The sequence below is a fragment of the Sorex araneus genome, chromosome X, assembly GCF_027595985.1.
Source record: "Sorex araneus isolate mSorAra2 chromosome X, mSorAra2.pri, whole genome shotgun sequence".
Classification (NCBI taxonomy): domain Eukaryota; kingdom Metazoa; phylum Chordata; class Mammalia; order Eulipotyphla; family Soricidae; genus Sorex; species Sorex araneus.
In genome coordinates, this window is record NC_073313.1 from 25,828,021 (window position 1) to 26,116,378 (window position 288,358).

At 38.4% G+C, this 288,358-nt stretch overlaps 1 pseudogene; it reads left to right on the plus strand.

Annotated features, from left to right (window-relative positions):
- Positions 1–24,352: 24,352 nt before the first annotated feature.
- LOC101551766 (hydroxyacyl-coenzyme A dehydrogenase, mitochondrial-like) lies at positions 24,353–171,214 on the plus strand (annotated as a pseudogene).
- The last annotated feature ends 117,144 nt before the right edge of the window (positions 171,215–288,358 follow it).

Sequence of the window (288,358 nt, forward strand, 5' to 3'; positions counted from 1 at the left end):
TTCTCTGAGAGGGAGAACTAGGCTATAAGATGTTGCTTCCGGGAGCTTGGTTTTATAGTCTCTGGATGTTGGCCATTGGTGGAATTACATGGCTTCAGGGGCAGTCCCTGGATGTGACCGCCTAGCTACTGGAACATGCAGGATCTGGGCGGAAGAGGCCAAGTCCTGATCTGAGCAGGTTTGGAGATCTCAGCCCTGGGTCCCACACACCTGGGTTCCTCTGCCAGTTCTTTCATTCGTGAGGCTTGTCTGAATGTGTGGAAAAGGGCCTTGGGCATGGCTGTGGCTGGGCTCCAGAGGTCTTCGGCTGTGGGGGCTCTGCTCTGAGCGGGAAGGGTAACTGAAACCCACCCCCTATGAGGGACCCTGGTGAAGACAGACAATATGAATATGGATAGCCTCTGTCATACCGTTGCTCATGGATTTGTTCGAGCGGGCATCAGTAACATCTCTCATTGAGAGACTTATTGTTACTGTTTTTGGCATATCCAATACGCACGGGTAGCTTGCCAGGCTCTGCTGTGCGGGCTCCATACTCTCGGTAGCTTGTCAGGCTCTCTGAGAGGGGCAGAGGAATTGAACACGGGTCGGCCGCATGAAAGGCGAACACCCAACCTCTGTGCTATCGCTCCAGCCCATGAATAGTAAAATAATTAATATAATTGAATAGTAAAATATATAAATAGTAAAATAGTGAATAGTAAAATAATTAATAAATTGATATTGATATCACATATATAAATAAAATATAACTAGTCATTATATAATTAAATTAAAAAATAATTATATTTAAATTTTAGTATTTAAAAATCAAATTAAAAATAATTATATGATGCATAATTATATTATAATATATTTTATTTATATATGTGATATCAATATCAATTTATTAATTATTTTACTATTCATATAATTATATATAATAATAATCAACTATAACATATAAATGATGTAAATATATGATACATAAATTCAAATATTTAACAATATTAAATATTTAAATATATTTAAATGATGATAAATAATTACACTATATTAATTAATTGTTATATCAGTGATATTGCTATATAAAATTTAATAGCTGTCACTTTCACTGTTGTCCCACTGTTCATCAATGTGCCTGAGCGGGTACCAGGAATGTCTCCATTGTGAGACTTGTTGTTACTGTCTTTGACATATCAAATACACCACGGGTAACTTGCCAGGCTCTGCTGTGCAGGCGGGATACTCTTGGTAGCTTGCCAGGCTCTCCGAGAGGGACAGAGGAATCAAGCTTGGTTTGGCCGTATGCAAGGCAAACGTCCTACCACTCCAGACCATCACATAATATATTATATAATTATTATATAACTATATATTGGGGCTGGGGCGATAGCACAGTGGTAGGGCATTTGCTTTCATGTGACTGACTGATATTCAACTCCTCCACCCCTCTCAGAGAGCCCAACAAGCTACCAAGAGTATCATGCCCACATAGCAGAGCCTGGCAAGCTACCCGTGGCGTATTGGATATGCCAAAAACAGTAACAATAAGTCTCACAATGAGAGACATTACCAGTGCCCGATCAAACAAATCGATGAGCAACGGGATGACAGTGACAGTGACAGTGAACTATATATTATATAATATAGTGTATACATATTCAAAGATATATTATGTAATACAGATTTATATTATATAATAATTGATTAACATAATAATGATATAATTAATATTAACATATCATTATATAGTGTAATATATAATTTTCTGTTATATAAGTTATTAATATAATATATAGCATATATGATGCCTAATTTATATATTTTGTATAAAATTAATTGTATTACATATCGGACTGGAGCGATAGCACAGCAATAGGTCCTTGCATGCTGCTGACCCAGGTTTGATTCCTCCGTCCCTCTCAGAGAGCATGGCAAGCTACAGAGAGTATCCTGCCCACACGGCAGAGACTGGGAAGCTACCCGTGGCGTATTAGATATGCCAAAAACAGTAACAACAAGTCTCACAATGGAGATGTTACTGGTGCCCGCTCAAGCAAATTGATGAACAACGAACGGGATGACAGTGCTACAGTGCAGACAGTGTATTGCATATTAAGCATGCTTTATGGATAACATATATTACATATATAAATATTTTAGTTTGGGTCCACACCCAGTGATGCTCATGGGCTATTCCTGACTCTGCGCTTCGGGAATCATGTGGTGTTGGATTTGGAACCCTGGACCTCTGCCATGAATAGCATGTGCTCCAACCCATTGCATTGTCTCCAGCTTTGTTTGAGATATTTACCATCTCTGGATTTTTTAATAACTTAATGTATACTTATTATATTAGCTCATAGGTAAAGCACTTTGTATCATGCAATCTTATTATTTTATTATTAGAAATGAAACTGATATTAATTTTGGAAAAGACTTTGATCTCATAGGCTTAGTAATAATTGAATGGGCTAGGTAAATGTGCTGAAAGTGATATTTCTCAGCCCTTTCTCCTGGCTCATGGACTTCTGACAGTGTATTAAGTGGATCAAACAAACAACTAAAGAATATGTATACAATATCTGAGAATACATGCAAGAGATAAAATATAGTGTTTTTGTGATATTTCTAGTTTCTCTGGGAATAGAACCGTTTTTAAAAAATCAGGTTGCTAAACCTAACTGACATGTTCCAATTCTTATTTCACTTGACATGTAATCATTAATTTTTGAAACTGTCTCTTGGCTTCCAGCTTTCACATCTACTCAGTCACTGATGTTTGCAGTACATCCTATAATTTCCAAAATTTATGCAGCCTTTATATAATCTTCAAGTTTCTGAGTCATTTCTTCCTCCCAGTTTCTACTATCTCCTTTATGATACATTCTTACTTATGACTTTTTTCTATTTCTTATTTTTTACCTTTAACTTTATTCTTTTTGCAATTAATTTTGTTAAAAATTTAGAAGAAATCCGAATGGCTGAGAGGCACATGAGAAAATGTTCAACATCACTAATCATCAGGGAGATGCAGATCAAAACGACAATGAGGTATCAGCTCACCCCACAGAGACTGGCCCACATCCCCAAAAACAAAAGCAACTGGTGTTGGCGTGGATGTGGGGAGAAAGGGACTCTTCTTCACTGCTGGTGGGAATGCTGACTGGTTCAACCCTTTTGGAAAACAGTATGGATAATTCTCAAAAAATTAGAAATTGAGCTTCCATTTGACCCAGCAATACCACTCCTGGGAATATATCCCAGAGAGGCAAAAAGGTATAGTAGATATTTGTTATACATTTAATGTTTCTTTATATCCAATGATTTCTACATTGTTCTTCTTGAACCCATGAAATAGTTCTTTGGTGTGTTATTGATTTTTTTAGACCCTTCACCTTTTCCATTGTTTTCTAGAGGCATTCTGCATCATATCTTGCAGTTCATTGATTTTTTTCTTCAGCTGCCATTACAGTGATGCCAATGCCTTCAACTGTTTTTTCTTATTAAGGTACTTTTGTGATTTTATTTTTTAATTTAATTTTTTATTACTGCTCTGTGACTTACAAAATTATTCATACTTGACTTTTAAACATACAATATTGGAGCACCTATCCTACTAACGATGTCAACTTCCCTCTACCAATGTTCTTAGGTTCCCTCCCATATACCCCCAACCCCAAGCCTGCCTCATAACAAGTATTATTCTAAGTTGGGTTCTTAATGCTTCAGTCTCTTGATTTCATTTTTTTAAATTTTATTTATTTTTTTAATTAGTGAGTCACCGTGAGGGTACACTTAAAAATTTACCCATCTTCATGCTTGTGTTTCCCTCATACAATGTTCGAGAACCCATCCCTCCACCAGTGTCCATTCTCCACCACCAATGAACCCAGTAGCCCTCCCACCCTCCAACCCCATCCCCCCCGCACCCCACTCCACCTCTGTGGCAGGGTATTCCATTTTGTTCTCTCTCCTTTTGGGTGTTGTGGTTTGTGATAGGGGTATTGAGTGGCCATCGTGTTCAGTCTCTAGTTTACTTTCAGCACACATCTCCCTTCCCGTGTGGGATCTCCAATCTTGATTTCAGTTTTGTTGATTCTGTGGGCTTGGGTATTTGGCTCTATCATTTTTTTTCTTTTATTGGGTCACGCCCGGCGATGCACAGAGGTCACTCCTGGCTCTGCATTCAGGAATTACCCCTGTCAGTGCTCAGGGGACCATATGGAATGCTGGGAATCAAACCCAGGTCGACCGCATGCAAGGCAAACACCCTCCCAATGTGCTATCACTCCAGCCCCTCAATCATTTCTTAACACGACCTTTATACCTTAATTTCCTGACCTGGTGCCTGTTGCTTCTCATCTTTTCCCTCTCCCTCCCTTCTCTTCCCCTCCACTCTTTCTTTCCTTCTCCTTTCTATACTTTGGGGCCAAGACCAAGGTTGATATGGGTATCCCCTCTTCAAAATACTGCATTCAGACAGTGACATCACAAAAAAAGAGAATTACAGACCAATATCCTGATAAACACAGATGCAAAGATCTTCAACAAAATATTATCAAATAGAATTCAATGAGTCATCAAAAAGATCATATACCATGACCAAATAGAATTCATCCTGGGGATGCAAGAATGGTTTAGCACTTGCAAATCAATCAACATAATGCACCATATCAATAAAAGAAAGGATGAAAACCATATAGTCATATCAATAGATGCAGAGAAAGCATTTGACAAGATCCAGCACCTTTTATGATAAAACTCTCAACAAAATGGAAGCGGAAGATTCTTTCCTCAGTATAGCCAAAGACATCACTGCAAACCCACATCAAGCATTATTCTCAATGGGAAAAAAATGGAAGGCCTTCCCTCTAAAACTGGGGACAGGACAAGGTTGCCACTCTTGCCACTTCTATTCAATTTAGTACTGGAAGTACTTGTCATAACAGTTAAGCAAGAAAAAGATGTGAACGGCATCCAGATAGAAAAGGAAGAAGTCAAACTTTCACTATTTGAAGGTAAAATGGTATTATACTTAGGAAATCCTATAGAATCTACAGAAACTCCTAGAAACAATAGATTCATAAAGTGGCAGGCTAAAATAATAAATACTTAAAAGTCCATGGCTTTTATATATAAGAAAAGAAAAGAAAGAGATATTAAAAAAATCCTGTTCACAATTGTGCCTCAGAAAATTAAGTATTTCAGTTTTAGCTAAACTAAAGAGGTGAAGGACCTATACAAAGAAAAGTACAAAACAGTACTTCAAGAAATAAAAGAGAACATGAGGAAATGGATCAGGATCAGGATGATTAACACTGTCAAAATGGCAATACTTCCCAAGGCAATATACAGATTCAATGAAATCCCTATAAAGATACTCATAACAATTTCAAAGAACTAGATAAAACACGCTGAAATTCATATGGAACAATAACCTCACATAAATAGCTAAGGCAATGCTTGGGAAAAAGAAGAAAATAGGCATCACCTTCCCCAACTTCAACCTGTGCTATAAAGCAGTAGTAATTAAAACATCATGGTATTGGAATAAATGCAAACCTGTAGACCAATGGAATAAAGTTGAATATTTTGACACACACCCTCAAAAATATGATAATAATCAAAAAAGGAATAAGAGATGTGAAGTGGAGTAAAGAAAGCCTCTTCAACAAGTGGTGCTGGAAAAACTGGGCAGCTACATGCAAAAAATGAACCCCAGGTACAAAAGTCAGATCAAAATGTGTTAAAAACCTCAATATCTGACTGAATCCATAAGGTACATGGAGGAAAATGTAGGAAGAACCCTCCACGATATTGAATCTCAAGGCATCTTCAAAGATGAAACACCACTGACTAAGCAAGTGGAAGCAAAGATAAACAAATGGGACTACATTAAGCTAAGAAACTTCTTCACCTCAAAAGAAACAGCGACCAAAATACAAAGACAGCGACGGAATTGGAAAAAGTATTTACCCAATATCCGTTGGATAAAAGTTTAATATACAAGATATATAAAACATTGCTAGAACTTTACAAGATAAAACCCCTTCCTTTATAAATGGGGAGAAGAAATGAACCTTCCTAAAAATACAAATGGCCAAAACGTACATTAAAAAATGCTCTTTGTCTCAAATCTGCAAGGAGATATATATCAAAACAATAATGAGATATCATTTTACACCACAAAGACTGTCACACAACAAAACCAGCAAGAATAACCAATGCTGGTGCAGATGAGGGGAGGAAGGGACTCTCCTTCATTGTTGGTGGGAATGCCAACTGGTCTATCATTTTGGAAAACAATATTTGAGAGAATTCCTAAAGAAACTAGAAATTGAACTTCCATATGACCCAGAAACACCACTTCTGGCCATATACCCCAGGGTGCAAAAACACACAGCAGAAATGATTCTGCACTTGTATGTTTGTTGCAGCACTATCCACAATAACCAAAATCTGGAAACAACCCAAGTGCCCAAGAACACATGACTGGTTAAAGAAATTACGGTACATCTACACAACTGTTAGAAAATATGAAGTCATAATATAAAATAACAGAGTAGGAGACTAACATCCAAGAATAGTAGTATATAATACAAAGAGGTTGGCTCCATGGCTTGGAAGCTGGCCTCACATGCTGGGGGGAAAGTCAGCCCGGATAGAGAAGGGAACACCAAGTAAAATGTGGTTAGAGATCCCGAGTGGGAAGGGAGATGTGTGCAGAAAGTAGACTAGACACTGAACACGATGGCCACTCAATATCCCTATCACAAAACACAACACCCAAAAGGAGAGAGAGAACAAAATGGAATACATTGCCACAGAGGCAGAGTGAGGTGGGGGTGGGGGGGCGAGATTGGAGGGTGGGAGGGATACTGGGTTCATTGGTGGTGGAGAATGGACACTGGTGGAGGGATGGGTTCTAAAACATTGTATGAGGGAAACACAAGCATGAAAATGAGTAAATTTGTAACTGTACCCTCATGGTAACTCACTAATTAAAAATATAAATAAATTTTAATAAAAGGATCTGCTCAGACAAAACGCAATCAGTGTTCATCCAAAGACTTACACCAGCATTGAATATAAAAATGTCAGAATCAATCAGAAAGTTCTGTTGAATTCGTATAATTTTGCAAATACCTTGGTAGACTAACTCATTTCTGTCATAAAAATTCTAAAAACTCTAATTGTATTGTCTCCTTTATCATAGACCTTAAGTTGAGAGAGTTGGTAAGAACCTTGAAAAAATAAACCCTATGATTCTCAAAAAAAAGAAAATATGAAGTCATGAAATTTTCTTATAAGTGGATGAACATGGAAAGTATCATGCTAAGTGAAATGAGTCAGATGTCGAGGGGCAGCCATAGAATGACTGTGCTCATTTGTGGGATATAAAAAAAAATCATAGTATGAGACTAACACCCAGGGACAGTATAAACTAGGGCCAGGAGGATTGCTCCAGGTTGAAAGCCTGCCTCAAGAGTTGGGGGAGTGGGCAGTTGGGATAGAGATGGGAACACTGTGACAATGATGGTTGGAAGAGAGTGCTCTGTATGGGAGACGTGTGCTGAACATGGGTAAAGGACCAAACATGATGGCTTCTCAGAATCTGCATTGCAAACAATAATGCCCAAAAGGGGGTGAGGTTAGGAGAGAGAGAGAGAAGAGAGAGAGAGAGAGAGAGAGAGAGAGAGAGAGAGAGAGAGAGAGAGAGAGAGAGAGAGAGAGAGAGAGAGAAGAAAATGCTTGCCATACAGTCAGGCTGGGAATGGTTTGGAGGGATACTAAAACTTTGGTGTGGGAAATGGACGCCGGTGGAGGGATGGGTATTGGAACATTGTATGACTGAAGCCTGATCATGAAAGCTTTGTAATTGTGTATCTTATGGTGATTCAATAAAAATTTAAATAAACCATAAACCACTCCCCAAATACTGAATTTCCTCATTTTGTTATTCTAAGTATCACATATAAGTGTTATCATCATTGTTTATCCTTCTTCTTCTGTCTTACTTCATTTAGCATAATATCTTCTATTAGTTCAATCAATATTGAAAGCAAATTGCATGATTTCATCATTCTTTGCAACTTCGTTGTATTCCATTGTGTCTGTATACCACATCTTCATGATCCACTTATCTGTCATTGGACATCTATGTTGATTCCAGATCTTAGCTATTGTACTGTTTCAGTGGATAATGGTATATATGTGTTTTGAATCTTTTTTTTTTGTCCTGGGGATAGATATCCAAAAGTGGAATTGCTGGTTCATATGGGAGCTCAATTCTCAGTTTACTGAGTACCCTCCATACTGTTCCTACAGGGTTTGGACCAGACAACAATTCCCACCAGCACTGAAAGTTCTTTTTTCACCACACCCCTGCCAACAGAAATTGTTCCCATTATTTTTATATGTGTCATTCTCACCATTCTCACTGGTGTAAGATAATATCTCATTGTCATATTGATGTATACTTCATTGAGTTTTTTATTTCATTAACCATGCTCTTCAGTTTTGTCACTTCTGATTGTCACTTTTGTGGTTTTCTCATTTCAGCTTTCATACTTTCTTGTGCTTGTACTGTCATTTCTTTGAACTCATAAAACATCATCATTACGTTGTCTCTAAAGTCATCCTAAAGGATATAGAGCTGGTTCATATTAGTAGAGCCTTAAGGTCTATATTTTCAGTCATTGAGCTTGGTAGGATTCTATGCTACTTCCCCATCATGTCTGTTGTGCTCTGAGGGTGAATCATTATAGTTCATCCCTGTGAGAGCTATCTGATGGATTTAGGTTGAGTGTTCTTTTCTATTTTTCTCCCAGTGATGTTTTGCTGTTTCTGGTTTGTGGTTTTGAAGCCTAGTGTGAATTATGGGGCTACTTTTAATGTAATAATGGCCTTATCTCTCTTCTGGATGAAATTTAAGTTCTATGATTTAGATTTCTTACAATCTCTAATGCCTGTTGAAGACTTTTCTTTGGGAAAAATTGACAAAACTGGAAGATGGTGACACTGAGGCTTAAATACAGCAACACGAGATTTTTAGATTGGGCACAGGAACAGATGTGACATAGTGGGGCAGGTTATGCATGGCCTGCCCAGCTGTAGAGCAAGCCAGGCTAGAGTGGAGACTGAACTCTAGGTGAAGTCTGCTTCTGGGTCCACATGGGCCAGGGGAGAATGGACCAAATGAATCCACTTCTCAGCTCTTTAACTTTATTCTTACCCAAGATTACTCAACAAATCTAATGTGTATTCTATATATCTCCTCTGAAATAAAAGATTTTTGTCCAAGTGACTACTTAATATATTCTTCCTGATGATTCAAAGGCATTGAAAATACCTACTGTCCAATGAAAGTTGAATTCCCATCCTACATCCAAATCTATCTTTATTTAGGGTATCTTATTTCAGTGTCCCAGGTAGTTGTACAAGCTAGAAACCAAGTTATACTTGCTACCTTTCTGTCTTTCAACTCTATGTTCAGTCTTTACCAAATCCTGTAAGTTTTACTTTCCCATAATTTTTAGTCCACTTTTCTTCATTCCAGAACATTTGTTTCTCTTTAACTTGTTATTGATCATGAAATTGATTATTTCATATTATGTTATTTCTTTGTTTGCTTATTATTTATTTTTTCTTCTTTCTTCTTTCTATTTTTGTGAAGCAAGATAATTTTATTGAAATTTATTTAGAAATATGAGAGGGGAGAGAAATGGAGAGAGACTACATATTTCTGCAGAGTGAAATAGGCAAGAAAAAAAGAGACATGCAAGTGAGATACATGTTCAAGGGAGAATATGGGTTTGAAGAGGAGCAAAACTCTTTATTTGATAACAAATGTGGTATATCATCCATCTCTCTGCCCCAAACTACAAAAATTTCGGAACTCTTTTAGGATAAAGGCAAAAGTTTTGTTTTTGTTTACCTTTGTTCCCTGTTTGCTTTTCTACATACCACTGAATCTACCTTTTTCACCTGTTTCTCCTATGATCTCAATGATTTAGTCACCTGGCCATTTTTTGTCAAACATATTTCGAATATGGTATACAGTGTGCCTTTCATTTTAAAAGTTCATTAAAACTTTATTTCAAAGTTAACTCCTTCCCATCTTCCAACCTCATCTTTTGTCATTTTTTCAAGAAAGTTATTTCCAGTGAAATTTTTATTCTTGATTAGTTTAAAGATCTTGACTTCGCACCCATTGTACCTCAGATTCTTCAATCTTACCTTTTATCAGATATAATCATATTTACCTCTTTTCTTTGGGCTGGAGCGATAGCACAACGGTAGGGCGTTCACCTTTCAAGTGGCCGAACAGTGTTCGATTTCTCCGCCCCTCTCAGAAGGCCCTGGCAAGCTACCGAGAGTATCTTGCCCGCATGACAGAGCCTGGCAAGCTACCCGTGGCATATTTGATATGCCAAAAATAGTAACAAGTCTCACAATGAGAGACATTACTGGTGCCTGCTAGAACAAATCGATGAGCAACGGGATGACAGTGACAGTGACCTCTTTTCTTTAAATATGCAAAGAAACTTAGGACGGCTATCCTTAATATTCCTTGCATGCCTCAAGACATTTTAATACCGTTGTGAGGCATGCCTACAAAAAGACTTCTGAGAGAATGCGCTTAGAGAAATGGATCCTAGAGCTGCATTATCCATTCTTCTTTAACTATAAAGTATTTTGAGAGAGGGATAGAATTATTGTGATAGATATGAATGTGTGAAGAAATTTAATTGTATACAATGGATTAGATGTTTGTATGTTTGAATCCTAATGGTAAGGTTCTTGTTAGTAGGAAAAGATGGAAATCAGAGGACAATAGTTGATGGGAGCAACTATCTGAAAATAGTAAGGAAGTAGTGTGTCAGAATGGCTTGTCTTTTCTTTGAAACAGGAGAAAAGAATGTGGATAGTATAAGATTGAAGTATCTTGTTACATTCAATTTAATTGGTAACTTCAGCATTATATGTGAATGATCAGGCTGCGTTGTATTATAAGCTGGAAGGAAAGGTGGGGATTAGTTATTTCAGGAGAATGGAAAGGTTTTAAAATCCTTTTCTGAGAGTGGGAGCTAGCAGAAAAGAAAGACTGGGTTTCTGATAGTGTGGAAGTACTAACAGACATTTACACTGCTCTACTTTGGCCCAATATGCCACCTATGCGACCTTCCTCTGTGGTACTCAGCTGACCCAGCATAGGCATGAAGAAGGGAAACATTTTATTTCATAGATTGGATATCCACTTAAATGAATTTAACTAAAAGACAGGTAAGTAATGAGGTTTAGTGTATTGGCCTGGTTTCTTGAAATGCAAATTATGGATATTGTGGTGGTTGAAGTAGATTAATAATAGTAGGAGAACACATTATTGTGTAAAAGCAGAAAGGTCAGTGGTTATGTGCTCACCATGGTGCCTCAGCATAACAGATACAACTTATTTTTCAGCAATATTTGTATATCTTTCCTAGTTTATCTGAAAATTAAAAACATGTTTCTTGTTCATCTTTTATCAATATATTGTAATTTATTTTCCCAAATGTGGAAAAAGTTACAGGAGCCCATAGGCTAATTTAATAATATGTCATCCTATTCTAGACATAAAACTGGACCTAACCTTAAAAGACTTCTGCATTGAAAAAATTGTTCCTCACTGGCTAGTTTCCCTTATATTTTCTTGTATTAGTAAAACAAAGGAAGTAAATCAGGGGCACATGGCAAGCAAATGACACCTTCAAGGAAAAATGTTTGATGAGGGGTTACTAGAAAGATGTTATTTTTTTAAGTGTCTGGTTATAGTGAAATCACAAGGAAGTTTGTAGTAATCTCAAGTTAGTAACAACTGAACATTTAAAAAATTTCATTTTAATTGAATTACTGTGAGATGTAGTTACAAAGCTTTCATAATTGAGTTTCAGTCATAAAATGATTGAACACCCATCCCTCCACCAGTTTACATTTTCCACCACCAATATCCCCAGTATTCCTCCTACCATCTCCACCGACCCCACTCTCTATCTCTATGGCAGACAATTTATTTCTTATACTCCCTCTACTTTAGGGTATTATGGTTTGCAATACAGATACTGAGAGGCCATCATACAACTGAACATTTTTTACCATCAAGTATAAAACGATGATGGAGACTTGTTCTCGCTTGAGCACTCTGTGTCTCTCTGCTTGCTCGATTGTTTTTTCAATTTCATGTTCTTCATTTAACATGTATTCCTACACTTCAACCAAACTTAAATCTTTCTAAGTAAGTTTCATTCAATGCACTGTCTGTAGCACTGTTGTTCCGTTGCTCATCTATTGCTCGAGTGGGCACCAGTAACATCTCTATTGTGAGACTTGTTGTTACTGTTTTTGGCATATCGGGGAGCTTGCCAGGCTCTGCTGTGCAGGTGGGATACTTTTGGTAGCTTGCCGGGCTCTCCAAGAGGGATGGAGGAATTGAACACAGGTCGGCCACATGCAAGGCAAATGCCCTACCCACTGTGCTATCGCTCCAGTCCAAGTTTCATTCAATAAATGCTATTAATAAGGATGATGTTCAAAGGATGAATTTCTGTCTACAAGGATAGATAGCTTGTGGAGCTGAGAACCTTGGGAAGTTCAATGAACTTTGGTTACGGGATATGAGGTTAAGGAATACACTGACCTTGTAAGTATATAATTAAAAAAAACTGGCCTCACTTTTCTCCTTCTCTCTAATTTCCTCAGGGTTCCCAATTCTGCTGATGCTCAAAATATAGCTAGCTACTTGAAGCTCAGGTCAGGGTACAATAGGGTGGGGAACTAGTCTGCAAAATCAAGTAGAAAATAATTGACACATAAAGATAGGACATTGAAAATTTGGGGTAAAATTTAATCAGAGAAGGAAAGCTTTGAGCATGTTAAAACATATTGAAGTAACAGTTAATAGGATCATAAGTATTTGTTTCAGATGTACAATGATACTAAACCACGCACACCAATAAAGTGCCAATACTCCTCCACCAGAGAACACTGGACTTTTCCCTTCTTTCAGTCCACACTCCACCCCTTTGTAACCTCTGTTCTGTTGTCATAATCTATGGATTTGTTTTACTTTACATTCAACATATGAGTTAAACTGTTCTCTAGTTTGGTCCATACTATGGTGACAGTCAGAATTATATTTTTTCTTATGGCTGAGTAGTATTCAACTATGTTTATAAACCACATTTTCTTTTTCCAGGATAACCATTTTAATAATATTATTTCTTGCAATCCATGAGCATGGCATACTTTTCACTTCCTTGTGGCTTCTGCTTCTTTTAACCATTCATACTTTTTGATATAGAATTCTTGTACTGCCCTTGTTAAGGTTATCCATAAGTACTTAATTCTATTTTATGCAATTGTAAATAGAATTTTTAATTTATTTTCCTTCTAGTTTATTGTCTATATTACAGAAATGCTACAGATATTTGTATGCTTGTATTGTAGGCTTCCACTTTTATCTACTCATTTATTTCTTCTAAGAAATGTTATTAGTGTCTTTAGGGTCTTCTAAGTATCTATCATATATAATCTGAAAATTGTGATAGATTGACTTTATCTTTTCTAATTGGATTTTACTTTATTTTCCTTTCTTGTATCTGCTGGCAAAAAACATCCCAAATATTCACTAATAGTTGAGAAAGTAGACATACTTACCTCATGCCTGATCAGGTTTTTGTTGTGTTTGTTGAAAATGACCATTACCATCTTGAAGAATATTCCTTCTATCTCTGTTTTGTCAAGGGGTTTTAAAATCACGAATTAAGCTGAATTTTGTCAAAAGCCTTCTGATATGTCTTATCTTTCTTTTTGTTGGAGACTGGCAAGCTACCCGTGGTGTATTCGATATGCCCAAAACAGTAACAAAAGTCTCACAATGGAGACATTACTGGTGCCCTCTCGAGCAAATCAATGAGCAATGGGATGACAGTGACAGTGTTCTTTTTGTTGATATGGTATATACAGTAATTTATTTTCATAAGTTAAACCATAAATTAAACCAATTAAATAAATTAATTGATTAAATTTTATTATCCTTTTGATATTTTATTAGATTCAGTTTGCTTGTGACTGGAGCGATAGCACAGCGGTAGGGCATTTGCCTTGCACGCAGCCGACCCGGGTTTGTTTCCTCTGTCCATCTCAGAGAGCCCGGCAAGCTATTGAGAGTATCCCGCCTGCACGACAGAGCCGGGCAAGCTACCCATGCCATATTCAGTATGCCAAAAACAGTAACAACAAGTCTCACAATAGAGACGTTACTGGTGCTCCCTCGAGCAAATTGATGAACAATGGGAGAACAGTGCCACAGTGCTTGCTTATGACATTACGCTATGGATATTGGATGCTTTTACATGCAGTTGTCTTTTTGCATAAATAATGCCAATTTATCTGATTTTAAAGTTTTGTTTAGTTATTTTTTAAAATTAAAGTTTGTCTTTATTCATTTATTTATACTATCTTTGGACCATACCTGACAATGCTTAGTGTTTACTCCTGGCTCTGTACTGAGAGATCACTTTGGTATGAGTGCTTGGAGAGCCATATGCAGTGCTGGAAATCGAACCTGGTTCAGCAATGTGCAAAGCAAGAGCCTTAAGTATATGCCTTAAGCCTTATACTATCTCTCCAGCTCAAATTTTATTCATTTTAATAGTTCTTTTTGGAGAAGAAAGTCACACCCAGCAGTTCTCTCGGGATGTTCCTGTCTATGTGCCCTGATTTTACTCCTTGGAATGCTCTTAGTGCTCTGGGAACTGTATTTGGTGCCAGGAATAAATTTGCTCTGCCACATGGAAGGGAAGAACTTTTTTTTTTTTGCATTTTGGGTCACACCTGGTGATGCACAAGGGATACTCCTGGGTCTACACTCAGGAATTACTCCTGGCAGTGCTCAGGGGACCATATGGGATGCTGGAAATTGAACCTGGGTCGGCCACGTGCAAGGCAAACACCCTACCTTCTGTGCTATCGCTCCAGCCCCAGGTTAAGAAATTTAATCCCAAAATTAAAAAAAAAATTATTAGTGAATCACCGTGAGGTACAGTTACAGACTTACAAACTTCTGTGCTTACATTTCAGTCATATAATGGTCAAGTATCCATCCCTCCACCAGTGCCCATTTTCCACCACCAATGGTCCCAGCATCCCTCCCACCATTCCCCCTTCCCAACCCCCTTACCCCCACCCTGCCTCTGTGGCAGGAAATTCCCTTTTGCTCTCTCTCTCCTTTTGGTTGTTGTGGTTTGCAATAGAGGTGTTAAGTGGCCATCATGTTTGGTCTATAGTCTGCTTTCAGGGTGCGTCTGTCTCCCATTCCAAGCGGATCCTCATAGTACCATTTACTTGGTGATTCCTTCTCTAACGGAACTGCCTTTTCCCCCAGTATGTGAGGCCAGCTTCTAAGCTGTGGAGTAATCCTCCCAGTACTTATCTTTAATAATCTTGAGTGTTAGTCTCCCATTCTGTTACTTTATATTCCACAAATGAGTGCAATTTTTCTGTTGGTCCCTCTCTTTCTGACTCATTTCGTTTAACATGATACTTTCCATGTTGATCCATCTATATGCAAATTTCATAACTTCATCTTTTCTAACGGCTCCATAGTATTCAATTGTGTAGATGTACCAGGGTATCTTTAGTCAGTCATCTGTTCTTGGGCACTTGTGATTTTTTCAGATTCTGGCTCTTAAATACAGTGCTACAATGAACATATAAGTGCAGATGTCATTTCTACTATACTTTTTTGCATCTCTGAGATATATTCCCAGAAGTGGTATTGCTGGGTCAAATGGGAGCTCAATTCCTAATCTTTTGAGAATCGTCCATATTGTTTTCTAAAATGGCTGAATCAGTCGGCATTCCCACCAGCAGTGAAGGAGAGTTCCTTTCTCCCCACATCCATGCCAACACTGGCTGCTTTTGTTATTTTGGATGTAGGCCAGTCTCTATGGTGTGAGTTGATATCTCATTGTTGTTTTGATCTGCATCTCCCTGATGTTAGTCCCAATATTTTACCTATGACCTCAAACTGACTTTTTATATTCTGAAAATAATTCTTATTTCTGTAAGTTAAGATAAAAATGAGTTAAATCTTATGCTGAACTAATTCATTTTATCTTGTTACCACAATATCTTATAAATATTGATGTATTATCATACATTCATGTTCCTGGAGCTAGCAGATACCATTGGGCTACACTAGCATGTGACAGGGATGAATGGAGATGTTACTGGCGCCTGCTCTAGCAAATTGAAGATCAACAGGATGGCAAGTGACATGTGATTATAAATACTGTTATATATGACTGACTCTAAGTTAAACATAAGAATAAGTGGTTTTCAGCACCCCAAGATCACTCTCCTTTTGTTTGTTATTCTCATCTACCTCTTATCTTCCATCATACTTGTCTACTTAAGGCTTTTCCTTAACAGAAGCTATCATGTCTTTCATCAAGAATCAGTATATTCAATGTTATGTCAACTTAAGGACCCTTCATTCCTTCTTAATTTGCAGTCTTAATTGGCTTTTGTTTCTCTTAGAAAACAAATTCAATTCCTAAGATATTTAATAATAAAACAAAAGGTTAAAAACACTTGTGTAGCTCTCTTCTGTATGCACTTATATTTTATAGTGAGGAAGTGATAAAATCTGTGAAGCTTTGAAGCAGTCATTTGTGAATATTAAGATAACTCAGTGAGTACTGAAATGTAGCAGACTGTTCACTGTATCACTATCATTCCATTGATCATCTGAAATGTAGCAGACTGTTCACTGTATCACTATCATTCCACTGATCATCGATTAGCTCGAGCGGGCCCAGTAACGTCTCCATTCATCCTAGCCCTGAGATTTTAGCAGCCTCTCTCTACTCGTCCTTCTCAATGGTACTGCATTAGAGGCTCTTCGGGGTCAGGGGAATGAGACCTATCATTTTTACTGTATTTGGCATATGAATACACCACGGAGAGCTTGCCAGGTTCTCCCCCGTGTGGGCAGTAATAAAATTATAATAAAAATAATTAGATGGGTCTTTAGAGATAGTAGAGCACGTAAGATGATCCTGCTCTCAATGCAGCTGACCGGAGTTTGATACTATGCACCAAATATAGTCCCCTAAACACAACCAGGAGTGATCCCTGAGCACAGAACTAGTTGGAGTAAAGACTGTTAGAAACGTATTTTGATTCCATAAATTTTAGCTTCTTGGCGTGCATCTCTGGGGAGTTTTAGTTCAGGAATCGGTAGAGCAGGGGTGGTATATAAGTCAACATGGCGGTGGATGAGCAGGATTTTATTTTGAGACATATATGAAAGGCACATGGTTCACAGAAACCATTCTATGCTGTAAACTATTATTCTAAAGGAACAATGAGAGGATTTTAGTGTTTCTAAATCATTTCTTTTATTTTGCTTTTCTCTCACTTATTCACCAAACTATCTCTACTCACACATGATACATAAGCTTATATACCCATTACCTTATGACTAATGTCAGTTGTAAAAGTGTGGCATGGCATTTCACACAAATTGGAAAACACATATTATGCAAATTCTCCTTAGAATCTTGAACATTAAAAGAATGAAGAATACTATCTTTCTTTATAAATTCATTTTCTACTGTCACTACCAAGATTCATATGACCTTGCAGCTCACAATTAGGATTGCAAAAGATCTAGTTTTGACAGTCAGCCAACTACATAAAAGAAGAAAATAGTAATTCCAAAAGTTGGTCCTTTATACTGTGGCATGTGATGAAGAGATGACTCTTTCTTTGCAAGGAGAACTCATCATTACAGGATGACACCTTTTCAGGACTTACATTTTAAAAACCTAGAAAAAAATAATAAGGTGAAGTTGCCAAACAAAGATTGGGCTTTCATGCAAATGTCTTTGGTAATTAAGGGGAGAGTGCTAAGTGTGCAATATTTCTTCTAAGCAGAATTGTTTCTATATTCAGGGGTATGTTCTCACTATAGTCTATGAGGCAACAGCTGTTCTTAAGAGAACGCTGTCAATGTTGATAAGTTACTTTTGAAACTAAATCTGTTTGCTGAGCTCATGTTGTTTAGAGAACTATAAAGAACGAAATCTTTAATGCATTTTTCCTTTGAAAAGGGGGAAAATTTTTATCAATTGCAAGCAAAAGCAGTTTTCTAAAAGCCCACAACCTAGTGAGGCCCTAGGGTAAGCTCCCTAGGGAGGGAGGAAAACACTGGAAGATTAGAATTCTTTTGTTTGTTTGTGAGCCACACTCAGAATCTGAGTTTACTCCTAGCTCTGTGCTCAAGGATCACCCCCGGGCTATTAGAGATTCAAGGTCACACCAATGAAAAACTTATAAAGTGTTTAGCACAAATGAGGAATAAACTGAATAACAATATGCATTTCTAAAGCAAGCATTTATAACTGTACAGCAAAATTGTGCTTGTATTAAACTTGACTTGAAACACAAGGGACTTTAAAATCTATTTTAAAACTCAGTTGTATTTCTGCAGAAACACACATCATGTCACTCTACTATAAAACATATTATCATGTTTTCTATGTGTGTTGTCAAGTACACATAGCACTGGATCTAAGCTTTCTTGAACGGAAAAAATTAATGTATATAAAACTATGATTGGTGAGAAGAAAGTGATTGTTATAACTGTGAAGTCATAAATTAATATAGAGATCAGGAATTCCTCCTTTGTCAATGTTATTTTTATAAAATTTGGCTAATAGAGAGATGAATAAATAACCTTTCTTTTGGAGATGTTGGAGATGGAATCCAGGACTCTATATTTGTAAGATATGTGCTCTACCACTGAACTACCTTCCCGTCAGACAATATTTTTTGTTGTTATTATTGTTTGCAATGTATGTGTAGGTTATATATTGTTCATAATATAGCTCAAAAGATAGTCCTAGTATGGAATTTGATTTCATATGCAGAATTTTACCACCAACCAATGTTATTTTAACACTTTAAATTAACAAAACCCTAGGATGGAAAGACTTGTGTATGGATAGACAGAGCTAATGCTTTACTGTAAAAGATGTTTTTACATTAAAAAAATAAGCTATATGGCCTTAATTATTGGTGTCATCTCTCTGTTATTCTTATAACTAGATTTCCCAAATGGCAGCATATTCCTCTATGGAGGGAGACTAATATATACCATACCCCTGCCTCTTCTGGGTCTTGTTTATCATCGTGGAATAATGGTTAGTCAGTGTAAGTCACTAAAGTCATTTGGCATGAACATGGTTCTGTTGAAGACTGATTCTGCAACCTGCTGGAAACTTTTAATCAGATTTATGCTTTGGGAATGGCTACAGAAACACAGGCTCTTTAGGGATTAGGTTGGATCCAGAAAGCCATATGATAATGGGGCTGATTGGGAAGGGATGGCTAGGTTCTTGCTGTAGCCTAACAAGTTCAACTGGAAGTGAACCAGTTCAGGGAATGAAGCTAGACTAACAGCTGTCTACTTTCCTGTGTACAACTAACTGTGAGGCTTCCAATTTACCTGGCAGCATGTTGAATAAATAGGAAAATTTTGTCCAAAATTTTTATCTCTGTGTTAAATTCCCCGAGAAATAGTTAGCTTTCCAAGAGTCCTTTCCAAGTTGTAATAAAGCACCTGCTTTCGGTAGACAGAATCCACAGAAGTGGAATATTGGCCAACATAACTATTCACATTTAATTTAATTGCTGACTCTATGTTCCTCTCACAACTCCATCTATAGGTTAAGTAGTCATCTCTTCTTAGTTTCTAAAATCTTATATCTCATGAGTTAGGTTTGCTTTTAAAAGATGGACTTATAATCAATCTATTTGAGGATGAACATAAAGTAAGATACCAACTATATACTTAAAATGTATATAAGAAATAGCCACAAAAACTTTGTAATTGAGTGACTAGATTGATAACTTGTTTCAAGGAAGCACTTTTGTTTTTGGTTTTTGGGTTACACCAGGCAGTATTCAGGATTTATGCATTGGTGCTTAGAGCACTCCTAAAGATGCTTTAAGCTAGGGATCACTCCTTTTAGGCTGAGGGGACCATATGGGGTGTTGAGGATCAAACCTAGGTCAGCCACATGTAAGGCAAGTACCCTATCCTTTGTATTGTCGCTCTGCCCACACCTGCCCCAGGAAACACAACTTTTATATAAGGTAATGGGTATTTAGTAATCCAACAGGAATGCAAGGAAATCAGGCATTTCAGGTATTTGACATCAAGCAGAATATCCTGATTGTCAAGCATCATATATATGTGTGTATATGTAAATATATTTCCGTACATATGTGCAGTTCCTTTTCTTTCTGATGTTGATTTTAGAATCCAATGGCTAACTTTTCATGTTTTATTTATCTGTAAATTCAGGTAGGCTGAATTCAACAAATTTGAAAAGCCAAGGTTCATAAATGCACAAAATTATACTGAGAATTATGGTAGACCACAAAGATGCTCACTTTTTTCTACCCTTTTCCCCAGCTCTAAAAGATAAACTCTGCAGAAACCTCTCCTGCTATGGAGGAAATGTAATTTTTCATAGATCTGGGCCAAAATGCACTCCCAAGAGGCAACTTTGAGACATCATATGGTAGTTGCTTGCATTGACTGAGATTTATCTTTGTCTTTTATGGTATAATAGAAGCCTTCCCAAGTGAGTTTTTTTAGTGTACATAATTGTGACTACTTTCTATAGTCAATCTTATTTCTGTTTTAAACCACCAGTATTTCCAGTGTTGGAAAAGTTAAATGCAGTAAGTCCCAACCAAGTGATTACTTAGGGTTTAAATGCAGTTAACAATTTTTCTTCTTTGCTTTTTCTCAAGATTGCAGCTAATTTGGGGTATTTTGTAGTATTATTGTTCTGGATAGCTTGGAGTTGAGCTGAAAGTGATGGTGGAGGAGGGAGCAGAAGACTGTTCAGTTGTGGTCACATGATCTGCACTGAGGCAAGGTGCCTTTGCTTACCCTGATACCTTGGGTTTTATTAGTGCATTGTGGAAAGAAAATGTGCCATAATGTCAGAGAGTAGACACAAGGTTGCAGGCTACCTCATGCGGTTATAATTGAGGATTCTCTAGGAGATCTTATGAACCAGATTCATTCTATTCTTAGCAATCAAACCCTTGTCTTTGGGTTTCATGACATTATCCACATTTATTCTCTCTATAGTATTTGAGGGCTGGTTCTGTGAAAATAATCCCTCAGACAGAATGATGTGATGCCTCACATGTTGCATTCTTAAGTCATGATGGTGTAGTGATCATGTGTTACAAAGTGAACGTAGGGAAGTTGTGAGCGTATGTACTGGAGTTCATAGCATTATTCATGAATACTGAAAAAAGTTCATCCTGCTGTAGAAAGTTACCCTGTGAACAAAAGGAGGTCTCAGACACTGTGAGAAAGGATCCTGTCACCAGAAAAAATATAAATATAAAGGAATAAATGTGTGGATATAGGCGATGCTGTATAGAAGGGGATCTTAACTTGGACCTCAGGATAGGCTTGACAGGAAAGATGAGGTTCATGTGGGCAGGGAAAAAGAGCTGATAACTTTGCACAGGACTTAAAACATAGTAAGTAGGATATGACAAATCTAGACATTTTTAGATATGTCCTCAAACACACACGTACATACAGACCCAATGCACACACATATTTGGAGAAAGGAGAAGATATATGAATTAACAAAATATGAATAGCTTGCTTGTAGCCCACCCACTCTTCATCTATCTGCTAAAGAAAATTAATCTTTTTGTGCACTTAAGAAATTGCTAGTGGAGATGAGAGAAGATGGTGGTGACACAGTGGCAGGCACAAAAGCAGGTAGGGTGGCAGCATCTCTTAGTGCTCTGGACCACCGGGCTGACAGGGCCATGGAGTTTCTGCATGAATGACTGTAAATGCCCTTAAATTTTTTTTCCTTTAAAATGAGTGACTGTAAGTGGAACCAAACTGGCACCGTGGCGGAGCACTAGCCGGAGCGGGACTCATGAAGACGGAGGCAGCACCTGCGTGGGTTCCGAAGCTGTCGAAGCTGCCGCAGTTCTCAGCACTATTGGGAGTGGCCGCTGTGGCTGAAGAAATTTGAATGAGTGGGAGCTCTTCTGGCCTAACTTGGAAATACCGTGGAGTGTGGCTCCCAGATTGAGGGGGAACCCGGGTTCCCACCATGGAAGGCCGGCTCAGGAAACTTGCTAGAGGCAGGGCATTCCTGCCACCATTTCTGCCCCTGACCAACCGGTTCTGCCAGTGTCACCTGGAGCAAATTATGGAGAAAGGCCTCTATGAGCGCCAACTGGAGACTGAACGTGGAACATGTGTCCCCTCAACAGGTTCTACTGGACTGGTGGCTACAGCCCACTCAGAGCGCCGAAACTACAAACAGCATCAGCGTTTGAGATCCTGATCCCTGCCAGGATTGTGGCTGTCACCACCACTGGGGACCACCAGCAGGTCAACCTGGACAAGGGGTGGAGGCGAGGGCATAAGTAGCCTGATGATGCCTTCGGCCTTCCTGACCCCCCCCCCCCAAATTGCCATTTTGCCTCTGGCCAGACTCCAGCAACTCAGAACCAAGTTTTTCAAGAAATTAAACTGCCAAAAGTTAGGTATGTGGGAGCCATGCCCACAAACCACCTCTGGCTCAGCTATACAAGCTCATTTATTAATTGCTGCAGAGACTCATAAATAAATCTTGAGAGAGACCAAAAGCCACACTTAATCTCAGACCTCTGCAAGGCTTAACAGAATAGGGTAGGTTGGAGGGAAGTGGATTTGCCTGATACCTGCCCAAGCAGAGCTCCTGATAGTGCTTGCTCCCAAAATCCAAAATTGCTGCCATGCCCCCATGGACTACACCATCTTAGGACAGATATCAGACATCTGCTAAAAATTCAGGTACGCAAGTTTGTTAATTAAATTCTCCAAGCTTTCTCAGGGTCAGGATGGGCTTCCTCCCACCCCCCGCCCCGTATCTTCATAAGCCCTAGCAATCAAGTGTACACCCAAAACCGCCACCTCATTAAATAAAACTTCTCTAGCTGTACCTTACCAATAAAATTACTGAATGCCCTGAATAAACACAATTACCTCTTAGAACCTGTATTGCAAACCATAATGTACAGAGAGAGAGAGAGAGAGAGAGAGAGAGAGAGAGAGAGAGAGAGGTGCCGGAGCGATAGCACAGCAGTTAGGGTGTTTGCCTTGCACGCGGCCGACCCGGATTCGATCCCCGGCATCCCATATGGTACCCCAAGCACTGCCAGGAGTAATTCCTGAGTGCAAAGCCAGGAGTAACCCCTGAGCATTGCTGGGTGTGACACAAAAAAGAAAAAAAAGGCAGGAGGGAGAGGGGTGTTGGGGGGGATGGAATGAAAACTGGGTACATTGGTGGCGGGAAATCTACACTGATGGAAAGATTGGTGTTGAAACATTGTATGACTGAGACCCAATCATGAAAATCTTTGTAATGGTCTATCTCGCAGCAATTCAATTAAAAAATTCGCTCTGAAAAAAATAGAAATTGCTAACAAAGTTTGGAATGGCCTCTGTTCATAAGAGTAACCAATCTGTAGCCTATGGTAAAGTATCATTTGCACCAAAAATATTATCAGATAACTTGAGATAATTTATGACCAAAATGCCTTCTTGTGGAAGTGATGATCATTGCATTAGTGAATGTTGAATCTAGATAAGGAAAGACATTTGGTGAATTAATATGAAATGTTGACAAAATTTTACTCTGTTACTAAGAGCACTACACAAGTTAAAAACCATGCAAGCCTAATTTTTTAGCAAGCAGTAACACAAGGAATTTACAAAATAAAGAAGTCGATCTATTTACATATCTAAAATTCTCTTTTGAATAGTTTTTGGGTGAAAGAGAAGATAAAAACTGAAAGTAGACTATAATTTAACTAGGAGAGTTAATGAGATAAAAACACTTTACACGTTGGAAGGAATTAAGGAGAAAATTCACTTAGTAATACACTATAGATTAAAGATAAAGGCCCAGATATTCCAGTCAGGAAAAAAATAGAAAATCAGAATTCCCAATGAAATAGAGTAATTCATAACAGTAATTAAGAAAATAATTGATTAGCAAATGCACAGCTGTTTTATAAATACTGGATGATCTGAATTGTGTGAGTTGTAGATATAATTGAATAATAGTCTTCTTCAACTTTTTGCCCCATCTCTTCCCTGACTCCCGTAAAAATCTAGAAGGACTGTCTAGGGTTAAGAAAACAAAAAAAGACTGGCCATAGACTTATAGTTTGAAAATTGTGATATCTCTCAGAGATACCACCTTATTTGGCCATGGTAAAGCATTACAAATATCTTTCTATGAATAAGGACCCAAACCACTGGCAGAACTATATTGTCAGTGGAGATGGCACAGTGGAGCCCTCCTTAACATGTAAGTCATATTTCTCCTCATTTCTGCTCTAAGAATCATACCCTGATGAAATTTCTCTGTCATTTTCTGTACATGCTAAATATTATAACCTATATTCTTCATTTGCTCATACTACCTTTCTTCCTCACAAATATGCAAGAGTTTTCCTGAAACACTACTGAATATGCAAGAGTTTTCCTGAAACACTACTAAATATGTATAGGCTGTTACATCACCCTCACTCTACCCAGCATAAAACAAGACCTCCCATTTTCTCCCTTTGAAACTTGCTTTACAGCTTCTGCTTGTTATACATGCTTCCCAATTTAAGTTGTTTTGACAGTAAAGTCCATCTTTTCTATTCAGCTGCTAGACAATATAAAGAAACAAAACAAAGGATCAGAAAAGCCAAAATGAAAACAAAATCTTGGTAATTAATAACAGAGCTGAGGTTTCCCAAAGGATGGAGAGAATAGTATCCAAGAGAGAAATTCATTATGGTGTGATGGAAGGTACTTTGGCAGTAGCTATAATATGGTAACATAAATTATAGACCTAAGACACATAAGTGTTATAAAATGTTACTGCAATAAAAATTAAATTAAATTATAAAAAATTTCTTTAAAAGAAATAATACAGGTGCATTTATAGTATAAAATATAGATCAATTTAAATACCAAAGATTACTTAAAAATCTTGGACTATTGCCAGACTTTGGAATTATGTCCATTCAATATTACAAAGGATAGATAATTTTTATATCTTTTCAACTGTAATCAATTAGTGAAAAGGAAGCAAAGTTTCTCAGTTCCTTTGATAAATTTTAACACATATGACATATGTATGTTCACATAACCTCTAACTATCTAATGTTAATTTGTTCAATATTTTGCAGTAAGTCATCAGGAAACCAAGTCTTAAACTTCTTAAAACAGAGATTGGAAAAGAAAATCTTCTGGAGCAAAGTTTTAGTCTAGAATTGAATAATTATTTAAAATGCAGTCCTTATAAGAAGGTGTATATGTGTACAAATAAACACAAAAAGATAAGTGCTGTCATAATCATCATCATCATCATCATCATCATCATCATCATCATCATCATCCCGTTGATCATCGAATTTCTCGAGCGGTCTCAGTAACGTCTCCATTTGTCCTAGCCCTGAGATTTTAGAAGTCTCTCTTTACTCGTCCTTTCCAATGGTGCCGCACTGGAGGCACTTACAGGGTCAGGGGAATGATACCCATCATTGTTACTGGTTTAGGCATATGAATACGCCATGGGGAGTTCTCGAGGCTCTCACATGTGGGCAGGAAACTCTCAGTAGCTTGCCAGGTTCTCCCAGAGGGAGAGTAGGCTATAAGGTGTCTCAGAGCTTGGTTTTATAGTCTTTGGATATTGGCTATTGGTGGGATTACACAGCCCCGGGGGCAGTCCCTGGGTGTGACCACCTAGCTACTGGAGAATGGGGAATCTGGGCAGAAGAGGCCTAGTCCCGATCCTAGAAGGCTTGGAGGTCTCAGCCCTGAGTCCACACACCTGGGTTCTTCTGCTGGTTCCTTCATGCGTGATGCTCATCTGAACATGTGGAGAGGAGTCTTGAGCATGGCTCTGGAGGTCTTCAGCCGCGGGACCTCTGCTAGGGGAGGGGAGGGAGACTAAAACCCACCCCTTCCGAGGGTTCCCGGGGAAGACAGCCAGGCCGGGGGGCAGAGACTCTGTATAGGTGCTGTATTGATTCTTAGTTTTGAAAATTAAAAACTAAAGCAATTTTGGATAAACTAATCTAAAGAGATATATCGTTATTTATAAAACTGTTTAGCAAAAAATCCTCTAAAGAACATTACTAAAATGAAGAGTTGAGTAGTTTAGATTCATATCATACATATAATTAATGATTATAATCGTAATTTCCTTACATGCACAATAGTAGCTGTAAAATTCCATTTATGGGCCTACGTGTACATATATTCTCAGTCAAGCATTGCTTAATAATGGAATATACACTGAGAAATGTGACACTAGGTGAAGTCATCATTGTGTACATGTCATATCTGAACAAACTTAGGTAGTATAATCCACTATACACCTAGGCTATTGGAATTTCTTGTATATGTAGTGTGTCAGTAGCCAAAATGTCACTAATCCAAATACTTAATGATCTCACTTATATGTGGCACATAGAATAATAGGGAATTCAAAGTACCAAAGGGCCATACCTAATTACCTTTGACCCCACATTATAGAAATGAGAAGGATACAGAAAGAAAGAAATTAGGGGAAAGTAAGAAGATATAAACAAAGAGGCAACAAGAGTAGGAGTCTGGAGGCTTGGGCATGTCAATGGTGTAGATGTGTCTTATAGGCATGTATCTAAATCACAAAATCAGCAACATTGTAAGCATGAGAACTAAGCAACAATGATCAAACTTTAAAATGTGCTTGCCAAGAAGGCAGGGTGGAGAGGTGAGAAGGAATTCAGGAGCAATTGATGATGGAATATTGTATTTCTGAAACTCTACTATGAAAAACTTTGTAAATCATAATGCCTTAAAATAATTTTTATAAAACATCATTAAACCACACATGAAAACCAAGAGACTCATATATGTATATACATATAAATATACATATATGTGTATGTACATATAAATAAATATACACACACACACACATATATATATATATATATATATATATAGAGAGAGAGAGAGAGAGAGAGAGAGAGAGAGAGAGGGACCATACCCAGATGTGTTCAGGGCATACTCCTAGCTCTCTGTTCAGGGATTACTCTTGGCAGGATTTGATGGAACATATTAGTATGTTGGGGATCTAACAAAGGTCAGCTGCATGCTTGCCCCAAAATAGTATATATTGTCAATTGGATATTGAATTAATTCTCAATAGTAATATAAAACTATAGATTAAAATATGGGTTTATTCTCATCTCTTCTCTATTCCAACTACTGTTGCCACCATAGTCTACCTTTTTTTTCTCAAGCATGCCAACTTTCTTCTCTATAACCTTTGAATTGTCTGATCCTGCTACCTTCAACTCCATACTCCTATATCTTCAGATAGTTAAGCCTGTCTTGTGAATGACGTGCACTATAATGGCTGAGACTAAATACATTGATTCCAGATTATGTAGATTAAAAGCCCACCTCTACCACTAAAAAGCCATGCCTCACATTTGCAAAATAAATAAACTTACCTACAAAAACTGTAAGAATTAAAATGAGTTAAATCATAATCTGTTACATAATAGTTATTAGTCATATTATCATTCATGTCTTAGTTATTTTTTACCATCAAACTTCTTCACTGTAAAATTCAAAGAATAACTATGAGTTATCTTTTGGAAGTTAACTGAAATCACTCTTGACAGTAACCAATGAAGTGATTAGTTACTGGTGTCCATTATTTTAAGAATTAAAAGCATTATGAGACAAGTTAATGATATTATGACTGCTATATCAGAAGATCTCTGATTGTACCTGAACATATGTTCTAGTATTTTCTATGAAATTAGATATTAATAGGCTATTCCCTTAAACTTTATTTTTATTCTCAGAGACAATGTTCCCTTTAAAAGGCATATTGTTACAAAGCTTTCATGTTTTAGTTTCAGTCGAACACCCATCCCACCATCAGTGGGCATTTTCCACCACCAATGTCCCCCCAGTATACGCCCCATCCCAACCCTCTCCCTATGACAGACAATTTCCCCCATACTTTCTCTCTACTTTTGGGCATTATGGTTTGCAATATAGATACTGAGAGGCTATCATATTTGGTCCTTTATCTACTTTCAGCACATATCTCCCATCCTGAACAATCCCTCCAACCATCATTGACTTAGTGACTTAGTGATCCCCTATCTATTCCAGCTGCCTTCTCTCCCAACTAATGAGGCAGGCTTCCAATTATGGAGCAATATTCCTAACCCTTGTGTCTACTGTCTTTGGGTGTCAGTCTCATATTATGTTATTTTATATTCCACAAATGAGTGCAGTCATTCTATGTCTGTCCCTCTCTGACTCATTTCACTTAGCATAATACTCTCCATGACCATCCACTTATACACAAATTTCATGACTTCATCTTTCCTATCAGCTACATAGTATTCCATTGTGTAGATGTACTAAATATTCTATAACCAATCGTCTGTTCTCGGGCACTTAGGTTGTTTCCAGATTCTAGTTATTGTGAACAGTGCTGCAATGAACATACAGATGCAGATGTCATTTTTACTATGCTCTTTTTCCACCCTTGGGATACATTCCCAGTAGTGGTATTGCGGGGTCATATGAAAGCTCAATTTTGAGTTTTTAAAGAATGCCCATAGTGTTTTCCAGAAAGGCTGGACCAGTCGGCATTCCCACCAACAATGAAAGAGTACCTTTCTCCCCACATCCATGTCAGCACTGGTTATTCTTGTTCTTTTTGATGTGTGCCAGTCTCTTTTGTGTGAAATATCTCATTGTCATTTTGATTTGCATCTCCCTGATGATTAGTGATGTAGAGCACTTTTTTGTGCATTTTGGCCATTTGTATTTCTTTTTTCAGGAACATTCTGTTCATTTATTCTCCCCATTTGTGATGGGCCTGGAGGTTATTTTCTTGTACAATTCTACTAGTGTCTTGTGTATCCTGGGTATTAACCCCTTATCAGACGGGTAGCACTGTAGCACTGTCATCCCGTTGTTCATCAGTTTGCTCAAACGGGCACCAGCAGTCTCTCCATTGTGAGACTTGTTACTGTTTTTGGTTTATCAAAGACACCACGAGTAGCTTTGCCGTGTGGGTGAGATACTCTCGAGAGGGGCAGAGGAATTGGAGGGTCAGCTGCATGCAAGGCAAATGCCCTAAAATATTCTTTCCCATTTCATGAGCTCTCTCTGTATCTCACAGTGATTCAATAAAAAAACACTCACAAAAAATAAAAAGAAAGAGTGGAAGACAAATAGGCATGAAAGCATGCTCAGCAGCACTGACCATCAGATAGACGAAACTCAAAAACACAGTGACTTATCAACTCACCCAGGTCAGCGTGTGCAAAGCAAGCAGCATTGGCATTTAGTGTGTGACTAGGAAGAGGACTCATGAGATTGGGCACATATTGATTGGCACATGTAGAATATAGCTAGTACTTGGTGACAAGTTTCAAGTCTCAAAAGTTCTTTTTAATTGTCACTATGACTCTTCACATGAGAGCCTCAAGCTTAAATTAAAGAAGTCAGAGAGAGGGAAAGAAGAGAGAGAGATCGAGAGACAGAAACAGAGACAGAGACACAGAGACAGAGATAGAGAATCCTACCTTTATTGAATTGTCTGGGGGCATTTCTGCTCTTAATTAACATTTTAAAGTTATCTTATGATTTATAGAGCTATTGGAAATAAATTCTTTTCCATCTTCTCATCTTTCTGCAGAAGTTTACATTTTCCTAGGAATCATCAGGTAATTTTGGAAGCAAGCCTCTTTTAAACTAACGATGTCAAACTTTTCTGGAAGTCGCACAATTAGAAAGTGGATGACTTAATGAAAAAAATGTGCTTTTATTTTCCAAATCAGAATTTACTTTCCCCCCAAGAAATTTATAACCTTAATAATGTCTGATGACAAGGGGCATGGATATTTGTATTATCTGAAATTTAATCATTTTATTTTCTTATTTCTAGCACAGGGGCTGGAGCCATAGCACAGCGGGTACAGCATTTGCCTTGCACCCAGTCAACCCAGGTTCAATTCCTCCACCCCTCTCAGAGAGCCCGGCAAGCTAGGGAGAGTATCTCGCCCACACAGCAGAACCTGGCAAGCTACCCTTAGTGTATTCGATATGCCAAAAACAGTAACAAGTCTCACAATGGAGACGTTACTGGTGCCTGCTCAAGCAAATCAATGAGCAACGGGATGACAGTGATACAGTGACCGTGACAGAGATTTCTAGCACAGACCATTCACTACTGAAAGTGTTTTGGCTTTTGTGAGTTTGAAGTTTGTCTCTGCATCACACTTCTCCATAGAGATTACTCATTTGCATAGTTGTACAATCGCTTCCTTTTCTAAGATGCTTTAATTTTCAAACTAGATTCTTAGCCCAAGCAAGCATCAGGTTTATTGTTTTAAGTGCCAATACTCTATTTGCAAGCAGTAACTCTTAATACCAAGTGCAAGTCAACAAACACCAATTTAACCAAGTGTCTTCTGCTATCTGCAGTTTTTATCTTTAACTCCCCCACCTCCCATAATCCCTTTCCTATATTCCTTTTCATCACACAGCCAACCTTGTCTTTCAGGCTGGAGCACAGGTATATATATATATATATATATATATACATATATATGTATATGTATATATATTATTTCTTGGACTCATTCCTTCTCCTAGTCCCATCTGAACTCCTAATCCCATTATACAGACACCATTGTACCTAAATTAACTCAGTAATCTTTTCATCTTTCTCCCCATGCCTAATTTCTTTGCATTTAAAATCCATATACATTTTCAAAAAGAACGTTTGCAGCATAATGTGACTTAAAAGGGATCCAGAAGCTTCTCAATTATCATGAAATAGAGAATCTTACATTATCAGTAGACAAATAAATAAAAGGCATATTGTGTAGGTTATTGTAAGCCTCATTAAATTTGACCCTGACTGCTCTTTATGCTTTGGATTAACATTTATTGACCAACATTATCCAGTTGACTCATTTGAATTCAGTTAATATGATCAACCTGCTATTAATTTTGGTGGAAGTTAATAAATTAATATTCCAACATTAACAACTTATATTAAAAGCTTTCAAGGTAGTATCTTGTTAGCTAGCTACATTAGTTCTGTCATTCATTTGACTTGGAGTTTCAGGCCTTGCATGAGTAGAAGTTTGATGTAGAGTTTAATCAACGTTTTAGAAACAAATTGAATTTAAAGATGTTTTGGCAAAGATTTTGACATCAAGTGAAATGGAATGGATAAGTATTTGTAGGCCAGCATTTTAAAATTGTAAAGCTTTTAACACTTACATTCTATGAGACCTGGCAAGTTATGTCATTTATGTATAATGACATTCTAAGCCTTTTTGTTTACTTCTAACACTTTATAATCAGAATATTTCACTTCATTTCTTCTGAATTCATCTCTTTTATACATTGTTTATAATTCTGAATATACATTCTTCTCATCAACATCTTCTGATTTGAATAGCTGTGTATTCAATATTAAATAAGAGTTGGTCTTTAATAGGCTCTACCTTTATATAGCACCAAGAACATTGCTTTCTGCATAATATACGTCAAGAAACTAAATGAGAAAATTTAAAAAACAGTTTAGATACTTTCATGTAATTCTTTATTTAAGAAATCAGTTATTGATGACCTCTCAGTGTCTGTGTTGCAAGCCATAATGCTCAAAAGTAGAGAGAGAGTATGGAGAATAGTGTCTGCCTTAGAGTCAGAGGGAGGGTGGTAAAGGAGGGGTATACCTGGGATATTGATGGTGGGGAATGTGCACTGGTGGAGGGATGGGTGTTTGATCACTGTGTGATTATAACCAAACATGAAAACTTGTAACTATCTCACAGTGATTCAATAATTTTTTTAAAAAAGAAATCATGTTATATAGTCTGAAATGAAAAGCAAAGTTATCTCACAACGTTTCATGGGGAAATGTGACAGGTAACCAGTGGTGTTTCTTTTAAAGTGTTTTTCCTTTTAGGAGAGAATGTGAATTATACTTGAAGCATAGGGATGTAAATAAAGTCACCAGTTTGAATCCTGAAATATTTTCATAATGTTCTGACTTTTATTAAATCAATGGCTTTCAACTAAGGGCAACTTTTACTCCTTCAGAAAGACATTTGATCATGTTGAGAAATTTTGGTTGGCACAGCTAGGAGAGGGGTTGGTAACTGCTACTGGCATCTGGTGGATTTGGGATCAGAGATGTTGCTCAACATGTCTCAATACAAAGGACAGACCCCACCCATCACCCCCACCCCATCAAAGTTACCAGCTCCAAATGTCAAGCACGCTAATTTGAGAAATTCTGTGTTCAAGGAAACACCATACCTTTGACTTTAGCTTTGGCCGTTCAGAAAGAGTATTCAAGATTCATTTTCCAAGTTAACTCACATTATACAACCCTGCTTTTAAATTCCAATCTGTCTGTGTCAGATGCACAGCAGTAAGTCTGCTTCTCTGCATGAGGGAAATTGTTTTCTGCTAACTGATGACCTCAGCTTAGCAGTTTCTTTTCTAGCACATCAAAGCTCACAGTCAGACTTGCAGTAGCAAGTGCACTTTTGAGTGGCTTTATGACATATAAAGACCCTCTTTGGCATTCATACTGTGCTGCTCCATTGTTTACAAGCTAGCAGTAAATTATTTATGGATATCGCCAGAGATAGGACTCACTTGCCTTCTCTCATTTTTAACCCCAAAGCGGCATTTTTTTCTGTTAGCAAGATTTTATGTGAAAGCTATTTTTGGGTAGTTTTTTCCTCTTTGCATTTATGTGACAAGTTTTATGATAGCAATGCCTTCTACTTTTTATTACTTTAAACTTATTCTAGAAAGATTATTAACTATAATATGCACTCAACAAAATTTTTCCTTAGAATTCCCAATTTAATATAATTTGGAGAAAGCTTCTTCCACAATATAAGAAAAAAATACCATTTTTGAATCCAAAACAAAACAAAAGATATTTAGATTGCTTTGGAGCACTGATCTATAAATGGATTTAGCTTTTATGAGAGTTAGTGTAGATTCTGGGTATATACTCTACCACTTGAGCTATATTTCTGACTCTATATGAGTACTTTAAAAATAATAATGTCACGAAAATTGCATTTCCAATATTTCAGAAATCAGTCGATGTGTAAGGGATATATAAGATTATATAAGATTATAGGTATATAAGTCTGATGCTGTCAGTATAAAAGATAATAAAGCACAACATATAAAATGAAAAACAAAAACACATTAGCTATAATGAAACTCAACTTTGTTATTTTTGCTATATTAAGCAACATTGGGATTTTGAATTCTGACTTGATATTTTTGTAACTTTATTTAAACACTAAGATTTGCAAAGTGTTCATATTAGAGTTTTTCAGGCATTCAATGTTCCAGCACTAATCCCACAGCCAGTGTGACCTTCCCTCTACAATTTTCCCCAACACCCCAAACCTGCCCCCTTAGCAGGCACATAATTTATTTTATATTGATTGTTGCAACAAAATGATACATGGAAGTATCAAAAATAGTCCAGTAAAATAAAATTTCTGAAAAGTTTTTATATCTCATAGTGGTGTTATAGCACAGCGGGTAGGGCATTTGTCTTGCATGCGACCGACCCAGGTTCGATTCCTCCATCCCTCTCAGAGAGCCCGGCAAGTTACCAAGAGTATCCCGCCTGCATGGCAGAGCCTGGCAAACTATCCGTGGCGTATTCAATATGCCAAAAACAGTAGCAACGAGTCTCATAATGGTGATGTTACTGGTGCCTGCTCGAGGAAATCGATGAACAACAGGACAACAGTGCTACAACAGTGCTACATGTGTTATAAAGTCATTGCAGTGAGCTATTTGTTGCTATTGTTTCCGCTTATTGAGATTAGTGGGTTTCTATGCTACTTTGCTATTTAATTTTCTGTGTTCCTATTGGGCTGTCAGTATGGGAATTTGGAGGTGTTGCATGGTCGTGTATGCAGCAGCCACACTCTCCTGGAGCTGTAGAACTGGGATGATTCTTGGCCTGCCCCCTCCCGAGGAGGCCTCCGAGTTTTTAGCCTGAAGACCAGTGTAGCAGGGAGTTTCATCGGCTTGGCATCTATTCTGAGATCAGCTATGAAGCTGTGAAGCTGGGATATTTAAATGGCAGCGGCTGTGGGATATGGGTGGAGCTGCTGAGTTCTCCTGGCCATTAGGTGGTGGAGGGTGATGACTTGATTATTTTTAGTGTTGCTTTTCACTAAAAGTCTAGTAAAAATACAGAAAGTTTTCCTACATGATGCAATCATCCTAAATTCCCATCAACAAATGAGTGGGTAAAGAAGCTGTGTTCGTTATGTTCAATATGTGTGTGACGATGCAACTGCTCTGCCATCACAAATGTGAAAGTGTGAATTTAGGGGCAAAAATGGATGGAATTTGAGGTAACTAAGCTACGGAACATAAGGAAATAAAAGACAACTTATCAGATAGTTTAATTCATGGAGTATTAAATATTAGAACAAGTGAACTAGAAAAAAACCTACAAAAATATTTATAAAACTAACTTCTAGACTGGGTAACCATGATGACAGTTACCAGAGAGACAATACAGTAGTGGGATAAATGAGTAGAGGGGTATTTTGGTGGGATGGCACTGAAACTTTAGTGGTAGTTGTAGTAGTAAGTATTATATGCACATAGAGGTGTGAAGTTATATTACATTAAGTTTGATGATATTTTTAAATGATTATAAATTAATTTTTGAATGTTTAGATGAAAAAGTATCTAAAGAAACAGATGATTTTATGTTTGAATCAAATAAATTTATTTTTACGCCTTAAATTAAAAAAATTAAGTAGCTTTGCAGAATACTATAATATTTATTTCACTATAAAATTGCAACTTTCTAAACTAACTTCTGTGTTCAGCACTAGAAGTCTAATTCTTTCACTATATAATTGACCCCTCCTTTTATTTGATTTGTAGACCTATTCATTTCCCCTTCTAGTAAACACTTGGGCGGAGCGATAGCACAGCGGGTAGGGCATTTGCCTTGCACACAGCCAACCCAGGTTCGAATCCTCCATCCCTCTCGGAGAGCCTGGCAAGCTACCAAGAGTATCCCGACGCACGGCAGAGCCTGGCAAGCTACCCATGGCGTATTCAATATGCCAAAAACAGTAACAAGTCTCAGAATAAAGATGTTACTGGTGCCTGCCAGAACAAATGGATGAACAATGGAAGACAGTGCTACAGTGCTCCAGTGATTAGTCTTACAAATCAGTGTTTAAAAAAGTTTATTTTGTTGTATTTAGTTCATTCATTATGTTCTTTACATACCACATATAAATGAAACCATATGACTTTTATATTTTTTTCTGACTTTTTTCACTGAACACAAATACTAAGTCCTGCTATATTGTTGCAAATGGTAAGACTTCAGTTTTTTATAGCTCAGTAGCAGTGTATTGTGTATTTATGCACCACATTTTTTATTCACTGTTTTGTCAATGGACACACAAATTATTTCCAACAGTTCACTACTATAAATTATGCTGCAATGGACATGGGAAGAGCATATATCTCTTTGAATTAGCACTTTCTTATTATTCAAGTAAGCACACAGAAGTAAATAATTGAATTGTATGGAATTTCTATTTTTAATTTTTGAAGAATTTCCATCGTGCTTTCCAGAAAAGCTAAACCTTTACATTCTCATCAACAATATTCAACAGTTGCTTTCATCTTAACATGTTTCTTGTTTCAGATAGTAGCCATTTTCACAAAATAAGCTGATATCTTGTTATTTTGATTTGCATTCCCTTAATAATAAGTTAATGATTACCTTTTTAATTGACTGTTCATTAATTTCATTCATCTGAATCTCTTCGTTGTAGAACTATTAATTTAAATCCTCTACCTGTTTTTAATCAGATTATTCTGTGTTGTTGAGTAGTATCAGATATATATATATATACACACACATATGTGTGTATATATACATATATATAAACCCTTGTTAGATAAGTGATTTACAATTATGTTCTCATATTCAGGAGTTTATTTTTTTGTCTTTAGACCACACCAAACTGTTCTCAGAGATTACTCCTGGTGGGATAGGGGGACCATATGTGGTGCCAGGGATTAAACCCAAATAGGCCACATACAAGGCAAATGCTCTACCTGCTGTACTATCGCTCCTTTTTCTGGAGAGTTTTGTTTTGGTGTCACATACAGCAGTGCTCAGGGCTTACTCCTGGCTCTATGTCCATGCTCAGTGATGACTCCTGAAAAGGCTCAGGGGACCATACGGGATACCAGGAACTGAGTCTTGATTGGCCACATGCAAGAAAAGTAAATGCTCCTCCTGCTGTACTATAACTCTTGCTTATAAGTACGGTATCTTTTAATTTGGGTGATAGTTGCTTTCAGTTTTGATGAGGCCCAGTTTGTCACTACTCTAGTCATACTTTTATTTTCCTTGCAACTGGACTCAAGACCTCAAAGATATGTCTCCGGTTGATCCTGGTAAATATATTATCTGTGTTTTCCTTGCATATTGTTCAATGGTTTTAGGTCTAGCATGCAAATATATAGCCATTTTTTTTGTTTCAGGGATCACACCCTGATGTTGTCAGGGGATACTCCTGGTTCTGTGCTCAGAGATCGCTGTGGTTGTGCCCAGAGTTCATCCCACCTGTATTTAGGGGGTCTATATGGTACTGAAGCAGCCATGCAACATCTTATGGCCTAGTTCTCCCTCTGGGAGAACCTGGTAAGCTACTGAGAGTTTCCTGCCCATATGGGAGATCCTGGCAAACTGCCCATGGCATACTCATATGCCAAAACCAGTAACAATGATAGATCTCATTTCCCTGACCCTGATAGAGCCTCCAATGTGGCACCATTGGAAAGGACGAGTAAAGAGATGCTTCTAAATCTCAGGGCTAGGACTACTGGAGACGTTACTGAGACTGCTCGAGAACTTCAACGATCAACGGGATGATGATGATGATGATGATGATGATGATGATGATGATGATGATGATGACATGCTACTGAGAATGAACCACAATTGACCACATGCACATCAAGTGCCTTATCTCCTGTACTATTTCTGTGGGCCCTGTAACCAATGTCTAATTATGATTTGTGCATGTTGTTAGATTGTGGTCTAGTTTCATGCTTTTGCTTGTGGCATTCCAGTTATACCCAGCACCACTTTTTGTTCATTTTTTACCATTCCCAGTAGTGCACAGGACATACTCCTGGTTCTGCATTTAGGGACCACTCCTGGCCAGCACAGGGGACATATGGTATGCCAGAGATCAAATCCAGGTTGGCTGCATGCAAGGCAAGTGCTCCATCCACTGTACTATCATTCTGCTCCCCTATCTTAAGCACTACTGATTGAGAGAACTTCCTCATTTCATTGTATGTTCTTGACTGCTGTGTCATCAAGTGCTTGTCCATATATCTATGGGTTGATTCCTGGAATCTCAGTTTTGTTCCACTGCTCCTACTTCTTTCTTTAGATAATTCAGTTCAGCATAACATTTATCTTCTCTTAAAAATATAAGCTGTCTCTAATTTTGGACTGGAGTGATAGCACAGCTGGTAGGGCGTTTGCCTAGCATGTGGCTGACCTGGGTTCGATTCCTCCGTCGTCCATCACAGAGAGCCCGTCAAGCTACCGAGAGTATCCTGCCCGCACAGCAGAGCCTCAAATACTACCTATGGCATATTTGATATGCCAAAAACAGTAACAACAAGTCTCACAATGAAGTCATTACTGGTGCCCTCTCAAGTAAATCAATGAACAACGGGATGGCAGTACTACAGTGCTATATCTTTAATTTTAAAAAAGTGATATTTATAATTACTTTATATGATCATATAACAGTAACTTTGATTATTTGAATGGATTATATCAAATATAAGGCTTTTAAATTTTGAGACATTTTTGTGATGTTGAGAACTGAACCCAGGGCCTCACAATGCTCTACTGCTGGGCTACATGTAGTTCCATTTTTTAAATTTTTGTTGGTAATTTATTGTCTTTACAAGGATCCACACAGATTCCCTATACTGTAAAAGTAACTAACACGTTCTTGGTCAAATTATTTTGAGAAATTGGATGTTTGTTGAAGTACTAGTATAGAAAAATTGTATTAATAAAGATTCCTGACATTGTCTTACTGAGTCTACCCTCATATAAAAATCAGTGGTTCTTAATTAATTTTGAACCTTATTATCATCATGTTCTTTGAGAAGCTCATATAATGATATAACTTTCCCTAAATTTTGCTGGATTTAGGAACCCCCCTGATTCCTCTAAAATAATTTTGGGGAGTGGGGCTCGCTTAAGAGAGTTCTGGAGACCTGGAGGTCTTGCTGAGGATTCTTGGCAGAAAGACCAACTGTTTCGTGCAAGGGTTGGAGGCTGCTGTGCTATTCAGACCCTTTAGTGCCAGGAATGACACAGGCCACCCTGCTTACAGTCCTGGTGGCTTCCAGGACCACACCTGGCAATGTGTGGGGGCTTCAGAGATGTAACTGGTAATCCTTAGGTGGCCATATGGTGCTGGGTATTGAACATGGGTCAGATGCACACCTAGCATGCATCCCAATTGCTCTGCTGCGTCCTGGACCCTTCAGAACATTTAGGTTTAAGAAATTTCATTCGTGGTAGAGTGACAATAGTTACCTGGCACATGGCCAATCCGGGTTCAATACCTGGCATCCCATATGGTCGCCCAAGTCCATCAAGTGTGATCCCTGAGTAGCAGAGCCAGGAGTAAGATCTCAGCACTGCTGGGTGTGACACCATAACAAAACAAAACAAAACAAAAAAGCAACAACAACAAACTGAAAAAAAAACAAAGAAATTCCATTTGATATGAGAAGTTCAAGGGTATAAATGCTGCATTTTTCCTTTTATTTTTTTTCTCCACTCTTCAGAGTGGTCAACATTTAGCAAATATTCTACTGGAAGGATACTTCATATTACAGGAAATATGAATTAGTTAATATACTTGATATTATTTTATTTCTCTCCCAGATTTCTTTTTTTGTTTTCTCATTTCCACCCCACAACTTTCAGTATTAATATATTCTTTGTTGAAAAATGTTAGGGCCTGAGAGATAGTACAGTAGGTAAGGCACTTGCCTTGCAAATTAATTTCTTCTGAGCTAAAAATGAGCTTAGGCATAAGCCTTAAGCAAAGCCAGTTGAGGCTCAGGAGCCACAAAACAAAACAAAATAGGAAAATGTTTCTCTTCTGTTCTGTGAAATTTGCAGCAGATCATATAGCAGTAGTATGAAATCCTTATTTGCAATCTATGTATGCTGAAGTTATTTACTGAGGGCCCTCAGTTTTCTCTTGTAGGGAGTAGAAAGATCATTTAATTTTATAGGGTGGTTACCTATAAGGCCTCTCAAATATCTGCCATCACAAAGTGAATATTCCCACCAAATCATCTTTGTGCTGATGAAATTGTGTCATTATCTTATCACTTGTATGTCTACCGAAGAACTACTCATTTTACCTCAAACCTACTCATGTTTTATGCTAGGATTGGTGACTTTAAGAAAATCCATGCCATCTATAATCCTGGTTAAAAACTGTATATTCATAAAACAAATAAGCACATGGCTCGCTCTCCCTGCCTGTGTTTTGTGGTCTCGGGCCACTTCCCCACCAGGGATGGCCGATGCCAATGGCAGATGAAGGAGAAAACGAGGGCTAGGCTTGTTGGTATCAATTGAAGTTTATTCCAATTTTGTCTCCAGTCTCCTCTGACTCTCTTTCCCTGAATCTCTTTTCCTTCTCTTGGATTCCCCTTGATCTTCCCTGATCCCCTGATTCTCCTTGATTCCTCTTCCCTGGGCCCTGCTCCTACATTCTTCTCCTCTATATTCTCCTCCACGTTCTTCTCCTATTACTTACCCCTACATTCATCTTCTCTACATTCTTTTCCTTCTATCCCCCTTGCTAGTCTCTCCATGCTCCGACTTGCCATCCTGGTCTCTCTAGTCTCTCACACTCTTCAAACCTTGGCAGTAGCAACCATACCCAGGTCTGGTAGCACAGTCAACATATGAAATCCCTTCCTGATCTCCTGCAGCCAGGAGTTCATTTCAAGGGCAAAATACCATCTATGGGTGCATTCCTCCTTTCCTTGGTCCAAGACTCATTTAAACATTATCTTAATTTTACTTCTTAATAATATTAGTCATTTTCTATGTACACCATAAGAGACATATTAAGCTTGTAGGATGGCTCTCCTGGGGCATCTTGCTATAGATCTCAGACTACAGTGCTCAGGCCAGATTAGTCTTTCCTACACTAGCAGGGTCTGAGTCCAGCTGTTACTTTTTTGGATCTTGACAGAATTTGTCCATGACCATGCTCTTAACTTATAGTTAAGTATTATGGCACTTTGGCCTGGCCCATTTCAATGCCAGGGTAGCTCACAGCTTGCCCTGGGTCCAACCAGTCCCTTGTCAGGACCCTGCTTTTGGGGTACTAGGAGCTAAGGGCAACTGAGGCTTAAGTCAAGAGAACAGGTGCCTAAGAGTGAATATTATTCGGAGTCAATTAACTTCCCAAGTTACAAAAGCATAGCATTAACTGTCTTCCTATGTCCATACAAAAAGGACATTGCTCTGAAGTAACTATGCAAAGGACATGAGGAGAAGAGAAAAGCAATATCACACTTATAAAAATTCCAGTGTTCTTAGAAGGATCTGACCTTATAAGTTAACGGAGTCTGATTAGGGGGTAAAGGGGATTGACCGGTTGGTTGGGGAAGCAGCGCACAAAGAGAGAGGTTACAGATAAATGCAGAGGAATGGGAGTGCTTCAGGAGCATTGTGATGAGTATCACTCAGTAAACCTAAACTCCCTGCAGTCAGGCAGGAAGGACACACTAATGTTATTCTACAAAAACTAATGTTTTTCTTCCCCTCCCATTAACAATGTTTTATTATCTAAACTTTCCTGGGCCAGATAGATCTTACATATGTTAAGGCACTTGCATTCCTCGAAGTTGCCACTACAACAGTGGTTCAAATTCTGGCACTGCATATGTCCTACAAACACACCCAGGTGTGGTTTTGAGTACAAAGCCAGTAATGCAAGAATGGTCCCTGAGCACAGAACCAGGTGTTGCCTCTGAGCAATACAAAGTGTGGCCCAAGCATACCTGCCCCCCCAGCCCAGCCTAGAACTTTCCTCAATGTCTAATAATATCCACTTTCTTTTAGAATTATTTGACATGAATTTTTCATCCAGTAACCAAAAAGGCATTAGGTAATAAACTTAAGACAGATTTTAATGCCAATGACAAGGTCAGAATAGGGTTTAGTGTATGTGGTGCACGTTAGGGCAAATAAAACAGTGGGTCTAGAGAAAATGCAGGGATGCAGGATAGCAGGACATATTAGAATTTAAGAGATAGGCACAGAAATGCTTAATTATCTGTAGTGACAGATCAAAGAACAAATTTTTCCATATCATGGTACTTTTGTCTATTAGCCTTCTTCCCCATTTTAAAAGTTTATGAATTTCAAATAGGTTCATATTAGTTGGATGTCTTCCAGATAGAGGAATGAATTATATTGCTAATGTGATCTGATTTTTATTGTGACATACTAGTGTGTTACTAATTTCACTGAACACAAATATCTGTGCAATATACTGTGAACAATAAGCATGCTGGGTAAAAGAAATATAAGATCACTGTTGGCATCTAAGCCTTCTTTTCCTCATTTCTCAAATGCAAGTCATTTGACCCACTTTGAAGTGATTTTTACAATAAATGACACATTTTGGGAAAGGGATTGGTTCCAGGACTGGCACATACATACTAAACACTAGTTAAACATATCTTCTTTTAATTGAAGTTTTAATTTTGAGTAAGAATCTTGGTATCTGATAAATATCATCTCTTTTTAAATTTCTACTTTTACAGTGGCTCCCAGGCTTGACACATATCAGTCATATTTTGGGATCTTGAAAATTGCAGATTTCTATAACTGTTTTTCATATGTTCCCTAATCATTCTAATTACATCCCTGTGAATTATGCTACATTTCTGTACATATTATTTTTATTTAGTTTTCTAGTATCCAAATGGCCATTTTTCAATTGAAAAATATTTAAAAAATAGCCTCAACAGCACCTCTATCTACTACACCTATGTAACATGAATACATATCTTCTATTTGATCAGTATCCTTCCATCTTTAGATTCTATTAATGATGAGAAAATCATTTCATCCTCTTTTACAGCTTCTACTCATGATGTTGAACTATAAAAAGCATTCATATTCAGATGCAATTGACTTTCCCCCAGAAAACTAAGAATTAATTAAATTTAGTAGAAATATTTCATATCTGCTTCGTCTTGCAAATTCCTTCCTTATTTGACTGATAGATGTGAAGAAGACATTTTTGATAAAAAAAGAATTCAAGGGACATAAGATTTTTTGTCCTGGAAAAGCTATGGCAAAGTGTAGGGTATTTGAAGATCAGATTCTGGGCTCAAATTACTGCTTCTTTTATTTTTTAGGATAGTAAAATATCATAAAAGAGGTAGACTCAGTGAATAAAAGCACCAGTAATCTTTGTATTATCAAAAACTCTGAAAGTATTAACCTATTCTATATATGAAACAATTCTGACTTCATGGAAAGCTTAAAATATAATTAAGAATAGGTAAACTTTTTAATGGGTCTTTTAAATACTTATTATTTTTATAAATTTCCTTTGCCTTACTTGGGCAGACATAATTTGTTTTATTTTAATTTGTTATTTATATAATATAGTAGGATAATAAGTAAACTAATTTATTATTTCAAAATTGTTATTTTTAACATTTTATAGCAGAATTTTTTAAACATAGAAAAATAGAATAGTGTGACAAAATCCAATGGAACTGGCTTTACCAATATTCAACACTTTGCTTTTTTCATCTATTTTTTCCTTTTTAGGGACATTTTAAATTTTAATGTGGAATGACTTCACTGTTGAATCTCTCAGTATAGTCTGGATACTGGTTACTATCTACTAAGCCACCCTGATACTCAATGTTTGATTTTATGATTTGATATAGGTGCAGCTCTATTGTTTGCCTCTGATTTATACCATTATCCTCTGATATTATTTATGCGTTTTCTTTTGTCTGGCAACTAAATTTGGGCACTGGGAGTCAAAATTGCCTCATTCTCATGTTTGACATTTGTTAGGCTATTGTGTGAGCATCTTTATTTTTCTTCACATGCCTCTCACCCTTCAATAAGGTAAACCAGATTTTTCATAGTTAAGGTGACTCTGGGAGAGCAAAAACATAAGCTCATAAGCTTCAACCCTGGTAGTAACATGCCACTACTTCCTTCTTCATTTCACTGATCACAGAAATTCACAGGGTGAGCCAAGATTCAAGGGAAAGGAAATAGAATCTACTTCTAGTTGGTAGAAAGGGAAAAATAACATTGCACAGCAGCATGTGAGGGAATAAGAACATTTGTTGTCATTTTGAAACTAGACTGCTTTGGCGATAGAGTTAGCTCAAAGGGCTGGGCACATGCTTTGCATACAGGAGGTCTGGGTTCATCCCCTGGCACCTCATAGTCTCTGGAATAGGAGTGACTCCCAGGCACAGAATTGGGAGCAGTTTCTGATCAACACCAGGGTTGAACACCACCTTCCCAAAGATACTCCTTTAAAATTTTATTTTAGGCACTGTGGTTTGCAAAACTGTTATCAGTACGATGTTATTTAATACATAAAACATCCCAGTACCACTCTCTCCACCAGGATGTCCACTTCTCCTCTCTGTTGTCCGAGTGTCTGCCCCAACCATGCTAAGCTTCTTACTGAAGACAAGTTCTCAGTTTCTGTTGCCTTCATGCATTTTAATTTCCCTACAATATCTATCTATATCCCACATGTAAGATTTTCTACCTGTCCCTTTATTTCTGGTTAATATCATTCAGCATGATATTCTCCGAATCTATCCGTGTAGCTGCAAATTGCATGATTTCTTCTTTATGCCGAGAAGTATTTCATTGCGTATATGCACTGAGTTTCTTTATCCAGTCATTCATTCTTGGACACTTGGGTTGTTTCCAGATTTTGGTTACTGTGAATAGTGGCCCTTGGAGTAGATGCCAAGAAGTAGAATTTCTGGGTCACAAGGAAGCTCCATTTTTTGATATGTGTCCATATTGTTTTTCCAACTAGAACCATTGACAGCCCCACCAGCAATGCATGTAGGGCCCTTCCCCCCACATCCATGCTAACACTGGTTGTTTCTGTGCTTTGTGATTGAGCCATTCTGCCTGGTATTGATGATGTCATAGTTGTTTTTATTTGCATTTCCCTGATGACAAGTGATGCAGGGTCGTTTTATGTACATTTGGCCATCTGTATGTCTTCTTTGAGTATTTTTCTGTTCATATCTTTCTCCAACTTTTTTTTCTTCTAAAATTCTACCAGTACATTATATATCTTGGATATCAACCATTTAGTGGTGGGTAAATATTTTATCCTAATCTATGGGTATATTTTAATTCTGTTCATCTGTTTGTGATGCAGAAGCTTATTATTTTATTACAATCTCATTTCTTTATCTCTGCTTGTCTAACAGAATTGAATCATTGGAGCTCCAGCTACAATGTCATAAATTCTTCTTCCTGTATTTTATTCAATCTGTGGGTTCAGCTCTGATATTGGAGTCTTCAATCCATTTTGAATTGACTTTTGTGCCTGATGTTAGTAAGGGGTCTGAACTCATTTTTTCGCATGGAACGGACCAGTTTTCCCAACACCTTTGTTGAAGAATCTTTCCATGCTCCACTTCATATACTTGCTCCTTTATAGCAATATTGGAAAAAAGACAGTTCCACTAGCCCATCATCTACACATATTCAACCTCCTCATTTATCAGCATCTACTACCAAAATGGATACAATAGATGAATCTATGTTGACAAACCTTTATCATCCACAGTTAAATTTATATTAGAGCTCATATAGTGTTTTTGATTTTTAAAGAGTGTATCCAGAGTGTAGATGCATGCATCTACCATTTTAGTGTTATACAGAGTACTTTCCTTGCTTTAAAATATCCTGCTGTGTCTCTTTATACTGTGACAATCACTTGTCATTTACTGTCTCCAAAGTTTTGTCTTTTCCAGAATGTCATAAACTTGGAATCCTACAGTAGCCTTTTCAAATTATCTTCTTTCACTTAGTAATATGCATTTAACTTTCCTTGTTGCCTTTTCATGGTTTGACAGATCATTTCTTTTTAGTGCTGAATAATTATCCATTTACCCACTAAAGGTTGTCTTGGTTGCTTTCAAGTTTTGGTTATTTTGACTAAAACTGCTTTTAACATCCGTGTCACTTTTAACTTCTTTGGGTAAATAACAAGGAATTTGATTGCTGAATTGTATAATAATACTGTGTGATTTTGTTAGGAACTGCCAGTCTCTTCCAATGTAACTATAGAATTTTGCATTTCCCGATGTGATGAATACGAATTCCTCTATATCTTTCTGGAGACAACAGGAAGATTGCTCTATATCTTCCTGTTGTCTCCAACTTTACAAGCAATCTCTCATCACGGCTAATTGAGCCTTTACAATATTACCAAGCTAACAACAATATGGAAATTGATAATATTTTATTTAAAACTTTTTAGGTCCATGGTGATAGCTCAAAGATCAAACTTGCAGCCCCAAGTTTGATCCATGACACTGCATGTCTCATCTTCAGCACTGCTGGTATAGTCCTGATGGTACACAGCTTTGTATCCTCAGGCCTGAGCAACTAATCATCAGTATTTCACAGCTTGGCCAACTATAACAATTGCCTCCCCAGATCTCCAATTATTTCTGGGAATGTCTCTCCAATGATTCATTTTTAACCTTCTTATGCTTTAATTTAGATATAATAATTGTGTGCATTTTGTATACTTGAGTTTTGACAAATGTAGTTTTATAACAACCACCATAATTAAAATATAGAATGGTTTCTTCATAACCAAAAATGTTCCTTGTACAGCCCAATTGTAATTAAATCCTGCCTGTATTACTAACACTTAAAAATTATTGATTGCATTGCCTTTTATAGAGTATCATATAAATGGAATTAAACTAAATATATATATTTACATTTTGGTTTGGGGGCCTCACCTTGCATTGGTAAGTGATTATTCCTGGCTCTGAACTCAGAGATCACTCTTGGAGAGATTCTTATACGATGCTAGGGATTGAACTTGGGTCAGCTGCATGCTAGTGCCTTACCCACTATAGTATCACTAAATGTACCCCTAAATAAATTTAATTATTTTTGCACTTTTTGGTCACACCCAGCGATGCACAGGGGTTATTCCTGGCTCATACACAAAGGAATTACTCCTGGCAGTGCTCAGGGAACCATATGGGGTGCTGGGAATCAAACCCAGGTCGGCCGTGTGCAAGGCAAACACCCTACCCGCTTTGCTATTGCTCCAGCCCCAAATAAATTTAATTTTAGATGTGGAATTACTTCACTGTTGAATCTCTCAGTATAGTCTGGATACAGTTACTGATTGCTATCTACTAAACCACCCTGCTACTCAGTGTTTGATTTTATGATTTGATATAGGTGCAGCTCTACTTTTTGTCTCTGATTTATACCATTATCCTCTTATATTATTTATGCATTTTCAGTTGTCTGGCAACTAAATTTGGGCAGTGGGAGTCAAAATTGCCTCGTTCTCATATCTGACATTTGTTAGGCTGTAGGGTGAGCATCTTTATTTTCCACATCTATTTAGTACCCCTAAATGTGATATTTTGAGTTTTCTTTTTTTCTTAGCGTAATCCATATGAGGTTCATTCTTATTGTTATTAAGAGTTAATAATGTTTTTTTTTAAAAACTAGAGTATTTTATTGAGGAAGTATACTAATTCTAAGGAGGGAAGGAGAGAGACAGAGACACAGAGAGAGACAAAGAGAGAAATAAAAGACCTTTGTAAATAAAAGGTCTTTGTAAAGGAGATCTTATACAGAGTTAGGATGTATGCAACTTCAGAGTGGAGTGCAATTATGTGCCTTTTTGTTTGTTTTGCTGAGTGATATTCAATTTTAATGATATTCCAAAGTTTGTTTTTCCACTTATCTCTTGAATGATATTTGGGACTTTGTAGCTTTCTCTGTATCACTGTCATCCCACTGTTCATTGATTTACTTGAGTGGGTGCCAATAACATCTCCAGTTATCCCAGCCCTGAGATTTTAACAGCCTCTCCTTACTTATCTTTCCCAATGATTGGAGGCTCTTTTAGGGTCGGGGGAATGATACCTGATATTGTTCCTACTTTTGGCTTCAAAGGACTATAAATAATGCTGTAATAAATATCTCTATAAAAGTTTTGGTAGAATAATAAGTTTTATTTTATTTTTAATTGTTATAGAGACACCATGATTTACAAAGTTATTCATAATTGAGTTTCATGCATTTAATTTTCTAATACCAATCCCATCACAGTATCAACTTCCTCCCAATTTCCTTCCCATTCCCCAGAAAGCTTCCTTGAATGCTTTAAGTTTTTAGGCACAATTTTAAGTTTGGCTTTATTGTATTCTGGATCTCATGCTTGCAGTGTTATAGGTTCTGTGGTTCAGATATACTCATATATAATACATCTATACCGTCATGTGTTTGAGGCACCTTCCTCTCTGCCTCTTCTCATTTCCTCCTCGTGTTTTTGTTTTCTTTCTCTCTCTGTCCTTCTCAATTCTGCAGTCTGGTTACTAAGGTAATGTATGTAAACCCATGGATACTTTGCATTCCCTATCATGTTATTGTACACCACAAATAAGTGAACTCATATGGTATTTGTCTTTCTTATTATGACTTTCATGAAATCATGCAGTTTACATCAAGTTGGATGGACCTGGAACATAAGTTTCCATTTCCTTAAGAGATGAGTAATATTACAACTCTTTTCACCAGAGTGAACATACCATTTTTCACTTGCACAATACATAAAGAGTCAGATGTTATGCGTTCTCCCCAGCATTTTATAGTGTCAGGCTTTGCTTGTTTTTGCTATTCTAAGAGGTATAGAGTGGTGTGTTGTGATTTGAACTTGTATTTTACTTATTTCTAATAGTAATGAACATCTTTTTTTAAAATTTATTTATTTTTTAATTAGTGAATCACCGTGAGGAAACAGTTACAGATTTACACATTTTCATGCTTTTGTTTCTCTCATACAATGTTTGAGCACCCATCCTTCCACCAGTGCCCATTCTCTACCACCAATGAACCAGTATCCCTCCCACACCCTCAATCTCATACCCACCTCCCCGCTCCACCCTGCCTCTATGGCAGGGCATTCCCTTTTGTTCTCTCTCTCCTTTTGGATGCTGTGGTTCGCAATAGTGGCCATCATGTTCAATCCATAGTCTACTTTCAGCACACATCTCCCTTCCGGAGCAGGCCCTCTAACCACATTTGACTTGGTGTTTCCTTCTCTATCTGAACTGCCTTTCCCCCCAGCATGCGAGGCCAGCTTCCAAGCCATGTAGCAAACTTCCTGGTACTTATTTCTTCTATTCTTGGGTGTTAGTCTCCTACTCTGTTATTTTATATTCCACAGATTAGTGCAATCTTACTATGTCTATCTCTCTCTTTCTGACTCATTTCACTTAGCATGATACTTGCCATGTTGATCCACTTATATGCAAAGTTCATGACTTCATCTTTTCTAATAGCTACATAGTATTCTTTTGTATAGATGTACCAAAGTTTCTTTAACCAGTCATCTGTTCTCAGGCACTCGGGTTTTTTCCAGATTCTGGCTATTGTAAACAGTGCTGCAATGAACATATAAGTGCAGATGTCATTTCGACTATACTTTTTTGCTTCTCCGGGATATATTCCCAGAAGTGGTATTGCTGGGTCAAATGGGAGCTCAATTTCTAATTTTTTGAGAAGCGTCCATATTGTTTTGCAAATGAGCTGAACCAGTCAGCATTCCCACCAGCTGTATAGAAGCATCCCTTTCTCCCCACATCCTCTCCAACAGCGGTTGCTTTTGTGTTTTTGGATGTGTGCCATTCTCTGTGGTGTGAGTTGCTATCTCATAGTTGTTTTGATCTGCATCTCCCTGATGATTAGTGATGAAAAGCCTTTTTTCATGTGTCTTTTGGCCACTCATATATCTTCCTTGGGAAAGTTTCTGTTCATTTCTTTAGCCCATTTTCTGATGGGGTTGGATGTTTTCTTCTTGTAGAGTTCAACCAGTGCCTTACATACCCTTGATATCAACCCCTTAACGTATGGGTATTAGGTGAATATCCTTTCCCATTCTGTATATGGTGTTTGTATTCTGGTCGCTGTATCTTTTGCAATGTAGAAGCTTCTTAGTTTAATATAGTCCTATTTGTTTATCTCTGTTTCCACTTGGTTGATCAGTTGCGTGTCATCTTTGAAGATATCTTTAGCTTTAATACCGTGGAGGGTTTTGCCGACTTTGTTTTCAATGTATTTTATGGATTGTGGTCTGATGTTGAGGTCTTTAATCCATTTTGATCTGACTTTTGTGCATGGTGTCAGGTAGAGGTCTAAGCCCATTCTTTTGCATGTGGCTGTCCAGTTGTGCCAGCACCATTTGTTAATGAGGCTTTCCTTCCTCCACTTTACATTTCTTGCTCCCTTATCAAAGATTACATGATCATAGATTTGGGGTTGTGTGTAGGGATATTCCACCCTGTTCCATATGGAACAACAAACACTCATGGATAGCTAACACAATTCTCGGAAAAAAGATGATGGGAGGCATCACCCTCCGCAACCTTAAACTTTACTACAAACAGTAACAATTAGAACAGTATGGTACTGGAACAAAGGCAGAGCCGCAGAGCAGTAATGGACATCTTTTCTTGTGCTTATTGCTTTCAGGTTTAGAAACTTAGAGGATAATGCTTCCCATAATCCTACTGCAAATGCAGAGAAGGAAAAATCAATATAGAAGTCTCGGTTAGGCCAAGTATTGTGCACCTATTATAAATCCCCAATTTCTAGAAAGGCATGCATCAGTCATCAAGCTCAGCGTAGGACTCTAAACCCATTTGACCATTGTACCTTGCTATTAGAGTTGCCAAGAAAAGCAGCACAATAATGCACTGGATGGGACAGTGCTTAACTTACTTAAAGAAGAGCTTCAGTAGATAACGTCCATCAGTCCCACAGCTGGATGCAGAGCAAGCAACCTGTGAACACGCAGTTTGAGCAACAGCAGAGAAAGCTAGGCTCCTTCCTCACGGAAGGTGGATAGAAAGAGGGGCTGACTGTGTCACGTGATGCAAATTCCTCTAGCCAAGACAAAAGAGTACTCATGGAGTCTGAAACAAAGAAAGATATTCCCACACGAGGTGATGCGATAATCTGGGCACAGGCTGTGTGGACACTATCTATTGGTAAGGAATTGTTGCAGGCCCAAGGTCCATTTTCCATGCAGCTTACTGCATGGTAGAAAGATTGAATGCGTGCCAGAGATTTCCTTTGCCAGTGGTCAAAATATTAGCAAGCAGGGGAGAAGAGACAATTTAGACATTTTAGAGACATTTTAGACATTTTGTTTTAGAGTACTTCCGAGAATCAAATTAGAAAGTCCTTGAAAATTCAAAAAATTGCAGTTATTAGTTATTAAGAAAAATAATGTTCAGACAAGATTGGGCGCATTCAGGGTGGTATATTCAAGGTGAGGGTAAATTGGGACCAGGAGGACAGATCAACGGTTGGAAGTTTACTACAAGAATGTGTGTGTGTGGCGGGGGAGGTGAAGGGCACAGGTAAATGGGTATACCTGATAGCCTTTCATTATCTGTATAGCAAATGGTAATGCCCAAAAGGAAAGAGAGAGGAGAGGGGGAGGAGGAGGGAGGGAGGATGAAGAAAATTATCTCCCATAGTGGCAGGCAGTGGGCCTGGGGGCTGGGAGGGAAACTGGGACCATCGGTGCTGGGAAAAGTATAGAGTGAAGACATATGAAAGATATATTATGGAAAAATGTTTTACTCACTGTTTAAATTATCCATTTTCTTCTTAAATTTTATAATTCTTTATATATTCTATATACAGTTTATTTATTAGGTAAAAGATAGGCAATTTTTTTTTCTAGTCTGGAGATTTTTTTTTTTTAATTTTTGGGTCACACCCGGCAATGCACAGGGGTTACTCTGGCTCTGCACTCAGGAATAACCCCAGGCGGTGCTCAGGGGACCATATGGGATACTGGGATTCGAACCTGGGTCGGCCGCATGCAAGGCAAACGCCCTACCCGCTGTGCTATTCCTCTAGTCCCCTGGAGATGGTTTTTAGCTGCTTATTCTCATTAGTTTATTTTGAAGAGCATACATTTTTTATTTATTTCATTGGTTTTGGGGCCACAAACAATGATGCTTGGGCTTACTCCTGGCTCGGCATGCAGAAATTACTCTGGTCATGTGTGGGGAACCATATGGGATGCTGAGAAATGAACCCAGGTGAACTGCATGAAAGGCAAGCACCCTATATGTTGGACTACTTCTCCAGCCAACATTTTTTGTGATCAGTAACTCTTTCCTTAATCCAGGATCATGAAGACTGTCTCCAAAAAGATTTTATAAATTAAAATTTACATCAGTGTCTATTAATTATTTTTGAGTTAAAATTGTGTAAGGTTGCAAGATATAAGTAGAAGTTCTTTTTTAGTATGAATGTCCAGTTCTTTAGCATTTTTTTTTCTTTTTGGCTCACACCCAGCGATGCTCAGGGGTTACTCCTGGCTCTGCACTCAGGAATCACTCTTGGCTGTGCTGGGGAACCATATTGGATGCTGGGAATTGAACCCGGGTCAGCTTCATGCAAGGCAAAGGCCCTACCCACTGTGTTATCGCCCCAGCCCCTATATTTTTTAAACATTTATCTTCTCTCATTTAATTTTAATTAATAGGTGTCTTCACAGGTTACTTTCCAAGTATCATATCAATTGTCTTCCTATTTAAGAGTGGCTATGTTTGTCCAGTATATTCAAGTGTCACCAATTTTTTTTATTTATTTTTATTTTTTTTTTATTGAGTCACCATGTGGCAAGTTACAAAGTTTTCAGGTTTAAATCTCAGTTATACAATGCTCGAATACCCATCCCTTCACCAGTGCTCATATTCCACCACCAAGAATCCCAGTATAGCTCCACCCATCAAGTGTCAGCAATTTTATCCAACTTTATTTTATAAAGTTCTCTACCAAATTTTTATCTAATGGCTTAACTAGCCATCACTTGTGTTATTTTTCTAGATTCATTGTTTTAAGGATGACATAGCATATTATTCTGATTTTAGAATTTATTTTGCATTTATTAGACTTAAGATTTATATAAAAAAGAATTTGTTTCATCAATTCTGATTATCCTGAAATATAGTAGCACAAAAAAATTCAGAACAAGTATTTTATTCTTTATTTTTCAATTTTCAGAGAAATAAATTATAATTTTCAGACAAATATTTTATTCTTTTCTTAATTTTTCAATTTTCAGAGAAATTAATTGCTCTGGCAACTTCTAATTTTAATCAGTACTTATTTTTACTATTATTGTGAACTTAGAGCTTTATATGTACTTGATATACTTAAATCCACTGAAGTAATTACTCATTTTTCATACTCAAATTATCTCAATCTACTGGAAGTTCCTTCATCTTCGCACTAACACATTAGTCTCTAATAGCTTTCTTGCGTTATGGCACAATATCATCCTAATCTTGTTCATTTCCTATACCATGACTGAATTCTCCAGGAAGTCCTTGGAAACTTTTAATAGCAGATAGAATCCAAAAATCACCTAATGGGAATGAGTGCGAGGAAGGTAATTTTGTTTTTCAGTGCTAGGGCCTCAGCCCAGGGTTTCACTCATACAAGCAACAGGTCTGCTACTGACATATCCATGACCCAAAGAAGGTAATTGTTTTTTATTGAATCACACTGAGATACACAGTTATAAAGTTCATGATTGGATTTAGGTCATCTAATGTTCTAACACCCATTCATTCACTAGTACCCATTCCCCACTACCAATGTCCCCAGTCTCCACCCCACCCCCAACACACTGCCTCTATGGCAGGTCCTTTGCTTCTCGATCTCCCTCTCTAACTCTCACTCTTGCTCTCCCTTCCTCCCCCTCCCTCTCTCTCTTCCTGTCCCTCTCTCTCTTTCTTTTTAGGCATTATGGTTTGCAATACAGATACTAAAAAGTTATCATGTATATCCCTTTAACTACTTCAGCACTCAGTTCTTGTCCACAGTGATTGTCTCTAACTATTATTGTCATACGGATCCCTTCTCTATCCAAACTGCCCTTTGATCACCCCCACTCCCAAGAAGGTAAATTTTATTAAGTTTTTCATCTGATGCATTTCTTTTTCAGAAAGTTGAAGATCCCAAAGTGTATTCAGGAGGCCTTGAGCCCCTTCACATGATTCTCAGTGAACCAGCCTAGTGGTTTAATGTAAGGGCCTAAGGTAGTAATGCTGCCCAAGCCCTATTCTGCTGAAGATTACCCAGGGCACACTGATTGAACCAGGGATTGAACCAGCACCAGCCACATGCAGGGAATATACCTTTACCCTGTACTATTTCTCCATCCCCTCATCTGGCAGGTTTTAGACTTGATTCTCCAGTGCCTGGATTGGAATACAGGATGTCACAGTCACACAAGTGAGACACGTGTATACTCTACCATTAAGCCAGCCCTTAGGCTGTTATGTCTAAGGCATCATAAACATCCTCCAAGAAAGTTTGGAGTCACAATTACTTTGTTAAGACTCAGTTAAAAGGACTGGTCCTGGGTTAGGTATTTTGGTATTGCATCCCTCAAATTGCTTTCCTGAATAACAGTAATCATTTATTATTATTATAGTTCACTTGTGTTTGAAAAGGGGACAAATTCAGTGGAATTGTGTTTGTGTGTGTGTGTGGAAATGATTCAGTACAATGTAAATACAAGTGACTCTTCCAGTAGGGCTGGGAATGTTCCTTATATTATAAGGCAGACCGTTTCTAACCATATGTCAAGGTTTGATTTGTATCTTATCACCACCTTTCCTTTTAGTGGTGTCACAATTACTTTTCTGTCATATTTGCTCACTGGAAATTGGAAAAAAAAGACATGCTCCAGAATTAAATCTGCTGTGAGTATACAAATTTTTATTAAGCTAGACAACAGTGTGAATGCAAAAACTTTAAAGTGACAATTTTTGTATGGAACTAGCTAGACATTTTGATTTCACTACTATGAATAAAGTTATGCTCCAATTTACATAAATGTGTTTATTCTCTTATTTGCATTTGAAAATGACCTTTCACTCAGTACTTACGCCAGCTGCACTGCAGAAAGCAGCATATAACTTAGCAATCCTGTGACAATATTCAGGTAGGTGCTGTATATTGCCTCCGTCTGTCTGCTTTCTTATTTTCAAGAAATGAGAAAGGTCAACGATTGCTGCATTCCATAATTTAAATTTAAAATGAGGAACTTCGTCTTATTCTATGAGCCTAGTCATTATCCATGATTAGTCATGTCCTTTGCTTACTTGATTTTTTTCCTGCTTTGTGTTCCTGTGCAGAATAAACAGAATATGTATAACTTTCCCCAGTATTGGACTATCTATATGTCTATAACTTTATACATACACAGATATACAAACATGCACGCACATATTTGTGCATCTATAGCTAGACTTGTAAGAATTTGGTGAGCTTTATATTTCTTTTACACTGTCTGCAAGTGCTTATCACCCATTATTCCCAGAGTAGGTACTAATACTACTAGAGCATTTATTGGTATCAATAACTATTTGTTAAGTGACAATTCATAGCTATATTGACATATGTAAAATGTCAATCTGCACATTGACATTTTACATATATACATATATACATATATATATACAAACTTGACATTGAAGTGAATCCATAGTGTTAAAAAATTTGTGAAAATAGGGGCCGGAGCGATAGCACAGCGGGTAGGGCGTTTGCCTTGCATGCGGCCGACCCGGGTTCGATCCCCGGCATCCCATATGGTCCCCCAAGCACCGCCAGGAGTAATTCCTGAGTGCAGAGCCAGGAGTATCCCCTGAGCATCGCTGGGTGTGACCCAAAAAGCAAAAAAAAAAAAAAAAATTTGTGAAAATATCTCTATTCCATCATAAATTTTCATCAGTTATCTATGTCCTTTAATTTAACCAAGTTCTTATACTGATGATACTTTGACTCAGTAGTTTTTGTAGGAAGAACAAAGCATATCCATTTATTGTATAGCCTAGTGTCAAAGGCCTTTAAAAATATTTTTGTCTCTACATATATTCCAACTAAGATAAAATAAATTGCCATTAAGACTTTAAAAGCAGGTCCATTGACTTAAACCTCATACCACATGACAATCCATTGTGTAGCACTGGGGCATACCATTCCCCTTGTCTTTGCATTTTATTTATGAATTTTACATGAAATCATTATCATTTCTGTATTCAATTTTTCTGCAGTGGCGGAAGCAGGAATCTAAACAGGCTGTTACATCTCAAAGACACATTCATTAGGCCTGAATTATGAGTTCAGCACATCCTGAAAATAGGAACTGCTCAGAACCTCCTCACAGCTGTCGTTTTGCTTCTCTCCTACGACTGCCATCGCCCTGTACAAAATGACGACTCCATTCCACACCCACCAGATGTTTTGCCCCCATTTTATGGTGTCAGTCTTGAATACAGAAATCTTGGGTTTTGTCAAAACCCAAGTAGTCTGCTTTTTAAATAAAATGAGGAAAAAAGGACAAGGTTGTTGACATTAATATGAAGGTGTTAGAAAGATGTCTACTGACTTCTGAAGAGAGAAAAGTTTACTATTTTACGTAGTGAAAAATTGAGATTAAACTAATATTTTTTAAAAGATGATGTCTAATATCCATAAAGCATCACTTTATTTAGTCCTAAATGTAAAGTTACCACTAATCTCCTTTGGAATCAATCAAAGAAGTATTTTTATTAAATGTCTTTTAACAGATTTGTAACACAATTTCATGAAATCTCATAATTATATCTTGGAAGATACACATTATGTATTTGTTTTAGCCCTGAATACTATATAAGCTTAACTAGATCTTTGACCTAAAATATATTTGTGCTGAACAAAAATAAAAAGAATTTCAAGGTTTCATAAAAACAAGAAAATATGTGAAGGTAATAAGAAAGTTATAATTAACATTTGGCTACCTTATTTATCTATTTTTTAAATATTAACACATGCAATTAGTGTTTATTATTTTCAGATACTCTGGTAGATATTGCAGATGACTATATTACAATGTAACAAAAACTGAAAGAATGAATATCAGCCATTAATCATGCATCTGTGATGTTCCAAGGACTTTTTTAAATATCCTATTTTATTTAACTTTTACCAAAATTTCTGAGGGAGGAATTTATATATTTGCTTTGCAAATGATTTTTTTAGTTTGATAATGTTTGATCACCTTTTATAACGTGGAGCTAACATGCAGCAGAATATAAACTCTTTCAGATATGAAATGATGCTACTTCAGTTAACCAACATAAAATAAGATAACTGAGGTTTTTTAAAGGAAGTATACATGGAAGTAAACTGAAGGATGTTGAAAGTCATGGGTAAAAATGAATGCTGTTCTCCTGATAATTGATCAGAGTTCTAGAAGTTTGCAGCACAGGCTGAATGAAAGAGAATAGGAGATGAAGCTTGGTGCTTTGGCTTGCAACTTAGTATTTCAGTAAAAATCAGCTTTATTGATAAACGAAATGCATACAGTAAAATGCATGAATTCTTTTGCTTAAATTATTTTTCTTTTCCTTATTTTTAAAATTTTTTAATTGAATCACCATGAGATACAGAGTTACAAAGCCGTTCATGGTCAGGTTTCAGTCATACAGTGTTCCAACACTCACCCCTCCACTAGTGCACATTTCCACCACCAATGTTCCCAGTTTCCCAGTGTTCCTGCCACCCTCCCCTCCCAGCATGTCTCTATGGCAGACACTTTTCTTCTCTCTCTTTCTCACTCTCTCTGTCTCTCTCCCTCTCTCTCTTTCTGTCTCTCTCCCCTTCTGGACATTATGGTTTGCAATACAGGTACTGAAAGGTTATCATGTTTGCTCTTTTACCTGTTTTCAGCATGCAGTTCTTATCCAGAGTGATTATCATCAACCACCTTTGTCAGGGGGTCCTTTATCCCACTGCCTTCCCCCCCCATCACTTGAGGCAGGCTTTTAACATTGGACTTATCCTCCTGGCTCTTGTTTCTACAGTCCTCGGTATTGGTCTCATATTATGTTTTTCATAGCTCACAAATGAGTTAAATCATTCTATGTCTATCCCTCTCCTTCTGTCTCATTTACCTCAGCATGATACTCTCCATAACAATCCATTTATAAGTGAATTTTATAACTTCAGTTTTCATAACAGCTGCATAGTATTTCATTGTGTAGATGCATCATAGTTTCTTTAACCAGCCATTTTTTCTTGGGCACTTGAGTTGTTTCCAGATTCTGGTTATTGTGAATAGTGCTGCAATGAATATGAAATGCAGATAGCATTTCTGCTGTGTGTTTTTGGGCCCCTGGGGTATATTCCCAGAACTGGTGTTTCTGGGTCATATATGAGTTCAATATCTAGCTCATTGAAGAATACCCATCTTGTTTTCAAAAAATGCTGGACCTGTTGGCATTTCACCAACAATGAAGAAGAGTCCCTTTCTCCCCACATCCACTCCAGCAATGTTTTTTCTGGATATTTGTATTTGTTCTTTGATGACATTTCTGTTCATTTCTGCTTCCCATTTTTGATGGGGTTGGATGTTTTTTTCTTGTAAAGTTGTACCAGTGCCTTATATATTTTTATATTAACCCTTTATCAGATGGGTATTGCATGAATAATTTCCCGATCTGTGGGTTGTCTTTGTATATTGGTTACCATTTCTGTTGAGATGCAGAAGCTCCTTATTTTAGTGTAGTCCCATTTATCTTTGTTCCCACTTGCTTGATCAGCATTGATTCATCCTTGAAGATTCCATTAGCTTCAATGTCATGGAGGGATCTGCCCACATTTTCCTCCATGTACCTATAGGATTCAGGTGTGATAGCGAGGTCTTTAATCCATAAGATGCATGAATTTTAAAGGCCTAGTTGCATGGTTTGTGACAAGCAGTAATTATCTATAACAATGATCTGATTTCTATAACTCTATAGTAGTTTTGTCTTTTCTAGGTTTTCATATGAGCATCGTTGCATGGGATGTGTAGTTTTATGTATATAATGATTTTCATTAGTGCTTAATTGCTTTTATTACAAAGTAGTGTTCCACTGTATGGATTTACTGCAAGCTATTGGTGCATTCACTCCATTATAGACATATTTAGATTTTTTTAAATTTTCTCTGCCATGCTAAATAAAGCTTCCTTAACATTGAATAAATTTTTATGGTCATTTATTTTCATTTCTCTTGAAATCTACACCTTTCAAGCGGTTTCTTATAAAAGGCATATGGTTGCAGCTTTCCTTATTTTTTGCTTCAAGTTATAATCTGTGTCTTTTAATTAGAATTTTCAGGTAATTTTTATGTTATTTTATTAAACAGTAGATGAATTTAAAGCTGCCACTTTACTATTTGTTACGATTTGTCCCATCTGCTTTTTATTCTTTCCCTTTAGTTTACCCACTTTTCAAAATAGAAATTGATTATATTTTGGCTTTCTCTTTTATTTCCTTTGTTTATTAGCTATATTTTTGGTTTATTTTCTCAGAGGTTTCTCAGAGTATTCTAAATTATCATTTTATCAAGTGTACCTTCAAATAATATTATAGCGATTGTCAAATAATGTTAGACTCTTACAAGAGTCCCTTTTGATTTCCCTTAGTATCCTTTGTGCTTTTGTAATCATGCATTATCTTATTTGTTTAAAACGCCACAATAAATATATCATTACCATTTTTCTCTAGTAATTTAATACTTTAAAAAATTTTAAAAAACATTTTACATTTGTTTACAAATTTACTATTTCCAGTGGCCTTTATTCTTCATTAGTGGCGGGCAAGTCTCCAGAGACACAATTATAAGATATAGACATATAAGAATATATGTGTGTATATTTGTATACACCTACATGGTAAGGATGGGAATTAATTATGGAGGCTGACAAGTCCCCTGATCAGCAGTTAGCTAGCTAGAAACCTAGAAAAGCCCCTAGGGTAATTTAGTTTGAATCCAAAGGTCTGAAAAATCTAAAAACCAGTGGTGCTTAATCCTTAGTTTGAGACTGAAATCCTGGGAAGATGCACCACCAATGTCCCAGGATAGGAAAAGATGAATGAATTAGCTCTAACACAGAAAGGGAATTTACTCTTTCTCTGCATTTTTGTTCTATTTAGGTCCTTAAGAGATTGGATGATGCACATTCTATTGATGAGGGCACTATTGTTTACTCAGAACTATTCAACTACTAAACTCTTCCAGAAATGCCTTCATAGACATACACATAAATAATGTTTTAGCAACTGTCTGGGCATTACATAGCCTAGTCAAGTTGACACATGAAATTAATCATCATAAAAATCATCTGTTATCATTTTCCTCCTGCCTGGCACATATTTCCTATAGTACAGGTCTGTCAGTGATGATTTTGCTCAGCTTTTTATAATATTTATAACAATTATTTATTTTGCCTTCATTTTTAAGGGTATTTTTATATTATAATGAGAATTATTTCAGCATTTAAAATGTTTAAATTTAATCATACTTATACTGTCAAAGGAAAATCTATAATATACTATTTTTTGTTTGTTTTTATTAATTATGAAATGCCATGTTGTGACTTTTTTCGATTGGATTTCTTAAGTTTTATAGACCTTAAAATATGTATGTGTGTATATATGTGTATAAAACAGTATTTGATTATTGTCCCATGGAGCACTGCTATGTTTTTACTCCCGGTATTTTCATTTTATGCTTCATTTGGAATGATTTCTATTGCTAGATATTTATTAGTTTTTTTTTTCTTCAGTATCTAATTTTCTGTTAATCCTCCCCAGTGAATTTTTATTTCAAACACAATATGTTATTTTCTGAAATCCCCTCTTATTCATTGTTTTATTTTCTCTCTTTTTATTTTATTAAATAACAGTATCATTAACTTCTTTGTTTATGTTATATTTTTCTGATTATTCAGACGGCCATTAATTTTTTATTGAATTTTAGACATTTTGACATTTATATAAACTTCTGGATTTGCTCTGGCAGGTACTTCAGATATTTGCAGATAAATTTAATCCTTTAAATACTAGTATTAAGGCCTTTTTACTGGATAAGTCTATAGTAGTATTTATTGTATGATTAGTTTAGCAGTATTACTAAGACACAGTCTTTTGTTTTATAGTATATATTTTCATGTATTTAACAACATTTGTTTTCCTGAGCTAGTAATTGAACAATTCTTAGCCCCTGTATATCAGTTCCCTGATGTTTGTTCTTTGCTAGCCATTACTCTTTGCTTGGTATCATGGAGTTTCATCCTTTTTATATATGCAGATTGATATTCAGCTCAAAACCTAAGAGAGCAAAGAAATTTCTGGAAGATGGTCTCTATGCAGAACTGTGTATTTTAGAATCCTGTCCCTCCACCCCGACCCCAATCACAGCATGTCAGCGTTCCTAAATTTCAGTTCGTACCTTCAACTCAGTCGTTCTGCTAAATATTGATGTTTCCTCCATTCCTCACTGGCAGGGAGCTGAGTCAGTCTTTGAACTCATTCATGTCTTTTTCTCACCGGAATCATGCTCTTGTGCTGTCTGTTATTTTCATGTCACAAAGCAACCTCTGCGTATAGTTTTCCAGTATTCTAATTGTTTACTGTGAGAGAATAATTTTCATAGCAGTTATTTCCCCCTGGGAAGAAGTAGAAATCTAAGGTTTTTTTTAAATGAATGATTGATGTTGACATTGAAATCCTAGACAACCAACTCCTGTATAACAATCAGTGTAACTAAACAAAAATTGCCTGAGTTTCCAAGTTTGGGAATGATCCGTTATTTGATCAGACTAATATCCAAATTGAGAATAATTTATAAAATAGAAATAAATGAAAAAAATAGAAATAAATGAAAAAGAATCTATTTAAAATAGATAGTGCTAACACTCATTTTTTAAAAAAATATATGCCATCCTTACTGGTGTGAGGTGATATCTATCATTTTCCCTCTTTTGGGCCACACCAGCTATTCTCAGTACTTTCTCCTGTCTCTCTGCTCCAGTTCACCCTTGATGGTGCTTGGGGATCATATGCAGTGCTGGAGACTGAACTGGGATTGGCTCTGTGCAAGGCAAGTGCCTTACTCCCTGTACTATCTTTCTGTCACCCCCCCCACACACACACACCATCAGCGTCATTTTGATTTGTGACCCATAATCAGAGATGTCTATGAGTCAACCATATGTCCTCTCCAGGGAAGTATCTGTTCATTTCATATCCCCATTTTTGGGGTGGGTTTGTTTTTTGTGTTTTTTTTTTGAGCTTTGTATGTGCTTTCTCTAGTGTTGATATTATCTTGTTACCTGATGCAAACGTTTTGTCCCATTCAGTACATTGACTTAATATTTGAGTCCTTTTATGTTGCTATGTAAAACACTTTATGATGTAGTTCCATTTGTATATTTTTATTTTTCTTGTCTTTGTCAAATGAGTCATATCACTGAATATATATAGCCTTGAGGTCTATATCATGGAGATTTCTGCCTTCGTTTTACTCAGTTTATTTTATGGTTCTTTTTCTTTTTTTTATTGAATCACCATGTGGAAAGTTAAAAAGCTTTCAAGCTTAAGTCTCAGTTATACAATGCTCTAACACCCATCCCTTCACCAGTGTACATCTATCAACATGGAAAGTATGGTTCTCAAGGTCTTTACTCCAGTCTGAGATGATCTTTGTATGGTACGAGATGCAAATCCAGTTCCATTTTTATAAATGTGGCTATCTAGTTCTCCTCCTACCACATGTTGAAAAGGCTTTGCTTTCTCTGCTTCATTTAAATAGTTTCTTTGCATAGATTAATTGTCTATGAATATATTAGGGTTTATTTCTGGAATTTCAATTGTAGTCAACTAGTCTGAGAGTCTATCGTTGTTCCAGTACCACACCATTTTGATTTGGATAGCTTTATATTATTATTTAAAATCAGAGAATATGATATCTCTATCTTTATTTCCTCAGAATGGCTTTGGCTACTTGGGAAGTTTTATGGTTCTATAAGAAAGTGTTGTAAAAGAAAACCTTTTACTATTGGTGAGAATGTTGTATGATCAGCTTCTATGGATAGAAAATGGAGACTTCTCAATGAATTAAGAATAGAGCTTTCCTATGACCCATTAATCCCAATTATTTGTATTTTGAAAATATACATACAAAACATATTAATTGCAGCACTACATTGAATAGCTAGCATATGGAAACAACTCAACTGTTGAATGGCAGATGAATAAAGAAGTTGCAACACTATGCAATGTAATACTGTACATCCAGAAGAATAGATGAAATTTTGCAGTTGATTACCTCTGGGATGGATAAGTAGGGCATAATATTAAGTTAAATAAGTCAAAAGGAGAAGAACAAATAAAATAAGGAGCTAGACAGTATTGAACAATGGCAAACCCTTCACCTTTGCTACAGTGACATTACCAAGAAGTGGAGGTAAAATAAGTTGAAGAGGTAAACTGGGGCACACATGGGCCAGTTGTGGGGGGTATAAGGAATGTTGGTACTGGTGAAGGAACAGTAACTGTATGTCAGTGCCACAAAAGTTAGCACATTGTTACATGTGCTTAAACTATAATTTAAAAGCAAGGAATGATAACAAGATAGTCAAACACTACCAGCAAAAATGAGTAAAGCTGAGAACTTATGCCTGTCAAGATGGTAGTTTTAGAGTGGGGAGTTAAGAGAGGGAACCTGGGAACACTAGTGGAGGGAAGTTGACACTGGTGGAAGGATCAGTGAGGGAACATTTTTATGTCAAAAACACAACTGTGAATAACTTTGTATATGATGATGCCTTATTAAAATAAAATTTAGAAAAAATAAAACTGAAGGAAGAATAATAACTTAAAAATAGCAGCTTTCAAGTACTCAGTTTGTATTTATTTTGTTCTTTAAGAAGTGGGCATTATTACAGTGCAAACAGAATTTATTCAGATAAGATTTTTGTTGAGAATTTTTAAAAAAATAACTGAAAGGCAGATCATCAAATTCAAAATATAGTAATAACAGAATAAAATTAAATTTTTAAATTAAGAAAGGAAAACTGAAAAATTAGAAAGATAAATCTGGTATTAAAATGGTTTTGTAATCATAGTACTTGCCAACCTGAAAGAAATGGTGTGAAACTGAATGCAGTTTTGGAGTTTTTGTAGAATTATTATAATATATGTCAAAAATGGACAGAAAGTGAGGGCAAAATTTAACAGGTTCTTCAGGAAAAAGGGGATTTATAAAGACTTTAGACATAGAAAATCTGCTAAACTTTATTGGTGGTTAGAAAGAAATCAAAGTTACAAGAAATGTGAGTATACACCTATTAAAACAACCAAAATTAAAGTGTATAATGATGAACAATGGGAATACCAAGACTTCACTGGTAGAAGTACTATTTCTATAGCCACTTAGACAATTTTCTAAATACAAACAGATGACATTTGATGCAGTCAAGTAAGCCATGTATATATATTTAGAGAAACATGCACATATGCTTCAGGATGCATGCATGTTCATAAATGTTAGTAGAGTCTAATTATAGTAAAAATAATATACCTGGAGAAGTCCATGTATAAAAGTAGGAAATGGATATGAAATATGTAATATGTACAGTAGAATATTATATAAGCACAGAAATATATTGATATATGCTTAACTTTGAATAAATCTTAAGAGAATCTCAAAAGCCAAAAAGATTGCATTTCATTTGATTTAAAGGTTCAAAATAGATTTAACTAAATCATTCTTTAGGGCTACATAGATAAATAGTAAAACTATATGTAAAGACAAGAGTATGACCCCAATTCAAGAACTGAGACTGAGGCTGGAGTGATAGTACAGCTAGTAGGATACTTGCCTTGCACTCAATCCCTGGCACCTCTGGGTCTTCCAAGCTCACCTAGGAGTGATCTCTGAGTGCAAAGCCAGGAGTAAGCCCTAAGTACTGTTAATGCATCCCCCCACCTCCCCTGCCAACAAAACAAAATAAGGACTATGACTACTTTTAGGAGAAAGTACCAAAAAATTACAATCAAAAGGGGCATGTATTTCTGAAATCCTTAGATGTTTCATTTCTTGATCTGGATGGTCAATTGTCAGTTTATTTCTTTCTCCTCCCGAGCGTAGTCCAATCTCTCCCCTTATGGCACAATTGTAGTCGTAGTTTTGGTCGCAGTCCTAGTCATCATAGTCCCATCATCCTAGTCTCCACATAGACCTCAAAGTTCTCTTAGTTCTTGTCTAATCCTCCACTTTTTGTACTCTTACCCCTTATAGCATGGTTATACAGCAATCATGAAGGGTGGGGGTACATGTAGGTGGAGTTGAACATTGTCATAACAACAGAGGTAAAGCCACTCCTTCAGGGTAAATTCTAGGGGATTAACTCAGGGACAAAATCTTATCTGAGGGTTCAGCACTCTAGATTACTAGGAGATCCACTTAAGGGCGGGATTCCATCTCGGGTGTATTGCTTTCTCCTTTCCTCTGCTAGTAATCCATTTAAACAATCAGAGTAAATTTACTTCTTATAATATTTCTAGTGGACTAGAGCGATAACACAGCGGGTCCAGCATTTAACTTGCACACGACTGACCCAGGTTTGATTTCTCCATCCTCTTGGAGAGCCCAGCAAGCTATCAAGAGTATCCTGCCCACACAGCAGAGCCTTGGCAAGCTATCCATGGCATATTCGATATGCCAAAAACAGTAACAACGAGTCTCACAATGGAGATGTTAGTGGTACCCGCTCGAGCAAATCGATAAACGACAGGATGACAGTGCTACAGTGCTACAGTGCAATATTTCTAGTTATTTTTTATGAACACTGTAAGAAATATATTATGCTTAAAAGTTGGCTTTTCTTGGGAACATCTCACTATATGTCCCAGACTATATTACTCAGGCCAGGTTAGACTTTCCTAACCCCAGCAGAGTCCTTATTCAGTTAACACTTTTTGGGTCATGTCAGAAATTGTCCATGTCCATGCTCTTAACTTATTATACTTATGGTGCTTAGCTTGTCCCCTTTCAATGCCAGGGTATCTTACAGTTTTCCATGGGTCCATCCAGTCCCTTCATCAAGACCCTGATTTTGGAGTGATAGGAACTAAGGACAATGGAGGCTTAAGTCAAGTAAATATGGATGCCTGGGAGTAAATATTATTTTGGAGTCAATTAACTCTCACATACAAAGCATAGCATTGGCTGTCTTCCTGTCTATGCAAAAAGGACATTGCTAAACCATGAAAGTGACATAAAGGAAAAAGAAAAGCAACATAGGATTATTAGTGCTTGATGGAATTGGGTGTGCCTCAGAGGCACTGTTGCTCAATAAACCTAAGCTCCCTGCAGGAGGAACAAGGACAAACCCAATGTCATCCAATGATATATCACAACAAGCTCCATTGGGTATCACCATGGTAGTCCTGGCACTGCTGTGCTACGACAAACTGGGCTTGTTCATTGAACCATCCAGCTCAGCTAAGTATTCTTAGGAATGGTCTTTAGCCCCCCACTGAGTACTTCTTGGGAGACCCGAAGCCAAAGCAAAATAAAATATAATGGTGTTGGTATCAGTTTATGATAGTCTTATCCACTAGAAAGATAGTTTCAGCACAAATGTGAGTCACATAAGTACCTTTAAAGTTTTGGTAGCCGTTTTAAAAGATATTAATGTTTGAAATTAATATTGATAATAAATACCATAATGTCACCATAATATGTTTTATTACAATGTTTTTATCACTATTTTTAAGTCCTGTGTATATTTTGTAATTCCAGCACATGTGTTTTCCCTAAACATATTTCAAGTGTCTAATAGGCTCATGTGGATAAGAGTAACTATATGGGACAGCACCATTCTAGGGTCTGAGCAACAAGTCTTAGCTATGTGTGCTGGCTGCAGCGGAGAGAAGTGACTCATAGAAGAGGTAAAAATATAGAACATGATCTGGTAACAGTAGCAATGATTTTAAGAACTGAGGTGGATAATACTTTGCTGGAGAGAGTAACTGAAAATACGCTGACAACTGAATGAATCTAGAAAGAAATATTAAATAAGATAAATGAATCTAAAGCAGTGAAGTGAAAGGAAGGGGGAAAGGGAATAAAACACACTGGACTCGGATCCAGTTTTGTCAGATAGGAAATAACCTATTTCTATGTGCCTTATTCTTCTCATCTGCAAAATGAGTCAGTGAGTTGATAATGTCCATTTTATGGGATTAATACAAGAGTTAAGTAACAGTAAATGTAAACTATGGCACATCATCTGAAAAAGTAATAAACATTCCTTATATTAATTTGACAAAAATTTTATGCTTATAGAATTCCTTGAACATTAGCTCTCGGTTTTGTAACAAACTAACTCTAAGGACACTACATTCTGCCTCATGATTTGGAATTTTCCTATTTGAAATGAGAGGAGTTGGAAGGTGTATCAAAAGAGGTACCTAAGAAAACCATCAAAAAGTATGGAGACACTTTTGATTTAGACTGTGTGAACTTTCATTAAGCAAAAGTATAAGGTAAATGTAGGGAATTTAGGATACAAACTGTGTAAAATAATACCTTTGGCATATTATTATTATTATTATTATTATTGTTATTATTATTAAATTCCTTCTTTATTAGCTAAGTATTTTTATGAAAAATAAAAACAGGTTGTATAAATATAAGTTTATTTTATTAGGAAACACTCATCAGAAAATACTCTCTTAGGGTTATCTTAGGGTTATACTGTTATATGAGTCCTCTTCATTGAGATACAGTAACACAGAATCTAAATATATAATAAGGAATTACCATCTCCTAGGATAGGGGAAGATTTCTGAAGGGTGTCAGGAAGGGAAGAAATAAGATTGGCTTTTGCTTTATAAACATCATCTAGCTTTGATATGGGCAGTTGATGTGAGAGAAGCCAAAGGGAAACTGAAATTCCCTTTAGAAGAATGCTCAGTCTTCACTTCTGGCAGTGCTCAGGGGACCATATGTGATACTGGGGATTAAGTAGGGATTGACTATATGCAAGGAAATGCCATAACCCCTGTAAAATTTCTTTACCAAAGAGTGATGCTTTATATGAAGTTGGATAAAGTTTGGAATTTATGAGAAAGATTAGGTAGATTCTCATAATTATGCACATAACACACAATATTGGCAAGTAAGACTTCCCAGGAATGTAATGTAGAACAGAGGTTATTAAAAATTTTTCCTATGGGGGGCCAGAGTGATAGTACACGGTAGGGCACTTGCCTTGTACACGGCCAACTCTGGTTCAATCCCCTTTTGGTCCCCTGAGCCCTACTAGTAGCGATCCCTGAGTGCAGAGGCAGGATTGAGTCCTGGGCAATACTGGGAGTGACCCCAAAACTAAAAAATAATTAATTGTTTTCTAAGTACAGTAAAATGAAGGACTCATCCTTCTAAAGCATTGTGGTTTTAAATTACATAGTAAACTTGAGGTGAATTTTGATCCATTTTCCCTTGGAAAATAGTCATTTGCTGTACATAATTTGTATTAGATTTCAAATGACAGGAGTAAGTATTTGAACTAAAGCTATGGTATTGTAAGGTGTGGTATGAAAGTCGAAAAAAGCTGTTGTGAGGAATATGAATGCATCATGACATTGTCCTAAGTAGGACATTCTTTGGTGATTTGCCACAGTAAAGCCAATTGGTTTAGTACCTTTTACCTCAGGTCCAGCAGGGTAGTTCACAAAGAATGAGCCAGGCAGTGCTGTCCAGATGGCAACCTAGACTCGGAACACAGAATGCGGTCTCTGCTCCACTCTCCCTGTCTTTCTGGCTCCCTGACTCCAGACACGCGAGATATTGTTTAACAGGTACATTTAGAATAATTAGCAGGTATATTCAGAGCAAAGGCTGGTATATTAACACAGCTGTGACCATAGAGTGATAAACAGCCAGCAAGCACCTTTACTGCATGGCATTGAAATAATCTGTTCTAGCAGGATGGTTCCTGCCTGGGTGCACGTTTGCAGCCCTCATCCTTTAAACTAAATTTGTTTTCTCCAGGGGCCTGTCCTGATGTTGACTAGAGTTTTTATTAAGGGAACATTTGACTTTCCTTTATTATAACATTATCTCCAATGTGCTGTGCTTTTTTCTTGATCTATGCAAACACAGGGGTAGGAGTTATTTTTAGAAAAATTTTGAGATATGGCAGATATACCTTAAAATTCATCCTTTTAGGAGCCAGGTATATGTTTCCAGTGGTTGAGCAAGTGCCTTGCATGAGTGAGGTCCTGAGTTCAATCCTCAGCACCACATATCTTACCCCAGCACTGCTGGAAGTGACTTCTGTGTTCCACAAAGTGGCTCAGGTCCCTGAGTTTGACCTCTATTAAAATATGATCCTTTTATGGCCCACAAGATAGTGGGTAAGATGCTTGCCTTGCATCTGACCAACTGCAGTTTGATCCCTGGCATCCCTTTTAGTCCCTGGAGCAAAAACATATTTCTATCATTGGTTTAAAAAAACAGTTCAAAATATTGCCAGGAAACAAATTTTTGGCAATATATTCTGTTTCTCTAATAAAGCCTTTCCATAGATTTTATTGTTAATTTTTGACTTGCCTAATTATTTATTTTCTTGTCCTTATTCAGTGTTTTACTTTTTTAGAAGTGTTGACTAAGAGCTTGCCATGTTGCAGGCGTGGTGTTTTTTACTAAGTTATCTCAGTGTGAAACTATAGATTCAAGAATTGCAGCCTTTAAGATAATGACACTTAAAATAAAGTCTTCATAGAAGTGAATATAATTGGCAGTAACTTTTACTTGCTATTATGAATAGAACTTATTTTTCTTTTCAGCACATCGATTATAGGCAATAATACTGAAATTTGAAACATGATGAGAAAAGTATAATTTTGAGTATGTCAACTACTTTTAAGGAAAAAACTCAGTGGGTTTGCATTAGTTATTTCTGTAGCAAAAAACTACACAGTACTTAGAAGCTTAAGACAAAAAACATTAAGTTGACATCTGATTCTTGAGGGTTGGAAATCCAGGCTAGATTGGACTTGTTATATTCCTACCACTTCCTTATTTTAACTATTTATTTTTGAGACAATAGCATCTAATACAGGATATATAATTATTTTTTATTTATTTTATTTTAGTTTTTTGGTCACACCCAACGATACTCAGGGGTTCTCCTGGCTCTGTGCTCAGAAATGCTTAGGGCACCATATGGGATGCCAGGGATCGAACCCAGGTCAGCTGCATCCAAGGCACATGCTCTATCCACTCTACTATTGCTCCAACCCCAAATACAAGATATATAATAATGAAATTTCCAAGAATATAACATAATAAACTTAACTTTTAACTCTATTATGTACTGTAGATCTCTAAGCCTTAATCATCTTATATAACTTAAACTTTGTGCCATTCATTTAATACTAGTTGGAAAGAGTACGGAGGGAGGGAAGGAGGGAGGGAGGGAGGGAGGGAGGGAGGGAGGGAGGAGGGAAGGAAGGAAGGAGGGAGGGAGGGAGGGAGGGAGGGAGGAGGGAAGGAAGGAAGGAGGGAGGGAGGGAAGGAGGGAGGGAGGGAGGGAGGGAGGAGGGAAGGAAGGAAGGAGGGAGGGAGGGAGGGAGGGAAGAAAGTAAGGAAGGAAGGAAGGAAGGAAGGAAGGAAGGAAGGAAGGAAGGAAGGAAGGAAGGAAGGAAGGAAGGAAGGAAGGAAGGAAGGAAGGGAGGGAGGGAGGGAGGGAGGAAGGGAGGGGGAGGGAAGGAAGGAAGGGGGGAGGGAGGGAAGGAGGGAGGGAGGGAAGAAAGTAAGGAAGGAAGGAAGAAAGGAAGGAAGGAAGGAAGGAAGGAAGGAAGGAAGGAAGGAAGGAAGGAAGGAAGGAAGGAAGGAAGGAAGGAAGGAAGGAAGGAAGGAAGGAAGGAAGGAAGGGAGGGAGGGAGGGAGGGAGGAAGGGAGGGGGGAGGGAAGGAAGGGAGGAAGGGAGGGAGGGAGGGAGGGAGGGAAGGAAGGAAGGAAGGAAGGAAGGAAGGAAGGAAGGAAGGAAGGAAGGAAGGAAGGAAGGAAGGAAGGAAGGAAGGAAAGGAGGGAGGGAGGGATGGAGGGAGGGAGGGAGGGAGGGAGGAAGGTGCTTAAATTAGCTTTTTAAAAGAAACAAAAACAGACTGTGGACTAGACATAAACAAAGAGTTGCTGAATGCAGCAGCTAGAGCTTTGAGTCTGCCAGAGAGGAACATCATACTAAACTGCCTTGCAAACCTTGCTTCAATCGCTGTTCAACAGGGTGCCCGGGAGCCTTCAAGTTTCAATTTCTGCTTCTGCTTTGCTTCAATGTTAACTTCCCATTTAGATTTTTAAAATAGAACTTCAGTCTTAAAATCTGTTTGTTTCCAGTAAAGCACTTTTTGAAAAGGCAAGCAAATGAAGATATTACATTTATATTAAATGTGGCCAGATAAATAACTGTGATAAGAATTTCAAGAGTGAATTTATTTGTTTCATTTTTGACACCATAACTTACAAAACTATCAATGATCGTGTTTAATACAGAAAACATTACAGGACCACAACCTCCACCAGAGTGTTCCCCCTTTCTTTGACACTGTCCTAGTGTCCCCCCATCTTAATCCCTTTCCATTACTGCCCTGCAGGTAACATGAAGACCAGTTCACAATTTCTTTTGTCTTTGGGCATTTTCTATTCCCCTACTATGTGTCTTTATATCCCACATATGAGAGAGACCATTCTATGTCTGTCTCTTTCCTTCTGACTAACTTAACTCAGCTTGATTTTCTACAGCTCTATCTATGTAGCAGCAGATTACATGATTTAATCATTTCTTGGAGCTCAGTAGTATTCCTTTGTGTATACGATGATTTTTTTTTACTTCAGTTTTCTTTCAGGTTTTGTTTTGTTTTGTTTTGCTTTTGGGGCCACACCTGGAGATGCTTGGAGTTTACTCTTAGTTCTGCACTCAGGAATCACTCCTGGCGGTAATTTTCTTTCTTATTATTTATCATTGAGAAAATTCTATGTTTTATCTCAGTTTGTTAGGTAAACGAAGACTATGCATTTGCTATGTGTTAACGATTAATTTTGTATCCAGTCATCTATTCATAGACACTGGGTTTGTTTCCAGATTTTGATACTGTTGTGGCAGTGAACATAGGAGTGTGAATGTCTTTCCTGCCTTAGAGTTTGGGGGCCTTTAGGATAGATGTCACGAAGTAGAATTGCTGGGTGACAAGGGAGATAAACTTCTAGATTTTTGAGGTGGGTTAATACTGTTTTCGAATAAGGCTGGACCAGTTGACATTGCCATCGTGAATAAATGCGTGTCCCTTTTCTCCCACATCCCCACCAACTTCGGTAGTTTCTATTCTTCTTGAAGTGAGTCAGTCTCACTGGTGTGTAATGACATCTCATTGTTGCTTTGATTTGCATTTCCTTGATGATAAATGAGGAGTACTACAGAGCAATTTTTCTGCGTCTTTTGGCAATCTGTCCATCTGCTTTGAGGAGGTTTCTGTTGTGTTCATATATTTCCCCCATTTTTTGATGGGATTGTTTTTTTTTCTTGTAAATTTTTACCAGTGCTTTATGTATCTTTTACCAGTGCTTTATGTATCTTGGATATTAAGCCTTTATTAGATAAGTGGTAGGCAAATATTTTCTCCCACTCTATGGAATGCTTTTTTATTCTGGTCGTTGTATATTTTTCAGTGCAGAAGTTTCTTATTTTGATATAATCTCATTTGTCTTTCTTTGCTTCCATTTACTTAACCAATGATATTTAATCATTGAAGATAACCCTAGCTTCAATGTCTTAAGTTGCACTACCTATATTTTCATCAATATAATTTATGTATCCAGGTCATTATCAAGATATTTAATACACTTTGAATTGACTTTTGTGCATGATATTAGAAAGGCTTCTGAGATAACTTTTTTGTATGTGACAAACCAGATTTCCTAACACCATTTGTTGAAGAGGATTTTCTTTCTCCACTTCATATTTTTTTCCCTTTATATAAAACTAACTTCATATACGTGAGGATTTGTTTCTGGACTCTCCAATCTATTCCATTGGTCTGAGTGGTTGTCCTTTTTACTATAGCTTTATAATATAGTTTGAAGCTGGGTAAAGATAAGCCTCCATCTTATTTATTTCCCTAAGATTTCTTTGGCTATTCAGGGAGGTTATTACTCCATGTAAATTTCAACATCTTCTATAAGATGTGAATGTCTTCTCAAACTGTTATAACTATTTTTCTAAATGTTGCATTGAATATGTATAGTATTTTGGACAAAGTTATCATTTTGACTATATTATTCCTTCCAATCCACAAACGGGATGCATTTCCTTTTCCTTATATTGGAGGTCCTTGTCATACACAAGAGAGAGGTATTAAGGGCAGCTAGGTCAGAAAAAAAGTGAAACTTACTACTTGTAGATGAAATGATGCTAAGAAAACCCTAAAGATTTTACCAAAAAAGCTCCTAAAATAAAACTTTACAGTAAAAGTGACAGGTTACAAAATCAACATACTGAAATCCATGTCTTTTCTACATGCAAAAAATGAAATAGAAGAGAGAGAATTTTTTTAAAAAACACCCCGTTCACAGCTATGCCTCTGAAAATCAAGTACCTGGGAAACAGATTAGCAAAATAGGTGTGGGATTTATGTAAAGAAAGCTATAAATCACAGCTAAAATAAATAAAATAATACATGAGGATATGTAAACTCAAGAGTACAGTGAAATACTACTCAGCTATAAGACAAAGTCATCCAATTTGTGCCTACATGGATGGATATGTCGAGTATCATGCTAAGTGAAGTTAGTCAGAAGGAAAGAGACAGACACAGGATGACCTCTCTTATATGTGCTATTGTAAGGAAACAACAAATACCCAAGGGAATGGAAATAGAGGAATGGTCTTTATTAGGAAGCATATCACTGTAGAGGATAATGGACAATGACAGAGGGAAACAGGCAGTCTGATGGTGTTGGAATGCATTTTTCATGAAACCCTGTAAATATCAATATTGTAAATCATGGTAACTAGAATTTTCAAAATATTCCCAGATGTATGTTTTTTCCATCTATAATGGTCTACAATATACAGTGAGTGGTCTTCAATATGCAATGATCTATTTAATACTCAAAGTATTAAATAACTCACAACTTTGATTGATTAAAGTTTTAGAAGTTATCCCTAAGATACGTATTGAGAAAAGCAAGTAGATGAGTTTATCTAATTATGAATTACCTGCTAAATATCTGGCCTAGCATGTTTATAACTCATTCTTAGAACTGGAATGATGTGGAGAAAATAAAGCTTTTCATATGCTCATAAAAATGTATGAGATAGTGTTTGAAATCTATTGTGAAGTGAAAAGTTAAAATGGTAGAATAAAAAATATATAAATGTTTGATCATTTTTCTAAAAATTCACCTAGAAAAGAGAAATGAAATATTAGTGGTTTTTTCCCTATAGATGATGAACAGGAATGACGTTATTAGGATAAATGGCAAAGATTGAAGATGTATTTGCTATACATTAGTGTTACAGTGATGTTCAATTTTCTAAATTTTATAACTATTATGACTTGGTATGCCCTTCTTATAAGAAATATACCCTGAAACACTAATGTGTAAGGGTAATATCACAACCTACACTACGATGATTCAGAGAATAATATTTATTATTGATGTGTCTTCCTGAGTGCTGTACACAAATTTTGCTTCATTCTAGCAAATTTTCAGCAATTTTGTTTTCCTAACTAAATGATATGTATTCAGAACTGAAGAGGGAAGAGAAATTTGGCACCTAGGTTTTCATTGAATTTACCACTTACCACATTTACTATTGCATTTTGATATACTTTTAACCTTGAGACCTTGGAAGGAATAATACAGTTTTTAATCCTGTACTTACCCTCAAAAAATTGTATGCAATATTTAAAAATCATGCACTAGACTCTACATCTAATTAATCTCCTGCCAGATGCTTAATCTCCTGTGAAATTCAGCTGCCATGAAAATAATTTGACAAAGTTGCTTCAATTGTTAGTAGAAAAAACTATTTGACTATGTGGCCCAGTTTCTTGACATCTTCATCATTTGTAGCTGAGAGGTGGCCTAAAAAGAAATATCAATATCTAGTAGAGATTAATTTTAGGTTTGGGATATTTTAGATTCTTTTCATTTAACAAACATTTTATTTTAATTTAAACATTTGTATTTTAAGAATTGTGATTTACTGGCAACACAGGCACTGTGAGGTCATCATGTTTGGTCCATTATCTACTTTTGGCACACATCTCCCATACTGATTCCTCCAGCCATCATTTTCTTAGTGATCCCTTCTCTATTCCATCTGCCTTCTCCCCTCCGCTCATAATGCCCAAAAGTAGAGAGAAGGAGTATGGGGAATATTGTCTGCCAGGGAAGCAGCGGAGGGTGAGAAAGGGGGAGTATACTGGGGATATCGATGGTGGGGAATGTGCACTGGTGGAGGGATGGGTGTTTAATCATTGTGTGAGTGTAACCCAAACATGAAAGCTTGTAACTATGTCACGATGATTCAATAAAATTTTAAAAAAAGAACTGTGATTTACAACATTATTGATAGTTGAGTCTTAAGCATATCACATTTCAAAACCGAATCCCATCACCAGTGTCAGCTTCACTCCATTAGTGTTCCCATACTCCAATCCCACCCATCAGCTGCCTATCACCTGACAGGCATGTTACAAAGTTGCAGCTTAGATCTCCTGTTTTCAATGTTGTGGAGTGTGTGCTTGTATATAGAGCTATACCATCCTCTCATATAACACCAAAGCTCTGACCCCTGCTACCCCATTACTTTCCTTTCTCACTTTCTTCCTCCCCCCACCTTGATTTCTTTCCTTCTCTGTCCCTTTAATCTCTAAACTCTGGGGTCAAGGATAATATGGTAATTGCCCCTTAATTCTGGGTTACTTTACATTGCCTGTGTGTGTAGGTACAAGAAAGGGCTTTAGACACTAAATATTTTTTTCTCACACCTGCAGTTTCAAAAACATTTAAATATCCTACAATTGACTTTAGATATTGGAGTTCTTTTTAAAATTTTTTTCTTTTGGGGTCACGCCCAGCGATGCCCAGGGGTTACTCCTGGCTCTGCACTCAGGAATTTCTCCTGGTGGTGCTTGGCAGACCACATGGGATGCCGGGGATCAAACCCGGGTCGACCACGTGCAAGGTAAATGCCCTGCCCACTGTACTATCACCCTGGCCCCTAGATATTTGAGTTCTTAATTGGCCTTTGTTTGAAACCATGGAAGATATTTCTTTCAGCTGTCATATTTGTTGCCAATAAACGAAAAGGGAAAAATCTGGAACTGGAAAAATGCTTTTCTAAAAATGAAACTTTTGGACCAGGAATACTTGGTATCTTATTTGGGTACTTATTTCCCTTTTAATTTACCTTCTCGGAATTTATCAAGACCTGAAATGTTGATAGTGTAGGTTTTTGGTGGGGTTGCCATAGAAATATACTACATGCTGGGTCGGCTAAACAATAGAAATTTGTCACTTTTTTCCTAGGCATTCAAGATCTAAGTGCTGGAATGGATTTGTTGACTAAGGTCTTTCTTGCTGGCTTGCAGTGGCCACCTTCTTTCCGAGTTCTCACCTGATCTTTCTACTGATGTCTCTATCTGTTCCTTCAAATGACTGCTGACAACAATTCCTTATTGAATTAAGCCTAACCTCTTTCAGGCCTCATTTCATATCTATTTGCATGCTGGGGTGCTGGGGATTAAGGCTTTTAGGTTTTAGACCTTCTTCACATCCTATGCTACTAGGCTGGAAACTTCATGGTCAGAAATAGAAATGGTACCTTGTTTATTATGGAAGGTACTTGAAGCTCTTGACTTCCCAACTTCAGGGTTCAGATTACATAAAATGGAAATGTGTTTTAATAGCTATTAATAGCTACTAATATGATCTCTATTACAGACTTTGTCCTATGTAAACTAGAACTCAAAAAGCTTCAATAGAGTGAGACCAAACTCAATTCCAAAGAGAAACCAGATAACTTACATAAGATCAGGGCTACAAAGGAGAAAAATTGTAGTTTTTGTGCAGTGGGAACTTTGTTCTTTTCTCCCTTGGCTCTGCATCGAGAAGGAACTTAAACTCGGGTTTTTAACTGTCTGAACTAGAAATTAAGATTCACTTTTATAGAATTCTAGTGAACAGGAAAAAGAAAAGAAATTATGTTTTTAACATCCAAAGAAACCAGAACCTTTGTACTGAATAGACTAAAACTATTCAGTAGAGGGATGAAGAGATGGTATAGGGATAAAGGACCATTTCTTTCACTCAATTTACTGGGTTCAATTCTTGGCATCCCATATGGTACCCAGACCCTTGTCAGGAGTGGTACCTGAGTATAGAGCTAAGAGTAAACCCTCAGTTTGGCCATGTGTATACAAAAAAAACCCCACTCCAAATCCCTCAAATATGTAAAACGGACCAGCACAGCATGAGAACCATGTGATAAGTATATTTGTTTAAATTTAAACCTTAATAATCTACAATTAAATATATGTCAAAATCAGTTTTTCAATTACATAGTCTCATTTCATAGTCTCAGCAATCATATATGATGAGTGGCTATCACATTGGGCTTTTAGGTCCCATGATTGTATAAAATTCTATTGGACTGTTGAAAACTCTGTTGAGGCATAGTGAGATTGTCTACCTTGATTGGCACTCTGATTATCTGTATTCAAATCTAGTCTTCAACCACCTTCAATCATGATTAGTTTTCACAACAAAGAATTTTCCAAAACTCCCTCTCACCCATAAGGACCAAAAGTCTTAAGGGATTCAAAATATTTAAATAATAACCTTATTTTTAAACAACAGGGAATCAAAAATATGTCATTTTGTCTACAATGTAAAGAGATCTTTCAGGCATAAAGCCCTGTGACTACATTATTGTTTCCAAGGAAGGGCAAACTGGTACTAATTTGGTTGAGTCCCCATGTGTGTCTACTTGACACTAGGGAAGGAGTTAACAGCACAAATTATTCCACTTCACTTAAATACTTTCATTTGCAAAGTCTCTTCATAGCTACTAGACAATTGATTCCCTGTAGGCCTCTAGCTTTTGAGTCTTGTACTATAAATTCTTTCAGCTCAGACATCTTATAATCAATTCCACCCAGAGAAGATCATCCCTGCCAATGGGGATCCTCCAGATAGAACAGATTAAATGCAACTCAGTGCTCTAATGCCTTAGAAAGTTAAAAAGATAGAGCCATTGCTAGTATGTCTATTGTTTATAGAAAAGGCAAATAATTACCACAAAACTTAGTCTTTCTTGGTTGGATCAGGCTGCCTGTCTACTTACCTGTCTTCTTACCTCTCAGAAATATTTGTTAAAGCTTATTGTAGACATGACACATCAATTTTATTTAAGTGAATGTCACTAATCATCTTTTCCCAAGAATATTAGTGTTTAATAAATATCTCATTATGAAATGTAAAAACTGTAGCTCATGCTTTAAAGATCTTTCAAGCTAAAAAGAATATCATTGTCACTGTCATCCCGTTGCTCATTGATTTGTTCGAGCGGGCACCAGTAACGTCTCTTATTGAGAGACTTATTGTTACTGTTTTTGGCATATCCAATACGCACGGGTAGCTTGCCAGGCTCTGCCGTGTGGGCTCGATACTCTCGGTAGCTTGCCGGGCTCTCTGAGAGGGGCGGAGAAAAAAAATAGGGTTATTCAAATTTATCATATGTTTTCTTCTAGGAGTTTATAATTTTAGTTAATACATATATTATTTTTTGAAATTTATTTTAGGCATTGTTATTACAATACTATTAATGACAAAGTTTCATGCACAACATATTTCAGCACCTCACCTTCTACCTGAGTGTTCACTTCCCTCTACTGTTGTCCCAGTATTCTCCACCCATTCTATTCCCTTGTCTTCTCTTCCCTGTTTTAAGATTCCTAAGACAGACCAGTTTCTGTTGATTTGGGTTATTTGTTATTGCGATAATATGTTTTATTATACCCCACTTATGAGAGATATCAGTTTGTGTCTGTCCTTTTCCTTTTGACTAACCACTCATTATGGAACTCTAACGATAAGTATAAATAGCAGTATATTGCATGATTTTATTTTTTCCCTAAAGAACAGTGATATTCTACTGAGTGATACATATATATATATCATAGTTTCTTTATCAAGTCATCTGTTCTTAGATATGAGTTGTTTCTAGATTTTAGCTATTATTAATAGTTTTGCAGTAAACATAATAGTGTAAATGTATTTTCTGAAGAGAGATTTTGTGCTGTTGGGGTAGATGCCAAGAAGTATAATTGCTGGGTTACAAGGAAGATCAATTTCTAGTTTTTTGACAAGTGTCTCAATTTCTAATTTCTTGACAAGTGTCCATATTTCATTTCACTTCTTTTTTTTCTTTTCCTTTTTTCTTTTTTCTTTTTGCTCTTTGGGTCACACCCTGCGATGCACAGGAGTTACTCCTGGCTTTGCACTCAGGAATTACTCCTGGTGGTGTTCAGGGGCTCATATGCGAACCTGAGTCAGCCACATGCAACGCAAACGCCTTACCCACTGTGCTATCGCTCCAGCCCCAAGTGTCCATGTTAGTTTCTAGAAGGATTGAACCAGTCGACATTACCACCAGCAGTGAATTAGGGTCCCTTTATCCTCACTTCCATGCTAACACAGGTTGTTTTTGTTCTTTGTGATGTGTGCTGGTCATTTCAATGGTGTGAAATGATAGCTTATTGGTTTTTTGACTTGAATTTACTGATAATGAGTGATGTGGAACATTTTCAATATAGCTTTTGCCGACCTGTGTATTTTGAGAAAGTTTCTGTTCATTCTCTACCCTGGTTTTTGATGGGGTTTGTTATAATTTTTCTTGTAAAGTTCCAACATTGTTTTATATATCTTGGATATTAACACTTTGGTATATGTAAGTCATGGGCAAATATTCTCTTCCAGTATATACAGTACTTTTTTTACTTTGTCACTGTTTCTTTTGGAGTACAGAACTTCTTATTTGATGTAGTATCATTTGTTTATCTTCGCTTGTGTTTACTTTGGCAGTTACATTGAATCCTTGGTATCTTCTTAAATTAAGGAATTTCCTCTAAAGTTTCTTATTTAAAATTGTATCTTTTATGAAATAAAGAACATCCTTTAAATATAAATAAATTCATCTCACCTTTTCTGTTTGCCCAATGGATATCTTTGAATCTGTGTTCCTTGATATCTCAGTACCCTTTAATAAGAGAGGTTTTTTACCCACTGATGACATCTCATCATATTCTTTTCTGATTTCTGAATAGTTTTAGTTTTCTCTCTCTCTTGTTTTTCTCTGAAATTTTAATTTATTCTATTTCTGTTGTCTTATATGCTATAGCTTTGCAGTGTTTTCAAATTTAGGACAGTGGAATGATACAGGGTTCTATTAGTAGTGCAATTGTGGTGCATTTTTGTCTGCTTAATAAATATAGATTTCTAGGGGTAATTGGTTTTTTTTTCTGAAAAGAAAAAGGTAGGTTAAATAGGTTTGAGGATCTTTGTTTTAGAATAATAAGGATTTGTGGATACCACAGTTTGCTTTGTTCCCCCCAAAAGGGTTCTGGTGTTATAAAATACTTAGCCATTTCCAAGCTCCTATAGCAAATACAGTGAAATTATTGGTACTAAGACCTCCTTTTTGTAGTAGACTTGGGCCTCTCTCAGTGATATGCAAAATGTTCAAACTATAGAATTGTCATATTCTAAAAGAGACTTACAAATTTTAAGTTTCCATGGCTGTTTTTGTTTCCTTATTTCATTATTCAAATATTCACCCCCTAAAAAGAAATTATGAAGGGGAAATGGGTACAAATTCAAGTTGTCTTCCCAATATGTTTCTCTCTTAAGGAATAGAGTTTAAGTTAATATACAGAAATAAGAAATGGTATTGGGAGTCCTATCATAACTATTTATGTGTTCATTACTTCCAAGTATGTATCTCTAGTCTAAACCAGGTCTGATTTTCTATATATCCAGCTATCAATATGGTTTTTTTCACTGAAATGTATCATCAACAGCCCAAAGGTACATTTCAAATCATTTCTTAGTATGTGGATTTCTTCTAACGTCACCCAACACAGGAAGTGTCACCCCTACTTAGCCAATCAATCACTAAGCCAGACATATAGAATTCTTATTTTATTATTTCTATTATTTTGAACTTAATGTCTAAAGTATGCATAGTCACATAAGTTTTTCTCTATCCCTACTGCCACCAGGCTATTAAAAGCAAAGATCATCACTCTATCTGCACTATTTCAATATCTTTATACCTTTCATCTGTTATATTTTACTATTTTGTGTCCCTTGCAGTACCACGAAGAATTGTTTAATAATATAAATCAAATTGGAATGAACCTCTGATCAAAATTCCATAACCTCCATTTTCCTTAGGATAAAATGAATATTTCCCTCCACTACACCCCGTCTTAGTAATTTGTTCTCTCTAAACCTAGTATGGAGAAATTATTTTTTTAAATAAACCTCTTAATTATATATTTCCCCTCCTCTACTATAATCTAAGCTCAGTGCAAGAGAAGTCTATCTTTCACCAACTTCTTCACTAAGAACTAAAAATTTTAGTTCTTATCTAAGAACTAAAAATTCATCTACAAGAATTAATGTCAGCTTTTGTGTGGGAAATTCTTTGGATACATTCAGTATATTCTCACAGCATTCTGAAAGGTTGTTAATATCCAGTTTAGATATGAGGATAAAAAATACCTTGAGACTCAGCCTGGCTGAAATATTTCTAGCATCAAATAACTCTTAAGTTACAAATGTCATATTTGAGGCCACATTTATCTGAATACCCCTTCGCTTTCAGTTATTCTATTAATTATGCATGCAAATGCAGAACAAAGCTAAAATGTGCTACACTGGAGCAATAGTACAACAGGTAAAGTGCTTGTTTTGCATGTGATTGGCGTGGTTTTCATCTCCAGTACCACATGTGGTTTCCTGGGCACCGCCAGGAGTTATCCCTGAGAGCATAGACAGGGGTAATCCCTGAGCACTGTTGGGTGTGCCCCCACCCCTCCAAAAGAGCTAAAATCTGCCTAAACTTTTTCAAAAAGAAGATCTTACCCCCAAAAAAGAGCTAAACTAAAAAAAAAACTTGAAAAATTATTTCCCTTTCTACAGGGAATATTTTAGTAGAGAAAATAATTAAATTTTAGGTGACCGTATTTGCTGGGATAATTAAAGACTTGATGTTTTATAAAAACTAGAGCCAGAAATATAGTTTGATACAATGGGATATTGCCACAGTGTGCAGAAATCCTATCCAATCTGTTTTGGATTTATAATTGAACAATCAGGAAGTGGTTTGGGGGAAGTTACTGTGTGTCAGTCAATGCAGTAACAAAGCCACCAATATCTACTCTCAAAAAGTTTGAAATAAATGGGAAAGACAACTATGAAATGAATCAATGCAATACAAGTCAGAATAGAACAAGAACTAAAGCAGCGGAAAAAGCTAAGACTCTTTTGACATACAATTAATAGTTTCAGTACCGAGTCTATACATGTATAAAATATCTGATGAGTCTGACAGTTTTTGAATAGTCATTTTAGTTTAGTAAATCAACACAACACCTAAAAGTTTTCTTTGTATATTACCGTAATTTATTTATTTTATTTGTTTTGTTTGGGGGCCATTCCAACTGTTTTCAGGGCTTAGTTCTGAGTCTGTCCTCAGGGATTATTATAATGCCACGTATCAAACCTATGTCAATTGCATGCAAGACGAGTGCTTTAACTCCTGTACCACCTCTCCATCCTAGTATGTGTCGATATTTATTAGCCTAAGAAATTGTGGCAAGGTGTTTAAGAGAGACACTTGGGTAGTACTGACCAGATTTCTGTTCCTGGTCTACATTTTCTATCAAATGTGTGTCTTTGATATGTTCATTAACTCTCTAAACCTTACCTTCATCATTGGTTAAAAAGAATTATAACAATGTCTAAGTCCCAGGTTTTTGGGGGAAATTGAGTGAGATGGTGCCTATAAAATTTGGGAGATTTCTAGCACCATTAACTACTCAATAGCATTAGCTCTTATCATGATGGAAATTATGATCAAATGTAGTACTGATTTCTTTACAAAACACAAATATGAACAGCACATTTGAAAACAAAACAATCACCTGACTCCAAACAATAAAATACCATTATCCTCTAGGCTATATCTGCTGCTTAACAGAAACTCAAGTGACTTTAGGCAACATTTACTTTATTTATTCAAAACAGAGATTTTTCGAGCCAAAGACCTTCCTCTCCACATTGCATGGTAGTTGTGGCAGGGCAGTGAAAGAGTGAAGAGAGAAACACTGAGCTGTTTCTACAGACATATCGAAAGCGGACTGTGTATGTATAGTTGAAGTATGTATAGGTAATTAAGTATGTAGAATTAAATTTATTTTAAAATATCATAGAGCTGAGAACAAAATATTGTATATTTCTGAAAAAATTATATATTTATTGTGCATATGATTGTTTTATTCTCCTAACAGTTTAAATAATCTTCTTAAATTTATTGATTCAAATATGCCAAAATATTATTTACTCATATCCAGGATGATCTCAATTTCTCCAGGGATTTCCATGCCTATGTACCAGTGTCTTCCTACAACTGCATATCTCCAGCCATTACCTCTGCAGGTCCCCCTTTCTATGATAGTAAGAATAATGTTACTATCATAAAAACTTTAAATGCCCTATGTCCAAATCAGGAACTCATTTTTTTTCACTCAGGCAGTTCTTAACCCTATACTAACACATTAGACAATAGTTATTTGTAAGAATAACTGTCGTTGAATATTTGGCAACATCTGGAGAGATGTTTTGGTGGTCAACTGGTAAGTGAAAACTAGGAGTGCTACTGCCTCTTGTGGATAGGGTTCTGAAATGTTAAGACTCATCCTATGATACATAGGGAATCACCTATACTTAAGGTGCATTTAAGGTGGTTTGTACTCAGTGATTTAAAACCTAATCCTGAAAGGCATTCTTTTTAAAATTTTAGCACAGACAAAAATCACAACTGTTGATAAACTTCTAGAGTTAAAATCGATTAGATAACAAAGCTCCAAAGTTAAAAATCGTTAAGTCTAAAAGATCTATTTTTATGTGAAACTTGTATCTCATCATGGGATTGTTAAGTCCTCATGTAAGGATTTACTAAGGTACTTGTTGCTAATTGAGCCTTCTGTGTTAGTGTTTTTATTGTTGAGTTTAGTTGGCTTCTGTGTTACTTTCCCATCAAATTTGGTGTGATCCTACTGGAATTTCAGTATTGAAGAGTTAGGAGGTGTCAGCATGTGGGCCAGAGACTTCAGGATCTGTGATCTGGTCAATAAATTGATGTGGTGGCAGCTGTGGGAGCTGGGAGTGGCTGCTGGGGCTTCTGGCTTCTGGGAGTGAAGCAGGGGAGGGGCTATCCAACCCCAACTTCAAGAAGCCACTAGAGTTCTCAGCAGACACTGGGGTACCTGAAATTATTTTCAGTTCAGCGTCTCTGCAGGGAATACTAGTCAAGAGGTGGAGTTGAGCTATTGGCAGTAGGTGTGGCTTCTTGGGCTTGGGTAGAGTGGGGACTCAGCCAACCCGTCTACCGAAGGTGCCCCAGAGTTCTGAAATGCATTCTTGACTTCTTCTCTAACCTCATTTTGCAAATATTAGTCAATCTCTAACACAAAATATTTTGGCCTACTCATCCTTTCCTATCCATAACTATTTTTGAAGTCAAACACATTCATTTGGGAGATAAAGGGGGGGGGAAGACAGTTGCTCAAGAAAGAACACAGGCTTCTTCAGAGTGGAAATACCCTGACATGATTTTTGGGAGGAAGTTGCATACAATTTCTCCAAATTATCCTGGCCTAGATTTCTCTGCATTTATATAAATTAATCTGTTGTGGGAGTGGGGACGGGGTGTAAAAAGATAGTACAACAGGTAAAGTGCATGCCTTGTATGACCAGGGTTTGATACTCAGCTTCCCATATGCTCCCTCAAGCACTGGCTGGAGTGATTCCTGATTGCAGTAACCCCAGAGCATCACCGGGTGTGATTCAAAACTAAAACAAAACAAAAAACAAATAAAGAGTTAATTTAAGGCATTTTCACAGGGAGCACTTTGAACTCTTTATGGTGCTTTCATATACTTATGCAGCCTTTATTCTTCTCCTATTATGGGGGGGGTACATCAAAATTAAATAATTTTATTTGGGATCATGTGGGTTATAATACAGCTATTAATGGCTTGTCATACATGTAATTCCAACATTACAATCATCACCTACCTCCTCCCCCAAGGTTTTGGGTCCATCACCATTTAAATCCGGAATAAGTTGTGTATCAAACTTTTAAAATTTTCTGAAAGTGAATCTTTATAACTTGTTTCTTCCAATTCACTCTTTTCAGGACAATTTAGTTTTTTAATTTTGTATGACCCCAAGCCTTCTTATTGAAATGCACTTCCAGCAAAATCCATGCCATGCCCAGCAACTCCCATGTGTCCTTTCAAGGCAGGGTGAGGAGTACCTGCCTCACAAGGCATATGAAGTCATGAAATCATGTGGTCTGCCCCTGGGACATGATGGGAAAGACATGTACGCTTCTCTTCAGCTGCCCACCTCAACCTGTCCGCCTGTATTGTATGGTCCCCAAATGATGTTCTAGACATCCAAATGAACTTGGCTCATAAATGGTTCTCCACCCCCTATTTCAGGTCTTGCTCAGGCATTTTCACACAAGGAACCTTTATCTTGTCCTTGTAATTATACTAAATACCCCTTATTTTCTAATTATTTCATACCACTTCTTATCAAAATGTACATTTGTCCTAGATTGTGAACTTCCTGAAGACAGTGCTCTATTTTACTTTAGTCCCCAGCGCCCACCCTAGTGTTTGAAACAAGGTAATGGTGCTTAACTTTGTTGAAAGAATATCGTCAAGCTAAAATTTGTAAGAATGGATTTAATGAATTTAAAACATAATTATATTAGAGTGTTAGGTAGAAAGGGATGGAACTATTAGGTTATATTATTTGAAAATAATGTTATATGAGAAACCTTTACAGTGGGGGAATAACAAGAAAACACACTATTGAAACTTGGAATATCAAGGAGGTTTTGCCACCATGAACTAAATAAAAAATGGGCAGGACCCATTATTGTAAGCTTGTGTGTAGAGAGAGAGGGGGGAGAGAAATAAGAGTGAGGAGAGAGAGAGGAGTAGATAAAAGAGAATGGGGTATTTAGGTAGTAGCCCTTAGATCTACTGCCAGGACTTCCAAAGAAACGGAACATGTTTGTATAGTCACTACACATTAGGCTCCAAGGACCAAGACCACAAAGTATGATGGTTGAAATTAAGTGGAAAATATCCAGCACCATCACCATATCACTGTCATATCGTTGCTCATCAATTTGCTCGAGCGGGCACCAGTAATGTCTCCATTGTGAGACTTGTTACTGTTTTTGTCATACCAAATACGCTACGGGTAGCTTGCCAGGCTCTCTGAGAGGGGTGGAGGAATCAAACCTGGGTCAGCTGCGTGAAAGGCAAATGCCCTACCCGCTGTGCTATGGAACTTCTTTTATCCAGCACCATAAAAGAAGCATGGGGTTTGAAGTCTGACAAACTGCTTTCAATTGCAAGTGTTTCTTTTCTTTAGTTGTGTAACTGAGGATGGGTAAAATGTTTTACTTATCTGGCATTTAGTTAACAATAATGGCATAGTATGTTTTGAAAGTTATGATCAGGATTAAGAGCAACAGTGTATGCACATGTCTTAGTAATTGCCTAGCATAGAGAAGGATTAGCAAGATCAATATTTCAGGTATATTTTCTTAAGAGTTAGATTTACTCTGAACTGGTTTTTATTTTAAAGATTGTGTTCCTAATCCCTTGTCAGTAATCTTAAATTCTCTCACAGATGCTGGAACTCTAAAGAACTAGTTTCACTAATGGAAAAAAAATCCCAAATCATCCTGAGTCAGTATCATCCTCATGCTCTTTTGTGTATATGTACATACAAAATGAAGCTGGAAAGCTCAAAACTGCCTGCATCTGTACCTTTACTTGCTGTTTATTATTTTACAGTGATTTGAAATTTGCTTGAGAAGTATTTACATTTTCCTCATATAGACTATATCTGCTTTCAGAAGTAGTCCAGTTTAAATAGCAAGAATTAATCCATTGAAGATACACAATTCGGTTGAAACATCTGTTTCATATTCTGTGCAACTAAATTCATCTATTCTCCATACAAAAAGAACACAATCTTTCTTATAATAAACATTTTTTTGTAACAGCAATTATGCAGCTGCAGAAAACATGGTTTATCATTAGATAATCACATCCTTGGGGATTGGATGCACCCAACTGTGTCTTATGCTTTCTATGTTGGAAATTTAATTTTCTCATAAATGTCAGAGCTGTTGCCTTGCCACATATTGCTTAATTAATAAATAAACGATAATTCCATCCTCATGAACTATATTTAAATCTATATGCTATATGTATGTATACATAATACAAGCAGGACTAAACAGAGATAACAGAGACTTTTGCATCTCAGCTAAATGCTTTTCATTTCATGCCCTAGTATTAACTTGTACTAGTTGGTACATTAACTCTATCAGTGAAAATATCAGCTCGTAAAAATGATTTAATTGAAGAAATATTCCAGTTCTCTATTTTATTAAAAGCAAAGTAGATTTATTGAGGAAAAATGCTAATTCTTAAGAGAATCTGGAATTTTCAGAGCAAAAGGGAGAAATAAAAAGCCAGGACAGTAAAGACACGGGCAACCCATGGGTGGAATGCTATAAAATTAATAGACTATTCATCCAGAGTTGGGATCCAGGAAACTCCGAAGTGGAGCGCACTAAAAAATATCAAAACACTATTTTTTAAAAATCAATAGTTTATTTTTAATTAGTGAGTCAACGTGAGGGTACAGTTACAGATTTATACAATTTTGTGCTCATGTTTCCCCCATACAAAGTTCGATAACCCATCCCTTCACCAGTGCCCATTCTCCACCACCAGTAAACCCAACATCCCTCCCCCCCTCCCCAGTCCCGTTTCCTCCCACCCCACACTGCCACTATGACAGGGTATTCCCTTTTGTTCTCTCTCTCTGATTAGGTGTTGTGGTTTGCAATAAAGGTGTTGAGTGGCCATTGTGTTCAGTCTCTAGTCTATATTCGGCCCGCATCATCTTTCCCCCACATGACCTCCAACCACATTTTACTTGGTGTTCCCTTCTCTGAGTTTCCCAGAATGAGAGACCAGCCTCCAAGCCATGGAGACAACCTCCTGGTACTTATTTCTACTATTCTTGGGTGTTAGTCTTATAGTCTATTATTCTATATTCCACAGATGAGTGCAATCTTTCTATGTCTGTCTCTCTCTTTCTGACTCATTTCACTTAGCATGATACTTTCCATGCTGATCCACTTATATGCAAACGTCATGACCTCATTCTTTCTAACAGCTGCATAGTATTCCATTGTATAGATGTACCAGAGTTTCTTCAACCAGTCATCTGTTCTAGGGCATTTGGGTTTTTTCCAGATTCTGGCTATTGTAAACAGTGCTGCAATGAACATATAAGTGCAGATGTCATTTCGACTATACTTTTTGGCTTTTCTGGGATATATTCCCAGCAGTGGTATTGCTGGGTCAAATGGGAGCTCGACCTCTAGTTTTTTGAGAATCTTCCATATTGTTTTCAAAAAAGGGCTGAACTAGCCGGCATTCCCACCAGCAGTGTAGAAGGGTCCCTTTCTCCCCACATCCTCTCCAACAGCGGTTGCTTTTGTTCTTTTGGATGTGTGCTAGTCTCTGTGGTGTGAGGTGGTATCTCATGGTTGTTTTTATCTGCATCTCTCTGATGATTAGTGATGTAGAGCACTTTTTCATGTGCCTTTTGGCCATTCGTATCTCTTCCTTAGTAAAGTTTCTGTTCATTTCTTCGCCCCATTTTTTGATGGGGTTGGATGTTTTCTTCTTGTAGAGTTCAACCAGTGCTTTATATACCATTGATATCAACCCCTTATCTGATGGGTATTGTGTAAATATCCTTTCCCATTCTGTAGATAGTCTTTGTATTCTGGTCACTGTATCTTTTGCGGTGCAGAAGCTCTTTAGTTTAATGTAGTCCCATTTGTCGATCTCTGTTTTTACTAGATTGCTTAGTTATGTGTCATCTTTGAAGATACCTTTATCTTCAATATTGTGGAGGGTTTTGCCTACCTTGTCTTCAATGTACCTTATGGTTTGTGGTCTAATGTTGAGGTCTTTAATCCATTTTGATCTGACTTTTGTGCATGGTGTCAGGTCGAGTTCTAAGCCCATTTTTTTGCATGTGGTTGTCCAGTTGTGCCAGCACCATTTGTTAAAGAGGCTTTCCTTGCTCCACTTCACATCCCTTGCACCTTTATCAAAGATTAGATGATCATACATTTGAGGTGGTGTGTGGGGATATTCCACCCTGTTCCATTGGTCTGCAGTACTGCCTTTGTTCCAGTACCATGCTGTTTTAATTGTTACCGCTTTGTAGTAGAGTTTAAGGTTGGGGAGGGTGATGCCTCCCATCATCTTTTTCCCAAGAATTGTTTTAGCTATCCGTGGGCGTTTATTGTTCCATATAAATTTCAGGATTGCTTGCTCCGTTTCTTTGAAGAATGCCATGGGTATCCCTATAGGGATCGCGTTAAATCTGTATAATGCTTTTGGGAGTATTGCCATTTTGACAATGTTTATTCTCCCTATCCATGAGCAGGGGATATGTTTCCATTTCCTCATGTCCTCTTTTATTTCATGGCGTTTTGTAGTTTTTTTTGTAGAGGTCCTTTACTTCTTTAGTTAAGCTGATTCCAAGATATTTGATTTTCTGGGGCACAATTGTGAACGGGATTGCTTTTTTCATGTCCCTTTCCTCTGTCTCATTGTCAAAACACAATTTTTAATGTTCTTTCTCCTCTCTGTAATATGTCGTCAGCCATACTTTTAAGAGATTGGGTTAAGTTTAAAGATGAATATGAGTAATAAGCATAAAATAAAAGCTGACTGATCCCTTGGGGCTGGAGTGATAGCACAATAGATAGGGCATTTGCCTTGCACGTGGCCAACCAGGGTTCCATTCCCAGCATCCCATATGGTCCCTGGTGCACTGCCAGGAGTAATTCCTGAGTGCATGAACCAGGAGTAATCCCTGTGCATCTCAGGGTGTGACTCATATAGAAAAAAAAAAAACAAGCTGACTATCCCACTTTGCTGGCCAGTAGGGAGCTTCACAAGCAGTGCTCAGTGGCTGTTCCTGGTGATACGTGGTGGTAGGCTAGAAGCTTCATGCTCATTCTGGTAATGTGGTGCTGCTCAGGAACAATGGTGCTTGAGGGGCCACCCCCCAGTGCCTCTGGTCCTTCATACCCACATCTGGTGGTGCTTGAGGGACTGCATGTGTGCTGGAGAGCTCGCCCAAACCTTGACTATGCTTTCGAGATAAGCTAACTAATAGTCATAATTTCTAATGGACTATCAACAATTCAATCATTAAAAAGATTGAGTATTTGTGTTGTTATACCTGCCCAATTCATGCACTTCCTCTGTGTATAAAAGATGTATTATTTCATAAGGACTGCACTCATTTGTAGAGTATAAAATAACCTAACACGAGACTGATACCCAAGGACAGTAGATACAAGGACCTGGAAGATTGCTCCATAGCTGGAAGCCTGCCTCATGAGCAGGTGGGGGAAGAAGGCAGCTGGAATAGAGAAGAGATCACTAAGAAAATGATGGTTGGAGGAATTGGACGGGATGAAAGATGTGTGTTGAAAGTAGATAAAGGAGCAAGCATGATAACTTCTCAGAATCTGCATTGCAAACCATAATGCCCAAAAGTAGAGAGTATGGGGAATATTGTCTGCCATGAAGGTGGGGGGAGGGGGAGAAAGGGGGGTATATTGGGGATATTGGTGGTGGGGAATGTGCTGTGCACTGGTGGAAGAATGGGTGTTTGATCATTGTGTGATTGTAACTCAAACATGAAGGCTTGTAACTATATCTCACAATGATTCAATAAAATAAAATAAAAATCATCATCATCACAATGATTCAATAAAATAAAATAAAAATCATCATCATCATCATCATCATCATCATCATCATTGAATTTGAATTTCATCATTGAATTCAAATTTCATCATTGAATTTCTCAATCGGTCTCAGTAACATCTCTATTCGTCCTAGCCCTGAGATTTTAGAAGCCTCTCTTTCTTTACTCATCCTTTCCAATAAAATAAAAAATAAAAAAGATATATTTCATATTTCATACTGATATCAAATATATCTTATCTTCTCCCGTCAATGCATCCAACCATAGTCTTTCCCATCTTGGTTAATATAATTTTATTTTATTTTTTTTTTTTTATTATAGTTTATTTTTAATTAGTGAGTCAACGTGAGGGTACAGTTACAGATTTATACATTTTTGTGCTCATGTTTCTCCCTTACAAAGTTTGATAACCCATCCCTTCACCAGTGCCCATTCTCCACCACCAGTAAACCCAACATCCCACCCCCCCTTCCCAGTCCCGTCTCCCCCCACCCCACACTGCCACTATGGCAGGGTATTCCCTTTTGTTCTTTCTCTCTGATTAGGTGTTGTGGTTTGCAATAAAGGTGTTGAGTGGCCATTGCGTTCAGTCTCTAGTCTATATTTGGCCCGCATCATCTTTCCCCCACATGACCAGCAACCACATTTTACTTGCTGTTCCCTTCTCTGAGTTGCCCAGGATGAGAGAACAGCCTCCAAGCCATGGTGACAACCTCCTGGTACTTATTTCTACTATTCTTGGGTGTTCGTCTTATAGTCTATTATTCTATATTCCACAGATGAGTGCAATCTTTCTATGTCTGTCTCTCTCTTTCTGACTCATTTCACTTAGCATGATACTTTCCATGTAGAACCACTTATATGCAAACGTCATGACCTCATTTTTTCTAACAGCTGCATAGTATTCCATTGTATATATGTACCAGAGTTTCTTCAACCAATCATCTGTTCTAGGGCACTCGGGTTTTTTCCAGATTCTGGCTATTGTAAACAGTGCTGCGATGAACATATAAGTGCAGATGTCACTTCGACTATACTTTTTGGCTTTTCTGGGATATATTCCCAGCAGCGGTATTGCTGGGTCAAATGGGAGCTCAACCTCAAGTTTTTTGAGAATTGTCCATACTGTTTTCCAAAAGGGCTGAACTAGCCGGCATTCCCACCAGCAGTGTAGAAGGGTCCCTTTCTCCCCACATCCTCTCCAACAGCGGTTGCTTTTGTTCTTTTGGATGTGTGCTAGCCTCTGTGGTGTGAGGTGGTATCTCAAAGTTGTTTTGATCTGCATCTCTCTGATGATTAGTGATGTAGAGCACTTTTTCATGTGTCTTTTGGCCATTCGTATCTCTTCCTTGGTAAAGTTTCTGTTCATTTCTTCGCCCCATTTTTCGATGGGGTTGGATGTTTTCTTCTTGTAGAGTTCAACCAGTGCTTTATATACCCTTGATATCAACCCCTTATCTGATGTGTATTGTGTAAATATCCTTTCCCATTCTGTAGATAGTCTTTGTATTCTGGTCGCTGTTTCTTTTGCTGTGCAGAAGCTTTTTAGTTTAATGTAGTCCCATTTGTTGATCTCTGTTTTTACTAGATTGCTTAGTTCCGTGTCATCTTTGAAGATACCTTTATCTTCAATATCCTGGAGGGTTTTGCCTACCTTGTCTTCAATGTACCTTATGGTTTGTGGTCTGATGTTGAGGTCTTTAATCCATTTTGATCTGACTTTTGTGCATGGTGACAGATCGAGTTCTAAGCCCATTTTTTTGCATGTGGTTGTCCAGTTGTGCCAGCACCATTTGTTAAAGAGACTTTCCTTGCTCCACTTCACATCTCTTGCACCTTTATCAAAGATTAGATGATCATACCTTTGAGGTTGTGTGTGGGGATATTCCACCCTGTTCCATTGGTCTGCAGTTCTGCTTTTGTTCCAGTACCATGCTGTTTTAATTGTTACCGCTTTGTAGTAGAGTTTAAGGTTGGGAAGGGTGATGCCTCCCATCATCTTTTTCCCAAGAATTGTTTTAGCTATCCGTGGGCGTTTATTGTTCCATATAAATTTCAGGATTGCTTGCTCCGCTTCTTTGAAGAATGCCATGGGTATCCCCATAGGGATCGCGTTAAATCTGTATAATGCTTTGGGGAGTATTGCCATTTTGACAATGTTGATTCTCCCTATCCATGAGCAGGGGATATTTTTCCATTTCCTCATGTCCTCTTTTATTTCATGAAGTAGCGTTTTATAGTTTTCTTTGTAGAGGTCCTTTACTTCTTTAGTTAAGCTGATTCCAAGGTATTTGATTTTCTTGGGCACAATTGTGAATGGGATTGCTTTTTTCATGTCCCTTTCCTCTGTCTCATTGTTTGCATATAGGAAGGCCATGGATTTTTGGGTATTGATTTTATAGCCTGCGACTTTACTGTATAGGTCAATTGTTTCTAAGAGTTTCTTACTAGAGCTTTTAGGTTTCTCTAGGTATAGTATCATATCGTCTGCGAATAGTGAGAGCTTGATTTCTTCCTTTCCAATCTGAATCCCCTTAATATCTTTTTCTTGCCTGATGGCTATTGCTAATACTTCCAGTACTATATTAAAGAGAAGTGGTGAGAGTGGACATCCTTGTCTTGTCCCCGATCTCAGAGGAAAAGCCCTTAGTTTTTCTCCATTGATGATAATGCTCGCCATAGGTTCATGGTAGATGGCTTTGACTATCTTGAGAAAAGTTCCTCCAAAACCCATTTTGGTGAGAGTTTTTATCATGAATGGGTGTTGGATCTTGTCAAATGCTTTTTCTGCATCTATGGATATGATCATATGGTTTTTATCTTTACTTTTGTTGATGTGATGGATTATGTTGATTGATTTCCGAATGTTAAACCAACCTTGCATCCCTGGGATGAATCCCACTTGGTCATGGTGTATGATCTTTTTGATGAGTTGTTGGATTCTATTTGCTAGTATTTTGTTGAGAATCTTCGCATCGGTATTCATCAAGGATATTGGTCTATAGTTTTCTTTGTTAGTGGTGTCTTTGTTTGCTTTTGGTATTAGGGAGATATGTGCCTCATAGAAACTGTTTGGAAGGGTTCCTGTCTTTTCGATTTCCTGGAAAAGCTTAAGGAGAACTGGCAACAAGTCTTCTTTGAATGTTTGGAAGAATTCGCCAGTGAATCCGTCTGGACCTGGGCTTTTGTTTTTGGGGAGACTTTTGATTACCGTTTCGATTTCCTTGATATTTATGGGCCTATTCAGGTATTTCACGTCTTCTTGGCTCAGTCTTGGGAGGTTGTAGGAGTCAAGGAATTCATCCATTTCTTTTAGGTTCTCTTGTTTTGTGGCATACAGACTTTCAAAGTAGTCTCTGATGATCCTTTGAATCTCCTTGGTTTCTGTTGTGATGTCCCCCTTTTCATTTCTGATTCGGTTTATTAGGGTTTTCTCTCTTTCTTTCTTTGTGAGTCTTGCTAGCGGTTTATCAATCTTGTTTATTTTCTCGAAGAACCAGCTCTTTGTTTCATTGATCTTATGGATTGTTTTTCGGGTTTCCATATCGTTAATTTCTGCTCTAAGTTTTATTATTTCTTTCCTTCGATCTGGTTTGGGTTCCTTTTGCTGGTCCTCTTCTAAGATCTTGAGCTGCGAAGTCAAACTATCTATATAGGCCCTTTCTTCCTTTCTGAGGAAGGCTTGCAGAGCTATAAATTTTCCCCTTAACACAGCTTTAGCTGCGTCCCATAGGTTCTGGTAGCTTGTGTCTTCATTCTCATTTGTTTCGAGGTATCTCTTAATTTCTTTCTTGATTTCCTCCGTGACCCACTCATTGTTCAATAGTGAGTTGTTTAATTTCCAAGTGTTTGATTTGGTTCTCCGAGTCTGTGCATGATTAACTTCCATCTTCAGTGCATCATGGTCTGAAAAGATAGTTGATACAATTTCTATCTTTCCAATTCTATTAAGGAATAACTTGTGGCCCAGAACATGGTCTATTTTGGAAAATGTTCCATGTGCACTGGAAAAGAATGTGTATTCTTTCTTTTGGGGGTATATAGCCCTGTATAGGTCTATTAGCCCTGTCTCCTCCATTTCTTCCATCAGGGCCATCGTTTCCTTGCTGAGTGTTGTTCTTGTCGATCTATCCAGAGGTGATAAGGCAGTGTTGAAATCTCCAACTACTATTGTGGTGCTAGTTATGTCCTCCTTAAATTCTGTTAGGAGTTCTTTTAAGTATTTCGCTGGTCGTTCATTAGGTGCGTATACATTTAGGAGTGTGATTTCTTCCTGTTGCACATATCCCTTGATGAATATAAAATGACCTTTGCTGTCCCTTCTGATCTTTTTCAGCCTGAAATCAATGCTATCGGATACTAGTATGGCCACCCCTGCTTTTTTTTTGAGGGGGCTGTTTGCTTGCAGGATTGTTTTCCATCCTTTGATTTTTAGTCTGTGTTTGTTCCGGCTATTCAGATGTGTTTCTTGTAGGCAGCAGAAGGTTGGGTTTAGTTTCCGAATCCATTTTGCCACTCTATGCCTCTTGATTGGTGCATTTAGCCCGTTAACATTAAGAGAGATTATTGTCATTGGATTTTGTGCCATTTTTCTGTAGGGTTTGTTGTTCTTATAGGTCTTTTTCCTTGTCTTATAGTAGCCCTTTGAGTCCTTCTTTTAAATTTGGTCTTGAGTCTATGAAGTTCCTGAGCTGTTGCTTGTCCATGAAATAATGTATGGTTCCTTCAAGTTTAACTGAGAGTTTAGCCGGGTAGAGTATTCTTGGTGAGGCATTCATTTCATGAAGTTTTTTCACTATATCCCACCATTGTCTTCGGGCTTGGAGGGTTTCTTCTGATAGGTCTGCTGTGAATCTAAGGGGTGCACCTTTGTATATGATCTCCTTCTTTGATCTTGCTGCTTGCAGTATTGTGTCTCTATCCACGGCATCCATCATTGTGACTATGATATGCCTTGGGGATTTTCTATTTGGGTCCCTTTTAGCTGGCACCCTTCGGACTCCTTGTATCTGGATGTCCACATTCTCTAGCTCTGGGAATTTTTTAGCAATGATGTCTTTAATGGTGTTTTTTTCATTGGGATTGGTTCCGTGTGGTTCCGGCACTCCCATGATTCTTATGTTGTTTCTCCTGAGGTCGTCCCCTAGGACTCTAACTCGCTCTAGAGCCATTTTGAGGTCTTTTGCCATTATTTGCTGTTGTCTATATGCTTTGTGCAGCTCATCTTCAAGCTCACTGATTCTGTCTTCGGCTGTAGTCATTCTACTATTGAGGGCTCCTACGGAGTTTTTAATTTCATCTACTGATTCTTTTAGTTGTGTGACTTCTGTTCGTAGCTTTGAAATTTCTGCTCTCATTTCTTCCTGGATTATCTTGGTGGAGCGTTCCAACGCGGCATCCATATCCTCCCTTAATTTATTGGATGTTCGTTCCATAGTTGTGTTGAGTTCATGAATCATCCTGACAATTTCCTCTCTGAATTCTCTATCTGAGAGGAGGGTGTATTTCTGGGAGGTCGCTGCTGAGGTTAGTGAGATATTTTCTTGGCTCTCTCCTAGTGGTGGGGATTTTCTCAGTTTCTTCATGTTGTTATGGGCTTTACTATCTGGAGCTCTCGTTAACTTGGGAGGAACCTCGACTAAAAATTTTTGGTTATGCTCTTTTGACAAAGTACTTTTCTGTGCAAGTTGATGTGTTCATTGACAGTTTTTGTGAAGTTAGGATAGGCTAGGTTAGTTGAGTATCAACATATAGTAACTAAGATAATGAGGGAGTTCTTCGGAGAAATGGGTTCAATCAATTGTAGCCAAAGGACAATGTGTAGAATGGTAGGAAAAATATCTGCGGCCGCGTTAGCGGCCGCCGCTCCGGAAACAGGCCACGCCCACTTTTAAGGCCACGCCCCCCAATGACAGGACACGCCCCTAACCTGTTCGGACACGGGAGGGCGGGATCAGGCGCGGTGGGCGAATGACTGGGACCTGCCCGGCGGGGAGGGGGTGCTCCGAGCTGTCCCGCTGCCGCGGGCGGGCACGGGACGCGGGGGGCGCTTTTCCAGGTGGCACAGGGTCTCCAAGGGGAAGAGCCAATATACCTGTCGGACACGGGAGGGCGGGATCAGGCGCGGTGGGCGAATGACTGGGACCTGCCCGGCGGGGAGGGGGTGCTCCGAGCTGTCCCGCTGCCGCGGGCGGGCACGGGACGCGGGGGGCGCTTTTCCAGGTGGCACAGGGTCTCCAAGGGGAAGAGCCAATATACCTGTCGGACACGGGAGGGCGGGATCAGGCGCGGTGGGCGAATGACTGGGACCTGCCCGGCGGGGAGGGGGTGCTCCGAGCTGTCCCGCTGCCGCGGGCGGGCACGGGACGCGGGGGGCGCTTTTCCAGGTGGCACAGGGTCTCCAAGGGGAAGAGCCAATATACCTGTCGGACACGGGAGGGCGGGATCAGGCGCGGTGGGCGAATGACTGGGACCTGCCCGGCGGGGAGGGGGTGCTCCGAGCTGTCCCGCTGCCGCGGGCGGGCACGGGACGCGGGGGGCGCTTTTCCAGGTGGCACAGGGTCTCCAAGGGGAAGAGCCAATATACCTGTCGGACACGGGAGGGCGGGATCAGGCGCGGTGGGCGAATGACTGGGACCTGCCCGGCGGGGAGGGGGTGCTCCGAGCTGTCCCGCTGCCGCGGGCGGGCACGGGACGCGGGGGGCGCTTTTCCAGGTGGCACAGGGTCTCCAAGGGGAAGAGCCAATATACCTGTCGGACACGGGAGGGCGGGATCAGGCGCGGTGGGCGAATGACTGGGACCTGCCCGGCGGGGAGGGGGTGCTCCGAGCTGTCCCGCTGCCGCGGGCGGGCACGGGACGCGGGGGGCGCTTTTCCAGGTGGCACAGGGTCTCCAAGGGGAAGAGCCAATATACCTGTCGGACACGGGAGGGCGGGATCAGGCGCGGTGGGCGAATGACTGGGACCTGCCCGGCGGGGAGGGGGTGCTCCGAGCTGTCCCGCTGCCGCGGGCGGGCACGGGACGCGGGGGGCGCTTTTCCAGGTGGCACAGGGTCTCCAAGGGGAAGAGCCAATATACCTGTCGGACACGGGAGGGCGGGATCAGGCGCGGTGGGCGAATGACTGGGACCTGCCCGGCGGGGAGGGGGTGCTCCGAGCTGTCCCGCTGCCGCGGGCGGGCACGGGACGCGGGGGGCGCTTTTCCAGGTGGCACAGGGTCTCCAAGGGGAAGAGCCAATATACCTGTCGGACACGGGAGGGCGGGATCAGGCGCGGTGGGCGAATGACTGGGACCTGCCCGGCGGGGAGGGGGTGCTCCGAGCTGTCCCGCTGCCGCGGGCGGGCACGGGACGCGGGGGGCGCTTTTCCAGGTGGCACAGGGTCTCCAAGGGGAAGAGCCAATATACCTGTCGGACACGGGAGGGCGGGATCAGGCGCGGTGGGCGAATGACTGGGACCTGCCCGGCGGGGAGGGGGTGCTCCGAGCTGTCCCGCTGCCGCGGGCGGGCACGGGACGCGGGGGGCGCTTTTCCAGGTGGCACAGGGTCTCCAAGGGGAAGAGCCAATATACCTGTCGGACACGGGAGGGCGGGATCAGGCGCGGTGGGCGAATGACTGGGACCTGCCCGGCGGGGAGGGGGTGCTCCGAGCTGTCCCGCTGCCGCGGGCGGGCACGGGACGCGGGGGGCGCTTTTCCAGGTGGCACAGGGTCTCCAAGGGGAAGAGCCAATATACCTGTCGGACACGGGAGGGCGGGATCAGGCGCGGTGGGCGAATGACTGGGACCTGCCCGGCGGGGAGGGGGTGCTCCGAGCTGTCCCGCTGCCGCGGGCGGGCACGGGACGCGGGGGGCGCTTTTCCAGGTGGCACAGGGTCTCCAAGGGGAAGAGCCAATATACCTGTCGGACACGGGAGGGCGGGATCAGGCGCGGTGGGCGAATGACTGGGACCTGCCCGGCGGGGAGGGGGTGCTCCGAGCTGTCCCGCTGCCGCGGGCGGGCACGGGACGCGGGGGGCGCTTTTCCAGGTGGCACAGGGTCTCCAAGGGGAAGAGCCAATATACCTGTCGGACACGGGAGGGCGGGATCAGGCGCGGTGGGCGAATGACTGGGACCTGCCCGGCGGGGAGGGGGTGCTCCGAGCTGTCCCGCTGCCGCGGGCGGGCACGGGACGCGGGGGGCGCTTTTCCAGGTGGCACAGGGTCTCCAAGGGGAAGAGCCAATATACCTGTCGGACACGGGAGGGCGGGATCAGGCGCGGTGGGCGAATGACTGGGACCTGCCCGGCGGGGAGGGGGTGCTCCGAGCTGTCCCGCTGCCGCGGGCGGGCACGGGACGCGGGGGGCGCTTTTCCAGGTGGCACAGGGTCTCCAAGGGGAAGAGCCAATATACCTGTCGGACACGGGAGGGCGGGATCAGGCGCGGTGGGCGAATGACTGGGACCTGCCCGGCGGGGAGGGGGTGCTCCGAGCTGTCCCGCTGCCGCGGGCGGGCACGGGACGCGGGGGGCGCTTTTCCAGGTGGCACAGGGTCTCCAAGGGGAAGAGCCAATATACCTGTCGGACACGGGAGGGCGGGATCAGGCGCGGTGGGCGAATGACTGGGACCTGCCCGGCGGGGAGGGGGTGCTCCGAGCTGTCCCGCTGCCGCGGGCGGGCACGGGACGCGGGGGGCGCTTTTCCAGGTGGCACAGGGTCTCCAAGGGGAAGAGCCAATATACCTGTCGGACACGGGAGGGCGGGATCAGGCGCGGTGGGCGAATGACTGGGACCTGCCCGGCGGGGAGGGGGTGCTCCGAGCTGTCCCGCTGCCGCGGGCGGGCACGGGACGCGGGGGGCGCTTTTCCAGGTGGCACAGGGTCTCCAAGGGGAAGAGCCAATATACCTGTCGGACACGGGAGGGCGGGATCAGGCGCGGTGGGCGAATGACTGGGACCTGCCCGGCGGGGAGGGGGTGCTCCGAGCTGTCCCGCTGCCGCGGGCGGGCACGGGACGCGGGGGGCGCTTTTCCAGGTGGCACAGGGTCTCCAAGGGGAAGAGCCAATATACCCTGCGTGGCCGCGGCGGGAGACCGACCGGGAGGACCAGGCGGCGCGGACACCACAGCTCGCGTAGTCGGCTCCCCAGCGCCGCCGCCGCCACCACCGCCGCCGCCGCCGCCGCTATAGCTCCTTGGTTAATATAATTTTATCTTTGCAGTTGTTGATGGTACAAAATGCTGATCTTTCTCCCAGACTAAATCCAATTTACCAAATTCTATCGATTATACAATCAAAGTATGTATAGAATCAGGTCAGTACTTACCATATCCACTGTTATCATCATGATCCAAACTACCACCATCTTCTTTTTTAAAAATTTTAAAATGAAACACCGTGAGATAGAATTACAGACTTACATATTTTCGTTATTACATTACAGTCATACAATTGTTGAATACCCATCCCTCCACCAGTGCCCATTCTCCACCACCAATGTTCCCTGTATCCCTCCCGCCACCCCCACCCCAACCCCTCCCTTCCTCTGTGGCAGGTACATTCTCTTTTACTCTCTCTCTCTCTCTCCTTTTGGGTGTTATGGTTTGCAATTCACGTGATACATGGCCATCATGCTCGGTCTATAGTCTACTTTTAGCACACATCTCTCATCCTGAGTGAGGCCTCCAAGCATCCTTTGCTTAGTGGTTCCTTATCTATCTCAGCTGCCTTTTCCCCCAGCATGTGAGGCCGGCTTCCAAGCCATGGAAGAATCCTCCTGGCCCTTATCCATACTATCTCCCATTATGTTACTTTATATTCCACAAATGAGTGCAGTCCTTCTATATCTGTCCCTCCCTTTCTGACTCATTTCACTCAACATGTCTATCCACTTATATGCAAAGTTTATGACTTCATCTTTTCCAACAGCTGCATAGTATTCCATTGTGTAGATGTACCAGAGTTTCTTTAACCAGTCATCTGTTCTTGGGCACTCAGGAGTTTTCCATATTCTGGCTATTGCAAATAATGCTACAATAAGCATACAAGTGCAGGTATAATTTTTATTGTAAATTTTTGCATCTCGCGGTTATATTCCCAGAAGTGGTATTGCTGAGTCAAATGGGAGTTCAATTTCTAGTTTTTTGAGAAACGTCTATACTGTTTTCCAAAAAGGCTGAACCAGTTGACATTCCCACCAGCAGTGAAGGAGAGTCTCTTCCCCATATCCACACAAACACCGGTTGCCTTTGGGTTTTTTTTTTTTTTTTTTTGGATGTGGGCCAGCCTCTGAACCACCATCTTCTTATCTGGGTTATTGCATTAGACTCTAACATGACCACTTTCATTGAATTGATTCTCCACATGGAATATAGAGTGATTTTCTAAAGCTGTTTGTAAGATCACATCCCTCCCCTGTTAAAAATATTCTCAGAATATAACATGATGATACTGTTATGACATATAAGACTCTAAACAATATTTTTCAATGGAATATTAGTTTTGTGAAAAAAATCTAATTACATTTGTCTCTCTGATATTTCTCTGGGGCCCTGAAGATTTCTCAACACCATTGTAAGTGTTCCATAAATTTTTGATAAGTGAATGAATGAATGTTACTTTCAGTACAGGTCATTTATTTAGAAACTGGCTAAAAGGGAATTTAAGTCCTCCTCCATGACTTCGGTAGCATTCTCTTTTAATCACCTAATGTTCAACTTTTATGTACTAAAGACAAAGATTTTGCTACTTCAATGATTTGTTTTTCCCAATTCTTTTCTGTCTTAATAAACTATAACTGGATGAAAAATGGGTTTATAGTTGTGATGGTGATGGATAACTTGCTAAGATTCTTTATTTACATGATAGGAAAGGGAAGGGTGTAATAATTACCTCCTGTCCTAGTAGAAAAAATGAATGTACAATATAAGGTAGTATTAGAAGAAGCGATGGAAGAAACTTGTCTCTCTTTTTTTAATAGTAATTTTTAATTTTTTAGAACTTTTTATTCCATTATATAACCTGAAAGTAGCATTTTCTAAGCATGTGGCATGACGTATCACAGCATAGCACCAGAATATAACTGGCCTAGTTATCTTTCAATATTTCCTCTTATTCTGCCAGTACTAGAGATGGAGACCCATTCCTTTCATAATAAAACTTCGTGTTTTAGTGATCATTATTAAAGCAGTGCCTGCCTTTCTTTTCTTTAGATTTAAATAATGTCAAATCATTTAACCTTTATTCCTCAATCCAATTTTGGGATCTTTAATCATTTTCATTACTTTGCAGTAAGTCCAGATATTTCACATATTAAGAGCTGAAAGGCCTCTATTGGCTTTCTTCAATCAGAGAATTTTAAAAAGTTTTAGTGGTGAATATATAAGTAGACATGATTAATTACACTGACTCTCAGGAACCAAATACTTAAGTAGAATACAGATATATTCCCAGTGTAACTCTACTATCACGCAGCTTTATGTCTTAGTGATTATTTCACTTCTAGTTTTTATAATATTATTCAGCAAATTTAAGATGACTTAAAAGTAACCTCTCTTATATCTACAACACCATTCTCTAAAACTATGTAAAATCATTTTAAACAACTTCAGAGCCTTATGATCTATGTACCCTTGCAATTTTTAGATTTAGAATACTAAGACATTCATTTATGAGTTAAATGACTTTTATGGTAAGAATAGCACAAAAAAACCACTGTGTCACACAAAAATATGTAATTCTATGATATTTGTATTCTCAAACAGCTTCCTTTCCACTAGGCTAAGAGACACTAGGATTTAAAAGAAGTATTCTTTGTGATTCCATATAAATCTTCCCCCACTCCATAAAATTCAGTTATTTCACAGTTTTCATTTTTACTCTTTTTATCTTAATAGTTAAAGAGATCATATGAATCACCAGTATAATAGCTAACTATAGCATAATTGTATATTTATATTAAACAATAAGAAAATTCTTTGATTCTCCTTAAAATGCAGGGAAAATATCTACCTGATACATCTGGATTAGCTATTATGACTTGCAAATTTGTATGATAGGAGAATATAATTAAGGCAGAATAGAATTTGGCTGGATTTTCCATTTTGACACACATTCTCCTGAATGCAAATGAACTAAGAACTGCCACATCTTGGGTTACTTTTTTTTAGAAACAGGGAAGACATACTTTTCACTGAAAGCCCCTCATTGGTCTTGAAGATAAACATTTTTCAAAAGATATTTTTCCTTTGATTGCTTAAAAATTATCATTTTATTTTCTGTGGGTGAAATTTTTTAAGTCTATTTCCTCATGAGGAACAAGGCACTTATTAACAATTTTATGTTGAAATTTCTTCTTTCTTAAGTATCAGTGAATTGTCATCAGAGACAACTAGGAAAACTTTAATTACCTGAAGCTCAAGTGCATATATCCATTGTTCAGGAAAAGAACTCTGGTTCTATAGAGCACGGCAGAAACAATACATTTTGTTGATTTTTAGAACACAGAGTTTCTATTGTTTGCATTTTTTCTAAAGAAAAAAAATTAAGTCATGGACTGGATCCAATACTCAATCTCTCTCATCTTGAAATTTTAGTCTCTTCGTAAATCAAAAATTTTCAAATAAACCTAGGTATTTTATCACCAAAGTGTAGATGAAAAGCATACTTCATTAAAAGAAGCTGCTTTGGAGGAGTGGGGATGCATATAAGGCCCTTGTTCAATTCCTGGCACTGAGGAAGCAAAACAAAAACAATCCCTCCACAACCAAAATATTGGGTTAAAAGAACTATTTTTGTAAAGTTATTATATACTAGCTTGGCTATACTAAGCGATAGCACAGTGGGGGCATTTGCCTTGCACACGGCCGACCCAGGTTCAATTCCTCTGTCCTCTTGGAGAGCCCGGAAAGCTACTGAGAGTATCCCGCCCGCATGGCAGAGCCTGGCAAGCTCCCCGAGGTGTATTCGATATGCCAAAAACAGTAACAAGTCTCATAATGGAGACGTTACTGGTGCCTGCTCGAGCAAATTGATGAACAATGGGACGACAGTGCTACAATGCTACAGTATATACTAGTACTAAAAACTGTGTGGTAATGAAATACCCTAGTATACTCAATTTATTACATGTCACTTGTAGACACTTATTGAACTTATGATTTTAAAGAATTTACAATTTCATTTCAAGTATAAATAGCCACACTTGCGTGTGCCTACACAATGGATGTGGAGAATTAGAACACTGATTTATTAAGACTAAGAGAGGGGGCTGGAGCAATAGCAAAGTGGATAGAGCATTTGCCTTGCACATGACCGATTTGGGTTCAGTTCCCAGCATCCCATAATACTCCCAAGGACTGCCAGGAGTAATTCCTGAGTGCATGAGCCAGGACTAGCACCTGTGCATCACCGGGTGTGACCCAAAAAGAAAAAAAAACAATAAGTACTCTAAGCATGTTAGTAGACCATCTTGACCAGCCTTTCTTTTTCACATGTGGGACCAAAGAGAGTATGGGTGTTCAAATGCTTCCCCTGCACATAGTTGACTCTGGTTTAATCCCAGCACTGCATATGGTCCCCTGAACACTACTAAGATTGATCCCTGAGCACAGAACCCAGAGTAAGCCCTCAGCATCTCTTGGTACTTTCTTGATGAGAATTTTAGCATTATTAGCAACCTTACAGTATGTAAGGTAAACTTGAAAGACAGAATGCCTCAGAAAATCTAGGAAAATTAGACAAAGACAGATTAAGTGAACCCAGTACCCACCTTCTCAATGTATAAAATAAGAATTTAGCTAAAAGCAATATTTTGATCTTAGAGATTACTGATATGTTCAAGATTTTACAAAGTCATATTTTACCACCCAGGGTTCTAACCTGAGGGGTGGTAAGATCATAATGGATACTCTTTGCATCCCATTTTCATAGATTTCTAAGGGTCCAATGGGAAAATAAAGGAAATGAAGTCAGTTTTTGTCCTTGTTTACCAAATTTGAATCTTGTCAGAGAGGAGAGGAGAGAAGTTGCACTACCTATGACAACACTGAGAAAACACTTGGGCAATTGTCCTCTCTCTAGCACTCATGGACCAAGATTGCTCTGGTGATTTACTACTGTATTACAAAAACCACCCCTAACTTCATGTCTTAAAACAAGAATCCTCCTCCATGTGAAATTTGGGCAGGACTTGGTGGTTGCAGTTCAGCTATTTTCCATGTGATAGAAACTGGGACAGTTGTAAGCCTGGGGATGACTTCAAGTTTTGGAAGCTGAAATCATAGGTAGCCTCCTTTTCCATGTTGAAAGACAGGATGCGTCAGAACATTACCAGGTTTACATGTTCCCACAATGTTATCTTGGTCATATCATTCCCATTACAGTTTCTTGGCTTTCCCATGGCATGAAAATCCTAGGAGCCCTAGCAGAACGTGTATTGCCTTGATATAAGCTAACCATTGAGATAATAATAGTCCCATCCAAATTGAAAGAGAAGGAACAAAGATTGTAACTCTGTAGGAGAGAGAGAGATGGATGCTGTGGCAACACCTGGAATTTGCGTGAAATTTTTGTTTTCATCTGAGTTTTTTAGGGCTAGCATCCATAACTTAATGTGGTTCTCAACGTAATTTAGAGCTATGAACAATTTTCACAACCTGAGAGAGAATTTTTTACTGCTCACCTAAGGGCACAGCCTTGGAAGTTAATGAATAGTATGATATATGGCAGTGCTGGATGTTATGCCCGTCACTCTTTCTCAAGTTCTAACGCATATACAAATCACTCCAGAATCTTATTAAAAATGTAGATTTGAACCCCTAGGTAGAGGTGGGGAGCAGGTCTAAAGTGATCCTGAATTATGTATTTGTAACAAATTTCCAGTTGCTAATGATGATACTGGTCTGTGATGAGCCAACTTTGGGCAGAAAAAAACATAAATCTTTTTCACTTACAATTCTGGAGCTTCGTATTAGCATACTTTTATCATGCATTACAGGAAGTGTTCTGATAGAAATTTTAACTACTATAATCACATAACTAAGTGATATTGCATGAGCAGAGTGCCCAGCTCATAGCACCGACAAATATTTTTTTCTTTAATTATTTAATTGTACTCCTGCAGTGAAACACTGCTAAATCAGCCCTGGTATATTCTTGCCAAGTCATGAATACAATTATAGCTGTGAGCTACACAACTACAAGGGATGCTATTGACATAGATCAGGCTGTAACACTGACGCCTGAAGCTGTATGAAAAGGTTGTCTGAGCATCATCAGAAATAACTAAAAAAGAAATAATATTGTCTAGGAAAATCAAACAAGTTTTTAGTATTTTTGCTTATTCCACTTTTCAAAAATCATCTACTCTTGTGGGGCTGGAACAATAGCACAGAAGGTAAGGCGTTTGCCTTGCACGCGGCTGACCTGGGTTCAGATTTCCAACATCCCATATGATCCCCTGAGCACCGCCAGAAGTAATTCCTGAGTGTAGAGCCAGGAGTATCCCCTGTGCATCACCGAGTGTGACCCAAAAAGCAAAAAAAAAAAAACATCTACTCTTCATTTTCTAGTTTTGTTAATTTATTGACTGGTACATTCTAGGGTTGTATCTTCTAGTATGTTAAACTCAATCTCTACCTCTTCCTAGTTTTTATCTTTTTCTCCAAACTCTTGGCCAAAGTGCTTACATATTGTTTTTACTAATAGCAGTATATCTGTAAAGAGGCTCAACTCTAACCTCTATTGTAGGTGACACAAGTGACTCAGGATTAAAAAATTTGTAGCCTTGTAAATGATATACTTTAGCCTGCTTGATCATTGTATAGTCTCCAGCTCATTTTAAAATTTCCTTTCAGAGACTACCCATTATATACAGAAAGTATACTCTGAATTTGTAAAATTGAATATTGTTCTATGGAAACAACAGTTATAGATTTTCTGAAATAATTAATTTTTATTCAGAAACTCCAAGTTCTAATGAGGTTCTCTACAACCCAAGAAGCATGGCGTACAAATGATCCCTTTGATTTCTCTGGAGGAACTGCCTAAGTAGTAAAACTAAAATTATTTTAGGAGAAGTATAATCAGTTTATAATTTATAGTTGCACTTAGATATGTGTGACTTTCATATTGAACTTAAGTTCAGAAACCCCATTTCTACCTATTTCCCAATCAAATATAACAATTACTCCCAGATTAAAATGTGATTGACTCAGGATTTTTACTCAGTTAATTTATAATTTTCCATTTTTCTTCACTTCCACCTAGTTACTAGTTCTAAGTTCCTAGAGAAATTATACAGAATTCATACATTTTCTTGATTGTGTAAGTTATTGCTATAAAATAAGGCACTCCAGAAGTGGTTTATACAGTGAATTTGTGTTATCACTTACAAGTCATCAGTTAAAAGTGTTTTATAGTTTCTGCTGGATTAAGTTAGGTGTCTGTAGCCCTGCTGCTTTTGCTGGGTTCACTCACATGACCAGAATTCATCTGTCAATCATCTTTCATAGGATGATTTTCCACTGGAATCACTGGGCTCTCTGTAAATGACCTTCCATCCTCTAGAAGTGTAGCCCAGACTTAGTGAGGTAGTAGTAGCAAAGTTACAGAAGAAAAATATGTACATGTTCACATATTTTGTAGATGTAAGTCTGGCACAGAACTTACATACTTCAATTGCACTTAGTTTTCTCAGCCAAAGTAAGTTAAATGACCAGACCAGTTTCAGTAGTTGGGGAATTGCACCTCTTTATGGTAGTTGCTCAGAGTAATACCACAAAGACTGTAAATACAGGGAGAGGTGAAGTATTGTTACCATGTTTCAATAGCAATCCACTACATTAGCTTTGGAAGAGATGCCTCATCTTTGAAAGCAAATATCAAACCTCTTGCTTAGATCTGTAACTGGAGACCTAAATTTTCTCTGTTTGCCTACAATCATCATTACTACATAGTTTGTATTCTATTTATTCTGATTCCAGATAACTGTGCATTCTATCATCTGGTCAATTTCTAGCTCTCCTCTGCTAAATTTGTTAACTTCACAACCATACGACTCACTAAACATTTTCCTGAGAACTCATTTTTGTCTGCTTCAACCAATTAGAATGTAATTTTGGAGAAGAGTTTTTTTAATGTTGTACCAAATATCCCTAGCAACCAGTTCAGTGCCTGGAACATAAGTCACAGAGAAGTTGAATGAATAATTCTTGAAAGGGAGGACTCATGGGGTTTTCTGCTTCCTGTAAATCTGCTTATACACTTCCTCTTTGTTCCATTTTCTCTTACTAAGTCTCAGCCTTCTTACTCTGCCTGACAAGTATTTTAATAAAGAAATCAAACAAAACAAATCATTTCTCTTTTAGGCTATAGTGCTTTAGATTTTTTAAATGTCTTTAAGAAATATTTTCTTTGCAATTTGTTTTTATTCCTATTTCATTCAGGTGTTCAATTAACTTCTTAAATGTATTTATTCTACCCTTGAGGATGCATGGTGGTGAAAAGAAAATGAGCTTGAGAAAACCTATAGGAAAAAAAATAAAATATCTTAAAGTATTATCCTGCTTCACAGGTTAAAACTTTGCCATCTTCAGTTGATTCTAATTATGATGATTACTTAGAAAACAGCAGAGCTATGCAATTTCATGAAATTAATTTCACTTTTTCAGAATTTAAAACAAAATATCATGTCTAAACTAATTTGTAGTGGATGAAATTATATGAAGTCAACTGTCAAAATTACATGAATGTTTGCCTCTATTTTTGTATACTTGTATAAAGTTTGTATAAAGTTTAACAATAATGGAAGGAAACAAACTTATCTAACTGGGAAAATATCAGTATACTGAAATAAACTATAAGTATGCTCAAAAATTGATCAAATTTACTATAGACCATGCTTCCAAGAGTTTAATCACAGAATAATAAGTTATAGCTTAGATTACTCTTCCTATTTCAGTTTTATGATCTATTTTATAGCGTGTAAGATTAATTTTCTTCACATAACATAGTATCAGGTCCTTAGTAAAAACCTAGAAAAAATTTTATTACCCCTTATATCTGATGTATATTTCTTCAACCACTGTTCCAGATTTGCCACCGAATGCTTCAAATGCATTTTCATACTTTAAATTCTGTTTTTGACCAATTAAATGTAACGAGGTTACTTAAAGTTCTCTATCATGAAACTCAGTTTATGATGATACTGTGAAGTGGACCAGAAATAGATAATGTCCTATCAAATATATCAAAAGATGTCATGATAACCTATAGAAAAATCTAACACAGCAACTATATTAAATTCAGTTAAGAATAATACCAAAGAGAAGATGTGCTTATTATGGTTGTTATATACTAATCCAGATAAATGCATGTGGACAGATTTAGTCTTTGGTACCTGGGATTCCCAATTGCTTGCCCCTTCTGAATATGGCATCAATCATATCTCCTTTACTCTGGGTCACTCACATGAGCATACTATACAAAACATATTCTTGTCATTCTTTTCAGAAATGTTGACAACTTACTGTGTTCCACTTTCAACCCCACTGATTAGCTTGAAACTGTGCCTGTCACAATTAATATTAAATTAGGTAGACTATTCTTTTCATATTTATTTTATTTTTTTCTCCTTTTTTGATCATACCATTAGGGACTCAACGGCCACTCTGGTAGTGCTTGGTGCTCAGGGGACTATGTGATACCAGGATGAACACCAGACTTCCTAAGGCAAAGCATGTGCTCTAGTACTTCAACTCATATCCCCAAACATAGGCCCTGTTTATTTCTTCTGATGTTACTTGCTCTGATAAGTTAATGATTGCAAAAAAAAGTTACTTAAGATTTCGATTGTATAATACCAATTTAAATTCTGAATTATGATAAGTTCCCAACTCCTAGAAAATTCATGTAAATTGTTGTTCACGGGAGTGTTTCAATTTGTATATTTAAAACTGATCAAGTAAAACCTAGGCCTTCAATTTTTTTAGAATGAAGAAAACTTTTAGTTATACTACTATTACGCTTGTTTCATTTAGCCAATCCTTATGCATATTTTCTATGTGGGTACTGATAAAGTTAGTTTTTAGTTTTGCCTTGTTTATTTTATTTAAATAAAGTCACCTTATAAAGATTTTGGTGCTTGCTTTGTTTATGGGAAGATGCAATGGAAATGGTTGAATATGTAAGAATTATTGGCAAAATGACTTTAGTTGTTAGGTACATATAAACAATAGGGAGGGTGTTATTTATAAAATTAATACCTCTACACTCAAAGATGTTATAGAGCAGCAAAATCTAAGAGAAGACAGTTTTTGAGGGAATTAGGGGCAAAGATATATCTCTCTGTATATCATTTGAAGAGGAAGAAAAATCGCATAGAGAATATAATTTAAGAACAATAATATATACCTTATTTTAGAAAAGGATTTGTATCATAGCTCCCCAGATTAAAGTTTTATTTTAAAAGAATTTTATATTTCTGAAACAAAGCTTCTATAAAAATTTTTTCCCACTGAGGAACAGAAATTTCATCTTTCTACTAATCAGTCACCAGACATCTACTGAATACTGCTTAGGTATAAGATACTATAGACATTGGCTCTCTCTAAGTATACTAGAAAATTCTCATTTTATATTGTTTACAGTGGAAGGGGGGAATGACTTGAAAAAATATTTATTTGATATCCAGAACTATGTGTTCCCTGGTGGTCTAGTGGTTAGGATTTGGTGCTGTCAGCATGATATTCCTTTTGAATTTTTTTTTTATGTCCCCAGATGTGGTTTGCTATTGTTTCAGTTTCTATTGGCAGGGTGGGAATGCTCTTTGATAAAAATCTGTATTTGTACCCTAATACAATATTTATCTCTGTTGCTCGGTCAGATATATGGTCAGTTTTCATAACAGGTCCTAATCCTTCACCGTCTCCTTTATAGGTCATCAAATTCCAGCAAACACTTTCCTTTATCACGATCACGAAATCCCGTTGATCATCGAGTGGCTCGAGCGGTCTCAGTAACCTCTACATTCGTTCTATCCCTGAGATTTTAGAAGCCTCTCTCTTCTCGGCCTTCCCAACGATGCCACATTGGAGGCTCTTTCAGGCTCAGGGGAATGAGATTCAGCTGGTTACTGACTTTGGCATATAGATACACCATGGGAAGCTTGTGAGGCTGTCCCATGTGGGCAGGAAGCTCTCAGTAGCTTGCCAGTTTCTCCCAGAGGGAAAAGTAGGTTATAAGATATTGTGCGGCCACAAAGTGGCCTCGCTCTTCTGGGAACTTGCTTTTAAGTCTCTGGATGTTGGTTGTTGATGGGATTACACACTCCTGGGTTCCTCTGCTGGTACCTTTATGTGTGAGGCCTGTCCGAAAGTGTGGAGAGGGGCCTTGAGCATGGCTGTTGCTAGGTTCCGGTGGTCTTTGGCCACTGGGAGCTCTGCTTGGGGCAGGGAGGGAAGCAGGAGCCCATCCCCTCCAAGGGTCCCCGGGGAAAACAGCCAGGTGTGTGGGCAAGAGAATCTCTGCCACTTTCCTTTATAATGATGTAAATATGTTCCCCATATCCACACCTATTGCCTGCTGTTGCTTTAGTTGAATCTCCTCGATTTTTCTTCTTGATTAGGGAAGAGTCAGCTAACAGTTATAGGCCTTCTAGTATGAACTCCTTTATCTTTAATCCGTTCTCCACATTCACATAGCTTACAGTGTGTTTGTGTGTGAGAGAGAGAGAGACAGAGAGAGACAAAGATAGAGACAGAAACAAAGTTTAGTTTAAAATCTTTCAGAAATCTTTCAAAATTCTTCCAGGATAAAGTCTGGATTTTTTAGAAAACATTGAAGCCCTTTATGTCTTAACTTCTGTGTGTCTTTCAGGCTCTTTTTTTATCATCCTTCTCCACTGAAGACACATCCTTGTTTCTGCTCGTGGTCTAACACCTGGAAGAGCATTCTCTCCTTTGTCATTTTGTAATGCTTCATTGCTCCTCATTCCTCTTATTGGATACTACTTCTACAGAAAACCATTCCTGAGTCTTTTTTGAACATTTGCATTTATGCTTCCTTGTAGATGAATTTTGGTTATACTGCCTCAAGTAGTCAGTTCCGTTATTTTTTAATTGTAAATTTTATATGAATTGAAAACCAACTCTTAATTATCTATTTCTTTATATTGTATAGTCATATTTAATTATTGTGTAATTTTGAGAGTAACATGTAAGCTTAAATCTCTTGGATGGGTTTTAATGGCTAAATGCACCCATTTACCCAATACCCCAATCAAGGCATTATCAAACACTTAAATTGTCCCTGAAAATTTCATCATGCCCCCTTCTAGCACACCCCCACAACCCACAGGCAATCCACATTCTGAATTTTCTTGTTTTCAAAGTATATTTATTATGGCTTCTTATTTAATCCTTAAATTGCTTACTAATGTGTTCTTTGAAAATCCCATAGCAGTTTCTTTTTGGGTTATTGTTGCTTGCATCCCACTACTTCCTCCTGAGTTTAATTTCAGTATTTCCTTTAGAGCTCCTTATGGAAAGGTTTGTGAATGATAAATTTTCTCATCCTTTGTTCACACTACTATGCGTGTCCCCTACCTCTAATTAATTTTCCCTGTCTCTAATTTCATATGAAATAGTTGTTAAACAAGAAACTAATCTTCAGGCAAAAATTACATTCTTAGACTTTTAGTAAAGACTGTTAATTTAAATAACCAATATTAGTGAAGAAAACTTTCTAAGTATTTCATAATGTAGTTGCTATAAGAGTCGAAAATTATGATTACTAATATAGGTTAGTTCTAAATTTTCATATACTATTCAAAATTTGTGTTTTTGGAATTCAATGTCTCTTTTGCTTTTATAAAAATGAAGAAGAATTAGATAACTGCCTTATTCAGCAAGTTTCTGCTTAATAAGGCAATACTTGTAATGTTAGAAAATATGCCAACTCTGATCCAGAGTGCATGTAACTTGTGCAACAGTCCTAATGAGCTCTGTAAGGGGCAATTGTGCATTAGAATTCCAAATAAGAAGAACCTAATTGTCAGCCAAATTTACAGTCAAAGAACAAGGACCTATTACTCTATTAATGTTGAGAGGGAACTTATTCCGTATTAGGATGAAAACCTCGAGTGTTCTCATATTATTTCTTGACAGTCTACTTTTATAACAGAGACTTCTACCTGGAAGTGGAGTTGGGAGTTGTTTGCAAAATTGTAAAGAAAATATGTTTGAATAAAGGCAAAACCTTTAAAAAATTTAAAGTTATAAAGTTATGGACTTTATCTTAAAGACCAAGGACTGTCATGGATCATTCCACAACACAAAGAGCAGTTTATCACAAAATAGAAAAGAAATGGTCAAATCATTTTGGATATTGTCTTTATTGTTATTATACTAGTAAGACCATGGCATGCTTGGGCCCGGTGGTGGAGTGGTAGACAGACTATGTGGAGTCAAGGATTGAGCCCATAGCTTTGCACGCGCAGAGCATGAACTCTACCATTTGAACAGCATCCCTGGCCCTAAGCTCTATATATTATTTTTTCCAGAAAGTTTTTGGAACTTCCCCCAGCTCCATGCTCAGGGTTTCTTCTGGTGCTGCTTGGGGTCCAATAAGGTTCTGGGGATCAAACCCAGGCCTCCTACGTACAAAGCATGTGCTCAGCCCTTTGGACTATCTCTCTGGTCCCCAATTTTAATTATTATTAATGCATAGAATTGAATTTTAGAGTATGCTCTCCTGTTTAATACTTTTCTGAAGAAAATAAGTACTTTATCATGCTGAAATGATCTCTGTTCAGCTCTCCAGTGAAATATTGAGTGTAGAAAATGGAATAGTTAAGACTTTTGGAGGAGCTAATGAGCCTTGCTGGTGTTATTGAAGAAGTTTTTATAGTTTTAAATGATCTACAGTTCGAGTTGGATTACTTCCACATGACATACAGGTTAAACCAGCCAGCAGTTTTTCAACTTTTGGCAAAAATATTGCATTTCCACCCAACCATAGTTCAATCCTTTTTTCAGCAGCCATCTCCACACACAGTGCCCTTCAATTGCTAGCCTCTGAAGAGCTATATTTTTGGGAAAAATAATATTTTCCTTTTTCTCAATGTAACCTATACCCCATATTTTCATGAAATTGCTATAGAACTCAGAAAATAGGTATTGACTGGTGAGGGACTAATTCTGACACTTTCATTTAAGAACTGGGGCTTGTAGTTGTTAGACTGTATGGTGAATGTTACAGATTGCGAAGTCACTTTCCCTCTGAGGATTTTGTTGGGAGGGGAGGCGCAACCAGCCATGCTTAGGACTTATTCCTGGTTCTGCACTCAAGTATCAAGCCTGGGGGGACTCAGGTAACTATATGGGGCGCCAAGAAGTGTTCCAGGGATAGTACCTTGGTGTGTTGCATGCACTATGCAATATACTGTCTTTCAATCTAATCCCCCCATGGACTTTATAAAAAATTAATTCTGCATTAATTTACGCCATTGCACAGTTGCTTATCCTGATGAGAATTTGTTTTCTGTTGAGATGAGCCAGAATTTTGTGTATGCTTCACTGGGGTGTTTGTAGCCCTTTAAACTAGTAATTATATATTCATTAAGAATATTAATATATCCTTTGTGAGTTTGAGATTAATATTACATGGTGGAATTAAGAAAATAGGATTTTTTTTAAATGGACAACAGAAGAAAGTAAGAGTTATGGCTTTCTGTGGTATACTGATAGTCTTTTAACATCCTTGTATATCAAGCCCCTAATTTGCAAGAGAAGAGGTCCATCTTTGAAATACTTACTGTGTCACTACCACAGATGTTGTAAACATCTTATTCTTTTTTTTTTTTTAAATTTTTATTAAATCACCATGTGGAAAGTTACAAAGTTCTCAGGTTTATATGTCAGTTATACAATATTCAAACACCCATCCCTTCACCAGTGCCCAAATTCCACCACCAGAAACCCCAGTTTACCCCCCGCCCCCACCCCCTACCCCCTACTGTATAACTAATGAATTTCACTTCATTTTTTCTTTACCTTGATTACATTCCATAATTCAACACAAAACTCACTATAGTTGACATAACTCTCTCTCTCTCTTTTTTTTCTCTTTTTCCTTTTCCATTTTTTTTTTTAAATTTTTTCCCTCATCCCCCTTCCTGCGCCTCATAGTATGGTGTACTCCACGCCACGTTGGCCAGCGTGGGGCTTTTGCTTAGCTCATAGTCCAGGGGTGGCTGTTACATTAAGAACCTTCAATATTTCAACAAAAACTTACTGTTATTATTTGGAGTTTCCCCCCCAAGTCTGACCTGTTCAAATGGAACCCTTTCACATTGATGACAATTATAAATGTTAAGTCGCTCGGACGTGGCAGCGTCCACGAGGTTTTGGATTTCTGTATAAAGTCCTGGGAAAATTCTGCCAGAAACCAATTCCTAAAGCTGTCTCTGGTTCCCGCTTGTTCCACATCCACCGGCTCTGCAGGGGCATGGGCGCCCGGGCCGAAAACCCGGCCGGCCGGAGCCGAGCACGGGCCCGACTAGGGCTGGCTCTGTATCCTGCGGCTGTTTCAAGTTCAAAGCACACATTTTTTTTTTTTTTTCCGCGCCACCAAGTTCGTACCTTCTCAACGGACCCACAAAATGTCGGACTCCACGCCTTCTCCCGGAGGGGAGAGAGACCAAGAAGGAAGGTTCCTTCCTCCGTTAGCCGGCGTGGGGCAAAGGCTTAATTCACAGTCTCCATCCATGGGTGCAGGCACTTGCTGGAACCCCAATTCCTAAAGCTGTCTCTGGTTCCCGCTTGTTCCACATCCACCGGCTCTGCAGGGGCATGGGCGCCCGGGCCGAAAACCCGGCCGGCCTGTAAACATCTTATTCTTGAATGAAAATAAGATAAAAGAAGGTTTTTAGAAAAATATGAATTCACTTTACCAAACCAAAGAGATTAAGTATTAGTGAAAGGGGGAAAAACATATTCTCTTCTTGGTTTCATGAAAGCCTATAAAATAATCAAGAGGCCTAGTCCCTTGGGTCCTGTTGAGCTGGAAGTTGTTGTTCTGATTGGATCTCAGTGATGATTAAATTATCCTAACATTTCTTTGAAATTAGTATTGGGTAATTAAATACGGGACTGTTATATTTCTCCAGTGGAAAAGTTATCAGAAGGGGAAAGGCTATAGGGAAGAATGTGGGAGAGGGAATAGAAATTGGATGATTAAATCCAAGCAAGTTCACATTGAAATGAAAAGAGCTTGTTTTTAGGGCAGCGCAAGTTCTTAAAGCACTTTAAATACAACACAAGGCAACTAGTTACTTTATAATTATACATTTGTTTTGGCCAGGGAAATGAAGTGTTCTTATAGAGATCTTTTCTGCTCAGCAAGTAGAGTTGAAATGTAGGAAAACAGAGCGATGAAAGAAACTCGTGCTGTGTGTGGGGTTGAAGCACTGCCATTACTGAGCACCATGGGCCCCACGGGCTGGGGTAGATGACTCTTAAGCATTAGTTCATATTTTTCCAATTAAGCGTAAGTTGTGTTTCTTTATGTGTTACAAAAGACTTAGTCATTTAGTCCCCATAAGGAGTATTTTATCAAAAGCAACGATTATAGCCAGAGACAAAGGAGCCTGTAACTGGATTATAGGCCTCCCCCCTTTCTAACAGGATTCAGTGGCATACATAGCTAATTGTGATGAAATGGTGATAGCTTTTGGAATGAAAATAGTTGTCAGTAAAAGAGGAAGTTGGCATGATACCATGAATGAAATGATGGTTGAGGATTTAAATAAAACTTTTACAAAATTGTACAATTATGCATAAGGGAAATGAGCAGACATAAGCATTAAAGATTTTAAGTTTTACTTAGTCTTTTATTTGTGCATTTTGTGTGCATTTGTATTCTGGGTTTTTTATAGACTTGACACTTAACTTGGAAGAGAGATCTCAAATAGTTTGACTATCTTCAGATTCTAATATCAGACTTAAAGCTAGTTTGTTTTATGTGAAATTTATGTTTTGTGCCTAATAACAGCTGCATAATCTTTTGCCTTCAAATGGAAAAGGACTCACATATATTATTACAAGATTAATTACTTATCTCTAGATTTTAGAAGTGAGAGAACAGGAAATATGAGAGGAACCCATCTTTATATACTTAATATGTGCTCACCTGATTGATTCATAGAGCTTTTGCTCTTATAGAGGCACCAAATTAGATCCAACCCCCCATTAAATGGTAGTATAGTCTGGTTGTAATATCTATCAGTCCCTAATCTGCAATTGAACATAACAGTTGGCAGGTCACAGGGGACCATATGGTCAGGAGTGATCCCTGAGTTCCACCAAGTGTTACCCCAAAACCAAATAATAATGATAATGATGATAGTGATAATATATAGTAGGGAAAACATGGAGATACTGAATATTATGGCTTCAATAGTATAACATAGTTGTTTTCAGCTGCCATTCTCCAAGTATAAAAGGTAGAAAACCACTGCAATTATTGGTGCACAGAAAGATACTAGTTATTATTATTGCCAGGGATAATTTGCAAAGTCATGTTCTCTACACTTTTTCTTGCATGTGTTTCTCAAAACTCTGTCAAATTTGAAGCTTTTCTTTTAGTATCCTAGTCAATTAAGAGAGGATGCCTTTCCTATTTTTTGCCAGAAGGCGAAATTACCTATTTGATATATTTAAATGGTATCTTAGCACTACTTTGGAGTTGTGATTACTGCATCATCATTTGATCTAATCATGCAATTTCCATGACCCATGTCATGACACCGCAGCATTTTTACATTGGCATGTGATGGAATAAGAAGTGTCTTCTCTGTCATGATTCTTCAAAAGTAACTACATAGCAGAATAACATCTTTGAAATGTCAACTTTTGTTTCTTTCCCTGTAGTTTTTCTAGCCTTACATTCTTCCAATGGTTGGACTGTTAGGTTACAAATTCTATAATTAATAGAGTCCTTGGTTTTTAGATTTTAAAAGCTTAATACATCCTAGTGAGAATAAAAACACTTAGGGAATAAACAAAACATCTTGGAAAAGTTAGTGAGTCATGGATTAAATATTTCTTTCCCCCAAGATTAGATAGTCAAGAAAAATCAGAAAGTAAGTGGTGGACACACAGAAGAATCTTGAAACTGAGCAGCTTGCTACAGAAATGCCTCCAGACTTTAAGCCAGGTCAATTTCACTGTGGTGCCTCAGATGGGAATAGGCATCATCCCTCCCCCTGTCCCCTAAGAGTCCCTGCGGCCACCAACTTCCAGAACCCAATGAGAAGTGTAGGTATGTGGGTTCAGTGACAGGAAACTCCAGGCCTTAAGAGGTAGGGGATACACCGGTCCTTCTCATGTCCTCGTCCCTATGGGACCCTGGAGGTCATGTCCACGAACTGCTTTCAGCTGCTATTTAGGCTCCTTTATGGTCTTGATCCAGAGACAAACAAAAGAATTTTTGAACTGAGCAGCTCACTGCAGAGATTTCTCCAGGCCCTAATTATCTAAAATTTTAGAATCCCAGGAGCATGCAGCCACTCTCATGGTGGCATGACATCTTATGCTATTCATAACAAGCAATACAAAATAAATCATATAGCATCTGTCTTATCGGCAGGTTTGAGTGGTGGTGGGAAAATTCAAAATAACAATGGTGGGAAGGTTTAATAGTGGTGGGACTGGTGTCAAAATATTGAATGCAATCCATTATTGTGAACAACTTTATGAAAATAAAGTTTAAAAAAGAAATTCAGTGGCATGGGAAAAATATACCTAATTTTGCCAGGCAGGGTATGTTGGGACCTACTGTCCCCAGTTTTCACTAACACTTGAGTAGATTTGTGGAACCCACATAGACCTGAGTTCATAACTACCTCCTCTATCTCCAGACAAGAACACAGGAAAAATAATGAGATAAAGATAGTAGATTCGAGGATCTGTCACATAGTTTCACACTGTCCAATAGGGAACAGAGAAGGCAGGATATATTCTATGCCTTTCTCAGTGGCAGAAGCATGTCAGAAGCTGACGAATCTTAAGAAGCCTGATCACTGGGACAAAGACCTAAACTATGACTTGTATGAACATATCACAAACACATTATTGCAATCTTGGCCTCACAGTAGAAAACAGCATGAAAGATACCTATTTCAATAACTTTTCACTAGGAAGACCACCCCATGAAGAAATTAAAATTTTTATTTGTTGTGTTATTGCATTATTCTAGTATTTCCTTATATATTTGTTTTTGTTTTGGATAAATCACATGGCAGTGCTCAGGACTTATATCTAACTCTATGCTCATGAATCACTCCTGGCAAGAATCTAAGAACCATATGTTGTGGGGATCAAACTGGGGTCAGCCATGTGCAAAACAAATACCTTATCCCTATAGTATATCTCCAGCTCCAGAAAGTCCTTTTTCTTAAAAACTGTTTTCTTTTTTTTTTATTGCAGAATCACTGTGATGTACAGTTACAAACTTATGAACTTTTGTGTTTGCATTTTACTCATACAGTGATTGTTTACCCATCCCTCAAACAGTGCCCATTATCTCCACCAATGATCCCAGTATCCCTCTCACCACCTCCACCCTATCCCCCACCACCCACCCTGCCTCTGTGTCAGGGCACTCCCCTTTGTTCTCTCTCCTTTTGGGTGTTGTAGTTTGAAATAGAGGTACTGAGTGGCCATCATGTTCGGTCTATAGTCTACTTTCAGCTCGCATCTTCCAACCCTAATGGTCCTTTCGACATCCTCTACTGGGTGTTCCCTTCTCTATCTGAGATGCCTTTTCCCCCAGAATGTGAGGCCAGTTTCCAAGCTGTGGGACAGACCTCCTAATCCTTATCTCTACAACTCTTGGGTGTTAGTCTCCCACTATGTTATTTTATATTCCACAGATGAGTGCAATCTTTTTATGTCTGCCCCTCTCTTTCTCACTCTTTTCACTTAACATGATACTTTCCATGTAGATCCAGCTGTATACAAATTTCATGACTTCATCTTTCCTAACGGCTAATAGTATTCCATTGTGTAGATGTACCAAAGTTTCTTTTTTATTTTTTTAATAAATTTATTTATTTTTAATTAATGAATTACCATGAGGGTACAGTTACGGATTTATACACATCTGTGCTTATGCTTCCCCCATACAAAGTTCGGGAACCCATCCCTTCACCAGTGCCCATACTCCACCACCAGTAAACCCAGCATCCCTCCCATCCTCCCCAATCCCATCTCCCCCCACCCCACCCTGTCACTGTGGCAGGGCATTCCCTTCTGTTCTCTCCCTCTAATTAGCTATTGTATACCAAAGTTTCTTTAACCAGTCATCTGTTTTTTGGCACTCTGGCTTTTTCCAGATTGTGGCTATTGTAAACAGTGCTGCAATGAACATAGAAAAGCGGATGTCATTTCTACTATACCTTTTTGCCTCTCCAGGATATATTCCCAGGAGTGGTATTGCTGGGTCAAATGGGAGCTCAATTTCTAATTTTTTGAGAATCATCCATATTGTTTTCCAAAAGGGGTGAACCAGCTGACATTCCCACAAGCAGTGAAGGAGAGTCCCTTTCTCCCCACATCAACACCAACAGCAGTTGCTTTTGTTCTTTTGGATGTGGGCCAGTCTCTGTGGTGTGAAATGATATCTCATTGTTGTTATAATCTGCATCTCCCTGATGATTAGTGATGTAGAGCATTTTCTCGTGTGTCTTTTAGCCATTCGAATTTCTTTTTTGAGAAAATTTCTGTTCATTTCCATCCCCCATTTTTTGATGGGGTTGGGAGTTTTCATCTTGTAGAGTTCAACCAGTGCCTTGTATATCCTTGATATCACCCCCTTATCAGATGTGTATTGGGTAAATATCCTTTCCCATTCTGTAGACTGTCTTTGTATTTTGGTCACTGTTTCTTTTGTGGTGCAGAAGCTAATTTTAACTTGCTTGGCCAGTAGTGTGTTATCTTTGTTATCTTTAGCTTCAATGTCGTGGAGGGTTTTGCCAACCTTGTTTTCCATGTACCCTATGGATTCTGGTATGATGTTGAGATCTTTAATGCACTTTGCCCTGACTTTTGTACATGGTGTTAAGTAGAGATCTAAGCCCATTTTTTTGCATGTTGCTGTCCAGTTTTGCCAGCACCATTTGTTGAAGAGGCTTTCCTTGTTCCAATTCACATTTTTTGCTCCCTTATCAAATATTAGATGATCATATATTTGTGGGTTTATGTCAGGATATTCAACCCTGTTCCATTGGTCTGTGGTTCTGCCTTTGTTCCAGTACCATGCTGTTTTAATTATTACCGCTTTGTAGTATAGATTGAGGTTGGGGAGGGTGATTCTTTCCATATTCTTTTTCTTAAGAGTTGCTTTAGCTATTCGTGGGGGCTTATTGTTCCATATGAATTTCACGAATGTTTGCTCCATTTCTTTGAAGAATGTAATGGATATCCTTTATAGGGATCACATTGAATGTGTACAATGCTTTGGGGAGTATTGCCATTTTGACAATGTTAATTCTCCCAATCCATGAGCAGGGTATATCTTTCCATTTACTCGTGTCCTCTATTATATCTTGAAGTAGCATTTTGTACTTTTCTTTGTACAGGTCCTTTACCTCCTTGGTTAAGCTGATTCTGAGGTACTTGATTTTCTGAGGCACGATTGTGAATGGAATTGCTTTTTTCAGGTCACTTTCTTCTCTCTCGTTATTTTCGTATAGGAAAGCCATGGACTTTTGGGTATTGATTTTATAGCCTGTAACTTTACTATACGAGTCTATAGTTTCTAAGAGTTTCTTGGTTTTAGGATTCTCCAAGTATAGTATCATATCGTCTGCAAATAGTGAGAGTTTGATTTCTTCCTTTCCTACTCGAATGCCCTTAATATCTTTTACTTGCCTAACCGTTATTGCAACTACTTCCAGTACTGTATTGAACAGAATTTGAGTGAGTGGGCATCCTTGTCTCGTCCCTGATCTTAGAGGGAAGGCTCTTAGTTTTTCCCCATTGAGGATGATGCTTGCTGTAGGCTTGTAGTAGATGGCTTTGACTAAATTGAGGAAAGTCCCTTCTATACCCATTTTGGCCAGAGTTTTCATCACAAATGGGTGCTGGATCTTGCCAAATGCTTTCTCTGCATCTATTCATATGATCATATGGTTCTTATCTTTTCTTTTTTTTGATATGATGGATTATGTTGATTGATTTCCGAATGTTAAACCATCCTTGCATCCCCGGTATGAATCCCACTTGGTGGTGGTGTATGATATTTTTGATGAGTTGTTGAGTTCTGTTTGCTAATATTTTGTTGAGAGAGAAAGTCCTTTTTAAATTATTTTGTTTATGCATGGTTTAAATAATTATCTAGTTTCATTACTTTTCACGTGACCATCCAATTTTCATCACAATATTTATTGAAGAGAACATCATTTCTCCATTGTATACTCTATGCTCCTCTGTGGTAAGCTAACTCTACGTATGACTGTGGCTTTATTTTGGAGCTCTCATTTCTGTTCCACTGATCTCTGTGTCAACAGACTTTATTCTAATACCACCTTATTTTGATTATTTTAGCTTGTAGTATAGTTTGAGGTCAGGGCTATGATACCTCCATTTTTTTCTTTTCCTCAGAATTGTTGTGATGTTTGAGGTTTTGTGGCAATTTTGGTCATGGCAATTTTTGGCACTTATTCCCCAATTCTGAAGAATGGCATCAGACTTTTGATATAGAAATAGAGGGAAAATTAAGGGATTTTGTTCATCAAAATAAATTGTATGAAAAAAATTAAATGTTGCAAACCAACACTTAGATTTATGAAAATAGAATTACTTGTCCAGAAGAAAAGAAGGATGGACAGCAGGCATGGAAAACTGGCAAAGCAGTAAAATGTATGGTGGTAGATGGAAATAGGACTTTTAGAAGGTATCATTATGTAATATGCACAGATGGTGAACTCTAATGCTATCAACCTGAAATTTATGTGATGTTATAAATTAATGCTAATCCAAAACTTTAAGGATGTCCAAAGCTTGGAGGCTGGAGTGATAGCATAGTTGGTAGGGCACTTGCCTTGCACATGACTGACCTGAGTTCAATCCCCGGCACTCCAGATGGTCCTTCAAGCTTACCAGGAGTGTTCCCTGAGTACAGAGCCAGGAGTAAGCTTTGAGTGCCACCGAGTATCACCCAAATAGAAAATAATGTCATTAGTGGGGCCGGAGCGATAGCACAGCAGGTAGGGCGTTCGCCTTGCAAGCGGCCGACCCAGGTTCGATCCCCGGCATCCCATATGGTCCCCCAAGCACTGTCAGGAGTAATTCTTGAGTGCAGAGCCAGGAGTAACCCCTGAGCATCGTTGGGTGTGGCCCAAAAAAGCAAAAAAAAAGAATGTCATTAGTTTGTGGAAGGATACTATTATGTGTTGAAGTACAGTTTAGGAACTTGAACAACAAAGGGATAAAGATGGACATACATTCTGAATTAGATTTTCTTCCAGGGGAGGGGTCAAATCAATGACAAGAGAGATAAAGAACTGTCATTAATATGAAGCATATCCATTCCCAGCATGCGTGTGAGGGAAGAAAATAGGCTTGGTCTGCCTTCGTGGCTTCAGTTCATTTAAAAGGCAGATGAAGCTAGTTTCATCCTCGACTGTGTCACCAAGGAAATATCTGAGAGGTAATGATGCTCTGCAGCCAGCCAAATGAGCTGGGCTTGGCACTAAGTGGGCCAGCTTCTTAGAATGCATGCATGGAAATGGCACTGGCAGTAATGATCCTAGCTGCGTGCTGCAAGCATGTAACCACCGCTTGCGGCATGAGTGAGGGGCCCTAGTTGGAATAGTATTTCTCCAGTGTGTGCCACAAAGCTTCCTTGGATACATCTTTAAAATATCAGTCCTGAGACCTAACTCCAGATTTGCTGCATCAGTGTCTCCAAGGTAGAGACTGCAGATTTATATTTTAAGTGTGTCCAGTGACACTTAAGGCAAATCAGAAGAGGCCAGGCATAATGTAGACATAGAGAAAAAATATTTCTCAAGATACCAGAATGAGGAAAGCTCTGGCAGATGGCCCAAAGGGGGCTCTGGAGAAGACTGTCTCGGTTTGAATATGAACCTCAATTCTCTCTTCTGTGAAATGGGCAACAGTATATAGTGCTAACTTCTTGGGTTATTATATAGAGTACTAAAAGAGTGTTTCTCTGCTGGGTGCTGTTTGGCCCCTGTGGACACCCAGAATATTCCAAAGGGAGGGGCCACAGATGAAAATCACATAAATTGGGGGAGGGACATGGGACGAGACCAATTGGTAGGATGGGGGACACACGAAGGAGACAGCTTGGGGGGCACAAGAACTTACTCCTGAAAGGAGTAAAGTGATATGCGTAATACCCATTTAGTAACAGTATTGCAAGCCACAGTACTGAAAAGGAAAATATGGTGCTGGGGAGGTGCGGGGAGAATAGAGGTAGGCTGGGGCTTTGGGGAGTGGGTGGGGCCGGGCACGGAGAGCTGGGGACATAGGTGGTGTGAAATGTGCACTGATGTAGGTGATGGGTGTTGGAATGTTTTATGACTGAAACTCTATTATGAGTAACTTTGTAACCATGTATCTCACAGTGATTCAATGAAAAAAATTTCTAAGTTGAGAAACATTGCCATAGAAGGACACTTAACACATGATGAGCTCTTTCTTGGTCAAGGTTAGCCATTGCTATAATTCTTTCAGCACAACTCCCGGAGTTCTCATAGGAAAGTTGCAAAAGTAACAGTTCATAGGTTCTTTATGTTTTCAGATGGATTATCCTCTTGAAACATTCATGACTTTGAAACATGGACCTTGGGAACCCCAGCTACTCAGGACTTTTTAAATTAGTAAGAGCTGGATAGCACACCTAAAGTATCCAGCTAGAAATATGAAGTGCTCTTTGATGATAGAAGTAAAGGGATAGGACTGTACACATTTTTCCAGAAAGGCTGGACCAGTTGGGATTCCCACCAAGAGTGAAATAACGTCCCTTTTCCCCCCACATCCACGCCAGTACTGGTTGCTTTTGTTCTTTTGAATGTGTGCCAGTCTCTGTGGAATGCGATGATATTTCATCTCATTGTTGTTTTGATTTGCATCTCCCTGATGAGTAGTTATGTGGAGCATTTTTTCATGTGCCCTTTGGCATTTGTATTTCTTTTTGAGGAAATCTCTGTTCGTTTGTTCTCCCCATTTTTTATGGGGTTGGAGGTTTTTTTTCCTTATACAATTCTACTATATCTTGTATATCCTGGATATTATCAGATGGGTATTGGGTAAATATTCTTTCCCATTCTGTGGCCTATTTCTGTATTTTGGTCACTGTTTCTTTTGATGTGAAGAAGCTTCTTAGTTTGATGTAGTCCCATTTGTTTATGTTTGCTTCCACTTGCATGGTCAGTGTTGTTTCATCCTTAAAGATGCTTTTAGCTTCAATGTCAGGGAGAGTTCTGCCTACATTTTCTTCTATGTACCTTACAGATTCATATATGATATTGAGGTCTTTAATCCACTTTGATCTGACTTATTAGACAGAGGTCAGAGTTCATTTTTTTAAGGTAGTTATCCAGTTTTCCCAGCACCACTTGTTGAAGAGGTTTTCCATGTTCCACTTCACATTTCTTGTGCCTTTGTCAAAGATGAAGTGGCCATATATTTGGGGGTCTGGAACAGGATATTCAACTCTGTTCCATTGGTCTGCAGGTCTGCTTTTTTATCCCAATACCATGCTGTTTTAATTACTACTGCTTTGTAGTAAAGTTTGAAGTTGGGGAAGGTGACGCCACCCATCTTTTTCCCAAGGATTGCTTTAGCTATTCATGGGGGTTTATTGTTCCATATGAATTTCAGGAGTGTTTTGTCTATTTCTTTGAAAAATATCATGGGTATCCTGATAGGGACTGCATTAAATTTGTATATTGCTTTGGGCAGTGTTGCCATTTTGATAATGTTAATTCTCCCTATCCATGAACAGTATGCAAGAAAGCACAGTAGAAATGACATCTGTACCTATATATTCATTGCAGCACTGTTCACAATAGCCAAAATCTAGAAACAACCCGAGTGCCCTAAAACAGATGACTGGGTAAAGAAACTTTAGTACATCTACACAATGGAATACTATGCAGCTGTTAGGAGAGATTAAGTCATGAAATTTGCTTAGAAATGGATAGACATGGAGAGTATCATGCTAAGTGAAATGAGTCAGAAAGAGAGGGACAGATATAGAAGGTCTACACTCATTTGTGGAGTATAGTATAACACCACATGAGGCTGACACCCAAGGACAGTAGATACAAGGCCAGGAGGATTGCCCCATAGCTGGAAGACTGCTTCATGAGCGGAGGGGAGAAGGCAGATGGAATAGCAAAGGGATCACTAAGAAAATGATGGCTGGAAGAGCCAGTTGGGATGGGAGATGCATGCTGAAAGCAGATAATGGACCAAACATGATGACCTTTCAGTGTCTGTGTTGCAAGCCATAATGCCCCAAAGTAGAGAGAGTATGGGGAATATTGTCTGCCATAGAGGCAGGGTGAGGGTAAGAAAGGGGGAGTATACCTGGGATATTGGTGGTGGGGAACGTGCATTGGTAGAGGGATGGGTGTTTGATCCTTGTGAGATTGTAACCCAAACATGAAAGCTTGTAACTATCTCACGGTGATTCAATAAAATTTAAAAAGCAAAATTAAAGGGCTTATGGTAACAATTAATGAGCTATGCTTTTTTAAAAAATATTCTTTTAAAAATTAATGATTTTTAATTGAATCACCATAAGATACAGTTACAAAGCTTTTGTGATCAGGTTTCAGTCATACAACGTTCCAGCACCCATCCTCTACCACTGTACATTTGTCACCACCAATGTCCCCAGTTTCCCTCCTGCCACCCCCCTTCAGCCTGCCTCCATTGCAGGCACTTTTTTCTCTCTCTTTTACTATCTCTCTCCTTTTGGGCATTATGTGTGCAATACAGATACTGAGGCCATTGTGTTTGGTCCTTTATCCTCTTTCAGCACACATTTCCCATCCAGAGTGATCCCCATTGAACCATTGTCATAACGGTCCCTTCTCGATCCCAACTGTGCTTTTTAAACTTGATCATTGTAGGACTCTCGATGGACTAGACATTCCAATTCTGTAGGTTGGAGGTGGGCCTGAGATTCTGTATTTCTCACAATTCCAAGTGATATTGAGTCTGCTACCTTGCAGACCACACCTTGGGAAGCATAGCATTCCTGTAAGGCTTAAAGCACCAAATCATGCTGATGTCCATAAAGTATGCCAAGCTTACTAGATGCAGTCAGGCTTTTGAGGAATCTTAAAAGGGCTGTGATCTTTGCTTCCTAGGAGCAATATCCATGATTGTTTGAAATGATGCAGTGTAAGTAAACTGTTTATACATATGATGAATGAAAGACAAGCTTGATTTAATTTAGCAGTTGAATGTTGCTGTATGCACCATATATGATCTTCCAGAATTAGGAACATTAAAGTTTAGTTTATTTATGTAGCACAGAAGCCACACTGGATATAATTTAATATAACTCACAAGGAGTCATTTAGTGTTTTGTAGATTGCCATGATCATTATCCTGGCAAAAGAAAAGCTGCTTAGTAGAGATATCCAATTGATACAATGCTTCATAAGTCTACTTTCAGTATACTTTGGGTGATTATAACCAGATGAACTCAGCAAGATGACACCAGAAATACATAGACAAATATCCATTATCAGTCTTTGAACGATCCAGTTAGACTCACAGTTTATTTCTTCTGTCATAAAACAAATGAATAAGTACAAACTATTGCTTCAATCTGTAATTGAAAGGCTATAGAGACTTACTGAGTATCTGCTTCAGTATCAATCACATTAAAAATAAATGCTCAACTACAGACACTTTTATAAAGTGTACCAGACCGGAAATCAAACTGTGGGGGATTTTTTTTCTGCATGTTAAAGCCTTTACCTACGCAGGTAAGTATATCTGTGTGTGAAAGAATTGAACTACAGTTCATTGGCCTTTAATAAAGTTATTTAGCTCTAATCCTTAGGTGGATATACGAAAATCAGAAGTGCTTGATTCAGAGAGACACTAGGTAAAATGAAAAGAAAAAGAAATCTGAGAATTCAAGGAAAGTAATGCTACCCAAGCTTTATCAAATCCTCCCTACCAACACTGTAATTCTCAATAAAGCTGAGCATGACAGTTCAAAATAAAACAGACATGACAAGACAATAACTCTTGGAGCATTATAGTGAGGTACAATAAGTTCCCTTCTCCCTTTAGTGCTTTCACTGGGATTCTCCTGAAGTAGCCGAGGGAGCCAAAGGTGTAACATAACTTATTCCTACGTGTACATCGACTTATTTCCTTAAACCAGCCAGTACCATGGTTGTTGAACTCTTCTTTTCACAACTTACCCACAAAGTGTGAAGGGATGTGTGTGTTGCCTCTGATCACAGAAGTGCTATGTACAAACCAACTGCAAAATCGCCTTGGCAGGAAACAATTGTCATTCATTTTGCTCAGGAATCTAGGAATAGGATACAAGCAAACTGGTAGAGACTGGCCTCAGTTGAGGTGGCTACATGCTCCATGTGGTGAAGAGGTGTCTGTGGGTCAGAAGAAACACACACTAATTTTCTGAATGCTTGACCACACTGTCATGCCTACGCTGTTGCTTTGGCCAAAGTAAGTGATGTGACTGAAGTCTTTCATGGAGTTGAACTACAAATCCAGCATGGTCACGTGTAGAGATGGTGAAGTGGGAGAAAGAAAAATCCAAAACTTAGATCTGTTTTATGTAAGTGACTTGTGTAAGAAGGAAGACAAATATAGAGTTGTCTAACAAAGTACAGGGTGTGCAGTTAAATGTGAATTTCAATACAAAGTCTTTTTTTTCTGTATAAATATGACTCATGAAATATTTGGTGATTGGCTGGGGTTAAATTGGCCTATATTTGGCCTGTGCCATCTGTGAGACTAATACTAATTATTCATCGCTTATCTGAAATTTGAATTTAACTCAGTGTCATGTTATTTTGTTCACCTAAATCTGGCAACCCTAAGAATGAAACTATGAACAGTGAGAACTTCACCTCAAAAAGACCAAGGAAGGATGACTCAGTTAAAATAAGTTTTGCAAAGTTGCCACATTTCTTGTCTCCCGGGATGTTCTACCAGGCTCATACCTTAGTTCTTGGCGGTTTACCTTCTGGAACATGTATTTTGGCAGAGGTGCTATTCAACCAGTGTCAGTCCAGTAGGTAACCACTTGGTAGCCTTTTTGATAGTTTGTGATTGTGGAATGCTGAGTCTGTGCCTATGCAATACCAGCTGTTCAATATCTTGATATTTTACTCCAGTTATTGGCAGACATGAAGGTACCTGAGTGTGGGTTAGTTATGTAGGTCCACTGAGAAAGCTGATAATTTGATGCTTGACAAGGCATTAATCTTTTAATGTGTCCCCAAATATTTATTTAAAAGTGAGACTAAGCATTATGAGAGGAAAGGGCAAATTGTATCACCCCCTCAGCAAACATAAAGCTTGATGGTTACAGGAACTACATGCCTTTGAAAGCTATTTTAAGCATATCTGTTCTTATCTATTAATTTTCTATTGCTAGGTAATAAATTGCTGCAGACTTTGAAGCTGGAAGCAGCACTCATGTTTTAGTTCACAGTTTCATGGGTCCACTAGGGCACAACCAGGTTTTCAGCTCAGGGTATTATGGCTTGAAATCTGGATGATAGCCAGGCTGAGTTCTTATTTGAGGGACTGGTGAAAAATTCACATTCCAGTGCACTATATTTTTGTCAAAATACAGCTTCTTGCAGTTTGAAAATTGAAGTCTCCCTATTCCTTTACTGACTACAGGGACCACGAGAGGCTTTCGAGGTCACACATTCTTTGCCATGTGGGTCCCCTGCAGCCTCAACGTGGCAATGGCACTCCAGAACTCTATTTCCTGTGCAACCAGCCAAAGAAAATTCTGCTTTTCAAAGGCCTGTGTACATAGCAATAAAGGACCAAAGATGACATAACTGGAGAACTGATCCACACAATTAAGTTGGTTGCATTGGGGAGATGTTGGAAGGGAGGGGTGTTGTCTTTGAGGGAAGGAGGTGGGTACGCTGGTGAAGGCTGTAGTGTTGGAACTATGTGCATGAAAAATCATTATTAACCATAGAGTCTCAATTCAAAAATGTAAATGTATAAAACAGTTATGTATAAATATCATCCACCTCATTGCTCTCTGTATCTGAAGATCATATGCTTTAAATCTCACCCACCTCAATGCTCTCTGTATCTGAAGATACATAATTGCACAATTCCTTTCCACAATGCTTACGTTAGTGTGTTAGATTGAAAAAGTGGAAGAAAAAGAGTACATACTGGGGCTGGTCCTCTTGGATGAGTAATTGAGAATTCTGTTCACCACGCTGGCCATGAATTCTGTGAGGTGCAACTTTAAGACCTTTACCTTGAAGGTCCCTCTCCTAATTCAAGCATTTCATTTTGTCATGTGTTTCTTCTGTCAGAAATTACCATTTACGTTTTCATAAACTTAGTCTCCCAAGATGAATCCAGTGTCTGATGAATCTGCCCTAGATAAAATACTATTCTTCCATTTAATGACACTCTGTGTGGTATGTTGCAGTAATTTTCTTTTGTGAGATGCCTTTTTGTGGTATTTTATGTGTATCATCAGTGGTAGGCAAGAAAAGTGTTTAAAATTCTAAAATATGTTTTTTTTCCAAAGAAAAGTGATCTAGTAGTATTTCACAGTTCTCTTTTTAAAAGTTAATTTGTGGAAGCATTATTCCCTCTAATTGCATGTCATTTTCTTGTGTATTTTATACATGAAACAATACCACAATAGGAGAGCTACCGGCATAATCTTATTGCTGGAAGAAAGGTTTGCTGCCCTTCTGCAGTTGCTTGCAGTTTTCAGAAACTGATTTGATGATGATTTGTTCTGTGATGATTAACAACTGAGATTTATTTTCAGGCTTTTCATTTTGCTGAGTGCATTTAGATGACCTATTTTTCCTCTGCAGACCGACTTTCCCTGACATCACAATTAGTTCTCATCCATTTATTCCAGAAGATGGCGCTGCTGCTGCTTCTCCAGCAGAAGAACATAATAAGAAAAAAAAAAAGAGACCTCAGTGGGATATTTTAGCATTTCATAATAATACACCAGGCATCCATATTGAATATATATATTTTTAAAATGACATTTGAAAATACCTACTTCATTACTTTTATCCTTATGTTGAATTTCGTTTTTCAGAAGAAATGATCTCAACTCACACTCATTAAAAATGTGTGTTGAGGTAGGAGTACAAAAATCCCCTGGACAATTCTGTTGTCAGAACCAGGACTCAGCTAGTGAACTGAATATATGATTTTAAGTGGCTGCCAGTGGTATCGACTACAGAGGCCTTGCACAGGACTTCTAAACTGGGTTTATTTTGAATAATGTTAATCACCAATGGTTTTCACTTAAACCATGAGCTGTATACATTACCGTTACTGAGAATGTGAATTCTTGCTCCTATATTGTTTCCCTATTAAACAGTTTGTTGAGAGTTTTAAACTACATTCATACTGTGAAGTATTAAGTAATTCTCAGAGTTTGAATACTCATTATACCTGGAAACCTCATTTGGGACAGAAACATTTTGTTATTTAGATCTTTAGTTACTGAATGTGTTATCAGATAGAGAAAACCTTACTAATTATTATAATAGTTCCCACAATTTTACTATCTTTTGAGACAATAAAAAAGAGCAGGGAGGATGCAAATGGGAACATTGACTGATATAAAACCAAGAAAGTTATTTCTACCTCAAGTAAGTGACTTAGAAACAAATGAATGACATTAAGTGCTCAGGCTGGTAATATATTTTCTCTTAAAATGTATTACTTTCATGAATTACTTGACATGCTGGATGCTTTTATGGATATAAATTCATGAGCATTCATATCTTGGCACAATTTTTTAAAAATTTGAACTTTTATAATCTATATTAAATTAGTTTGACTAAATTTCACTAGACATTTTGACTTTACAAGATATATATGTTCACTTGTTCTTTTACCAAATATTTATTGAGTTTTTTTTCATGTCCAGCACTGTTACATGTTCTATATAATCAGTATGTTCTGTTCTGACAGAGCGTATGGTGTAGTGGAGGAAATAGTCATATGGGTTAAATTATATCCCTAAAAATAGTGTGTTGTAGTCTGACAGATAGTACAAGGGTTAAGATATTTGCATTGCATGTGGCCAACCTCAATTCAATCCCAGGCACTATATAAGGGGCCCTCAGTCTCTCCAGGAGCACAGAGTCAGGGTAAGCACTGAGTAGAGTCAGTTGTGGCTCAACCCATACCTCCATTATGCAAAAGTGGTCCTAACTCCCAGTACTTAATAATGTGGTTTCATTTGCAAATATGGTCTTAGTTGATGAAATAAAAGTGAATTTGTCCACCCTAATCCAGTGACTGGTATGCTCATAAGGGTAATTTGGATATAATTACCAACATAGAGCATGTAACACCATGTGACGACAGAGAGCTTAGAGTGATGTATCTATCTATAAGTCAAAGGATGTCAACAATTACCCGCCAGCAGATCCTATAAGCTACAAAAAATTCTGGAAGAAACCTGCTTTCTTTCTTCTGGAAGAATTTTTCAGTGATAGAGTGACCCTGCTGACAGAATTAATTTTGAACTTACAGACTCCTCATCTTGATTCTAGACTTTGACATAGCTTCCAGGACTTTGAGAAAGTACATTCCTATGGTGACAAGTTAGGGAACCTCAGGTGTTTTTTTATTTGTTTTTGCCCATTCTGGTTTTAGCTCTGGGAGACTAATGGAACAGATAGTAGAAATTCAACCAACAAGTTATATATTAATAGGTGTTTTCAGAAAAAGTGCTACACACGGAGAAAGGAGAAATTGAGGAGGTTGCAATTTTAAAGAGGGTGTTCAGAAGATCTTATTGAGAAGGTGACATTTGAGCAAAGTTAAATGAGTTTATAGAGAGAGTCCTGCAAAGATCTTAAGAGAGTGTTTCAGGCAGAGGATGAAGCAGGTATAATAGGTCTGAGGCTGAAGTGTTATATGTTTCAATAATTTTTTCTTCATTTTAAATTTGATTTATATTATTAGACACTGTGGTTTCCATTATATTAGTGGTATGGTTTCTTATACCAATCATTTCAGCACTACATCCCAACCAGAGTATGTTCTTCCCTTTACCATTGTCCCAATGTCCCACCCCATCCCTATCCCCCATACTCACACCGACCCCATGGTAAGCCTCCTACTGTAGAGCAGTTCTCAGTTTCTGTTGCCTTTGAGCATTTGTTGACCTCCTTCTATGTTTATTTATATCCTGATTATGAGAGAGATCATTCCAAGTTTGTCGTCTACTGACTAACTTCACTTAGCATGATACTCTCTATTTCCATCTACATAGAAGCAAGTTGCATGCTTTCATCTTAGAGCCAAGTAGCATCTCATTGTCTATGTGTACCATGGTTTCTTTATCCAGTACCTATTCTTGGATACTTGGGTCATTTCCAGGTTTTTGGCTACTGTGAAAAGTGCTGCAATGAGCATAGAAGTAAAAATGTGTTTTCTGAATAGTTGGGTTCTTAGGGTAGATACCCCAAAGTGGAATCGCTGGATCATATGAGAACTCAATTTCTAGTTTTTTAGGAATGTTCATATTGCTTTCCCAAAAGGTTGAGTTAGACATTGCCACCAGTAGTGAATAAGCACACCTTTTTTCCTATATCCATGCGAATACATGTTTTTTGTTTTTTGTGGTATGTGTCAGTCTCAGTGGTATGAGCTGGGATCTCACTGTTGTTTTGCTTATTAGGGATGCTACACAAAATGGAGACTTCTGGGGGCCTTAAAATGGAAGAGTTTTATTCTCTGACAGATCTGGAAGGCAGAAATCTGAAATCAGGATGAGAATGGGGCCATAATCTTCCTAAACTTCTAAAGGAGAATCTCTCCTTTCTCTTTCAGCTTCCAGTGGCTCCAAGTGTTTTTTCCTTGTGATTATGTCACTTGACTATTATGTCACTTACCTTTGTCTTTATATGACCTTCTCCTCATTGCCTCTGACTTGGTTCCCTTTCCTGTATATCTATGATTTCTCATTATGTTTATGACTTCACACATTTTTAACTGCTTTTAGAGCTTACCTAAGGGTACATAGCCCAGAATTAGCACAACTTAGAACACTTAATTACATCTTCCAGAGAAGGCTACATTTCCACACATGTCTATGAAGGTCAGAATTGAACCTACGGCATGTGTGTTTGGGAAACAGGAAGGAAGCCGGTGTGACTGGAGCAGAGATGTAGAGGCAGAGCAGGAGGAGATGGTACTGTCAGAGAAGAATTGGGGTAGAACGTGAGCAGCAGCTTTAGAGATGTCTGCACAGAGTGGCTGTCAGACGAAGACAGATGGGACATACAAATTATTCAGATCAGGTAGAATGTTTCTTTTTATTCTTTTACTATTTACTAATCAGGATTAAGAAAAACTATAGTGCTTTTTATTTATCACATAAGAAAGACTGAGATGATAGCCATATTCCCTAAGTCAAATACCAGGTGATTATTGTCACCATCTACCAGTGTTTCGATGAGCTGGGAACTCACAGTTAAAGTAGGAAACAGGTCCCAAAAAGCGTAGCGCTATTTCGACTGCTTTTTTCTGCTTTGAGTGTAAAAGCCTTTTAGCTCAAAACTTCCAGGTCATAGTGCCAGTTCAGTGCACTCACCCAGGCTGTGCTTGGGGTCCTTCTTTATTGCGTACAATTTGTGCTTCTGCCTGGAGGGAAAGCAGTCAGACTCTAGTGCCAACACTTACTCATTATGTTACTGCTGGTTTTTCTGTCCACGTTGGCTCTGTATATGCTGCCTGTGCTCTGCACAAGCTGAAATTTTCAGCTATTATTAGTTATGTCAGGCCTGCCTTGCAGTAAAACAAATAAAACGTGTTTATGATTGACACTTATTACCAAGTTATACATAGAATAGTCACCAATATTAATGGAGGTATCAACGATCTTCTCAGACCACGATGCACTGAAGTTTGAAGTAAATCACACATACAAACAGAAAATGAAATCAAACACCTGGAAGTTAAACAGCTCACTATTGGACAATGAGTGGCTTAGAAAGGAAATCAAAGAAGAAATCAAAAGAATCATGGACAATAACGACACGAGTTACCAAAAACCTATGGGACACAGCAAAAGCTGTGTTAAGAGGAAAGTTCATAGCTCTACAAGCATTCCTCAGGAAGGAGGAGCAAGCCCACAAAAGTAACCTAACCTCACAGCTTAAGAGCTTGGATAATGACCAACAAAAGTAGCCTAATACAAACAGGAAGAAGGGAATAATAAAACTCAGAGCAGAAATTAATGAGATGGAAACCAAAAAAACAATCCGAAAGATCAATGAAACCAAGAGCTGATTCTTTGAGAAAATAAACAAGATCGCTAAACCTCTAGCAAGACTCACAAAAAAGGGAGAGAGAAAACCCTAATAAACCGAATTAAAAATGAAAAGGGGATATTACAACAGAAATTACAGAAATTCAAAGGATCTTCAGAGATTACTTTAAGACACTTTATGCCATGAAACATGAAAACCTCGAGGAAATGGATAAATTCCTAGACTCCTATAGCCTCCCAAGGCTGAACCAAGAAGACCTGGAATACCTGAACAGAGCTATCACCATCAAAGAAATTTAAATGGTAATAAAAAGTCTCCCCAAGCACAAAGGTCCTGGCCCAGATGGATTTACTAGTGAATTATTCCAAACCTTTAAAGAGGACTTACTCCCAATCCTCTTTAAGCTTTTCCAGGAAACTGAAGTATCAAAAACACTTCCAAACAGTGATATATAAAGCAAATATCACCCTAATAAAAAACAAAGATACTACAAAGAAAGAGAATTACAAACCAATATCCCTCATGAAAACAGACCAAAGATCCTCAACAAAATATTAGCAAATAGAATCCAACGACTCATCAAAAAGATCAAACACAATGACCAAGTAGGATTCATCCCAGGGATGCAAGTATGGTTTAACATTCGCAAGTCAGTCAACATAATTCATCATATTAATAGAAGAAATAATAAAAACCATATGATCATATCAATAGATGCAGAGAAAGCATTTGACAAGATTCAGCAACCATTTATGATGAAAATTCTCAGCAGAATGGGCATCGAAGGAACTTTCCTCAATATACTCAAAGCCATTTGCCAAAAGCCCACGGCAAGTATCATTCTCAATGGGGATAAACTGAAAGCTTTCCCTGTAAGATTGGGCACAAGGCAAGGTTGCCCACTTTCGCCACTCCTATTCAATATAGTACTGGAAGTCCTGGCCATAGCAGTTAAACAAGAAAAAGATATGAAGGGCATACAGATAGGAAAGCAAGAGATCTAGTTATCACTATTTGCAGATGATATGATACTATGCTTGGAAAAGCCTAAAGACTCCACAGAAAAGCTCCTAGAAACAATAAATCGATATAGTAAATTGGCAGGCTACAAAATCAACACCCAAAATTCCATGCTTTTCTTATATACAAATAATGAAAGAGAAGAGACATTTTAAAAATCCCATACACAATAGTACCTCAGAAAATCAAGTACCTTGGAATCAGCATAACCAAAGAGTTGAAGGACCTATACAAGGAAAATTACAAAACGCTACTTCAAGAAATAAAGGAGAACACTAGTAAATGGAGACGCATCCCCTGCTTATGGATAGGGAGAATTAACATTATCAAAATGGCAACACTGCCCAAAGCACTATACAAATTTAATGCAGTCCCTATCAGGATACCATGACATTTTTCAAAGAAATAGACAAAACACTCCTGAAATTCATATGTAACAATAAGCCCCCATGAATAGCTAAAGCAGTCCTTGAAAAAAAAGATGGGTGGCGTTACCTTCCCCAACTTCAAACTCTACTACAAAGCAACAGTAATTAAAACAGCATGGTATTGGGATAAAAAACAGACTTGCAGACCGAAGGAACAGAGTTGAATATCCTGTCACAGACCCCCAAATATATGGCCACTTAATCTTTAACAAAGGGGCAAGAAATATGAAGTGGAACAAGAAATCTCTTCAATAAGTGGTGCTGGGAAAACTGGAAAGCTACCTGCAAATAATGAACTCTGACTTCTGTCTAATGCCAGGCACAAAAGTCAGATCAAAATGGATTAAAGACCTCAATATCAGGTATGAATCTGTAAGGTACATAGAAGAAAATGTAGGCAGAACTCTCCCTGACATCAAAGCTAAAAGCATCTTTAAGAATGAAACAGCACTGACCATGCAAGTGGAAGAAAACATAAACAAATGGGACTACATCAAACTAAGAAGCTTCTGCACTTCAAAAGAAACAATGACCAAAATACAGAAATAGCCCACAGAATGGGAAAGAATATTTACCCAATACCCATCTGTAAGGGATTAATGTCCACGATGTACAAGATACTTGTAGAATTGTATAAGAAAAAACCTGCAACCCCACCGAAAAATGGGGAGAAGTTTCCTCATAAAAGAAATACAAATGGACAAAAGGCACGTGAAAAAATGCTCCACATCACTAGTCATCAGGGAGATGCAAATCAAAACAATGTGATATCATCTCACACCACAGAGACTGGCGCACATTTAAAAGAACAAAAGCAACCAGTGCTGGCGTGGATGTGGGGGAGAAGGGACGATCTTTCACTGTTGGTGGGAATGCTGACTGGTCCAGTCTTTCTGGAAAACAATATGGACTGTCCTTCAAAAACTAGAAATTGAGCTTCCATTTGACCCCGCAATACCACTTCTGGGAATATATCCCGAGGATTCAAAAGAGCACAGTAGAAATGACATCTGTACCTATATATTCATTGCAGCACTGTTCACAATAGCCAAAATCTGGAAACAACCCAAGTGCCCTAAAACAGATGACTGGGTAAAGAAACTTTAGTACATCTACACAATGGAATACTATGCAGCTGTTAGGAGAGATGAAGTCATGAACTTTTTTAATAAATGGATAAACATGGAGAGTATCATGCTAAGTGAAATGAGTCAGAAAGAGAGGGACAGACATAGAGGGACTACACTCATTTGTGGAGTGTAGGGTATCATCACATGAGGCTGACACCCAAGTACGGTAGATACAAGTGCCAGGGGCATTGCCCCATAGCTGGAAGACTGCTTCATGAGCGGAGGGGAGAAGGCAGATGGAATAGCGAAGGGATCATTAAGAAAATGATGGCTGGAGGAACCAGTTGGGATGGGAGATGCATGCCGAAATAGATAATGGACCAAACATGATGACCTCTCAGTGTCTGTGTTGCAAGCTATAATGCCCAAAATTAGAGAGAGAGTATGGGGAATATTGTCTCCTTTAGAGGCAGGGGGAGAGTGGGAAAGGGGGTGTGTACCTGGGATACTGGTGGTGGGGAATGTGCACTGGTGGAGGGATGAGTGTTTGATCATTGTGAGATTGTAACCCAAATATGAAAGCTTGTAACTATCTCATGGTTATTCAATAAAATTTTAAAAATTAAAAAAATAAATATCTTTCAGTTATATTGAACTTATTCACATTATTTAATACATCTCTAGACCTTCTTTATCTTCTCATGATGAAACTAAACCCATTGAACACTAGCTTCCCATTTCCTTCTCTTCCCAGCCCTTGCCAACTGTCATTTCTGAATCAATATACATTATCGGAGACAGCGTATAAGGATTTTCTTTTTGCCACTCACTTGCTATCTACCCCACTTGTTGTCTGTTGCCCTTTTGATAATACTATTCTCAGAGATGAGAAGTGAAATTTCATTGTACTTTTGATTGGGGTTTTCCTGAATGATTATGAGTGTTGAGCATCTTTTCATGTACCTCGTTGCTCTATGACAAATGTATGTACTTTTCTGAGGTTTTCTTTAAATTATTTGATTTTTTTGGTATTTAGTTGGGTGTGTTCCTTATATATTTTGTACGTTAATCTCTCATCAGATGCGTTATTTGCAAATATTTTCTGCCATTATATGTATTGCCCTTTTACATTTGATTATTTTCTTTGATGTGCAGAAGTTTTAAATGTTAAAAATAATAGGGGGTTATGGTATAGCTCAATAGAAAGCATATGCCTCACATTTGTTATGCTATGAGCTCAAACTATGGTACCACATACATATGGAAATCATTATATGTGGGCATCTTTATTTCTTATAGCATTTATTCTCATTGTGATTAGTAAGTAAAATACTGATATTTTTCTCTTTATGTATATATGTGTGGGGGAGAAATGTTATTTATAAAAATATTTGAAGATTTTTAGCCAGAAGTGGATACTAAAGTTCATATTGCTGAGTGACTTTTGGTGTCTTATGAGTTTCCTAATATATTTTTTGGCTTTTTGGGTCACCCCTCGGTGATGCACAGAGATCACTCCTGGCTCTGCACTCAGGAATTACCACTGGCAGTGCTCAAGGGACCATACAGGATGCTGGGAATTGAACCTGGGTCAGCTGCTTGCAAAGCAAATGCCCTATCCGCTATGCTATCGCTCCAGCCCCGAGTTTCTTAATATTGAATGTTTCTATACTTCTTGAAGAAACATTAGTTGACTATGATATTTTTGTAATGATTTTATTAATTATGATATCTGATGTCTTATTTAGGTTGCTTTCTTTTAATTTCATGACTTATACTGGCCTATAGGTTTCTACTGTCTAATTTCTATCAAGTTTTGTTACTAGTGTTATACTGTATCCACATATTTCATTCTATTCCGATGCTCTGAAGACCCTTCCGTGGCATTGGACCTATTTGGTCTTTGCTGAATTTTGTAATCCTTATATCAGTAATTGGCTTTTTTTAAAGAACTATGATTTACAAAGTTATTGATAGTTGAGCTTTAGGCATATATTTCAACACCAATCCCACCATAAGTTTCAACTTTCCTTCACCAGTGTTCCTGTATTCCTTCCCCAGCTCAACCCCACTTTTGACAGGATTAGTTATAATCACTTTCTATATTTCTTCTATAGTTGTTGGTCTATTTAAACTCCATTTGTATTATAATAACTTTTGGAAAATTATATTTTTTTAGAAAATATAAATTTCACATATGCCCTGATGGAAAAATGATAGTGTAATCTGCGTGTGTTGAGGGAAGTTAGATAAAAGACAACAAGCAAAGATATGGGAAAAATTTAAGGAAATGAAAGAGAATAGTACAGAATTATACATTTGTATGAATGGAGTGTTCTCACTAAGCCAGAAAAAGAGCATAAAGAAGAATTAAGGTGAAATGGTGGTTTAACCCTGAAGGCCAACTGGTAGAAGGTAGTTTTGGGAATAGAGAGCAAACAGTTCGAAGTTGTCTAGTGGGGAGGTTCACGAAGAGGTGGGAACACAAATACCCCATTTTCATTTGCTTTTCAATCTCCACTTTTCCATGCAACCAAAGTCAAATGGAAAGCAGTGAGTCAGGAAGCATAAGGAAGAGTCAGCTCTACTAGGGTATAGAACAGGGAAGAATAAAAGGATTAAGGGGTGAATGATAGAAATCCAGTGCCATTTAAAAAATTAGCTATTTAGTGGCCCTGTTCCCCATTGTCATTTATAATTTTATATATTTTGTTCTTTCTTTTCTTTATTGGCTTAACTTGGGCTGGAGCGATAGCCCAGCAGGTAGGGTGTTTGCCTTGCACACAGCCAACCCAGGTTCGATTCCTCTGCCCAACTTGGAGAGCCCGGCAAGCTACTGATAGTGTCTTGCCCGCATGGCAGGGCCTGACAAGCAACCTGTGGTGTATTCAATATGCCAAAAACACTAACAAATCTCACAATGGAGATGTTACTGGTGCCCACTCAAGCAAATTGATGAGCAACAGAATGACAGTGATACAGTGATTGGCTTAACTTGTGAGTGACATGTTTTGTAGATATTTTTAAATAAAGTGTTTTGGGGACCAAAGGTACTCAAAAGTATAGAGCACACACTTTGCATTGCAGAGGAGTCAAGCTTCGGTCCCTAGCACTACAGGATCTCCCAAGGATTCTGGGAGCAATCCTCAAGCAATGATCTGGGAGTAGCTCCTAAGTACTGCTGGGTGTGACACCCAAAAAACAAATACAACTTTATCTGATTTGTTGTATTATCTTTCTCACTTCAATGTTATTAAAGTTTGATTTTAATTTTTTATTATTTTCTTTGTTATTTTGGCTAACATTTTGCTCTTTTTTGTCATTTTCCAAGTTTAATGATTAATTCATAATACTTTTTCATTTATATTTTTACCTCTTTACTGAACAAGGTTTCTTGCATTTTGATTGTATCACCAAACTATCGCTTCTATTGTACTATTTTCCTTTGAACTATCCAGATTCATACTATTAAACTGCAGATATTGGGAATTGGAAATAAGTCCAATATGCTAAAATACCCAAATACCCACTTGTAGGATGCATTTGAAGAAAACAGCAGCTCTATATTTGTGAGAATTGATGCTTATGTCTTGTGATATAGCTAACAGGGACATTAAATGGTGCTATGGGGGCTGGAGCAATATCACAGCAGTAAGGGCATTTGCCTTGCACTCGGCTGACCCAGGTTCAATTTCCAGCATCCCATATGGTCCCCTGAGCATCGCCAGCAGTAATTCCTGAATGTAGAGCCAGGAGTAACTCCTGTGCATCACCAGGTGCGACCCAAAAAGCAAAAAAAAAATATGGTGCTATGGCTTAAACAATCTTGGTGAAAGTAAATCAATCTTGGTGAAAGTAAAACCAAGTGTTCAGGAACATATATTAAATTCTGAAACATACCTTCAGGGAGATAGAAATGCTGTCAGAGTGTCACAATATAAATTGTTTTTCAATTGTGATAATAAAGAATGCTGCATTTTGTCATGTTATTTGGGGGACAGGGTGATTTTAGTATACCTATGCATTACTCTATTAATAAGTTGAGTATTAAAATGTGAACATTTTAACATATTCACTCCATCCCCCAGATGATGATGAGATGATGATGATGGTCTTATGGCTTACAAAGTTATTCATAGCAGAGTGTCAACAACCTTAAGACACCAATCTACTACAACACCATATCACCTCACTCCACAGAGATAGTTACACATGAAAAAGAACCAGAACAACTAGTGCTGGCATGGATGCGGGGAGAAAGGATCTTTCATTCCTTTACTGCTGGTGGGGACTGTTCCAGCCATTCTGGAAAACAGTATGGATATTCCAAATAATTCTAGGGATTGAGCTTCCATTTGACCCAGCAATCCTACTTCATGGAATATACCCAAGAACCAAAAAGAAAATAAGAAAAAACATTGGCACCCCTGTGTTCTTTGCAAGTACTATTCAAAATAGCCAAAATCTGGAAACAAGCCATGTCCAATGATTAGATAAAGAAACTAAGGTCTATATACCCATGGAATATTAGTTGACCATAAAAAATATATGATCATGAAATCTGCTGCTTCCTGGAGAGTATTTGGTTGAGTGATGTTAGTCAGAGGGAAAGAGACTGACACAGAATGATCTCTCTCATATGTAGGATATAAAGAAACATAATGGTGCAATAATAAATACCTAAGACAATGGAAACAAGGTACATGAGAACTTGTATTTAGTAGGAAACTTGCCACTCACCATGGGGGTTGTAGGATTGGGAAATAGAATGGGGAATGGGGGCATGGTAGGGGAGACTACTCCTATGATGAGGAAAGCATTCAATCGGAGGAGGAACTAGTACTAAAAAGTGGTAATATGTGTTATATGTGAAACTATCAGCAAAGCACTGTAAACCAAAGTGCAAAACATACACATATATGATATTTGGATATATATAAATGATAGTCATATATAAATCATGATATGTATATGCATATATATGTATATGTATATATGTGTGTATATATATGTATAAGGCCTCTTGTAGACTGGTAGGTATGAGGCAAATGGAGGTAGAGGGGTCTTTAGTGGAAGGAAGTGGACACTGGTGAAGTGTTTGGTGTTGAAACATAGTAATCCTGAAACCCATGAATAACTGTAATTTCATAGTAGCACTGTCGTCCCATTGTTCATCTATTTGCTTGATCGGGCACCAGTAACGTCTCCATTGTGAGACTTGTTGTTACTGTTTCTGGCATATCAAATATGCCACGGGTAGCTTGCCAGGCTCTGCCATGCGGGCGGGATACTCTCAGTAGCTTGCTGGGCTCTGCGAGCAGGACAGAGAAATCGAACCCGTGTCGGCCGTGTGCAAGGCAAATGCCCTACCTGCTGAATAAATTTAAACAAGCAAGTTAATTGTTTTTCATGCCTCATGCACATAATTCTAACACCACACCCATTTACCTCTCCCAATGAACCCTACACCTTTCCCTCTCAAACCACCACCCTCAAGTGAATTTTGTGGGCCAGTTCTCCCATTGTGTTGCTTTGGACCTTTGTTTCTATATTGAGTCTTAATCCTGGAATGTGTGTACCTTTTTGCTTCTGGAAGCTCATGGCTGCCGGGGTTGCATTTAGAGTGGGCGGAGAGGACAGACCTGCTCCATCTGAGATGCCCCAGTGGAACTGACTCGGTATGGGGTCCAGCGAGATCTCTCGCGTGCTGCTGTCTTCTGGGGTTCAATGCTGTGTCTCTGGATCAAGGATGCTGATGCCCTTTGTTGCTATCTTGATGTGTATTTTTAAGTCCAACTAAAGAATAGATCATTCTGTATCTATCCCTTTCCTTCTGAGTGACTTCACTCATCATATCATCTAGTTCCAACCATGTTGCTGCAAATTTCATGATTTTATTTTTAGAGCTGCTTCATACTATATTGTGCATATATAAACACAAAAATATTAATTTCAAAGATATATGCATACATATATTTGTTGCCAAACTTCATACAATAGACAAGTTATGGAAATAACCCAAATAATCTCATTTATATAATTAGGTTCAAGAGTAATATAGGTATCCCTATTTGATATTTTGAATTCTCAATTTTTTTTGTTTTTTTCGGGGCCATATCATACAATGCTTATGGTTTACTTCTGGCTTTGTGCTCAGGTATTACTCCTGATGGGTTTGGACTCTATGTGGTGCCAGAGATCAAGTTCTGATTGGTCACGTGCAAATACACCTTACCTGCTTTACTATTACTCTGGTCTCCATTTGTTAAAACATATATTTACCTTGGAATACCTCTTTTATTTAGTGTGTTTATTATGTGTGGGCAGAATATTCTAAATGGGAAAATACGGTAACCATCTCTATTCTAATCTTTGACAGTTCTAAGCTCGTAGGAGTTGGTCCATAAATATTTTTAATAAGGGTCATTTTCCACCCATGGTGGTAGAACATAGTGAAAAGTAGGAATTTAGGGAGATAGAAGGAGTAAGATAAGTTATACTGTTAGAAATTAAAGTGGAGATATAAACTAATTAGGCAATTTGAGGGAAGCCCATTAGTCTACAATGAATAAAGGCACGCATGGAGTCAGCATGATCCAGTAGAACAGCTGCTTTAGAATTAGATATGCATTTTAATTTGATTGTCTTCACTTCTCAGCTGTAGTCTTAGCTAAATTATTTGGGCTTCAATTTTCATATATTATAAAATTTTAAACTAAAATAATATTTAATCAGCTAGGAATTAAAATGACTGGTTCATAGCATTCTGAGAACTTATGTGTATGCGTGCTTGCATTACTAGCAGTAGTGTGTGACATATAGTAAGATCCACCAAGTAATTATTTTAAGAATTTTTTTTTAAATTGGATAAAGTTTAAAACTGCATTTTAGTTCAACTAAATTGACAAAAAGAAGTTCTATGCTGATGAGTTTAGGGAAGTCCCTTAGTTATTTTTCATGGATGTTCATCATGTGATTTTTGTTCTATTTCCTATTCTTTTTCTACAATCTACAAAGTGACATACAACTTTGGTGAGTTTAATTTTTTCTACTTTGAATGCTAGAATGAAGAGGATATAAACATAATGGACTTTTTATGAGTTTCTTTCGAAAGAAAAGAAAGCTAATAATCTTGCTGTTAAATTGAATACAAGGAAAGTTGTGATTCTTAAGACAAAAGATATCTTCATAGGCTATTATTAGTGGTATATGCACTTAGATCTGCTTGGAACCAGACGTGCATTTAGTTATCTTTACTTTTGACCTAACTTATTTTTCTCATTCATTCCATTTAATGTTGGAAACATTTTGGTTTATATTTAAGAGATATATTTGATATAATATAGCTGCCAGTTTTTAGCATGGTAAATAATTCCCCAATTCTCTTATATTTCTTTGGAAAAACAGCTTATTACCCTCTACTGTGGCAGAATTCTCCCTTCAAATATCAATGATAAATGATAATGTTAACTAGCTGAACAATTCTTTGTCATCTGTGAGATAATAATGGTATTAAACAGCTGACAGAATAAGCCACTATCTTTTGTTGGCATCAATGTTTGGTTTAAAAGCAGGCAAAATCCACAATTAAGCCCAATTTACAGGTATGTGTAAATGAAAGTGTGTGTCAGGAACAAGAGAGGTAGTACAGTGGGCAGGGCACTTGCCTCATGGGGCTGAACTGGGTTTGATCCCCAGTATCCCATAAGGTCCCCTAACACTACCAGGATTAATCCCTGAGTGAAAAGCCAGGAATAAGTCCTGAGGATAGCCAGGAGTGGCCCAAAAGCAAAAATAAAAAAATGTATGTCAGAGAAGAATCTTGGTTCCCTTAGATATTTGGTGGAGTAGTCCCAAGCAGTATTCAGAGGGTCTGGGATCCATTCTGGGAGATGCCCCGTTTGACTGGTGTGTTTGGTCTGTTGTTACTTGGCCCAGGGCCACACCTGGCAGCACTTCAGGACTATGTCATGTTGGAGATCAGACTCAGAATATTGGCATGTCAGCCATGTGCTCTAGTCCTTAGAGTTAATTCCCTTGCCCCTAGATATTATTTTTTCCTCCTCTAGACATTTTTGTGCTGATGAATGAGGAGCTGCCTTTGGTCTATAATTGTCTACAAAGGTATTTACTGATTTTTAATATAGTTCCTGATATTGATAATCTGAGGGGATATAGTGAGTTCACAAAACTATTTTCTTCTTTATTAAGCTTTAGAAGTTTATGAAATGGTGTAACAAATTGCAGACTTAGTCAAGAAAATAAACAGAAAATGCTAAGATGCATAGTGTAAAAAGGTTCCCAGAATGTTATATAATTACTGAGGAAGCAATATACAAAGTGAATCTTCATATTTTGAAGTACTGATGGAGAAAAGGAATAAAAGAGGTAAGTCAATGCAAAGTGAAAAATTAAAAGATAATTCATGCTGAATTTCAATGTGCAATATAAAGAAATCAAAATATACTTGGGATTTCATGGGAATGAAATTTAGGGTTATAGTATTAAACTTTCACAAGTTAATATGGAAAAGTTAGCATTACTACTAACTTTTGGTATGAAAGAGAAAATGCACACTATAAAGTATTTCTAGTTATAAATCTATATGTTCATATTAAAAATTTTGTTTCTCAGCTCAAGTCCAAGGGGAAATTTATATTTGAAAGCCTAGTTAAAATAAAACATATATTTGTGCTAGTATGTATACACAGAGCAGATAATATCAGATACATATTTACAATCAAACTATGACCTTTAATATTTAATTTGGATTTTTTTTGCAATATTAGCCAAATCTCTAGCCCTTCTCTAGGGTTATAGTTTGTTATAAATTTTCAAAGTTTCCTTTTCATTTTATCCTCATAGGCTTGACACTGCTAGATTTCATCAGTACAATTTTCTCCTTAAAATTATTGTATGGTCGCTAGAGATATAGATCAATGGGCCAAGAATTTGCTTTGCCTGCGGGAGGTTCGCATTTGATCCCTGGTGTTACATGGTGCCCCAAGTACTGCTAGGAGTAACCTGTGACAACAGAGCTGTGTCTGTACCACCAGGTGTGACCCCAAAACAAAACAAAATTATTGTATAGTTGCCATGTGTAACAATGATATAACTTTAAATATAGTCATCATTTTTTAAAGCCCTACAAATGGGTTTTTATTACATCACAGATAACCCATGGCTATTTATCCAAAGTCAAGGCACAAGGTTAAGGATAGGATGCATTTGGGTTTATCTCCTTAACAAGCGATTTATATTATCACCATGGAAACTCTTAAGCTATGACACATACTTTGTAATCTCTAAGTGCATAATGTTATAACAAAAATGTTTGACATTACAACCTTGTGATTTAACACAGAGAGCTTCTTCAAACTGTTGAAGTTAGAATTATGCCCAACTAAGACATTTAACAAAAAAAATATCCAATTGTTGATGCTTCTGGAAAAGACATGGAGGGCCTCTCCATCAGTGCTCAAGGGGTCTGGGCACCATTCTCAGTGACAACCTGACTATGCTAGCAGAATACAGTGATATGGTGCTCTTTGAACCCCTGGTGCTGAGGTCCATCAGGGCCATGCCCAGTGGTGCTCAGGTGAACTGAAGGGAAAACAAAGATAATAGAATGATGCTCATGATATGATAGTTCATAAGACTTTATTTATAATTTGGATGCTAATATTTGAACCCTTTGAGTCCTTTATATAACCTACCCTGGAATAAGTTCTCTCTCTCTCTCTCTCTCTCTCTCTCTCTCTCTCTCTCTCTCTCTCTCTGTATGCATATGGTTTGGAATTGAACTCAGAACCTCAGATGTATAAGATTCTACCACTGAGCCATATCTCTGGTCTGGGTAGAACTCTCTTAAAAAGACTTCGGTAAGAGATAATGCAGAGATGCTAACGAGAGGAGTATATTCAAGTGGTTCATCCTGTGGTCTGAATGAGCAGTGTGAAACCACAGGGACAAATACTGCTCAACATCAAGCCCTCTCTTTACTGAAGAGTTTTCCATTTATCTTGGGATAAATACTCAGGAATGTAGTTATAGAGTCACATAGTAGTTCCACTTTTAAATTTTGTGGAAAATATTCTGCAATTTCTCCCCTAATTTACATTCCTACCAACATTGTATCGGTTTCTATTTCTCCATATAATTGCCAAAATTTGATATTTATTATTCTTCATTTTGACAGTAACCAGTATAACAGGTGTGAAATTATTTCCTATTGTGCTTTTGATGTGAATTGCCCTCGCTGACTATTTGAATGTACTCTTTGGGAAAATATTTAGATTTTCAATCCATATCTGAGTTGGATTATTTATTGTTTTGCTACTGAGCTGTCTGAGTTCCTTATGCATTTTGTTTATAAACACTTATTAGGTATTGTGTAAAAACACAAAAGAGAAAAAAAAAGGAAGGGGAGAGGAGCGCCTCACCGCACGGAGCCAGGCACAGGGCAGCGGCTCTGTCTCTCCCGCCACTCGAGTTTGGTAGTCTCCAGCCACTTCCCCCACCCCGGGGAGGTTGATGGCAATGATGAGGCAGGAGAAGGAAGGAACGGAGGCCAGACTGGTTGGTCTCGGTTGCAGTTTATTCCATTCCCATCTCCATTCGCCTCTGATTCTCCTCCTGCTTCTTCCTCTCCCATCCTACTTCATTCTCTCTCTCCTCTGGGTCTCGATCTAGATCTAGCTTCTCCAGATCTGGCCCTGGGACCTGCCCTGGAACTCAACAGCACTCACGCCCAGCCCCCTCTCACAGCCACCTTAATTCCCCCCTCCCCCCCAGCATCTGGGTCCAGGGCTTATGCATAGGTATGGTTACAATCAATAGGGGGTAAAGTTCTATCCCTTAGGGGATGCTTTCATTAGGACAGAATCTCTTTCAGCAGGACATGGGCCCAAGAGCAGAATCCCCTGGGTGTGTTTCCCCTCTCTTTGTCCAACTAACATATAAGTATTCATATTATAAATAATTTTGTATGGACATAGCAAGAGATGCATTAAGCTTATAGAATTGCTCTCCAGAGTCACCTCAATCTCAGACTACAGTGCCCAGGCCAGATTAGCCTTTCCTAGCCCTAGCAGGGTCCTAGTCTCCTCGTTGCTTTTGGAACATGACATGACATGTCCATGACCAAGCTCTTAACATATAGTTAAGCATTAGGCGCTCTGGCCAGGCCCATCTCGATGCCAGGGTAGCACATAACTCACCGCTTGCCCTGGGTCCGTCCAGTCCCTCCTCAGGACCCTACTTTTGGGGGTGCTAGGAAGTAAGGGCAGCTGAGGCTTAAGTCGAGAAAGCAGATGCCCAGGAATGAATAATATTTGAAGCCAATTAAATCCCATGTTACCAAAGCATATTAATAAATGTCTTTCTTTGTCCATACAAAAAGGATATTGTTTTAAAGTAAACTATTCAAAAGACATAAGAGAGGAGAAAGACAATATTAACTTACAATACAAGTTCACTGTCCTAGCAAGGTCTGACCTTACAAATTAACAGAGTTTGATTAGGGGAAGAACAGATAAACTGGTAGAAGTGGTTACAGATAAAAAAGGAATGGGAGTGACTCGGGTTGTACTTTGATGGGCGTGACTGATATACCTAAGCTCCTAGTGGCAAGGGGAGCAGGACATACCAATGTAGTCTAGAATTGTTTAGAGATTATTACCAGATAAGCCCAAACTCTGTGGTAAGGGGGATAGGACAAACCAATGATATCCAACAGGTATGATCTGCAAATATTTTCTCCTACTAAGTACGGTTTCTTTTCATTTTCTTGATAATTTCCTTTGATATATCCAAGCCTATAATTTGACATACCCCCATTTATTTATTTTTGCCAAAATTAATTGATATAAAACTGAAAAATCATTTCCAGGACCAATTTTAAGGAATTTCTTGGAAATATTTTTTTCCTAGGAGTTTATATCTTTGGATATTATGGTTTCTGGTTTCATGTTCAAGTCTTTTAACTAGTTTGAGTTGATTTTTGTGAGTGGTTTAAGAAAGTGGTCCAATTTTATCCATTTCATGTAGATTTCCAATTTTCTAGAATAATTTATTTAAGAAACCATAATTTACCCTCTCATATTGTTGGTTCTACTGTCATAAATCATTTGACAATATATGCATAATTTCATTTCTATATTTTCTATTCTGCTCAATTGATACTTGCTTTATGAGATACCATAGTTTTAAATTAGTTGACTAAGGGAGTATGATTACTCCAGTTTTTTCTTTCATTAATTATGAAGAAACTTTTGTAGTTCCATACAAATCTTAGGATTGTTTGTCCCATTTCTGTGAAAAAATATTCAGTGGAATTTTGACAGAGATTTCATTGTACCTATAAATTCCTTTGGGTGATAGGGAAAATTTAAATGTATTAAGTTTTGCAGCCCACTAGTACAGGATATCTTTCCATTTATTTGCATCTTCGGTTTCTTTCATTGCATTACACTTTTTAGTGCCCAAGTCCTTTACTTTTTTGGTTAAAGTTATTTCTTCTATGTTTTTGTTTTTTTATAAAACTATAAATGAAATTTTTATTTCTCTATTAACTTGCTAGTATGTAGAAATTGAACAGACTTTTAAAATATTGTCTTGGGAAGGTTTTTGGGCTACACCTAAGGATGCTAAGAGCTTACTTCTGACTGTGCTCAGGGATCATTTCTGGTGATCCTCATGGATAATATGTACTGTCAGGGATCAGACCAGGATACACCTTGTGCAAGGCAATGCCTTAAGCCCTGTATTATCTCTCTAGTACCCTCTCACACCCTGCATATCAATCTTTTTTATCCTGCAATTTCAAGTAATCCCATCAACACCCAAGATCCAGAGACCATAAAACAATGTTCCCAGAAGAGAGCGACACAGAGTCTCTTGCCCTCGTGCCTGGCTGTCCTCACCAGTGCCCCTCGGAACAGGGCAAGTTGAGTTTCCCTTGCCTCCCCAAGTGGAGCCCCAGCAGCCAAAGACCTCCAGAACCCAGCCACAGCCATGCTCAAGACCCTTCTCCACATGCTTAGACGAGCCTCACGCATGAAGGAACCAGCAGAAGAATCCAGGTGCTCGGGACCTGGGGCTGAGATCTCGAAGTCTGCTCGGATAGGGACTGGGCCTGCCCCACCCAGACCCCCATTTTCCAGTAGCTTGGCAGCCATGCCCACAAACTGCTCCCAGTGTCATGTAATCCCATCAATGGCCAAGATCCAGAGACTATAAAATAATGATCCCGGAAGCTATACCTTATAGACAAGTTCTCCGTCTCAGAGAACCTGGCAAGGTACCAAGAGCATCCTGCTGACACAGCAGAGCCTGGCAAGCTCTCTGTGGTGTATTCCATATACCAAATACAGTAACAATGATGGGTCTCATTCCCCTTACACTGAAAAGAGCCTCTAATGCGGCACCACTGGGAAAAAGGAGTAAAGAGAGGCTGCTAAAATCTCATGGCTAGGAGGAATGGAGAAGTTACTGGTGCCCTCTCGGGCAAATCATTGATGAATGGGATGAAAGTGATGATGATGCTGATGATCCTGCAATTTCATTAAATGTATATATTTGTTCTAATAATTTTTTATGGAGTGTGTATATATATACACACACATATATATACATACATATATACATATATATATACACACATGCCATCTGAAAACTGTGACAGTTTTATTTCTTCTCTTTTCTTATATGAATTATTTTTATCTCTTTACCAAATTACTGTGGTAAAGAGTGCGAAGTCTGTGCAAAGAAGGACGAGAGTGAGAAAGTCACAAACAGACGCCTTTCTTCGGAAACTCTTGAGCTCATTCGTCAACACGGTTTGGTGAGAGCTCACAAAGCTGTGCAGAGATGTTATAAAGGAAGCCCTCAAAGAGAGATGAGCAGCAGTGTTGGTGGATGCAGCAGAAGCCGGGAAAAGTATTAGCAACACTCGCGTATCCTTCGCCAACTACAAGATCAAGATGACTTCCCTCCGACGTCCCGATGGATCTATCACATCCTCCAGAAGGGCAATGGAGAAAATTATACACGACTTCTACTCTGATCTCTTTGACAGCCATGTTCACCTGCCCACATGCCAAATTCTGCAGGATGGATATGTCGTTCCCAACGTCCTCCCTTCTGAAATCCGACACACCATTTCTTTGGTAAAGATGCATACAACACCTGGTTCAGACAAGGTTAGACCCGAACACCTGAAGAATCTGCCACCAGTACTCATCAATACACTGGCTTGGTTCTTTACACACTACCTGTCTGAATGCAAGGTTCCATCCCAGTGGAAAACCAGTAGGACCGTTCTGTTGTACAAGAAGGGAGACATCTGCAACATTGGCAACTATCGCCCAATCTGCCTGCTGTCTGTCATCTATAAGTTGTTCACTCCTGTCATCCTGAATAGAATAGGCAGAACACTAGATGAAGGACAACCATGCGAGCAAGCCGGGTTCCGAAGGGGATTCAGCACAATAGACCATATCCACACAGTGACCAAACTCATTGAAGTTTCGCGAGAGTTCAAGATGCCGCTCTGTCTAATGTTCATCGACTTAAAGAAGGCCTTCGATTCTGTTGAGACTGAGGCAGTCATTGAAGCCCTAGCTAAACAGGGTGTTCAAACTCAGTATATCAAAATCCTCCATGATCTGTATTGTGGATTTACAAGGATCTCACCATTCTACAAGGAAGTGATCATTGATGTAAAGAGAGGGGTGCGGCAGGGTGATACCATTTCACCGAAACTTTTCAGTGCCACCCTCGAGAACATCATGCGACAATTGGAATGGGAAGCAATGGGAGTGAAGATAGACGGTCGGCAATTACACCACCTCCACTTCTCTGATGACATTGTTCTCATAATGCCAAACATTAGCCAAGCGGCACAAATGCTGGCCAACTTCGACCACGAGTGTGGAAAGATCAGATTGCAGCTGAATCTCAACAAGATGATGCTCATGAAAAACGAACTAGTCCCTGAAGCTCCATTTGCTCTCAATGGAACGGACATCACCGAATGCAGGAGCTATGTGTACCTGGGTCAAGAAATCAACATGAGGAATGACTTGGCACCAGACTGCGCAGGAGGAAGAGAGCAGCGTGGAATGCTTTCAAGAGCATCGAAGAAGTGGTTAAGAAGATGAAAAACCTCCGACTCCGGGCACATCTTTTCGATTCCACCATTGTTCCTGCACTAACATATACCTCAGAGATCTGGGCCCTATGCAAACAGGATGAGAACACTATTCGGGTATCCCAAAAAGGAATCGAAAGAGCTATGCTAAGAGTATCATATCTCACTCAAGTGAGAGAAGGAATCCAGAGTTCTGACCTCCATCGATGGTCCAGAGTCAGGGACGCTGTCTTCTGTCTTGTTTGCCAAGGCATCAAAAATCAGATGAGCTGGTCTTGTAATGCAATTCAGAGATGACTGCTGGAGTAGATCTGTTACCTACTGGATTTCACGGGATGTCTGAAGACCACGTGGCCGCCCACCAACTAGATGTTCGGATTTCTTCGTCAAATCCCTGAATGAACGATTTGAGGCTCTTCCTGTTCCTGGAGCAAGCAGATATCATTGGGCTGCACTACCACGAACAGGGACAAATGGCAACGTTACTGGCGCCTGCTTTAGCAAATTGAAAATCAACTAGACGACAAGTGATACAAGTGATACAAGTGACCTAATTACTAATAACTCTCGGTAGGAATTCCAGTAAAATGTTGCATAAAAATGGTGAGATTTTATTTCTGATTTTAGAGGAGAGACATTCAGATTTTCATTACTGGAAATGATGTTAAGTGTGGATTTGTCTTATATGAACTTTAATACATTGTGGCTTTTTCCTACATGCCTGCTGTATTGAGAGTTTGCTATCACAGATGGGTATTTGGAAAGAATTCTGAGTTCTAAGTACCAGTTCACAGAAGCTCCTTTAGTGATACTGTTGCTACTTCTAACTCTACACTAATTCTAGCTAACATTTATAAAGTTATTCAGTGTGTTAAGAATTATTCAAACAGTAGTTACATATGTCACCTAATTTTATCCCTATGAAATTGTGCAATGAATAACTTTATAAAATAGAAGATATTGAAATTCCACTGGGTGAATTAACATGTTCAAGATCATAGTGGTAGTAATTATTTTAACAAAATAATCCCCTTAAGCATTTAAATATTCCACTCTAAAGTCACAAAAGGTAGAAATTTTTCTAATTCTTTGTGAACTGTCTATGTGTCTCTGTTTCTGTCTGTCTTTCTCTCTCACACACCCACACCCACACCCACTCCCACACCCAACCACCCCCCACAAACACACAGACTACTCTGATTGATACCTGCTCAGTGATGAATGTTAAAAATGAGACGGAGGCTTTGTAATTAAGACTCTATTGTCAAAATCCTGTGACACAATTTTTTTTGGGCTTGCAGGACTGTGATTTACACAATGGTCCCTAGAATGCTTTTTAAAACTTTGTATTATTGTTTCTACTTTTACCTCTTTTTGTCATCTTCATTTTCCTCTTTCCTACCTTTAATATACTTTGCCACCTCACTTTTTCTCCTTCTTTTACACAATGTATTCCTTGTTCCTTTCTTCCTCTTTTTACATCAGGGTTCTCATGACCTTTTCTCCTAAATAGTTCTTGTATAATTATTTGCATCCATTGTTCCTTTTTCTCAAAGCTAATCTCTTCATTTGTTTTGTTCCTTCCTGGAGACTGAACAGGTCAAAATGCTGTATCAATTTGTCAAATAACTTGTTCCCCCCTTTAGATGTTGATATTAATTATATATAAATCAGTATTCTTATCTTTATAACACTTATACTAAAAAACCTTTAGTTTGTATCTGCTCAAAACCATGTCAGATGAAAATGAGAGAATTTATTTACAATGCTGAAATGATATGATTTTTTCTTTTTCCTTTGGATTTTTTCTTTCTTATTCTGTTTCAGCATTTTAAGTGCTGCATCTTTCAGACATAAGTCAAGGAAACCAAAATATGCCTAGGAAAAAAGGGTGGAAGTGAAGAACTCTTATATTAATGAGTCCAGAGGAATGATGAGAAGAAAAATATCACTCTGAGGAAGTGATCTCATTATATTAATAATAGCATATAAATATTTTGATAGAGTTGAGGTTTGGCTGGGGAAGATATTAACTTAATACTGTTCTAGTAGGAGTGTGAAACAGAAAATGAGAATGGTTTTGAATTAATTATCACGTAGTAGAATTTTTCTAGGAAATATAGCACATAAACGTACAGTGGCAACAGAAGAGGAAAATTAATCAGCTTGTGTCCTCTTTCATATTTGTGTTATTAAAGGAAGGATTAAGAATTACTCTTCAAATGAATATTATCAATAACTGTGGAAATTGGATGAAAGAATCTCAAAAATTATATGAAAATCACTTAAATGATTATGATATAGCAGTAAAAAGATCATTTTTCTTGAGATGATGCAACAGGCAAAGATAATGGGACAATTAATGAAAGTTAAAGCAGCCTGACCATTTCAAACAGGGGTAGCTGAGACAGGACACCCAATGGAATTTTGAGGGAAATAAATCAACAGATGTTTCTAACATCATTTGGCAAATGCAATGCTCAGATTATTACTTAAAAACTGAGGTGGACCGCATTATAGTGTAGGAGAAGCATTAGAAATAGTTGTTGGCCGCCCTCATCTGGAATAAATTTGCATAGACTCTCCTGCAAGTATTTGCAGATTAACAGGCATTATACTGTGTTTACAAAAAAGGAATGCTTAGGGGAACTAGCAACTGCTGGGGCAGCTGTTGGTGAAAAGAAGAGAAACAGAAGGGTCACTGTTTCCCATGGACTAGAACAATTTTAGAATAGTAAATGTCTCAATAACATAATATTTAAAACTGTTTCAAAAGTTTATCCATATCAAACGATATGCATGATACCCTTTCACTAATGGTGTTGCAAACCACAGTGACAAAAGGTGCAAGGGGAGAGAGAGGGAGAGGGAGAGGGAGAGGAAGGCAGGAAGCAGGGAGGCAGGCAGGGAGGGAGGGAGGGAGGGAGGGAGGGAGAGAGAGAGAGAGAGAGAGAGAAAGAGAGAGAGAGAGAGTTTGCCATACTGCCAGAGACAGAGAGGCAGGCTGGGTCAGTGGAGGAAAACTGCTAGGAATCTATATTGGTGGTGAGAATTTGTACTGGGGAACGGATGGGTATTGGAACATTGTATGACTGAACCTCAATCATGAACAACTTTGTAACTATTTTTCACAGTGATTTAATTAAAATATTTAAAAATATATTTCATACATATAGCACTGCACTGTCATCCCATTGTTCATCGATTTGCTCAAGAGGGCACCAGTAACAAAGTCTCCATTGTGAGACTTGTTACTGTCTTTGGCATATGGAGTATGCCTTGGGTATCTTGCCAGGCTCTGCCATGCGGACAGGATATTCTCGGTAGTTTGCCGGGCTCTCTGAGAAGGATGGAGAAATCGAACCCAGGTCAGCTGCGTGCAAGGCAAACGCCCTACCCACTGTGCTATCACTCCAGTCCATATTTCATACATAAGAAAGTTAATCCATAACTAAAGAATGTTGTTAGACAAATTAGAGGTTTAAAAGCTTTTCTTTGAGATATATACTCTTATAATAAAGAGAATTTTATGTAACAAAATATACAAAATTTGTTGCCATTTATATTGGATGACAGAGCATAATATAAACATCTTTACATATTGTTGCAAATTTCTGTATCTATAAAATATAGACATGGAAATAATGAGAAGTTTTTATATTAGTAAATGTCTTATAACACTTTACCATAAGTAGTAGTCAGTGAATCTGAAAGGTTTTTATTTTTTATTATTTTTTTTTTATTTTATTGAATCACTGTGAGATAGTTACAAGCATTCATGTTTGGGTTAGTTACAATCACACAATTATCAAACACCCATCCTTTTACCAGTGCACATTCCCCACCACCAATATCCGCGGTATACCCCCCCTCTCCCACCCTTCCCCTGCCTCCATGGAAGACAATATTCCCCATACTCTCTCTCTACTTTTGGGCATTATGGCTTGCAACACAGACACTGAGAGGTCATCATGTTTGGTCCATCGATGTTTTGCAACTTCGTAGGCAGATATATTTATTTCACTCAGCAAGAAAATCCTTGCTCAAAATTTATCCTTTCAACAGTCAAAAGGACAGTTAAGGTTATTATAGTTCAGAGATGTGTGTAAGGTTTCAGATTCCTTCTTGTGACAGTTTATCGAGAACAGTGTTGTCGTTTCTCAATTTTCGAGGCCTTTGCTAAATTCAGAAGTTCAGAGAAGCTTGACACAACTGTGTTGAATTATTTAGTAGTATTCAAATTCAAGGGATTCACCACTGCTACAGATGGATCATAAAAAAAATATGAAACTATAATGACATGAGATAAGATGACCAAACTAAATAACAAATGTATTTGGTAAAGTTTTTTGAGACTTATGCTTTAGAAAACAGAGTACCTTAATAATATAAATTAATTTATGATACCAATGACACTGAAAATCACTGGAGAAAATGGTATTAGGTAGTGGATAACGCTGATAAAACCAGCCTATTTCATGGAGATTATTTTATGTAAATACTAAAATGCCATATGAATCCAGATTTCTGTATCCATGAATACTATATGTATTTCTATATACAATATCCATACATATACAGTATTCTGTATGCCCTCAAGAAGATCTATAGCTCAATATGGAATATGAAACTATGGGGCTGGATCAGTAGCACAGCAGGTAGGGTGTTTGCCTTGCACGTGGGCAACCCAGGTTCAATTCCCAGCATCGCACATGGTCCTCTGAGCACCGTCAGGGGTAATTCCAGAGTACAGAATCAGGAGTAATCCCTCTGCATCGCTGAGTGTGACCCAAAAAGCAAAAAAAAAACAAGAAAGAATTATGAAACCATAAGATTAATAAAGACTAGCCGTAAGAGTATTTTGAAGACTTAAGGCTCAGAAGAACTTAAATTTTGCTATTGTTGTGGAGGCCTTCCAAAAAGGTGCCTGTGTCCCACCAGAGTCACTCCTAGTGGTACTGACATGCATGTGGAGCCAGAAATCCATTTGAAGGCCTCACACAGCAAGGCATGTACTCTGCCATATGAAACACATTCCCACCCCGGGAAAGAGCTTCTTAAAGAAACTCCTAAATTGTGTGTGAACTTTGGTGAGTACACTGGTAACAGCCATTTGGGTGGGTGGGAATGAAACTACATCATGAGGTTAAATGTGTTCATCTCCCATGATCTTGCAACTTTATTCAGGATATGAAACATAAAGAACTCTCATGCAGTCAATAAAGAGAATATTTAGATGGATATTTGCCACAAGTTTGTCTTCAGCAGCAGGAAATTGGAGACAATTTATTTGGGTAATTATTTGGCAAAATACACATATACTAAATGAACACACTGTGTAGCTGAAGCTTCTTAGAGTTACATGCTTGTTATAACTCAAGGAATTTGAAATAAAAGACATTAAATGTAAATAAATGCAGACCTTGAAAGTGATAAGTGAAACATCATCCCTATGTATGCTCTTGAATGCCATGTAACATTAAAAGCAATTAGTAGCTCTTTAACTGTAATACTGAGTTAAAACAACAAAATATCAGTGCATAATACATGCAGTGAATATTCAACAAATCAGAAAATTTAAAGTAGGAAATGGAAACAGTGAATGAGGTTAAAGAAGATTAAATACATAGAATAAAATATTGGCCTTCCAGGGATAAATGACATGTTCTATGATTTATGTAATATGATTAATTCAGATCTCTGCACACAAAGATCAAAGCAAAGTAAATGACCTACTAACACATGTCTGGTGATAAGTGCTGGTGGACTAGGTATTATTCAGAGAAGAGCAGATTTGTCTATTTTCAGTGAACACAAGTAAAGCAGGTAACCTGAAGGGGAGGAGTATCTTAGTAGAATAGAAAGCAAAATAAAATATTCAACATAAACAAATCTATGTTGGGTCTCGATATCTTACAATACCATGCCAGCTTTGCAGATCATCTGAACTCTCAGCCTCAATTTTCCGATTTGTTCATGGGAATCATTGTTTTGTACCACATACCCATTACACAAGTGCTTTGGGTATTTTAAGAGTCAGGACATATTACAGCTCACAAAAGAGGTTTTCAAAAATATTATATGAAGGCACCATGATTTATAAAGTTATTTATTCATAGTAGAGTTTCTCTCCAGGACTAGAGCCATAGCACAGTGGGCAGGACGTTTGCCTTGCACACGACCGGCCCCAGTTCCACTCCTCGGTCCCTCTCGAAGAGCCCGGCAAGCTTCCAAGAGTATCTCACCCACACGGCAGAGCCTGGCAAGCTACCCGTGGCGTATTCAATATGCCAAAAACAGTAACAACAAGTCTCACAATGGAGACGTTACTGGTGCCCGCTAGAGCAAATCGATGAACAATGGGATGACAATGCTACAGTGCTACAGTAGGGTTTCCAGCATACAATGTTCCAACACCAATCCCAGTACCAGTATCAGTTTCCCTCCATTAGGGCCCTCTGTTTCACTCCCACCACCAAGCCTACCATCTTGACATGCACTTTCTTTTTTGTTATTGTTTGTTTGTTTTATTATTTATTTTAATGAATCACCATGAGATACAGTTACAGACTTACAAACTTTCATGATTACGTTTCAGTCATATAATGATCAAATATCCATCCCTCCACCAGTGCCCATTCTCCAGCACCAATGTTCCCAGTGTCCATCGTGTCACCCTCACCCCTTCCCACCCCTTGCCTCTGTGGCAGACACATTCCCTCTTACTCTCTCTCTCTCTCTCTCCTTTTGGGTGTTATGATTTGCAATACAGGTACTAAGTGGCCATCATGATTGGTTCATATTCATAAGCACTTTCTCTTTGACTTTTTTGGGTCATGCCTGGTGATGCTCAGGGGTTATACCTAACAGGCACATTTTAGGTGTTTTTTTTTTTAATATTTATTTCCCTGTCTTTCTCAGTTTTGTAATCTAGGAACCAGGGTAATCTAGGCATCCTGTCCTCTGTTTTTTTTTCTTTATTGGCCACAGTTGTTTATGCTGCTCAGGGCTGTCTCCTGATTCTGAGCCCAGGGATCACTCTTGGCGGTGCTCAGAGGAACATATGGGGTGCTGGGGACTGAACTTGAGTCAACCATGTGCAAAGCAATTGCCCTGCCCATTGTGCTATCTCTCCAGCTCCAAGGTATTTCCATTTTGATATCTTGAATCCCCTCCTGTTATTCTATATACCACAGACAAGTGGGAACACCTGGTATTCGTCTTTCTTCTGAATTACTTTGCTTTATTTACTATCCTTTAGTTCCATCCAAGTTACAACAGGTTTCATGATTTCATCATTTTCTGCAGCTGCATAGTGTTCAGTTTATATAAACAGCAATAAATAATGGAGTGCCTATGTCCTTTTGTATGAATGTTTTCGTATTCCTGGGGAAGAGACCAAGAAGTAAAATTACTGGGTCATATGACAGTTCTACTCTTATATTTCTCAGAACCTTACTATTTTCTCAGGGGGTGAACCAGACAGCATTCCTAACAGCAGTGAATGAAAGTTCCTTTTTAACCACAGCCCCACCAACACAGATTGTTCCACATTTTTGTTTGTCTTTGGTATGTGCCACTCTCATTGTGTGAGATGATATCTCATTTTCATCTTGATTTGAATTTTTTCTTTTCTTTTTGGCTTTTTGGGTCACACAGGGCAATGCTCTGGGGTTACTACTGGCTCTGTACTCAGGAATTACTCCTGGTCGTGCTTGGAGGACCATGTGGGATGCCAGGGATTGAACCCAGAACCTGGGTTGGTGCAAGGCAAACACCCAACCCACTGTACTATCGCCCTAGCCCAATTTGAATTTTCTTGACATTAAGACATAGGAGCAATTTTCATGTGTCTATTTGCCATTTGTCTGTGTTCTTCAGAGAAGTGCTTGCTCATTTTCTCTTTCCACTTCTTGACAAGGAATTTTAAAAATATTTGTGAGTCTTTATATACCTTGCCTATTAAACTTTGATGGGTTGAGTGTCAATATTTCACACTTAAGTTGGTTTCAAATATTCTATGTATGCTGCTGACTCCTACTTCTGCCAGCCACAATTTCCCTTACTTATTTGTAATCCTATACTTAATTTCTGATTTCCTATATTTACTTCAAAAAATTCAGAACGTCCCCAACTAGACCATCACTGTCAGCTCTCTCTACCTCCAAAACTAAAACATTATCCTCAGTTCTACTATTCTTCCTCACAGGCTCTCTCAATAAATATTAGTGCTCTCCTAAGATAGATTTCTGAAACATTCACCCCTGCCCTTCCTCACTCATTTATCACTCCTTTCAAACAGTAACAAAGTTGTACTCATTATAACTTTTTAATTGCTGTTATTCCTCCTCAAAATAACTATCTTCACTCTAATATCATTATTAGTTGCCTAAATCACATTAAAAAACCCTTAACATTAACCTTCTTTCCCTTAGTCTTTTTTTCTCTGTTTGAACTAATTTGAAATTAACGTTTAAAATGCAAATAATCAAATAGTATTACTTCACTGCCTTGTTCAAAATCCTGCTGTGATTCCCCATTTTCCGAAGCATAATATATAGTTTATGATGGTCTGACCTTTACTTATAGCCCTTAAGTCTCCACATGAGTGTCTCTCTAACAGCAGATCATGACACTTTAGTTTCATGACCTTTATATTAATGGATGTTGACCAACATTTTAAAATAAAATTCAATACAATAGAAATTGTGTTTAGCACTTGTAGTGTGACTATTATGTCTTGACATTTTTATTCATGCATTCATTCACAGATACATAATACATACGTGCATATGTGCACGGGTTACACTATTTATTTTCTAATTTATTTTTTATTAAAACATTACAAAATTTATTTTGTAAGCTGTACATATACAAAATTTATTCTGGCTATAAAATTTATTTCTTCTCTTGATACCAGATTATTCTTCTATCTTATTGTCTATTCCAAGCAACTTTTAACAGACTGTTCAGCTTCATGAACATACTACAATTTTGTTTTCTTTCAGGGATATCTACTCATAGTTCCTGAAATGCCCTTGCTCCACCTCACTTGGATAACTAATTCTTTATTCATTTACCTTTAAAATCAACTACCTCTTCAGGGAAGTTATTGTTAACCATTACATATCCCAGAGCAGTAGACAATGTCATTTTTTGTGACCCTATATGACTCCATACTTCATCTATTTGCTGACCATTACATTATACTGTAACCTTCTTATTTAGTTATTCTTTACTCATTGAAACTGATAGCTTCCTGTGAACAGCGTATATATTACTTCATTTAAATTTTTATATTGCACAAAATTGATGGATTAGACAAGATAATTTCCAAAATGCCCCTCCCGCTTTAAATTCATAGACTAAAATCATTCTTGGATTTTAATTATTGAGAATATTTATGACATACTTTATAAATGTTAACTAACTTAATTGTGGCTGAATTCCTATTTAATATCTGACTGTTTAGACATCTTTATGCCTATTACTTATTGAATCTCACATAGTTGTGATATGGGACATTTTTTTCCACATGGGACAGATTGTTACCAAGAATTGTTACCATTGGAAGAAAAAAACATTAAGATTTCATGATTAGATGGGAGTACCTAGTCTCTTTCTCTGGGCCTGAAAACATGCTGATTCAAGGTAAAAATATCACTTGGCTATAATTCTCCAAATATACAGTTGCCTGGCTTAATGAACATAAAATATGTCACTATCATTTATGTTTTAACCTGGATATTCTATGTTTCATATGTATTCACTTAATAGTACACATGCCCCACAGATATTTTAAACTATAAGGTATGTTTCCTAACACCCAGTCATTTGAATACCTAATAAATTATCCTCCCCCTTAGTATTTTCCAATAAACTAAAATTATGTTTCTCTAAGGGAATTTTGCAACTATAGAATTAATGACAGTGCTAGAACCACCAATTTCATTAAAGCTGAAAGTAAGGGAGCCGGAGCGATAGCACAGCGGGTAGGGCGTTTGCCTTGCACTTGGCCGACCCGGGTTCGATCCCCGGCATCCCATATGGTCCCCCAAGCACCGCCAGGAGTAATTCCTGAGTGCAAAGCCAGGAGTAACCCCTGAGCATCGCTGGGTGTGACCCAAAAAGCAAAAAAAAAAAAAAAAAAAAAAAAAAAAAAAAAAAAAAGCTGAAAGTAAAAAGGAAGAGGATAAAAAGCTTTTGAAAACTACTTACCTAATGAAAACAAAGCAATGGTGAGGAAAGGACATTGTTATAAAATGCCCTCACCCTGCTGAATAGCCATTCCATTTTTCTTTTATAGAGAAAAAAATCCTGAGAATTCTTTGGATGAGTTAATGTCTTCTGATTTTTAGTAATATATATTTTTAATTCCAAATTTATATTTCCCAACAGTTGTTAATCCATTCACTCTTATAATTCTAGTTTTAAAGTGCCTTTGTAGTTCTGTATCACTTTAGCCTAAAATATAAATCATAATTAAAGTATGGAACTTTGAACTAGATCTCTCCTTGTTTGCATTCCAGTCCCCGACCACTTGCACTTCTAAGAGTTTGGTTTATTTTTGAATCGTCTTAAGCTCAAATCAGGCTCCAATTTTCTTGAAATAGCCAGATCTTTAAAAACATCTTTGATTCCTTTGACCTCAGCCTCCACTTATTCACTCAGGATATATTTTTAAGTACTTGCTGTGTGGTAGGCTGTGTTCTAGGCACTTTTGTGGGGATCAGAGAAACATGCCTCCCCACATAAAGTTTACATTCCAGTGGATAGTTAAGTGTCTTTTCATAACATAAATAATATATTAGTGAACATTTTGTTGTTGTTTGAGTCACATCAAGCAGCACTCGGGAGTTTCTCCTGTGTATGTGCTCAGGGGTCAATCCTGGCTTGGGAAACTATGCAGTGTTGGGGAATCTAACCTGAATTGGTCACATACAAGGCGAGCTTCTTTTTTTTTTTTTTTTTTTGCTTTTTGGGTCACACCCGACGATGCACAGGGGTTACTCATGGCTCTGCACTCAGGAATCACCCCTGGCAGTGCTCAGGGAACAATATGGGATGCTGGGAATTGAACCCGGGTCGGCCGCATGCAAGGCAAACGCCCTACCTGCTGTACTATTGCTCCAGCCCCAAGGCAAGCTTCTTGACCCCTGTGCTGTCTTTCCAACACTTAGTGAACATTCATGAATGTTAGTATGGTTTGATTGCAATACAACCCTAAAGGTATTTTACTCAGGAATACAAGAGTTAATAAAATATCCAAACACATTGTTCGTCAAGTTTGGAACTTATTAAGATATAGGGTGGTATGTTAATAATTTATCTTTGTATTCCCATTACACATGCAACGACACTTTGTTACCCACCCCCACCCCGCAGGGAAAAGACACCTTAAATGCACCTTAAATCAATGCAGTTAGAAACTCGGTCAGAAAATTGCTTAGATCAGGGAGGAGCTGGTGGGGAAAAAATTAAAAGGGAAAATTGCTTAGACTAGTTTTTTGGATACGAAACCTTACAGATGAGAATATTATATACATAGAGGAGATTTTCCTTTAACTTTCAGAGAGACTAGGAACCAACGTCTCACAAATTTCAGCGTTTTCCTCAAGGCTGTTCTCTTTCCAACCTGAGTCAAGTAGCAAATAGCGGTTGCTAAGACAACTCCGTACACGGCTCTCATGTGTTCTGCCCTTGGCTCTACACTCTGGCTGAAAAAATCAACAAACAAACAGTCCCTATCCATAATCTGACACTGTTCCTGAATACGGACTCTTTCATTATGCTGAGTTATCTTTCCTTATTAACTTTCCTTATAATCTTGGCTTACTCACAGAATGATGAAATTACAGGATTTACAAAATAACTAGGGTCATTGTAGGAAGACATTCTCCTCATTTTAGATATCCTTTATGCTCTACATTTCAAGAGTCTGACAATTGATTTTAGCTTCCTTTCAAACCCGTACAATAATGAAAACTTCATTTTTATGCATGAAGCTATATTCAAACCCTAGTACTAAAAGTTTTTTTTTTCTCTTTGGGGCTGGAGCGATAGTACAGCAGGCAGGGCATTTGCCTTGCACGTGGCCGAGCCGGGTTTGATTCCCAGCATCCTATATGGTCCCCTGATTACTGCCAGGAGCAATTCCTGAGTGCAGAGCCAGGAATAATCCCTGTGCATCGCTGGGTGTGTCCCAAAAAGCAAAAAAAAAAAAACCCATTTTTTCCCTCTACTTTCTTGAAATATTTACCCCCTGAAAATTCACTTAATAATTCTAATTCTTTCATTACACATTCCACCTTAGCTTATTCTGGCTTTCCTGAGGCTCTTACTCAGGGGTTAGACAGTCCCTATCCCTCATCTTGCCTTTCCTGGCATGATTTCTAGATTCCCTTTTTCCCAGAACCTGCTAGAGGGCAGTAAATTGACTTTCTACAGTTCAGCTTTCATGGTAAGCTATAGAATATAGAAATGGACACAACTATTCTAGAAATGAATGTATGTATACTAGACCTTCATAATTTTTTCCCAAGAAGCCCCAATAAGGTGACCTGGTGGTCAGTTTTACCTACAGCACAGAAATCTGGGGCGAGGTGGCGGCATTTGATTAAAATATCCAAATGCAAACAACTTGAGGGCTAAATTAAAAAGGTCTGTACTTCTGCTTTTGTTTTGTTTTGTTTTGTTGGGGCTTCACCCAGTATTATTCAGTGCTTACTCATAGCCCTGTACTCAGGGATTACTCCGGACAGTGCTCAGGGGACCATCAGAGCATTCTGATGATCAAACCCAGCTGGGCTCTGTACAAGGCAAGTACCCTGCCCGATATACTATCTCACCCCCCAACCCCATCCTGTTTTGTTTTACTGATTACTACAGGGACTCACGGTGACAATGATCTTGTTCAACATTTAACAAGCATGGCAACTGCTGACAAGGAAAAATGGATTTCAGCCTTCAGTAGAAGATGACTTATGTAGGGGCCAGAGTAATAATACCTGTATTGAACCCAGGTTGGCCGCATGCAAGGCAAATGCCTACCTGCTGTACTATCTCTCCTGCCCTTCTGGCTGTGTCTTCACATGGTGCAGAGAGTCAGTGCCTTCTCTGGGAGTCTCCTATATAACACAACTTATTTCATTCATATGGTCCAAACTCATGATCTAATCATATGCCTGAAACTACAACTCCTAGCACCATCTAATTAGGGGTTAGGTGTTAACATGATTTGATGTGTTTGTTGCACATATATTTTTAACTTTGTCAAAATTCATTTCAGAGTCTGTAACTTACACATTTGCTTTATAGGCTAACCTTTAATCTTCATGGTATTATGTATACAGGTGCATGATATTTAAACAAAATTGAGTAAATTCAGCAGGCAAGGAGAAACTCTTTAGAATTATCAATCGCTTTTCCATTCACTACTAGATTTTATTTTATTCATTTTCAGCAAGTTTCACAGTGAAGAAATGCATAATGTTAAGACGAAATAGAAAGTAAAGCAAAATCAACCCTGCAGAATAGCAGAAATAGTTTTGAATACTCCGCCAGTTCCCACTCATAAAGTATTTGATCACTCGCTTCAAGGAAGTGTTGTTTGAATACCCAGTATCTGCAATTGCCTTTTATTATACTCCTTCCATTTCTTTAGAGGTGGTTTTTATATGTGTTAGTATTTACAATATTTAACATATTAGATTATACGAAAAAAATCATTTATGTAGAATTCTGATTTTGTTTTAAAGGCATTTTTAAGATAATGACTTACATGTATTAAGCCTTAAGCTACAATAAAATCATGGCCCTTTGTAACATATGTATATGATCATGTGAACAGATGAGTGTACAAATATCTGCATATATGTATTTATGTATGTGTACTCGTTGCCCTGACAATTTAGTATAAATTTTTGGTTCTATATGTAGCTTTAGTATTACCAATCACTCCTTTGATCTGGAGCAATAGCACAGTGGGTAGGATGTTTGCCTTGAATGCAGCCGATCCGGGTTCGATTCCTCCGTCCCTCTCGGAGACCCCGGCAAGCTATCGAGAGTATTCTGCCTGCATGGCAGAGCCTGGTATGCTCCCTGTGGTGTATTTGATAGGCCAAAAACAGTAACAACAAGTCTCACGATGTAGATGTTACTGGTGCCCGCTCAAGCAAATCGATGAACAATGATACTACAGTGTTTATCCTTTGATCTTAGGGCCAAATGAACTTTTATAGTTTCTCAAAAGTACACTGAGATATTGACTTCTTTAATGATTAAAAAGGTTTCCCTGCTGCTGATCTTCTTCAAAATAGTGTGTCCAGATGTCCTAGTTTAATCTGCAGAACTCAAGAATAGTGTGTCATTGCCCTGTGGCATTATCTACCCATGTGGAGAATGTGAGCATAGTCTACCTTTCCTCCTTGATGGGTGACTTCATTTTTCTGCTGGAATGCCTGAGAGACAATTTATTTATACGCAAAAGCTTGTTGCACCTTGCTTTATAGAACCTTATCCAATTTTTGTTAGTATGACCTTTTAAGATTCTGCTCTTTTTTTATATTCCCTTTCCTATAGTTATCACCAAATACAGCTTTACGTTTGAATTATTGCATTCCTTATATTGGAACATCGGTTACCCATATGATTGTCTTTTCATATGAGAAATTGGTGGCATTTACTTTGTATATTTTAATAGCATATATTGGAATTGTATCTTTGCTGTTTTAGTATGGAGATGGCAACTTGGATATATTTAAAATATTGAATCTCACAAGTTTATTCATTTTTTTTCTTTTTCGGTCACACCTGAGATGCACTGGGGATACTCCTGGCTTTGCATTCAGGAATTACTCCTGGAGGTGCTCAGGGACCATACAGGATGCTCAGAATCAAACCCGGGTTGGCCGAGTGCAAGGCAAATGCCCTACCCATTGTGCTATCTCTCCAGCCCCTCGTTTTTAAAACAAAAATTATTAGTTTTTTGAAAGAATAAAATGTATAAAATTTTAGAGATAGTACATTATTCATGGGACTCATGTGCTTATTACTCAACTTAAAAACTTAACATAAGAGAGACGCATGCTGAAAGTAGACTAGAGACTGAACACTATGGCCACTCAATACCCCTATCGCAAACCACCCAAAAGGAGAGAGAACAAAATGGAATACCCTGCCACAGAGGTGCGGTGGGGTGGGAGGGATACTGGGTTCATTGGTGGTGGAGAATGGACGCTGGTGGAGGGATGGGTTCTCAAACGTTGTATGAGGGAAACACAAGCACGAAGATGGGTAAATTTGTAACTGTACCCTCATGGTGACTCACTTATTACAAAATAAATAAAGGGAAAAAAAGAAAAAAAGTAACCAAAAAACAAACCTTAACATAAGTGCAGCTACAGAGAATAAAAGAGGAAGATGGACTATGTTTTAATGTAAATAATTAGAAACTGAAAAAGTACATGAAGCAAAAAGTTTCGACTTTGGATAACAGGAAATTCAGTCCTGTGATCTTTTTCTTAAAACTTTTATTTTATTATAGACCATGAATAACTACAAAGTTATTCATAGTTGGGTTTTTGGCTTACGATATTCCATCACCAATCCTGCCACCAATGTTAACTTCCCTCCACCAGTATTCCCAGGTTCCCTATTCTATGTCCCGCCCCCCTAGCCACATACTGCCATCTTGACAGGCACCTTTTAAATTTGGTTATTAATGTTTGGGTCTTCTCACGATTTCAGTGTTATTTACTCTGTGGTTTGAATAGTAAGCTCTATCATACCTTAATACCACCGGTGTACCTGAGTGCCTTTGACCCCTATCCCCACTGCTTCTCATATTTCTCTTCTCCCCTTCCCCTTCACTCTATTTCTTTTGTTATCCCTATATTCTGGGGCCAAGGTTGATATATGCCCTCCCCCCTGCCCCTTAAACCATTGCATTTACTTATTCAGTTACTCTAAAATGTTTGTCCTTCTTCTGGTTTACTTCATTTAACATGATATATTCCAGTTCCATCTAGCTTGCAGCAAGTTGCATGATTTCATCATTCATTATAGCTGCGTAATATAGCCAGCATGTCTATATACCATATCTACACTGATGTCAGGCTGGAGCGATAGCACAGTGGTTGGGCATTCGCCTTTCACGTGGCCAACCCGAGTTCGATTCCTCCGCCCCTCTCGGAGAGCCCGGCAAGCTACTGAGAGTATCGAGCCCGCGCGGCAGTGCCTGGCAAGCTACCCGTGCATATTGGATATGCCCCAAACAGTAACAATAAGTATCTCAATGAGAGAAGTTACTGGTGCCCACTTGAACAAATCAATGAACAATGGGATGACAGTGACAGTGACACTGACATCTAGGTTAATTCCAAATCTTAGCTATTGTACTGAGTGCTGCGATGGATAGTGTGTGCATAGGTCCCTTTGAATGAATGTTTTTATGACCTGGAGGTAGATATCCAAGCCTGTGATCTTCTTGAAAAGAGAAAATTATGAGGTGACACTTATAACTGTCCTGGCCTGTTGCCTGGAGGTGTTAGCTGTACTGTCCTATAGCGAATGGAATGCCAGCATAGCATGAATGTTGTCTTGATTTGAAGAGTATTTGGAGACTAGGCTGCTAGAACTTGCAGAGCAGACAATAGAAGAGGGAGCTTTTTCTGGTTTTGCTTTGCTTTGCTTTTTGGGTCACACCCGGCGATGCACAGGGGCTACTCCTGGCTTAGCACTCAGGAATTACTCCTGGTGGTGCTTGGGGGAACATATGGGATACTGGGAACCGAACCCAGGTCGGCCGCGTGCAAGGCAAATGCCTTACCCACTGTACTATCGCTCCAGCCCCGAAGAGGAAGCTTATATAGAAAAAAACAATAAAAATCAGTATAGGAGTGCCCTTGAGTCTTGTCTTAAAAATGAATCTATAAATGCAAATGGGGCAATTTCCAGAACCTGGTCAAAACGTCCACCAGAAGCTCCCAGATGTCACATGGGGAAGAATTTTCCTTTTTCTCTCTCCTCTGGTCTTAAAGGTCAGGTTTTTTTTTTTTATCACCTTATTCACTTTTTGGGGGAGTGCCACATTCTCAATGCTCAGGGCCTACTCCTGTCTCTGTTCTTAGGGATCACTCCTAGTGGGGCTCAGGGAACCAACCATAGGTGGCATCAGAGGTTGAACCCAGGATGGCTGTGTGCAAGGCAAGCGCCCGGCCCATGGGCCTCTCTCACCGTATTCTTAAACATGCTCATCTAGCTAGAATATCCTGTTTATTTTAATCTATTCTGACCATAGAGTGTCCGTTGAATAGCATTAATTTAATATCGACAGGCTGTGTGGAGAAAGCTTTCTGTAAATGAGAAAATCTACTGCAAAGAATATTTAAGCCTTCCCCGCTGTGTCTCTCTGCCACTGCCGCCGCCTCCACACCTGGCAGTTGGTGCGCTCCATGTCATCCTCGTTCTCTGTGTCCGCCTGAGCTAAGAAAATCACTGCCAAGCCCGTGAGGGTCATTGGTGCAGGGGTCATGGGTTCCAGCATCGCCTGATCACTGCATCAGCTGGACACATGGTCGTATTCGTGGACCAAACCGAGGACTTCCTGGTGAAGTCTATAAAGGGCGTTGAACAAAGCTTGGGAGAAGAGGCCAAAAAGGAGTTTGCAGGAAACCCCAAGTCTGGCGACAAGCTCGTGCAGAAGAGCCTGAGCACCATCTCGATGGCACAATTGCTGCGTCTGTGGCACACAGCACAGACCTGGTGGTGGCAGCCATCAGGGAGAACCTGAAGGTGGAGAAAAAGGCTTTTCCGGAGGCTGCACAAGTTCGCCACCCAACACACCGTCTTCACCGACAAGAGCCCCTCACTGCAGAGCCTGAGCATCGCCAACGCCACCACCTGGACTCCATTTCTTCAAGCCGGTGCCCAGGATGAAGCTGGTGGAGGTGATGAAAATGCCGATGACAGTCGCAAGCCGTTCAAAAGCATCCTGTGTCCTGCACGGACAGTTCTGGCTCATTACCAACAGTCTGCTGGTGCCCGATCTCAGGGAGGTGTTTTTGAGGCTGTACGAACGACGTGATGTGTCCAAGGGAGACATCAACACGGCCAGGAAGCTCGGGACCGGGTACCCCACTGGTGCCCTCAAACTTGATGATGATGGCTGGCTCAAACTGGATTCAAAGAAATACTTTTTTACATTAGTTAGGGTAGTCGCAGGTTCCTGCCTTTAGGAACTAACTCCCTTAGTCTGTCAATTTAGGGCTGTTCTAAGAGGCTTTACACCCTTGGTGCCTTGGAGCATTTCTTTGAGCCTTGTCATGTTCACAGATAATCGCTCAAGTTCCTTCTCTTGGTAAGGGGAAAGCTCTTCCTCTCAGTGAGTGGGGTGCAGGCTCCGCCCTTGCCCCACAAGGCAGGTGGTGGTGACTGCACCTGTCTCCGCCCTCAGATGCCCTTCTCCCTTGCAGCCTGCAGCTACCTCTGAGAGAAAGAGAGTCCCGCCCTACTCCTCTGTGTGCTACTGGGTTGCTGGCAAGGCCTGTGATGGACTGAGGGGTTGTTTCTCTAGTCCCCCAGTTTTCTCACAGCTGCAATTTGAGTGATTATTGACTCTTTTTCATGAGAAAGCAAAGTGCCTCTAAAAATGGGCTCAAATTTAAGACAACCTTTTGATCTGAAAATGGGAAAGGAAAGAAATGTTTAATTTTAAATCATTAAAAGAATACTTAAAAGTCAAACATTAACCTGGTAAAACATTTTCTGCAAATATATTATCTTTAGGATGGACTCTATCCTAAGCACTATTGACATGTTGAGTTGGAACAGATGGATAAAGCTGTGGTATACATATACAATGGAATACTCTGCAGCCATAAGGTAAAGCAGAGTCATGCGTTAGTGTCATGACTTGGGTGGAATTGGGGAGCAACATGTGTAATAAGTCAGAGCAGAAGGACAAATACAGGATGATCATACTTATCTGTAGTGCACAGAGAAACAAATCTAGGGTAGGGACAGTATCAATTGATAATAAGCACTGGGCATTGGAATACAGACTTGAGACTACCAGTTCAAGGGGAGAAACAAGGGAACAACTGGTTGACTGGAATTAACTCAGAAACACAGGTGGAGTCCATGTAACTCTGGGTCACATGGGTGAGGCTAAGTGAGGCAACTGTATGCACCCAAATCGTAACTTTCAATCAAGAGAGAATGGGGGGTGGCTGGGAAGGAAGAAGAGGATTCCTGCTGATATAAGGAAGGGGTTGAGGGTCATGGGCCCTTAGGTGGCATGGATGTATGGCGACCTTAGTCATCAATACCATAAACTTGAAACTATTGTAATCCTATTACCTAAATTACAAAAAAAGATAATACGTTAAGTTGGATTTGTTTTGCTACTGAGCCTGTACTATACGTTGTAGGATACTCAGTACCACTCCTGATCTCTACCAGCCAGGTCTCAGGAGAATACCCATAGTTGCTATAATTACAAGTGTCTCCAGACAATGCCAATATCCGTGGTGGGTACAGTGTCCACACCCACTTTACAACAATTGTTTTAGAGCTAATCCCTTCATTAAAGTGTGCTGTGTTTTTGAATTTAGGCTATGTAGAGTCTTAAAGCAAACCCATTTTCTTCTCATATCACAGTGTTTTTCAGTCAGCTCTTCTATGTGGCTTTCCCAAAGGAAGAAAATCTAGTATGGCTTCCATACTGATTATTCTACATTGCAGTTACAGGCTTCAATCATTTCTTCAATTATTGCTCCATGAATAAGACAGAATAATTTACAGATTTTTAAACTGTACCAGACTAGAAGTGATACATTATTTTTTCTCATATGTTCTAATGGATTACATAGCTTCCATGCCACCCCAATCTATGTGCAATGAGGACTGGGAAAACAATTACCCACATATAGGAAAGTAATGGTGTGGTTAATCTCGTTGCCAACATGTTACCGGAAATGGATCCTTGAAAATAATTTAAAAGTATTTTTTACTGCCAAATATTAAAATTTTTAAATGTTGAGGCTTGAGAGATAGTACTTGAGATAGTAGAGTGATTGCCTTGCATATGACCAAACTAGTTTCAGTCCCCAGAACCCCATATAGTTCCCTGAATCCCACCAAGAGTGTATTGTCTCTGAATGCAGAGCCAGGAATAAGGCCTGAGTACTTCCAGGTGCAGTCCCCAAACCAAAATAAAAGGTGTTTAAAGCAATGATTCACCAAAAATTAGAAATGAATAATAAGCAAATTAAAAATTCAAACTAGCCAATCATCACAAGGGAAAAAATATACTATCTTCTATAATGCCGCAAGTATTTAACTATGATCATGGCAATTTGCTGATGAGGATAAAATATTAATGTTAACATATTGATGAGTCAATGAATTATAAAACCTATAGATAATATCTTACCAGGATAAGATATCGAGCCACAGCCGCTCAAGGCCACTCTCCACATGCTTGGACGAGCCTCATGCATGAAGGAACCAGCAGAGGATCCCAGGTGTGTTGGACCGGGGCCAAGATCTCCAAGGATGCTTGGATTGGGACTGGGCCTCTTCCACCTAGATTCCCCATTTTCCAGTAGCTAGGCAGTCACACTCAGAAACTGCCCCTCCCCTCTCTCCCCCCCAGGCCCTTGTAATCCCATCAATGTCCAACATCCAGAGACTATAAAACCAAGCTCCTGGAAGTGTACGGCCACAATGTGGCTGCACAACATCTGATAGCCTAGTTCTCCCTCTTGGAGAACCGGGCAAGCTACGGAGAGCTTACTTCCCACACGGGAGAGCTTGGCAAGCTTCCCGTGGTGTATTCATATGCCAAATACAGTAACAAAGATGGGTCTTATTACCCTGACCCTGAAGAGCCTCTAATGTGGCACCATTGAGAAGGACAAGTAAAGAGAGGCTGCTAAAATCTCAGGGCTAGGATGAATGGAGATGTTACTGGGCCCACTCAAGTGAATTGTTGATCAATGGGATGACAGTATATACATACCTCTTGGAGAACCCAGCAAGCTACCAAGAGTATCCCGCCCACACGGGTGGAGCCTAGCAAGCTACCCATGGCGTATTCGATATACCAAAAATAGTAACAATAGGGGTCATTCCCCTGACCCTGAAAGAGACTCCAAGCGTTGAAAAAGACAAGTAAGGAGAGGCTGCTAAAATCTCAGGGCTGAGAGGACTAGAGGCGTTACTGGTGCCCGCTCGAGTAAATCGACGAACAACGGGATGACAGTAATATGATACAGTGATACAGTGATAGGTAATATCACTAATGTATATCTTATAATACTCATTTTGTTTTATAGAGACATAATTGACATAAAATAATATATTAGTTTCAGATGTACAATATAATCATTCCACATTTGTAATTATTGAAAACTGATCACTATAGGCAGAGAGTCTCTTGCCCGTGTGCCTGGCTGTCTTCCCTGGGGTCCCTCGGAGGGGATGGGCTCCAGCTTCCCTCCCCACCCCGAGCAGAGCTCCCGGCAGCCGAGCTCCCGGCAGCCAAAGACCTCTGGAACCTAGCCACAGCCATGCTCAAGGCCCCTCTCCACACATTCAGACAAGCCTCAGGCATGAAGGTACCGACAGAGGAACCCAGGTGTGTGTAATCCCATCAACGTCCAACATCTAGAGACTTAAAAGCAAGCTCCAGGAAGTTATATCTTATATCCTACTTCTCTGGGAGAAACTGGCAAGCAACTGAGAGTTTCCTGCCCACATGGGAGAGCCTCGCAAGCTTCCCATGGTGTATTCATATGCCAAGGCCAGTAACAAGCTGAGTCTCATTCCCCTTACCCTGAAAGAGCCTCCAATGCAGTATCGTTGGGAAGGCCGAATAGAGAGAGGCTTCTAAAATCTCAGGGATAGGACGAATGGAGAGGTTTCTGAGACTGTTCAGAAATTCAACGATCAACGGGATGATGATGATGATGATCATCATCATCATCATCCATCATCTATTAGTCATCCATCATCACACATAATATACATTTTTTGATTGAGTATGTAAGGTCTGTTCTCTTAGAAACTCCTAAATATGCAGTACAGTATGATTACTTGAAATCATTATAGTATACATAACATTCCCAGGGCTTGTGTTGTAATTGGAAGCTTGGAACTTTCTGATTCCTATCACCCCATATCCCATTTTGCACTATCCTAAGTTTTCATTGTTTTCTGTTTTTAGTTTTATTTTGAGCCACACCTGGCAGTGCAGTGCTCAGGGCTTTTGCGTCTGTGTTCAGGAATCGTTCCTAGAGAACTTGGAATGAACAACAAATAAAATAAGTATTTTATATCCCTCTGTATTTTACATCAGTGTATTTTATAGCCTTTTCTCAATATATTATAATTTATAATGTTTATAATTTATGATATAATTATAAAATTATAGTTTTATACCTAAAATATAATCAAAATGTCACTGTCACTGTCACTATTACCCCGTTGCTCATCAATATGCTTGAACAGGTACCAGTAACATCTCCATTGTGAGACTTATTGTTACTGTTTTTGGCATATCGACTACAACACGGGTAGCTTGCCAGGCTCTGCCCTGTGGGTGAGATACTCTTGATAGCTTGTTGGGCTCTCTGAGAGTGGTGGAGGAATCGAACCTGGCTTGGCAGTGTGCAAGGCAAACGCCCTACCTCCTGTGCTAGAGACAGCGCAATTGATAGGACGACGACCTGAGTTCCATCCCCCATGTCTCTTACAATCTCCTTGTGCACTGCCAAGTCCGGTTCCCTAAAATTAAAATTTATTATTATAAGATATTAAAATATAATTTATGATATTACATGTGGTAGTATAAATAGACGATAGGTCATATTTTCACATGCTCAGTTTAGGATAGTGCCAAATTAAAGGAGGTATCAGATTAAGACTTGGAGGAAGAGCAAGGACTGTCACAGTGAATGAAAAACTTTTTTATGGGTCAGCTAGATAAGCAAATTAATATAAAAACAAGGGTCTGAGTGATAGTACAGACTGGATTGTAGAGTTCTTGCGTTGCTTTCTGCTGACCCAGGTTCAATCAGTGGCACCTCACATGGTCCCCTGAGCCCACCAGGAGTGAATCCTGGAGAGCCAGGAGTAAGTTCTGAGCACAGCTGGGTGTGGTGAAAACAAACAAATAAGTAGAGTATCTACGTGAGTGGGCTCTGGGGGCACATGAGGTTTGTACAGAAATGACTATAGTCTCAGAGAATATGGTACAGGGACACAGTGCTCGCCAGCAGGCTTCTGAGTCCGACCGCATAAGGTTCCCAGAGCACACCCAAGAGTGACCCTTGAGTACATTGCCAGAAGTAGGCCCCAGGAACCACAGGACGTGTCCTAAATCCCTTCCTCTGCAACAAAAGGAGAAATGTGCTTCAAGCACTTGGAATATCTATAATGGAAACTAGAACGTCAACATTTATTCCACAGACCTTCTAAGAACTTATAGCAAATATTTGTTATTATATTAGAAGGTAGAAGTATATAAGTTAGCAGCAGAAGGGAAGGCCCTTGCGGGCCACACATGCCTTTAGACCTTTATTAGAGACAGCTTTGAATCACCCTGCTGTAGGTTGGTGATAATTGGGAACAGTTGGCAGAAGAGTGAGTGAGGTCAAGGAAGTGATTTTTTGTAAGCACACAGTTCACTGACACCTGTTGTGCTTTATAAATTCAAGTATTATTTTCCCTAAAAATATTTCTGTTCTTTTCTTACTGCTGAACTAGTAACTGTTAAGAGTGACTGTTTCTAGCAAGGCATTAACTTTTCTTCAAGCATTCCTTTGGTGTGTAGAGGAAAAGCGATACATCAGCCAGCTCAGAATTTGCTGAGAGAGTTAATGAATTTCAGAAGGCTCCTGCTTTAATGGCTCTGCTTTGTGAGAGCTATTTGGGGGCTTGGATGACCTTGTTTTTGTATAGGGTAGGGTTAGATATGGCCTGGAGCAATGAGGAGCTTTTCCTCAGCATCTTCTGGGAGAGCAAATGCTTAGGCTTCCTGCCAGGTTTAAGGAATCAGGAACTCAGGATGGGGTGGAGCCAAACACTTTTTTTTAAAAAACAAAGCTACTGGGATTTCTGAAGTATTTAACCCAAATTCAGATCTGGGAACTGCCGGATTAGAGCCATGATCTTTAAACCATGGTTGGTGTAATGCTGCAGGAATTATGATAAACTTAGTAGAAATTCTGCATCTTTAGCTACTTTCCTGAATTGCTAAACCATTTGTTGCACACCCAGATCCTCTGGTGATTCATGTGCACATTGCAACTTGACAGGTACTGAGATCCACTCCTAGTGATTCAGGTATTAGGTTTACTCAGAGTTTAATGTTGGTTAGAATCCATTGCCTTGGTGATTTTTAGTGCCTTGTTGTAGGATAATATACATGAACTGTGCTTATTTAACAAGATGATAAGTCATGTTATTTATTTTAAAATCCCTCAGGTGATTCTAATGTTTAACCAGGATTGAGTCCCCATTTGGAGGGGTGGGAGATCATAAAAACCTTATGCTCTTAATGTCCTACTTCCATCAACCATTGAATTCAGATTTTGATTTCTCTGTTCTTAACTCTCTCTGCAAATGATGCTAAATTCTACGGTAATATGGATACTTAAGCACCTAATTAGGATACTCCGTATGTACCAACTTTTTATAATATTTTCAAGGATCCCGCTTTTGAAAGTGCCAAGGACTTGAAGAATTTTGCCTGCTCAGCTCCATTAATATTTAGTGAATAGCGTAGAATAAATTGGGTTGTTCACTGAGCAGGTGAAAAGCTGTCCTGCTTAATAAGCTCAGTATTTCTGTGGCATAAAAACTGTCATATACTATGTAGACAAATGTCTATGATTCATTTTGCATGTAGGAAGAACAATTTCTCTTTTGTCCCACATGTTGATTAGCAATACTAAAAATGAGGAGCCAGTGTGAAAATCTGGATTAAAGGTATTTGTTCAGAATCAAATATATTTGTAGCTCAAATGCATCAATGGGTTAAAAAATACTATACTCTCTAGCTACTTTTTTTGTGGGATGAGGTGTTTGGTTTACACCTGGTGGTGATCAGGGCTTACACCAGGCTCTGGTCTCAGTGATGACTCCTGGTGGGGCATGGGGGTCCTGGAGACTGATCTCCGGTCAGTCATGTGCAAGGCAATTGTCCCAGCCACTGTACTGTCACTTCAGCACTAGCCTCTTTTCCATAGATAATAAGCACTATGAAGATGGTCAAGATTATGCTGTCTAAGCAGAATGAACATTTATTTTAGCAGAAATAATCCAATTTATTCAGTGAAAACTATGCCACTGATACACTTGCTCACGCAAGCTATTGGGCTAAGAGTGAACATGATGTTAGAACTGTAAAATGAATATCAGACTTTGAGTATTCTCAAGTCCAGTACTTAAAATGGAAACAAACCGAAACAATTACAGTTATTTCTTTGAGTAGCATGATTTTTATAATTTAAGAAGCAAGCTGCTTAATTTTCATTTGGATGGGGGCACACCTGGCAGTTCTCAGGGCTTTCTTACTGGTTCTCTGCTCAGGGATCACTCCTGGTGGGCTAGAAGGACCATATAGGGTGCTGGGGATTAAAGCCTGGCTAGCCCAGTGCAAGGCAAGTGCCCTACTTGCTGTATTATTGCCGAGCTCCTCATCCAAGCTGCTCATTTACTTTTTATTTATGTTTTTAGTGAAGCAAGGTTGTTTTTCTGGAATGAAGCTTGCTTAGAAAGATGTGAGAGAATGTGGCTGGAGCGATAGCAGAGCGAATATGGTACCTGTTTTGCATGGTGGCTAACCTGGGTTCCATCCCTGCCATCACACATGGTCCCCCGAGTCCTCCAGGAGTAATCCCTGAGCATCTCTTGGTGTGGTCCGAAAACAAAAATCAACATAAGGAAAGATGTGAGAGGAGAGAAAGAGAAAATATGCTCAAAAAGAACACAGGCTACTCCTGAGTGGAAATATCCAGCAAATAAACAGATGAGCAAGCGAGATGTGTGTTTAAGGAAAATCATGGCGGGTGAAGAGCAATGCTAGGCGGATTTATTTTAAAAAACATTTTTCGTCAAAATATTTTAACCTATTTCAAATGAGACTTCTGTTTTTAAAAAAGTTACACATAATTACAGTGCACATATAATAATGCATACTTAGTTACAAGAAAAGATGAAATAGTGCCATTTGCTGTTACTTTGATGAAATTGGAGGAGTCATGTTAAGTGAAGTAAGCAGGAGAAATACAAATACTAGACATGATCTCATATATGGCATATAAATAAAGCAAAAAGGCTAGACAGTAACCTGTGAAAATAAACGCTCAGAATTCTACCTACAGAACTGAGTCTGCCAAGGGTGGTGGAAGGGGTTTTTTGTTTGTGTTTGTTTTTTAATTCATTTTTATTAAGGCACTATAATTGACAAAGCTGTTTATAATAGAGTTATTTCAGGCATACAATGGAAAGGGGTCTTCAGAAGGGAACTAGTGAAGAGATGGAACAATACTGACACTTCGGTGATGGATATGTATTGTATGCCTAAAACATTAACATTATGAAGGAAGTTGGGATAGAGAAGGGACCACTAAGTCAATAATGGTTGGAGGGATCGCTCAGGATGGGAGATGTGTGCTGAAAGTAGACAAAGGACCAAACATGATGGCCTCTCAGTACCTGTATTGTAAACCATGATGCCCAAAAGGAGAGAGAGAGAGAGAGTAAGAAGGAAAGTGCTAGCTATAGAGGCAGCAGGTGAGGTAGAATGGGGGTGGCAGGAGGGACACTGAGGATATTGGTGGTGAGAAATGAACACTGGTGGAGGGATGGGTGTTTGATAATTGTATGATTTAAACTCAATCATGAAAGCTTTGTAACTGTATTTCAGTTATTCAATAAAAAATTATAAATAAACATTTAAATGAAGTCACAGGTCTAGTTTTATGCTCTATTTTATTTTTCTTTTTTTATTTTGTTTTTAATAAGAATTTTATTTTATATAATCACCATGTGGAAAATTACAATGCTTTCAGGCTTAAGTCTTAGTCATGCAATGTTGAAACAACCATCCCTTCACCAGTGCCCATATCCCACCACCGGAAAAAAAATAAACACAGTACAACTCCCATACCGCCCACCCCAGCACCCCCACCCCGCCTTGTAACTAATAAATTTCACTTTACTTTCTATTTACTTTGGTTACGTTCAATATTTCAACACAAACCTCACCATTATTGTTAGGAGCACCCCACTAGAGTCAGACCTGCTGTGAAGAGAAATGAGGTTTTGGATTTCTGTACTTTAACAACTAAGTCCAGGGAGATTTCTTCCAGATATTGGATCATTGCAAGCTTGTAAACCCCATCTGTGGTCGTCATAATATGGTGGTCCCCACGCCCCTCATCCCCGGGAATGGACAGGCTAGAGAGAGAAATACCTTTCCCCTCCTGGGCGGGCATGGGGTCATGGTTTAGTTCTCAGGCTGGAGACATTCTGCAAGTAGCTGCCCATGTTGGAAGTGGTTCAGCTGGGTCTGGATTCACGCTCGTGCAGCTGCGGAGGGGCCGCACACGCGCGTGGCCCCCAGGGTCACCTAGTTTTATGCTCTAGAATCCTGAGAAAGACCTGGGAGAAATAAAATCCCTGAAGTATAGATTAAACATATTTTTATTTTAATGAAATGAGCATTAGTGAGTAAAATCAGGGATGAAACTCTCCTACATTTCTGGTAGAATGTTAAAATATTGCACTTCCTTTGGAAAAGTTTGGTAGGTCCTTAAATTGTTAAACATAGACTTGCCATATGACTTAGCCATTACACTACTAGAGATATGCTTCCAAGTGCAATGAGATGTGTCTATACAAGCATATCCATACTTGTTTATAATGACATTATTATTTGGTGGGTGTCACACTTGGCAGTGCTCAGGGCTTACTCTTCTCAAGGGACCATATGTAGAGTTTGGAATTAAATAGGGGTATGCCACTTGCAAAGCAAGCACATTGACCCCTGTAATATCTCTCTAGTCTGTGACATTATTTTTTGTTTGTGTTTATTTTGTTTATAGTTGGTCTCCCAAGTAGTTCTCAGGCATTATTGGGTCCCCTCCTGGAAATTCTCGGCCAGCCTGGTCAGCAATCCAGTACAAAATTCCTAGGAGGCAGTAATGCCTGGACACTGCTTTGGATTACTCAGGTCACCATGAAGGTGATCAAGGTTCTCCAGAACTATTAGCCAGTGGTGCATGGGGGCCTCCATGGATGTACCTGGCAATGCTGAGGAGGCTGTGTTGCAGGGGATGAAATCAGGATTGGCTGCATACAGGACATGTGCGTTTATACCTTGTACAATCTATCTCTCTGCCACCAACATCATTATTAATACCCCTAACAGGAAACAATAAATCAACTTATTAATGGATATTTTTAATGGTTTATTTGAGGGGCTAACCACACCAGACAATGATTAGGAATCATTCCTGGCAGTGCTTGGAGAACCAGAAGCTGTACCCAGGATCACAGTAGGCTGGGCCCTGAACAAAGCAAGTACCTTAACCTCTGTATTATCTCTCCTGGGGTCAGAGCTTTGCATAATACCAACCTTGGTTCAATCTCTGGCATCATATATGGTCCCTCAAGCCCCATCAGGAGCGATTCCTGAGCACAGAACTAGAAGTAAGCCCAGGACTACTGGATAAACCGCCCCCCAATCTCTATCTCTGAACCCTAAATAAAATGTTTTCTATCCATAAAACAGAACATTATTTGATCCTAAAAGAAAGGAAGAAATGGAGCTTTCTACATGAACATTGAGATAATTTTCTAAGTGAAAAAGTTCATTAGAAAGATCATATATTGTACATCTCTTTTATTTGCAATAACCACGGTAGGTGGGTTGATAGAGATTGTAAGTAGATTAGTGGTTACTTAGAACTGGGAGAAGAGGAGATTTTGAGGTGAAACAAAGGGTGACTGATAAATGTATACAAATTTATTTTTGAGGTGATGAGAATCTTCTGTGCTGTTGGCATAATTAACATACTGAGAACACTAAACTGTAATTTCTACAGGGTGAATTTTATGGTAGATTAATTATATATAAAAACTCTTAAAACAGAAAAATGAGGTAGGTGGTGATTACATATACTTTAAAAGAAACTGACATGGGGAATAGCAGAACTGGTATAGAATAAAGGTCATAATGGAGATGGATGGGAACTGTGTAATTAAACTAGGCTGGCAGAAATATAAGCTTTTTCAGCCAAAGTTTAAACAATGTAGAGAAAGAAAATTTCAGATCATGTCTATAAGATACAGGTTTAGACTTAATTGTGGAAAAACCCAACCAACCAAATTTAACAACTCATTGAAATTTTTTTTTAAATTTTCTTTGTATAAAATTACTGATTTGAGTATGTAATTAGCAAGATACATGTTCATTGTCTAATTTTCTAAACACTTGTTTTACTTTGGTATTTTTATATACCTAAGTAATGTCCAGGTAAGATGGACTGTGCAAAACAATGCATTACTTCACAGGAAATTGTAGTACAGAAGTTACTTTATGAATTACCATAGTCAAGATTAATTAATTAATTAATGATTTAATTATTACAAAGATTTCCTAGCCAAGGAAATCATAGGTATATTTTTTCTCAAGAATATTTTACATATTTTTTAAAATTTTATGTTTGAGGTCTTGGTTCAATACTTGATACTGTCAAAAAATGCTCCAGAAATAATTTTGAAGTTTAGAATTGAGATTTCTGACTTATTTTTGATATTTGGTTTGGGGCCACATATGGCTGCTGTCAGAGCTAACTACTGGCTCAACTCTCAGGGATAACTTCTGGCTAGGATTTGGGGAACCATATGAAGTGTGGGGGATTGAACCCTGCTGGACTGCATGCAAGGCAAGCACTTTTCCTGCCCAAGGGTTGATATTTACATATAGTGATGCCCTTTCACAATAGTTAGGAGCTAAAACTTTGGTCTCTGAAAAAAAGGAGTATTTCCTTTTCTTTTCCTAACTTCCTCAGTATAACTTAATCTTCATGTAAAGTAGTTCATAGAGCAAATATTACTCCAGGGTGGGCCATCAATGGTATCACAGCATCTGGGGTTGGAATTATAATGTAATCTATCATATACAAATGAAGGGTAGGTTAATGAGAGACAGGAAAACACATGTTCTATCTAAATTCATTCAGGTGGGAAAGTCTCCAGAGAAATTTAGAGATTTGTATGACAAATTTATGAATAAATAAGGAATATAATTTTGATTATATAACAAAGGATTTATAAGAACTGATGAATGTGCAGTACTTTTTGAATACTGCATATGTGCTAATTTGCTAACTTTAATCAATTGTTGCAGGTAATAAATTATAGATTTTCTATATTTTCTATTCTTTGAAGGACACCTGAGAACTCGGTTAGGTAAGCAATTAATTTTCCTATTGATATCATTTTCTCAATACTCAGCATCTGTTATGTGGAGACTAATGTAATTGAAAGTGGCCAGTGGAATTCCAAGATATCAGACAATTAAAATTTAAGATTGCCAAAACCAAGTATTCTGTTATATATTTATGAGTTAAATCCCATAAAAGTGAATATAATAGTAAATGTGCTCTGAGCACATTGGTGCTGCAGAAGTGTGGTATTGGCATATAAGGTACTTAATGTGGTGTGTGTATATATATGTGCATGTGTATTTATATATATAAAACCCACAGAGTAAACAACATTGCATATATAAAATTTAAAGGATAATAACCAAACTTAAAAGTATGCCAGTCAAGGAGGTAGGCTAGTATATGTGTGGGTGGGAGAGAACCTGGGACATTGATGAAGGGAGGTTGATGCTGGTAGTAGGATTTGTATAGAAACAATATAATCCTAAATCTCAACTGTATGTAAATCACAGTGCCTTAATATTTAATACTTTTTTAAATGACGCAGGATCCCTTGGAAGCATCTTAAGTCAATAAACAAAAAGTGCCCCTCAATTATACCTAGGGTCACTATCACCTACTTTGGGAAACATTAATCTAGATTGAAGTTGAATTCTATATTTTCCTATTTTTTTAATAATTTATTTATTTTTAATTAGAGATTCACCGTGAGGGTACAGTTACAGATTTATACACTTTTGTGCTTATACTTCCCTCATACAAAGTTCGGGAACCCATCCCTTCACCAGTGCCCATTCTCCACCACCCGTAAACTCAGCGTCCCTCCCACCCTCCCCAATCCCATCTCCCCCCCAACCCACCCTGCCACTGTGGCAGGGCATTCCCTTCTGTTCTCTCTCTCTAATTAGCTGTTGTGGTTTGCAATAAAGGTGTTGAGTGGCCGCTGTGCTCAGTCTCTAGCCCTCATTCAGCCCGCAACTCCCTTCCCCCACATGGCCTTCGACTACAATGTAGTTGGTGATCGCTTCTCTGAGTTGCCCTTTCCCGGGAACGTGAGGCCAGCCTCAAAGCCATGGGGTCAACCTCCTGGTACTTATTTCTACAGTTCTTGGGTATTAGTCTCCCACTCTTATATTTTCCTATTTTTTCCACAGTGTCGATAGGTTCCAGTTCCCTTACTAGTGGACACACAATTAAAGAAAAAATTTTGAGCTATTCTTGATCAAGGGCCAAGTTTGGCAATGCATTTCATGATGTGTAAAGAAGATAAACATAAATTAGTAAAATTGATATTGTCTCTAGGTAGTGGGAGCCTCCTTCTCCCCTGAAATCTCCTGAAATTAGTGATTTTACAGTAATGTAAGTTACTTGTATTTTCTCAGACGCTTGTTGACTTTGCTGCTTGGAAGTATACATTAGGAACTTAGTCTAGGGAATGACAGATTTATTTGGCTTAAATTCTGCGTACTACATGCTATTAAGAAGTTTGGGTCTTATAACTCAAGATTGAGTGAATTAGGGGTAGGATAGAATGATTATAGGATCTTTCAGGGAATCTTTGTAATAAGAAATTAAAATGCTAAGTCAAAACAAGTGTATAATTTTCTTAAACATGAACATATGGAAGCTTTTTTCTTTATTTTTTCGCGGTCGGGGGTTCACACTTAGCTGTGGTCAGAGTTTACTCCTGGCTTTATACTCAGGGAAAGATATCCAATGCTGGAGATCAAATTGGGGATGGTTGCATGCAAAACAAGTGCCTTAGTCCCTGTACTCTGCAGCCCCAATGTTTCATATTGTATAGTATATGAGGTCACTAAGATTGATTTAGCAAAATGATTCACTCAAGAGCATCCAAATGATTAATTGCAGAGTACATTTGGCTTTGCAGTGCAGTGTTGTTTTTTCTTCCTTAAATAACTGCTGTAATGTTAAAAAAATAATGGTGGTGTGCAGATGAAAATGAAAATGTAAAAGTTTCCAACACACAGATGATGTTCCCACGAAAATAACCAACAATTTTGAAAAGAGAATAAAGAGTAGAAGTATTAAAATGACTTTTATGTCAAAAATGCGTAAACAGACTAATTTGTCTGAATTTTACTGAAGTTGATTCCATTTACCATGTTAATGATGTGTAGAAATACCCAAATGCATCAAAATTTAATCCTGGCAAATGAGAGATGCCAGCTTGATTTAATGGAAAATTCAATTTCTAAAATATAATTATAATGAATGGAGCTTTATGATTTTTAAGTAAATATAGTCAAATGTTCTATTTTTGTTTTGTAAATTTATTCACATAAGGATAGCTTAATTGACATTTTATCCCATATAGGGATTTTTAAATACTTTGTTCTCTTTGATATATGTAATACCTCTAGTTACTTTTTATAGTAATGCTTTGCTTTGAAAATACTTTTTTACTAATAATAAGTACTTCAAAACCTTACCATTCATTTTTATGCATTACAATTTTCCTAAGCCTTTATATAATTTACAAAAATAATGGTATTCAATTCAACTAATTATCACAAAACAAACATGCTCACAAATATATCAAAGCCAAGAGTGATTTGCCTATTTTTGTACATTAAAGGGGATCAAAAGTCTGTTTTCTTTGTTTTTGCAGAATTTTATTTTTATATTGTTTGTGGAAGTAATTAATTAATTTTTGTATGGTCTTTTAATTACTATATTATGAATTTTTATCAATTTTAATGAGCATTTAGGTTGTCTCCTGTGTTTAACTATTTTGCACAAGATCATTTAGAACAGTATTCATCATATCTTTATGTGGATATATGTACCATTTTCTTTTGGGTCTATCAATAGGACAGATCTAAGAGAATAACTGTTAGATCAAAGTGTGTGAGGCTATTAAGCTTTAGTAGGTAAAGGTTACATTCCCACCTTGGTGTATGAGTGCAGTTCATGTGTATGTCTCAAAGCATCAAATTTTGTTATTATAGCAATCCCAATACTATGTTATATTAGTATGACTTCATTGTCTGAATCCGTGCTTTGCTGATTTCTGATGATTTTCAGACAAATTAATGTGTTCTTTCAATTTGCATATCTATTTGAATGATTTGTTCATGTCTTGTATCCATTTTAAAATCAGCTTCTTCTATTTTGACATGCAAAAATTTATATTGTATGGTTATGAGCATGTACATTTAACGAGTTTTATTGATATTCTATGGGTTATAGTGCCATTAATATTGGTTTCTCATGCACATAAAGCCAATACCACAACTATTAACAGTGTATCCTCTCACTCTCCCAAGTACCCCAATACTTCTAACTCTCAAGCTCCTCCAAAAAACTCAACTGTAGGGGCTGGAGTGATAGCACGGCAGGTAGGGCATTTGCCTTGCACGCAGCCGACCCGGGTTCGATTCTCAGCATCCCATATGGTCCCCTGAGCACTGCCAGGGATAATTCCTGAATGCAGAGCCAGGAGTAACCCCTGTGCATCACCAGGTGTGACCCAAAAAGCAAAAAAAGAAAAAGAAAAACTCAACTGTGTAGATCAGTTCTTTCTTTCTTTTTTCTTTCTTTCTTTCTTTCTTTCTTTCTTTCTTTCTTTCTTTCTTTCTTTCTTTCTTTCTTTCTTTCTTTCTTTCTTTCTTTCTTTCTTTCTTTCTTTCTTTCTTTCTTTCTTTCTTTCTTTCTTTCTTTCTTTCTTTCTTTCTTTCTTTCATTAGTGAATCACCATGAGGGCACAGATACAGATTCACACATTTTTGAGCTTGTTTTTCCCTCATACAATGTTTACAAACACATCCCTCCACCAGTGCCCATTCTCCACCACCAATAAACCCAGTATCCCTCACACCCCCCAATCCCATCTCCCCCCCACCTCACCCTGCCTCTGTGGCAGGGTATTTCCTTTTGATCTCTCTATCTCCAATTGGGTGTTGTGGCTTGCAACGGAGGTATTGAGTGGTCATTGTGTTCAGTCTCCAGTCTACTTTCAGCACGCATCTCCCTTCTTGCACGGGATCTCCAACCACATTTTACTTGGTGTTCTCTTCTCTATCTGAGCTGCCATTTTCCCCAGCATGTGAGACCAGTTTCCAAGCCATATTAAGTTCTTTGAGTTGATTTATTATGTGTATTTGTAGATGTTTTCTCACAATCTGTGTCTTTATTCTTTCTTAATGCCTTCTAATGAATAGCTATATTAAATTTAATGTAGTGTAATTTATACTATGATATTTTATGGATGATAATTAACCTGATGTCATTGGGAGAAAACCACATTCCCAGTTGCTGAAACTTCGTAAGTCCTGTTAGTAAAAGTAATTCCTTCAAACATCCTGAAGGATTTAAAAATTTTTTTTGGCTCTTTGCCTTTCTATATTAGTGTAGATTACATTATTTCTCACAGATTCACAGGAATTATAATGGATTTCTGTTATATATAGTTCATTGGAAGGAAATTGATTTTTGATATGTAGCATTCAATTTATGAATAAGTAATCATTTAAATCTTTATCTTCTCACAAATATTTTTGTCCTACTTTTTGATATAACCCAGTATTACATCAACTTTTTACTAAAGATCTTGTATTAATGTAAGCAGTGTTTAAAAGTTTAACTATTCATTCAATTATAATACACATACAAAAAATACCATACTGTATAAGAAGAGCTAGGGAGATTTCACAAACTGAATTCACCTGTATAGCTAGTAGTATAGCTAGCACCCAAGGCAAAGGCAAATCCAATATATCTCATTGTTTTTTTCAATTATATTTAAATTATATCCTCTACACTGATTTTTTTCAGCGAATAGTTTTCTATCAACTAACTTAAAGGCATATGCCTTATTGTTGATTATTCCTTTACTCTAGAAATTAATGAATCATTCACATAAAAACCTGTAGATCATCTTTGTTATAGTTACTTAGTATTCCATTAGGAAATATAACATAATTTATCTATTTTGCTTTTAATTGGCATTTTTATAATTTTCAGTTTTGAGTGTGTATGTACTGGCATTGTTATTCTTGTGTCTACTTTTTTATTTATCACAATATTATATTTAATTGTTTTACATAGACTTTAAGTATATACAAGCAGCAGCAAACAGAGTTATGGGCATGGGCTATGAAAGTTGGCCTGAAAGTTGAATGAGCAAGCAGAGGATCTGAAATGTAGATGGGGCTGGCAGAGATGGGAGTGGTCAGCCACAGAGGTTTTAGGGACTCTGACACTTCAATAAATGGGCACTGTTTATCAACTAGCCTGTGGCCCCGCTCCTACATTCATCGCTGTTGGCTAGCCTGGGGGACCCTCAGCTCACCATTGGATGGTGACCCCTCAGAATAGTGACAGGGCACCATGTGGTGCCATGGATTGAATACAGAGCCCATTGAAATATCTCCACAGCCCAATTTTAATTTCTGTTTATTTTATTTTCATTTTTATTCAAGTATCAGAGTTTGAATGTTAGTAAAGTGTCATTATTTGATAGTTTCAGAGTACTATACCAAGTCTCCACCATTTTCTTAGTCTCATCCCCTTCTCAGTTCCCAGTTCTTTGATCATGTCTCAGGATTTGTTTCCATTGATGTTCTAATCCAGCTCTTTGATTCTTTACACTCTGCATGTGAGTGAGATCATGCAATATTTATTTTTGTCTTTCCGACTCACTTCCCTCAGCACGACAATCTCTAGTTCCATCTATATTGCAGCATACTGCAAAATTTTACCTTTTCTCAAATCTGATTGTGAAATGTCACATTGTGGGGGGCCCAGAGATTTTTCAGAGAGCTAGAGTACAGACCTTGCACTTACTAGGCCCTGAGTTTGATCACAACACAGCGCCTAGAACACTGCCTGGCATAGTCCCAACATCCCCAGACCACCACTGTGTATATCCCTAGGGACTCCTAAGAACCAGTGGGGTGATCCTGGTTGGCCTAAGCTGTTCTCTGCCTGAGAAACATCATATGGAAGGCTTGAGTACTAAAGTATCAGACCAAAATATCACTAGAAATGGCTTTCTATATACTTGAATACTACTTTTGAGTATACCTTGAATACTACTTTTGAGTATACCTTGAATACTAATTTTGAGACCTTCTTTTCTGCAAAAGGAAAAACTTTTATGAGGGGCCAAGATATGTGGCTCAGCGATAAACATCTCCCTTGCATGTTGTGAAGCTGCAAGTTCAATCCTTGGCACTGTCACACATTGATTGTGATGTCCAACACTGCTGAGTACTACCTCTAATGCAATGCATCTTGGTTTGCCACACTTCACCCAAGTGTGTGGACCCCCGCACCTGAGCACTATAAAATCATGAATTGCTGATGTCTCTGGAAAACAAGGAGGCAATGCAACTATACACTTTGCTGTCTGTGTGTGAACTAAATAACAGAATCTCAGGGATTAATCAGGGCAAGTTTTGAAGGAAAGGCCATGATTTGTCATTAACCATACTATCAACTTACAACTGTTATATTAAAAATTATCTGTAAACTGAGAATTGGAATCTGTTTTTCAATTTAAACAGGTTCACATTACTAATTTGCTGTGATAATTGAAATCTGAGTGGTGGCCTATTTTGACTGAGTGATGGTCAAAGTTGACTGTTAGTATTAGCTAAATCATAGTTACAGAAATTTGTGCTTGTCAGGACTATACAAAGGAAAGACTAAGCATTTCCTGCTTAATAAAAACCCTTTACCATGAGTGAAATATGTTGAAGTCAGCATTGAGATGTACATTTCACAGAGTCTTGATAGGCATTTTACTAGACAGCAAATGCTGTCATTTAACTCATGCTCATATTTGTGTCTCAGTGCTTCTATGTCCTCTTTGCATTGTGTGGTATTCCTTTGTACAATAAATACAATCCCCTCCCCCTCTCCCTCTTTTTTCTCCACCTCTTCCTCCCCTTATCCCTTCCCCACTTCACCCCCTCCCCATCTCCCCTTTCCTTCCCTCGCTCCCCCCCCTTCCTCCTTCCTCCTCACCCTCCAAATTTTGGGCATTTGTGGTCTGCAATAGAGATACTGGATGGTTGTCCTATATATCCCTTTACCTACTTTTAACACTCAGTTCTTGTCCATCTTCTCACCATTTTTGGTGGATTCTTTTTTTGTTGTTGCTACTAAACTATGTACGTGGTTTTTATAGATTTTGGATATTAGCCCTATATCTGAAATACAATGTGTACATTGACTATTTATCCTCTCCCAGTCAAGATTCATGTTTTTGTAATGTAAAATCTTTTCAATTCAGGGTCTTGAGAGATAGTTCACCAGACAGAGTACTTGCCTTGCACAATGCTGGCCTGGGTTCAGTCCCCAGCATGTCACTGGAATAAGGATCCAGCTATACTTCTTTACAAATGTTTATTCAGTTTTTCAACTTCATTTGTTGAAGAGGCTTTCCTTGGTCTACTTTATGCACCAATTTCTTTGTAAGAGATTTACTATGTATTTGGGAATTTATTTCTGGGGTCTCAATTCTGATTCATTTCTCTGAAATGCTATCCTTATTCCTGCACAATGCTGTTTTGATTACTGTAGCTTTACAATATAGTTTAAATCCATGGGCTATGACACCTTCCAATTTATTTTGGGGAGGATAGCTTTGGCTATTTGTGGGGTTTTGTTCATTCTACTTCCTTGAAGAATGTCATCTGGATTTTGATGGGAATGGCATTAAATCTAAACAGTGCTTTGGGTAGATGAATATTTTGATAACATTAATTTTCCAATCCATGAACATGGAATATTTTCCCCATTTTTCGTTATCCTCTCTTTTTCTTTCAAAAGTGACATATTTTCATGATATAGGCTTTACATATCATTTGCTTCTAGGTTTTTGATGTTTTGGGTCATGATTTTAAGTGGAAGAGACTTTTGATCTTCTTTTCTACTTCATTGTATATAAGAAATGCAGCAGATTTTTGTGTATTGATTTTGTAACCTGCTACTTTGTTATACTGGTTTATTGTTTCTAAAAGTGTGTGTATGTATATATATGTATATTCATGCGTGTGTACATATGCCATCTGCAAATTGTGATAGTTGGACCTATTTTCCAATTTGGATTCCTTTGGATTCTTTTTCTTTTCTAATTGCTGCAGTTAGGACTTCCAAATCTATAATAAAGAATAGTGACGAGAGTGGGCATCCTTGTCTTGTATCTGACCTCAGGGAAAAGACTTATATTTTTGGTCATTGAATACCATGTTGGCTGTGGGTTTGTTGAAAATTACTCTCACTATCTTAAGGAATGTGTGATTGTCCCAATTTTCTTCAGGGTTTGGATTTTTAAAAAAGCATTCTCTATACTTATATATTTTTTATCATGTATTTAAATGAAATTTACTGATGTAACATTTATTTGTAATTATAGTTTTCAAATATGTAGAAATTATAAAATCAATACTTGTATATACTGCATTGTGCTCACCACCAAAAAGTCTGATCTCTAGCCTTCATAATGTAGTTGATTCCAAATTTACCCATCTTCCTTTCCCCGTCTGGTAATCACACATTTTTTCTTAGAATCTAATATTGTTTATTAGTTTTGATTTATTATTATCTATAATAGAGTGAAAATACCATGTTTGTCTTCTCCCATCTGCCTTTTTTCACTTAGCACAAAATCCTCCACCTCCACCTGTATAATTACAAGTTACAGGATCTAACCTTTTTATATAGCTGAGAAGCATTCCATTCAATATATTTAGCACATCCTCCTTATCCACTCATCTGTCAACAGGCACTTTGGTTGTTTCCAACTCTTGTTATCATAAATAATAAAATTAACATATGGGTATGTATATCTCTTGGAATTCATGTTTTAGTATCAAAGGAATCACAGGTAAATATCAATCCAAATTTGGTATTTTGCATAGAATAATAATGTGCAATAGTTGCTTTTATCATTGAGATCATATAAGATGCTAATAAGTCCTATTTGAAAGGGTATATTAGAAGCATTTAGTTGAAAGTAACATTTTTCTCTAGGTAAAAAAGTGTTAAGGTAGTGGGAATGTAATAAGGTAACCAAAATGCAAGGCAAATTATGAATTGTATTTTTATTCTTTTTCCTTTTGGTTTGGGGGCCATACCCAGCGGTGCTCAGTGTTTATTCCTGGCTCTGCACTCAGGAATCACTTCTGTCAGTGCTCTGAGGATCATATGGAATGCCACGGATTAAAGTTGGGTTGGCCAGGTGCAAGGAGAATTACCTTCTGCACTGTCCTATCATTCTGGACCCTATTTCTATTATTTGTTCCTTTATGCACCACTTTCTTATAGAGTGGTTATGATGTAGTCTGTAATTTGAAAAATGTAGTGATAGGCACAAATATTTACTTGTTTCTCTCATTCTCTTAATCTTTAACTCCTACCAGCCTCCCTAAAGATGCATTGATAATTTATTTATTGCCTATGTGAGCTTGATCAATTTTTTTCTCTAATTGGACACATTCATACTATAGGAGGTAATACATGTTGATTACTCAATAAGTACCTATCACATAGCACATATGTAATAAATTTCAAGTATTCTATAATTTTAAGTAGAATTAGCATTCGACTCCCTTTTTAATTTTTATATTTTTGACATTCTGAAATTTATCTGTATTATGTAGGCCTATATTGTCTTAAATCCCAGAGATATTAAGCACAATATAATATTCCAATTAAAAGTATCATACCTGTCATTCAATTCTACACAATAAGTATTAACAGTTAAAATAGTACTTTCTCATTTAAGATAACAATGTATTACTACTGACTTTTAAACCAAGCATAATTCATTCATCAATTGCTAAAAAAGGACTTAAGAATGCTGTAAAGCCTGGGTTTTTTTTTTCTATAACTCTATTGTAATTGAATTATGGATGTGTAGATGAGTCAAGTAATAGAGATTGTTAGTCAATAGAGTTTTGGGTAAATTATATTGCATTGTGTTGTCTGATTGATTCATCTTTAAATCTTTAAAACATTTACCACCCTCATTATTGGAAGAAACATTTTCTTTTTTGTGCGGGTAACCCATTCTTGATAAGTGATGATCAACATGGGGCTTCTCATATTGGAAGACTTTGCTGTAATGCAGTTTCTATTTATTGATGGTACCAATTATTAGAGCACTGGTATCTATATTGATCTGCCATCTTTGGAAAGTATCTGTCCCAAAGCTGTCTTGTTTGTCTTTATTTGATCATATTCAAATCTAATATTCATCTAGCTTCTGATTCTTGGCTCAATTTCTGCCATCAGTGAACCTGCTTCTCTCTCTGGACCTGATGCTTCTTTCTGGCCTATCTAGCTTTGTTTCTTGGCTTTTTGTCAGTGACTTTTGCTGGCTTTAGGCAGGAAACTAGGAAATTCTGCACAGAGTACTTTAAATGTAATAATTCCTTTCAAATAGTTTTCGCTGGCTGTAATAAACTGGACTAGCAACAGGCTGGCTCAACTGGCCAGAGACAGGTGCCAAAGAGCATTGAAAGGTGGAAAGCGTTCATCAAGGCTGTATCGGAAGGTTTGGCCTCATGCAGAATCTTTTCTCTCAGGGGGATTCAATTATTCTTGGGGAAAATAGAAATCACAAAGCAAAATGAATGTTTGCCGCTTTAGGATAAATATCACTTGATGTTTAGAATTTGATTTAAAACACTAGAGTTACATGGCTGTTGTCTAATTCTCTATCCAGTAGTGTTACTGAATACCATCTGAGAATATAAAGATGAGATACAAGCTTCTCCCACTGCTAGAATATTTCTGGCAATAATTACATCTTTTGTTAATGTTGATAATTATAAGAAAAAAACTTCCCATTTCTGCCACTCAAAAGAAAATGCAAAGACCCAGAAAGCCAGTATAAAGAGCTTGTATCATATTTGAGGTCAGTTTTCCAGCTAGCATTTGTGCTAGCATAATTAAAACCTGTGTGGATTTCAACTATCACCTTAGAAATAAAAACTTTCTTATTTTACTTGCATGTCTTACATGAGGTACTGAAAGTTTCAAAAATATAAGACAGAAGAAAGTGATGAATCTTTCAGTTTTCAGAGCAATATTGTTTTAAGCACTTATTTTGAAGAAAAATTGGCACATTTGATATTTATAAGTTAAAACACTTGGTTGACTGATTTTAATGGCTGGAACATGAAAGATGTGTATTTAAGGAAGGTGAAAGCTGCTATTTCTTCTATTATCTGCTTTGCATTCTAGTGTAGCCATTTTTAAACATCTCAGTTTTCTCAAATTATTTGGTTTTAACAATCACTAACTGCTATATGTTTAATTGGGTTGGAAGCTCTTTAGGCTAATGCACCAAGGTCTGTATTCTAAATATGGGAATAATATTCAGTTACTTTTTTTTCTTTAAGGTCAAACCCTCACCTGAAACTAGGGGAGGTCATTTTAGGGAAGAACTCCAACCAATTGCAAGATCAAAGCAGATGGGACCTTGTGCTTGACAGAGACTAAAGCACTTCAGAGAGATTAGAAGCTCAGGCAATTTCTTTCAATGGGGAGCTCTGGAGGTTTTATTTCTGTGGAACCAAACTCTAGGAAACGAGGATGTAGGCAAAATCAATGAAGTTAGAAGAGACGCGACAGGGATGGTAGTGGAATATAATCAAATATGATTACAGAACAGTGAAAGGAATCCAGTTATTAAAGACTTAAAGGAAAGCTTGGTTGGCTTTCCTTTAAAGCAAAGCAAGTTTGGCTTGGTTGACTCGTACGATTGCTCCTGAACAAAAATCAGTTCCGCAGAATGGAGCAGGGATCAATATATAGGTGCAGAATAAAAATGTTTATGTTTCCCTGCTAAGTATAAATGCCAAATAGACTATTGTAATTGGAAGCATGTGCGAGATGCCAGTGAAAGAAATAAGAAAGGCGGGTTGGGGATGGGGGTGGATTTGAAATTCATTATGGGGAATGACTATTGAATCTGGGGATTAGTTGGAGGTCAAGGGATATCTGTGAAATTCTTAAAGCCTTGTTTTCCTGGGACCAATTGATTGGAAAAGAATAAGCCAAAGAGAGTGTCAGGTCTCTTTGGGGGTGAGGAGGAGAATCAGCTCTGCGTTCAGCATGCTGAGGTCAATGTGACTTTGGAAACAATAATAGAAACCTGTCAGAAAAAGATGTAACTTGCTCTATCACTGTGAATATATTGTTATTCTTTCTGTAACCATTTGTCGGTAGCAGGCATGTTTTAATTGCTTGCTGTCTGAGTAACATACTGAGATAACAGAAGACAAGCCACTTACATTTACAAAGAATATTTCCTTAATAAGACTCATTCTAAATGAAAAGTAAATCACATTAACGTTTATAGATTTTTAAGACAGAATGCCAAATTCATTTAAATACACAAAATATGGATGCCACAGACAGCTCTAAAGATTATGATTTATATGGTAGTATATGTGGACAAAGCACATTAAAATTGTTCTGTATATAATCTAAGAGGTATCCTAGTGACATCAGATATAACACTCAGAAATAATTTTTAAATGGTTTTTATTTTTTCAATGTAAACAAGCTTGCCAATTTAGAAGTAAAAGTAAGCAGAATTAAAAAAAATTTTTATTGAATCACCATGTGAAAAGTTACAAAGCTTTTAGGCTCAAGTCTCAGTCATACAATGATCAAACACCAATCCCTTTACCAGTGCACATGTTCCACCACCAAGAACCCCAGTATACCTCCCATCCCACCCCCACTCGCGCCTGTGTGGCTGATGATTTTCACTTTACTTTCTCGTTACTTTGATTATACTCAATATTTCAACAGAAAACTCACTATTATTATTTGGAATTTCCCCCAACAATCAGACATGCCGAAAGACAACATTTGATCATTTGTTTTCTATTGCTGAGAATGAAGAGCATATGAGGTTGGCTGCACAATTTTGGATTTCTGATATTTTAGTAATTGAGTCCAGAGAAATTTCTGCCAGAAGTTGCATCACTGCAAGCTTGTACCTCTGTTTAGTGTGCCTTATAAAATGGCGGTCGCCACACCTCCGCCGGGGAAAGAAAAGGACAAGAGAGAAAAACCTTTTCCCTCCTGGGGCGGCATGGGGCCGTAGCTTAGTTCACAGTCTAGAGGCATTTCTGCAAGAAGCCGCGGATGCCAAAAGCAATTCGTTGGCCTCCAGGATCATGGGCATTCAGAAATGGAAGAGCCGTTCGTGTCTGACCACTCAGGGTCACATCTGGGCAGAGAGCAGAGCCGGTAACACCCCCTATCCCAAGATCTCCCTCATGTCCCTTCACTGCAAGCTCGTACCTCTCTTTAGTGGGCCTGAACGCCCATGATCCCGGAGGCCAACTTACTATTTTCAGTACCCAACGGCTTCTTGCAGAAATGCCTCTAGACTGTGAACTAAGCTACAGCCCCATGCCATCCCAGAGGGGAAAGGTTTTTCTTTCTCGGCCTTTCCATTCCCCAGTGGCATGGCAACCTCCATCTTGTAAGCAGAATTTTTTATCCATCGAGCAAGTTTAAAAATTAGAAACAACTCAAAATGGATAAAACCAGTATAAATATTACAGGACTGGAGCCATAGCACAGAGGGTAGGGCATTTGCCTTGCACGCAGCCAATCCAGGTTTGATTCCTCTGCCCCTCTCAGAGAGCCAGGCAAGCTACCGAGAGTATCCCGCCCACACAGCAGAGCCTGGCAAGCTACCCGTGGCATATTTGATATGCCAAAAACAGTAACAATGAGTCTCACAATGGGGACGTTACTGATGCCCGCTCGAGCAAAATGATGAGCAATGGGATGACACTGCTGCTACAGTGCTATAAATATTACAAAATTTGGGAAATCATTATTTATTAAATCACCCTGAGATATAATTACAAAGTTGTTCATGATACAGTTTCAAACATAAAATTTTCCAATACCCATCCCTTCACCAGTGCACATTTCCTGCCACCAATATCCCCCGTTTTCTCTCCCACCAGCCTCTCCCCACCCTGCCCTGCAGCCTGCATCTAAAGCAAACACCTCTCTCTCTCCCCCTCCCTCTCTTTCTCCCTCCCTCCCCCTCTCTCCCCTTCCTCCCTCCTCCTCTTTTCCTTGTCCCTCTCCTTCTCCCCCCTGCCCCCAATTCTGACTTATTTAGAAAGAGTTGTTTGCTTAAAGAATTGTTTTTCAACCTTTCTCTTTGAGTCTGTGTTTGCTCTGATTATTCAAATGTTTTTCTTGTAGGCAGAAGAATCTTAGATTCAATTTTTCAATCCACTTTTCCACTCTGTGTCTAATTGGTGCATTTTGATCATTGACATTTAGAGAGATTATTGTCATGGGATTTTGTGCCATCTTTCTTTAGAGAACTGTTGTGTTTGCTGGGTTTTTCTTGTCTTACAGTAGCCACTGGAGTTTTTCTTTCAAGATTGTTTTTGAGTCTATGAAGTTCCTACGCTGTTTGTTGTATTCCCATGAATTTGTGATTTGTGTATCATTCCTTCAAATCTGAATGAGAGTCTAGCTGGTGGAACATTCTTGGTGAAGCCTCCATTTTGTTATTTTTTTAAACTATATTGCACCATTGTCCTCTGGCCCAGAGAGTTTCATATCATAAGTCTGCTGTAAATCTATGGGATGGTTCTTTGTATGTAATTTCTTTCTTTGATCTTGCTGCATTAAGTATACATCTCTATGGTGTTCATCATTCTGATTAGTATACATCTTAGAGTCAATTCTTTAGGGTCTCTCTTTTTGCTGGTACCATTAGGGCTTCTTGGATCAGGATGCCTGCATTCTTCAACTCTGGAAATTTTTTAGCAATGATGTCTTTAACTGTTACTATCTAATTGCGGTTGCCTCCCTGGCCCTCTGAGACTCCGATGACGCTTATATTGTTCCTCTTGAATTCATGCCATAGTTCCTTGTTCTGGCCTTGGATTATTTTGCTGTTATTTTGCTTTTTCCATCCTTTGCTGTACCCTGGAGCAAAGGGTGAACTCATTCTCAAGCTCACCAATTCTGTCTTCAGCTGTCGTTATTCTACTGTTAGGGGTATCCATTTAGTTTTTCATTTTATCTACAAAATTTTTAATGCCATTAAAAATTTCTGATTGTAATTTTATTTCTGCTCTCATTTCCTCCTGTATTCTATTGTATGTCCATCCCACTATTTCTTTGAGATCATTAAACATCCTCACTATTTGATCTCTGAGCTCTTCATCTCAGAGATTATGTATGTGGGCAATCCTTTTTAAGGCTTCAGGACTCCTATCTTCATCCACTCCTCATAGTGGGTTTCTGCACTGTTTCCCCCGTGGTGCCTATAGTACTCTGGTGGCAGTTCTTTCTAATACACTATTAGTGTTCCCCTTATCCCCCCTCCACTGCCCGGGAGGGATCTGAGGGAACTTGGTGGGTGGTGGTCTCTTCTTTCTTCAATAGGATAAGGTGGGGGAAATTAACTGGTGGTCACTCGTATACCTGTGGGAGTAGCCAGGCAGTAGGTCCATGCAGCTGCCATTATAGGGAATTCTGTGTTCCAAACTGCCTCCAAACAGCCCCCAGGAAATATCTTCCTGTCATGTGACCAAACAAAAAAAACCTTGCATATATATTAAAAATTAATTCAAAATAATCAGAGAGGAAGTATTGCAAAAAGTTTGTAATTACTTTGACATGAGGAAAGAATTTCATGAGGTGAATTTTATGATAAATAATAAGACACAAATACTTATAAAACTGAATTATGTATTAATAATACCTAATTATCTGAAGCCATAGAATCTACTGTGAAGTGGCTAGCGACTATAGTTCAAGTGCTAAAGCACATGCCTAGGGTTTGCAAAGTTCTGAGTTCAATCACTGATACTACATATGACCCTTAGCACCAGTGGGTGTAGCCTGGTATTCCTCTAGGACTGCTAGAGTGGCTCTGTTGACCCCTAAGCACTGCCAGATTTAAGGATTAGATTGTCAAGCCTGTAGAATTGGGCCAGTTACAACCAGGAATGGCCTTATTCCAACCCCCAAAACACTGGGTGTAGCCCCTATACAAATCTACAAGAAAAATATAGAATAATGCAATAGACAGTATCTTATACCATAATTTAATTGTAATTAGTTAGAAAATGATTAATTTTAACAAAGCAAAATATATAACATGAAGATGTAATCAATAAAATACATAGATACAATGCAAATATAAAATTACGAACCAAGATATGGAAATGGCTCAAACATTCAGTGTCAATGGCTGCATTGTACACAATAGCCTATTGCACAGCTATAAGGAAGGATTAAATCTTGTCACTTGTTATAAATTGGGTGGAACTAAAGGTTGTCACTGTTAAATGAAATATGTCAGAGTGAGACGGACAAATACAAGATGATCTCACTTAAGTGTGGACTATAAAGAAACAAAGTAAGGGTATGTATTGTCAATGGACAATGAAAACACAGAACTGTTATGTCTAATTACTTTTGAAGAGGTACAAAACAGCAATTCTGTGTGCTGAAGAGATAGTATAGTGGGCAAGGCACTTTCCTTGCACATAGTTGACTCTGATTTGATTCTCAACACCACATATCAAACCCCAAGCACTCCTAGGAGTATCCCCTGAATAAAGTCAGATGTGTCCCATAAAAAGTTTATGTGTCCCTTCCCCATAAAAAGGCACCCCCGAAATGGGTGCAATGCTATAAATCATTGTTTTCATAATAAATCATTTAAAGAAACACTGTATCACTGTCATTGTCATCCCACTGTTCATTGATTTGCTTGAGTGGGTGCCAGTAATGTCTCCATTCGTCCCTGTCACGTGCTAGTGTAGCCCAATGGCGTATTGGGGGCTCTTTCACGGTCAGGGAAATGACGACCGTCATTGTTACTCTTTCTGACATATCAAGTACGCCACGGGTAGCTTGCCAGGCTCTGCCTTGCGGGCGGGATAATCTCGTTAGCTTGCCGGGCTCTTCAAGAAGGATGGAGGCTTTTGGGGCAGCCTCTAATTGCCTTTATAGGTGTTCCCAGTCTACGGAATGTAAGCTTTTGGTCACTGGCATGTTGTACCGATCTGCACACTGACAAACACGCACCTGCCTGTGTCTCTAGGCAGGAGCTGGGACATCTGCAGCTTCAGGTTGATCTCCTTGAGGTTGATGAAGTGCGCCAAGAGGCTGTTGAGCAGCTGGCAGAGCAGGACCCTATCACAGAGGGTCTGTGCTAGGTTGAACACCTGCACCAAGTCCAAGGTCACCAGGTGGTTGGCTGACAGCACCCCACAGTGAATGACCCACTGCACATACTGCTGCCACAGCCCTATGCCCTACATCACTGCTACTTGTGGCAGGTGGCTACGCTGAGGTGCTGTTGTGGTTTCTCCATGCCCTGCCTACACCATTTTGTCCGAATCTTGCAAAACAGCCAGTGATGTCCATCAGAAATCATGTGTAGAGTTCCAGCAGGTATCAAGTGTAGAGTTCCATGCCTGGTGTGCTGAGCTGCACATTGTCTAAGGCGAGATGGTGTCTCTGGGTTCGGCAGAGCACGAGGGGTTTGGGCGGTGTTGGCACCATCTTGCCTCCATCCTTAAAGAAACAAAACATTCTAGATTGTCCTTATAATCAAATAAATTAAAAATTATAAATATAAGCAACATAATTTGCTACTAAAACATAGGAAAGACAAGAAAGAAATCGTACATTCCAATATCTCTCAGGCAAATGCATGTACTTAACCCAAAATGGTAGCGCATTGCTTATAGCTTCATTTATGACCTCTCTGCCCTATGTTCATCTCTTGAAATTCTAGTCTCTAGCATCTCGGACTGTGACTTTTGTTGGAAAAAGTTTTGGGTTTTTTGTGTTTTTTAACAGAAATAATTAAGTTAAACTTAAGGCAGTAGGGAGATCCCTGATGTTCTGTGACTGAGATTCTCAAACAAAAGGTGAAATTCGGAGGTGAATAAAGTGTATGGCTAGACCGCCATATAAACATAAGACAGACATCTGTCTAAAAGCCATGGAAAGAGATCTGGAATAGATCTTTCCCTCACAGTACTAGAAAGAAGTAACTCTTCCAGTCTCTGATTTTAGACTTTCAGTGTTGACAGCTAGCTATGACAATACATTTCCTTCATTTAAGCCAATCATCAAAAGGGATGCAATTTCGAATCTTGCAATAGAAAAAAAAGTGAACAGATTACAGAGAATTTTTTTTTCTTGAGATGTTAAGATAGTCTAACATCCAAACATCATAGATTACAGTTCAGTGTATTAATAAAAAAAGAGGACTCACATAAGCAAATAAAAATAGTGACAAATTAATAATCATAAAAATCCCAGTAAAGTAGATTATCAGAGTAATCAAGATGGCAATAAAGGAAATGCCTTGCTTTGTTCCCAAAGAGAACTGAAGATTTATTCCAAGATTCCAATGATGACTCTGAGTTGCACTGGTCAGGGTGAGACTGAAGTACACCCTGAACCTCAGAGACCAACAGACTGCAATAAAGAAGACATAGAGGAGATTCACGCTTCACCGGGGACAGGGTGGGTGGAGAGAGATGTTTCAAGGCTACAGTGTTTTGGCAAGAGATAAGTGAAAATGGGAGGATTAAACATTTTTATGTAAGAATTATTTTTTTTGTGTTCATAGCTTAAGATAACTTTTGGTTAATGATTAACAAGTACATGAGGGGGGTTAATGGTGTTAATTCTGTTCTTAGATCTAGATTGTCAAGAAGGTTGAAGGCCAGGAATGTGGTCGGTGCTTGATCGCATGCCTCGTTTGCAGAAGGCTGTGAGTTCAATACTGGGCAGGACAAAAATCAAACAAACAATAAAAAAGAGAAAAAGCCTCCAAATACATTTTTGTACCTGCGTCACTGCTTTAAAGAGACAGCTTAGGCGTGTTGTCAAAAGAGCTGATTAATTCATTTTGAAAGTCAGATGGTTTTCGACTTTGCAAAATTCATGTTTTTTGGGTTTCTTTAGGCTGTTTAATTCCTGGTGTGTATACCTGCGGGGCCATTAAAGGGAAATGAACCAACACTGGGCAAAATGGTCACTTCATAACCAGAGGGAAGTTGAAAGTTCTAGACCCACTTTGCTTCCGGCAATATTGTAATCATAATGATTTCTGCCCTTTGAAGTACTGCCCATTTTCTTAAAACCTGCTCCTAGTCTTGATAGTATCGTTTGCACCAGGAAGGAAGACCTGGTTAGTTCCCTGAGAACACACTCTCAGGTGATGTGGTTTAGTTAAACTATAGGAGTGGAAGAGAGGTAAGCATTGCTTGATTCCCCTACAGTTTAGGAACTAGAGTTCTTCTATCATCTTTTATATTGATTTGGATTCAATGAAGCTCACAGATCTGTAGCAGTATAATTTCATTCTACTTTGTTTCTTGTTGTTGAAATCTACAGTCTTTGGTCTTTATCGCATAATAGTATGGGTAATATTGAAAAAACAACATCTATTTTATGGTATTTCTCTTGTAATAATAAATTCCAGATGTCAAATTGTGTTACCTTGCCTACAATATTTTCTATTTTATTATATATTTCTTATGTTTTGATAATAAGTGCTATTAGTATTTTAGGTAAAATCAAAGTATTTATAAATAATGAGGATTACAATAAAATGTCATGAATTCTAGTAAAAGCAAGTTAGGGATTCTTTTGCAATAAAATTAGTAGATACTTCATTATTCCTTGATAAAATGGAGGCTATGTTAACTAAAAATGTTTTTATTTTATTGAGATTATGTGGTTTCCAATACTGTTAATAATGATTTGTCATGCACATAATTCCAGCACCACACCCATATTTGATAAACCATTTAAGTACCATTAACATTCTCATCAAATTCAAGTATTAAAATGCCTTAAACGAAGTTCAACTAATTCTAGCAATTAATGACATGCATTTTTCTGTTCTACTTGATGTATTGAGTTTTGTCTTTGAGGCGCAAATTGGGAAGCAGTGGGTCTATATTTCTGCAGAGAATTTGTCCATGGTAGAAGTACCTAGATTATCCTCTATTTCGATTTCACCTTAAGTTGTGCATTACAATTTGTTGTTCTCTTTCTACCTTGAATGAAGAAAGGCAGAGTGAAATGCATAGAAATTTTTTCCAACCTTGTTTTTTGCTTCTTTTCTGGGGGGTGACACCCAGCAGTATCCAGGGCTTACTCCTGACCCTGTCCTTATGAAATATACCATTATTTAGGTGAGTATTATATTTAGGTAAGGAACTTAGAACTTTTCATTCTAGTTATTTGCTAATACATTTGTGACTGGAAAAGACAAAACTACTATTCTTTAAATCATTTCTTTAAAATCACTTGCGAAGAGTGGCAAACTGGTTTGCCTATATTGATTGGATACTCAAGCAGGATTTTGTCTCTTTTATTGAAGGGGATACACTCAGATGTGCTCAGGGCTTATTCCTGGCTCTGTGCTCAGGGATCAATCCTGGTGGGCTCAGGGGATCATACGTAGTATCTGAGATTGAACCCGGTTAAATCCGCGCAAGGTAAGCACCGTACCTTTACCTCTTGCACTATTTCTCTGGTTCCATCAAACAGGATTTTCTGGACTAGCATTACTCTACACATTAAATTGGTTAATGATATTATGGAGATATTTCCTTCTCGGCTCATAATTTTTGTTAGAATAATACATTTTGAAGGAGATTCATAATTTTATTTTTGTTTTCTGAACCTGCCCATCTGACTAGTCTGAAGTTTTAAGGAGTAAAATATTCATACACTAGAAAAATATATTTATAATAAAAGTATACATAAATTTATATAAATATGATCTTATAATAAGTATATACAATATAAATATATTGTGTATATTTATCATAACAAAAGTATAGTGAAAATTTTTTCAGGGCAGGATTGGTAGTATAGCAGGTACTTATAGCTTGCCTTGCATGCAGCCAACCTGGGTTTGATCCCTGGCACCTCATATGATCCCCTGAGCACAGCCAAGAGTGAGCCCTGAGCACAGATCCAGGAGTAATCCCTGAGCACCACTGGGTATGCCCCCCTCAAAAAAAGAATAACATTTTTTCATTCCTCCCTTTGAGTTCTCTGATCTAATAAATTGATGTAAGAAAGATTAACTGGAGAAAAGAAACATTTAATTTTATAAGCATGTAGCCCTATAGATATGGGACTTAAAAAGTCACCAAAAGTGATAGTTTCAGAGCAAGAAAAAGATTTTGTGAAGAACTGACATGACAAAGAGGTTTGGGTACTAAGTAGTGGAGAAACTAGAACAGGGCTTGTTTATGCAGCTCTCTTTGTCCTATATTCCTCATTTTCTGGCAATCATGGTGCCTCTATTTCTCATGGTATGGGGAGGTTCCTGTCACAGGGAGCCTGTTTTCAAGGAGACTAGATGAGTTTTGAGTGTCTCTCTTGTACTGAAAATTTCTCAGTTAATTTGAATTCAATGTAATCAATTGGGGGTGTTTAGTTCATCTGGTTTGCCCTGGGCATCTCGATCCAGGATTTCAGAAGGCCCAAAAAGGAGCCAAGGAACCACATAAAAATCTGACTTGCTCAGTCATACCTGTGCCTCGTCTGTCTGGGTAAGCACTGTCCTTAGAGGCAGGAGAAGAAAATCCCCAGATCTCTGAGCCTTGCTAGGCTCAATCAAGTATATGTTGAGCCATTGCATCCCCAAACCCATCTCTACAATATACGAAGGAGCCTAAATGGTACTGTATCCCCTATCTGGTGGCTTACCCTAAGCCCCATCCTTAGGGTAAGGAGCTTTTCCATCTCTCAATGATGTAATTTCAAAGTTAAACAGCCTGCAGATTTCATTCATTTAGTCAACTTAATAAACTACCAAACTCTTATGAATTATTATTTGAAAACTGAGACACTTTCTAAGCAGATAATAGTACAATATGCATTACATTGGGAAGGGATTATTTCTTAGCATGGCTAGAGAAGGCTTGACTTAGAAAAAAATTGAAAACCCGGACTGAGTTTGAGATCCCTGAGCAGAGATTGCCACGTGAAGAACTGATCAAGCAGAATCATCAGTTCTATATGAACAGAATAGCATGGACAAGAAACTGAAATGATTATTTACAGAAAGAGGAGGGCAAATGAGAGAGTTCAAGGGACCGAGTGAGCACTTGGCATCTGGGTGTGTCTCAGAAATAAAGCAAAACAAAACCTGATATTTCTGTTTTCATTTTTAATCCCTGTAGAATAAAATTGATAAACATAGTATAGAATATATAACTGGACTAAGAATAATAAAAGGAGATAATATGATATGCATGATGCCCTATTTATGGTAGGGCTGCAGCGATAGTACAGCAGATAGGGCATTTGCCTAGCATGCAGCCGATCCGGTTTTGATCCCCAGCATTTCATATGGTCCCCTGAGCACCGCCAGGAGTAATTCCTGAGTGCAGAGCCAGGAGGAACCCCTGTGCAAGGCCGGGTGTGATGTAAAAAGCCAAAACTAAATAAAATAACAGTATTGTAAACCACAGGGCCTAAAAGGGAAAAAGGAATTTTAAAAAGTGCGTGCCAGAAAGGCAGGCTTGGGGGCAGGAGGGAAACTGGGGACACTGGTGGATGGAAGTGGACACTGATGAAGGGATGGGTGTTCCATCATTGTACCCCTGAAACTCAATCATGAAAACCTTTTTAATTCACAGGGATTCAATTAATTAACTTTTAATAAAAGAATGAATAGCAGTGTGTTTTCAGGGCTGGAGAGATAGGGCTGGTGGGACGCTTACAGAGTGGCAGAGTTTTATCTGTGGCATCCCAAATGGTCCCTTGAGTCCTACCAGGAGTGATTCCTGAGTGCAGAGCCAGAAATAAGCCCTGAGCACTTCAGGGTGTGGCCCCCAAAACAAAAATAGTAGTGTTGTCTTGTAAGTTAAATCCTGCTATAGATGAATGTAATTTTCATGGGACTTTCAAAGTTACTTCAATAATATTCCAGTAACAAAAATCTTATTGCTCAGCATCTCCATATTTACTCCCTTCACACAACACAGTATAATTACAGTTATTACCATATTCTGCTATAATGATAAGGCTATATTCCAACTACCTCTTTCTTAGTCCCCTCAATCTAGGGGTCTGCTTTTTGCTCTTTAAGACTTGAAATACAGTAAATGCCCTATAATTTTTAAAATAAGTCCGACCTAACTATAAATACCTTTCAGTCTGTTCAGAAGCTCTTCTCTATTTTGCTGATGATAATCGGAGGCTTAGAGGCATTAAATTATTCATAAGTGGTATGTTAACCTTTGCTATCAGGGCTGCCTTGCAGGCAGTAGTTACCTCTGCCTTCTAGGGGACGTTTTCTCTTTGGGTTTACAATACTTTTATTTAATATCCTTGAAGATATTTTTGACCTTAAGGAATTCCTAAACTTTCATCAAAAATATCAGGCTAATCAGCATTGAAGCTGATGGAACCAGTAGACTCACTCCTTCTTCTACCCTCAATTCTTTCTACATTATTAAATCTGAAAGACTTGAGGAATCTGATACCCCTTCTGAATCCTAGGAGGACACTGGGGGAAAATATCATTTTAGCTAGCTCTCTTCCCCTGTCCTCATTTATGAACAAACAGAGCTATGGTGAATTGGACGCAGACAATTGAGACAACTGTAGCACTGTCGCACCGTCGTCCTGTTGTTCATTGATTTGCTCGAGCGGGCACCAGTAATGTCCCCATTGTGAGACTTGTTACGGTTTTTGGCATATCAAATATGCCACGGGTAGCTTGCCAGGCTCTGATTGGGGCAACAGAAATTGTAAATAAATGTTCATAAACGTAGTGGTGATATTTATGCCAAGCACTTTTCAACAGGCTGCTTTATTAAGTATAATCTTTGTAGAAACATAAAATATTTTGTGATGCAATTTTAGATGTTTATCTCATTTTCTTTCTGGTTTTCGGGCCCTACCCAGTGATGTTGAGAGCGGGGGCAATGGGGTGCTCTGTACTAATCTCATCTTGTCCTCTTGGTGATGTTGAGGGGAGAACATGTACATTTTGGGATTGAACCCAGGACTTCTGCATTAAAATCATGTGTTCCAGCCCTTTAACTCATCTCCCCAGTCCTAAAGACATTTCTTCACATGAATTATAATGCATATACCTCTACTGAAATATGTCATTGAACTCTTAGTAGTTTTTAACCAGTATCATTAAAAAATGTACTGAATCTTGTCAAATATCAACACACTGCGTAAGAACTTAGTTTGCTCACCATTATGCAAAAGCTGATGAGAGGATAAGTCAGTCCTTCAAAAGAAAACAAGACTCAAAAGCATCCTATTCTGGCTTGCTCTTTCAAGCCCATGTTCTCTGTTGTGCTTTTTTCCCTACTCTGGAGAAGCCCGTGTTCTCTCTTGAACACATATTTCTTCATATTTCTTCTCTCTCTCTCTCTCTTTCTCCCCTCTCCCTCTCTCTTTACATCCTTCTAAGGAAGTTTAATTCAATAAAAACTATCTTACATCACGGTTTTCCCTATGTCCCCTCCTCCTAAAATTCTTTTCTGTGCGGGAAGGTGAAGGACCTGGAATGCTCGTGCTTGATAAGGATTAACTCTCCCCAAAAGCAGCTCTTGGCTCCAGCCTGAGGCTCCCCAGTACTCCTGCGGCAGAACTCATCTCCCACACCAGGCAGAAATCTGTTTTGGACTCAGGTGCAGCAAGACATGACATCTGTCTCATGGGACTGGCGGGACATGAACATCTGCGCATTGTAGGTGCTTGGAGCAGACTTTATGGGTCCTGACTTGAGCCAGGCATTTCTCTGGGTGGGTGGTCAAAAGGGTTAGAACAGAGAGATGAAAGAGATCTTTCCCGGAGGCTGCCTCCCTTGCCCCCAACTTGAGCCACTGGCAAGAATGCCATTAATGATATGGTCTCTTGAATACAACGTTCCAACTTTATACTTTCCACCAGTGTCCCCTTAGGCTCTGCTGCTTCCTTTTATTATTTCCCTATTGTGTTTCTTTATAACCCACATATTCTTCTTATCCGTCTAGGTAAGTTTTATCCTTCTTATCCTTTTATGACAAGTTTTTGTAGTCTTATGGAAATAATGCATGCATGCTTATTGTTTATAAAGGGTCGACTGTTGAAGACTTTATAGCATATATGGTTCCAGAGGAGAACGTTCTCTGCCATGCCTACTTGGAGTATCCAGCACTGTTTCTCTAGATGTACTTGAGAACATGCCTACCTCTTACTCCTTAGTCTAAGACTATGGCCCAGACCCCTCTTTGCAAATTAGAAACAGACTGGCAATATTTCCTCTGGTTTCTAGTGTGTAGATCTCAGGACTTTGGGATTGCTGGAGCTACAGTTTTCTGAAGAATCAAGCTGTTTCGGATCTACCCTGTTCAACTGAAATCTAAGTGAAGGTATGTTCCATTTCCTGCAGGAGTATGGTTTCACGGGGGGTGGAGGTGTTAAGTCAGGTTTGCTGAAGTAAGTGAGAGAGTTCCAATTCTTCTTTTACCCATTCTTTCCTTTCATCTCTTTGCTTTGCAGGGTAGTTTTCTTTCTTTTCACTCTAGTAAAACTGTAGGGGAAGAACAACTGCTAGTAGCAGTCTTGAGAGTGAAAAACTCCAATGCAGAAAGTGAGGCAATATCACAAAAATACTCTGAGTATTGAGTGCTCCTGGTATTGTATTTAAAGAAAACTTATCACTGTTGAGTGTGAAAAAGGACAACTATTCAGAATCTCTATAGTTAAGCTACTGTACAGGAGAAACAAGCATTCAGATTCCCTGTCCTTGAAACTCAGAGTGAAGTGTGTGCATGCATATGTGTGTATTTAAAGGTTCTTTTTTTGTTTTTGTTATGCTGATTTGAATCTATCTTGCATCCAATTATCAAATTACTGTAAAGTATTTCTCAGAGAAAGTTTTATATTTGTTTGAACTAAAAGAGGCAAACCAAATCGAACAATGTTAAAGATGAAATAGGCAAAGACCCATTTTGTTTTGGCTTTTTGGCTACACCCAACAGTGCTCAGGTATTACTACTGGCTGTTTGCTCAGGAATCACTCCTAGTGGGGACTAGGAGAACATATGTGGTTCTGGGAATCGAACCTGGGTCTGCCATGTGCAAGAACCTTGCCTATGGTTCTATCTCTCTTCCACCAATTAGGCAAAATGTTTTACAAAAGAAACCTATTTGTGGGGACTGGAGTGATAGCATAGCGGGTAGGGCATTTGCCTTGCATGCAGCCGACCCGGGTTCGATTCCGAGCATCCCATATGGTCCCCTGAGCACCGCCAGGAGTAATTCCTGAGTGCAAAGCCAGAAGTAACCCCTGAGCATCGCCAGGTGTGACCCAAAAAGAAAAAAAAAAGAAACCTATTTGTGTACAGTTTTGAAAAATGGCAGGAAAGCACAAGTGCATGTATATGCACCTGTGTGTGTGCAAACAACATACACACACACTTTAAGAGTGAAGAGTCGTCTCTAGAAGTCTTGAAAGGTAATGCATTTGATCCATTTTATAAGAGCCACTCAGGTAGTAGGGATTTCTAAGAATCTTAAATTCTTTACTTTATCCCAACCTATAATTATTTTGCGATTTTTACTGGGAAAAATACTTCTTATCCACAACAAATAACATTTTCATAGTGTATAGTTTAGAAATGGAACATGAAGGTATTCAATATTGATTTTTATAATACTATTTTATGGGATTTAAATATTCATACATATAATCAAATTATAATCCAAAGAGACATTAATAAACCTTCACTAAGTATGATTCAAGAAATACGATAGAGTTAGCTACGGGTCTTGGAATCTCTATGAGGGAAGCTCCAAAAAGGACCATTGACTTTATTTCTAGCAAGTCCCTAAGTACCAGCTGAGGGATACTTAAAGTCCTACTTCAGTAGTTTAATCTAATTTCTACATTAATATTTCACAAGGCTTAATGAGTTGAAGCATCATATTGTTGACTCAATTCAACAAATATTTATTGAAATACTATAGTGTTTAATTATCTGGAAAGTGTGACCCCCTAATGTTCTGTAAATTATCACTATTAGCCAGAATAATGATTCTTAACATTTGAATCTGTTAGGTAGCTTTTAAAAATTCCAGTTCCCAGGCCACATCCCAGCTGAATATAACAAGAATTTCTGTTGATAGAGTTCAGGCATCCATTCTTTTAGTTGTCCCAGTGTGCACACAAGAATTGAAAAAACATTCTCATTTCACTTATAATTTCTGTATTTAGTTAATCAATATCACACTTTCATTTTTGGCAGCTATTGTGCACTGACACCATGGTTTGAACTTTATTTTTTGCATTTAAAAATTATGTAGAGGTCCCAGTGACGTTGCTCAGCATGAACACACATGTTTTGCATGCATAAAACCTGGGTTTGATTGATCTCCACCACTGAAATACCACACACACTCACACACACACAAACACACACTGAGATCTGAATTAGGCTTTATGTTTCTTCTATAACCTCTCTGAGATAAAGAGATAAAAACAACATAAAAACTTACTTCAAAAGCATACAGAATGACTAGAAAAGATGTGTTAGAGCAATTTTAACTTTAATTTAATTTAGAACTCTGAACTTTCTTCCCAAGATTAGGGAAAAATATGAAGAATGAAAACAGTGTTAAAGGAAGAACTGGATTTAGAACCAAGAGTTTGTATAGTGTATAACAAACAAAATAAACTGATAAATTTATTTGCTTCATACTTTTATCAATGTTTGGTTGAGGGATGCCTTAGAAAAGTAGCTGAAAGAAGAGAAGTGGATATATATATATATATATATAATGGAATTGAAATGGGAAGTTTAAAAACTTCAGAAAGAAATGTTTACTCTCAAAGCGTACTGTTTTCTTCATCAATTTATGGTTGTGTGTTCCCAGCTTGCACTTAATGTAGGAGTGGGTGTAAATTCATGTCATAGCAGTTAAGTTTTCAGAACTAGCTAGAAAATAAAATGATGTAGAGATTCCAGCCATTCTGATGCCTTGCTTTATTTCTTATACCAATCCTTATCAATGGGTCTAGCTTTGTTAGTGCCTGATCTAAAAGCTTAAACCATTGAATACCCAAGTATTAGGGTAAACCCTCAATATAGTTTGTTTATATAAAGTATATCTCTTCACGATATAGCATCTGAAAATAATCATTTATTTTCTGTATGTCTATAATTATATTCAAGATGGCTCAAAAGAAATATGATTTGATATTCTTATTGTGTTCAGCTAGCCTGATTATGTCTTTTCATGAGGAAATGAAAGGTGTGAGTAAAAACTGTTTTTCTTTGCTATTTTAGCATGTGAAAAAAAGCATTTTCAATGTTTAAAACTTCTCTGGAACATTATAATAATGTAGTTCTTGGAATCCATGTCATTGCATAATCATTATCATAACCAATGAGATAATAATATGGGATGATTTCTCTTGGGCTGTGGAAAGATAGTATAGGAGTTAATGCATTTTCCTGTCAACAACTAACACTGTTTCTATCCCCTGCATCACTTATGGTTCTGCAACCACTGCCAGGAGTGATCCCTGAGGACAGGGCCAGGAGTAAGCCCTTAGCCTACCTTGGTGTTGCCCACCTCCATCCCCCCAAACTAATGTTTTCCTGACAACAAAGTAGTAATTTTAGTGGTTATAGAACATGTGCTTTGAGAAAGAATTTACACAACCCTAAAATAATCAATAGCAAAATTTCCTGTTTCTCTCTCTCTCTCTTTCCCTCTCTCATGAAATATTAGGGTTATGTCAATATCAATATTTGAGTCACATTAATAATTGTAGCACTGTCAACACATTGTTAATCTATTTGCTCGAGTAGGCACCAGTAACGTCTTCATTGTGAGACTTCTTGTTACTGTTTTTGGCATATCGAATACACCACGGGTACCTTGCCAGGCTCTGCCGTGCAGGCGAGATACTCTTGGCAGCTTGCCAGGCTCTCCAAGAAGGACAGAGGAATCAAACCAGGGTCACCACGTGCAAGGCAAATGCTTTACCCACTGTGCTATTGCTCCAGCCATAATAAATATTAAAATATTTGACTCAGTATGTAAGAGATGTTTATTTATTTATTTTTTATCTTTTTTTGTCTTTCTTAAGAGATGTTTATTTAATTGTACTTAAAATGCTTAAGTTAATATAGAAACAAAAATTTGTAATTAACAAGCTTTTGCTGATTGCCTGTCTCCTCAGTATACTCATGTTTTGTTAAACCTATCATTTACTCTCCACCATTTTTTTCAGTTGATTTTGATTTCTTTAAGTTTTCCAAAGCCCACTATTCCCCAGGCTTTGTGCTTGCTCCCTACCCGAAGAATTCTCCCCCTTCATGCCCCTTTATAAAAAAGATCGGTTCATTTAACAGGACATGTTTACTTTGAAAAAGCAGCTAATGCTCTGTATTGTTCTTCTGATTCCAGTGTATTATACTTTCCCTTCCACCTGCACTTCTTCTATCTAACACCTAGAGCATAGATTCTTGTAATTATGTGTTTTTCATATTCTCCCAGCTAGAATGACAGCTACGTACAGCAAGGGTCAAAGCTATAGAGGGCATTTCTGAATGATAGTATGAATGTTGTTTGCTTTCAATTTCCTCCCAAATGTGGGGTCTGTGAAGATAAGGTCCTTCTTATTTTATTCACTGCTCTCTCCTTAGCTGCATGGAACTGGCTCGTGGTGTTTGTTCAATGAACGGCTATTAAATGAAGAGATATACATGAAACATTTGCCTTCACAGTAGTGATAAGTCACCTCTTTTAATTTTTTTTTGTTTTAAGGCCACACTGGGAAGTGCTCAGGGATTAGTCCTAGCTCTATGCTCAGGGATCACTCCTGGTGGTGCTCAGGAGACCATATGGGATGCCAGGGATAAATTTCAGGTCTGCCACGTGTGAGGCGTATACCCTACCAGCTGTCCTATCACTCTGGCCCCGAAAAGTTGCCTCTTTATACTTAGCTCTTTTAAAATATTTTAGATTTTAAGGTTTTTTATTGAGAATTTTCTGGTTTTTAAATATTTACTTATTAGGTATATTGAAGAGACACTTGCCTTTCATGTCAACTTCAGTTTTAGACTGTTACTTTAAAAATTGAGATGGTATAACATGACAACCAGGGATGCATCATTAATTATAAATTGTGGCTATAACATAACACCATAATAAAAAAGATATGGTTATACACACATATGGCCAATAACTAGAGGAATTAGAAGGTCAGAATTTATGAGTTAAAACCACTACAGGTTTAATTTAGCATAACTAGGAACATGTTATACTTAGAAGTAATAGGTGATTTATCAGGGTAATAAAGATAATTTGTGGCAGAAGAAACATTTAATTCCAATTTCCTGACCTTGTGGGGCTGGAAGAGGTACGGTGCTTGCCTTGCACACTGCAAACCCATATTCTATCGCCAGCACCGAATGTGGTGTCCTGAGCCCCATCAGGAGTGATTCTTGGGCATGTGGTCAGTATTAAGCCCTGAGCACAACAAGATGTGGACCCCACAACGAAGAAAAATTTTTTTTTCTTACCTTTTGTTTGGGGACTACATCCAGCAGTGCTCAGGGGCTACTTCTGGTTTTGTGCTCTGTGTTTTCTTCTATTAGTGTTCAGGGAACCATTTGGTGCAAGGTATCAAACTCAGGCCTTCTGTGTGAAAAGCAACCAGTAAGGCAGTTGAGCTCTCTCTCTCTCTCTCTCTCTCTCTCTCTCTCTCTCTCTCTCTCTTTCTCTCTCTCTGCCCCCTGGCTTTTAAAACATATATATCAGACAGTGCTGCATTTTTTCTCATATTTAAGTCAGATTTAAAATTGCTATATAGAACAATTCAAATTTGTGTATTTCTCTTAAAATATAATTGGAAGATCAGGATAGAATTTTTTTTATCAAATAAACACAGCTCCTATAAATGACCACAGAGAGGTCCAGTGATGGGCCATCACTATTCGCCAAAGTTCTCTTGGATCTCAAAATGTGTATACATTGCCTCTGTCTCTTATTGTTAACAAACATATGTCTCTGAGTGAGATTTTCATGTGCCATGAAAATGACCAACTCTGGCTGGATCTCTCTTTTCTGTGACAGACATAAGAGTCTGGTTTTCACTATCATTCCCTACAGAATCTCCTTGAACCATGTTAGTTTCTTATATACCAACCTACTAGGATCCCAGCACCAGCGTTGTCATAGGTCCATTCTGAATGATCTTGTTTTGTATTCAGCACTTGAAAATAGGAATGTCCTCTGCTACATGCTGGTTTATATTCAGAAGGAATTAGAAGCTTCATAACAACAAGACGTTAAAAACAATTCAGGTTCACATTTTAACATGTATTTAATATTGTCTAATAGAAAGAATTATAGTAGCTATGAATAACCATGCTTGTTGAGAGCCAAAATCGCAACATTTAATGATATTTTGGAAAATAGTAAAATAGTTGAAAAATTCATGCAAGGTGTTTGAAACCAAATACTTCAAAATTTCTTGGACATGAGTTATATTCTAAGACATTTGTCCCTGAATTTTTCCCCACTGTTCATGGGAAATTATGTATATAGAAAACACATAAATTTTGTGTTGAAGAGAACAAAGAAAATGGTTTTAAGAAGATTTGGTTGGACACTGGGTCATAGAGTCTAAAGATGGCCAATATTAATGTTGTCAAGGAAATCTAAGTTATTGGAAGAATGCCATGATTGGAAGGAAAATGCAAATACTCTTCTGTGATAGCTATTGATTCTTTGCTTCAGACTATTCATTTGCTTAAGACTAAATGTGCAGGCCACACCACAGAACACACCAAATCACCTTGGAGTTGCTGCCTCGGCAGTAGCAAGACAGCTAATAGAGATAGGCTTGCATTTTCTCTTAAAGTCTTCTATCTTCCTTTAGTGTCATTGAACAAGGGCTGCTGAAGTGTCAGAAAAAAAATTTATTGCTCTTCCATATGTCACTGCCCTCCTGCCAGTGATATGTGTACTCATCAGTCAAACGGAAACTACCCACCATGTTTGATTTACTGCAGTTGAAGGAAATCTGTTTGTGGGTTCCTATAACATAAACCATTTTGCTAGAGATTAATGTTCTGATTTGCATGCAACTCATGGCAGTTATATCATTAGTTTTCATGATATATCAGGACCAAATGTAAGAAATGCAACTGTATTTTTCCTCAGTGGGGCCCTGCTCTTTTTCTTCTCCCTCACTAACCTTTTCATTAACTTTCCCTTGTTGTTCAGTAAAGCATTATTTACTTTGTGCCTTCATAGGACTTGGTAGGAGATTAAGTGATTACGTTTCGGAAAGCATGAATGAAGTTTTTCCTCAGACCACCTGGTAAATACCTTGAATAGAAACGAACTTATAGTCTTGGCAATGAACTTTTAACAAACATTATTATGGCAAACCTGCCGGAAAGTAAAATTGACTTCTCTCCCGGACATCTGTGTTCAATTTATAATCTGTAAGCAATATGGATTACGGTGATTTTCAGAGCTTTCAGACTTGCTCCCTTTAAGAAAGTTTTCTAACAAACTTTGCAACTTCTGGCAGAAATTTCTCTGGACTTAGTTACTAAAATACTAAAATACAGAAATTCAAAACTGTGTGGCTGCTATTGCGGCCCATAACCGCATATATCTTCATTCTCAGCAATGGAAAACAAATTATCAAATGCTTCCTTTTCAGGTCCGACTTTGGGGGGAGAAACTCCAAACAGTAATAGTGAGTTTTTTGTGGAAATATTGAATGTAATCAAAGAAAAGAGAAAGTAAAGTGAAATTTATCAGCTACACAGGTGGGGTGGGGGGCTGGAGGGGAGGTATACTGTGATTCTTGGTGGTGGAATATGTGCACTGGTGAAGGGATGGGTGTTTGAGCATTATATAACTGAGACTGAAACCTGAAAGCTTTGTAATTTTCCACATGGTGATTAAATTAAAAAAAGAAAGTTTTCTAACAAGCTATAATCATACTGAGTTCAAAATATATTTTATTAGAATGCACTTTATATTATATAGTATATTTTATTGTAAACTTTTATTATATAATATAATTTATTATATATTAAATGACCTTTTGTGCCTTAAGTAAAAATATTCTGCGGTTGCACAATTGTGTCTGCATTGACTAGCCATACTTGACTGATATGTTGGTGATTGCAAGATTAATGAATAAGGACAGTTGTACTTACATAGATGCTGATTCAGAAGTGGAAAATGATGGTTATTTCCTTTATACCCCCAAGTCTTCAAGGAAGTTCCTGAAACATATACAATTCTATTTTGCCAGTGTTCTTGTAAGTTAGATTTTGCTCAAAAGTAAAATTAGGAATTTTATTGTTTTGTATGAAAACTGATTTTTCATTTTTTCAGAAATTATCCAAACATCAGGAATTTTAAAAGTTTGGATTAGGAAAGTGAGCGATGCAGATGTTGGATCTGTACCAATCAAAGATATCTGAAATGTAGTGTAAGGGGGGATTTCAGTGAGTATGTAGCGTGGCCTACAAATATTTTGCTGCTTTTGATACAGCAAAAGTAAGTCTGTGAAAAATGTAGTGTTGACTAGAAGGGCAGGGGAAGAGGATTGGGGGAGAATGGGTAAACAAAGTTGAGAACTTTAGTGCTGGGTGTGTGAGATATAATCAGAGACTGGAATGAAGCTATAGTACAAAATTGTAGTATTAAAAATCAATGCTAAATAAAGCAATTTTCAAAGAGTATTTTGCTGCCTAACTTTTGACACAGACATGCACAAAAGTTGTGACCAAGGGACCAGAGAGATAGTATCGGGGTTCAAGGTAATTGCCTTGGGGCTGGAGAGATAATACAGTGGGTAGGGTGCTTACATTTCATGGGTTTGATCTCTGAAATCCCTTATGTTTTCCCAGCCCTGCCAGGAGTGATTCAGGAGTAAGCCCTGAGCACAAAGCCAGGAGTAAGCCCTGAGCACTGCCGGGTTTCAAAATAGTGGTGAAACAGTGTGTTTGTGCCCTCCCCAGCAGAAACTAAAACAAAGGTTTTAGTTGCACAAGACCAACTTGTTGTTAGATCTCTCACCAAACAAATGGTCCCCTGTCCACCACCAGGTATGATCCCTGAGCAGAGCTGGAGTGTAAAAAATAGAAAAGTGTGCGTGAGGAAGAGGGATGTGATGTGTGTGTTGTTCTTGGGCTCTCAGGGCAGCACTCTCTCTCTCTCTCTCTCTCTCTCTCTCTCTCTCTCTCTCTCTCTCTCTCTCTCGCTGAGTGCTCTCCAGCCGCTATGTATGGACCCGATCGGGATGGCTCCTCCTTGTGCCCTACTTCTGTGTGTGCCATTGTGCTCTCTTCTGTCTGTCTCTCCATCTCTGTCTGTCTCTGTAGTCTCTCCTCTGGTCTCTTGCGACCTCTCTCTGTCTCTGCTTCTGTGTCTTCTCTCTTGCTTCTGTGTCTTCTCTGCTGTTTTCTCTCCTGTTTCTTATCCTGTGTCTTCTTGCCTACTTCTCTTACAGTTTATATAGCAATCACATAGGGTGATGACACAAAGGTGGTTGAACATTAACAAATCAACAAAGAGGGGTAAGACTACTCCTCCAGGAGATTAACAAAATCTTATCTAAAGAGATTAATCCAGCTTACTAGGAGATCCACTCAAGGGTGGGATCCAAACAAGGGTGTGTCACTTTCTTCCTTCCTCAACTAGTAATCCACTTAAATAGTTGTAGTAAATATACTTCTAATATTTCTAGCAATGTCATTCTGTATGAGCACAGTAAGAGATATATCAGACTTAAAGTTTGGTTCTTTCTGAGGACATCTCACTATATATTCCAGACCACAGTCCTCAGGTCAGGTTAGTCTTCCTAACCCCAGCAGGGTCCTAGTCTCATTACTTTTGGATCACGACAGCATTTGTCCATGACCATGCTCTCCACTTATAGTTGAGTATTGTGGTGCTTTAGCCTGGCCCATTTCGATGCTAGGGTAGCTCACAGCTTGCCCTGTGTCCATTCCATCCCTATTTGGGATCCTGCTTTTGGGGTGCTAGGAACTAAGGGCAACTGAGTTGAGAAAGCAGATGCACAAGAGTAAATGTTATTGGAGTCAATCAGCTCCCAAGTTACAAAGCATAATATTAACTGTCTTCCTGTGTCCATACAGAAAGGACATTGCTTTAAGTTAAACTAAGTTCCCTGTGGCAAGGCTAAAAGGACAAACCCAATGTTATCCTACACTGGAGTAAGCGTTGAGTACTGCTGGGTGTATCCTTCCTTTCCCCTCCCCCAAATTTTTTCATTACTGAAACTGAGCATCATTATTATATATACAAGAGCCACATGTTAGACGCAAGGGGTGTTGCAGCTCTGTAAGTTGCTCTGATGCTTTCAGGGTACAAGTCTTTACCTGAGTTATCTACTTACAAGTGTCACCTGGAAGCTGAGTTTGAACCCCCTTAACTAACTGAAGTCTCCTATGGCTAGTTTCTAGGATAGACCATGATTCTTGAATATTTTGAGTTAACCTTAGGAATCTTCTTAGTCTCAAATTATCAGAAATTGGCTCAGAGCTGTCTGTCCATAGTTGTTTTTGAAAACTAAGTAAGGGTGATTGTTCTGTTACAAAGGATATGTAGGGGATTTGAATTCCAACTGTACATTTATTGCCTGTCAGAATTTGAATCAAGTGTTTGAATAAATTATTTAATCTAATTCTCAGTGCAATACATGTAGTTAATAATATACATGAATCACTTAGCAGAATGTTTGGCAAATAGATATAACTGAGAAACTCTACTATTGCTATGAATAGCATTTAGCCCTCTCAGAATTACCTGATGACAGACATAACTATTTATTTTTTAAATTTTATTGAATCACGTGAGATAGTTACAAGCTTTCATGTTTGGCTTGCAATCACACAATGATTAAATACCCACCTATCCACCAGTGCACATTACCCACCACCAATATCCCTGGTATACCCCCTCTTTCCCATCCTTCCCCTGCCTGCATGGCAGACAATATTCCCCATACTCTCTCTCCACTTTTGGGCATTATGGACTGCAACACAGACACTGAGAGGTCATCATATTTGGTCCATTCTCTACTTTCGGCACACATCTCCCATCCTAACTGATTCCTCCAGCCATCATTTTCTTAGTGATCCCTTCTCTATTCCATCTGCCTTCTCCCCTCTGCTCATGAAGCAGGCTTCCAGCTATGAGGCAATCCTCCTGACCCTTGTATCTATCTACTGTGCTTGGGTGTCAGCCTCATGTTATGTTATCCTATACTCCACAAATGAGTGCAGTCCTTCTATGTCTGTCCCTCTCTTTCTGACTCATTTCATTTAGCATAATACTCTCCATCAGATATAACTATTTTTAATGCCACCCCTGACATGTAGAACAGAAGTGGGAAGAAAGAGCACTGGGAGCAGGCTACAGTAATTTTCTTTTGTTGAAAAAATAGTAAAGTAATTGTACTTTGTCCATATATCTTTATATTATTGAATGTTCTTATAATGAGAAATTTGTTTTAATTACTGTGCCCTGTAAAAAACACCATGGACAATAACGTAATTAAATTTTTTAAGTTTTTTTGGTAATAAATCCACCTACTCAGGAAAGAAATGTAAAAAAAAAGGCTACTCTAAGAGCCAGGAGTAAGCCCTGAGCATCACCGGGTGTGATCCCCCCACAAAAAAAAGCAAAAAAAGAAAAGGCTACTCTAAAGACTGAGGCATAGAACAGACTATTTGGTGCGAGGAATTATAGTACTGCAGTAAGATTAAGTTTGTAAATCAAAATGGCCACCATCTATTTTGAGACCTAGAGCTTCTATTGCTGTGAGTTTTAGTGGGATAAAGGATTATGTGTCTTGGGGGTGTATGTATTATTGCATTCTTTTAATAATGACCAATGATACTTTATTTTTAAACACTGGATCAATAGTTTATCAAAGAATAAGTAGCTAATGATACCTTAGTGATAAGCATGGGGAATGCTTTCTGTCACAATTTTTAATTCATGACAGTATGTATTTGATATGCCAAAAACAGTAACAAGTCTCACAATGGAGACGTTACTGGTGCCCACTCGAGCAAATCGATGAACAACATGACGGCAGTGCTACAGTGCTACATATAAGAAAAATATATATTGCTAAAATTCCCTCAATATTCTTTTGAAGAAGCAAGTAATTTTATGTTCGCTAAACTATGTGTTTGAGAGTACATATACTACGTTTATGTGGCTTCATATATTACCTTTTCTAACACAAAGTCATTGAATATATATTTATGTGACACCATATATTCAAGTTTTAAGTGATCTTATTTAGTGTTTACTTTCCTACTTGCTCACTATACTTCATAGTTCTAAAGAAAATATTTTTACAATGATAGTTGTCACCCTCTTATAGACCTTATAATGGAAAACAGAAATGCCTATGGAAATAACATAGAGAAAAATATTAAGTCTTCTAATGTAATTAGTAATTCCATTTGACTGCACAATTCTCATTATAAGAGCATTCAATAATATAAAGATATATGGACAAATTATTTTTTGCCTAAAATTGTGATTAAGATTGAAATGAAAATGGACTTTATGTCTCATGTTCATGTTCTTATATACACACACAGAAACACACAAAAATACAATCATATAACTAAGCAATGTAATCTAATTTACAGTTTTTTGTCTATGTTATTTTATAGTTTCTCTGTAAAACAGATATAATTTTGTTCTAAAAGCTTTTAAATATCAAGCTTTTAAAATAAAATGGATTTAAGAGTTAGATCACCTTGTTGGTTCTGATTAAAAATATGTAGTCAGTTCAATCCTAAAATATTTTATTTTATTTTATTATTTTTTGCTTTTTGGGTCACACCCGGCAATGCTCAGGGGTTACTCCTGGCTTTGCACTCAGGAATTACTCCTGGCGGTGCTCAGGGGGACCATATGGGATGCTGGGAATCGAACCCGGGTTGGCCGCGTGCAAGGCAAACGCCCTACCCGCTGTGCTATCTCTCCAGCTCCCCTAAAATCTTTTAATTGATACTTTTTTTCTGTTTCACTTGCTTTCATGTTGAGTTCATCTGACTCCAAATGCCCTTATGAATTAGTTAATTAAACACTCTCAAAGATTCTGACTGCTTTCTAGTATACTGTTTAGAACAATATGTTCTGGTTATTAGGTCTATCAAGCTTAAGAGAGTAGAGATGAACTGGGTCATGCTCATTATTTGAACAATAACTCAATAACTCAAAGGGAAAACGTACCTCACGAGCTATCCTTGTACGTTCAGTTCTAAACATGTTGGCTCATTTGCAACTATTAGGGCATTCTTTTGGAATAAAATATAGTGAAATTAATTTTCCACCTCTGATTTGTGATTTAGGCTTATGTGGTTTAGATAAAGCTTTTCTAGTTACTCTATCTTGGCAGCTCCTGATGAAATAGTTTAAAATGAATTCAGGCTATCTCTGATTTAAATATCTTCATGAAAGGAATTGTTTTCTTCCTATACCTTACCGAGGTGCCATGGGGAATTGAACTTAATACATTCTCTGCTTTATTACACCAGCATAGAAGGACTTGTACATGATCGTAGGTTTTTCTTTAATCACTCATTTTTTTCATCTCAGTCTTATTTTAACATCTGTATTAGTAAGTCTTCTATAATTATTTACAGTTTGTGTTTTTTGACCACTCTTGTTAATAAATTCGCTGTTTGACAGGCCTGGTCCTGTCAGGCCACTAATTTTCTTTAGTCTAGCCCTTCAGAATAAGAACGCTTACCAGTTAAATCAGTAGTAAAGACTGACTGCGATAAAAACTAAATTTGTTGGGTATGTGGCTTGATATAAATCTGTACCAACTTTTCTGTGTACTTTCTTTGTTCTAAGATGATGTATGCTTTTTTATGTATCATAAAAGAAAGGATTTTCTTATAATCAGTGTATCGCCTGTAAATAATGTCCAACAGTACCCTCTCCATTTCACTCTCTTCCTCTCTACCTCCCTATGTATTTTGCTCTGTGTAGTATAAAAGCTGATATAACAAGAACCTCGGGTGAGTAACTCTTCCTGTTTGAAATGTAGAATCTGACATTAAGTGCACTTTCATTGATTTTTATAGATAATACTCTTCAAAATCCAAATGAAAAAAAAGATTTTTCTCATAAAACATGGTGCATTGTCTTCCTCAAATGAAAGAATTGACTTCTCAGTTGGAAGTCAGTGACATTTGGACCAGGTTCTTAAGAGATTTTTGGATTAAATCTTGCAAGTAGATTTATTTCTCATGGATAAAACAAATAAGAATGTTATTCTGTCTCTCACTTTTCAGTTTTATGGACCTACTAGGCAATTATTAACAGATTAGGAAAAACACAAACTAAATAAAAATCTTCAGTTGTTACCATACTTTACATATAGATAACAAGTAGATTCAAAAGCATTATAGAACTAGATAAATAAGCTGACAAGGACAGCATGTCCCAAGTGAAGGAATTTTTTCTCCTTTTTGCTTCTAATTTCTGCTTTAGGCATACAATGTTACTGCACTACATATGCCACCAAAATGCCGATATCTTTCCACAACTGTCTCTAGATCCCTTCTCATTCACACCCTACCCCGGCCCCGCATTCCACACATGGGAACATGTTATTTACATTATCTATCAAGAAGTATTTCAAAATTGGAAAATATAAAATTGATATGAAAATGATGAAAAGAAAAATGTGTAATCTGAAAGTACACTTTATATACCGACTAGTTAATAATAGTTCTGAAATTTGTTGGAGGGGGAGGGCCTTAGACACCTCTTGATTTTTGAAAAGGGTGAGTGAAACGTTTTCTCATCTTTGGAGAAGCATCACCTGGTAGATCCTGGGGGAAGAGAAAACTGGCATTTTGTGTGTTTCTCAGTGGTACCGGATGATTTGCTTTTTCTTTCTTTTTTGTCAGGGAGGTTTAGTGAAGCAAGTTGGTTTATACTGAATAAGAGTTATTTAGAAAGATGTGAGGGGAGAAAGAGAGGAAATATGTGTCCAGGAGAGAACACAGTCTTCTCCAGGTGAAAAAACCAAGCAAAAGATATGGCGACAGGCAAGTGTTCAAGGACAGCATGTTCAAGGGAGAAACAAGGGCTTGAAGAGTAAGTGAGCAAGCAAAGAGACAGAGAAAACTACTGTTTAAGGGCGAACACAGGCTTGAGAGGGCTTTCAGGGGGAGGTTTTCATACAATATATCCAAATGGAGTTTTTTCTGCAGTTTTCTGTATACATAAAAGTTAATCTGGGCATTGTTACAGGAAAATCTTATGCTGGTGATGGTCTTATCATAATCTTATCCTTTTACTATTGATGATTTTGTCATCACCGTATCACTGTCATCCCGTTGCTCATCGATTTGCTCTAGTGGGCACCAGTAACGACTTCATTGTGAGACTTGTTACTGTTTTGGGCATACCGAATACGCCATGGGTAGCTTGCCAGGCTCTGCCTTCTGGGCGAGATACTCTCGGTAGCTTGCTGGGCTCTCCGAGAGAGGGATGGAGGAATTGAAATATGCCCTAAGATACTGTGCTAACCCTCCAGCCCAGGTTCCGTCATAATCTCATCAATTCTTCTAAATCTTTTCCTTGTCTAATGGTTCTACCCTTCTCAGTGTTGGGCCTTGGATTTTTGCTCTGGGCAGAGCCTCAGTTACTTCTCTGGAAGAGCTCAGGATTTGCATGTCAAAGGATTATGCTACTCATGTCCTTGGGCTAGGTGATCTCTGAATTTTATTATTCCCCAAAAGTGCATTACCAGAGTCCCCCTATAGTCTGCACGCAGCATTTTTCCTCACTAGAGATTTCAACCCACTTAAGGGGTACACGGGTGCTCCGTCTTCTGGAACTTCTTTATGATGACAAATGTGCGCGGACCCTCCTGCGTATGGAAGGGAGTGAAATCTCCTGCTTACTTAGTATTAATGGGGCTCAGGCAATGGTTTATCGGGTTTCAGAGTTGTCAGTCTGAAATACAGTACATCCCAGAGTTGCTTATTCCAAAAAGAGATCCAGGTTCTCCTCCTGGGAGCGGCATAAAAATTCTACCAAATGTATGGAGAGAAAAGGAAACAAAACTTAGTTCCTGAACAGGTCATAATTATAGCAGCCACAGCAGAAATTTTAGCAAAAATTTAAGCAGGTTCAGTGGCATATTAGAAAATTTCTAATAGGGGCTGGAGTGATAGCACAGCGGGTAGGGCGTTTCCTTTGCATGCAGCCGACCTGGGTTCGATTCCCAGCATCCCATCTGGTCCCCTGAGCACTACCAGGAGTAATTCCTGAGTGGATGAGGAGCCAGGAGTAACCCCTGTACATCACCGGGTGTAACCCAAAAAAAGCAATAAATAATTTTTTAAAAGAAAATATATAATATTCTTTGAAATGAGAAGGAATCCTCCATGGAATGGAAGTCAGATTTAAAATTTAAATGACTGGGGGTAAAAACCTAAAAGAATCAGAGCTATTAGTTTCCAATATGCACACAGGACTAGGAATAGTGTATGTTCCAAACAGATTGGAAAACTGATTCACAGGACATTGGACAGAGTACACAAAATAGTCTTGCAATTGCAGGGAAGAATCTAATTGCATCAGACAAGTGTCTCTTAAAAGGAAGATCAAAAAAGATAAAATTATTTTGAAGAGCTTAATGGAATTTCAGAAGAAAGCTCAAAAATAATTTAGAAATACTAGAATATCCATCACCTCCAAAAGATAAAGCCACAATGTCTGACTTAAATAACATTTTACCAGGAATGCAAAGAAGCAAGAAAAGGACAATGGTGAGGATATAAACCATATACAGACACAGAATGGACAGATATTTACTGTATTAGTATCTACAGATGACAAATTGGCTTATATCCTTCTACATACTACTTTATGCTTTTATCAACTTAGAAATAGTAAAATATGAGTATAGTGGGTTTTATTTATGAGTGTTCATCAGAGTCTCTTTTATGACTGTATAAGAAAATGTCATCGCATTATTAAAATATCTCCAAGTAGTAGTATATCTATCTCTGGCCTTAATATGTTGAATTATGTTCATTCTGTATTCAACTTGAGAGAATCTATTATGAACGGATATTGAATTTTTTCATATGCTCTCTTTGAACCAATGGGATAATCTTTATATTTCATTTTACTAATGTATAACATTGGTTCATTTGCATATTCATTTTACCATCCTTGCATACTGTGAATAAATGCCTCTTGATCATGCTGTATTATCCTTTAACTTCATTATAGAATTCAATTTGCTAGTATTTCATCTGCATGTTTTTGCGTCTATATACACCAAAGATATTTGCCTTATTTTTCTTATAGTTTTCTCAACTCACTATGGTATCACAGTATTTCTAGCCTTGTAACAGGTTTGGGAGTATTCTTTTCTCATAAATAGTTTGGAAGATTTTGAGAATAATTGCAGTGCTCATTGTATAGCAACATATACATATATCAAATCACTGTTAGAAACCTTAAACTTATATTATTAAAATATGAATTATGTCTCAGTAACATTGAATCAAAATATGACCCCTGCAAGGAGCCCATACCACTTGCCCTCAAATCTCCCCCACCATGAAACTCTTTCTCTGCTTAATACCAGAGAATCTTCATTTGAATTTTCTTATTGTCACAATCTATAAAGATAACTTGCTAACACAGCTCAAGGTAGTTGCAAAAATTCTTTCTTCAGAGCTTTGTATGCAAGATTGATCCTTCAGATAGTTCTCTAACCACCAAAGGGAAAAATATTTGACATACATGTTTACAATGAATAAGTAAAAATATTTTCATAAACACAAAACTCCAAAACGTTGCCACTCATGAACCCACTCTGTAAGATGTGTTCTGCCAAACAAAAAATAAAACTGGAAACTAAAATGGGATATAATAAGCAATGGCTTTCATTCTGTAAACAGAAACACACCTGAGTACGAGAAACATAAATTTAACTATATTTAGTTATAGAACTGTGTAAAAATTCAAATCATGTATATTCTCAAACATATATGAATATTCCCCTTACCCTGAAAGAGCCTCCAATGCAGCATTACTGGGAAGATCAAGTAAAGAGGGGCTGCTAAAATCTCAGGGCTAGATTTGACCCAGCAATATCACTCCTGGGAATATATCCCAGAGAGGCAAAAAGGTATAGTAAAAATGACATCTGCATTTCTATGTTCATTGCAGCACTGTTTACAATAGCCAAAATCTGGAAAAAATGAGTGCCCCAAAACAGATGACTGGTTAAAGAAACTTTGATACATCTACACAATGGAATATTATGCAGCTGTTACAAAAGATGAAGTCATGAAATTTGCATATAAATGGATCAACATGGAAAGTATCATGTTAAGTGAAATGAGTCAGAAAGAGAGTGACAGACATAGAAAGATTGCACTCATCTGTGGAATATAAAATAACAGAGTGGGAGACTAACACCCAAGAGTTGTAGAGACAAGGATCAGGAGGTCTGCCCCACAGCCTGGAAACTGGCCTCACATGCTGTGGGAAAAGGCAGCTCAGATAGAGAAGGGAACACCAAGTAGAGGATGTCGGAGGACCCATTTGGGTTGGAAGATGAGAACTAAAAGTAGACTATTGACCAAACATAAAGGCCACTCAATACCTCTATTGTAAACTACAACACCCAAAAGGAGAGAGAACAAAAGGGAATGCCCTGCCACAGAGGCAGAGTGGGGTGATGGGGGATGGGGTGGGAATGGTGAGAGGGATGCTGGGATCATTGGTGGAGGTGAATGGGCACTGGTGGAGGGATGGGTAAACGATCACTGTATGAGTGAAATGCAAACAAAAAAGTTCATCAGTTCTCTAATAAAACAATTTTTTAAAAAGGAAAAAAAAATCTCAGGGCTAGGACGAATGGAGACATTACTGGTGCTCGAGTAAATAGATAATCAATGGGATGACAGTGATACAGTGATATAGTGATATGGATATTTATAAAAACAGACTTTAAACTACAGAAAACCTCAGTAGTCCAGAAAATAAGTTTACAGAGCAAAAGAACAAGTGGTGCCCAATAATATAACTCTATTTCTAAATTATTTATTAAAATAAAACAAAAATTGAAAATTATTTAGAGCCAAATGATAACTAAACTGTTGGAGGGAGCAAGTGATATTTAGAAGTAAGTTATATTCTTTAATTAGTACAGGGTGGAGGGATTGATGGAGTGCTCTAAAATCATAAAATAATGACCTTAATATCATGATACCTCAATAAAAATAAGCAAAAGAACTGAGCTTCTGAAACTGATAAAAATAACATAAAGAGAGTGAAAAGTCAGTGATGAAGTGATAGCACAGTGGGTAGGGTGTTTGCCTTGCACGCGGCCGACCTGGGTTCGATCCCCAGTATCCCATATGGTTCCCTGAGCACTGCCAGGGGTAATTCCTGAGTGCAGCGCCAGGAGTGCCCCCGTACATCGCCGGGTGTGAACCAAAATTAAAAAAAATGATAGTGAAAAGTAAGCCGCTAATTCCAGAGGCTAGAAAAATATGCACCAAATAATTTTGGTTTTGGGGGCCACACCTGACAGTGCTCAATGTTTACTCCTGACAATTCTCAGGGGACCTTATGCCACGCCAGGCATCAAACCAGAGTTAAACCTATATAAGACAAGTATCTTACTCCCATACTATCTCTCTGACCTCAATATGTGCAAAATAAAGAAAATTATATTAATGTAAAGAAATACATAAATAGATTTTTCTTCTCCTTAGTGACTGTGAATCCACAGTTTGATAGTATATTTCCTCTAGCTATTTTTTTTTCGATTGGCGCACAATTGTCATATACCATTTTCCATGGGCTGGAGCCATAGCGCAGCAGGTAGGGAGTTCACCTTGCGTGCGGCCGACCCAGGTTCGATTCTTTCACCCCTCTCGGAGAGCCCGGCTAGTTACCGAGAGTATCATGCCCGCATGGCAGAGCCTGGCAAGCTACCCGTGGTGTATTCGATATGCCAAAACCAGTAACAAGTCTCACAATGGAGACGTTACTGGTGCCCGCTCGAGCAAATAGATGAGAAATGGGATGACAGTGACAGTGACCATTTTCCATATACAAATTAAGGATTTATTATTGGTACATATTTAAATGACATCTGCACTGTAGCACTGTCATCTTGTTGTTCATTGATTTGCTCAAGGGGGCACCAGTAACGTCTCCATTGTGAGACTTGTTACTGTTTTTGGCATATCCAATATGCCACTGGTAGCTTGCCAGGCTCTGCTGTATGGGCGGGATACTTTTGGTAACTTGCTGGGCTCTCCAAAAGCGATGGAGGAATTGAACCTGGGTTGGCCATGTGCAAGGCAAACGCTCTACCTGCTGTACATAGTCCAGTAAATATCTGTCATCATATAGTTACTAATTTTTGTTCTGAGTCAGAAGGAGAGGGACAGACATACAATGACTACACTCATTTGTGGAATATAAAGTAGCAAAATAGGAGACTAACACCTAAGGATAGTAGAGATAAGGGTCAGGAGGATAGCTCCACGGCTTGGAAGCTGGTCTCACATTTTAGGAGTTTCAAGACAGCTGGGATAGAGAAGGGAATACTAAGTAAATGATGGTTGGAGGGTCTGCTTGGGATGGGAGATGTGTGCTGAAAATAGGCCATGGACCAAACATGATGGCCACTTAGTACCCGTATTGCAAACCATAATGCCCCAAAGGAGAGAGAGTAAGAGGGAATGTGCCTGTCACAGAGGCAGGGGGTGGGACGGGGTGGGGGCTGGTAGTGGCAGGAGGGATACTGGGAATATTGGTGGTGGAGAATGGGCAGTGGTGGAGGAATGGGTACTCAAACATTGTATGACTGAAATGTTATCAGGAAAGTTTGTAAGTCTATAAAAAAATAACAGCATTTTTTTTTAAATTTGAAAAAAGGTCTGCTGTCTTAGCAACTTTAAAATATGCAGTACAATCTATACAATGGAATACTATGCAGCTGTTAGAAAAAAGGAGGTCAAGAATTTTGTAGTCAAGTGGATGGGCATGAAAAGTTTCATGCTGAGTGAAATGAGTCAGAAAGAGAGAGACAGACATAGAAAGATTGCACTCATCTATGGTATATAGAATAACAGAGTGGGAGACTAACACCCAAGAACTGTAGAAATAAGTACCAGGAGGTTGACTCCATGGCTTCGAGGCTGGCCTCACGTTCCCGGGAAAGGTCAACTCAGAGAAGCGATCACCAACTACATTGTAGTCGAAGGCCATGTGGGGGAAGGGAGTTGCGGGCTGAATGAGGGCTAGAGACTGAGCACAGCGGCCACTCAACACCTTTATTGCAAACCACAACAGCTAATTAGAGAGAGAAAACAGAAGGGAATGCCTTGCCACAGTGGCAGGGTGGGGTGGGGGGGAGATGGGATTGGGGAGGGTGGGAGGGACACTGGGTTTACGGGTGGTGGAGAATGGGCACTGGTGAAGGGATGGGTTCCAAACTTTGTATGAGGGAAGTATAAGCACAAAAGTGTATAAATCTGTAACTGTACCCTCACGGTGATTCTCTAATTAAAAATAAATAAATTTAAAAAAAATAAAATAAAATATGCAGTACAAGTTCTCTTTTAATATCCACAAGTTGAATTGCTGAATTATATGGTAGTTTTATTTTAATATTTGAGAGGCCACTATGCTATTTTCCATAATGACTGTATCAGTTTACCTTCCTAACCACAATACAAAGGAATTGCTTATTCTCTTACAGCATTTGGTATTTAATTGTCTTTGCAATAATGGTCATTCTTGTGAGGTGATAATCCCGCAAGTCATCTTAAATACTAATATTTTAACAATTGCCATCTAAAACAAAGTCATAATTTAAGCAAAAATAGTGGAAGGTCAAAACCAGCCTATAATTTATAGATTTCTATACAACTAAATTATCAGAATATTTACTAAAATAATATTACATTTTAGTTTAACTGTTTTTGACCCATTTGTTAGAACAAGAATGAATCAACTACAAATTTATATTGGCTAAATAATTTTAACAGGACTATATAAAGTAATAAGGAAACTTCCACCTAAACTTTGACTTTAGATTACTTTTAAGCTGTATTTTTCATTGTTTTCTTTTTATATTTTGGTAACTTCTATTGTAATATAAGCAGCATGTTTACAATATTGTTAACATTTATTTATGGTCTTGCTGTACAGTTACTGTACCTTACCAACACCAGACTGCTAATTTCAGTTTAGTATTCTAAGGCCAAAAGTTTGCCAACATTTGATACTATCTGTTCTCTTGATTTCTTTCTATATCATCAATAAGTAAAATCATTTGGTATTTGTCCTTCTCCTTCTGACCTACTTAACATTACAGCCTCTGGAAAAGCTATAGATATTTATAGGTGATTGTAAGAAATATTTAAGATATGTTTTCCTATTTTACAGTCTGGAGAGATAGCTAGCAAATAGGGCATTTGCCTTGCATGTGGCCGACCCGGGTTTGATTCCTCCATCCTTCTCGGAGAGCCCAGCAAGCTACCGAGAGTATCCTGCCTGCACTGGCAGAGCCTGGCAAGCTACCTGTGGCGTATTTGAGATGCCAAAAACAGTAGCAAGTCTCACAATGCAGACGTTACTGGTGCCCACTTGAGCAAATCGATGAGCAACAGGATGACAGTGATACAGTGATTCCTATTTCATATAATCTATCCTTTGCTTTTCACTTCTGATGAGTTTTTACAACTGTTTTGAGCTGCAATAGCAATTTATCTTAGAAGCTTGTGACCAGGTCCAGCAGAAGAAGCATCTAGTGTTAAGTAAAGAAAGATTTTGGCAAGGATTTTGCACAGGCTAGTTGCAAAAGTCTTTTAATTCCATTTTTATGAGATATCATTGACATATAACAAATAAGTTTAAAGTGCTCAATATAATAATTTGACAGATTTATAATGTTGTTAAATGATTAGCACTGCCAATTGCTAAACTCTTTCAGTTTATGAGAGGGGAATAGAAGGCCCGAAGATGAATCTCCAGGACTACATGTCACAGGACATGTTCCACCCCCCCCCCCCCCCACTCCCCACCTCCCGAGCTACTAAAGCCTCAGTGTATGGCCCTGTGACCCTGATGGCCTTTGAGCACCACCAAGTGGCCCTAGAGATTCCCAGCCCTGCCCTGCCAGAGCGCTGCTACATCACTGGTCCCCAATATTGAATGCTGTGGTCTTGTTGGCCATTACCGCAGAGTGATAGTTTCTAGGTCCCATGAGCACTGCTTAGGAGGTCCAAAGTAAAATTTTAAAAAAAGTTACAAAAGTGAAACCAATACTTTATCTTTTTCTCTCTGAGATCTTAAACTAGCATTTTTTTGAGGGGTGGGTGGGTAATGCCCGTAGAGCTTACCCCTGGCTCTGCACTTGGGAGGGATCCAACTCCAGGTTGGCTGAGTGCAAGGCAAGTGCCCTTTCTGCAGTATTATTTCTACGGCCCCAGATTTTTATTTTTGGCCTTTTGGGTCACACCTGGCAATGCACAGAGGTTACTCCTGGCTCATGCGCTCCGGAATTAACTCCTGGCTGTGCTCAGGGGACCATATGGGATGCTGAGGATCGAACCCGGGACGGCCGCATGCAAGGCCAATGCCCTACCCACTGTGCTACTGCTCCAACCCCCATGATTTTAAGCTTTCTTGAGCAGGCCATTTTTTTCTGTTCCTGTTTAGAAGCCACATTGCGCCCCCCCCCGCTCTCCATGCTATTATAAGAATCTCCCATTTAATGTTAGTGTGAAATCACACTGTTTTGTGCCTAGAAATGGGTTAGAAAAAATCTTGCTTTGAGTTTTTGGTTCTTTCAATACAGAAAATTGTGATTATATTCAGCTAGGAAAAATTGCTAAGCATTATATTTTCTCAATTCTTTCTGTGTTTTTATTGGGCTGGGTATAGTTCTAGGAATCAAACTCAGGACATCATACATGCAAGACATACTGTCTTCCACTGAGATGCACCCCTGCCTCTCTTCACAATTTTATTTGAATTCCAAATATATGAATGATCAAACTTCTGGACTCACTCTTCCATCAACTTAACATTTCCCATATTTTTAATAGTCACTCATTCTATATATTGAATTTTATACACCAGCATCATTTTTCTGTGTTAAGTTTTTATATTCAATAATGTAAAATCTTTAACTTTGTATGTTTCAGTTTGTACAGTACTATACTCTTATTTGACATCCTTGCATATGGGTGAAACCACTTACCTAGTTCTAGATGATATGTTGAGTTACATTTCTAGACCTGTACTCTTAATTTCCCTCTTACCATTCTGCATGTTCTTTCTCTTTGTTTATCAGCCAGCCCAAATCACAGGATCCTTAGTTACCAGTGGGAGCAGGAACGTCTACCACTGGACTCTGCAAGAGAGAGAAATAAGCATCGATTAGGTAAGTTACTGAGATTTAGGTTTTATTTCTTGTAGCAAATTGTAATTTTCACTGTTTATGACATTCTTATATAAGAGCATCTAGGTTAACGTTGAAATTTGATAACACAAGATAAAATTTAAAATCTGTTATAATCTTGTTTACATCTATTTCCTCCCACCCCGTGATTTCAGACTTGTCAAGAATAGAGTGTCTTGTCAAGAATAGAGTGAAGTTTGCTTACTTGTCTGTATGTTACTGCATTTATCTTTGTGTTATTCTGCATCCAACATTACTTTTAAGTTTTCAATAGCTGCTTAAGAAAATTAAGTTTATTCTGTTTCTTTCACAATAGATGTCTAGGCTTATGTAAATTCCATACTTCAGATAAGTTTCCACTATTTGAGAATTTGACTTTTTGCCAGATTGTACACTTTACACATTTTTAATTTGTAAATCCTCCACTTATTTATTTAACTTACCTTTAGAATTGTCCATAGTATGGATTTCTAATGACCCATAACTTAGTGAATTAAAGGTGACAAGCCATGTTTTATTTACCAAAGCTATATTTGATTTGCATTTAATATGCTGTAAAGTATATAGAGAGCAAAATTTGGAGTATAAATAAATCTTTCACTGTTGGATTCCGAGGACATGCTAATTAGCAATTTAATGAGAATGTATCAGACGTACTAGAGTCAGGTTAGCTAAGTAATATGGTCTATGAGAAATCTCACTTACAACTAAGTTCACTTAAATTTTCTCACTCAAATTGCATGTTCAACAGAGGGTGAGGAGGAACCCACTATCTCATTATTACTCAGAGACCCATGCTTAACCACACTGTGCTATTTGTCACAACACTGTCTAAATATGGTCTTCCAGGGCTTCCAGAGAAGGGGAAGGAAGAGTTGAGAAACTGGTCAGTGTCTTTTTATGCCTTCTCTCAAAGAGTAACTCATGCCACTTCTGTGTATATTTCACTGGATAAAGCTATTCCTGACTTCAAATAGCTGAGACACTAGCCTTCCATGAATCAGAGGAGTAAAACTAAATGTGTTCACAATAAAGTCCACTGAAAGTATACTCTGCACATTACGGGGTTTAACTCTCAAAGCTTCTTTATGTAGCATCTACTTTCAATATTGCCATTTTATAAATGAGGATCCTGGATTCTAAACATATTATCAAACGACTCACATGAAGTTTGCATTAGTAAGTGGAATATCCAGGACTTGAAGTCATGTCTTCATTATTATAAGTACTGTACTTATTCACTGCAGTCTTCCACAAGTACCCAATAAGTACTTGTCAATTATGTTTGTACTTTCCTGACTGCTGTATTTTCAGATTCTCAGAAACTCTTATTAACATATAATGGAGGCTTAAGTGACCAAACTGATCCCATATTTATACCTTGTTCCAACTTCCATGGTTGTGTCCGGGATGAGAGCTCTCAGCTCCCTTATTTGGGCTAGACATTAATTCTTATGTCAGAGTGCTTCAAGGGAATACATATATCACCCAAAGAGTTACTCTTGTATCAGCTTTGCCCTCCTACAAATTGATATTTGTTGTGTTCATGTTTCTAAATATCCTCGTCTACTAACAGAATGTAGATGCTGGCTGTCTCTCCTGGGTTTTATTTCAGGTTTCAACATTTATTGTCTATCTGATGTTGTAAAAATCACCCTGTCTTACATAGGCTGCATTTTCATTTCTAAAATGAATGGAACAATGGTGAGTTGTAGTATTGTTAAAACTGACATTTGTTGGACACTTATTGCTACCACTGTGTGACGTGTTTTAGCATGAATTATTTTATTTGATTCCCTCATTATCCCTCTGAATAAGGTACTATCATTCTGCATCTATTATACATGAGAAATTATATAATCTATCCACAAATTGTCAGATAATGATTGACTGAAAATTTAAACTTAAAATTCACTGACTCCACAGCTATGGTTATTAATTTATAAAAATAATTTATTGTTATTAATGTGTAAATTATGTATATGTTCACTGATTTCCAACTCACCCAAGTAATTTGAGTTTTAGTCTTTCTAATCTACTCAGACAGAAACAGAAAACCCAGGCTGTTGTTTTATTTTAGAACTATCTAGTTCTCATGAATGTTTTCTAGTTGCTGTATCTTTCCATATATAGGTTTTTTAGTTCTTTCTGTATGGGTTTGAGTGTCTAGATATATTGTCTTGAACATTCCCAATACTTATATTCCCTTACTTGGGCATAATGTACTCATCTATCTTTTAATGATCCTTACTCTTGAGCTTATGTATTCGATTAATATTTAGTAAATACAAACTGGACTTGTGAATCCACGGTTGTATCCTACTTTCAGTAAATTTGCACAGGAGTGCATGAAACATGATGCATCTAGAACTAAAATATAGAGTAGGAACTAAACTCTGCCTTAAGGGAGGAATAAAATTGTCATAAGTGTTCAGAAAAGGGAGGGCAAGAATCAGTGGACATCTCTGAGTGGTTAAGGCTTACGAGATACTAGCTCATGTCTCATTTAAATTGATCAATACTGTGTTATTGTCCAAATGACTGAAAGGAAAGTGTAGAATTATGAAGCAATTTGCCCTAGAACATTGTTTTCTTGAACCTAGTGATCAGCTGAACTGAAAAGGCCCCTTGAGTCAATGAATATATCTAATCTTCAAACCCCAATCCTCTTCCACTTGATAAATCTAGACTTCTCTAGGTATTTAACCTCTCAACTTTTCTTTTTGTCTATATGAGTTTTTTAGTTTGTTTTCCAGCCACACCCAATAGTGCTCAGGGGTTTAAGCAGTATTAGAAATCAAACCCAGGGCCTCACACATGCAAAGAAAATGCTTTGCCACTGAGCCATACTGCCAGACTTCTAGCCCCTCTACTTTTACACTTTTCTTGACTGCCCCTACCGATTTCCAATCGATGAAGAGGAAGGAAATCCAGTGGAAGGAAGTTAGCAGATCATTAGGTGATATATCAACAACCTCTCAGTACCTGTACTGCAAAACATAATGCCCAAATGGAGAGAAAGACAGAAAGAGGAAAAGTGCCTACCATAGAGGCATGCTGGTGGGAGTGGTGATGGGAGGAAAATTGGGAACGCTGGTGGTGGGAAATGTAAACTGGTGGAGGGATGAGTGTGGGAGCATTGTATGATTGAAACTCAATCATGCACAGCTTTTTAACTGTGTATCTCACAGTGATTCAGTTAAAAAAAGATATGTGTCCCTAAGCATTCTAGAATCTCTTTAATAAGGGAATACCATTACTATAGAGTATGACCCAACATCAGCCCAACATAATGTTGTTACATGGGGAAAATTTATCTGAAGTAGCTCTAATACCTGAATCTATGTTTTCTCCTTAAAGTGTTTCCTTTGTCCTTTTTTAAAGCTAAAATTATTTGATTTGACCTTTTTTTCAAAACTGGGATTAGAGTTTGGAAATTAGGAAAATTATTATTAAATTTTATTATTATCAAAATTAGGAAATAGTTTTGGCTCTCTGCCCACACATACTATTAGTATGTAACTCCTACCCAGGTTAAGGCATGCTTCGTCAGCACTAACTTTTGGAGACTGAGTAGGAAATATGAGTGTATTGTAGTAGTGAGACATCCTTTTTTTGTGTGATATGAGCTTCCTTTACTAGCAGTATGTTCTGATGATCTGTTTTGTGACTTACTTGCTTTCCCTGCTCCAAATTCCTGACCTTCTTGAGCCTACTTTGCCTGAAACTTAAGCACATTTTGTTTTTCTCATTTAACTACGGTGTATCTCCATGTTGGGCTGGAGAGATAGCACTGCGGGTAGGGTATTTGCCTTGCACATGGCCGACCCAGGTTCGATTCCTCCGCCCCTCTCAGAGAGCCCATCAAATTACGAAGAGTATCTCATCTGCACAGCAGAGCCTAGCAAACTACCCAGGGTGTATTCGATATGCCGAAAACAGCAACAAGTCTCACAATAAAGACATTACTGGTGCCCGCTGAAGCAAATTGATGACCAATGGGATGACAGTGATACAGTGATTTCTTTGATATTTCTGACATATCTCCATGTTGCCTATGTTTCTTGGACTTTGGACAGTGTCCTGTTAATGTCCTAATTTGCCTTCAGTCCACTTACAATTTTTGTCAGTTGGTGTCAGTGGATTGTCTTAACTTCTTTATGAACCAGTCTCTAGGAAAAATGGTGTCTCTGTTGCAAGCCATAATGCCCAAAAGTAGAGAGTGAGTATGGGGAATATTGTCTGCCATGAAGGCAGAGGGAGGGTGAGAAACAAGGGTATACTGGGGATATTGGTGGTGGGGAATGTGCACTGGTGGAGGGATGGATGTTAGATCATTGTGTGACTGTAACCCAAACATGAATGTTAGTAACTATCTCTCGATGATAAAATAATATTAAAAAATAGAACTTAAATAAAAACACGTTGATGCCAGTATGTATTGGTGGTGTCTCACACTTGAATGTGGCTTAATTACCACACACTGTAGTAATAACACCAATGTGTTTTAGTACTTTTAAAAATTTTTATTGAATCACCGTGAGGTATAGTTACAAGCTTTCATGTTTGAGTTACAATCATACAATGATCAAACAGCCATCCCTCCACCAGTGCACATTCCTCACTGCCAATATCCCCAGTATACCCCTTCTTTCCCACCCCTCCACTGCCTCCATGGCAGACAATATTCCCTATACTCACTCTCTACTTTTGGGCATTATGGTTTGCAATGTAGTGACTGAGAGGTCATCATGTTTGGTCCTTTATCTACTTTCAGCACACATCTCCCATCCTGACTGATTCCTCCAACCAAACCATTATTGTTTTAGTGATTCCTTCTCTATTCCAGCTGCCTTTTCTCTGCCACCCCCCACCAGCCCGCTCATGAGGTAGGTTCCAAGTATGCAGCAATCTTCCTGGCCCTTGTACCTACTGCCCTTGAGTGTCAGTCTCATTGTTATTTTATACTCCACATATGAGTGCAGTCCTTCTATTTGTGTCTCTCTCTTTCTGACTCATTTCACTTAGCATGATACTCTCCATGTGTATCCATTTATAGGCAAACTTCATGACATCATCTCTTCTAACAGCTGCATAGTATTCTATTGTGTAGATGTACCAAAGTTTCTTTTACCAGTCATCTGTTCTAGGGCACTTAGGTTGTTTCCAGATTTTGGCTATTATGAACAGTGCTGCAATGAACATATAGGTACAAATGTCATTTCTACTGTGCTTTTTTGCACCCTCAGGATATAATCGCAGAAGTGGTATTCCGGGGTCATAAGGAAGTTCAATTTCTAGTTTTTGAAAAACTGTCCATACTGTTTTCCAAAAAGGCTGGACCAGTCAGCATTCCCACCAACAGTGAAAGATCGTCCCTTTTCCCCCACATCCATGCCAGCACTGGTTGCTTTTGTTCTTATGAATGTGTGCCAGTATCTGTGGAATGCGATGATATGTCATTGTTGTTTTGATTTGCATCTCCCTGATGACTAGCGATGTGCAGCATTTTTTCATGTGCCTTTTGGCCATTTGTATTTCTTTTATAAGGAAGCTTCTGTTCATTTCTTCTCCCATTTTTTGATGGGGTTGGAGGTTTTTTTCTTATACAATTCTACTAGTGTCTTGTATACCCTGGATATTAATCCCTTATCAGATGGGTATTGGGTAAATATTCTTTCCCATTCTGTGGGCTATTTCTGTATTTTGGTCACTGTTTCTTTTGAAGTGCAGAAGCTTCTTAGTTTGATGTCTTCCAATTTGTTTATGTTTGCTTCCACTTGCATGGTCAGTGCTGTTTCATCCTTAAAGATGCTTTTAGCTTCAATGTCATGAAGAGTTCTGCCTACATTTTCTTCTATGAATCTTATAGATTCATGCCTGATATTGAGGTCTTTAATCCACTTTGATCTGACTTTTGTGCCTGGCATTAGACAGAGGTCAGAGTTCATTTTTTTGCAGGTAGCTATCCAGTTTTCTCAGAACCACTTGTTGACGAGTCTTCACTTGTTCCATTTTGCATTTCTTGCTCCTTTGTCAAAGATTAAGCGGCCATATATTTTGGGGTCTGTGACAGGATATTCAACTCTGTTCCATTGGTCTGCAGGTCTGTTTTTATCCCAATACCATGCTGTTTTAATTACTACTGCTTTGTAGTATACATTTTGAAGTTGGGAAAGGTGATGCCACTCGTCTCTTTTGAAGTATTTTGTGTTGCTTTCTTCTTGTTCTTCACTTGGAATAGTGAATGAATTAGAATGTTCTGAATTCATAGATGAAAACAAGTCTGGGAGTAAACAGGATGCTGGATTGGTAAGTGGTCTTATTTATTGCCTGTCTGTGTGGGATGAGATCCTGGTGCCAGGATATGAAAGTGCACAGTATTAGCAAAATTTCTTTCTATTCCTTTTTTGATGTGAGCATTATATGTATAAGAAATATGTTCTTTTATACTTATAGAACATGGCTCAGGATGTATCATATGTAGTAATTCAGTAATGCTAGATATAAGAGAAGGTGTACTTTTCTTAAAATGTCAATTAGGTTTCAGTGGTAATTGTTGAAATTATATATGTACACCAATGCTTATTGTAGTGCTTAGTGCAAAAGTGGAGGGGTCTATTTTAAGTATGTATTTGCATGCATAGGCAACTTTATGATTAAGGATTCTATTAGCACAGTTAAATATAATGTAAGGTTACTTTGGAAGAATTAATGTTTAATAATTGAGGGATTTATCTAAAAGCACAAAAGTTATCCAAAATACAGGAAGTTTAGCTTAAAATTTTAAATTAAGGTGTCACGTATTATTCCAAAATTCTTTGTAAAATTTCAAAGTAGAGAAAAAGGAAGAGAGGAGTTAGAGAACTAAGTCTAGTCTAAAAACTTCTATTCTGGACTGAATGGTGGTAGAAAATAGAATTTGTTTTGTCTATAAGCATGAAATCACAGTAATAATGATGATGATGTGGACTTTGCCATTAAAAATGTTAGAGGCATTTAATAATAGCTAACTATCAAAAGGGAAAGCATTTGTTATGGCTTTTTATTATAATTGTTCTCTTTATTACAGTATTTTGATATATTTTTTTGTAAACTATTAATAATCTGCTGCTCTACCTAATTTGCAATTAATCTTTATCCAAGCTATAAATGTTCAGGCCCTTAATAATTGCATGTATTTTTTAATTTTTAAATTTATTTTTAATTTTTATTTTTTTTATTAATGAGTCACTGTGAGAGTGCAGTTACAGTTTCGTGCCTATGTTACAGTCATACAATACTCGAGTACCCATCCCTCAACCAGTGCCCATTCTCCTCCATCGATGGCCCCAGGGTCCCTCCCCCCACCAACTTGCTATCCGCCCCCCCCGCCCCCCCCCCCCGTCCCTGTGACAGGGAATTCCTTAGTGTTCTCTCTCTCCTTTTGGGTGTTATGGTTTGAATGGAGATACTGGGTAGCTATCCTGTCCAATCTATAGTCTGCTTTCAACCCGCCTCATAAAATTAATATATTTTTGTACTGTGTTCGATTCCTCCGCCCCTCTCAAAGAGCCTGGTAAGCTACCGAGAGTATCGTGCCCGCATGGCAGAGCCTGGCAAGCTACCTGTGGCATATTGGATATGCCAAAAACAGTAACAATAAGTCTCACAATGAGAGACATTTTTGCTACCTGTTCAAACCAATCCATGAGCAACAGGATGACAATGACAATATTTATCTAGAAAAATAGTGCCAGATATTTGGATTCAATTTTTTAAATAAAAATGAATGAAATTTGAGAGAATTAAAGATGACGAATTTAAGGTTTTTTTGGGGGGTGCTATCTGCTAGAATTTGAATTATAAGTGCTTTCATTCAGATGCTTGTTTGATAGACTTGTAAAGCTTGGCTGTAACTGTCAGAGATCACAGCTGAGTTCAATTCAAATTATGTGATCATTGGGAGCACCTTAAAAATGTCCGTAAACTCATTTCTTGAGCTGTTGGCCATCTCCTGGTGAATAGAGCAGTAGCCTCTCAATCCTATGGTGCCTGCTTTTCAATTCAGTTACTCTGATGTGGTCAGAAATATTGCCTGTACTTTGTTGATGAGATGTTTTTGAAATGTGAATTAATATTCTCCCTCCACTTATGTTACAAGTGAACTCCTATCAATTTTAATGTATACTCTGCTTTTATTCCACATAATCACATAAAAGTTCAGTTTATGTATTTTAGATTGCTAAATGTGGTTATCTGGCATGGGGTAAAAATAAGTAGTGAAGGGTCCCTGAGATTTTTACTTTGTGTATTTTTGTAGTGTTATAATCTTAGAGGATTTGAAGATTTATATTTCTGTGTATTTCAATTATTTTATTGAATAGCCATGAGATATACAGATAAAAATTGTTCACAACTGAGTCTCAGTCATATAATATTCCAACACCCATAGCTTCACAGGTGTACATTTCCTGCCACATTTTATTCCCACTCCCATAGTTTGTACATTTACATTTTCAGGAGGGCACATTTAAAATATATATTACTGATTAACAAGGATATGTAGCCTAGTTACTTAAATGTTTTACAGAAGTGTGTGTCTCTATGTACAAATGTGCGTGCATGTATACAGCCATGCAGAACTTAACTACATTTTGGTCAACAGCTGACTAGACAACATTGGCATCAACAGGCTCTACCATGCAGCCTGTTGGTACCAATGTTGTCTAGGGAGGTGTGTTGTAAGATATACCACCGAGTTTTGTGACTTTATACTTGATGTTTCCACAGCAACACATCTTACACAATGCATTATGCAAAGTGTGACTGTGTTTGCACAATAGAATATGGTAGAGCAATGAAAATGAACACTTTACAACTACAGGAAGCACTGTGGATAAATAGTGTAGATTACTGTGTGTTTACAAAAGAGGCCAGCTGCGTGGGGTGCTCTATCTCTCCCACTGCCCACGCCCACAGGTTGGTAGTCTCACGCTGCTTCCCCCACCCTGGGGAAGCTGATGGAGATGGGCAGGCGAAGGAAGGAATGAGTGCCAGGCTGGTCAGTGTCAACTGCAGTTTATTCCAATCTCTGTGCCTGTTCTGCTTCTCTTTCTTGCGCCCTCAGATCTTACAGTCTTAAGTTTATATAGCAATCACGTAGGGTGGTAACACAAAGGTGGGTCTGAACATTAATAAATCAACAAAGAGAGGTAAGACCACTCCTCAAGGACAAAATCTCATCTAAGGAGATTATTAGGAGATCTGCTCAAGGGTGGGATCCAAACAAGGGTGTGTCACTTTCTCCTTTCCTCAGCTAGTAATCCACTTACATAGTTGTAGTAAATCTACTTCTAATATTTCTAATAATGTCATTCTGTATGAGCACCATAAGAAATATAACCTTAAAGTTTGGTATTTCCTGAGGACATCTCACTATACATTCCAGACCACAGTCCTCGGGCCAGGTTAGTCTTCCTAACCCCAACAGGGTCCTAGTCTCGTCATTACCTTTGGATCATGACAGCATTTGCCTATGACCATGCTCTCAACTTATAGTTGAGTATTGTGGCGCTTTGGCCTGGCCTATTTTGATGCCAGGGTAGCTCACAGCTTGCCCTGGTCCATTCCGTCCCTCATCAGGACTCCACTTTTGGAGTGTTAGAAACTAAGAGCAACTGATTTGAGAAAGCAGATGCCCAGGAGCAAATATTATTGGAGTCAATCAACTCCCAAGTTACAAAGCATAATATTAACTGTTTGCCTGTGTCCATACAGAAAGGACATTGCTCTAAGGGAAACTGCAAAAGACACTAACCTACAATACAAGTTCAGAGTCCTTAGAAGGATCTGATCTTATAAGATAACAGAATCTGATTAGGAAAAAGGTGATTAACTGGTTAGGAAGGAGGGTGCAGAGAAGAGTTTACAGATAAACAGAGGAAGGGAGTGTCTCCTGGAGTATCTCCAGGAGTGTCTAAACCTAAGCTCCCTGTGGCAAGGGAGCAAGGACAAATGACTATTATCCTAAAATGTTTAGAGCTATACTCCAACAGATTACTATAGGAAGATGCCAGTGACAAGAGAACACATTCTATGACTCCAAAGCAGGCAAAACCTTATCTGTGCTGTTAGGAAAGTATAATAGTTATTCATGGAGGTGACTGACAGGAGGAATAAGATCTGGGATATATGTAATGTTCTGATTTTTAATCTGGGCCTAGATAATATAGTTGAATACTTGATCCAGATTCATAAAGATGCAAACACATGAACTATGTACTTTCATTATTACAAACCCACAAAAACCTTAAAAGAATAACATATCTCTATTACCTATTTAAAAGTTTTGATGTCCTATAATATGCTGAACTTGTCTGGAGGAAAACCGCAAATTTCAGACTTGAGATCTAGGAAAGATTTTATGGTGCTTTTATATATCCAGTTTCTGAATAAATGTGTGCTTGCAGGCCGAAGTACTTCAGTCTATTGTAATGATTATTTTAAAACTTGTTAACATTTCATGATACATATTCACAATTAAATGAGAAAGACAAAGCATACTTCATAAAACACATTAAAGGTTTTCTCTTGAAGTACTGAGTGTTGCATAATGTATATTACTTAAAATATGGAAGCCTGATAATATGCAATATTCAATTTCAAAGGACTTTGCTAATTTCCCTGGTTTATGTCTATCAGTAATTTCTATTTGGCTTCAATCCTTCCTTTAAATAGTGTTCACTGAGTTTAACGAGCATAATAATTTGTTTACCATTATGATGATTCATTGTTATAACATATTTTTAGCTCAATTCTGTTCTTGTGTTTTTCCCCTTAATCACAAAAATCATATGGCACTACACTCTGGAGACACCAGCATCCTATTCTAGGTGAATAATCTCTGCTTTTTGGCTTTTTCACTCTCCCTCTCCTTCTCCCCCGCTCTCCTTCTCTTTCTCTTCTTTTTCTCTCTCAAATTCCATACTCACCTTATAATTAGTGTTTAGTATTCATCCTTAATAAAAGTATTTTACAGAAAATGATATTTTACAGTGATTAATTTGTTTGGGATAATATTTATATAAGAAAATAAATGGTTATTATTAAGTTGGTGAATTTTTTAAGTGCTTCAGAGATTTAAAAGATTTAAATGTGGCCAGAGGGTAAAAATCACTATCACTGTATCACTGTCACCACGGTGATCATTGTTTTTGCTCGAGAGGGCACCAGTAACATCTCCATTGTGAGACTTGTTATTACTATTTTTGGCATATTGAATATGCCACAAGTAGCTTGCCAGGCTCTGCTGTGTGGGGTACTCTCAGTAGCTTGCCGGGCTCTCCAAGAGGGGCGGAGGAATCAAACCCAGTTTGGCCACATGCAAGGCAAATGCCCTACCCGCTGAGCTATCACTCCAGCCCAGGGTAAAAATATGTCATATAAATAAAAAAGAACTTAAATGTTAGAGCTGTAGATTCTAACAAAGCACTCCTTTACTATAATACAATTCTACTGTCAGCATTTATTTAAGGATAAATATAATCAGTATCTTCGTAGGCCCATTCTCATTTTTAAGAATATCAAAGTCTCAAAACTGTGAAATGGTACACTTTCTGGATAACTACCCAACCCACAAATGAATATAACTTATAAAGAAATATTTTAACCACATTAAACTTTACCTATGTTAAATGTGTGTGTATGAGTGAGTACATGTGTATGTATAGATAGATAGAGATATGTATTTAGCATACAGGTCAAGTAAATCATATTCCTGAGTATTACATTCTCAGTATTGCTTTAGAATTCATAGAAATTTAAAATATTTTATCTACCATTTTAATGTTCAAATTTAATATAGGCCACCCTGTGTTCACTCCCCAGCATCCCATATGGTCCTCCAAGCACTGCCAGAAGTAACTTTTTAAGCACAGAGCCAAGAGTAATCTCTGAACATCACTGGGTACGTCCCCAACCCCCTAAAAACAAGAGCCCTCCCCGCCCCAAGGGACCCAGCCCCCGAAGCTGACCTCCACTACCCAATGTCTCTCAGAGAGCCCAGTAAGCTACCGAGAGTATCCTGCCCACATGGCAGAGGCTGGCAAACTCCCCATGGTGTACTCGATATGACAAAAACAGTAACAATAACAGGCCTCATTCCCTTGACCCTGAAAGAGCCTCCAATCATTGGGAAAGATGAGTAAGGAGAGGCTGCTAAAATCTCAGTGCTGGGACGAATGGAGACGTTACTGGCACCTGCATGAGTAAATCGAAGAACAACAGGATGACAGTGATACAGTGATGTTATCTTTGAAAATATTTTCTATGCCCTTGACTTGGAGTCTCAGTTGTTTTTTTCTCCATAGACCTCAAACTCAACTTCCCTGCAATAATGTCATAGGATTTTTATGCTCTCTTTAGTTGTGGCCTCAGTGAAAAATTTTGAGCCAGTTCTGTTTTATTAGAATGTCTCCTGAACTGATGCCAGGTGAATTTATACGTCTTTTGTTGAGGGAAGTTCTGGAGAGATGAGCTAGATACAAAAATGTAGTTGCATTTTTAAAGACATGAAGCACCAATATTTGAAAAACATCCCAGGGAGTGCCACATAAACAGAGTTGCAAAGAAATAAGTCACAGAGATTAAGATTTGGGCTACTGAGGTTTTCAAACGTTATTCTAGAGGTACTGGGTCTCAGATGATTTGGAAAATGTTGAAGAAAGGAATGAATTTAAAAATGAACTTGAAACAAGTCATGACTGATTATTGTTCCTTGCAAACAAATTCGAAATTTATAAAATATGAAAGAAAAGCAATTTTGACTAATCTGAAAATTAAGTTCAAAGACTAACGTACTATTTTAGTATAGTATAGTATAATAAATTAGCTGTTTTAATAAATCTAACTCATTATAAAATCTAATATATTATACTAAAATAGTACTTTAGTCTTTAAACTTAATTTTCAGATTAGCAGTGATAGCACAGCAGGTAGGGTGTTTGCCTTGCATGCGGCCGACCTGGGTTTGATTCCTCTGTCCCTCTTGGAGAGCCTGGCAAGCTACCGAGTGTATCCTGCCTGCAGGGCAGAGCCTGGCAAGCTACCCGTGGCATATTCGATATGCCAAAACAGTAACAAGTCTCACAATGTAGACATTACTGGTGCCCACTCAAGCAAATAGATGAACAATGGGATGACAATGCTACACTGCTTACTAAAACAGCAAGTGTGTTTTTCAATATACTGAGGACCATAAATAATTTAAAAGTATATTGCATAGCCTGTCTTAGTCTTCATCACCATTGTCTAATATAGCATCGAACATTCATACATATTATATTTTTTAAGTTTTTAAGTTTTATTTATTTTCATATATTGTTTAAGAATTAGAGTATATATATTATATATCACCTAATTCTTTGTCTTAATCTTTATATAGGTAATAATACCATTGTATTTGGAAACATTTCTTTAGCAATAAAACTAATTTACCCTAAGTCATTCATGAAAGCCTCTCAGTTCTTGAGTTTTATTTCCCATTCTTACCACACTGTATTTTTGGGTTAAAATTGATTATAACCTTTTATAATGATCTACATTTTATTTGTGTTCTACTAATATACAGGAGTGCGAGTAGTTTCTCTCTCCTGATCCAATACCCTTGTATATTAGAAGGAAAACAGCACGTTTTTAAGATCTCCCTTCAGTCACAGTGAGTTTCATGCTGCAATCACCTGGAAATTATGGTCAGTATTCTTGGTAAAGATCAAGCAATAATGGAACTTAAATCCTTTATATGTGATTTTAAACTCTGCTTGCGTTCGTCTGATGCTTTTATAGAAAATTATACTTGGACTAATGAGATAGCTTAATGGGCTAAGTGCATGCTTTGAACGCAGAAGGCCCGGGTTTGACTGCTGTTACTTACAGTCCCTGAAGTACTGATGGGAGTAGCACCCAGCACCACTGGGTGTGGCCCTAAAACTCACCCTACCCTGATTCCCCAACAACTGTATTTGACATATCTAAGAATTCTAATGTAATAGTCACAATTCTGTTAAATAGATAACCATCCACCTAAAACTAAAAAGAGTAGATATTCAGACCTAAAAGGGCTAGCATTTACTTTGATTTGTTAGCATTTAAAATTTTCTGTAGTGTTATATTTAAGTCAATTCTAATCCAACAGATTTTGACATTCAATAAAATATTTATGCAATGATTTTAGTTAAAGTTGGAGAGTAAAATATTGTTTAAGCATAATCTTCATAAAATTTGCAAATGTGCATATTCTTATATCAAATTCTAAATTATAACAAATTTAGAATTTGTATACAAAATTCTATATTAACTTTGCTGCTCGGTATATTTAATAGCATTAAATATGTTTCATATCACATAATCACAAAAATTTGGGGATTATTATAAGAAAGTCATTAAAATTAAGAATAATAAAATGTGATGAACACAAACCATAACCTTTTGAGACATTTTTCACTTAAATGATAAGAGACACTGTGTCTATATGCTAAACCTTCTTTGTTTCTATTCCACTGCATGAAATGTACCTTTGCTTTTTTAGAAACTAAAATGTCATGGCATATTATATAATTTCCAGCCTTGTCATACAAAACAAGCAACGCTACAGGCTTGTCCTAATTGGCTATGTTACACGTTTTGGCTCCTGCATACTGCTCTTGCTTTTGTTTACTTTTCAGAGTCCTTAGATAGCTGATTACCGTCGTTTTTTCAGGGCCCTTGTTGTAACATAGAGGTATGTGCTGCAGAGGTTTTTGCCCTGCTATACTGAAATCAGAACTCTGTTGTTTTATTTTTAGCTTAGTTTTAATATGAATTAAAAGATGAGAGTCTGGGCCTGGAGCGATAGTACAGCACATAGGGCATTTGCCTTGCTGACCCGGGTTCTATTCCCAGCATCCCATATGGTCCCCCGAGCACCGCCAGGAGTAATTTCTGAGTGCAAAGCAGAGAGTAACCCCTGTGCATCGCCGAGTGTGACCCAAAAAGGAAAAAAAAGATGAGAGTCAATTAACTAGTATAGATCTCCCATAAATATGTTAACAAACTGAAGAAATGTTTTTTCCAAACAAATGTTTGAATCTTATTTAGTCCCTTGTACTTTATCATTTCCTTTCTCTGTGCATGAACATGTGCATAAGCCTGCATCGACTTTCTGAGATAGGGGAAAGTGTTTTTTGCCATATTTATCAATGTGAAGTAGTATTTTTTGGACTGTACTGGGCAATGCTCAGGGGTCATTCCTGGCTCTGCACTCAGGAATTACTCATGGTGGTGTCTGGTGGACCATATGGGTTGCCGAGGATCAAACTCATGTCAGCTGCATTCAAGGCAAGCGCCTTATCCACTGTACTATTTCTCTGGCCCCCATCTCTTTCAAATTCTTGAGAAATTTTGTGATACATTGAAGATAAAGACATGCCCTCATCCATATTTTGTCCACTAGATTTGCTCTTTCATTGATCTACTTTAGGAATTCTGGTCTAGTATCAATATCAGACCTGAATCTATCATAAGGTACATGGAGAAGAACATACCCTATGACACTGAAGCTCAAGGTATCTCCAAAGATGAAACACCACTGACCAGGCCAATTTGGAGCAAAGGTAAACATATGGGACTACATTAAACTAAGGAGCTTCTGTACCTCAAAAGAAATGGTGACCAAGATATAAAGACAGCCCACAGAATGGGAAAAATTATTCACCCAATATCCATCTGATATATAAAGCAGTGGTAGAATTTTACGAAAAAAAAGTCCAACCCCATCAAAAAGTAGGGAGATGAAACAAATAGAAATTTCATCAAAGAAGAAATACATGAAGCACATGAAAAAATGCTCTATATCACTAATTATTTAGGGAGATGAAAATTTAAACAACTATGATTATAGATTTATCTTTAGTTCAGACTTTTTATTTATTTTATTTTTAGTTCATTCAGTGGTTGCTGGGCTGGAGCAATAGCACAGCAGGGAGGGCGTTTGCCTTGCACGCGGCCGACCTGGGTTCAATTCCTCTACCCCTCTCGGAGAGCCCGGCAAGCTACTGAGAGTATCTCGCCCACATGGCAGAGCCTGGCAAGCTACCCGTGGTGTATTCAATATGCCAAAAACAGTAACAATAAGTCTCACAATGGACACATTACTGGTGCCCGCTCGAGCAAATCGATGAGCAACGGGATGACAGTGACAGTGACAGTGACAGTAGTTGCTATATGTGTTTTGAAGCTTGAGTTGCCAGATATATGAGATTGTCTTTTTATTTATCTCTTTATTATTTTGAAAAATTAAACTTTATACAGACTTGAAATCTACATGGTCTCACTGTAATTTGATAATACCAAGTTTCTTTTATGTATTTTTATTTTTTATATTTAATTTTTATTAAGGCACTTTTATTTACACTATGGTTAATAATAATGTTTCTGGCATAAAATATTGCATCACAGTCCATCCACCACCAGTGTTGGTGTTTCTACCTGAAGATTATCTGTCCCTTCCTCTTAACAAACTTAGTTCTGTAGGCCAACTTTCAGGGTCTATTACCACTGACATTTTTTAGTTCCTTATTATGTTTCTTTATGTTATTTTAATTTGTTTGCTTTGAGAATACACCCATTTGTGCTCTGAGCTTAATACTGTCTCTGTTCAGGGGTCACTCCTGGCAGTAGTCAGGGGACTATATCTTACGCTGATGCTGGGGTTAGCTGCATTCAAGTATATCATCTCTCTGGCCATCCTACTATGTTTATATCAGCTTCCTCCCTCCCTCCTTCCCTTCCTCCTTTCCTCCCTTTTCCCTCAGAGCTTCCTTCTGGTCTTGCATTCAGGGATCATTACTGTTGGGTTGGAGGGCCATGTGTGGTATTCAGAATTAAACCTGGTTCAACCACATACAAGGCAAGTATAAACTATCTCTTCAGCTCTACATCAGGTTTATTTTTTTTAATTACTATTTCCCCCTTTATTTAAATAGAATGACTTACAAAGTTCTTCATAAAACAGTGGTTACAGGCATTCAATATTCTAACACCGCCACTTGTGACCTTGTCTCCACCACTGTCTCCATTTACCAACCACCTCCCAAGCCTGCCTTCTTAGAAGGCACAAAATAATTATTTAATATTGACTGGAGCAATAGCAAAGCAGGTAGGGTATTTGCCTTGCATGCGACCGACCCCAGTTTGATCCCTCCATCCCTCTCGGAGAGCCTGGTAAGCTACCAAGAGTATCTCGCCCACACAGCAGAGCCTGGCAAGCTACCTGTGGTGTATTGGATATGCCAAAAACAGTAATAACAAGTCTCACAATGGAGATGTTGCTGTTGCCCACTTGAGCAAATTAATGAACAACTGGATGACAGTGTTACAGTGCGACAGTGCTTGTTACAATTAAATGGCTAATGGAATTGTCAAATAATAACTTTAGTAAAAGAAAGTAAGTGAAAATTGTTATATCTCAGGACGAGGTCATTAAGTCCTTGTCGGAGGGTCCCATTGCTAGTTGTGCTTTATGTGTTATTATTTGATTGGCAGCACAAATGCTGCCATGGGCTCCAGAAACAACAGAGTCTATAGACTTGGGCCAATGACTACCTGAGGCTGGTGTGGGTTGCTGATATGGATCCCAGGGCTTCTAGAGGAGTGGGGGTTGGGGGAGGCTGCTTGCCCCCAGTTTGAGAAGACCCAGGAGTTCCCAACCCTATCACCATGTACCTCGAATTTCCAGCAATTTGGTTCCTCTGCAGAGATTAGTTGTGAAGCAGTAGAGTTGGACTATTGGCATGGCAGCAGCTGCAGGATGTGGGTGTGGTTGTGCGGCCTTCAGCAGGGTGGAGACTCCGCCTACCCCTTTCTGGGGGGTGTCCTAGAGATTCCAGCCCAAAGACCAGTGCATCATGAATCTTTGTGGCTTGAATTGCATCTCCACCAAGATTTAGTCGTGAGTCTGTAAAGCAGGGCCAGTAAAAATAGATGAGGTTCATAGTCCAGAGAAATGGCTGCTACCTTAATAAACTTCAATATTTCAACAAAAACTCACTGTTATTATTTGGAGTTTCCCCCACAATTCAGACCTGTTAAAAAGGAACCGTTTCACATTGCTGACAATTAAGAGATGTTAAGTCGGATTTGGATTTCTGTATAAAGTCCAGGGAAAATTCTGCCAGAAATTGCATAGCCCAGCTCACAGTCCCAGTGCATTGCTGTAAGAAGTCTCTGGAATCAAAGTCTTTAGGCACAGAGGGTCCGTTTCACTCAGAGGGCGTGCCAGTTACACCCACTTCCCATGATTCCCTAGGAGCCCCAAGTATAAAAATCGTATACCTCTGGGTTAGGAGTCTTAGAAGATGGCTCCTGCCATGTGGATGTTGCTGCTGCCACCATTTTCCGTGCAAGAAGTAAGCAAGATCCCCACGCTGGCCGAGAAGAGGTAATAGCCCTCTTTCCCGATTGTTTCCCATTTTCAGGGAGAAACGCGGCATGGCGTCCACCATACTATGAGGGACAGGAAGGGGGATGGGGGGGAAAGGAAAAGGAAAAAGGAAAAAAAAAGAGTCATGTACTTGGAGCAGTGGGGCTACATATCTCTTCATTTCCAGCAATGGAAAACTAATTATCAAATGCTTCCTTGGTAGTAGGGCTGTCTTTCTTGGGGGGAAACTCCAACAATAATAGTGAGTTTTGTGTTGAAATATGGAACGTAATCAAGGTAAAGAGAAAATGAAGTGTAATTCCTCAGTTATACAGTTGGGGATACGGGGTGGGGGCGGGGGTATACTGGGGATTTTGGTGGTGGAATATGGGCACTGGTGAAGGGATGGGCGTTTGAATATTGTATAACTGAGACATAAACCTGAGAATTTTGTAACTTTCCACATGGTGATTTAATAAAAATTTTAAAAAAATAGATGAGGTTATGTGGCAGCTGTTGTGGGATATCTACATTAGTTTTCATAAGAATAATGTTTTCAGGGTGGGGAACACTTGAGGATAGCACATCGGGTAAGGCATTTGCCTTGCACTCAACCAACCTGGGTTTGATTCCCAGCATCCCATATGGTCCCCAGAGCACCGCCAGGAGTATTACCTGAGTGCATGAGCCAGGAGTAATTACCCCTGTGCATCACTGGGTGTGAACAAAAATGCAAAAAAAAATTTTTCATGGTATATAATTTTTCCATGCTTGTTTTCCTTTTTACCCTGTGTATTTTGTGTTAGGATAAGATTAATTCCACTTTTTGATATTATAGGCATATATATATTGTTATTTTGGTGGTTAATATAGAAATTATAAATATATCTTTCATTATCAGTTTAAATTCAAGTAATACTTTTTCTTTCATAGAAAGCATTAGGACTTTATACCGTGTAACTCCATTTATATCTACATGTGTTTTTGTTGGCTTATATTTTTATAACATTTCTATGAAGCTCACAAACTTTATATCTTGATTTAATCAGCCATAGGTCTACTAAATGCATTTAATAAAATATATTACACTAAAAGTAGTGAAAATTAAATTTTTCCCAGATATTGACCTTCTATGATGCTTTTTATTTCATCCTCAACATCTGGGTTTTATGGTACAACACCCCTGGAGGCTGAAGAACGTACTTTTATCATTTTTCTAATGCAGATATGTTTTTGAGGCTGCCTTGATTCAGTTTCAATTTTGAAGTATATTTTCATGACTTCCAGAATTCTAGGTTAAGAATGTTTTTTTATTTCAGCAATTTAAACATCATACCTAGTTTCCTTTGATGGGAACTTCAGCATCATTCATATTAATTGTTCCCTTGTATGTAGTGTGTTGGCTTTTCCCCTGTCTCCTTTAGAGCTTTATCTTTGAGTTTGGCTTTCAGAAGTATAACTCTGATGTGTTTCTCTTGTATTATCCTGCCTCAGGTTTTACAGGTCTTTTAAGTCTATATGTGAATATTTCTCAGTAAATTTGTAAAAATTTGACCTTTTCTTTTCTTTCTGTCTCTTCTAATTTTAAATAAAACCACATCTTAAATAACTTATCTTTGCATGCCATTTCCATAATCTGAATTCATTATCAGTGTCATTTTGGGGCTGAGTTCTATTGATGTGTCTTCTTGGACATGAATCATGTTTTACTGTTTTGAGTCCTACAAAGTTTGATTCTTTTCTAGACATTTGGGGTTATATATTATTAAAGATTCTAAATTCTATTTTCTTCTCTGAATATTGTTGCTTTTTTATAGCAGTAAATCACCTCTTATTGTGAAGCTGAAAATATTTTTATTATTTGATTCTTCCATATATTGCTTCTGGAGAGTTCCACACACATATGAATAAGCCTGAAAATCTAATATTTCAGTGGAGATTATATGCAGATTTTGGAGTTTCACTCACTTGGGAAATTCTCACCTTAATTCCAACCACTATGACTTTTTTTTTTCTTTTCAATGACTATTTTGGGAGGTTTGGGCTATGCCCTGCTGTGCTCAGGGATCACTCCTGCATCTGTATTCAGGAATAACTCCTGGATCTGTGCTCACGGATCACTCCAGCTGAACTTTAGGGACACTATGAGGTGCCATGGATCAAATCAGGGTTGGATGCATCCAAGGAAAGTGTCTTAACCCCTAACACAGACTCTCCCTCTCTCTCTTTTTCTCGTTTTCTCACCTAAAATTTATCTTCTGATTCAAGTTAAGAAAACTACCCAGAGGTAGCACTGTAGCACTGTCGTCCCATTGTTTATCGATTTGCTTGAGTGGGCACCAGTAACGGCTGTATTGTGAGACTTGTTACTGTTTTTGGCATATCGAATATTCCACAGGGAGCTTGCTGGGCTCTGCCATGTGGGTGGGATACTCTCGGTAGCTTGCCAGGCTCTCCAAGAGGGATGGAGGAATTGAACCCAGGCCGGCCATGTGCAAGGCAACCACCCTATCTGCTGTGCTATCGCTCCAGTTCACGCAGAGGTATGAAGACTAAAACATGCCCTCAGATTTTTTCAAATATGCTCAATTGCTCCCAAAGCGAGATCTCTTTGTTTCAAGATTCAAATTACCTTCATTTTCTATTTTATACTTCTTTTCTTTATGAGTCTCAAAAAGTGAATATTCACAAAGTCAATAAAAATACGCTAAATAACCATAGTGATATTAGAACCTACTAATACATATACTAATTAAATGAGGTTTGTGATAAAGTTTCCATGGCATTGAAAGTGGTCTTTGAAATTATAAAATCAAAGGGTGAATTATCTGTGGCAGGAAAGTGGAGACTATCATTACAGGTGAAATTTTAGGTTAGAGAAAATAAATTAATACTGTGTTATTCTATTTATCTTTAATTACAGAAATTATTATGTCCATGAAATTACTGCCTATGAATGTGTATTGCACTGCTTAATGGATTTGCATTTTAACATATTCCTGTTGTACTGTTTAACTCTTAAATTAACAAATAGAAATAGATAATTCCTATTTGTTTAAATTATTTCTCCTTAATACAAACTATACACTATTTTTAAAGATCATCTGTGTTATCTCTGGTGACCATGAGGCATAACAAACTGTGTTTCTTCAATTATGTTGTTTACCTCTATTCAAAAGGAGTTTTAAAGCAAGTATAGCTCAGGGATTCACTCTCACTATGGGATTTTTAGAAATGTAGTTTATCCCTTTAGCATGAATGAAAAGAAAGACATTAGGTTTCATTGTTATTTATTTATTGCACATCTAAGAGGCATTTGAAAACTTAACATGTTATCTAACCTTGGAGTAGTTACCACTTCAATTATATTTTTCTAATTAAAACCAATTTTTTAAAATCCTTGAATTTTATTCTTTTCTAATTGAAACCAAATTCTAACCAAATTTTGGCTAGGGAAGTTAAAAAATTGGCAGGATACAATTTGTGGCTAAAATGTAGGCATATTAAGTCAGATAATCATTTACCAAGCACAGTTATTGAAAATATTTGCCCTTGTAAATACTCTGTACTAGTCAGCAGATGGCATGCATTGTACATTAACTATTATACCCTGTTATCCCACGTATTCTAGAACAGAAAGCATCTGGTTTTCTCAAAAAGGCACATTATTCCCTCATTTGCAGTTTACTGTTAATTTGTGAACTATTTAATGATAATCAACAAAGGTGATATTTTATCTTCATTTGGTAAGTATTGCAGATTCAATCAAGTTTTAAGATGCAGCAAAAATATATTCAGTAACTCCTTATCAAGCTGCAGGATTTAGAGAAAACAAGTAGAAGCTATTGTTTTTCTGCTTTGACTAGAGTCCTGCATAGGAGGACAGAATCTCTGGGAAGTAGTTTATCTGTGCCTTCCACCAATTTTAAGGATATAAAAATCATTTCCTCTTGTATGTGGACAACTGCTCCTCTTGTATATGGACAAATTTATAATCTAAGAAATAAATCAAAAATCAAAGGCAACAAATTTTACTTCTAAGTCATCTATTTAAAAGAACACTTAATAGCCTAATCAGAATATTGCTTTATCTATAAAAACATGAATGTATTCATATGCTTCCCTTTGAGTGATTTCAGACGAAGGAATTTTGGCTGGTGATGCTTTAGCCTAATATGACCAAGCATAATTCTTGTCAAACTAACACCCATCTGTCAGCCTGACCTGATGCCTATTCTCAAGGTCACTTTTGGCAGGGTTGGAATTGTATCTGTTAAAGTTACCTCTAGGGGTCTAATTTACATAATATATATTTGATTAAAAACAAAGAAAGTGAAACAATGATCTTTATACAGCTTACTAGACAAAATGAAGATACTAAGTATCTGCCTCCCTTTTTCTCAGAGGTGTTTTTCTGTTTGTTTTCCTGTTATAAACATAGAATGGCTCTTATACTCTTTTTAGCTATGACCTTGTTGCAAGGCCAACATATATATACTTTGAGTAAGCAGAAATGCTATGTAGATTTTGTTAGAATATGCAGCACCCTAATTTCTTTTTAAATTTTTTTTTGTTAGAGAATCACTGTGATGTACAGTTACAAACTTATGAACTTTTGTGTTTGCATTTCACTCAAACAGTAATTGTTTACCCATCCCTCCACCAGTGCCCATTCTCCTCCACCAATTATCCCAGTATCCCTCTCACCACCCCATCCCATCCCCCACCACCCCACCCTGCCTCTGCGGCAGGGCATTCCCTTTTGTTCTCTCTCCTTCTAGCAGCACCCCAATTTCTAATCATAAGTAAGACTATATAGCCATTAAAAAATAAAACAACACAAAAAGTACCCCAAACAAACTTAACAGTGTTGCTTTCAATTTGCTACATAATGCAGAAACAAACAGAAATATGCACCCCAGTGTATATATGTATATGCATATAATTTATTGTACTCATTACCATTTGAGATAGTTTTCGTTGGAAGGGTTATTTCTCTTTTCAAAAGAGAATAAAATATCTCAGATTAAAAAATGCATTACTTTGGCGCTAAAGGATCTTGTTTTGATTAGTCATTGTGATTGTAGGAGACCAAGGACATGAATAAAAGCCTTACTTATTCAACTTGTATTATATACTTCAAAAAAAAACCTCTAGAAGTGGAAAATAATTAGTCAAGAAGAACAAGATTCTCAATTTTGCCATGTAGGCAGGAGCCGGATATATATGTAGGAGTTCCGAGTGGGCCTGCTATCTAGCTGCTGTCTCCCAAGGTGCTAAAAGTAGCTCAGTGGTGCCTCACTGAGGGCTGACTGTTTTTCTGTGTCTTCCTTCTATGCGCTGCAATACTAGAGCATATTGTGGGGATGGGTACTTAATTTCTCAAGAAAACTGGTAAATATATATTTGGGGCAAGGATATAGATATGGATGGGCTACTCTGTGTTCCTTGAGAGATCTGGTTTGCAAAATTATCCTTCTATACTATGGCATTATGCCCTAGCTTTCCTTTCTCAAGTGACTTCTACTTCTTATTTCTTGTTGTCTAAAGCAGCACTGATTCAGTTTAGTTTTCACTGGGGTGGGGGGCATACCAGCGGGGTTCTAGTCTTACTCCTGGCTTTGTATTCAGGGATTACTTGTACTGGGGCTCAGGGACAATATGGGGTGCTGGGGATGGAACCCAGATCAGCTGTGTGCAACATAATCACCCTATTCACTGTATTAACGCTCTGGCCCCTGATTCAGCATCTTGAGAAGAAACATTGCCCATGTTTTAAAGAAATTTGTTCCATGCAGGTGCCTTGGGCTTATTGGCAGCTTCAGATGAACCTGTTTCATTGGTAAGGAAACTAACCTAGCTGGAAAAAAAGCCCCTCTGCCCGATACAAGAAATGGGTGAAATGAATACTGCAAATCTGCTTCACAGTAATGACAAAAGCTGTAAAAATCAAATGACCTGTGACCACAGACAGGGACCAGAAACTCCAAGATTTGGCATCATGCCAATGTTCTGATCAGGCCAATGTTCTGATCAGAAAAACCACTGCCTGTATGTTAAGGAGAACCAGGGAGACGTTAGATAACTGAGTTAAAATATGGCCATATTAAAGGTGCAGAAGAAAACAGGTCTTTTCTATACTAAATCCAACTATTTTGATTGATAAAGTAAATATCAAATGCATGAGTTTCTCGACTCTCACATTTTTTCCCATCTGAGCCTGCCTTGCAAACTCCTTCCCTGCTCCCCACCCTGCACTGCACAGGCAGTAGACATCATGTAATCATGTCACTCTGTCACAAAGTCTCCTTCTCAATGAAGTTCAGGTGTCTAAATAGAAAGGAACGGTGGCAGATTTTTCTCCTCTTTCAGCAGAAAGCCAAGGAAATGCTTTCAGAAAGATGAAAACTACACTTTTGTGTCATCACAAATCATCTGTATAACACTTGGTGCACAAATATTGAACCTCTTTGTGTCAGCTGTTTATTGCTTGGGTTAGGACAGGAATACATTTTCTGTGTCAATACTTGATTAGGTGAAAAATTCCCACAAGTAGATTCTGAGTTACTTGTGAAGAAATGGGTTGTGCTGAAGACAGAACACAAACCCTTGTGAGAATATTAACATTGAAAATCAGCATTCCACAACAACATGATATTAACAGAATTTTTGAAAGGAAAGTTTTAAAAATTTTCTGTTTACTCAGACAATATGTCTATTGGAAATGTGGGTCATGAAATGTTCTAGCAAATAAACATACAGGTGTTACTCTGAGAGATTTTACTCATTGCATATATCTACTGTGTGCCATGCAATTTTATGTTCTGTGAAAATTCTGATACAATCAGAATCATATAGGTTATTCTCATTTTATCTTTATGTGGATTGCCCTAAAGGCAAAATCTGATTTAAACCTGGGGAATCCCTTGTTCAAAACCAGACAGCATGTTCAATATCAAAACCAGTTTTCATTCGCCCAAGTTTCAGTCAGTTATTAACATGCATCATTGCTTAGTATCATAATCCAAGTTATGTGTATGTGTTTTACAGTGTGAGGTCAGTGTGCTTTTGATTTTTACATATCTTTGATCAACAGCATAGCTTAATTTACTCCATAGTGCCCATTTCTCTGCACCATTTTCTTAGGATATGACCCTCAACCCTACTTCACCATCCCTACTCTTTGTGCTACCACCTAGCATTGCCCTGGTAAGATTTGTTCTGTAGACCAATTCTTAAATTCTGTTGACTATTTGATGTACTCTGTTTTTTTTAAAACCCACATATGACAGAGAGAGAGCATTCTGTGTCTCTCCCTCTCCTTCTGGGTCACTTCACTCAGCATGATACACTTCAGTGCCATCCATGTAGAGACAAGTTGCATGATTTCATCTTTTCTTATGTCCAAGAACATATGACTGGAGAAAGAAACTATGGCATAATTTCATAATGGAATACTATTGTACTACAATTTCTCTTGTATATTGCTAATATCTCTCTATACCAAACGTTTCCTCTGTTTAAAACATCTGGAAAACATATATAGAACCTGTTTTATAATAAATGCTATCATTGTCTTTCTTTCCATATCAAGTGAGTTTCCGAATAAAATAGGTTATCCCTATTGTCTTTGCAAATTTCTCCATTACTTGCTAATTATTCACTATATGAAATGTGTCTTTGTTTGTGTTGGGTCACAAACGGTGTCCTCTAGAATAACTCCTGGCTGTATACTCAGGAATAACTCCTGATGTTGCTCAGGGCGACCATATGGAATGTCAGTGATTAAACCAAGATCAGTCTCATGCAAGGCAAGTACCCTACACGCTGTATTATCTCTCTGGTCCTGAAACATCTTTTGTTTTCATTCTTTTTAAAAAACAACCAACAGATCATTAAGTCTAATGTCCATTTTTTTGTTTTATTTCCTTTTAATATTGTTTTCTGTGATACTACTCATTTTTTCTGTAAGCCATTTATTTTATTCCTCAATGTGGATTTCTCTTCCTCAGTATATGTTTAAGTATAGGTGCCCCTAACATAAAGGTTGGTATAAAGATGTTGCCTAGAGTAGGAGTCTTCATCATATGTTTTTTCCAGTCAAATCTCACACAATCTCTGTATGCATAGTTTCAACCACATCCAAAATGCTTTTAAATTCCTAAGTTATACACCAACTCTAGTCTTTAATCCTGAGTACCTATCATATACCTATATCCATTGGACTACTTGTTTTGCCTTGCCTTGTTTTATATTGATAAAAACAAAAATCTTAGGTTAATTTAAAAATCATTTCTCCAACATTCTTTGCAGACTTCTCTTGCCTTTCTTTCATGTTCAGTTCAAGATGTTTGCCTCAAAAAGTTTCTTCCCTCCATAAATTCTTCAGTTGTAATTTAAGGATATGAGTGCTGTGTTTAAATGGAATGATACCTCTGGTCCCATGAATGCTTTCTAGTCATGTTGGTACACAAGTTTTAAGGATGGGAGGATGTAATATTTATTTTATGCCTATAAAAGAATTATTTTCCTAGAGGATGAACATTACCTGCTAGATATTTACCTTCTTTCTGTCTCTTGTAACATGTGATAGATTAAAAATAACTTCGTTAGAGTTGAAACCAGAAGTTAATTTGCTTTGGTTATGGTGTACCCAATATGTAATGAGAAATTATTTTGTTTATTTGAACAATCATAGAAATAGAGGTCAAACCACTCTTTTCAAGGTTACAAAAACAGTAAGATTCAAAAATGAAGTAACTTTTTGAAAATGACAATTAGGACTACAACTCAGGTTTCTGGAATTCAGTGTCCATCTTTGTTCCACTAGCAAATATCTTATGTATAGGTTTTGTTGACAATCCCATACTTCAGAGATAGACTGAATAATACAGAGAGTAGGGTGCTCGCCTTGCATGTGACCTGGGTTTGATCCCTGGCACCTCATATGGTTTCCCGAGCCCTACCAGAAATGATGATTACAGAGCTGGGAGTAAACCCTAAGCACTGTAGGGTGTGCCTTCCTCCAGAAAATCCCATATCTGTTGTTTGCTAATTGATTCAGTTGTGTGTGTGATTATGAGAAAGGCAGAATATCTAACCTCAAAAAGTCTCAAATAATCTTTATCCTCAAATCTCATCATTTATAAATATGTTCAGAATGACCTACCAGTTAAAACAACATAACACTGTATTATGAATGCTGTGAAATTATAATCTTTAAGGAGATAATGCACAATTAAAGCTTTTAATCTGGTATAGATTTGATTCAACATGGAAGGTTTGTGATTTTTTTTCACTGTAACTGTAACAGCAGTATTACCGATGATTGGCTAAATAAATATGGGGAGCAATGGAACTTTGAAGTCTCCCGAAGATTATCAAATATCTCAGTTTTGAATAGGGTTTCTCAAGAAAAGACAGGACATCCAGGAGAGAAAGCAAAACAGCATTTTAAGATGCATTTTTTTTTTTTTTTATTATAGTTTATTTTTAATTAGTGAGTCAACGTGAGGGTACAGTTACAGATTTATACATTTTTGTGCTCATGTTTCTCCCTTACAAAGTTTGATAACCCATCCCTTCACCAGTGCCCATTCTCCACCACCAGTAAACCCAACATCCCACCCCCCCTTCCCAGTCCCGTCTCCCCCCACCCCACACTGCCACTATGGCAGGGTATTCCCTTTTGTTCTTTCTCTCTGATTAGGTGTTGTGGTTTGCAATAAAGGTGTTGAGTGGCCATTGCGTTCAGTCTCTAGTCTATATTTGGCCCGCATCATCTTTCCCCCACATGACCAACAACCACATTTTACTTGCTGTTCCCTTCTCTGAGTTGCCCAGGATGAGAGAACAGCCTCCAAGCCATGGTGACAACCTCCTGGTACTTATTTCTACTATTCTTGGGTGTTCGTCTTATAGTCTATTATTCTATATTCCACAGATGAGTGCAATCTTTCTATGTCTGTCTCTCTCTTTCTGACTCATTTCACTTAGCATGATACTTTCCATGTAGAACCACTTATATGCAAACGTCATGACCTCATTTTTTCTAACAGCTGCATAGTATTCCATTGTATATATGTACCAGAGTTTCTTCAACCAATCATCTGTTCTAGGGCACTCGGGTTTTTTCCAGATTCTGGCTATTGTAAACAGTGCTGCGATGAACATATAAGTGCAGATGTCACTTCGACTATACTTTTTGGCTTTTCTGGGATATATTCCCAGCAGCGGTATTGCTGGGTCAAATGGGAGCTCAACCTCAAGTTTTTTGAGAATTGTCCATACTGTTTTCCAAAAGGGCTGAACTAGCCGGCATTCCCACCAGCAGTGTAGAAGGGTCCCTTTCTCCCCACATCCTCTCCAACAGCGGTTGCTTTTGTTCTTTTGGATGTGTGCTAGCCTCTGTGGTGTGAGGTGGTATCTCAAAGTTGTTTTGATCTGCATCTCTCTGATGATTAGTGATGTAGAGCACTTTTTCATGTGTCTTTTGGCCATTCGTATCTCTTCCTTGGTAAAGTTTCTGTTCATTTCTTCGCCCCATTTTTCGATGGGGTTGGATGTTTTCTTCTTGTAGAGTTCAACCAGTGCTTTATATACCCTTGATATCAACCCCTTATCTGATGTGTATTGTGTAAATATCCTTTCCCATTCTGTAGATAGTCTTTGTATTCTGGTCGCTGTTTCTTTTGCTGTGCAGAAGCTTTTTAGTTTAATGTAGTCCCATTTGTTGATCTCTGTTTTTACTAGATTGCTTAGTTCCGTGTCATCTTTGAAGATACCTTTATCTTCAATATCCTGGAGGGTTTTGCCTACCTTGTCTTCAATGTACCTTATGGTTTGTGGTCTGATGTTGAGGTCTTTAATCCATTTTGATCTGACTTTTGTGCATGGTGACAGATCGAGTTCTAAGCCCATTTTTTTGCATGTGGTTGTCCAGTTGTGCCAGCACCATTTGTTAAAGAGACTTTCCTTGCTCCACTTCACATCTCTTGCACCTTTATCAAAGATTAGATGATCATACCTTTGAGGTTGTGTGTGGGGATATTCCACCCTGTTCCATTGGTCTGCAGTTCTGCTTTTGTTCCAGTACCATGCTGTTTTAATTGTTACCGCTTTGTAGTAGAGTTTAAGGTTGGGAAGGGTGATGCCTCCCATCATCTTTTTCCCAAGAATTGTTTTAGCTATCCGTGGGCGTTTATTGTTCCATATAAATTTCAGGATTGCTTGCTCCGCTTCTTTGAAGAATGCCATGGGTATCCCCATAGGGATCGCGTTAAATCTGTATAATGCTTTGGGGAGTATTGCCATTTTGACAATGTTGATTCTCCCTATCCATGAGCAGGGGATATTTTTCCATTTCCTCATGTCCTCTTTTATTTCATGAAGTAGCGTTTTATAGTTTTCTTTGTAGAGGTCCTTTACTTCTTTAGTTAAGCTGATTCCAAGGTATTTGATTTTCTTGGGCACAATTGTGAATGGGATTGCTTTTTTCATGTCCCTTTCCTCTGTCTCATTGTTTGCATATAGGAAGGCCATGGATTTTTGGGTATTGATTTTATAGCCTGCGACTTTACTGTATAGGTCAATTGTTTCTAAGAGTTTCTTACTAGAGCTTTTAGGTTTCTCTAGGTATAGTATCATATCGTCTGCGAATAGTGAGAGCTTGATTTCTTCCTTTCCAATCTGAATCCCCTTAATATCTTTTTCTTGCCTGATGGCTATTGCTAATACTTCCAGTACTATATTAAAGAGAAGTGGTGAGAGTGGACATCCTTGTCTTGTCCCCGATCTCAGAGGAAAAGCCCTTAGTTTTTCTCCATTGATGATAATGCTCGCCATAGGTTCATGGTAGATGGCTTTGACTATCTTGAGAAAAGTTCCTCCAAAACCCATTTTGGTGAGAGTTTTTATCATGAATGGGTGTTGGATCTTGTCAAATGCTTTTTCTGCATCTATGGATATGATCATATGGTTTTTATCTTTACTTTTGTTGATGTGATGGATTATGTTGATTGATTTCCGAATGTTAAACCAACCTTGCATCCCTGGGATGAATCCCACTTGGTCATGGTGTATGATCTTTTTGATGAGTTGTTGGATTCTATTTGCTAGTATTTTGTTGAGAATCTTCGCATCGGTATTCATCAAGGATATTGGTCTATAGTTTTCTTTGTTAGTGGTGTCTTTGTTTGCTTTTGGTATTAGGGAGATATGTGCCTCATAGAAACTGTTTGGAAGGGTTCCTGTCTTTTCGATTTCCTGGAAAAGCTTAAGGAGAACTGGCAACAAGTCTTCTTTGAATGTTTGGAAGAATTCGCCAGTGAATCCGTCTGGACCTGGGCTTTTGTTTTTGGGGAGACTTTTGATTACCGTTTCGATTTCCTTGATATTTATGGGCCTATTCAGGTATTTCACGTCTTCTTGGCTCAGTCTTGGGAGGTTGTAGGAGTCAAGGAATTCATCCATTTCTTTTAGGTTCTCTTGTTTTGTGGCATACAGACTTTCAAAGTAGTCTCTGATGATCCTTTGAATCTCCTTGGTTTCTGTTGTGATGTCCCCCTTTTCATTTCTGATTCGGTTTATTAGGGTTTTCTCTCTTTCTTTCTTTGTGAGTCTTGCTAGCGGTTTATCAATCTTGTTTATTTTCTCGAAGAACCAGCTCTTTGTTTCATTGATCTTATGGATTGTTTTTCGGGTTTCCATATCGTTAATTTCTGCTCTAAGTTTTATTATTTCTTTCCTTCGATCTGGTTTGGGTTCCTTTTGCTGGTCCTCTTCTAAGATCTTGAGCTGCGAAGTCAAACTATCTATATAGGCCCTTTCTTCCTTTCTGAGGAAGGCTTGCAGAGCTATAAATTTTCCCCTTAACACAGCTTTAGCTGCGTCCCATAGGTTCTGGTAGCTTGTGTCTTCATTCTCATTTGTTTCGAGGTATCTCTTAATTTCTTTCTTGATTTCCTCCGTGACCCACTCATTGTTCAATAGTGAGTTGTTTAATTTCCAAGTGTTTGATTTGGTTCTCCGAGTCTGTGCATGATTAACTTCCATCTTCAGTGCATCATGGTCTGAAAAGATAGTTGATACAATTTCTATCTTTCCAATTCTATTAAGGAATAACTTGTGGCCCAGAACATGGTCTATTTTGGAAAATGTTCCATGTGCACTGGAAAAGAATGTGTATTCTTTCTTTTGGGGGTATATAGCCCTGTATAGGTCTATTAGCCCTGTCTCCTCCATTTCTTCCATCAGGGCCATCGTTTCCTTGCTGAGTGTTGTTCTTGTCGATCTATCCAGAGGTGATAAGGCAGTGTTGAAATCTCCAACTACTATCGTGGTGCTAGTTATGTCCTCCTTAAATTCTGTTAGGAGTTCTTTTAAGTATTTCGCTGGTCGTTCATTAGGTGCGTATACATTTAGGAGTGTGATTTCTTCCTGTTGCACATATCCCTTGATGAATATAAAATGACCTTTGCTGTCCCTTCTGATCTTTTTCACCCTGAAATCAATGCTATCGGATACTAGTATGGCCACCCCTGCTTTTTTTTTGAGGGGGCTGTTTGCTTGCAGGATTGTTTTCCATCCTTTGATTTTTAGTCTGTGTTTGTTCCGGCTATTCAGATGTGTTTCTTGTAGGCAGCAGAAGGTTGGGTTTAGTTTCCGAATCCATTTTGCCACTCTATGCCTCTTGATTGGTGCATTTAGCCCGTTAACATTAAGAGAGATTATTGTCATTGGATTTTGTGCCATTTTTCTGTAGGGTTTGTTGTTCTTATAGGTCTTTTTCCTTGTCTTATAGTAGCCCTTTGAGTCCTTCTTTTAAATTTGGTCTTGAGTCTATGAAGTTCCTGAGCTGTTGCTTGTCCATGAAATAATGTATGGTTCCTTCAAGTTTAACTGAGAGTTTAGCCGGGTAGAGTATTCTTGGTGAGGCATTCATTTCATGAAGTTTTTTCACTATATCCCACCATTGTCTTCGGGCTTGGAGGGTTTCTTCTGATAGGTCTGCTGTGAATCTAAGGGGTGCACCTTTGTATATGATCTCCTTCTTTGATCTTGCTGCTTGCAGTATTGTGTCTCTATCCACGGCATCCATCATTGTGACTATGATATGCCTTGGGGATTTTCTATTTGGGTCCCTTTTAGCTGGCACCCTTCGGACTCCTTGTATCTGGATGTCCACATTCTCTAGCTCTGGGAATTTTTTAGCAATGATGTCTTTAATGGTGTTTTTTTCATTGGGATTGGTTCCGTGTGGTTCCGGCACTCCCATGATTCTTATGTTGTTTCTCCTGAGGTCGTCCCCTAGGACTCTAACTCGCTCTAGAGCCATTTTGAGGTCTTTTGCCATTATTTGCTGTTGTCTATATGCTTTGTGCAGCTCATCTTCAAGCTCACTGATTCTGTCTTCGGCTGTAGTCATTCTACTATTGAGGGCTCCTACGGAGTTTTTAATTTCATCTACTGATTCTTTTAGTTGTGTGACTTCTGTTCGTAGCTTTGAAATTTCTGCTCTCATTTCTTCCTGGATTATCTTGGTGGAGCGTTCCAACGCGGCATCCATATCCTCCCTTAATTTATTGGATGTTCGTTCCATAGTTGTGTTGAGTTCATGAATCATCCTGACAATTTCCTCTCTGAATTCTCTATCTGAGAGGAGGGTGTATTTCTGGGAGGTCGCTGCTGAGGTTAGTGAGATATTTTCTTGGCTCTCTCCTAGTGGTGGGGATTTTCTCAGTTTCTTCATGTTGTTATGGGCTTTACTATCTGGAGCTCTCGTTAACTTGGGAGGAACCTCGACTAAAAATTTTTGGTTATGCTCTTTTGACAAAGTACTTTTCTGTGCAAGTTGATGTGTTCATTGACAGTTTTTGTGAAGTTAGGATAGGCTAGGTTAGTTGAGTATCAACATATAGTAACTAAGATAATGAGGGAGTTCTTCGGAGAAATGGGTTCAATCAATTGTAGCCAAAGGACAATGTGTAGAATGGTAGGAAAAATATCTGCGGCCGCGTTAGCGGCCGCCGCTCCGGAAACAGGCCACGCCCACTTTTAAGGCCACGCCCCCCAATGACAGGACACGCCCCTAACCTGTTCGGACACGGGAGGGCGGGATCAGGCGCGGTGGGCGAATGACTGGGACCTGCCCGGCGGGGAGGGGGTGCTCCGAGCTGTCCCGCTGCCGCGGGCGGGCACGGGACGCGGGGGGCGCTTTTCCAGGTGGCACAGGGTCTCCAAGGGGAAGAGCCAATATACCTGTCGGACACGGGAGGGCGGGATCAGGCGCGGTGGGCGAATGACTGGGACCTGCCCGGCGGGGAGGGGGTGCTCCGAGCTGTCCCGCTGCCGCGGGCGGGCACGGGACGCGGGGGGCGCTTTTCCAGGTGGCACAGGGTCTCCAAGGGGAAGAGCCAATATACCTGTCGGACACGGGAGGGCGGGATCAGGCGCGGTGGGCGAATGACTGGGACCTGCCCGGCGGGGAGGGGGTGCTCCGAGCTGTCCCGCTGCCGCGGGCGGGCACGGGACGCGGGGGGCGCTTTTCCAGGTGGCACAGGGTCTCCAAGGGGAAGAGCCAATATACCTGTCGGACACGGGAGGGCGGGATCAGGCGCGGTGGGCGAATGACTGGGACCTGCCCGGCGGGGAGGGGGTGCTCCGAGCTGTCCCGCTGCCGCGGGCGGGCACGGGACGCGGGGGGCGCTTTTCCAGGTGGCACAGGGTCTCCAAGGGGAAGAGCCAATATACCTGTCGGACACGGGAGGGCGGGATCAGGCGCGGTGGGCGAATGACTGGGACCTGCCCGGCGGGGAGGGGGTGCTCCGAGCTGTCCCGCTGCCGCGGGCGGGCACGGGACGCGGGGGGCGCTTTTCCAGGTGGCACAGGGTCTCCAAGGGGAAGAGCCAATATACCTGTCGGACACGGGAGGGCGGGATCAGGCGCGGTGGGCGAATGACTGGGACCTGCCCGGCGGGGAGGGGGTGCTCCGAGCTGTCCCGCTGCCGCGGGCGGGCACGGGACGCGGGGGGCGCTTTTCCAGGTGGCACAGGGTCTCCAAGGGGAAGAGCCAATATACCTGTCGGACACGGGAGGGCGGGATCAGGCGCGGTGGGCGAATGACTGGGACCTGCCCGGCGGGGAGGGGGTGCTCCGAGCTGTCCCGCTGCCGCGGGCGGGCACGGGACGCGGGGGGCGCTTTTCCAGGTGGCACAGGGTCTCCAAGGGGAAGAGCCAATATACCTGTCGGACACGGGAGGGCGGGATCAGGCGCGGTGGGCGAATGACTGGGACCTGCCCGGCGGGGAGGGGGTGCTCCGAGCTGTCCCGCTGCCGCGGGCGGGCACGGGACGCGGGGGGCGCTTTTCCAGGTGGCACAGGGTCTCCAAGGGGAAGAGCCAATATACCTGTCGGACACGGGAGGGCGGGATCAGGCGCGGTGGGCGAATGACTGGGACCTGCCCGGCGGGGAGGGGGTGCTCCGAGCTGTCCCGCTGCCGCGGGCGGGCACGGGACGCGGGGGGCGCTTTTCCAGGTGGCACAGGGTCTCCAAGGGGAAGAGCCAATATACCTGTCGGACACGGGAGGGCGGGATCAGGCGCGGTGGGCGAATGACTGGGACCTGCCCGGCGGGGAGGGGGTGCTCCGAGCTGTCCCGCTGCCGCGGGCGGGCACGGGACGCGGGGGGCGCTTTTCCAGGTGGCACAGGGTCTCCAAGGGGAAGAGCCAATATACCTGTCGGACACGGGAGGGCGGGATCAGGCGCGGTGGGCGAATGACTGGGACCTGCCCGGCGGGGAGGGGGTGCTCCGAGCTGTCCCGCTGCCGCGGGCGGGCACGGGACGCGGGGGGCGCTTTTCCAGGTGGCACAGGGTCTCCAAGGGGAAGAGCCAATATACCTGTCGGACACGGGAGGGCGGGATCAGGCGCGGTGGGCGAATGACTGGGACCTGCCCGGCGGGGAGGGGGTGCTCCGAGCTGTCCCGCTGCCGCGGGCGGGCACGGGACGCGGGGGGCGCTTTTCCAGGTGGCACAGGGTCTCCAAGGGGAAGAGCCAATATACCTGTCGGACACGGGAGGGCGGGATCAGGCGCGGTGGGCGAATGACTGGGACCTGCCCGGCGGGGAGGGGGTGCTCCGAGCTGTCCCGCTGCCGCGGGCGGGCACGGGACGCGGGGGGCGCTTTTCCAGGTGGCACAGGGTCTCCAAGGGGAAGAGCCAATATACCTGTCGGACACGGGAGGGCGGGATCAGGCGCGGTGGGCGAATGACTGGGACCTGCCCGGCGGGGAGGGGGTGCTCCGAGCTGTCCCGCTGCCGCGGGCGGGCACGGGACGCGGGGGGCGCTTTTCCAGGTGGCACAGGGTCTCCAAGGGGAAGAGCCAATATACCTGTCGGACACGGGAGGGCGGGATCAGGCGCGGTGGGCGAATGACTGGGACCTGCCCGGCGGGGAGGGGGTGCTCCGAGCTGTCCCGCTGCCGCGGGCGGGCACGGGACGCGGGGGGCGCTTTTCCAGGTGGCACAGGGTCTCCAAGGGGAAGAGCCAATATACCTGTCGGACACGGGAGGGCGGGATCAGGCGCGGTGGGCGAATGACTGGGACCTGCCCGGCGGGGAGGGGGTGCTCCGAGCTGTCCCGCTGCCGCGGGCGGGCACGGGACGCGGGGGGCGCTTTTCCAGGTGGCACAGGGTCTCCAAGGGGAAGAGCCAATATACCTGTCGGACACGGGAGGGCGGGATCAGGCGCGGTGGGCGAATGACTGGGACCTGCCCGGCGGGGAGGGGGTGCTCCGAGCTGTCCCGCTGCCGCGGGCGGGCACGGGACGCGGGGGGCGCTTTTCCAGGTGGCACAGGGTCTCCAAGGGGAAGAGCCAATATACCTGTCGGACACGGGAGGGCGGGATCAGGCGCGGTGGGCGAATGACTGGGACCTGCCCGGCGGGGAGGGGGTGCTCCGAGCTGTCCCGCTGCCGCGGGCGGGCACGGGACGCGGGGGGCGCTTTTCCAGGTGGCACAGGGTCTCCAAGGGGAAGAGCCAATATACCTGTCGGACACGGGAGGGCGGGATCAGGCGCGGTGGGCGAATGACTGGGACCTGCCCGGCGGGGAGGGGGTGCTCCGAGCTGTCCCGCTGCCGCGGGCGGGCACGGGACGCGGGGGGCGCTTTTCCAGGTGGCACAGGGTCTCCAAGGGGAAGAGCCAATATACCTGTCGGACACGGGAGGGCGGGATCAGGCGCGGTGGGCGAATGACTGGGACCTGCCCGGCGGGGAGGGGGTGCTCCGAGCTGTCCCGCTGCCGCGGGCGGGCACGGGACGCGGGGGGCGCTTTTCCAGGTGGCACAGGGTCTCCAAGGGGAAGAGCCAATATACCTGTCGGACACGGGAGGGCGGGATCAGGCGCGGTGGGCGAATGACTGGGACCTGCCCGGCGGGGAGGGGGTGCTCCGAGCTGTCCCGCTGCCGCGGGCGGGCCTTAAGATGCATTTAAAAAAAAAACCCAGTCAAAGAATATTACATAACAGATTGTAAACAGATTCATTAAATTGTACTAAATGTTTTTCTGAAATAATACAATCAAGCAAATTTTACAGTTGAAAGCAAAGCAAGATTTTATTTTTGTTGTAGATCATTAGTATCTGTGTATAATACTAACAGTTATAGCAAATTAACCATTAGTAGCATCAATTGTTGTGGTGAATTATCTAGTTTATGTCTAAATCAAATAGTTATTGTGAAATAAATTGCGACTCAGTGAAGAGAGCATATTTCATAGTGCTTTGGGGAGCTAGTAGTGCTAATTCTCCAACAAAGATATATAATGTTTCACAAATTGGATTAGAGATGCATTTGACCTGCTATAAGAAAAAGATACTCTTGATGGCAGTAGAATTCTTGTCATAGACTTTCCAAGTACATGGCATTATTTCAATTTCAGCTTTTTATAGTATGTACCTCTGCCACGTGGGCAGCCTAACAACACCTATAAGATTAATTCTGTTCAGAGAGCATCTAGATTGAAGCTGTATGTTAAAACAGTAACAATTGATAAACTTCAGTTGTGCAAAGCACCAGCAGCGTGTCTTTATTTTAATAGTGTTGAAAGGGTGGCATTCACATTTCCATTTCTGGGTGTACTTACTCTAAGCCTACCCTCACACATGGAATTCCTCTAAATAAACTCAATGCTGGTAATCATCTGACTCATTAGCAAGTGTTTCTTCCTGCCTGAAGCTAAGTGGGTGCAATGGAGGAGAGATAAATCTTTAAATCCCGTGGAATACACATCTGCTCTTTGCTTTGCTTTCTGACTTTTTTTTAATGTCAGTAGCATAATTAAAAATAAAAATGTATTGCTATGTCAGTAGAGACAGGCTGGTTAATATACTTTAAAGGGAATATAATGATTCAATAATTAACAATCATACTAATGAAGTATTTCAATATTGTGCAGAAATTATGCTTCAGATAGAATGAAAATATATACGTAAAACCTCAAGTATCTGAAATTTTTATAATCCTCTATGCCTGAAATTCATTTTACTCCCCTGCTTATGCTTATTTCTCACTATTTTTGAAGACAACCCCTCAGGCAACCTCAGACCACAGTTCTGTATCTCTCCTCTGAGCTTACATTTTAATTATACCACATTTTTAATACATCTTACTTCTTTAAAAAGTAGCCTTATTATAATCTTATTTTCCATTGAAATGAATTTATAGAGGCTCTAGACTTATCACTCAATTAAATCATTGTTGTCTTGAAGGTGAGGGTCTGTGTTTTGTTATAGGTCTTCCTAAAAATAGACATTTTCTTGTGGTTCGTCTTGAACAAATCTTAGGGAAATTGATTTATATTTTAAAATTCATGATATTATATTTAAATGGAGATCATTATCCTGTAAATTAATAAAGCATTAGGTCATTAGTATTGTATTAGACTCTTTATTTATTTCAGTTACCCAAGAAGCAAGATTATCTCCTATTGCCTTGCCTCTTACTCCTCTGAACTCTTTATTCTCACTCCTCTTCTGCTGGTCTCCATTGGTTTCTTCTCGCACTATCCACAGATTTATGGAGATTATGTTACTGCCATCAGCGAAATTTCAGTTGCTATATAACCCATTTATCATTTCAAAAATACTCTTTCATTTTCTTACTCTGTCCCAAGCACAACTTTCCCCTGAGAACACGGCTTTCTTCAGTACTGATTCTATTACTCCACAGCCCCCTTGCTTGTCCTGTAGATGGACACATTCCTTATTCATTCTTGACACTTTGGAAGTACTCCCCCACTGTCCTCCCTGCAGTCCTTCTTCCTCCCTCAAAATACGTTCTTGCCAGACTGGTTTAGTATTTTAGCCCCCCCATCATCATATAGCTACTTTATTTTTTCCTTTCTCTCCCAACCTTTGGTCTCACATTCAAATTATTATGTCAGAAATTCCTTTATCGCCCACCACTTCAACTGCTGTGCTTCATTTCTGGATATTACTATCTCTTACCATAGAGAAAATGCATATGCAGAATCTTCTAATTAATGCCTCTGTCCACAACATGCTTCTTATATATGACTCAAGATCACAGTATTAATTTTATTTTTTAATCTTTATTTTTATTAAGAACACATGATTTACAAAGTTGCTCATTAAACAGCTGTTTCAGGCATTTAGCATTCCAAACCACCAGTGTGACCTTTCCTCCACACAGTAATAATTTTAAAACAAGCAATCTTTTAAAATTAAGTTATATTTCTCTATTCCCCCAGTGTCTTCTCTTCTCTCTCAGAGATAAATACAAAGTCCTTATCATGGTCTAAGATGGCTGCTCCTGATCTGTACTGTTCTAATTGTACTGAATTTTGCTTCAACTTCTTCCCTCAGTGACCTGCTTTCTCTCATTTGAGATGTCAAGCAGGGATATCATACCAGGTGTTTTCCAAGGCTTCAATTGGTTAAAATAAGACAAAATACTTAAATCAGGCAAATGAAACTTTAAATCTGTCTTAAGATACCTCAACAAAGGGTTCAGAGCCATAATACAGAAGGTAGGATGTTTACCTGAAATTCAACCCCTGGCACCCTCACATATTCCCCTGAGCCCACCATCCGTAAGCACAGAGCCAGAGTAAGCAGTGAGCACAGCCTGGTGTGGCCCCCAAACCAAACCAAACCAAAATTTCAACAGAGGTGGAATGTCATGGTCAATTTCTTTTTTTTTTTTTTTTAAAGTGCTGAGTATGGCACTTTATTTTTTTTTTAAATTTTTTTATTAGTGAATAACCGTGGGGTACAGTTACAGATTTACAAACTTTTGTGCTTGTGTTTCAGTCATACAATAATCAAGTATCCATCCCTCTATCAGTGCCCATTCTCCACCACCAATGATCCCAGTATCCCTACCACCACCCCCACCACCTCTTCCCCCATCCCACCCCGCCCCAAAAGCAGTACAGCTGGGTGAAATGGGAGCTCAATTTCTAATTTTTTTGACTGTTTTATCTTTTTATTATTGGCCATTGAATTAATTTTAAACTGAGACAGTCATGTTATTCTTTTCTTTTAAAAAAGAAATATGTTCGGGGCTGGAGCGATAGCACAGCGGGTAGGGCGTTTGCCTTGCAATGCGGCCGACCCGGGTTCGATTCCCAGCATCCCATATGGTCCCCTGAGCACCGCCAGGAGTGATTCCTGAGTGCAGAACCAGGAGTAACCCCTGTGCATAGCCAGGTGTGACCCAAAAAAAAAAACAAAACAAACAAACAAAAAAAGAAATATTTTCAGTGGCTGGAGCGATAGCACAGCGGGTAGGGTGTTTGCCTTGCTGTCATGGTCAATTTCAACCCTTGATTTCAATTTCCAGTTTCCATAACATGAGGATAACATTCCTATTGTTTTGCTCACTTAATATATGACACACATATGTACTCGCTTCAGCAGTACATATATTAAACTATGTGACACATATAATGGCTGAGTGGAATAAAATAATGTATGGTATTAGAACAGATTAAAAATTCCATATTTCTTTATGGTCTTGCCATTTTCTTCCCAACCAGTCATCCAAATCTTCATTTCCCTAACTAACTTGTCTTATGTTTTGTATCTCAGAACTAACGCTTCTTTGTAATTTTTTGTTAAGGCATGTAATTTACAAAGTTATTCATAATTGAGTTCCAGGTAAACGTTCCTGACATTGTCATATTGAATTTATCTCTTTTAAACCATGACATTTTTCCTTGCTTTCAAAATTGTCACCATAACCCAATCCACATTCAACTGCTGTAATTAATGTAATTACTGATGTATTTGGAATAAACTTCAAGCCTTACACTTTCTAATCTTGTCACTTCTTTTAATTGCCTCTTCTTTCTTGCTTTCGTTTGGCTTATTTTTATAGCCTGTTTTCCCCTCTATCTACTATAAGTTATTTTAAATGTCCTTCAGTATTAATCTTTGTGATTATATTAGTCACTGATTTATTCGAATTTATTGTAAGTGGATTACTGTTAATGATTTCCGGAGTAACAAAGGCCTCTGAATGCTATAACTTTACCAACCTTCCATATTTTGTTAGCATTTATGTAATATCTTTAATATGCAGAATAAAATATAGTATTTTAAAATAACCATTATTAACTTATGTTAATATATATTAAATTGCTGTCTATTTTTTCCTACTTCTATATGTATTTACTTTTCCCTTTCATGTTTACTAGAGATAATTTCTCTATTTTTTTGACTTCTGGAAAATACTTTTATTTTGGCTTCATATTTAAGGGACACTTTATACGTGAGTATCAAATTCTTTGCTTGCAAATTTGCCTTTTATACTTTGAAGATGCATAACATTCATTGCATTATGGTTTGATGCTAGTGTTGAGATATTAGCTATTAGTCTTAATTTTCCCACTTATAAACAACATGTTTTTGTCTCTTTTGTTACTTTTAAAATTTCATTATGTAAGGGGGAAAGTTATTTTATTATGAGATGCCTTGGAGTGATTTTCTTTGTATTTTTCTTGCTTGGTGTTTGGGGTGGTTTTATGATTTGTGGCCTTTGATTACTTTGTAAAATGCATAGTCATTATTCAGATACTACTTTTGTAGCTTTCTTTTCTTTCTGACATTTTAATTACTTGTATTTTCATTATGTCTTATATATTTCTTATGATTGTATCTATATTTCTGACCCCTGCTCTGATCATACTTTAAGAATGTTTCCACTGGTCTTACAGTTCATTAAATCTTTTTTTATCAGCTGCATCCAATGTACTATTAAAAATACCCCATTGATTTTTTTCATTTCAGCTGTTATCTTTCCTAGTTCTAGATATTTTAATAATTTTCTTTTTTTTCTGGTAAAATTTTATGTGTCCATTTTTATCTCAGACATACTAATGAGTTATTTAAGAGTTATCATTTGTGGTATGCATTTTCTCGATCTTCATGTGCCTGATTGTTTTTTATTGACTGTTCGCACTATAATAAACTATAAAAATTATTTGAATTAATAGATGATGTTTTCTGAGAGAACTTTTTAGATTCTGGCAGACATGATATTTGGGACAACAGGAAAGAAATGAGGTTTGAAATTCAGTTTGAGTCAAATCTAGAATTCTTTCACTCTGGTATCTTAACTCTTGAGGTCTTCACTACTTTGACAATATTCCAGTGTTTTCATACAGAGACCTGAAGATGTAGTTTACCATTCTCTATGTTTGTCATTGCATTAAAATAATACAACTGTAGTCCCTTAGTGATAAGCATAATTCCCATATCTTAAATAACATTAGATCTTAGATAAAGAAGTGGTTTTATATATCACATTTATTTTTAAAGTTCTAAGCAACAGTATGTCAATTTGGGAACTGATAGAATATGTTCAATGACTTCCCGAGCAAAATATTTATCCATGTGTGTGGAAATTAAAGTTGCTATCTGAAAAGAATAACAAAGTTAACCTTGCCCAAATTTCCTAGAAAAGATTAATATTCACACTCTTTATTTCCTTTTGACTTTTTATAATTGCAGTGGTATAACTAGAAACTGTTATATTTTTAGCATTTCTTACATGGTAAATTAAACCCTAAATTATTTATATAACACAGGACTTAAAATATGGTCCTCTGAGATATATACATATATATATATACCACATCTTATATTGTCATGCTATTACAATTATTTCCTATGCAAAATCAATAAGAGATTCAGAGACTGAAATATTTAATTTCCAAGAGTATATACACCAATACTTAAAAATATAATCTGTATGATAAGATTAAAAAGTCTTATTTTGAAAGTTTTAGTGTACATATATCATTCACTTTTATTTCTTAAAATTCTAATGTATTTTTGAACTGAACTATTTATTCTCAAGAAATACTGAAATGTTATATTAGTGTAAATTTATACAAACTTTTTACAACTCACAGGGACAACAAACTTTCCCTCTTACTAAATATGGAGTAAAAGGACTTTTGAAACAAATTTTAGGGTCATACCTGGCAGTGCTCAGTGCTTACTCCTGGTTCTGCATTGAGGGTACACTCTGGGCATAGTTAGGGAACTCGTTGCAGGAGATCAAACTCAGGTTGGCCACATGCAAGGCAAGCGCCCTACCCATTATACTATCACTCTGGCTCTTTTATTCTTATTTTTTTTAAATTTTAGTCACTGTGATTTTCAATGCTGTCAATGACCAGGTTTCATGCATGCTTCATTCCAACATCACACCCCCACCAGTGTCAAAAGAATTTTAGGTACCAAAAGCAAATGCGTTTCTGTTTTCTGGATTATTTATATACTTCTTGAAACTATTTCATTCTATTTTCCTACTCTTCTGTAGAAAAAATACCTTGAAGATATGTGTTGTCTTTTATTTTGAGTTTTCCACTCACAAATGTAACCCACCCTAAGAGCTGTGCTCACCAACTTATTTAACCATTACCTGTTTGTATCAATATTTTATGACTTGAAATTATTCTCTGAGGATCTTCCCTATATATTGTTACCTGTCACTCTTAGTAAAGCTAAGCATAACTTTTAAGGTCTGTAAAGCCATTGTAATTCTAATTAATTCATTAAACCAAAAATGCTCTCTAGTGCATCATTAATAGATATTCTATTGTCTGACACCTGCATAATATTCTTTTCTATATGAGATGATTTGTCACAGATAATTTGTGAATGTCATTTGAAATCATTTCAGTGATCATAATAGGACACTCTTCACAGAGAGAAACTTTGAAACATATAATCTAGTTAGGGTGTATTTATGTACATAATGTAAGAGAATACACAGAATTCAGACTGTCCTATAAAGTTCACTATGCATTATTAGATTTAAGTGACTTGCGTAGGCATTTATTGACATACTCATATTCTTATTTTGAGAAAGAAGAATTTGCCTTTGTATACCACTGAATGTGTAAATAGGAATCGAAAGTGTGAAATTTCATTTTTAAAAGCTAAAACAATAAAATGTTGGCATTTGTACTTCAAGTATGGTTAGAGGATAAGTAGGATAGATATTAATGAAACTGTCAAAAGGCATAGCCACTTTATTTCTATAGGCTGTCATACGTGGAATATTGGCTCAGCTACACAGATCTTTCCCTTTGTTTCTTAGTGTGGAGTTCAAAATCTGGAGTGCAAGACGGAGAAAATTGTAGATAGTATAAGAAGATACTATGACAGTGGAGTACAAGGCAAAGTAAGGCAGCTGAGAGTGTAACCTCCTAAACCAGGTTGGGTGAACTAGCAGAGTAGGCCCCAATCAGACAAATTTCCCCTTTCCTTCCTATTATGTTTTATTGCTGTGAAGATCAGGAGTTGCACATCCTGGTTGTGGTGCCCTCACCCGTAGTGAGAGTCTACAAACTCTTGCGCTTACGCACTTGGTTGTGGTGAGCAAGAGATTTCCCACTTGGTTGTGGATTGCACCTGGGTCTGTACTCAGGAATCTGTTTTGATGGTGCTCAATGGATCACATGAGATGCTCGGTATTGAACTCGGGTCAGCTATGTGTAAGACATGCACTTACCTGATGTACTAGCTCTCTGGCCCCAACACTGAAATTTCTGGGTCTGGCAAAGGTCCTTTATCACACACATATCAGGAGAGTGTGTCAAAGAAATTATGGCTTAAGGTAGAATAGGTTTTACTGCTGTGTATAACAGAGACAATACTGAACACTTAAATTTTGGCCTTTTCAAGTCTGAGATAAAATTCAAAATTGGAGAAGCACTAATAGGACTGGAATAAGAATAGTGAAGTAACATTTAAAAGTACTAGAAAATACTCACGGATGGAATAAATGAGTTCAAATATATTGTATTTCAATTTTGGAGGGGTGTAATTCTTAAACTCATGTAACTATAACCTGGGTAAGAGATTCAGACATGGGCGGCAGGGAGGCAGGAGTGGCAAGTTAATACAGTGGGTATGGTGCTTGCTTTCCATACAGCCAACCAGGACTCAATCCCCAACACCATTTGCAGTCCCCTGAGCCTCATCAGGAATGAGATCCCCAAGCACAGTCAAAAGAAAGCCCTACTAGTGTCTTGTATATCCTGGATATTAATCCCTTACAGATGGGTACTGGGTAAATATTCTTTCCCATTCTGTGGGCTATTTCTGTATTTTGGTCACTGTTTCTTTTGAAGTGCAGACGCTTCTTAGTTTGATGTCTTCCAATTTGTTTATGTTTGCTTCCACTTGCATGGTCAGTGCTGTTTCATCCTTAAAGATGCTTTTAGCTTCAATGTCATGAAGAGTTCTGCCTACATTTTCTTCTATGAATCTTATAGATTCATGCCTGATATTGAGGTCTTTAATCCACTTTGATCTGACTTTTGTGCCTGGCATTAGACAGAGGTCAGAGTTCATTTTTTTGCAGGTAGCTATCCAGTTTTCTCAGAACCACTTGTTGACGAGTCTTCACTTGTTCCATTTTGCATTTCTTGCTCCTTTGTCAAAGATTAAGCGGCCATATATTTTGGGGTCTGTGACAGGATATTCAACTCTGTTCCATTGGTCTGCAGGTCTGTTTTTATCCCAATACCATGCTGTTTTAGTTACTACTGCTTTGTAGTAGAGTTTGAAGTTGGGGAAGGTGATGCCACCCATCTTCTTTTTTCAAGATTTGCTTTAGCTATTCATGGGGGTTAATTGTTCCATATCAACTTCAGAAGTATTTTGTCTATTTATTTAAAAAATGTCATGGTTATTCTGATAGGTACAGCATTATATTTGTGTAGCACTTTGGGCAGTATTGCCATTTTGATAATGTTAATTCTCCCTATCCATGAGTGGGGAATGTGTCTCCATTTCCTAGTGTCTTCCTTTATTTCTTGAAGTAGTGTTTTGTAATTTTCCTTGTATAGGTCCTTCACCTCTTTGGTTAAGCTGATTCCAAGGTACTTGATTTTCTGAGGGATTGTTTTTTATTTTTTATTTTTTTTAATTTTTATTTTTTTATTGAATCACCATGTGGAAAATTACAATGCTTTCAGGCTTAAGTCTCAGTTATACAATGCTGAAACAACCATCCCTTCACCAGTGCCCATATCCCACCACCAAAAAAAAAAAAAAGCAAAAACACAGTACACCTCCCATCCTGCCCCCCCCACCCCCCTGCCTTGTAACTGATAAATTTCACTTTACTTTCAATTTTCTTTGGTTACATTTAATATTTCAACACAAACCTCACTACTATTGTTAGGAGTACCCCACTAGAGTCAGACCTGTTGTAAAGAGATATGAGGTCCGTGGCCGCGCGGTTTTGTATTTCTGTACTTTAGCAACTAAGTCCAGAGAGATTTCTTCCAGGTATTGGAACATTGCAAGCTTATAAACCCCATCTGTGGTCGTCATAATATGGCGGTCACCACGCCCTTCATCCCTGGCAAGGAAAAGGTGAGAGAGAGAGAAATACCTTTCCCCTCCTGGGCGGGCATGGGGCCGCGGCTTAGTTCTCAGTCTGGAGACATTCTGCGAGGAGCTGCCCATGCCAAAAAATTTAGCTGGGGTCTGGAGTCATGCTCGTGCAGCTTCGGAGAGGCCGCACACACGTGTGGCCCCTGGGATCTTGGCGGCAGTGGGATTGTTTTTTAATGTCTCTTTCTTCTCTTTCATTATTTGTATATAAGAAAACCATGGACTTTTGGGTATTGATTTTGTAGCCTACCACTTTACTATATCTACTTACTGTTTCTAGGAGCTTTTCTGTAGTTTTTAGAGTTTTCCAAGTATAGTATCATATAATCTGCAAATGGAAAGTATCATGCTAAGTGAAATGAGTCAGAAAGGGAGGGACAGACATAGAGGGACTGCACTCATTCGTAGAGTATAAAATAATATCACATGAGGCTGACACCCAAGGACAGTAGATACAAGGCCAGGAGGATTGCCCCATAGCTGGAAGACTGCTTCATGAGCGGAAGGGAGAAGGCAGATGGAATCGCGAAGGGATCACTAAGAAAATGATGGCTGGAAGAGCCAGTTGGGATGGGAGATGCATGCCGAAAGCAGATAATGGAGCAAACATGATGACCTCTCAGTGTCTGTGTTGCAAGCTATAATGCCCAAAAGTAGAGAGAGTATGGGGAATATTGTCTGCCATAGAGGCAGGGTGAGGGTGGTAAAGGGGGGGTATACCTGGGATATTGGTGGTGGGGAATGTGCACTGGTGGAGGGATGGGTGTTTGATCATTGTGAGATTGTAACCCAAATATGAACGCTTGTAACTATCTCACAGTGATTCAATAAAATTTAAAAAAAATAAAAGAAAAAAATAGAAAAAATATGATCCACAAAAAAAGAAAGCCCTGAGCACAGCTGTGGTAGCCCAAATCACCCCTGAAATAAGAAGTTCCAATGTGTATTATAATCTGTGGATGTTTCTTATAACAACTCCATTACTTCTAATATAGTGCATAAAAATAGGTGAATTATTATTGAATTACTCAAAATATTTCTTTTTAAACCAGGTAATGGTATTAGATTCAGAGTTCCAGAGTTACTGATTCAGTGAAAAAAGTATTCATTTGCATAAAGCATTGAATATTCATTAAATGTCAAGATGTTCAAGAATCTCTCTTAGTTATAGGTACTTTTTCTCTAAGTCCCATATGTGTTGTCTTCAATTATTTCCTGATCTTTCTTTTTTTTAAATAAACTCTTTAAGAACTTTGAATGTTAGTTTAAATAACTTACTCCAAGATAGAAAAGAGAAATAAAGCTTAATTTTTGTTTAGCTGCAACCACTGATTAACCTAAATGTTAAAGAAGTACCAGAAATGCATAAGGGGATGCTGAACTTAGAATTCTTTTAAATATAAATTCCTAGAAAAACCAATTTTGTCTCATGGTATCTTGTTACCTTGGCAATTAATTTTTTGAAGTATAGGAAAGCAAATCTGTAGGAGTTGGTGGAAACTTGAGTCATAGCCTATATATATGTATATATACACATGTAATCATAATTTGATACAATATGTGCATATACATTTCTAAGAAATTATAATTATTCAGTCTTATGTCAACATCCTTAGTAGATATAATCCATTGGTAATTTTAAGAAATCACTTAAAACTAATTTTATGTTTCTTATTGATGTGAACACAAGCTTTCATTTTTTAAGTTAGATTTTTATTTAAACACTATGGTTTATAAAACTGTGCAGGCATGCAATGTTGCAACACCAATCCTACCACCAGTGTCAACTTATGTCTACCAATGTCCCCAGGATCTCTCCCATACAAGCACATTTTAAAATTGAAATATTGTAGTTTGTCTTATGTTTACAGTAGTGTTGACTCTGGGATTTAGATATAGACACACACCATACCTCTATACCATCTGTGTATCCAAGGCCACTGATTTGACCTATTAACTCTTGTCCACCTCTTCTTACTCCCCACTTCCACTTCTGTCCTTCCCTGGCTTTTTCATTTCTATAGTCCAAGGTTTAGAGTCTTCCCACCTTTGATGTCTTCCACTTCTTTATTAGATTATTCTAAATACCACAAATACATGAGAAAGCGTGCCCAGTATTTGTCCTTCTGGCATTTCATTAACAAGCTAGTCTTCAGGTTCATCCAAGTTGCAGGAAATTACATGGTTGTATCACTCCGTCCATAGTATTCCATTGTATGTGTGTTTGTATATATTTGTGTGTATACACTTCAGTATCCACTCATCTGTCATCAGACACTGAGATGAGTCCATCATCTAGCTGTTGTAGTAAGTGCTGTAATGGACAAAGTTGTGCATATATCCTTTTGAATGAATGTTTTTGTGTCTTGAGAATAAATAACAAGAGGTGGAATCACTGGGTCGTTCAAAAGGTCTAGTCTCACTTTTTTTTTTTTTACGAGAAATCCCCATACTGTTTTCCATAGAGGTTGAAACAGTAAACTTTCCCATCAGCAACAGATGAGAATTCCTAGTTTTTTTAGTGCACACTTATGGTGCTCAGGGATTATTCCTGGCTCTGTGCTCATATTCACTCCTGGCAATGCTCAGGGGACCATGTGTGATGTCAGGAATCAAACCCAGGTCAGCATATGCAAGGCAAGTACCTTAACTTCTGTACTTTCTGTTTGGCCTTGAGAGTTCCTTTTTAAAAACCACATCCACACAAACATAGGTTTTTTCTAGTCCTTTTCGTATATGCTATTCTCACTGGTGTGCGATGATACTGTCTTGGTTAGGATTTTCCTGATAGTAAGTATCAGTGAATATTTTATATACCCACTGGTCACCCACCACCTGCCTTCTTCAGAGAAGTGTCTTTTCATTTCCTCCCCATTTTGATAGAGTCTGGGGGTTTTATTATATTTTGGGGGGTGCTTGTTTTTTTGGGCTTGCTTTATATATCTTGCATATTAGTCCTTTATCTTATGTGTTGGGTACAAATACTTTCTCCCATTCACTAAGGTGTCTTTTAGATTTAGCAGGTGTTTCTGTGCATGTGTTTATAGGGACACCATAATACTTTTTTAAAATTATAGGTACTGTAATTTACAATGCTGCTAATGGTAGGGTTTCCTGTATAAAACACCCCAGTCCCACACTCTCTCCACAAAAGTGTCAGCTTCCCTCCACCATTGTCCTAGTGTCCTCTCCATTCTATCCCTCCCTAATTATTCCCCTATCCCATGCTGTTGTAAGCTTCCTACTACAAATCAGTTCTCAGTTTCTGTTGTCTTCAGGCATTTGTTATTTCCTTGCTGTGTTCCTTTATATCCCACACATGAGGGAAATTATTCTGTATATATCTTTTACCTTCTGACTAACTTCATTCAGCATGATACTCTCCAGATTCATCCAATAGCAGAAAATCGCACAATTTCATTTTTCTTAGAGATGAACAGTATTCCATTGTATATATACCATATATACCATTTCTTTTTGTAATATCGTTTATCGAACCCAATATATAAAGATATTATTCCAACATGTGATTTATTCATCTTTTTTTTGGTTTTGGGGTCACACCCGGCGATGCACAGGGGTCACTCCTGGCTCATGCACTCAAGAATTACTCCTGGCGGTGCTCGGGGGACCATAAGGAATGCTGGGATTCGAACCCAGGTTGGCCGCGTGCAAGGCAAACGCCCTACCTGCTGTGCTATTGCTCCAGCCCCTATTTATTCATCTTCAATATAAAGAAATTAACAAGATATTTTGTATGTTTAACACTATGGCTTTAAAATGTAGTCTACCATTAAATCATATCAAATTGATGTCCACATCAATTTAATGTGAACATCAAATGTTTATCAAACATTCTAGATCTGTACTGATATTTAAATAAACTTATCATTGAATAAATAGATTTATGTAATCACATATAAAGATTTCCAAATAATTTCATTAAATATTAAACTTATCTTAATCTGTGCACTCACATTAAGATTCTAGTTCTTTAGAAAAATTTGTCTTCAAAACAAAAGCATGTATGTTTCAGTATAACTTTTGCCCAAATTTGGCATATTCAATAACTCTTGAGTAAACTGACATGAATTCAAAATATATACCATAATTTCTTTCCCACCCATTTTTTCTTGGGCACTTTTCCCCCCAGATATTGGCTATTATATATAGTGTTGCAATGAACGTAGTAGTGTGTCTTTTTTTTTTTTCTGGGCCTCAACCAGTTGTGTTCAGGTCTTATTCCTTGCTCTGCACTCAGGATCACTCCTGGTGGTGCTCTGGGAACCATATGAGGTCCTGGGGATTGAATCCTAGTCAGCTGTGTACAAGGCCTTACCTGCTGTACTATTACTCCAAATTCTGAATGTCATTTTTGAGTAGAGATTTTAGACCCTTGGGGTCGATGCCAAGAAGTAAAATTTTGGGGTCATATGAAAGCTCAATTCCTAGTTTTTGGAGGCCAGATTGGTGGACGTTCCCATCAGCAATGAGCGCCCCATTTTCCTCATATTCATGCCAACATGATTGTTTTGTTCTTTGTGATATGTGCCACTCTCACCACTATGAGATAATATCATTGTTTTTATTTACATTTCCCTAATGATAAGTGATGCAGGGCATGTGTTCTTATTCTTTTTGGCCATCTATATGTCGTCTTTGGAGAAGTTTCTGTCCATCTCTTTACCCACCCTATTTTTTTGTTTCTATTTCTTTTTTTTAAATAATTTTTATTTAGATAATCGCAATTTACATTGATACTTGATTTTTTACATTTTTTTATTGGTGAATCACCGTGAGGTACAGTTACAAACTTATGAACTTTTATGCTTGCATCTCGTTTACATCCCTCCACTAGTGCCCATTCTCCTCCACCATGTTTTCCCAGTATCCCTCCCACCACCTCCAACCCAACCCCCACCACCCCACCCTGCCTCTGTGGCAGGGCATTCCCTTTTTTTCTCTCTCCTGTTGGATGTTGTAGTTTGCAATAGAGGTACTGAGTGGCCATCATGTTCGGTCTATAGTCTACTTTCGGCACGCAGCTTTCAACTGGAGTGGGTCCTCCCAACATTCTCTACTAGGTGTTCCCTTCTCTCTCTCAGCTGCCTTTTCACCCAGCATGTGAGGCCAGTTTCCAAGCTGTGGGGCAGACCTCCTGGTTCTTATCTCTACTACTCTTGGGTGTTAGTCTCCCATTCTGTTACTTTAAATTCCACAGATAAGTGTGATCTTTCTATGTCTGTCTCTTTTTTCTGACTCATTTCACTCAGCATGATACTTTCCATATTGATTCACTTATATGCAAATTTCATGACTTCATCTTTTCTAATAGCTGCATAGTATTCCATTGTGTAGATGTACCAAAGTTTCTTTAAACATTCATCTGTTTTGGGGCACTCCGTTTTTTTCCAGATTTTGGCTATTGTAAACAGTGCTGCAATGAACATACAAGTGCAGATGACATTTCTACTGTACCTTTTTGCCTCTTTGGGATATATTTCCAGGGGTGGTGTTCTGTTTCTTTGTAAAGTTTTACCAGTGCTTTGTATACCTTGGATATCAACCCCTTCTGAGATAAGTGGTGGGAGAATATTTCCCTTTCTGAGCAAGTCTTTTATTCTGGTCATTGTTTTTGTGTGATATAAAAGTTTCATAGTTTGGTGTAATCCCATTTGCTTCTTTTTGCTTCTATTTGCTTGGCCAATGATATTGCATTATGAAGATACCTCTACCTTCAGTATCTTGAAGTATTCTACCTATGTTTTCCTTAAATATAGTTTATAGATTCAGGGCTGATATTACAGTCTTTAATGTTTTGACTTTTTTCATGGTGTTATAAAGGTGTCTAGATGAGGTTTTTGTGTGTGAATGACCAATTTTCTCAACAGCATTTGTTAAGAATCTTTCTTTGCTCCATTTCATACTTTTTTCATCCTTGGTTGAAGATTAACTATCCATATACCTGAGGATCTGTCTCTAGGCTCTTAATTCTATTCCACTGGTCTGAAAGTCTGTACTTGTTCCAGAATCATGCTGTTTTACTTACTACAGCATGGTAATATAGTTTGATTTTGGGGAGAGAAAAGCCTCCCTTTTTTATTAGGATTTCTTTGGCTATTCTGGGGAGTTTATTACTCTATATCAATTTCAACAGCATTTGATCTATGACTTTAAAAGTGTTTTGAATAATGTTCAGAGAGTACACTGAACCTGAATAATGCATTGCATGAGACAGTATTAATCATTCCAATCCATGAACAGGGAATGTGTTATATATTTTTCAGTATCCTCTTTTAAGCATTGTATCTTGCATTTATTTTACTTTTCATAAACTTATTAATTTGTTATGGCATCATATGTTTTTTGTTTATGTTGCCTTTGCCAGTGGAATCCTAGAATTAAAAACACATTTGAGGTCCAAATTGTAGAGCATTCTTCCTATATTTTTCTCAGGGTATTTAAGGATTCTGATTTAATCTCAAGATCAGCTTTGAATTGACCTTTGGAATAAACTTTATTCTTTTTGGACATGTATATGTCTTCTTTGGATAAGTTTCTGTCCATTTCTTTACCCACCCCATTTTCTGTTTCTTTTTCTTTGTAAAGTTTTACCAGTGCTTTGTATACCTTGGCTTTCTTTAAGTTCCAACTATACTTCCCACATACTTTCACCTGAATCTGTGGTTTTTATATAGTTTAATACTTGGATTCTTTCAGCATAATTATTGAGGGCTTTAAATACTTAATGCTTCCTAGTATGCACAGCACACTAATAAGCAATTGTAAGTGTATTTTCTTTAAAATATCATTGTGTTATCTAGGAGCCCTGCATAGTACAGGAATCAAATACGTATGCTTTGGATTAAAGGTGAAATCAGGAAAAACAATTTTATAAAGTGCTTGTTGCCCCCAGGATTTTCAAGAATGAATGCTCTATTACATGATACTCAGTCATGGAGAATTGCGAAAGTCAAACAACCCCCATCCCCCCCAAAAATGGAAAAGGGAAAAGCACAATTTTCTCTTGGACATGCCTCTCAGCATTGTTTATGTATTTTACTGAAAAAACAAATAACATAGATGCTGCTCTGGTGTGCCACAGTATTTACCTTCTAGCCACTTTTAAAAAATGAGATATTAGCAATTATTGCTTCAGACCTTCTCAGGTTCTGATTCAAACATATGGCAAGAGTGATATGTTACGACGAGGAAAAGATACAGATATTATTATCATAATACTGTGTTGGTGTTATATTCTTAAATGATTGATTTTATCAGCAGAATATATTCATGCATTTTTTTCATTATTCCATTTCAGTTCATCTCTGCTTCCTGAACTGAGAATATAAAGTCCTTAAAACTAGTGTGGACAATATGTTTGAACCAAGAGATTATCAAGGAGAGGAAACTGGGTTTGTTAGAAAAAATTGCACCTAAGAGAATCTAAATTACTATGATGGAGTAGAGGGGATGATACCACTGAGTGGTTCAATCTGAGGGGATTTATATGAATCTTGGAAGTGAGATAAGTAAAGTATCTGGGTTATATATAACCTTAATCATTAGTGAGCACAAATGTTTGCTTTTAGATTATGACAGCTCTTCCCATGAATTTCCCATTACACACACATATACATGCATATAAAATAAAGTATATCTTTAAAATGTTTAATTTCTTTCATTTTATGTATGCATAAATTAATGCCCAAGAAAGTTAAGATAACTAGTAAAGGTTACTAGTAAATAAAATTTGATTTCCTGAAAGTTGTTATATTTTAATTTCTGCTATGGAAATCCAATTACAAGAGAAAGGGGTTGCTTTGTCTTAGAGTCTGGAATGGGATAAAAGCAAATATACCCTGCATATCTCTATACATTATAATATTATAAGATGTATTACTTGGAAGGTCTGTAGCACTGTAGCACTGTCATCCCATTTTTCACCGATTTGCTCAAATGGGCACCAGTAATGTCTCCATGGTGAGACTTGTAACTTGGAAGGTCATTGCTCCCAAATCAATATTGAAGGTTTAGAAAACAACAATGAATTTTTTCAAAAAATTACTGAGAGCATTTCACAGGATGCCTTGTTTCAGAAAATTTGCTTGTAAGTGTATGGACATAGAGAGTATCATGTTGAGTGGAATGAGTCAAAAGGAAGAGGGACAGACATAGAATGATTGCACTCATTTGTGGAACATAAAAAAAAACATAGTATGAGACTAATACCCAAAGACAATATAAACATGGGTCACGAAGACTGATCTATGGTTGGAAGCCTGGCTCAGGTGCTGGGAGAGAAGGTAGTTGGGAAAGAGAAGGAACCACTATGGCAATGGTAGTTGGGAATGATCGCTCTGGATAAGAACTGCATGCTGAAAGTAGGTAAAGGAACAAACATGATAACTTCCCAGTATCTGTATTGCAAATTGTAATGCCCAAAATGTGGGGGTAGAGAGAATGATAGAGATAGAGAGAGAGGAGAGAGAGAGAGAGAGGAGAAATAAAGAAGAAAAGTAGCTGCCATAGAGGTGACGGTGGGAGGGAAACTGGGATCATTGGTGATAGGAAATGTACACTGGAGGAAGGATTAGTGTTGGAACATTATATGACTGAAACCTGATTATGAAAAACTTTTTAACTGTGATTCTCACAGTGACCTAATTTTTAAAAAAAGATATTTTCCCCATTTGAATCTTATTAAAATAGCTTATCATGATTACAATATTATGGTGTTTCAGGGTTTTAAGTTCAGTCCTCTGCATATGTATGAGTCATGATTCCCATCACCAAAGTTCCAGCCCATTTGTACGACCAAAAGGACTCCTCGACCAACTCTGTAGACTTCCTCTCCTTCCTGTCTTATAACCACCATTATTTCACCAAGTCTGTGAATTTTGGTATTTTATACCCGTTATTTGCTTTAGTAACTCATATTCTATTTATGAGCAAAGACATGAATTTTCTTTC